The 209,165-nt window shown below is 43.7% G+C and overlaps 1 protein-coding gene across 1 annotated transcript; it reads left to right on the top strand.

Annotated features, from left to right (window-relative positions):
* Positions 1-32,779: 32,779 nt before the first annotated feature.
* SCFD1 (sec1 family domain containing 1) lies at positions 32,780-177,870 on the top strand. Its single transcript, XM_068253884.1, has 25 exons — positions 32,780-32,915; positions 39,136-39,206; positions 46,369-46,457; positions 46,933-47,023; positions 48,974-49,096; positions 49,582-49,669; positions 51,112-51,201; positions 54,911-54,966; positions 57,078-57,163; positions 58,149-58,248; positions 82,565-82,704; positions 82,861-82,951; positions 87,101-87,174; positions 92,972-93,053; positions 123,785-123,881; positions 148,335-148,405; positions 152,535-152,614; positions 153,729-153,791; positions 157,327-157,402; positions 159,160-159,213; positions 161,195-161,247; positions 163,168-163,201; positions 169,284-169,349; positions 173,397-173,465; positions 177,512-177,870. Exons 1-25 carry the CDS (start codon positions 32,885-32,887, stop codon positions 177,533-177,535), a joined length of 1,899 nt encoding a protein of 632 aa, XP_068109985.1. The 5' UTR covers positions 32,780-32,884; the 3' UTR covers positions 177,536-177,870.
* The last annotated feature ends 31,295 nt before the right edge of the window (positions 177,871-209,165 follow it).

Raw genomic sequence — 209,165 nt, 5'->3', positions numbered from 1 at the left:
ATGACTGCACTAAATTACTGACTCAAGGGAGAAAGTCACACATCACCAAAGTAGGAGAACCTCCAGATCAGTCCAGTAAGTAGACAAATGGTAGGCAGTGTCATCCAATGCCAGGATCAGTCCCCTTGTTGGCTGGAATATACAAGAGGACTGATCCTGACATTGAATGACACTGCCCACCATTTATCTATTTACTGGACTGATTGGAGGTTCTCCTACTTTGGTGATGCGTGACTGTCTCCCTTGATTCAGTAATTGAGTGCGGTCATTTTTCTAAGTGACTTTTCTTGACTGATTTTGTTGTGATCAGTGCACCACATTTATTGTAAATGTATCCATTAGTGCATACTTTGTATATTGAGGATGTAAATTCAGTTTATGAAAAACAGATAGTGCTGAACCCTATGGTGCCAATCCCATCCCCTAGTAAAATCAGTCACCACTGACAAATCTATAGAATTTTCTATGCTCAAGATGTTTTGTTACTATTTTATTTTAGCTATGGAGAACCTCACGCAATGTTTAGTGTTGTCTGTGTAGAGTTTTTGCAGCAGTAGCACATACCATTAAGCGGACAGCATTTATGTAAGCGGTTGTGTGACCAGTTAAGTGTATGTAGTTTTTTGTTTTTCAGTGTTTGGTGAAATGTCTATGTAATTAGATGTAAATAAATGAGCTGAATACTTGTTACCTCCATGTAACTGTATACATGATTCCTATAGCCAATGTTCTACTCAACCCGATTCATCTGTTGAAAATGTATTTATTCAACCCTGGTCATACAGAAGTTGAAATAATCTCTAACTAACCTCATGTGCTGGTTGCTTTATTACAGTAATCTGTACTGTTGAAGTAGGAAACTGTATCCTATATATTAGTAGGGTCACTTTTTCTTTCAGCGGTTTACAGTGCAATTATGTAAATAGTTTCAGTGGAAATTGTGCTATTTTTATTAATACAATTTGTATTTGTACTTTTTCGTTACTCCATAACCTAAATAAAGGTTGGGTTTGACTAAAATATTCTGGCATCTTATTATATTTGTATGTCTGTTTGTAGAATGGTAAAAATTAAATCTGTGAGGCTTAACCACTTGCCGACCAGGGGAATTTTCACTGATCGGTGCTGCGTGGGCTCTACAGCCCGCAGCACCAATCAGGAGTGCAGCAGGGCGATCAGACTACCCCCCTTTTTTCCCCACTAGGGGGATGTCCTGCTGGGGGGGTCTGATCGCCGCCGGCCATTAGTGGGAAGCGGGGGGGGGGGCTCCTCAAAGCCCCCCTCCGCAGCGTTTTGTGCGCTCCCTCCCCCTACCTCCCTCTCCCTTCCTGGGCTGCGCAGGACGGATATCCGTCCTGCGCATTGTGGGAAGGCTTCAGCCTATCATATGCCGGCGATCCCCGGCCAATCAGAGGCCGGGGATCGCCGATCTGCCTTACGGCGCTGCTGCGCAGCAGCGCCGTATCATGTAAACAGCGGGGATTTCTTCCCCGCCTGTTTACATTTTGCCGGCGAGCCGCTATCGGCGGCTCTCCGGCTGTTCACGGAGACACCCTCCGTGAACTGACATGGAAAGGCCGCTCGACCGAGCGGCCGTTTCCATGGTAACCCGCAGACAACCAGTTTACGCCAATCGGCGTTAGCTGGTCGTCAAGAGGTTAAAGTGAACCTGAAGTAAAAATAAACTGATGAGACAATTATATTTATCCTTCTACTCCAAAAAATGACTTTTTTTATTTTTTTACGTATCCCAGGGTTTTCTTTTATATTTAAACATTTACAAAGTAGGTTAAATGTTTTACTGTCTATTAAGTGTCCCAGAGTTAGAGAAAGGTCAATAGGCCGGTAAAATACCTTGTGGTATTTTACACTTTTTTTTTTTTCCAAATTCACTAAAGTTTTCCCACATGAGGCAGAAGTTCTGTAATTTACTTAGAGAATCTGTATTGTTAAAATCGCACAAAAGTAAACATACCAGTGCGTTAGGGGACATCTCCTATTACCCTCTGTCACAATTTCGCCGCTCCCCGCCGCATTAAGTGGTTAAAAACAGTTTTAAAAAGTTTGTTTATAAACAAACAAAATTGCCACCAAAACAGGAAGTAGGTTGATGTACAGTATGTCCACACATAGAAAATACATCCATACACAAGCAGGCTGTATACAGCCTTCCTTTTGAATCTCAAGAGATCATTTGTGTGTTTCTTTCCCCCTGCATCACTCATGCACTGAAGTTTCAGGCTGCTCTTTTCTTCCTGCAAACAGCTTGGCCCTTGTCTGTAATTCCTCACTATGTGAAAGCCCAGCCAGCTCAGAGAACGATTTATCCAGCTTGTTAAAAGATAAGAGAGAAGAGAGAAGCTGCTCTAATCTAAATAACACACAGGCAGTGTGCATAGAGGGGCCTGGAAGGGGGAGTTTATAGCAGAACCACAACACTGAAGAACTTGGCAGCCTTCCAGACACAGGCTGACAAGTCTGACAAGAGAGAGATAAGTTGATTTATTACAGAGACTGTGATAGTACAAAGTGCTGCAGTAAGCCAGAACACATTAGAATAGCTTTTGGAACTTGTAGGATGATAAAAAACAGGATGCAATTTTTGTTACGGAGTCTCTTTAACAAACATGCCTCGGTTCACGAAGTCCTGCTCGGTAAGTGTCACTTACCAGCGTGAAGCAGGGCAGCAGGCAGGGAGCTGTGTGAGGTTTTCTGTCCTGCGCATTCCAGTTATCCCTTTTAGATGTGCTGCAACCACCATGGGGAGCTCTTTTTTTGTATACTACAATACAAATGTGCACCTCTAAAGGGATACCGGGATGCCTTTTTGAAAATTCATCCTCTGCTTTGTTACACTACAAAGGTTAAAAAATAGGGAGGTTAGTGTTGAATTTACCTCCTCAATGTAGACACAAGACAATGTTGATTTTTTTTTTTTTTCAACAAAAAAACAGGCGCAAAGCTGATCTACTCACTGCACAAGTTGTTGTACTCCTATTTATAGCCTGATGAAGTGGGATGTGCCAGCAAAATGTGTTGCACTTTTTTGGAGTATGTGAATACATTTTTGTTGAAAAAAATCAACATTCTCTTGTGTCTACATTGGGGAGGTAAGTCCACCACTAACCTCCCTATTTTTAAAACCTTTTATTTGATATTTATACTACTGGCGCCTCTGTACCTCTGCATACGTTTTGAGTCCACCACTGGTGGAGGGGATTTGGCCCCTTTTCTTCTTAACTACAGAGAGCGACTTCTTAATCCTGTGTGGGGACAGGTCTAATTCTCCCCAACTGCCTATACAGTGCTTACCTGTATGGTAACCCAGACTTGTGAGTATAATCTTACACCCATTTTTCCCATCCTAAAATCCCAGTACATACTACACTATTTTGGGCTCTTGGTGTCCCCCCTCCTTATATATCAAGCCCAAGTACCCCCTGGAACTATCAGAAGTACCCCCTGGGGTATGCGTACCACACGTTGAGAACCTAGGCACTGAAAGTCCCACCTGATATCGCATTGAATCACAGTGAGAAGCAGGCTGTGTGGCCCTCCCTTTTGGCTGCCTGGCTCTCCCCAAAGGCTGGCTGTCAAATCCACCACACAGAGACAGCATGGAGAGAGCCAGTTATTGTCTGCTGTGAGCTAGAGAAAAATACCAAACTCTTTTGCACGGTAAACAAATTGCGGAAATCTTTGTGAATTTACATTTCTTGACATTTCCTGAGGTAATTACCGCACAAATCGGTAATTTACCTCACTAGTCGAGAACTCGGCTTTTCTCTGTGGTGATCGGTTTAGTGAATTGTAGCTTGGGAAAGGTGATCAGTAAAATCAGCTGTTTTGAGCCCACATCGTGGCTTGTAATTGCAAATATGACAGTATGATGCACTGTTATAATAAAAAAAAGCTATATATTTGAAAATAGAAATGAGAATATTTTCTTCACTACTAATGTTCTATTAATTATCAGTACTATACATACAATTCATTATATCATTTGTGTTGTTGTTTCAGTGTCACTTTAGAAGGGATTCTAAGTAGCTAACCAAAAAAAAGGGAAACATTAAGGCATAAAGTATAGACACGCTACACTAAACTCGACAGAGGCAGCCACTGATTGCCACTGAAACCACGGTGTATACAGTGGCCCAGAAACAGCCCCCAGTGCCTCGGCCAGTGAGTAGTGCATAAATGGTCGATTTGGTCGAACGCTTGCCAAGGGCATCTTTACCACATTGGCCCTGCATTGTCACCCAGGAGAAGCTTAACTATGTGCGTGATTGCAAAGGATGGAGCCCTTCTGATTTATTTGCTGTGACTCTACAGTAGCTTAATAGTTCACTGGTGAGACTGGGTTGGGTTGACTATGATGAACACCATCCCCTGGCCTTCTTGAGGGGATACTTAACTGAAAAAAAGGGCTAGTTCCTTACATGGGGCCTTTTCCAGCCCCTTGAGATCTACCTGGTCCTTCTCCATCCTTCCATGTTGCTGGGTTCTCTTGGTGTCCCCCTTTTGTAAGCTGCGCGACCCTGCGAGTTGGCAGTCCTCCACGACTGCGCTCCTGGGGCCGGGAACATTCTGTTTGTGCAGTAACAATTTTTGCTTCGTGCCTGAGCCCACTAATGCAGTTGTGTCCGCTTTTCAGTATCTGTAAAATTGATGTGCAACTGAAAAGACACAGCTGCGTTACTGGGCTCAGGCCCTTACCACACAAGCACAGACTGCTCCTTTCCACAGGAGCGCGTTGGAAGAGACATGGAGCTGCGCATACATTGTTCAGAGGCTGACACTGCAGGGACTTAGCAGCAGCATGAGATGAAGGTGAGGAATCTGCAAAACTTCATGAGGCTGGAAGAAGCCCCAGGTAAGTAACTGGCCAATTATGTTTTTGTTTTGTACTTTACTAGGGCAGTGGGTGTGTGCAGGTATCACAGTTAAACCAACCCCTCTATGGTTACCACGTAGGCATGGTCAAAGAGACAGATGCTAGTGCTACTAATTTGAGTTGATGCAAAATTATGCTTCGAAATGGACCATTCAAATGCCGGAGCATCTAACTGAACATCTCTATTATTATATGACCTGGGGGTGAGTCTGGTTCAAACATCTGAGGGGAAGTGGCTGCAGGAAGTCGGCACGGAGGAGCTGTCACCAATAATCCACTGTAGAAGCTTTTTTTTTTTATTACAAAAACTATACCTTCGTCCATTCCGTTCCACATTTCCCCTGGCTCCTGTATTATTATTATTACTACAACTCCATGAGGTTGTTAAAGATCTGGCACACTTTATCTTTAAAAAGGATCTAAACTGAGAGGGATATGGATGTTTCCTTTTAAACAATACCTGTTGCTTGGCATTTATGCTTATCTCTTTGGCTGCAGTAGTGGCTGAATCACACACCTGAAACAAGCATGCAGCTAATCCAGTCTGACTTCAGTCAGCGCACCTGATCTGCATGCTTGTTCAGGGGCTGTGGCTAAAAGCATTAGAGACACAGGATCAGCAGGAGAGTCAGGCAACTGGTATTATTTTAAAAGGAAAAATCCATATCCTTAGTTTAGGTTCCCTTTAAAGTGAACCTAAAACCGGGGGAAAAAAAATTAGATTAACTCACCTGGGGCTTCCCTCAGCCCCCTGCAGCTGATCGGTGCCCTCGCAGCCCCGCTCTGACGCTCCAGGACCCGCCGGCGAGCACTTCCGGTTTGGCCGTCACCGGCCGACAGGCATGGGAACGCGAGTGATTGTTCGCGTTCCCAGCCTGTATATCGCCACCTATGCTGCTATTGCGGCCTCCAGGCTGGGAACGAGAACAATCACTCGCGATCCCATGCCTGTCGGCCGGTGACGGCCAAACCGGAAGTGCTCGCCGGCGGGTCCTGGAGCATCAGAGCGGGGCTGCTGCGAGGGCACCGATCGGCTGCAGGGGGCTGAGGGAAGCCCCAGGTGAGTTTGGCTTCAATTCATCAAAGGGTGTTCGATAACAAAATCCCAGTCCTTAAAATACCGCATTCGGTATTTTACACTTCACATCAAAGGGTGTTCGATAACAAAATCCCAGTCCTTAAAATACCGCATTCGATATTTTACACTTCACATCAAAGGGTGTTCGATAACAAAATCCCAGTCCTTAACATACCGCATTCGGTATTTTACACTTCACTGTGCTAATTCATCAATATTTTCACATGTGTGGTAGAGGTTCGTTAAGTTACCGAAGTACTACGGCTTCAGTTCATCAAAGGCTGTTAGATAAAAGCAGAGTGGTGCAGAGCAGCTTGGAATGTCTCTGTGTTACAAGCTGATAACAATAGAAGGCATCCAGACATCCCTTTACATGTAAACATGTGTTATATTAAGGCTAGGGCCACACTAGCTCCGGGTGCGGGACGCATCCGCGGTCCGGGCTCCGATTTTAAAAAACCGGAACGCAAACGGATCCGTGCTGCCTTTTTTGCAGCACACGTTCTGGATCTGTTTGCGTGTTTTTTGTTTTTTTTGCTAGAGGGGGTAGCAGCCAGGACGGGGGGCTGCGGGGAAAGCGGCGGCCAGGGGGGTCACACCGCCCCCCCTTGCTCACCTTGGTGCCCCCCGTCCCCGCTCCCCCTCCAGCTCGCACATAATGTAATAAATTATACCTGAAGTTTGGCGAGCCGGGCACTTCCGCCCACAACACTCAAGTCACTTCCTGCAATGCCGCCCTATGTATTTTAGAGGGTGGCATTGCAGAAAGTGACTCGAGCGGTGTGGGCGGAAGTGCCCGGCTCGCCGAACTTCAGGTATAATTTATTACATTATGTGCGAGCTGGAGGGGGAGCGGGGACGGGGGGCACCCAGGTGAGCAAGGGGGGGCGGTGTGACCCCCCTGGCCGCCGCTTTCCCCGCAGCCCCCCGTCCTGGCTGCTACCCCCTCCAGCATGGCGGCCCCATCCTTCACCAAGGGACACTGGAAACTTATCCGTTTCCAGTGTCCCAAAATGTCAGTGAAGAGGGAGGCCCGTTTCTCCATTGATTTTCACTACCCGTACGTGTATACGGGTCCGTGAAAAATGCTGCAAGTCCGGACTCTGCGTTCCGGGTTTAAAAACGTATTCCGCGGATCGCACGCGGATACGTTTTTAACTTGAGTGTGTACTGTTCCTATTTTTAACATTGGTATCCGTGGCTCAGTTTTTTGTCCGGGACAAAAAACGTAGCTACGGATACGTTTTTAAAGCAAGTGTGAACTAGCCCTTACTGTTACTTATACTGCCTCTGCTGCTCTGAATCTGTCCATCAGTGTTTCTTAACATTTTACTTATTTGCCACAACGTAGATAAACTTCCTGGAGACATTACAAATGCCATGCTTGGTGATTTCACCACTTGCATCTTTGCATATTCAAACAGGGACTCAAAGGGTTAAACCACCGAAGGACATCTGGGGATATCTTTTGTCCCGTTTTCTCTGCTCACTGCCTGGGGGGTCTGGAAGCTTGTGTGGAGAAGCCTGTGTGACCTATCAGCGGCACTTGCAGGAGAACAGGGGCTGTTTCTATTGGCTGCCTGCTCCTTTTAATCATGAAAACATTCACACAGAAGGCTTTCGAAGCCTGTAACGACAGGGGAGAGCTGGAGATAAACACCGAATGTGCTAGCGAATGTGGTAACCTTGATGAATTAACCAGCTGAGCGGTCTGGACGAGCTCAGCTCGTCCAACACCGCCAGCGGCTGCCGCTCAGGCCCTGCTGGGCCGATTTTAATGAAATAAAAAGCAGCACACGCAGCCGGCACTTTGCCAGCCGCGTGTGCTGCCTGATCGCCGCCGCTCTGCGGCGATTCGCCGCGAGCAGCGGCGAAAGAGGGTCCCCCCAGCCGCCTGAGCCCAGCGTAGCCGGAACAAAAAGTTCCGGCCAGCGCTAAGGGCTGGATCGGAGGCGGCTGACGTCAGGACGTCGGCTGACGTCGATGACGTCACTCCGCTCGTCGCTATGGCGACGATATAAGCAAAACAAGGAAGGCCGCTCATTGCGGCCTTCCTTGTTTATTCTGGGCGCCGGAGGCGATCGGAAGATCGCCTCCGGAGCGCCCTCTAGTGGGCTTTCATGCAGCCAACTTTCAGTTGGCTGCATGAAATAGTTTTTTTTTTATTTAAAAAAAACCCTCCCGCAGCCACCCTGGCGATTTAATCAGAACGCCAGGGTGGTTAACATTTACTGACATTTGCTGACATGTGTTGAGCGCAAGTCGGTAATTTATCTCATTGCTCTGTGATTTCAGCTTCTCATTCGGTAACAGCTTTGATGAATTAACATTTTCTTAAGTGCTCCGTTAACTCAGCTGTTTTCAGCATTACCAAATGCGATAATGCTTGATGAATTGAAGCCTTAATCTCTTTTTTCCCCCGGCTTTAGGTTCACTTTAAACAACCGCAATAGCCGAGCACATTGTTCTTAATCCGTTCTCATAAACCACTATTGTGCCCTCCTCCCATCTACATAGACAATACACCTCATTTGATCTCCACGGTATCGAGCTTCTAATGGGCAACGCTAGGCTTGAGACACACATGAGCTCTTTTCTGACCGTTGGTGCAGTTTAAAAAAAAACAAAAAACTTACGATCACTTTTTTTTTTTTCTCTGAAAACACGCGATTGCTGTGATTTTGCCATGATCTTAATGCAAGTCAATGTGAGTGGTTTTTAAAAAATGCTCACAGTGCTGACATTCAAAAGCGCTCAGTGTGTCTCAGGCCTAATGTGTATACGCTCTTTGAGGGCCCATTCACACTGGGGATCGCAAAACAATTTAAGTGGTGGTGATTTTTTGGTGGTAAACATGTATTTTTTTTACTGTACATTTTTGCACAATCATGATTAGCGCTTTAACATTGCAATAGTTCAAAAATCACGAAAAAGCAATGCATGCACAGTGTTTGCATTTACTGGCAATCACAACAGTGAGATCACTGCCATATACTTTACATTACACTTGCGCTTTTAAAATCGGTGATTTGGCGATCCATGGTAAACGTCTGCAAATCATGAATGGGCCTTAACATGTTCATTGATGTCTCCAATGGTGTATTATGCCTTGTACAGAATGCAATTTCCTGTTAGATTGACAGGTCAAATTGATCTTTTCCAACATATTCGATTTGCTCCCGATCGAGAACTAGATAGATTTTTGTGCAGTACTGGTCTGAAAATTGATTCCATTCTCGATCAGCAACAGATCGGACGTGTCAGAAATTATCAATTTGACCTGTCATTGTGATGGGAAATTGGCTTTGTATGTACCAGACATTAGGGCACATAGGGAATTAGGTGATGATTACTGTGGCGATACAGTTGTCTGCTTTTTCCTGTGTAGCAGATATTGTAATATCAAAACCTGCTTGATGTGTTATGTGGTCCAGCTCCATTACCTGCAATGCAAAGCTGTCCAACTTGCACTGAACTGGCGGTCAGAGTGAGGTTGTATAATTAGGGAGACAACAATGGAGCACTCAGGTAAGTAAATTATTATTATTTATTACACAGATAATTGTTTAAATGTTTCCTCAAGACTAAAGCCACAGCTATAAAAATACTTCCTTTAAAACAAGGTGACCTTTTATTTTATGTTGAGATGTTTTCCTCCAACTCAATGTTGTCTTTTGGAAGCCATCAATGTATAAGGAGATCTATGTACAGAGCCTGCTGGAGTCTGACACAGTATCTTGCGGAAGGAAGGAAAATGTGGAGCCCAACCCAGGCAACAGAGTACCCCAGCAGCTCGAGGTGACCCAAGCCCACTAGGAAAGTATAGGGGACTAAAGATAGATGGAAAAGCCCTCCTACTAAAAAGCAATTCTTAAGGTGCATACACACATCAGACTACAGTCTTTGGAAAATGAAAGATCACAGACAATTCTTACCACCCTTCATGTAGTCTGAGAGCATTTCTACACAGTCTTTTCTATGGAGCTGAACTCCCCATAAGAAAAAAATCTTTGCAAGATGCTGCACACACAGATGCTGTACAGACACAAAAGATCAGTATCTGCAAAAGATCTGTTCCTGCCAAAAATCTGTTCCTGCAAATTGCATTCATAGTCTATGATATCTGCAGAACATCATACACATCTTGTTTAACAGACATTCGTCTGCAGATCAGATCCACCAGGATGGATTTTCAGATCTGCAGATGATTGTCTGATCTGCAGATGAATGTCAGTTAAACAAGGTGTGTATGATGATCTGCAGATGTTAATGCTGGGTTTTATACCACTTTAAAACAGAAGTTATTTGCAATAATTTAGCTTTAACCCCCTTGCCGGTTATCCCGAGCTCAGCTCGGGGTAACCTGCGCAGGAGGATTCCTCAGGCCCCGCTGGGCCGATTTCTATCAAATAAAAAGCAGCACACGCAGCCGGCACTTTGCCAGCCGCGTGTGCTGCCTGATCGCCGCCGCTCTGCGGCGATCCGCCGCGAGCAGCGGCGAAAGAGGGTCCCCCCAGCCGCCCGAGCCCAGCGCAGCCGGAACAAACAGTTCCGGCCAGCGCTAAGGGCTGGATCGGAGGCGGCAGACGTCAGGACGTCGGCTGACGTCCATGACGTCACTCCGCTCGTCGCCATGGCGACGAGGAAAGCGAAACAAGGAAGGCCGCTCATTGCGGCCTTCCTTGTTACTTTTGATCGCCGGAGGCGATCGAAAGTGCGGATCTGGAGCGCCCTCTAGTGGGCTTTCATGCAGCCAACTTTCAGTTGGCTGCATGAAATAGTTTTTTTTTAATTTAAAAAAAACCCTCCCGCAGCCTCCCTGGCGATTTTAATAGAACGCCAGGGAGGTTAAAGAGGCACTTAAGCCTAGAAAAAAAAAACAGTTTTACTCACCTGGGGCTTCTACCAATCCCCTGCAGCCGTCCCACGCCCTGACAGTCACGATCGGATCCTCCTCTCCTCCGCCGCCAGCTAGTTTCACTTTGCCAACAGGCCTGGCCTGTGCAGGGCGCTATTGTGGACGGGAATGCGTTTTAAGGAGACGCATGGCCAGCCTTGCGCAGACACAGCCTGTCGGACGAAAACGACAGTAGCTGGCGGCGGGGAACAGGAGGATCCGAGAGTGACTGCGATGGCATGGGACAACTGCAGGGGCTGGTAGAAGCCACAGGTGAGTAAAACTGATTTTCTTTTTCTTAGGCTTAGTATCCCTTTAACTATTTCTGCCGCCTGGACGTGGAGCTCACGTCCGGGCGGCTGCTCTGCTGCGGGTCCGCTCTCCCGCGCTCGATCGCGGGCATGTCCCCCGGTAGCCCTGGGATCAGTGAACGGGAACATGGTTCCCGATCACCGATCCGTGTCCCCCGCAGAAAAACCGAAGCGCTCTTACAAGAGGCTTCAGTCTTTCTGCACGTCAAAATTTCCGCATCCCCCTTTTGCTTCCGCTTAGAAAGAAGCACAAGGAGGGAAAAAAAACTGAAGGTGGCCATCTTGTGGCCAAATAGTAAAACATCTACATATTTTTTTACATTACAATTTACACATATAACAACAATATTACCCAAATAAAATTTTTAATGGAAAAAAAATTACAATTAAAAGTTACCTAAGGGTCTGAACTTTTTAAATATGCATTTGAGGGGTTATACTACGAACATTTTTTAAATTATAAGCTTGTAAATAGTGATGGACACAAAACGGAAACATTGCACCTTTATTTCCGAATAAAATATTGGTGCCATACATTGTGATAGGGACAAAATTTAAATGGAATAATAACCGAGACAAACGGGCAAGTAAAATACATAGGTTTTAATTATGGTAGCATGGATTATTTTAAAGCTATAATGGCCGAAAACTGAGAAATTATTTTTTCCATTTTCTCTTATTAATCCTGTTAAAATGTATTTATAAAATAATTCTTAGCAAAATGTACCACCCAAAGAAAGCTTAATTAGTGGCGGAAAAAACAAGATATAGATCAATAAATTGTGATAAATAGTTATTAGCGAATTAATGGGAGGTGAAAATTGCTCTGATGCATAAGGTGAAAAAACCCCACGGGCTGAAATGGTTAAAGAGACTCTGAAGCGAGATTAAAACTCGCTTTTTACCTTCTATTTAACAGGGGCATGTTTGCCCCTGCTAAAACACTGCTATCCCACGGCAGAACGAGGGGTCTTTACCCCAAAATCCCCCCCTGCAAAATCCACGACCAACTTGGTCGTAGATTTTGCTGCTCCTGGAGGCAGAGCTTTCGGCTGTAGCTCTGCCTCCATGCGCGTCTATCAGCGGCGGATCTCCGCCTCTCCCCCGCCGCTCTCAGTGAAGGAAGACTGAGAGGGGCGGGGGAGAGGCGGCGATTAGCGCTGATAGATGCGTTGAGAGGCAGGGCTGCGGCCATTAGCCCTGCCTCAACAGGAAGCGCTCCCCGGACACCTCGGAGGGGATTTGGGGGGTAAAGACCACTCGTTCTGCCGCGGGATAGCGGCGTTTTACCAGGGGCAAACATGCCCCTGTTGAATATAAGGTGAAAAGCGAGTTTTAATCTCGCTTCAGATTCTCTTTAAGTACCGCTACTGAATATAGAAATTATCTCTTTATGCCCCTGAAGCCGGGCTAACATCCAGAACTGCTGGTGTATAGCAAACCTATAGCTTAAAATTTATAGCTATGCAGGCAAGAATCACAAATCTGAATTAGGCCTGGTGCACACCGAGCGTTTTTTGTAGCGTTTTCCAAACCGCTTCCGCGTGTGAAAACGCTTGTGTCACAAGAGCCCCACTGGCCGTGAACACGCAAAACCGTCCGATCCGATTCTAGCACACAGATTGAGAGCTATGGACGCAATCTGCGTAGAATTGGCGGAGTTTGAGCGTCACGACGCAGTAGGGAGCCTGTGAGGTTACGAAAATACACTTTTACTCCAACCCAGGGGTAGATTTGCCACCATCTCTGTTTTCTATCAGCCCAGAGAAAACTGCTAACTGGCTATAGACCTGTGAAACAAACAACCGGTTAAAACTGTGCAATTCCTATCTATCTATCAAAACAGTAGCGTCCCTTCGGAAGTTTAGGTCTCGTCTGTGTATACTGAATAGAAGGTTTTACTGAGAGGTAAAGACCTTTTAAAAAGCCTTTATTTGTTACAATATAAATAATTAATATATACAGACAATCGTGAACAATTAAACGATGAGAGACAGTGATAACACAGCACATAAAAGAAAAAGGGATAAAAAGAACGAATACTTATGATTCTGTGGAAAGTCCGTTCGGGAAAAGACAAAGTTCCTTTGTTGCAGTTAGTTCGCAATATGGCCGAACCACATGGCCGTTGCTCCGCCTGCAAGATGGCCACTGCTATTTCCCCAAGCAGTGGCAGTCTTTTCGGTATGATGGAAAGTGGGGGAATTGGCTGGGGGTCCTCATGCAATCAGTTTTGAGCACTGACATTTCTGGGCGGAGTCTCAAGCTCAGCCCAGGGGCGTGTCAGGCAGTGAGTTCTCAGGGGAGGAACTTCCAGCCATCCACAAAATATGTCCAATTTCATACCCCGCCGGGGTTTTGTCGCACATGCAAACCGATTTCATATTCAGATTGGGCTGAGAATACACGTTCATAGGACATCAAACTTGCAATATTTGGGGCGCACGGGGACCCCATTATTCATATCTCAGCCCCTGCTCGGGTTACCTGGCTATGTCTAGTATCACCATATTCTACAGAATTAGGGAAACAAAATTATGTAACTTTCATATTCCTCCCATGGATGGTATTTGCAAAATGTGACAAAGTTATCAACACCATGCATTCCATACTCAGTTTAGTCGGTGCCGTCAAGACTGGGAGGAATGTAGGTGTCAATAGACCTCATGCTGTGCTAGCTTCCCCTGTTGAATAGACTCTGTTGGTATTTCAGCTCTGCCCAATTAGCACATTAGTGTCACCAGAGCTTTTCCGGGAGCCTTAACAGGATTTCTTGCTGAACCAGGTTGCTTTAGCCATATGCTAACGCAGGCCCATTCAGCCCTCATGGCAAAAGGGGGGGGAAGGCAGGAAGGAAAAACTTCTATTTTAAAAATAAAGAATGTCAGTTTTCCGATCACGGTTGCGATCGGACAATCGGCCGCGAATCCTCGGACGACTGGGCGTCGCCCGGCGTCACACCTCCCCCTTCCCGAGCTCTGCTCAGGGAGGTGTCAACAGGACGCCTTCCGTAGCAGCTATTGGCGCTGTTGGGTCGGGTTCCCCCTGACACCGCGACAGCCCATCAGCGTTTTGGTGTCGGCTGCCTGCTTTGTGTTGGATCGTAAAGTCGTACTGCTGCAATGACAGGCTCCACCGTAGGAGCTTGCCGTTGGTTCCAGCAGTACGGTTTAGCCAACTCAGGGGATTGTGATCAGTGACGATCGTGAAGGAGCGGCCGTACAGATACGACTGCAGTTTCTGTAGGGCCCACACGATCGCCAGGCACTCCTTTTCGGTTGTGGAGTAGGCTACCTCTCGGGGCAGGAGCTTCCGGCTCAGGTAGAGGATAGGGTGTTCATCCCCCTTTCCATCCACCTGGCTGAGGACTGCGCCGAGACCGTAGTCAGAGGCATCGGTTTGCACCACAAACCGACGACTGAAGTCTGGGGCCTGAAGCACAGGGGCGCTTGCGAGGGCCTGCTTCAAGGCCTGGAAGGCATTCTCGCAAGCGGGGGTCCAGCTAACAACCTTGGGGTGCTTCTTGCTAGTGGCATCGGTCAGGGGCTTCGCCAGTGTACTATAGGCGGGAACAAATTTCCTATAGTAGCCGGCGGTCCCCAGGAACGCCTGGACCTGCTTTTTCGTGATAGGTCGAGGCCATGCCAGGATGGCGTCCACCTTTCCCGTGTCAGGTTTCAGGGTGTTACCCCCCACCCGGTGACCTAAGTACTGCACCTCGGTCATGCCAATCTGACACTTACTCGGTTTAACCGTCAGATTGGCCATGGCCAGCCTCTCTAGTACCTGGGACAGGTGTTTGAGGTGTTCTTCCCAGGTGGGGCTGAACACCGCAATGTCATCCAGATACGCTACAGCGAACCCTTGCATTCCCTCTAGCAGGTCGTTCACGGCCCGCTGAAAAGTGGCGGGGGCGTTCTTCATCCCAAAGGGCATCATCGTGAACTCGAAGAGGCCGAAAGGGGTGATGAAGGCCGACTTTTGCCTCGCGTCAGGTGCAAGTGGTATCTGCCAATACCCCCGGCTCAGATCCATGATTGATAGGTACCTGGCTGATGCCAGTGTATCTAGCAGCTCATCAATGCGAGGCATGGGGTAGGCGTCTGTAGTGGTGATGGCGTTCAGTTTCCTGTAGTCTACGCAGAACCGAGTTGTCTGGTCCTTCTTGGGGACCAGGACAACAGGGGCTGCCCAGGCACTACTGGACTTTTGAACCACCCCTAACTCCAGCATCTCCCTCACCTCCTTCTGCATGTCCGCCTGTACCTCGGGAGAGACACGGTAAGCGGATTGCCTGATGGGGGGATGGGTACCTGTATCTACCCCATGCACCGCCATACTGGTCCGCCCCGGGATACCGGAGAAGGTGTGCTGGTACTGGCCCAGCACCTTCTGTAACTGCTCTTGCTGGGCTGAGGCGAGCTGTGGATTGACGTTTAGGTCGCCGTCCACATCTCGTACGTCAGCCAGCAGGTCTAACAGGGGGTCTGCCTCTCCCTGCTCTAACCGGCTGCACACTGGCAGCGCATACTGGGTCCTGTCATGGTGGGCCTTCAGCATGTTTACATGAAAGCTCTTCTGCTTCCTGCCCCCCATGTTCACTAGATACGTCAGAGGGTTTAACCGCTGCACTACAGTAAAAGGCCCCTCCCAGGCTGCTTGCAGCTTGTTCTGCCTCACGGGAAGAAGGGCATATACCTTGTCACCCACATCAAATGACCGCTCTCCAGCAGTGCGGTCGTACCATGCTTTTTGTTTGGCCTGAGCCTGGGCCAGGTTGTTGGTCACTACTGCGGACAGGGACTCCATTTCGTCCCTGAACTTGAGGACGTAATCGACCACGGAGACATCAGTGGGGTCGCCCTTGCCCTCCCATGTCTCCCGCATCAATTGTAAGGGTCCTCGGACATTCCTCCCATACAGGAGTTCAAACGGGGAAAACCCGGTTGACTCCTGCGGCACCTCCCTGTACGCAAACAACAGATGAGGCAGGTATCGTTCCCAGTCCCCACCTTGCGACTCAACAAACGTGGTCAGCATTTGCTTCAGCGTCCCGTTGAACCGTTCACACAGTCCATTGGTCTGCGGGTGGTAGGGACTGGAGACAATGTGCGTCATGTGTATCTTTTTGCACAGGGCCTCCATGAGTTCGGACATAAACTGGGATCCCTGATCGGAGAGCATCTCCGCAGGGAACCCGACTCGGGAGAAAATGTTAAGTAGCGCGTCTGCTACCTTGTCCGCCCTCAGGGAGGAAAGCGCCATGGCCTCAGGATAGCGGGTGGCGTAATCCACCACCGTCAGGATGTACCTTTTGCCACTGCTGCTGGGAGTGGGCAATGGTCCAATTATGTCGACTGCCACTCTGTGAAAGGGCTCACCTATGATTGGCAGTGGACACAAGGGAGCCTTGCGGGGGTTCCCAGCCCGTTTTACCTTTTGGCAAACAGTACATGAGCGGCAATAGTTGGTCACATCGATCCGCATCCTGGGCCAGTAGAAATGACCCTGGATACGGTCAAGTGTCTTGTGGATTCCCAAGTGCCCTGCCAGGGGAATGTCATGTGCGGACTTCAGCACATGCCCCCGGAAGGCACTGGGTACCACAAGCAACTTGGTACCCACACTTGTTTCACCTTCGGTGGGCTGTACAGGCTCGCTGTACAGCTTACCACCTTCCCAATATACCTTGAAGGTATCTTCATTCGTGAGGGGCTCCGAAGCCTGCCTTCTGAGTGCCTCGAGGCTAGGGTCAGTCTGGAGTGCTTGCACAAATGCAGCACTCTCGCTCTCAGCCAGCTGGCCCGTGGCATATGCAGTTAGTGGCTGAAGGCTACCATCCCTGTGGTCAGAGGAGGGGGAGGAGGCCGGAACCTCTTCCACCTGCTCTGAGCCCAGGTTCTGAGCAGCGCGGCTGCGTGTTACTGCCAGTACAGGTACACCTTCAGACTGGCACATACTGGCATTACTCACATCCTGGCTGCATGCATGAATTACAGTGACAGGTACAACAACATTTTCATCACAAACAATCGGTATATCAAACACAGGTACCTGTGACACAGGTACTATTGGACTCGGTACCCCTGGACTGGGCACATTCAACCCACCTCCCCCCTGTTCTTGCCCCTTGGTGCAAAGTACCTTAGTGTGGGCGGAGAGTCCGTCTCCCTCCTGGCAGTCTGAGGGGCTTGGGGCAGGTTCATAATAGGACACAAGCTTGCCCAGGTCGGTCCCCAACAAAACTGGGACCGGCAGTTGGTCCAGGACCCCAACAACCTTCTCTTGAACCCCCACCCCCCAATCGATGGACACCCGAGCCTGGGGAATGCGAGAAAGAGTGCCCCCCACTCCAGTGAGGGTAAGGTATTTGTCAGGGAGGATATTTTCCGTCGGGACCAGGTGCGCACGCACCAGGGTGACATCCGCTCCAGTGTCGCGGAAACCGGTAACAAGCTGGTCGTTCACTGTAACCAGCTGGTGGTTGCTCGTAGCGGAGTGGATCCCTCTCCCACCTGCGAACATGACGTTGTTGGGTGCTCCCGGCTGGGGTGCGCTGGCTGGCGGCAGTTGCCGTGGGCGAGGTGTAGGTGGTGCAGGAGCTGGCGCGGTCTGCCTCCGCTCCGGGCAGTTAAACTTCATGTGTCCGGGCTTGCGGCAAAAGTGACAGGTGATGCCCTCTGTTACTGCAGGCCTGGACGCAGCAGCTGCGCTGGAGGGCCTCTGGGGCGCACGGCTCACAGAGGTAGGAGAGTCTGCAAAATTGTGGGACTGACCTCCTCTCCAGCTAGATGGGGCAGTCCTGCGGGTCTCCGGCACCCTGGTCGTTGCAAAGGTCTCAGCGAGGTCTGCAGCGACCGTCGCTGACGCCGGTCGGCGCTCCAGCACAAACTGGCGTACATCAGCCGGGCAAATGTTCAGAAACTGCTCCAGGACGATTAAGTCCTCCAGGACACCGTAAGACCCTTTAGTGAGGCCTAGCGTCCACTGGCGGAGTGTGGTGAGCAGACTGCTGACCACATCTTGATAAGAATCAGTAGATTTTTTCTGCCAGGACCTGAACCTTTTCCGGTAGGCTTCTGGCGTCAGCTGGTACTTAGTGATTATAGCCTCCTTTATAGCGGTATAATCATTGTCCTTTTCCACAGGCAGCTCTGAGAAAGCATCAAGCGCTTTGTAGCGCAGCAAGGGTGTCAGATGTCTGGCCCACTGGTCTTGGGACAGACGATACTGACGGCAGGCCTTTTCGAAAGACCTCAAAAACAAGTCAATGTCAGTGTCTTTTTCGATAATAGCAAATTTAAATTTTGCACTTACTGGAGCGGCAGTCCCTTCAGCAGGGAGGCTGGGCGTTGAACTCCGGCTGGCTTGCTGCACTTTCGCCATGTTCAGCTCATGCTGTCGTCTCTCCCGCGCCTCTGCAGATTGGCGTTCCTCTCGCTTTTGCTCCGCCATGTACTGCAGGTACTTGTCCACATCAGTTTCCATCAGCTTTTGCAATGCCTGCTGCATTACTGGATCAACATAACTGGACAGTCCAGTACTGGCCGGTTCCAGGCGAGTACTTTCAGGGGTTCTGGGGTCGGGGATCACACTGACAGCCTCCTGCGTATCTGTTGCCGCATTGCCCGCGGGTTGCTCAACCTCGGTACGCACAGGATCTTCAGTCTCTGGTTCCCCTCGACTTGCGTTAGATGAGCCGGTGTCCTCCACAGTGGACACCTCCAGCGTCCGCAGATTCTGGCTATCCCATCGGTACAAGTCCGTTATCAGGTCCTGCTGTTTCTTGCCGCGGATGTCCATGCCTCTCGCCTCGCACAGACTCTGCAGGTCGGATAGGACCATGACCTTGTAATTCCCGGACATTTCCATGCCAAATAAAAGAAAACTTAGGGGAGGGGTACTGGTTACACAGTCTCTCTGTATATATGAAAAATATATTGCACTCAGTCACTACCAACGAATTAGTTCGTTTCTCGATAGGGCTAATTCGATAGCCCTACCTGAGATACTATCAGCACACACAGATCCCAAACGCTGCCGACCACTGTCACAAGAGCCCCACTGGCCGTGAACACGCAAAACCGTCCGATCCGATTCTAGCACACAGATTGAGAGCTATGGACGCAATCTGCGTAGAATTGGCGGAGTTTGAGCGTCACGACGCAGTAGGGAGCCTGTGAGGTTACGAAAATACACTTTTACTCCAACCCAGGGGTAGATTTGCCACCATCTCTGTTTTCTATCAGCCCAGAGAAAACTGCTAACTGGCTATAGACCTGTGAAACAAACAACCGGTTAAAACTGTGCAATTCCTATCTATCTATCAAAACAGTAGCGTCCCTTCGGAAGTTTAGGTCTCGTCTGTGTATACTGAATAGAAGGTTTTACTGAGAGGTAAAGACCTTTTAAAAAGCCTTTATTTGTTACAATATAAATAATTAATATATACAGACAATCGTGAACAATTAAACGATGAGAGACAGTGATAACACAGCACATAAAAGAAAAAGGGATAAAAAGAACGAATACTTATGATTCTGTGGAAAGTCCGTTCGGGAAAAGACAAAGTTCCTTTGTTGCAGTTAGTTCGCAATATGGCCGAACCACATGGCCGTTGCTCCGCCTGCAAGATGGCCACTGCTATTTCCCCAAGCAGTGGCAGTCTTTTCGGTATGATGGAAAGTGGGGGAATTGGCTGGGGGTCCTCATGCAATCAGTTTTGAGCACTGACATTTCTGGGCGGAGTCTCAAGCTCAGCCCAGGGGCGTGTCAGGCAGTGAGTTCTCAGGGGAGGAACTTCCAGCCATCCACAAAATATGTCCAATTTCATACCCCGCCGGGGTTTTGTCGCACATGCAAACCGATTTCATATTCAGATTGGGCTGAGAATACACGTTCATAGGACATCAAACTTGCAATATTTGGGGCGCACGGGGACCCCATTATTCATATCTCAGCCCCTGCTCGGGTTACCTGGCTATGTCTAGTATCACCATATTGTACAGAATTAGGGAAACAAAATTATGTAACTTTCATATTCCTCCCATGGATGGTATTTGCAAAATGTGACAAAGTTATCAACACCATGCATTCCATACTCAGTTTAGTCGGTGCCGTCAAGACTGGGAGGAATGTAGGTGTCAATAGACCTCATGCTGTGCTAGCTTCCCCTGTTGAATAGACTCTGTTGGTATTTCAGCTCTGCCCAATTAGCACATTAGTGTCACCAGAGCTTTTCCGGGAGCCTTAACAGGATTTCTTGCTGAACCAGGTTGCTTTAGCCATATGCTAACGCAGGCCCATTCAGCCCTCATGGCAAAAGGGGGGGGAAGGCAGGAAGGAAAAACTTCTATTTTAAAAATAAAGAATGTCAGTTTTCCGATCACGGTTGCGATCGGACAATCGGCCGCGAATCCTCGGACGACTGGGCGTCGCCCGGCGTCACAGCTTGGCTAATGTATTTCAATGGGATGATGCACACCAGAGGTTTGAGGTTTTTAGCAAACTGCAAACGTGGGTCCTGCAGCATTTTTGCAGTTTGCAGATGCGTTTCTGCCTCAGTGTAAAGTATAGGAAAAAGCTCAAACCGCTCAGAAAAACACTAGATCAGAGCGGTTTTCCAGGCGTTTTTGTAACAGTAGCTGTTTAGCAACAGCTTTTACTGTAACAATATTTGTAATCTGCTACACAAAAATGCTCCAAAAAAAGCTAGGCATGTTTAGAAAACGTCTCTAAACATGCCTAGAGCCGCTCTGAAATCTGCTTCCAAAACCTCTAGCGTTTTGCAGATCTGCTAGAGGTTTTTGGTGTGCACTGGGCCTCAAACTTACAAGTGTGCTCCTCTAGCCACATGACCACTGAGGTGTCTTCCCCTTTAGAACCAGAGCAATTTTCACCTGTCAGCGCTCCTCCCTTTCTTTCGCCAATAACTTAATCACAACTACATGATCTATATCCTTTTTTTTTCCCAACACCAATTAGGCTTTCTTTGGGAGGTACATTATGGTAAGAATTATTTTATTCTAAACTTATTTTATTGAAAAAAAATATTTCTCAGTTTTCGCCCATTATAGTGTTAAAATAAAACTACTGTGGATAAAACCCACACATTTTATTTGCCAATTTGTCCCGGTTATTGCAACGTTTAACATTTTTCCCTAGTACTATGAATGGCGCCAATATTTTATTTGGAAATAAAGGTGCATTTTAGCCGAGGGATGAGCAGCACAAACCAAATTTTATGCAATACTATGCAAAGCATGCACGCAGCACTGGAGGTCCCCAGACTCCATAAGAAATATATAAATACAGAGGGTGCTGCAGCACACAACAGGAAAACAGTGACAGGGGCTCTTGGTTACGCTTTCACGCGTTTAAGCTCACCAACTGCACCAAAGTGTCCCCGATCTGGTGAGTCCTACTCTAACCACGCAAAAATGCTAGTTTTTATCAGCGTTCTAGTGGGAACCATGCCAAAAGCCCAGGGGTATGCTAAATGGGAGATATGAAATTAAAAAACACCTTACCTTCTACTAGCTACTAACTAAACTATGAGCACCGCTCATTTATATGCTTAACTGTGCTAGAGATGGGTGTGGTTATGCACGCTCACAGGGGAAAATAATATAAGCCGAGGGATGAGCAGCACAAACCGAATTTTATGCAATACTATGCAAAGCATGCATGCAGCACTGGAGGTCCCCAGACTCCATAAGAAATATATAAATACAGAGGGTGCTGCAGCACACAACAGGAAAACAGTGACAGGGGCTCTTGGTTACGCTTTAACGCGTTTAAGCTCACCAACTGCGCCAAAGTGTCCCCGATCTGGTGAGTCCTACTCTAACCAGGCAAAAATGCTAGTTTTTATCAGCGTTCTAGTGGGAACCATGCCAAAAGCCCAGGGGTCAGCTAAATGGGAGAAATGAAATTAAAAACACCTCACCTTCTACTAGCTACTAACTGAACTATGAGCATATATATATATGTGTATGTATATATATATATATATATATATATATATGTTTGGGTACTATGGGGGAGTGTGGGAGGGAAATAGTTAATTTTAGATGTAAGTATAGGTATTTTTATTAAGTAAAATGTGTTGTGATGTAGTTTTACTGTTTGGCCAAAAGATGTCCTCAGTGGTAGTGTAACACCCGGAAGATACAACGACTCAGTCATCTAATAGATGCCAGTGTTCATTGACTCGGGGACTTACATTAACGAATGGGAGCTGCGTTCCTATTCATTCATGTCCCCGCTAACTGGCAGTAATGGTAGCGCCTCCCATTGACTAATTTTCGCAGCCCTGGGACTTCAAATGAAGTTTTCCAGGACGTGATTATACTGCTCCTGGTGCAGTAGTAGAATTGAATAAGCAAGACAGCCAGGCATATAGCGGCTTCTGATAAATTAAGCCAGGGACAATTGTTAGTGGTATGAAACTTGAAATTACATTTCTGCTATAAAATATTTAAAGGGACTCCAAGGAGTGCCCAAATTCAAAAGTATACACTTACCTGGGGCTTTTTCCAGCTCAGGGTAGGCGGCGAGGTCCTGTGGCGTCCTCCTGGCTCGTCTCCTTCAGCCTCCGCCGGCCCCCCATTTTCAGCGTCACCCGGCGACACCCGGGCCTGGTGTCGGCCGGCTCTTCCTGATTAATGACGCAATACGTCACCACGCCAGCCGCTTCGTATCATCACGGCGACTGGCGTGATGACGCATTGCGTCATTAATCAGGAAGAGCCGGGTGACGCTGAAAACGGGGGGCCGAAGGAGGCTGAAGGAGACGAGCCAGGAAGACGCCGCAAGACCTTGCCGCCTACCCTGAGCTGGAAAAAGCCCCAGGTAAGTGTATTCTTTTACATTTGGGCACTCCTCGGAGTCCCTTTAACAGCATAAATCTAAGAGGGGAAAAAAAAAAGAAAAGATTGGTATAAAGCCACTAGAGGGCTTATTGAAACTGATAACATTACCGGTTGCTGGACAAATTTTTAGATAGTCTTCTCAATGAAGTAGTTACAAAGCAAATCCTATTCTATGTTTAATATTTTAAACCAGAGATAAAATTTGAGTTTTGGAGCTGTATTCATAAATGCCAAAGCAATGGCAGATATGCATCAACACGATAACAGCCTACTCCATAAAAAAGAGAAGTACCCCTAAATACTGGGCATATGTGATGTAATACTCTACCCTTCCACCAAATCATCCTATATATTGTAGAAAAAATGCAACTCTCATAGTGTTAGCATGCTTGCCCATTTTATGTAGTACATTGCATAGCTCCCAACTGTCCCTCTTTCGGAGCCCTGTCCCTCTGTTCCTCTTTCTTACTCATTTGTCCCTCTTTCAGGACTTTGTCCATCTTTCTATGTAAATATATTAATTTTTCAACCAAAAAAATGTGTTTGATTGACTTTAAAATTTATTCCCATCCTTTAATTGATATATTACGAATTTCAAAATGTTAATATGAAGGAAAATGGACCAGGATAGAAAGGACCAGTGTGGCTTGAATTATAAAACAACTTTTTTCTAATGAAATCTTTATGGTATGTGTGGCTAGGGGTGTGATGGGGGCGTGATCAGGGGTGTGGCAGGGGTGTGGCTTAAGTGTCCCACTTTCTCGTCTCAAAAAGTTGGGAGGTATGCATTATATACGTCAGTTTCTCATACAAATCAGAGCCAGATTAAATTTGTTGCTATAACTATACCTACTCTCTTTTCCTGAAATTAAGACATCCCCTAAAAGTAAGCCCGAGCATGCTCCAAATATAAGCCCTACCCCGAAAGTAAGCCCTAGCAACGGTAAGGGGAAAAAGTATGACAACTTTGTTTTTCTACTGGAGCCGATGGTCTCATGGGCAGGACCAAGGCTCTGTCATTGGGCCAATCACTGCACTCGCTGCTACTCAGTGAGTCCAATGATCGGCCTAATAACAGAGCCATGGTCCCGACTACAAAACCATTGGCTCCAGTAGAAACACAAGTTGCCGTACTTTTGCCCCCATAGGCTGTAGATCAGGGACACAACAGCAGCATGGAGCTGGTGGGAAGACACTGTAGGACACGGTGGGGGGACATTGTAGGACACGGAGAACAGTGTGACATGGAGATAGGGGTAAGAGGAGGATGCATGGGGACATCGGAGAACACAGGGGACACCAGGAGGACATAGGGTTACATGGGGCACAGAAGTTTAGGTGATAGAGTAGGACACAGGTACGGAGGGGGATACTAAAGGCACAAAGGGGACACAGGGGCACACAAAAGAGGTGGCACAGAGGGGAAGGCAGGAGGACACTCAGCACAGGAACCTGTGTGTTCATAGAAATATAAGACATCCCTTGAAAATAAGCCTTAGTACAAAATTTGGAGCAAAAAAATTGTATGACACTGTCTAATTTCCAAGGAAACACAGTAGTGCTAATATTTCTCATAACATTACGTCTATGATGGTGTTCAAAGCAGATGCTACGTGGCTGTGAGTGTGTCAAAAACCAGGTGTCTTGACTGCTGGTTCCAGTCAGAGCAATGAACAGAGGCAACAGTGGAAAGACCAAGGGGAGGGTGACCATGGTAAGAAGCCTGGAGGTGACAAGAGAGCCTGTAAATAATGTTGGTAAGTATATCTTTTAAGGTCTGTACACACGCTCAACCAAACTTCCTGATTGCAGTGTGATTTTAGTCTGTGGGATGACAATCAGGAATGTGTATGCATGGCAAACGACTGGACGAGTGACCACACAACTATTGGACTAATAGCGTGTAGTTGGCCACGTGCGTACAAAGTCATTTGAACAATGTACTTGTTTTAAATGCGGCCATCGTGCAGTTGATCGTTTCACTACTGTGCACAGTATGTAAATGAGTTGGTCGTTCAGTTGGTTGTTGCATTGAAAATAAATGTTGTAGTGTTGGTCTTGCACTTTGTTGGATGTGTGTAGAGCCTTTATACTTTGTTTCCTCTCAAGTACACGTCAATAGTGATCACAGACAACTTATAATTAATCATAACCATATACCTCCCAACTTTTTGAGATGAGAAAGAGGGACACTTAAAGGGAACCTTAACTGAACGGGGGGTAAAGAGTTTTACTTACCTGGGGCTATTACCAGCCCCCTGCAGCAGTCCTGTGCCCTCTGCGCCTTTCTGGAATCCTCTGGTCCCCTGCTGTCACTTAGTTTCGTTTTTGACGACTCACCAGTCGCCGGCCGCCATGCGTATTATTGGACGCATTCACCAATGCAATTAGCGCTATTGCGGACCGCAACGCGTACATGCGCAGTACAGCCCGGCAGTACAGCCCGGCGGACGTCTGATGACGTCAGCGCGCCGGCGTGGGACGCATAAGTCCCAGGAAATGGAGTGCAGAAGTGCCCGACCTGGCAGCCGGCCTGGCCAGGTCGGGCACCGGAGACCACCGGGAGCCTGCGGAGCGGCGGCGAGGGCACTTCCTGCCTGCCACGGGCTGGAGGAAGCCCCAGGTAAGTGGAAATTTATTTTTATTTTTTTAATCCCCTCCCTGAACCTTCCCTTTAAAGAGAACCCGAGGTGGGTTTGAAGAATATTATCTGCATACAGAGGATGGATCTGCCTATACAGCCCAGCCGCTGTTGCTATCCCAAACCCCACTAAGGTCCCCCTGCACTCTGCAATCCTTCATAAATCACAGCCACGCTGCTGACAAACAGCTTGTCAGAGCTGGCTGTGTTTATCTCTATAGTATCAGTCTGCTACTCTCCCCGCCTCCTGCAGAACTCCGGTCTCCGCCTGCATCCCTTCCCTCCCTGCTGATTGGAGGGAAGGGACGGGGGCAGGGACCAGAGCTATGCAGGAGGCGGGGGATCAGCTGAGACTGATACTACAGATGTAAACACAGCCTCACAGCACGGCTGTGATTTATGAGGGATTGCAGAGTGCAGGGGAACCTTAGTGGGGTTTGGGATAGCAACAGAGGCTAGGCTGTATAGGCAGATCCAGCCTCACTATGCAGATCATATTCTTTAAACACACCTCGGGTTCTCTTTAAGCCACGCCCCTGCCATACCCCTGATCACGCCCCTAGTCTCACATACCATAACGATTTCATAAGAAAAATATGTTGTTTTATAATTCAAAACACACTGGTCCTTTCTATCCTGGTTTCTTTTCCTTCATATTAATATTTTAAAATTAGTAACATATCAATTTAAATGATGGGAATAAAGTTTAGAGTCAATCAAACACATTTTTAGCATACCTCCCAACTTTTTGAAATGAGAAAGAGGGACACTTAAGCCATGCCCCTGCCACACCCCTGATCACGCCCCTGTCACACCTCTAGTCACACATACCATAAAGATTTCATAAGAAAAATATGTTGTTTTATAATTCAAACCACACTGGTCCTTTTTACCCTGGCTCATTTTCCTTCATATTGACATTTTAATATATCAATTTAAAGGATGGGAATAATGTTTAGAGTCGATCAAACACATTTTTAGCAATGAAATACATATATTTACATAGAAAGAGGGACAAAGTCCTGAAAGAGGGACAAATGAGGAGGAAAGAGGGACAGAGGGACAGGGCTCCCAAAGAGGGACTGTCCCTCCAAAAGAGGGACAATTGGGAGCTATGTTTTTAGTAGATAAATATAGTCCTGAAAGAGGGACAAATGAGGAGGAAAGAGGGACAGGGCTCCCAAAGGCATACATTTGAAATCGGCGAGGGACTGTCCCTCCAAATGAGGGACACTTGGGAGCTATGTAACCACATTCATTTCATAAGAAACTACTGTATAGGCAGACACGCATTTTATATCAACGCAAAATTATGCCAGGCAGACGTTCTATTAAAAAGCTGTCATAGCAAGAAGTTTGAAAGTGGAAGTCGTGGCCGTGCAGCCGCGTTGGCTCTGCCTGTATAACGGAAAATTGTTACTTACCTATCGGTAATTTTCCTTTCCCGATGCTTACATGTCATCACACATGGGTAGATGCCCCGCCCACTCTACCCCACAGGATCTTAATTAGTATAAAAGTTCAACAGTGCTGGCCCCCCCCAGTCTCCGTAAGCCTCGACTTATCGAAACTCACAGGAAGGGAGGGACCAGTGTGATGACATGTAAGCATCGGGAAAGGAAAATTACCGATAGGTAAGTAACAATTTTCCGTTTTCCCTATGCTTCCATGTCATCACACATGGGATCTAACTAGGAAAAAGAAGGGAGGGACTCTAGATATGATGCTTAAACAAAATACAATCTTTAATTATTATATTGTGAATCATCCAGTACAGCTTTTCCAAACATTAAGGTAGACTGTGAAGACAGGTCAACTCTATAATGGCGCATAAAGGTGCTAATTGATGACCAATTTGCCGCCTGACACACTTTTTCTGCCGGCACCTTATTTAAAGCTGCCCATGAGGTCGACATACTTCGTGTGGAGTGAGCATTTAATTGTTGAGGGGGGTCTAACCCTCTCGACTTGTAGGCCATCTGAATTGTTTTAACGATCCAGGTGGCTATCGTTCTTGCCGAGGCCGGCTGACCCTTTCTATACCCCGCTGGAATTACCCATAGTCTCTCAGTTTTCCTTATATCTGAGGTTAGTTCTAAGTAACCTTTAAGCGCTTGGCCTACATCCAGTGGGTGAACTTCTTCTCCTTCTTCCTGCATGAATGTTGGCAGAGTCCAGTCCTGATTGAGGTGATATGTGGATGTAACTTTCGGAATAAACTCCTGAATTGGTCTCAGTAGTACTCTGTCAGGGAAGAATGTCAGGTATGGTTCCATGCATCCTAAGGCCTGTAGCTCTGACACCCTCCTGGCTGAGGCCAATGCCACTAGGAAAACAGTTCTTAACGTTATGTTCCATAGTGAGTTTTCTCGTATTGGGTAAAACGGTTGTTTAGTTAAGGCTTCGAGGACTAATGGTAAGTCCCATTTTGGAAAAGTAGCCTTCTTAGGGGGTCTTATCCTTAATACACCCTTCAGGAACTGTTTAATCAACGGATGGATGGCCCACTGCTTTCCGGTCAATGCTGATAGCGCCGAGATGTGGACCTTCAGTGTGTGGTACCCCAACTCCATATTGAGACCTCTCTGCATGAACTCTAGGATATGATGCGGTTCTGGTTCTGTAGGTGGAAATTGAAGCTCTCGTGACAGTTGAAGGAACCTGTTCCAAACTCTCTGGTAGGTGGAGTTCGTAGTGGGTTTCCTGGCGCTTAGGATAGTTTTAATCACTTCCTGTGAGCATCCTGCCAGCTCCAGCCTCCTCCCCTCAATCGCCAGGCCATGAGACTCAACCTCTTGGGATTCGGATGGAGGGCTGTTCCCTGTGAAAGAAGATCTCTGCTGCATGGGAGAGGAAGTGGTGACTGTAACCTCATGTCCCACAGGAGGGGGAACCACGGCCGATTCGGCCAGTATGGGATTACTGCTATTATTGTCACGTCCTCCTTGTAGAGTCTCAGTAGTAAGCGTTGTATCAGCGGAATCGGGGGGAAGACGTACGCTGTTGTAAAGCTCCAGTCTGCCGTCAGTGCATCTACTGCTAGGGCTTGTACACAATGCCTCCTGGAGTAAAAGTGTTTGCATTTGGAGTTTTCTGGGGTCGCCATGAGGTCCAGTTGGGGTCTGCCCAGATGCTTGCAAACCCATTGGTATACTTCCGTAGACAGGCTCCACTCGTTGTTGCTCAACGTGTGTCTGCTTAAGTAGTCCGCCAATATGTTCTCTTTCCCCGGTATATATATAGCTGTTATGTCCCAGAGATGCTGTTCTGCGTACTGAAAGATTATTGCCGTCTCTTGAAGAAGTGATAAGCTCTTTGTTCCCCCCTGCCTCCGTATATAGGAGACAGCCGTGTTGTTGTCTATTTGCAGGACTACAGTCTTGTTCTTCGTCAAATGAGAAAAACCTAGTAGGGCCTGGTATACTGCTCTTATTTCTAGGATGTTCGACTGGGTATGCTGATCTGCATTCTTCCATAGACCCTGTGCTGTCAGTGTGTTGCAGTGTGCTCCCCACCCTCGAAGGCTGGCATCTGTCGTAATGGTGATCGAGTTCATAACTTCGATCATGTGTCCCTTGGACAGGTTGTCGGTCTTCGTCCACCATAAGAGACTGTTCCTCATTAGAGCCGTCATATATATCACCTGATTCCAACTCTCCTTGTTCCATTGGGCCAGGAATCCCCATTGGAATGGCCTCACGTGCCAGTGTGCCCATCTCACTACCTGAACCGTCGATGTCATCGAACCCAACAGACTGACACATTGTCTTGCACGGAGTGTGTCCACCGAAATTACTTGATTTATCCTCTGTATCAGTAACGTCATTTTCGCTGGAGGAAGACTCACTAGGTTGTGATTCGTCTGAAATAGGGCCCCCAGGAAAATCATAGACTGAGTTGGTTCCAGTTGGCTCTTGTCCATATTTATTCTCCATCCGAAGTGACTGAGGGAATCTAGAAGAGTTCTTCTCTGAGTAATTAGGGTCTCTTTGTCTGACGCTAGAAGTAGCAGGTCGTCCAGATAATGGAATAGACGTAGGCCTTTTGTTCTTAATAGGGCCACTAAGGAAAGTAGGATTTTGGTGAAAGTCCGTGGTGCCGTGCAGATTCCAAAAGGCAAGCATGTGAACTGGTAGTGACTCGGACCTACTGCAAATCTTAGAAACCTCTGGAACCTCGAGTGGATGGGGACGTGCAAATAGGCGTCCTCGAGGTCCGCAGATAGCATCCAGTCTGATCGCCTTACTGCTTGGATAATCGAGTGTAGAGTCTCCATCTTGAATCTTTTGACTTTTATATGTTTGTTCAAGTAGCGTAGATCGAGGACGGGTCTCAGGTCTCCCGTTTTTTTCAGCACAAAAAAGAGTGGGGAGTACACCCCCTTCCCTCTCTGATCGTCTGGTACTGGTATTATCGCTCTCTTGTCCAGGAGAGTAATTATATAATCCATAAGTACTTTTGTCTTGTCCTTGTTTCTTGGAATCCTTGTGGTAACAAAGTGTGTTTTGGGAGGTTTCTTCGCAAAGGTCCAGCGATGACCCCGTGATATCGTCCTTGTAACCCACGGATTGTCTATTTCTTTCATCCAAACATGCCCGAACTCCTTTAATCTTCCCCCTACCGGGCATACTTGGATGGATTTGCTGTCAAAAAGACTTTTGTTGGTTTGGGGTCGATGTAGTTGTTTTCTGGCGTGTTATTCTTTGGAGATTAGCATGACTGCTCTGCCAGTTCTTCTTAAATTCTCTGCCCGGTCTATATGATCTGGCGGTACGGAGTCTAGATTGCTGGAATCTATTGGTTTGGAAATTAGGTCTTCTGCTTGGCTTTCTGTCCTGGGGTAATAGTCCGGACTTCCCCCCTGTTACCCTCTGTATAGCACTATCCAGCTCTTTACCAAACAGATTATCTCCGTCGTACGGTATCTTACACCACTCTTGACGCGACGATTGATCTGCTGACCAGGATTTTAGCCATAGGGCTCTTTTAGCTACCACTGACGATGCCATAGTTCTAGCTGTGCATCTGATAATATCTACGGCTGCCTCGCCCACGTAATCCGCTGTTAGGTTGAAGTCGTCTAACGCCTTTATAATAGCTTCCTTGTCAGCGTCGGCCCGAACTGCCTCCTCTATATTTATAGTCCAGGCTCTGATAGCTCTTGCCACTGAGGTTAATGCTACCGCTGGTTTCGTGGCGCTCCCTGCTAAGGTATATATTTTCTTCAGTTCAGAGTCCATCTTCTTTTCCATTACGTCCTTGAATGATGCCACGTTGTCCCTTGGTAGCGTAATGTGCTTTGCCAATCTAGTGACGGAAGCATCAACTGTTGGTGGATTATCCAGAGATTTTGTATTCTTAGGCTTCATGGGATATAATTTTGTCATACGGTTGTTCAGGGGTGGCTTCTTGTCTAGCTTCTCCCATTCCTCTTTAATAATGTCCGCAATTTCGTCCATCATAGGAAATGAGGTTGTTTTTTTCTTGAGATGAGAGTAATACTCCTTGTGTCTTCTAGAGCTAGTAGAAGGTTGTTCGTCGTCTGAACTCTCCCATTCAATTGCCTCGCGTACCGCCTGTAGGTAGGGCTGTACTAGAGCGAAGTCGAAACCCCCAGCAATTTCTTCTGATTCGCTAGCTGGTGTAGCCTGTTCCGTAAGTGGTACTGCTTGAGAAGGGAGTGAGGCTACATACTCCTTCATTGACTCCTGAACGGCGTCCTTTATCATCTGTGACACATCCATAGGAGTCTGTGACGATTGTCTTGCCATGTCCGCAAAGCAGGACCTGCATACATTCTTGTCTGGCATAGTCTCCTTGTCACATGCCCAGCAGCGTCTGTACGGGTGGCTTCTGAGCGGAGACCTACTCCTTTCTCTATCTTCAGTAGATGCTCCAGATCCTCTTGTCTTAGATTTGGATCTGGACTTTTTCTTGTGGTGTTTTCTAGGACTGAAGAGATAATTACTATCAGTGTTTATTCCACCTCTTTTTAGGGCTTAAGAACCTACCTTCTCACCCCCACCCCCCCCTACCTTAGAGCCCTTTGCTGGTCTGCTGGAAGAGCTGGAGGATCCATAGTGCCAGCTAAAACAGCTGCAAGGAAGAAACAGAAAAAACAGGTAAGGAGGCATCCTAAAGTTACCCCACGTTCCCAGGATAACCTGCCGTTCTACTCACTCCTATTAGTCCCAAGGTTTTCCCCAGAGGATGTCCCCGGCTGCATCGTGCGCTCCTGCCGATCTGGCTGCTGAGAATCTCCCTCCATGGCGGCGTCCTGCTAATACAGAGCATAGCAGTGAGCGGACGCCGCCACAGAGTTTAAATCCTTGATGCGCCGAGATCTCCGCCCCGCCCACTTCCGGCCCAGCGCGCGCCCAATCCGAGCAGAGACCCTGGAACGCGGAAGTGGTGGACGCGTGGAGCGCACGCTGGCCCGGGGATGCGCGGAAGTCCGGAGAGACCAGAGAGGCCAAGGGAGGGAGACTGGCGTAGGGACACGGGCAACCCCAGGATGCAATAGGGGAGAAAAAGGTGAGAGCGGATCCCCCAGCGGGTGCAATGCATTTAGCATTTTCTAAAAGCGTCCAGGGCTGACCACTGATCCGGCCCATGCCATCCGAGGGGGCGCAAATAACAGGTTATTTAAACCTTATGTATAGGATGCGACCCCCTAACCCCCTGAGTACCAGCAGAGTGGGGGGACTCCCCAACTAATTTATAGTTGTAACGGGAGAGGTAGAAAAACAACAATTAGGTAGGGGGGAGAAAAGGGGGGAAAAAAAAAAAACTATCAGGCAAATCTTGCCCTACTCACGTCGATCCTGTGAGGTGAGAAAAGTCGAGGACAAAAAAAAGACTGGGGGGGGCCAGCACTGTTGAACTTTTATACTAATTAAGATCCTGTGGGGTAGAGTGGGCGGGGCATCTACCCATGTGTGATGACATGGAAGCATAGGGAAACTGTCCCATACTCTCTGGAACGCAAACACTTCCTGTATCTGAGTACTAGTACGGTCGCGTTTTAGATATGTGCGCCGACAGGCAGCCAATGGGGAGGGCTGGAGTATGTTCCGGGCTCTCTCCGGTCGCCTTGGAGACACAGCTGGGCTCTTTGGGGAGGAATTGGCTTCGGCTGCCACGTCACCGCTGGTGTCGTCACCTGGAGAGGCGGAGGAAGAGGGGGAAAGATGGCGGCCTCTATCCGGGAGAAACAGACGGGTGAGAATTAAATGAAAAATAACTTAGGGATGAAACAATTAACCGTTCACGCGCTGGGATGATGGACCGGCAAGGGGCGTGGCTGGGGTTAGTTCTGTCATCACATCTCCAGCCAGGAGAGAGAAGCAATTCTCTGTCTGAAGTCAGGAGCTTCTTTGCTTCTCAGTCCCAGACTGTGTTATGTAGTAGTGACAGCAGGGTGTGTGGGTGACAGTCACATCAGAGTGGCACTTGTACTACATTATTGAAGGCTACATTGGTTGGTGACTGATCTTATTCTGAGAGATCTGGCTTTATAAAATTCAGAAATGGCACAGCTATATTATTTCTATTTCATGTAAAATGTATTTCTAAAGTTTTCTCAGGAGCCAATATTCACTTGTGATAGTTGGATGATCTCATGAAAAGGACTGGATTATCTGCAGACCATTCCGTAAAGTCTAAATAATTTAGACTTACTGGTATATGTTGGGAGCTCGCATTGGTTCTCCAATCACAGCACCATCTGCAACTCGAAGCATTGTAAATGGCTGAATAATGTGGGCGTAGTTATTACTACTAGCCATCTAAAACCTTAGGCCTCTTACGACTTGCAGCTGACAGGCAGTGAATTCACCACCTTTCAGCTGCTTTCCATGCGTGGCGCTACAACCGCTGCCATCTGGCTGCTTTTAAATTGCACGCATGCAGGTCAGCCGTTCGTCTGAAAGAGGCCTAAAGGTGGCCATACACTTTCAGATTTACAGCAGATTCGACCATCAGATAGATTTCTGTCAGATGCCTGTCAAGTCTAACCTGACAGGAATCTATCTGATGTGTGCCACACACTAGGAACAGATCTGAAATCTATTGGAAATCTCTTGAAAATCAATCTAAATGCATTATTGGACCATTAGATCCAATGCAACTGTATGGGCCATCCAAAACCTGTCAGATTTCTACTACTTATTGTAAGTGACAGCGACGTAAGCGAAAAGTAATTTATGGCTCATTTTTCTCTGGAAGAAATGTACTTCTTATATGTATATGTTTATATATATTTTACATTTTATGATTTTTCGTGATAGTGGTCCTTTAAGAGTTGTAGGAGCTGTAATTAGAGAACTGCTGAAACAGCAACCAGTCACATTAGCGAAATTTCCCTGTGAGGTTTCCCGCTGGGTCACCTAAGTGCTAGCTCCAAATATTGGTTAGTTCTGCACCTGTAGCACCAGGTGGAGGTTTAAATGACCGATCAATGTAACATTTTGAGAACTGTAATCTGAAGGAAGAAGGCTGGAACAAAAGAATGATCAAGAGTCCGCTGTAGCCTTGTGTATATTAATTTGGCATTCGTGACCGGTGAAATGCCTGAAGGGCTGGTAAGGAGGCGCTAGTCTAGTTTTGAGGACCCAGCAGTAAACCTCATATGGAAATTCTGCTACCATGATTGGGTGGTCAAAAACTGCTCGGTTTCAGATAGGTTGTGTTAAAGTACGCCCACACTTTTTGGGCAAAAACAATGCGTCTTTCCTTAGAAGGTGCTGTGTTTGGAGAACCTTTTTCTATGAGGTTTCCTGCTTGGCCCCCTAGTCTAGCGCCGGTAAGGAAACACCTTGGCCTCAATTCACTAAGCTTTATCAAACACTTTATCAAACGTTTGATAATTTACCTCATGGGTAAAATCTAATTTTGAATTCACTAAAATGTTATAGATTTATTGAACGTTTTATCGATAAAACATTTGATAAATATATAACACCTTAGTGAATTCAAAATTAGATTTTACCCATGAGGTAAATTATCAAACGTTTGATAAAGTGTTTGATAAAGCTTAGTGAATTGAGGCCCTTGTGTGTATTTTGCCTCACAAAAAAAACCTTTCCAAATCAATTCCATATATTAAAAGTAGTTGAACAAGTTGTATTATAAAGACATGTTATGTATCTGGAGCTCTGCAAGGGGCCAATTACTCCAACTGCTATGCATGCATCTTCCTGAGTTTGTCATTGTGGTAAAACTGGAGAATGTAGGTGTGCTTAGGCATTGCAAGAAGCATTGTGCTTTCCATAGACTATTAAATAAAAGGCACAAACGGACGAGATATCTGAGTAGTTATTACACCAGGCAGCTCACTGTTCCCATGGTTTTCATAAGGTTTACTAGGAAGTTATAGCAGCTGCAGACTGGGGTTAAAAGTTAATTTTACGTATACAGTTCCAAAGTAAATTAGGCAGAGATGATAAATAGTTCAGAGATTGAAGTTAGTATGGTTAGGTAACCCAGCGAGAAAGTCCATAGAGAAATTACGCTAACGTGATTGGATGGACAGCACCCCTTCGAACCTCTAGGTTTCAGATAGGTTTTAGTAATAATAATGCGAACACACTACTCTGTGAATTTGAATGCTTCAAGTTGTAGACGTTGCTGTGATTGGAGATCTGTTCCCTATGGACTATCTCGCTGGGTCACCTAACCATACTAGCTCCCAGAGATATTTGTTTGAATGTAAAGTCATTCTTTAAACCATAGCTGAAGCAAAGATTTTATTAAAAAATAGATACCTCAGTAGTGGGAAGCCTCTGGAAAATCCAGAGACTTTCCTGATCCTATTATACCCCACTGTTCCAGCATTGTGTCCCTCTAAACATATTCAACATGGGTTTGTCGAATATGCTCTTTGTGGCTGCGCTTCTGCCCGAGTAGCGTTCCATACTGGGCATGCGTTAGTAAGGTCTGCTAATGCCCAGTAGAACAAAAGCTGCTCATGCACAGCTTTATTTTCCTATTTGCATGAGCACTTCGCTCTATTGGGTATGCTTAGACCATGCCTGCACATGTCCAGTATGGAGAAGCTCTAATTTGGACAGGAGTGCAGCTACAATAAGAAGGGGGTCCTAGGCAGCAGCAGTGGGCTTATGTAAGTATATAACTTTTAATCTAAAACTTTAAGGAACAGAGGCACAGGAGGCTACACATGGAGACACAGAGGGGGTACAGAGGCACAATGCGGGGGGGGGGGGGGGGGGGGTAAAACAGAGGCAGAGAGCAGGGACAGAGGCACATAGGAGGTACAGAGGCACAAGAGGTACAAACAGAGGTACAGGAGGTACAAAAATAGGCATGGGGGGGTACAAACAGAGGTACAGAGGCACAGGGGGTACAAAAAGAGGCACAGAGTGCAAACAGGCACAGAGGGAGTACAGAAGCACAGGTGGTGCAAATGGAGGCACACGGGGTACAAAGAAAGGCACAGGGGTAGAAACAGAGGCACAGAGGGGGAACAGAGCCACAGGGGGTGATACAGCGATACAGAGAAGTTGACCCTCTGTGCCACAGCCTGCACTCAGGGATCAAGCAGTTCTGTTTTGAGTTGAGTAATTATTGAGCAGTAGGGCTAATGCTGGTTTTCTGCCTATGGCACAGAGGGAGTAAAGAGACACATGAGGTACAAACGGAGGCACAGAGGGGGTACAAGCATAGGCACAGGGTGTACAAACGGTGGCACAGAGGGGGTACAGAGCCATAGGGGGTACTAACGGAGGCACAGAGGGACAGTCGGTACAAACAGAGACACGGGGTACAAAAAAAAAGGTACAGAGGAGGTACAAACAGAGACGAGGACATAGAGAGGCACAGATGGGGGACACAGAGGGGCACAGAGAGAGAACAAAGGCACTGAAGGTGACAAACTGGCACAGACGAAGTAGTAGGGTTAGGAGCGGCACACCTTGCCGTATATATCAGGGTGCAGAACCTTAGATGCAAAGCAAACATCCAATGAAATTCTAAATAGTCTAAGGATAGGTTCACACACCAGCTTCTCAATGAGAAAATGTGTAGTTTATTTCTCCATAATGCGTCAAACACTATGCATGACAATTGTTTCGGGGCCACTCAGGGTCCACTTCCTCAGATAAGTGCAGACAAACACTGGTTTGTCCGCACTTATCTGAGGAAGGGGACCCTGAATGGCCCCGAAACAATTGTCATGCATAGTGTTTGACGCATTATGGAGAAATAAACTACACTTTTGCTCATTGAGAATCTGGTGTGCGAACCTATCCTTGGACTATTTGAAACAGGCACAGAGGGGGACACTGGAGGCAAAGGGGGGCACATAGGAGGCATAGGTGACAGAGATAGCGCAGCATTTCGACTTAAAGGGAACCTTAACTGAACGGGGGGGGGCTCATGGCCGCTGATCGTGGGCGATTAGCGGCAGTCACAAAGCGTGGTGCCTGCGGAATTTTTCTGCGATTCTAGAGCAATCCTGATACAGTGCTTAAAAAGTGCTAATCACGATTGCTCAAAAATTGTGTAAGTATATGGTGATTTTACTGCGTTAATCACAGTAAAAATACCCGTGCACAACGTTTTGCACTTTTAAGTGAGAACGAGCCCTTACAGAAAATCTTAACATCTCCCTGAAGCAGGTTTCATCTGCTAAAGGGATACTGAACAGGTACAAAAAACAGACTTGGTACTTGCCTGGAGCTTATTCCAGCCCACTGTAGACAGTGAGGTCCCCCGGTGTCCTCCTGGCTCCTCTCCCGGTCCCGCTGGTGGCTCTGTTAATTTGCGACTTCCGCCTGAAATCACCACTATGAGTCCCACGCGTGAGAGTCCTGTGCATGCATGGTTCTCTAACTCTGAACCGGTTATGCGCAGGACTCTCACGCCAGCCGGCGTGATGACGTGTAACGTGCGCGCAAGGACTTGTAGTGGCGATTTCAGGCGGAAGTCGACAATTAACGGAGCCGCCAGTAGGACCGGGAGAGGAGCCAGGAGGATACGGGGACCTTGCGGCCTACGGTGGGCTGGAGGAAGCTCCAGGTAAGTATCAATTCTGTTTTTTTGTACCTGCTCAGTATCCCTTTAACACAGGGGTCAAGAACCATTTTGGCTGAGAGAGCCATAAACACCACATTTTAAAATGTAATTCCGTGAGAGCCATACAATATGTTTCAAATTGGGACAGTAGGGCTTACGTCCTTGTTGCCATGGTGATGTGTATACAGTTGATCTGCTAGGCATCGGAAGTGTCAGACATGTCTTCAGCTTCTTTTGGGTTTCAGCAACATCAGAAATTTCCCCGAGAGCCAGACAGGAGAAATACAGACTAACAGCTTGTACAATTAGCTAGCTGACTTGGGGGTTGATTCACTTTGTAGGACGAGATGAGACCCACTCAAGTGACAAGCAGCCTATTGGGCCAATCAAAGTGCAGGGATCTCGTTGTACATAGTCACTGGACCTGACAGGGTCCAGAGTGTGACAATTGAAGCAGCTGTTGGTTTTGGGCAAGTAAGTTAGCAGTGCATGCTACAACAGTAGCGTGCAGTACTTTGAAAATTGTACTTGCACTGACTGCCACACTAAGCTGCGCTGCTTGAGCAGTGTAGCTTAGTGAATCAACCTCTACTGATTTGTCTGTGAGCCGGATGTAGCCCTCCAAAGAGCCACATCTGGCTCCCGAGCCATAGGTTCCCTACCCCTACTTTAACACATGGTAAAGCTGTATTTATGTAAACAAAACTGTACGAAATAAAGGCTTTAACCTTTTGCTGACCGCTCCACGCCAATTGGCATTGAGTGGTCCTGGGGGAGCCGGCATGTTCACGCCAATTGGCGGGGAGCAGTCGGCAAAAGGTTGCCTGGAAGTCCTGGGGGCGTGTTTTGCAGTAGATATTTCCGCTTGATATGACGGAGGTCTGCTCCCGTCATCAGTCTCCAAAGCCTATGGTCCTGAGCTGGTTAATTCTTGTGTGCTAAAGGTTTATTTTGATTGCTCTGTTTTATCACTTGCCGTGTTAATCTTTCCTTTGGCCACTTTCACAGTGGGACGATGCATGTTTTTCCCTGTATAACAGGAACTCAACAGAGTGAAAAAGTCCTGCCTCATGTTAGGGCCACATTGTGTCACATACAATGAAGCTTATAGTCGATGAAAAGTATGCTTCACCGTACCTGTTAACACACACATTTAATGGTAACACACTGAATGCAATGTGTAACCATACTGCAACTGTTATACCGCAACGCTACCGTCGCATTGTGAATGTCAAATAGGTGGTGCATTGCAGTATGGTATGCCGTGCTACAAACGCACCACCGTGAACGAGGCCTTGGCCTTTATTGCTTGTTTTTTTATATTAGTACTTTAATCTGTATGTTTAGTGGACAAAGTTTTTTTTTTTTTGTACAGTAATGATTAATATTTTGTAACGGTTTCTTGCAGTTGCTTTAAAGCGTATGCTGAATTTTAACGTCCCTATTGTGAAGAATAGTACAGGGGAACCAGTATGGAAGGTAAGAATTGTCAAGGACTTTTTATCAAGTTCAGAACTTTGTCATCTGTCTACACTGAACTTTGTGGTAGCTTAATAAGGAATGGATATATTTCTTCAGGCAAAAACTAAAATCCTGCTGCAGAAAGTATTTTGATGTAAAACAAGTTATAAGTGTACTAGTGTAACAATCCCTTGGCAAAGAGTAAGGACTGGTTCGGACAGGCGTCTGAACCATCAGCCAAGCCTCAGACATGCGTTTGAACCAGCCTGGTGTCTGTGTAAAATGTTTTTCTGCAGGCATGCAGAAAAGCGTTTGGTTAAAGAGGGGCGGTCAGCCTTACTATCTCAGAAAACAAACAAGCACATATATAAGTAAATAAGTGCTCTACTTACATAGCATATGTATTGCACTGTCCACGTTTTGATTTTAGTGATTTTTCTACAGTAAAAAAAGAGAAAATCCTTCTTAGCCTTTCCCATTTTAAGTGTGGCTATTTTGAAGCCAATTCTGATGTTATTTCCTCCCTTAGTCTCCTCTGCCCGCCCTTCACTATAGAAAGTGCATTGTCTCAGCATGAGAAATACTGACCAATCAGAGAGGAACAGAGGTGTGGGAGGGGAAACAGGAGGGAAAGAGAAGGGAAGTACAGAAGCAAAAAAAGGACAACCCAGCATGCCCTGCAACTTCCTTTTTGTGTACCAAATTTTGTGTGTACCAAATAAGAGTCAGGTAAACTGGGGAATGATCATTTATCAACTAGAAAAGTAATAGTGATTTTAACTTTTGAATTCCCTGGTTAGCATACTTTTTACTTGTTTACCAGATATAAATCAAGAATTGATTTTTGATGTTATGCCCGACAGTTACTCTTTAAGGGCTGGTTCAGACGGTCGTTTTGTGGCGTTTAACGCAGCATTTTAGACGCAGCGTTTTTTGGGATCTACTGCCATCCCATGCAAGTGAATGGGAGCGTTAGGAGCTGGCTTTTGCAGGCTTTCATGAAAGCCTGGCAGTAGATCCCAGCGTTGCGTCTAGTCTCAAAAGCAACATGCTGCTTTCAGAGGCAGTAAACGCGAGGAAACAATAGCAGAGACCAGAACTGCTAGCCTTGAACGCCTTTCAAAAGCTAGCTTTTAAACGCTGGCGTTTGAACGCAATGCCAAGCAAAAGCTCAGCAGACGCCCGTGTGAACCAGCCCTTAGTGTGCTCAGTGCTCCAGCCAGCTAATTCTGGTGAGCCCTGGCTGTCATAGCTCTCCTATAGGCAGCACAAGCAGAGGAGGCGGGGCCAGCCAGCAGATCAGTGAATACTAATGAAGAAGTTTAGGAAACTTACTCACAGCTCTCCCATCCTGTGAGTCAGCAGTAGAGTGTAAAAAAGATTGATTGCTTTTCCATTGTACAGCGCTGCTGCGTTTGCTGCCTCAATTACTTGATTCAGGTTTTTGTCATGGTAATTCAAGCAGCAAACTAAGGGGCAGCAGCACAGTACACTGGAAAAACAGACAATCTTTGTCACACTCTACCTCTCCTGCTGACTCACAGGATGGGAGAGCTGCAAATGTGCATCCCTTCCCTCTTTATTGTATGTTCTCCCCATGTCTGCGTGGGTTTCCTCCGGGCACTCTGATTTCCTCCCACATCCCAAATACAAACAGATAAGTTAATTGGCTTCCCTCTAAATTGGCCCTAGACTATGATACATGCACTACACAATACATAAATAGACATATTACTATGGTAGGGACAGTTGGTGACAAGTCAATATACTCTGTACAGCGCTGCGTAATATGTCGGCGCTATATAAATACTTCAATAAATGGATAAATTAGTATTCACTGCACATACTCCTGGCTGGCTCTGCCTGCGCTCCACATGCTGCTGCCATGCCCAGAGGTAAACTGCTGGTTCTTTTCCTGTCATACACCTGTGTCATGGATGGTGATCAGGGGCCAGTAGGGGTGGAAGTCCTGGGGTTTGGGGGGAATTCAGGCTTCAGCCATTCCAAAGCTTGAAGTGTCAATGGCCAGTGAGGTCCTGGCCGCATGCATCCTCGATCGTGCTCACGATGCCGGGAGCATCCTGCACAGGTGCAGTAGGAGAAAATCTACTGCGCCTGCGCAGGACGTGATCGAGGACGCACGCAGCCAAAGCTGTGCAAGAGCACTGACCATGGTCTGGCAGGGAACCAGAGGATCGGTGACTGACAGCACGGGCACAGGTCGGCTGCAAGAGGATGGTAGAAGCCCCAGGTAAGTGAAACTTTTTTTTTTTTCGTTCGGTTTAGGTTCACTTTAACCACTTGAGGACCAGGGTTATTTCTGTGTCATCCGTGCTGCGTGGGCTCTCCGGCCCGCAGCACAGATCGTGATTATGGCAGGGCGATCAGACTTCCCCCCCCCCCCCCCCCTTTTTTCCCCACTAGGGTGGTGTCCTGCTGGGGGGGTCTGATCGCCGCCGATTTGTGTGGACGAGCGGGAGGGGGGGGCGCAGCGATATACCTCCCTCCCTCTCGCTCTGGACCTGGGCGGCACAGGACGGTCCTGTACCACCGCCAATAGGCTTTAGCCTATCAGATGGCGGCGATCCCCAGCCAATCAGAGGCCGGGGATCGCCAATCTCCTTTACGGCGCTGCTGCGCAGCAGCGCCGTATTGATGTAAAAAGCTGGAATTTCTTCCCCGCGTGTTTACAATTAGCCTGCAAGCCGCGATCGGAGGCTCGCAGGCTGTTCACGGAGACACCCTCCGTGAACTGACATGGAGCGGCCCCATGGAAACACCACTTCGACCTGCCGATGCCTATCGACGTTAGGTGGTCGTTAAGTGGTTAAGGATGACCGTTATTGTTTGTGTGTATGAAATGCCCATCCCCTATGTCAGAAACAGACAGAATGTGAAGATTATTTCTGCCCTCATTTGCTTGGCAGTGTCCCACCCCCTTTTCCTGCATAAACTCATGAAAAACAAGTGCTCATCTATTTTCCATAGACGGTCTGGGACTTTCACTGCAGACATCAAAATAAGTCCTAGGCTGGAAACGAGGCGTTTTGTGACATGGCTGAAACTCCCTGGCTGATGAAATGCTAACATTGACATGTGAATTTTGCTTTATTTCAGATACTTGAACATTTTCAGTATCAGGATTTTAGATTTTGCACAAACTTTAGTTAATGGCATTGCTGTCTACTGGAATTAACATAATGTATAATCATTTAGTTGCAAACAGAAGAGTGTTGAGTATCAGCAGAAAAGTTTCAAACAGCACTTTTAAAGAGAATCTGTATTGTTAAAATCACACAATAGTAAACATACCAGTGCATTAGGGGACATCTCCTATTCCCCTCTGTCACAATTTCGCCGCTCCTCGCCGCATTAAAAGCGGTTAAAAACTGTTTTAAAAAGTTTGTTTATAAACAAACAAAATGGCCACCAAAACAGGAAGTAGGTTGATGTACAGTATGTCCACACATAGAAAATACATCCATACACAAGCAGGCTGTATACAGCCTTCCTTTTGAATCTCAAGAGATAATTTGTGTGTTTCTTTCCCCCTGCAGTTCTCATGCACTGAAGTTTCAGGCTGCTCGTTTCTTCCTGCAAACAGCTTTGCCTTTGTCTGTAATTCCTCAGTATGTGAAAGCCCAGCCAGCTCAAAGGATGATGTATCCAGCTTGTAAAAGATAAGAGAGAAGAGAGAAGCTGCCCTAATCTAAATAATACACAGGCAGTGTGCATAGAGGGGCCTGGAAGGGGGAGTTCATAGCAGAACCACAACACTGAAGAACTTGGCAGCCTTCCAGACACAGGCTGACAAGTCTGACAGGGGAAAGATACATTGATTTATTACAGAAACTGTGATAGTAGAAAGTGCTGCAGTAAGCCAGAACACATTAGAATAGCTTTTGGAACTTGTAGGATGATAAAAAACAGGATGCAATTTTTGTTACGGAGTCTCTTTAAAGACAGTACGCTGTACTTTTAAACAGTTCAGAGAGTCACACTTGACTACATTCACACCTTCCCCTGGATAATTATGGGATGGCAGCTCATACAGATATTAGAAAACAAGACAAACTGCAGGAAAAAAAAGCTGTTTGGATTCCTTTAATATTAGCAAGCTTTTCTAGGCAGAGCCCAGCTTTTCTGTTGTTAAAGTGACGCCATTATTTTTGGATCTTTAAATTTACTGCAGTAGCAGGAAGAGGTTAAGCTTAAAGAGAACCCGAGGTGTGTTTAAAGAATGTTATCTGCATACAGAGGCTGGATCTGCCTATACAGCCCAGCCTCTGTTGCTATCCCAAACCCCACTAAGGTACCCCTGCACTCTGCAATCCCTCATAAATCACAGCCGTGCTGTGAGGCTGTGTTTACATCTGTAGTGTCAGTCTCAGCTGCTCCCCCGCCTCCTGCATAGCTCCGGTCCCTGCCCCCGCCCCTTCCCTCCAATCAGCAGGGAGGGAAGGGATGCAGGCGGGGACTGGAGTTCTGCAGGAGAGCAGCAGACTGACACTATAGAGATAAACACAGCCAGCTCTGACAAGCTGTTTGTCAGCAGCGTGGCTGTGATTTATGAGGGATTGCAGAGTGCAGGGGGACCTTAAGGGGGTTTGGGATAGCAACAGAGGCTGGGCTGTATAGGCAGATCCAGCCTCTGTATGCAGATAATATTCTTCAAACCCACCTCGGGTTCTCTTTAAAATGTAAGCAGTACAGGAAGGTTGTGTACGTGAAGCTTGGGTATAATTCAGATTTTGCCCTTTTAAATGATAAATAGGTAAAATGAATACAGCTATGTTACAATACAAAACTGGAGTGAGAAGAATATGGAGGCTGCCATATTTATTTCCTTTTAAACAATCCCAGTTGCCTGGCAGCCCTGCTAATCTATTTGGTTGCAGTAGTGTCTGAATAACACCAGGAACAAGCATGCAGCTAATCTTATCAGATCTGACAATAATCTCAGAAACACCTGATCTGCTGCATGCTTGTTCGGGTTCTATGGCTAAAAGTATTAGAGGCAGAGGATCAGCAGGACTTCCAGGCAACTGGTATTGCTTAAAAATAAATATGGCAACCTCCACATCACTCTCGCTTCAGTTGTCCTTTAAAGTGATTTTAAAGATATTTCTCCCACCCAGCATGGGTATGTGTAAAAATACACCCCAAAACACATTATACTACTTCTCTTGAGTACGGCGGTACCACATGTGAGGCACTTTTTTACACCCTAAGTGCACTAAAGGGGCCAAAGTCCAATGAGTACCTTTAGGATTTCACAGGTCATTTTGCGACATTTGGTTTCAAGACTACTCCTCACGGTTTAGGGCCCCTAAAATGCCAGGGCAGTATAGGAACCCCACAAATGACCCCATTCTAGAAAGAAGACACCCAAAGGTATTCCGTTAGGAGTATGGATCTTTGTCACAAGTTAGCGGAAAATGACACTTTGTGAAAAAAAACAATTAAAATCAATTTCCGCTAACTTGTGACACAAAAATAAAATCTTCTATGAACTCACCATACTCCTAACGGAATACCTTGGGGTGTCTTCTTTCTAAAATGGGGTCATTAGTGGGGTTCCTATACTGCCCTGGCATTTTAGGGGCCCTAAACCGTGAGGAGTAGTCTTGAAACAAAAATGACCTGTGAAATCCTAAAGGTACTCATTGGACTTTGGGCCCCTTAGCGCAGTTAGGGTGCAAAAAAGTGCCACACATGTGGTATCGCCGTACTCAGGAGAAGTAGTATAATGTGTTTTGGGGTGTATTTTTACACATACCCATGCTGAGTGGGAGAAATATCTCTGTAAATGGACAATTGTGTGTAAAGAAAAAAATCAAACAATTGTCATTTACAGAGATATTTCTCCCACCCAGCATGGGTATGTGTAAAAATACACCCCAAAACACATTATACTAATTCTCCTGAGTATGGCAATACCACGTGTGGCACTTTTTTGCAGCCTAACTGCGCTGAGGGGCCCAAAGTCCAATGAGCACCTTTAGGCTTTACAGGGGTGCTTACAATTTAGCACCCCCCAAAATGTCAGGACAGTGAACACGCCCCACAAATGACCCCATTTTGGAAAGTAGACACTTCAAGGTATTCAGAGAGGGGCATGGTGAGTCCGTAGCAGATTTCATTTTTTTTTGTCGCAAGTTAGAAGAAATGGAAACCTTTTTTTTTGTGTCATAAAGTGTCATTTTCCGCTTACTTGTGACAAAAATAATATCTTCTATGAACTCACTATGCCTCTCAGTGAATACTTTGGGATGTCTTCTTTCCAAAATGGGGTCATTTGGGGGGTATTTATACTATCCTGGAATTCTAGCCCCTCATGAAACATGTCAGGTGCTCAGAAAAGTCAGAGATGCTGGAAAATGGGAAAATTCACTTTTTGCATCATAGTTTGTAAACGCTATAACTTTTACCCAAACCAATAAATATAGGCTGAATGGGGTTTTTTTTTAATCAAAAACATGTTTGTCCACATTTTTCGTGCTGCACGTATACAGAAATTTGACTTTATTTGAAAAATGTCAGCACAGAAAGTTTAAAAAATCATTTTTTTGACAAAATTCATGTCTTTTTTGATGAATATAATAAAAAGTAAAAATCGCAGCAGCAATCAAATAGCACCAAAAGAAAGCTTTATTAGTGACAAGAAAAGGAGCCAAAATTCATTTAGGTGGTAGGTTGTATGAGCGAGCAATAAACCGTGAAAGCTGCAGTGGTCTGAATGGAAAAAAAGTGCCTTGCCCTTAAGGGGGGTAAAGCCCACGGTCATCAAGTGGTTAAAACAGGGTGGGTAAAAAATTATATTACCTATCTATTCTAATTAACATAACTAATGTAACTTAATAACAGTATGTTTGTTTATGCTGAAGTTCCCCTTTAATCACCAGCTTTAATATTTTTATGCCCTGACCCACCTTATAGAATTCCTTTTATTTTCAGCATTGGCTTTGTAAACAAGGCCAGGTTGATGTACTTAGACAGCTTATTTACATAGTTCCTTCAATTCATCCTTGTTCCTTAATTGCCATCTCAGCAGTTTTTTAAGCATGGTTATTTTAGAGATTGTTCCAGTTATATGGTAGATATTTTTCAAAGTACAGTATTTGGCGTATACCTAAACACCTATTGTGTATTTTCTAACAAAACTTTTCTTCCTTTCCAGGTCCTTATTTACGACCGCTTTGGCCAAGACATAATTTCTCCTCTTCTCTCTGTGAAGGAGCTGCGAGATATGGGGGTTACTTTACATCTGTGAGTTTGTTCAAAGGGGATCTTCATTTGATATTGATTTCCATTAATAAAAATGTTAGAAGAATCTCTTTGTGAAAGTATTTTTAGACAAATAAAGCTTTTTGGAAATTGCAGATAAATTCCACTCAAAGCAAATTTTACTATTGCCATCGGCGCCCCTGGAACTGTCTATCTCTAAGCCTGAAATTACATTTGGCTGTTAAAAGCCCTAATAGATCGATTGTACCATTTTATTGCAGGTGTGTGAGGGCATTTTTGTTTACTGAGCTATGAGGGAAGCCACACTGGCTAAGCTTGTGCCCAAACGCTACAGGTAGCAAGAGACATCTGTCTCACAGGATTTTAATTCTTCATCTTGTAATTATCAAGAGGTTCATCAAATGATATCTACATACGAAGCAGGTTTTATTTTTATTGTGCTGATTCATTCACAGCAAGACAGTCCACTTACAACATCTTATGTCTTTTTGCGTAGACTTTTGCACTCAGATCGTGATGCTATTCCAGATGTTCCAGCTGTGTACTTTGTGATGCCTACAGAGGAGAACGTGGACAGAATCTGTCAGGTACTTGGGATGCCAGCAGTTTATGACTTCATCTTTACACAGCAGTGGCTCATAATTGTCTAAAGGAATTGTGGTAGCTATTCTGTGCTCTTTAGCTATACAAAGCTTCAATAAAATCTTAGTATGCATACAATTGATATTCATTTATACATTTTTTTAGCCACTGTTTTCACATTGTAAAATCTTTCCTCTCCCTGATTTTACATTCTGAAATTTATCACAGGTGGCGACATCTTTACTGCTGGCAGGTGAACTGCAGAATGTTTGTTCATTGAGAGTTTTAAAGCCAGTAGGAAATATATATGGACTCCCAGAATGCTCTGGGGGTGAGAACTCCGCATAGCTAAGGGGCAGGACTACATATCAATATACAGCATTATATAGATATAGGAATTGTTTCTGATGCTGAAACCAGAATAATTACTCTCATTAACACCTGAAACCACTAACTACCGTACATGACTGAAACAATCAATGGTACTACAGTATATAGAATTTGGCAGCTCTGGTGGGGATTTTCTAAAGACTGTAGAGGAATCTGATGAAGCTTTACCCTTCTTGGAGAGATTTGCCTATAGCCTGACGTGCTTTAGATTAAACGGTGGCACTGTAGTTTATTCTTGCTTCTCCATTTGGCAGTAAGTCTGCACAGAATACAACTTCCTTACCTCTGTAACATAGGCTGCTCTTGCTAATGAGGCTCCAGTTGAGAAGTCCTGCCACACCTTCTCCCGCTCTTGCTTGGCTACCACGTATCTATGCCACACCTCTGCATGTGATGTCACTGTTTGGCCTCTGCATCAGAAGTGAGACCAAGTAGATGTCAGGTGGGGAGCTTAATAGTAGTCAAATCAAATATTCTACTATAACTATGTGTGCTTACATAGGCTCAGTAGTAGTGTTTGAATGTAAACTAAATGAAACTGCGCGGTGGAAAGTGCAATCTTTTCAACTTTTAATAGTAGTGTTGGTGTTTGAATTTGGCATATCGAATTCGGTACACCCAAATACTGCTGAACACCACACTTTCAGCACAGTTTCAGTGCCAAACAAAGTGGACAGGGTCAGAGAGGTTACCTACTTGCGCTATACGCCACGTGTAACGTGACTCCCATGCTTCCTCCTACCGGCTTTCAAAGGAGGAAGCATTGAAGTCACATGAAATGTGCCTAAAGTGCAAGTAAGTGAACTCTCCCTGACAGTGTCCACTTGTTCAGAACTGAAATGGTGCTGAAGTGTGGTGTTCGGCAGTATTGAGTTCGAGCACCAACGCTACTCATTAGAAGCCAGTTTGAAACAGAAACCAGTGCTGATGAGGTAGCAAGACTACAAGAGTGCAGCCTTGCTACCAATCTGGGAACTAATTACCCACTACAGGATCATTTTAAAGCAAATTAAACACAGGTTTTCACCTGTACCATATTGTGATACCACAAAAAAAATATACCTGTTGCAGTAGTTCCAGGTCTCTGTACAATGTACATAAAGAATATTTTTCAGCATCATATAGCCAGTAGCCAGGCTGACCATTGATCACAGGTGACCATGCCTGTTGGATCAGCTCATCTGTAAGAAGACCAATGAAGTTACTGAAGGAAGCCTGGTTGACTGCAAATCAACTGCCATCCTGGACATGGATTAATTCATAGAGCATGTTGCAATGTGTAAAATGAAAGATGCTCTATTTGACGGGTAAAGTCTCCATAGCATATATTCTGTGTTTTACCGTATAGATTACATTTAATTGCAGTAATGTGGTCCTTCAGTATTCTTCCCAGTGTGGCTAGGGGAAGATATTTTATAGTGCCAACAGAGTTCTGCTTAGTATAGGGTTCTGTGGATGGTATGGAAGTTTGCTATATCTGACAGTGGTTAGCACTGCTCACTTCAGTTGTGTAGATAAGGTTTACCATAGAATTGGGTTAATTTTCACCATTTTCTTAATTACAGGACTTGAGGACCCAGTTGTATGAGTCCTATTATTTAAATTTCATCTCTGCAATCTCCCGCAGTAAGCTGGAGGATATCGCAAGTGCAGCACTTACTGCAAACACAGTGGCTCAAGTCTCAAAGGTGAGTTTGCATTTTACCTTTTATAATCTGGTTCTGGATAGTCAAAATAAAGATGTATTACAGTATATTGTTGTTTGCCAATAGAAAATTGCATTTTGATCATTACAAGTGCATAATGTTCTCAAATCTTATATAGCATTAAGCAAATCATACATGCATTAATTTTCCCAGGCAGATTCGATCACTCTGATCCTATCTGCCAAAAATCTTAAAATAATTGATCAAAATTATGATCGGATGGAAAATTTAAGTTGATTGGACATGGTCGAGGAGCTGCAGTAGATCAATGGCCCATAGCGTTTCACTGTATTGAAGATGGTGGAGTCTATTGAAAATCTGTGTGCAGTGTATGAAAGAATTTGATTCATCTGAATACGATCTGTTCATCTGAATAAGAGAGGGATTGATCTGTTTGCCATGTTGGGTGGTAATCTATGCGTGAATGGCCACCTTTAACTTCTATCCAATGTTATTTTTCCTTTCAGGTCTTTGACCAGTATCTGAATTTCATCACATTGGAGGATGATATGTTTGTGCTTTGCAACCAAAACAAGGAACTTGTGTCATATAGAGGTAAAATCAGTGATATCTGCTGCCAGCTATGCAATTGCAGCTGCTGCCAGCTGTAGTCATTTCATTTTATAATAGATTGGAACTTGCACATATTGCAGTCTTGGCAACAAAGCGTTAAAGTTAAATTTCACAACTGCAGAATAAAACTATCCCTTCAGTTCCTCTCTACTATTTTGGCCAAAAGTTTTGGCATTGATGCAAATGTGTTATGCAAACTTTACTGCTTCAAGATTTTTAGATAATTTTGTAAGTGTCTATGATATTCTGAAAAACAGTTATACGGTAAATATTGCATAGGTTTCAAAGTTGTTTTTTTTATTGGTAGATATATAAAAATGTATGCAAAGTTTCAGTATTTGCCTTTTTAGCTCTTCTACATAATTCATGTTATTTGCTTGACTCTTGACCAGTTCTCGTCTTGTTAGTGCTTGTAGTTGAACACAGTTTGTGGGCCTCTGCTTGCCCACTTGCTCTTTGAGAATTGACCAAAGGTTCTGAAAGGGATTAAGATCTGGTGAGTTTCCTGGCCATTGGTCTAAAATTTCAGTGCTATGATCTCTGAGCCACTTCGTTAGCACATCTGCCTTGTGATGTGATATGCTGGAAATTGCAACTGGATTCTTGTGAGAAGTTTCTTTTGGGGGACATTTTCATGGCTGTGGGCAACTCTTGGGCAGAACTTTGTGTGAACCCCACTATCTTGGAAGAGAAGCCCCTTCAAGAGTCCTTGAGGTGAAAATTGACAGAGCCTGTATTGAAGGCTTTCTGAATGAGATCAGATGGGGAGGTTGCGGGGTTAAATATGTACCTGTACTGACATCTTCAGGACACAGGTGACACTCTCTTACCATCCATACTCAGGAGAAAATGGTTCTGGTGCTCAAGACAAGCAAAAGTGGTGTAGTAAATTTTGGCGCACCGTGCACTGCCATAGGCCATAATGTGAATTACGGCTATAAGTGCTCAGACAGTAAATTGGGTGCCGTCAAAAGATGGGGTCCAAATTACTATAAATACAATAGCAATAGCTGGCAGCCCAATTACGTCTTACCACTGAATCCACGGCGGCCTGGAGGGGGAATAGCAATTAACACCCGGGATTTTGAAGGAGCAGGGTGAGACGTTTTTTGGCTTTGCCCTGTGCGCCTTAATTACATGTGTACCCTGGTACTTTGCTGGATACTTTGGACATCCATCACCGCAGTTGAACATGTCACCTTTAAAGGATACTGACATGTGACATAATGAGCTAAAGTTACAATATTAGCGGGCACTGGCATAGTGAAGGAGAAGCTTAATGAGGGAGGAATGCAGCCAGCACAGCCTGAATCTCATTCCATAAACTTTTGGTTATCGTATATATATTCTGCTGTAGCAATATTTGAATGTGCTTGTGTTATTTCTGCTGTGTATCATTGACCATCATTGCATCATTTTCACAGCACTGAATAGACCTGACATCACTGACACAGAGATGGAGACCATCATGGATACTATTGTTGACAGCCTTTTCTGCTTTTTTGTCACACTAGGTAAGTCTTCAGTAGTAAGGTGCTGACTGTGCTAGCTAACAGGGAGAACTCTTGCCCACTGGAAGTACATGTGTGTGGCGTTATGAATGCATGCATTTTTGCATTCCGTGAGCGCTGACATTTTCTTTTACAAACCCATAATAATTATTGTTTAGTATTTATATAGCGCCAACATCTTCCACAGTGCTGTAAAGAGTATATTGTCTTGTCACTTAACTGTTCCTCACAATCTAATCCAACCCAAAGAAACACTGATCCTCCTGTGACCAAGCATCAGCTGTTTGGTGCCACCTGTCCCCACCATCTTCCTGACTGGGCTTCTCTATACTACCCTTGTAATGGAAACAGGAAATTTGGACGACCGCTAGCAGTGAAAAATTGGGTGCCTGCTGCGCCCGATAAATATTGGGAATGGAAACCTATGGTGGCGCCCTAAATTTAATGTTTGGCAGGGGTTTGTTTGTGTTGGCGGGGGTGGGATAAGGTTAGCCATGGGGATTAGAAGGGTTAAGGTTAGCTGTGGGGGGTAGGATTAAGGTTAGCTGCGGGTGGGGGTTTGGCTTTTGGGTTGGGTGGTTAAGGTTAGCCATGTGGGTGGGGAGGTGGTGGTTAAGTTTAGGTATCAGTAGTGGGAGGGTTCAGTGTGAGAAGAGGCTTAGGTTAAGCTCTAGTAAAATATCAGTATTTAATACTGATATTTTACTATTGTTTTTTTTACACTTTAACCTCCCAGGCGGTATGATTATTTCTGGATTTTAGGATCTAAAAGTGATGCAAAATTTTTGCATGCTTTCAGACTCCTAAAACCAGAAAAAAAAATGCTGCTAGAGAGACAGTGGCGGACACAACCAGCAGTGGGCCCCTGTGCAAAATTGTAATTGTGGGCCCCCGACGACCTGCGGAGTGCGTAGCGCGCCGCGGCAAAATATGGGCGTGGCTACAACCTAAAAATAGGTGTGGATAGAGCCGCGGCAAAAAAATGGGCGTGGCAATGACCGGATGAGGGCGGAGCTAACTGTAACTTAAAGCGAACCCGGGGTGAGGGTTTATTTCCTTTTAAACAATACTAGTTGCCTGGCAGCCCTGCTGATCTATTTGGCTGCAGTAATAAACTGAATTACACCAGCAACAAGCATGCAGCTAATCTTCTCAGTTCTGACAATATTGTCAGAAACCCCTGACCTGCTGCATGCTTGTTGAGGGTCTATGGTTGAAAGAATAAGAGGCAGAGGACCAGCACGGCAGCCAGGCAACTGGTATTGCTTAAAAGGAGAGAAATATGGCAGCCTCAAGATTATTCTCACCTCAGGTTCCCTTGAAAAGTGCAACGCAAAGACAGTGGGCCCAAGTTTTGGTGACCTTTTCCCCAAAAAATTCACATAATTGTGCTGGTTTTCTCAAGAAAATACACATCATGTCGGCAGGTATGCCCAGAAAATACGTGCAATCATGTCGGCAGATATGCCCAGAAAATACGTGCAATCATGACGGCAGATATGCCCAGAAAATACGTGCAATCATGTCGGCAGATATGCCCAGAAAATACGTGCAATCAAGTCGGCAGATATGCCCAGAAAATACGTGCAATCAAGTCGGCAGATATGCCCAGAAAATACGTGCAATCAAGTCGGCAGATATGCCCAGAAAATTCGTGCAATCATGTCGGCAGATATGCCCAGAAAATACATGCAATCATGTCGGCAGATTTGCGCAGAAAATACATGCAATCATGTGGCAGACCTGCCCAGAACATACACCTGCTAATATAAATAAAAAAATGTACTCACCTGCAGCAGCAGACCTCCTGTCCCAGCCTCCATCCGGCGCGCAGCTCCCATGGGTGGTTGGGTCGATAGGTAGCCTGGTGGGTGGGTGGGTGGGTTTGTAGGTGGGTGGGTAGGTAGCCTGGTGGGTAGGTAGCCTGGTGGGTGGGTTGGTAACTAGCCCGGTAGGTAGGTAGGTAGCCTGGTGGGTGGGTAGGTAGGTAGGTAGCCTGGTGGATGGGTGGGTAGGTAGGCAGCCTGATGGGTGGGTAGTCGGGTGGGTGGGTAGGTAACCTGGTGGGTGGGTTGGTAACTAGCCCGGTAGGTAGCCGGGTGGGTGGTTAGGTAGGTAGCCGGGTAGGTAGGTAGGTAGTCGGGTGGGTAGGTAGCCGGGTGGGTGGTTAGGTAGGTAGCCGGGTGGGTAGGTGGTTAGGTAGCCGGGTGGGTAGGTAGGTAGGTAGGAAGCCAAATGGGTAGGTAGGTAGGTAGCCGGGTGGGTAGGTGGTTAGGTAGCCGGGTGGGTAGGTAGCCTGGTGGGTGGGTAGGTAGCCGGGTGGGTGGTTAGGTAGGAAGCCGGGTGGGTAGGTAGCCGGGTGGGTAGGTAGGAAGCCTGGTGGGTGGGTAGGTAGCCGGGTGGGTAGATGGTTAGGTAGCCGGGTGGGTAGGTAGGTAGGAAGCCGGGTGGGTAGGCAGGTAGCCCTTTGAGTAGCTATCCGGGTGGGGGGCCCGACTCCTATCCTCCCTCCCTCCCGCCCTTCCTTCCTCACCTCGGGGGGCCCCCCTCCCGATATGCGCGGCGGGAGAGCGAGCGGCAAATACAGGAAGTCTTCAGGGCTCCAGGCAGACGCTAGAGGCTCAGCCGCTTGGTCTTTAATATGTCTCCAACTCTGTTGACATATTGGAGACCAAGCGGCTGAGCCTCTAGCGCATGCCTGGAGACCCGGAGACATCCTCTATTTGCCGCTCTCCCGCCGCACATACCGGGAGGGGGGCCCCCCGGGGGAAAAAATAAATAAATAATATATATATATATATATATATATATATATATATATATATATATATATATATATATATATATATATATATATATATATATATATACTTAATGGGCCCCTGAAGAAACGGAACTTCAGGGACCCTCGTGCGGCGGCATGGCCTGCACGGCCGTATGTCCGCCACTGTAGAGAGATCTGCAGCAGCCTAACACTTTGACTCCCTGGCATCCAGCAATGCACTTCTCCCTCCGTCCTCCAGATGGCACTGTAACCCTGTAGTGAGATTGTCATCTGTGGTCATGACTATAAACCGCAATCTTACCAGAGGGAAGCAGAGCCTCCGAGGACAGAAAGGGCAATGGCTGCATAGACCACCTTGTGGCTACCATGCTATGAGTTGCGGTCCCACCCCAAGCCTGACTCTGGGTTACTGCCAGGGAGGTTAATAGATAAATATCTGTAAATTTATTGATATTCTACTATCGGCTCTTCTGGGCACCCACATTTCCGGGCACCCTTTTTTTGATGTACGCCTTGTAACCCATCATGGTGATTTTGTACATGGCATAAAGGGGTGCTGTCATCCCCTTCTTTTCTGAACCCATAATAACCTTCTCACAACTGCATTTCCATACAGTGCCTTTGTTAAATGCACTGCTGCATGCATTTTTGTGCCAAGTGGGTTACAAAGATCTCGGCTTGAAACAGAGAGTTGAGCTTTCCTGAAGCTGCCCAGTTACATGTATCCTCTATACATGTTTAATCTATGATTTTCTGCCATGTAATTCTTTACTATGTATATGATGTTCTGCAAGAGATGTACAAGACACTATATTTTTGTGTTTGATTTAAAGTACTTCTCTTCCCTCTTTCCCACCTACTCTGCCCAGGAAACATTACCACGATGGACTTAAAAATTCTTTCATTTGTTTTCTTTCTCTCATATAGGGGCCGTGCCCATTATAAGATGTGCAAGAGGGAACGCTGCAGAGATGGTGGCAGTGGTGAGAATATCTGCAATACTGTGTCTTATTCAGTTTAATTAGTATTTCCTAAATCTGACTTCTAGTACCACTGACAATGCAAATGCATGATTCATGGTTATCCACACACATAGTTAATTCACATTACTAATGCTCGGTACACACAATGCAATTTTCTTACAGTTTACTTTCAGATCAATTATTTCCAACTTGTCCTTTCTGATTTCCGATCAATTTTCCATGCACTTCTATGGAAAATCGATCGGAAATCAGATCGGACATGTTGGAAATAATCTATCTGACTGTAAATCTGCCATAAAATTGCATTGCGTGTACCTAGCATTAGACTCAAATTAGCCCACTTGTGTGTGTCCGAGGAGGTATTTGCTGTTGATTGGCAGGTGTTTCTGTGATGTCAGCTATTAGTTGATCAGTAATTAGTTAATCAGCTCCCCCTCCACAACGCCAGACTGTGCTCCAGAGCACTGAGGGTTGCCAATAACCCATTTACACTCTGGCCATTGCTTCTTTAGTCTGCTCCCTCAGGCCGTGGGTTTCAGGACATCACCACCAGAACTTTGAGGCATAGGAACTTCTTTTTCCCCTCTACTGTCAACCGCAAGTTCATAGGAACTTCTTTTTCCCCTCTACTATCAACCTCAAGTTCACTTCCTTCATGCCCTCCCATCTGCAGCGTCCACGTCGTGGACATGACCCAAATGGTGTGCGATCCACTTTCTAAATAGAAAAGACAGTCATTAGGTTACAGAGGTATATGTTCACACCTCTGGACCTAATCAGGGTGCATGTAAGGGATAGCGGAGATGCCGCCGCGGAGACAGGCGGCATGGCGGCCGTCTCCGCGTGTCAGCCGGCGGCCTCTGCCGTGCAGTTTCATGCTGGTGATCTGCCTGGTCCTTCTATTGCACATAGATTGAGGGCGACAGGACCTTTATGCGAATAGAAGGGGTCAGCTGATGTGCCAAGTCAGCTGACTCCAACAGTACTTCGGATTGGCTGAGTGGCTGGGGCGGCGCTGCGGAGCAACTTTGTATATATAGTACCAAACTGTCAGTTGCTCCGTGTCTGCTGTTGCAAAAGCTTACGTGTGAGCGCTCAGACCTTAGTCAGATCCCAAAGTGTGCTGGAACCAGCCGGAGCTGGGGATCCACACTTAGCCAGCTTCTGTTGATAGCTTAAAGTACTAATTACATTGTATTATCTGTTATGACCTTCTGCTTTCATTGACTATTCTCCTGCTTGCTGACTCTGTACCTCTGCCCATCTGATTCACGTTGCCGACTCTGCCTGAACTCAACACTGAATCAGCCTTCTGTCTTTGTACCTTAATCTGTCCGTACGTTGCCTACTCTGCTTGTCTGACCTCTCTATCCTCGCCAGTGGGCCTAGCCACTGGTGAGGGATCTGTAGCATTCACCTGCCCCTCAGGTGAAGCTTTATTGCAGTACTGTCTGTAACACCTGCTCCTCAGGTGTCCAATAGCTGTAGTATAGTCTTAATCACCTGCTCCTCAGGTGATCACCTTTTGCAGCACTGTTTGTAACACCTGCTTCTCAGGTGTCCACTGGCTACAGTACTGTCTTAATCACCTGCTTCTCAGGTGATCAACCTTGCAGCATTACCTGTAGCACCTGCTCCTCAGGTGTCCTTTAGCTGCAGTACAGCCGGAATCGCCTGCTCCTCAGGTGATCCTTGGCTGCAGCATTGTCTGTAGTCACCCGCTCCTTGGGAGACCTCCTCTTCCTCATTACTGTTGCACCAAACACTACTCACATTGGTAGTCCTGTGTCTGGCTATACTAGCAGTATTGGTGATTCTGCAGATCACCACATAATCAGGTATAGCATCTGTATTATTGGTGATACTGCAGATCACCAATAATCAGAAAATCTGTTTAGCTGACACCAATCGTTACAGTGCAATAGTAAAAGCTCCTGAGTATCACGTAAACATTCTCTTTATATGGATGTCTACTTATCCTCGTGGTTTGATTGGATTTGATTGTTGAATTCAGTGCACAATTCTGTCACTCCCCCTCACAACTATTTGCATTTTAAGACTGTCCTCCATGTTCTGTGGGTCAGTTTCTTAATGTTACTTCTCCTGTTTAGAAACTGGATAAGAAGCTACGTGAAAATCTTCGAGATGCCAGGAACAGCCTTTTCACTGGAGATAATCTTGGAGCTGGACAGTTTAGGTAACTCCATCAAATATTGTTGCATCTTACGTGATACAACTTCTATGACTGCATGTTCTATATTTGTAGCCTCATGGCTGGAATGGCAGGCTACAGAAATAGGCCTAGTGCACACCGGAGCGTTTCCGCTGCGGTTTGCGATCTGCTTGCGGGTGCGGATCCGCTAGGGTAATGTATTTCAATGGGCTGGTGCACACCAGAGCGGGAGGCGTTTTGCAGAAACGCATACTCCCGGGCTGCTGCAGATTTTGGATTGCGGATGCGTTTCTGCCTCAATGTTAAGTATAGGAAAAACGCAAACCGCTCTGAAAAACGGCACTTCAGAGCGGTTTGCCAGGCGTTTTTTGTTACAGTAGCTGTTCAGTAACAGCTTTACTGTAACAATACATGAAATCTACTACACCAAAAACGCTACACAAAACCGCAAAACGCTAGCTGAAACGCTGCAGAAAAATAAGAAAAAGCGTTTCAAAATCTGCTAGCATTTTGCGGATCTGCTAGCGGTTTTTGGTGTGCACCAGGCCATACTGTGGCCCTGCTCGCACTGGATCAGCTGGAGGATCACTTCCCAAGTAGATGTTCAATGTGCAGAACGGACCCATGATTTTCCAAAGGCTTGTTTATACATGTCCAACTTTAATGTGCCTAGGTTTGTCCTACTGTATTTGTTTCTACAATATTGAAACACAACCTTTATGATTGTATTGCATAGCAAATGTTTTGCCATTCTTTACATAGAATGGTACGTATCCTCCCAAATGAAGACACTGCCACTGATTTCTAGAGTGGCTATATGAATATTATGCCGAGGCGGCAAATTCGGATGCTAGAGACCCTCACAAAAGTTTGGGCATTGCAATCGGTGCCCATGTTAAAAGCTGCGTTCAGCGGCTATAGAAGAAAAGTAGCCACTATAAAGAAAATTAATATACATTGTGGGCTTGATATTATGACTGACTTTTCTCTCCTTCTTTTCTTTCTCCAGCTTCCAGAGGCCTTTATTAGTTCTTGTGGATAGGAACATAGACCTTGCCACGCCTCTTCACCACACGTGGACTTACCAGGCGCTGGTCCACGATGTACTGGTGAGCTTATAGGCATGAAAAACCGCACAAGCTTTCTATCTGCCGCTGGATTGAGGGGCTTGTTTATAAAAGAGGTGATAGTCTGAAGACAGATCATCACTCCTTTGTGCTCCACTTTTTGAAATCTGTTTACAATGTTTTTGAAAGGACACCTGGAGTGATATGGAGGCTGCCATATTTATTTCCTTTTAACAGTATCAGTTGCCTGGTGTCCTGCTGAACTTTCATGCATCAACAGTGTCTGAATCACACACCTGGAACAAGCATAAATCATTACGCTGCTCCGTTTGCAATAGCTGTTTTAGCTAATGCAAACGAAGCAGTGTAATGTCGCAGCACAAGATGCATTGCCGTGGCAACCTGGCGACTGCGCCTCTCTCTGTGCGACTGTCCTGCAACTGGCTGGCATCTACCTTCGCCACACTTCTCCAAGGTCCTCGCTGTGAGGATTCCTCTGGAGATCAGCGTGACAGTGTGTCACATTTTAGCTAGTAGCAGCGGCGAGCGCACAAGCGTGAGGCCAACTAACTGCCCGCAGGGTCATATGTTTGTCATTTTTTGTGTTGTGGGGGGATGAGGCAGGAGCATCGCTTCTTCATCGTAACACAGAAAATAAGGGTAAAACCGGCCTAAAGCTAAGAAAAATTTAATTTTACTAAGTATTTGGTGGAACACAATCAGGGCGCTATTTTGTAATAATCTCACTGGCCTCAGAGAATCCGTTTTCCAGCCATACCAAAAAGCATAGTTCCTAATTAATTCTCTTAAAGGGAAATGCCATTTAGTTTCATTTCAATGGGCACTGAATAGTTTTTTTCCCCTCTCTTTTTTTTTTTTTTTCTTATGTCCTTTAACCATTTCTGCTGCCCGGACGTAAAACTCACGTCCGGGCGGCTGCTCTGCTGCGCTTAGGCGCTCTCCCGCGCACGATCGTGGGTGCACCCCCGTGCTGTTCCCCGGTAGCCCTGGGATCAGTGAACGGGAACATGGTTCCCGATCACCGATCCGTGTCCGCAGCAGAAAAACCGAAGCGCTCTTACTAGAGGCTTCAGTCTTTCTGCAAATAAAATTTTCCACGTCCCCCTTCTGCTTCCGCTTATCGAGAAGCACAAGGAGAGGAAAAAAAACTCAAGGTGGCCATCTTGTGGCCAAATAGTTAAACTACATCTACATATTTCTTATATTACAATTTACACATATAATAACATTAAAAATTAACTGTTTATGTCCCACACCAAAATATTACCCAAATAAAATTTTTAATGGAAAAAATTAATTACAATAAAAAAAACATAAATAGTTACCCAAGAGCCCATTTACATTTAATAAGTTGCTCTTAGTTAAAACAGAAAGAAAACTGATTTTCAAAGTAATGTCCATGTTTTCCTATGGCACCTTTCACACTTAACGCGTTTTAACTGAAATCTTCTTCCCAATGCACTGCTGTGGAAAAAACACATACTAACGCACACCAACTGATTAAGTGTAAGGCCTCTTTTACACTTAATCAGTTGGTGTGCGTTAGTACGCGTTGGTACGCGTTTTTTCCATAGCAGTGCATTAGGAAGAAGATTTCAGTTAAAACGCGTTAAGTGTAAAAGACGCCATAGGAAAACAGGGGCATTACTTTGAAAATCAGTTTTCTTTCAGTTATAACTGAGAGCAACTGATTAAGTGTAAAAGGGCCCTTAAAGAGACTCTGTAACATCAAAAACGTCCCCTGGGGGGTACTCACCTCGGGTGGGGGTAGCCTCAGGATCCTAATGAGGCTTCCCACGTCGTCCTCTGTCCCACGGAGGTCTCGCTGCAGCCCTCCGAATAGCCGGCGACAGGCCCGACTATTCAATATTTACCTTTGCAGGCTCCAGCGGGGGCGCTGTGGCTGCTTTCGCTCCGAAGGAGGCGGAAATACCCGATCTCAGTCGGGTCCGCTCTACTGCGCAGGCGCCGGAGACTTGCGCCTGCGCAGTAGAGCGGACCCGACGGCGATCGGGTATTTCCGCCTCCTTCGGAGCCGACAGCCGCCAGAGCGCCTGCGCAGGAGCCAGGAAGGTAAATATTACGTCACCGCTGTACGGAGGGCTACAGCGAGACCCCCGAGGGACGGCAGACGGCGTGGGAAGCCTCATTAGGATCCTGAGGCTTCCCCCATCCGAGGTGAGTACCCCCCAGGGGACGTTTTGTCGTTACAGATTCTCTTTAAGGGTCTGAACTTTTTAAAAATGCATTTGAAGGAGGTATACTACGAACATTTTTTTTTTTAATTACAAGCTTGTAAATAGTGATGGACACAAAACAAAAAAAAATGCACCTTTATTTCCAAATAAAATATTGGCGCCATACATTGTGATAGGGACAACATTTAAATGGTGTCATAACCAAGACAAACGGGCAAATAAAATACATAGGTTTTAATTATGGTAGCGTAGATTATTTTAAAGCTATAATGGCCGAAAACTGAGAAATAATATTTTTTTTTCCATTTTCTTCTTATTAAGCCTGTTAAAATGCATTTATAAAAAAATAATTCTTAGCAAAATGTACCACCCAAAGAAAGCCTAATTAGTGGCGGAAAAAACAAGATATAGATCAATAAATTGGGATAAGTAGTGATAAAGTTATTAGCGAATAAATAGGAGGTGAAAATTGCTCTGATGCATAAGGTGAAAAATCCCAGCGGGCTGAAATGGTTAAAAATTGTCAACTGTTCTCTTTAACCAGAAGCCTGAAGTCATGTTACTGTAACCAGCCACAATCGGGGTTCAATTCCTGAGGTAGCAGTTAGGAACCAAGTTCTTTACAGATGCACAAAAAAACAAAAGGAAGCCTGAATGAAATAACTTATCAGACTTAAGGGACCACTATCACGAAAAATGATAAAATGTAAAATACATATGTACAGTTCTAATTGAACTCCATGAATGTGTCTTTTTTCAATCCAATTAACAATGTAAAATACCTATAAAAAGTATAATTCTCACAGAGTAAAATTTACTGTACATTTATTTACTTCCATGTTGCTTACAGTAGCCAGTAAAAACAGGTTTGGACTAGTCCATCTCCTAATGGGGGATTCTCAGTATTATCTCTATTCTTTGCAAAAATACTCCTGGAAAGGATCTATACAAGGATTCCAGCTAGCCTCCCTACTTGCTTGTAAACCGTCAGGGGATGGACATTTCCAAAACCTGTCAGATTTTTACAACATACTCTAAATAAACTAAAAATAGATACTTAAAAGTCTGCCGGATTCCAAATCCCCTGGCACCGACGGGTTACCAGCAGCCTTTTATAAACAATACAAAAAAATGCTCACCCCACGCCTTCTTCGATTGTTTAAACACATTCTCAAAACTGGCAATCTCCCCCACTCAATGCAGGAAGCGCTAATTACCGTCCTTCCCAAAAAAGGCAAAGACCTAACATTATGTCCATCGTATCGCCCGATATCCCTGCTTAACCAAGATTACAAACTGTTAGCTAAGATACTTTCCATTCGGCTAAACTCAGTTATCACTAAAATAATACACCCTGACCAATCTGGGTTTATCCCAGGAAAGGGGACTGATATTAACCTGAGACGATTAATGACTAACCTCGAAATAATTCATGAATCCGTTGGATCACGAGTAGTGGTTTCCCTTGATGCTGAAAAGGCCTTCGACGTGGTGGATTGGGATTTTTTGTGGGGGACTATGCTTAAGTTTGGCATTAGTGCAAAATTCGTACAATGGATCAGAGTGCTTTACACCACGCCGAAGGCCTTGGTACGTACTGGGTTAAATATATCTTCTCCTTTTATACTTTCGAGAGGAACGAGGCAAGGCTGTCCGCTATCACCGACATTGTTTGCCATTGCAATAGAGCCGCTAGCTATTATGATTAGGGCCAATACACAGATTCGGGGGCTGCAATATAAATCCTGCACGGAGAAAATCTCCCTTTATGCGGACGACATACTATTATACTTAGCAGACCCCGGTCCATCTTTAGCAGCCGCACTCTCCTCCATAAAAACATTTGGCTCCCACTCCGGCTTCAAAGTTAACTGGGACAAATCGGTGATACTGCCCTTAGATACGCAAGTCATACCTGCCCTCCCCGTAAATCCTCTCAGATGGGTATCGGAATTCACCTACTTAGGGATCAAAATTACAAGAACCCCGCAAGATTACACCCGCTTAAACCTCCACCCCGCCCTGACAAAACTTAAACAGAAATGGCAAGCCTGGAAATCTTTACCTTTAACACTACTAGGACGGGCGAACGCCATTAAAATGAATATATTGCCTAAATTCCTCTATTACTTTAGGAACTGTCCAATAATGCTTCCCAAAAAATTCTTTACAGAAATAAATAAAAATATCTCTGCCCTGCTGTGGTACCCGAAAAACCCCCGCATCGCACTCCCAGCCTTGCAGCTCAATCAAACACAGGGAGGCATTGGCCTACCAGATTTTGAGTACTATTACTGGGCCTCCAACCTAGTTAGTATACGCTGGTGGTTCGCCCAATCTACATCAAACCCTGCTACTGTCCTGGAAGCCGAAATCATGGGCTCTTTTAACGCCCTCACCAGCCTTCCATTCAGAGGTAGTAAACACATCCCACGTGCAACCGCTAATATGCTTAACACAGTCCGAATATGGGAAAAAGTAAACGGCCTAATGTCTCAACCGGGGCAAATTTCTCCGTTTACCCCACTCTGGGCAAACCATACCCTAACACACTTCTTAACAGTTCCAGACCCTAAAATATGGGCAGACCACGGCATCACCAAGCTAGCGGACATCACAGACAACAGCTCCCTTAAATCATTTATAACATTAAAACAGGAGTTCAGCCTACCCTCCCATATGCACTTTCGATACATGCAAATACGGCACGCTTTTAACGCACAATTTCACCCCAAAGACTACCCTCTGTTGATACAATCACACCCTATTGAAGCGGAGATTATTAAAGAGCACCTCGAACACGTAGTATCTACCTTTTACAAATTATTCCCCCCAAGGGGTAGGGGGATCGCTGAAGATCTTCTCAAAAAATGGCAATCCGATATTCCGGACCTAAATACAGAGAGATGGGAGGCTATACTCAATTTTTTTTTCACAGCCATTATAGCATCCAGAGATAGGCTAATTGCCCTCAAATTCATCCACAGATGTTATTTATCCCCAGCAAGACTACTTAAAATATACCCCGCTTCAATGGGAACATGTAATAGGTGCGCGCAGGCCAAGGCGGATTTTTTTCATGTCTTCTGGCAATGCACACATATAACTCCATACTGGAAGCACATTCACGCAGAACTTCAGAGAATATTTAGCATTCTCATACCTTTTACTCCCGAGGCCCTTTTGATAGGCAACATTGAAGATAGCCTTTTATCCACCCACAAACTAACAGCATTCAGGACACTTGTAGCTTACGCACGAAAGCTGATAGTATTAAGATGGAACCAGGAAACTCCCCCACGCTTGAAACACTGGAAAGCATATGTCCACAAGGACCTAATATACATTAAACGAGTATACGTTAAGAGGAAATGTCCCAAAAAGTTCACTAAAACATGGAACAAGTGGATTTCGTATTACGATCTAGAGTTAATTGATTAAATCTACCTCATTTACCTAAATGATGATACTACGGTCATCTGGAGAGGCATGCGGCTAGACCAGACCCCCCCCCCCCTTTTACTGGGGTTATAGACCCCACTACACCGAGCAATATTATCTGTTTCTATGGACTGCACAGTTTTAATGTTACTATGTTGAATTTGTTTTGCCGTAGTGGCACTGTCGCCACTTAAAACACAATAAAAATATTCTTTCAAAAAAAAAAAATAGATACTTAAAAGAAACTTAAAGTAATTGAAAAAATACAGTTTAACTTACTGTACCTGGGACCAGTGGCCACTGCGCCTGTGCGGCCCTGGTGATGTGTGCCCTTGATTGCGCTCCCATCGCCAGGAGCGCAACGGGAGCATGCGCAGTACAAGAATCTCTTGTACTGCGCAGGACGCTCCTGGGAATGGAACTGAAAGTGGGTTGCTGCAGTGAACCGGAGGATCGATCTGTCACAGCACGGGCACGGTGGCTGCAGGGGGCCAGTAGAAGCCCCAGGTAAGTTTAACTGGCTTTTTTTCAATTACTTTAGGTTTCCTTTCACTACTTACTGCACCAGGTGCAGTATAATCACGGCCCGGGAAAACTTCACTTGAAGTCCCAGGGCTGTGATTCTTCACCTTCTGCGGCTGGTGGCCCCCACGCTCTATATCGTCACCACCCGTTAGCGGGGAGATGAATGAATGGGAACGCAGTTACCATTCATTAATCTAAGTCCCTGAGTCACTGAACGCCGGCATCTATTATGCCTGCATTGTATCTTCCGATTCATACACTTACATAATAGTGACATCTTGTGGCCAAATAGTAAAATTACATCAATATGCATTTTAGTTAATAAAAATACCAACACTGACTTCTAAAATTAACAATTTCCCTCTCACACTCTCCCATAGTACCCAAACTTTTTTTGTACAGAAAAAAAAAAATTACATAAAAGAATTACATAAATAGTTACCTTAGGGACTGAACTTTTTTAATATGCATGTCAAGAGGGAATACTACTGTTATTTTTTAATGTATGAGCTTTTAAATAGTGATGGATGCAAAACTGAAAAAATGCACCTTTATTTCCAAATAAAATATTGTTGCTATACATTGTACCAGGGAAATATTTTAAACGTTTCAATAACCGGGACAAATGGACTAATGTGTGGGTTTAAGGGCTCATTTACACTGGCAAGTGATACGAGTGCGGCTACCTAGCCGCATCGCATCAGTTCCACTGGTATCAGTGTCGCTTCCGCATATGCCGATGTGGAAGTGTATGGAGGGCACAGCGGCCGGATGCGGCTGTGCGAGAATCTGCAGCATGCTGCAGATTCTTGAATCAGTCCGCGTGCAATGCACGCAATGGAAACTGTTCCATTGCCGTGCATTGGGATCAGAACACATCGCACCGCTTCTAATGGAAACGGGCCCTTATTCACATTAGAACGTTTTATTTTAAAACTATAATGGCTGAAAACTGAGAAATAATGATTTTTTTTTCTTATTATTCCAATTAAAATGCATTTAGAATAAAATAATTCTGAGCATAATGTACCTCCCAAAGAAAGCCTAATTGGTGGCGAAAAGAAACAAGATATAGATAATTTCATTGTGTTTAGTAGTGATTAAGTTATTGGCGAAAGAGTGGGAGGAACGCTGACAGGGGAAAATTGCTCTGGGCCTAAAGGGGTAAAAACCCCTCAGTGGTCATGTGGTTAAAGGGACATTGAAGCAAAAAAAAGTATGATAAAATAAATTGTATGTGTTGTACAGATAATTAATAGAACATTAGTGGCAAAGAAAAGAATCTCATATTTTTATTTTCAGTTATATAGCTGTTTTTCTAGAACATTGCACCATGCTCTAATATTTACAGTTTACAAATTACACTCTGTATTTTAAAGGGACACAGGGCAGTAGGTAAAATAAAACATTTCACTTACCTGGGCTCCCTCTAGCCCACCGTAGGCCGCGAGAGGTTCCCCGGCGTCGTTCTGTCTCCTCTCCGGGTCCCGCTGGCAGCTCCGTTTACCGCCCGACACTTCCTGGATCTGGGCACTTTGCGTCATCACGGCGGCTGGCAAGACGGTCCTGCACGTGTGCAGTTCAGAGTTAGAAAACCGTGCATGCACAGGACTGTCATGCCGACCACCGTGATGACGCGTAGCGGCCGGCGTGAAAACGTTGAGCGTCCATTTCCAGGAAGTGTCGGCCCAACACCTGGCCCGGGTGTTGCCAGTAACAGAGGACCCGGAGAGGAGCCAGGACGACGCCGGGGGATCTCGCAGCCTACGGTGGGCTGGAGGAAGACCCAAGTAAGTAAAATTTTTTATTTTACCTACTGTTCAGGGTCTCTTTAAATGATGAAACAGAGCAGAGCTAATGGGTCAAAGGGTCTTTGAACTTCTTGGCAGAAAAACCTTAAACAAGAAACGGTGAGAGACGGGTTGAGATAAGTGCTTCAGAAAACAGCACTGCTCTCTGACTAAATTGGTCGAAGAGCCTAGAGAAGCTCTCTTGCATAGATAACAAGTGAAGTTTCTTAACTCTTCCTGTACTTGAAACACTATGAGACTCCTATCTATGCTACTAATGTTCTATTTCTTAGCTGTACTGCACTTACAAATCATTATCTCGTACATTTATTTTCACTTCAGATTCTCTTTAAGAAAAGGGAAATGTCTGGACTCTCCAGTGGCTTCCCTTGTCCTCCTCAACTCAGCCGCTGCTGGCTGGGACCCTCTCAGTTTGCTGCCATGCACCCCTGCTTGCACGAGTGCCGTCATACTGTGCCTGCGCTAATACAACAAGGATTTAGCGGTAGCATGAAGCCACTTGTTAGAGAGTGACTTTCGGCTTACTGTGCAAGCGCAGCCATACACGGTGCAATTAAAGCCTTCCTGTAATTTTCTTTTAAGAATTGCTGTTTGGTAACAGTTCATATTCTGTATGCAGTAAAAACCTTTATAATAACAATGTGGTGAGGACAGGGTTAAAGCGTGTAATATTTAAAGCAAAAAGCAGATATTTAGATGATCCTTTTTTTTTTGGAAATAGTATCTTAATTTGAATCATCATTCTGGTCAGGAGGCTTTTATAAATTCAACATAAAATGGCCACCCAAGCAGCTGCAATATTATTAATTGCTGACATGATTAATTGCTGGGTGAATTGAGACAGTATTACACTAACAATCACATCTTAATATAAGATCCTATGTCTGAGCTGGGAATTATGTGTGGTGTCAGGTTTTAAATTCAACACAGAAGCCTGAGGTGTACGGTCATATGCCTGCTGGAAAGAGATTTGTCATTATGTTATGAGTTTAGACGGAAAGTTGAGTTTTGATGAGCTGCTGTTGGTTGCTGCATTTATTCGGATTGCCCTGTAATTTAAGTGTAACTCCAACTTTAGGCTGGATATGTTAAAGCATCGCCAAACTGGAGATAATCTAAAATCCAAAAAACAACAACAGTTGTTTAATGTCTAACTATACAAGATGTCCTTGTAAGTTTTCGAAACCTTTCTTCTTCAGGCATGATACAGGACTTTTATTTCTCAGTTAAAAAAGTTGGATGCTCACCTATTAAGAGGGAAGGCTCTAGATCCCATAGAGCAGGAATAGTGAATCTATGGCTCTGTCTGGTCTTTACCCTGTCTGGTCCAGTGACTTTGTAGAAAGAGACCCCCACAGTTTGATTGGCCCAATAGGCTGCCTGTCACTAGAGATGGGCCGAACCTCCGATTTTAGGTTCGCGAACCTCCGCGGAAAGTTTGGTTCCAGAAAAAGTTTGCGAACCGCAATATACTTCAATGGGGAGGCAAACTTCAAAATTTAGAAACATTTCTACTGGCTGGAAAAATGATAGAAATCATGTTTCAAGGGTTCTAATACCTGGAGCTCCACCCTCCTCCCTTCTACCCTTCTACCTATTCGGAGGAGGGTCTCATCTGCCAGGGAATTATAGTACTTCAAAAGCCAGCTTACATACCGTGGCTGGGAATTGAACCCAGGTCTCAGTGTATGGTAGGTAACTAACATATCCATTATACCACCAACACTACTAGCTGAAACTAGCCTAGCATGTACCATTTATGCTCAATCCAAGAGAAAACTTAGACAAGACAAATAACATTTATATCACACTTTTCTCCTGGCGGACTCAAAGCGCCAGAGCTGCAGCCACTAGGGCACGCTCTATAGGCAATAGCAGTGTTAGGAAGACTTGCCTAAGGTCTCCTACTGAATAGGTGCTGGGCTACTGAGCAGACAGAGCCGAGATTCGAACCCTGGTCTCCTGCGATGGCCATTCAAGTGAATAAACAGCCGCGGCACAATTGGTTACCATTGTTTTCACAAACTCCACGTTTGATTCTGTCATTTTCCATCATTTTGTTTGTCCCGGATGCTACCTGCTGCTTCCAGGATCGTCTAACTTCAGCACTTTGGCGTGCCCATGTGGGGGCCAAAACGCGACTCATTAGCTAAAGGTTGCAAAAAGTTTTTCTGCTCGCTAGCAGAAAAGCATTTGACTGAGACGCCGGGCTGCTGCTTTAGACGTCCGCCTGAACCATTATTATTATTATTATTATTATTTAGTATTTATATAGCGCCGACATATTACGCAGCGCTGTACAGTGTATATATATATCTTGTCACTAACTGTCCCTCAAAGGAGCTCACAATCTAATCCCTACCATTGCCATATGTCTATATTATGTAGTGTAAGTACTGTAGTCTAGGGCCAATTTTTTTAGGGGGAGCCAATTAACTTATCCGTATGTTTTTGGAATGTGGGAGGAAACCGGAGTGCCCGGAGGAAACCCACGCAGACACGGAGAGAACATACAAACTCTTTGCAGATAGTGCCCTGGCTGGGATTCGAACCAGGGACCCAGCGCTGCAAGGCGAGAGAGCTAACCACTACGCCACCGTGCTGCCCAACCATCTCTGTTAGGGAGTAATCAATCAACACGTATGTACTTAACGTCCTATTAGGTGTTCTATATACCTTTTGTGCTACTTAAATTTTTGTTTTGTATTACTTAAATTTTTTATTTAAATTATTTGAATAATATAAACTTCATGTATATAGTTTGTATCACTTACCTTGTACAGGGCTACAAATGTTAATGGCAGTACATAAAAAATAATAGTCTGCTAATAGTTGTGGTTAGCGGCATCTCCATTGTTTTCCTGAAAAGCAATTAAAGGATATTGCTTTATGCACAAATACTGATGGGTTTCTCAGGAACTGAAAGGGAGGCATGTCTCTTGGCCTAATTACCATCCCAATGCTTTAAGATTTACTGTATGTGCCTTTATTATGCAGTCATGATTATGCATTCATTCAAAGGCCCATTTTCCAGTGTTTGCAATGTTTTTGTTTTGTACAGTTTAGTTTTCAGTTTTATACGACTAGCTCATTGTCTGCACAATTCCAACTATTTATCTTTTGGCATATTAATGTGAATGTTGTGGTGTTTTATTATGACCTTCAGGGCTTACAGTTGTTGTCAGACATCTTCCATAAGGGGGCGCTAGCCGCCTTTTCTTGACATTAACAATGCGCAGAACTATTAATTTTTCCTTACTGAAAATGTGAGCGCTTGCTAGCAATTTGAGCAGGATGGTGCAGGGAAAGATATTATATAGAGGAGCTGTATGGACACATGAATGATATTTTACCAAGTACAGTAATATAAAGGCAAACCCTAGGAAAGCTAAGTCAGCTGCTGTGATCACAATAACTAAAGAATAGGTTTCTTTATAACAAATATGCTAAAATCATCTCCAGTTGTTGCCAGTTGTTTGCAACAACTTCCCCAGTAACTGCTGTGGAGTTGGTATAAAAATACTCCGACTCCTCAGTTTATGAAACGACCAATTTCAGGTACCCAATAATTGCTCCGACTCCTCGACTCTGACTCCACAGCCCTGGCCATCAGTACGTTGCATAGAACAGTGTCAGCTTCCCTGACACTCTATACCAAATCATTGTGCAAGACATTCTTCTCCGCTCCTGAAATCCAGCATGTACAGTTCTGTGATTAAAAAAAAAGAGGATGACTAGTGGGAGGTGTCCTTCTCCAGAGACCACAATCGTGTCTGACAAAGATTTTCCACCTTGGCTAGTTTCTGAGAAAGGGGCTACTGATATTGGGAGACACTGTGCATACTCTAGATCCGTACACAAAATAATTACCATATTTTTCGGCATATAAGACGCAAAAACTGTGAAAAAGTCACTGTGTCTTATATGCCAAATACAGGGAGTCCCCGACGTACGATCACCTGCTGATATAAACCGTTGCGATGTCGGGGACTCCCTGTACAGTCGACGTCTCTCCCCCAGCCCCTTCTGTGTTCTCCCCCTGAATAATTTAAAGCAACAACAGCATGGCCTACTTCATCCAGAGGCGATGAGAGACCGCTCCTTTCCCTCACAGCTCTCCTCGTGCCGGCTGCTGCTGATCCTGCCAAGGAGGGAGCGGAGGAGAGATGGGGGACACGCATGAAGAAATACAAACCTTAGGTTGTAGCTGTTAGATCAATTTTAACCACTTCCCGACCGCCGTATAGACAATTGGCGGCTGGGAAGTGGACCCCGCAAGGACCGCCGTATAGACAAATGGCGGCGGTCCTTGTAGGGGCATGGGCGAAGCGATCGTGTCATCCGTGACGCGATTCTCTGCCTGTCGCCGCTCACCCGCCGCAACATCCCGCTGGCCATACGGAAGCGCCGGCGGGATGTTAACCATGCGATCATACAAAGTGTATAATACACTTTGTAATGTTTACAAAGTGTATTATACAGGCTGCCTCCTGCCCTGGTGGTCCCAGTGTCCGAGGGACCACCAGGGCAGGCTGCAGCCACCCTAGTCTGCACCCAAGCACACTGATTCCCCCCCCCCCCCGCCCCAGATCGCCCACAGCACCCCCCAGGACCCCCCTGCCCACCCCCCAGACCCCTGTTTGCACCCAATCACCCCCCTAATCACCCATCAATCACTCCCTGTCACTATCAGTCAACGCTATTTTTTTTTTATCCCCCCCCCTCCCCCCTGCCCCCTCCTGATCACCCCCCCCCCACCCCTCAGATTCTCCCCAGACCCCCCCCCCCCCCCCGTGTACTGTATGCATCTATCCCCCTGATCACCTGTCAATCACCCGTCAATCACCCATCAATCACCCATCAATCACCCATCAATCACCCCCTGTCACTGCCACCCATCAATCAGCCCCTTACCTGCCCCTTGCGGGCAATCTGATCACCCACCCACACCAATAGATCGCCCGCAGATCCGACGTCAGATCACCTCCCAAGTGCAGTGTTTACATCTATTCTCTTCCCTAAACACCCACTAATTACCCATCAATCACCCCCTATCACCACCTGTCACTGTTACCCATCAGATTAGACCCTAATCTGCCCCTTGCGGGCACCTAATCACCCGCCCACACGCTCAGATTGCCCTTAGACCCCCCCTTATCAATTCGCCAGCGCATTACTTACATCTGTTCTTCCCTGTAATAACCCACTGATCACCTGTCAATCACCCATCAATCACCCCCTGTCACTGCCACCCATCAATCAGCCCCTAACCTGCCCCTTGCGGGCAATCTGATCACCCACCTACACCAATAGATCGCCCGCAGATCCGACGTCCGATCACCTCCCAAGTGCAGTGTTTACATCTGTTCTCCCCTGTAATAACCCACTAATTACCTGTCAATCACCTGTCAATCACCCCCTGTCACTGCCACCCATCAATCAGCCCCTAACCTGCCCCTTGCGGGCAATCTGTTCACCCACCCACACCAATAGATCACCCGCAGATCCGACGTCCGATCACCTCCCAAGTGCAGTGTTTACATCTGTTCTCCACCCTAAACACCCACTAATTACCCATCAATCACCCCCTATCACCACCTGTTACTGTTACCCATCAGATCAGACCCTAATCTGCCTCTTGCGGGCACCCAATCACCCGCCTACACGCTCAGATTGCCCTTAGACCCCCCCCCCCCTTATCAATTCGCCAGTGCAATATTTATATCTGTTCTCCCCTGTAATAACCCACTAATTACCTGTCAATCACCTGTCAATCACCCCCTGTCACTGCCACCCATCAATCACCCCTGTCACTGCCACCCATCAATCAGCCCCTAACCTGCCCCTTGCGGGCAATCTGTTCACCCACCCACACCAATAGATCACCCGCAGATCCGACGTCCGATCACCTCCCAAGTGCAGTGTTTACATCTGTTCTCCACCCTAAACACCCACTAATTACCTATCAATCACCCCCTGTCACTGCCACCTATCAGATTAGACCCCTATCTGCCCCTAGGGCACTCAATCACCCGCCCACACCCTCAGAACGCCCTTAGACCCCAGTCCTGATCACCTCGCCAGTTGCTTGCATCTATTCCCCCCTCTAATCACACCTTGAGACACCCATCAATCACCTCCTGTCACACCTACCCATCAGATCAGGCCCTAATTTGCCCCGTGTGGGCTCCTGATCACTCGGCCAAACCCTCAGATCCCCCTCAGACCCCCTTCCGATCACCTCCCCAGTGCATTGATTGCATCTATTTTCCCCTCTAACCACCTTTAGACACCCATCAATCACCTCCTGTCACCCCCCCCTAGCACTCCTATCCATCAGATCAGGCCCAATACAACCTGTCATCTAAAAGGCCACCCTGCTTATGACCGGTTCCACAAAATTCGCCCCCTCATAGACCACCTGTCATCAAAATTTGCAGATGCTTATACCCCTGAACAGTCATTTTGAGACATTTGGTTTCCAGACTACTCACGGTTTTGGGCCCGTAAAATGCCAGGGCGGTATAGGAACCCCACAAGTGACCCCATTTTAGAAAAAAAGACACCCCAAGGTATTCTGTTAGGTGTATGACGAGTTCATAGAAGATTTTATTTTTTGTCAAAAGTTAGCGGAAATTGATTTTTATTGTTTTTTTTTTCACAAAGTGTCATTTTTCACTAACTTGTGACAAAAAATAAAATCTTCTATGAACTCGCCATACACCTAACGGAATACCTTGGGGTGTCTTCTTTCTAAAAATGGGGTCACTTGTGGGGTTCCTATACTGCCCTGGCATTTTAGGGGCCCTAAACCGCGAGGAGTAGTCTGGAAAACAAATGCCTCAAAATGACCTGTGAATAGGACGTTGGGCCCCTTAGCGCACCTAGGCTGTAAAAAAGTGTCACACATGTGGTACCGCCGTACTCAGGAAAAGTAGTATAATGTGTTTTGGGGTGTATTTTTACACATACCCATGCTGGGTGGGAGAAATTTCTCTGTAAATGGACAATTGTGTGTAAAAAAAATCAAACAATTGTCATTTACAGAGATATTTCTCCCACCCAGCATGGGTATGTGTAAAAATACACCCCAAAACACATTATACTACTTCTCCTGAGTACGGCGGTACCACATGTGTGGCACTTTTTTACACCCTAAGTATGCTAAGGGGCCCAAAGTACATTGAGTACCTTTAGGATTTTACAGGTCATTTTGCGACATTTGGTTTCAAGACTACTCCTCACGGTTTAGGGCCCCTAAAATGCCAGGGCAGTATAGGAACCCCACAAATGACCCCATTATAGAAAGAAGACACCCAAAGGTATTCCGTTAGGAGTATGGCGAGTTCATAGAAGATTTTATTTTTTGTCACAAGTTAGCGGAAAATGACACTTTGTGAAAAAAAACTATTAAAATCAATTTCTGCTAACTTGTGACAAAAAAATAAAAACTTCTATGAACTCACCATACTCCTAACGGAATACCTTGGGGTGTCTTCTTTCTAAAATGGGGTCATTTGTGGGGTTCCTATACTGCCCTGGCATTTTAGGGGCCCTAAACCGTGAGGAGTAGTCTTGAAACAAAAATGGCCTGTGAAATCCTAAAGGTACTCATTGTACTTTGGGCCCCTTAGCGCAGTTAGGGTGCAAAAAAGTGCCACACATGTGGTATCGCCGTACTCGGGAGAAGTAGTATAATGTGTTTTGGGGTGTATTTTTACACATACCCATGCTGGGTGGGAGAAATACCTCTGTAAATGACAATCTTTTGATTTTTTTTACACACAATTGTCCATTTACAGAGTTATTTCTCCCACCCAGCATGGGTATGTGTAAAAATACACCCCAAAACACATTGTACTACTTCTCCCGAGTACGACGATACCACATGTGTGGCACTTTTTTGCACCCTAACTGCGCTAAGGGGCCCAAAGTCCAATGAGTACCTTTAGGATTTCACAGGTCATTTTGAGAAATTTTGTTTCAAGACTACTCCTCACGGTTTAGGGCCCCTAAAATGCCAGGACAGTATAGGAACCCCACAAATGACTCCATTTTAGAAAGAAGACACCCCAAGGTATTCTGTTAGTAGTACGGTGAGTTCATAGAAGATTTTATTTTTTGTCACAAGTTAGCGGAAATTGATTTTTATTGTTTTTTTTCACAGTGTCATTTTCCGCTAACTTGTGACAAAAAATAAAATCTTCTATGAACTCACCGTACTACTAACGGAATACCTTGGGGTGTCTTCTTTCTAAAATGGGGTCATTTGTGGGGTTCCTATACTGTCCTGGCATTTTAGGGGCCCTAAACCGTGAGGAGTAGTCTTGAAAACAAATGTCTGAAAATGACCTGTGAAATCCTAAAGGTACTCATTGGACTTTGGGCCCTTTAGCGCAGTTAGGGTGCAAAAAAGTGCCACACATGTGGTATCGCCGTACTCGGGAGAAGTAGTACAATGTGTTTTGGGGTGTATTTTTACACATACCCATGCTGAGTGGGAGAAAGATCTCTGTAAATGGACAATTGTGTGTAAAAAAAAATTAAAAAATTGTCATTTACAGAGATATTTCTCCCACCAGCATCGGTATGTGTAAAAATACACCCCAAAACACATTATACTACTTCTACTGAGTACGGCAATACGACGTGTGGCACTTTTTTGCAGCCTAACTGCGCTAAGGGGCCCAAAGTCCAATGAGCACCTTTAGGCTTTACAGGGGTGCTTACAAATTAGCACCCCCCAAAATGTGAGGACAGTAAACACACCCCACAAATGACCCCATTTTGGAAAGTAGACACTTCAAGGTATTCAGAGAGGGGCATGGTGAGTCCGTGGCAGATTTCATTTTTTTTTTTGGTGCAAGTTAGAAGAAATAAACTTTTTTTTTTTTTTGTCACAAAGTGTCATTTTCCGCTTACTTGTGACAAAAAATAATATCTTCTATGAACTCACTATGCCTCTCAGTGAATACTTTGGGATGTCTTCTTTCCAAAATGGGGTCATTTGGGGGGTATTTATACGATCCTGGAATTCTAGCCCCTCATGAAACATGACAGGGGGTCAGAAAAGTCATAGATGCTTGAAAATGGGAAAATTCACTTTTTGCACCATAGTTTGCAAACGCTATAACTTTTACCCAAACCAATAAATATAGGCTGAATGGGTTTTTTTTTTATCAAAAAACATGTTTGTCCACATTTTTCACGCTGCATGTATACAGAAATTTTACTTTATTTGAGAAATGTCAGCACAGAAAGTAAAAAAAAATCATTTTTTTGCCAAAATTCATGTCTTTTTTGATGAATATAATAAAAAGTAAAAATCGCAGGAGCAATCAAATAGCACCAAAAGAAAGCTTTATTAGTGACAAGAAAAGGAGCCAAAATTCATTTAGGTGGTAGGTTGTATGAGCGAGCAATAAACCGTGAAAGCTGCAGTGGTCTGAATGGAAAAAAAGTGGCCGGTCCTTAAGGGGGGTAAAGCCCACGGTCCTCAAGTGGTTAAGGAGCATACACACAAAGTTGTTGCTTTCCAAAGTGATCACAACTTGGGCGACAGATCAGGGCCTTAGAGTGCTGTACAAACCCCTTGCTAATATACCAGGTCAACGCATCTTTGTTATAAATGGAGGAGGGGTGAAGCATGGTGCTCCAGGAAGCAACTTCCAGAGAGAAGGGTGAGGAAGACGACAATGCACTCGGAAATATCTGTTTAAAGATTCAGCATTCCGGATCTTCACACGGTAGATGGAACTTTGCCAAGGCAGCTTTATGTGGCCGTCTGTATTCGCAAGAGTTTTATTAAAATCTAAACTGCAACTGTTGGTGTGAGCTGGTAGACCAGGAAAACGATTAATATTAGGTAGATATGGATTTAATGACCTAATCTACCTGAAATTGTACAATGTTTGTCCGGCTTAAAACAGGAGCACAGTTTTTATTCTGCCCCATTACTTTTGCTCCCTTAACAAGTGGGAGGCAGATATGCAATCGTAATCCAACACCGTTCACCTGAATTGGATGTAAATACCCTTAAAGGGATACTGTAGGGGGGGGGGGGGGTCGGGGGAAAATGAGTTGAACTTACCCGGGGCTTCTAATGGTCCCCCGCAGACATCCTGTGCCCGCGCAGCCACTCCCCAATGCTCCGGCCCCGCCTCCGGTTCACTTCTGAAATCTCAGACTTTAAAGTCTGAAAACCACTGCGCCTGCGTTGCCGTGTCCTCGCTTCCCCTGATGTCACCAGGAGCGCACGGCGCAGGCACAGACCATACTGGGCCTGCGCAGTGCGCTCCTGGTGCCATCAGCGGGAGTGAGGGTGTGGCCACGCAGGCACAGTGGTTTTCAGACTTTAACGTCTGAAATTCCAGAAGTGAACCAGAGGCAGGGCCGGAGCATTGGGGAGTGGCTGCGCGGGCACAGGATGCCTGTGGGGGACCATTAGAAGCCTCGGGTAACTTCAACTCATTTTCCCCTGACCCCCCTACATGTCCCTTTAAATTAAAGCCGTCAGTCTGCAGTTAAAGCACATAGTGTTCGTTTCATTTCAAATACTTTGTGGTTGTGTATAGAGCCAAAAATGTTAGAATTGTGTCCAAGTTCCAATATTTATTGGCCTGACTGTATGTTGAGCAGAAGGTATATACTGTATGTAATGCATAGTTAAGTAGAGAGCTTGTGTACACATAATTACCTCTCCTTATTCCAAGCAGCCATCTTCTCATCTCCGGTGCAGTTCTTTACTTGCTAGAGATCCAGGCTTCAGTGTCTTCTTGTATCTGGGCAGCCATCTTCCTGTCTCTCTTGCTGTTCTGTACTCACTGCTTACCTCGAATGGTGAGTATAGAACTGCAAGTGAAACAGGAAGTTGCTACCCCGATACAAGTAGACACTGACAGAGCTGTCTGTTCAGAGGCGTATCTTGAGGAGTGCTGCCATGCCTACCCCATTGTTATATACAGTATACACTCCAAAGGGTCAAAGCAATGCATTTCACAGGTCGGGCCCACTTCATCAGGCAACTGAGCATGGAGCATACAGCAGCAAGTGTCTATGATTCAGCCTAGCGCCTCTGTCTCACAGATAGTCTCATCAAATAAATTTGCTTGTTGATATATCAACCTGTTTTTGTGTCTTCTTGGAGGAGATAAGTCCACCACTGCCTCCCCTGTTTTTTTTACGTTTTAGATACTTTTATCCTTTTGGCACCTCTGTTCATTTCCACATTGTAAGGATCTGAGTGACTTTCACAAAGGTCAGATTGGGACGACAAGATTACTAGTCTGAGCATCTGTGAACCTGCACATCTGGTAGGGTGTTCCTGTATTATAACACACACAGCCTTCTGCATATAGGGTTTTATAGCTGCAGACCAGTCAGGATGCCCTTGCTACTAACATCTTGGTGCCAGATAACAGAGGGTGCTTTCAAAGATCTTGTGGAGACCCTTGCCTTGATGGGGGGGGGGTGGTCTTTATTGAAAATGTGCTTGGACAATACTGAATTTGGATGGAGGGACTTTGATGTTGCAGGGATAATTAATTGTGGCTTATTATGCTGTTCCTTCTGTTGTAATGTTTGATGTAGATTGTGGTGGTCCCTGAGAACGAGGTGTTGTTTTTTGTCATAGATCTATAGCTCAGCCGCATCACGATGGGTGGGCACAGTCAAGGACAGCAAACACAAGCACTTCTTAAATTGGCCTATTAATGTAACTGTATTCTTGGGGATTAGCGGGATGCCCCTTAAAATGAATAACGTGTGCATTAGCGCCTTACCTCAGATCCTCACTAGTGGTGCTATGTGTTTAAAACGGCTGACAAACCTCGTTTGTGCTTGCGGCATTCAGTGCCTGTGTGGGTGTGGTATTATCTGCTGGAGTTCTGTGCTGTTCTGGGTGAGCAGGGCACTGCAACTATTTCTCACCTTTTGGAATGACATTGAAGCTGACAGAGAACATAGCCTCCTTAGGTGTTTATTCGCTGTGTGTATAATAGTATTAAGATGACTGTTAGAGAAAATCCCTGGGATTGAGACAAGTACGATCCAGAAGGACCACGGGGAGAAATGGAGTGTATGGAATTCTGAGAGGAAAATTGGTACAGATTTCTTCCTGATGGGCTGTACATTTTTTTGTGAATATTACTATAAATGATGCAGCTTTCCTTTACTGAGGCTTTGTGAAGGGCTTGAAACAGAAAGTAATTTCACAGTGGAGATAAGTTACTAATAATGGCACATACACTGTTTTTAGAAAGTCTTCACTTCACTGCCATCATCATTATTCCAGTTAGGTACTATATCTACCATTATTTGAGCCAGATTGAAGAAAGCAGTGAAAATAAAGCTTCCAGTTCCACAGCTCACCCTTTGGCAGTCTTTCTCCCCTGTGTAATAAGTCTGCCGCCAGTTTTGAAAGTTTTCTTCATCGAGATGTATGTTTCTCTCACCTCCCTTGATTTGAGCTATCACTTGATTTGCTTCAATTTGTCCATGACAAGCCTTTCCATGGTGACCGAGACCTCTCTGGTATTTGCATTATGGTGAGTCATCCTAGTTGAGATTCTGTTGCCTTGTTTTCAATTTAACCAATTATTTAACAGCAATAGGAGTTGGTGTTAAAAAAGGAGGGGTGGGAACACACATTGGACTCTATTCTCAAAACTTCTCATGAATGACTTATTTATCACCTAATTGATAAAAATAACTTTTCAGCACATTTACAAGCAATGGCGACGTCGTGACGTCATTGGGAGACCCGATCCACCCCTCAGCGCTGCCTGGCATTGATTGGCCAGGCAGCGCACGGGGTCTGGGGCGGGGGGGGCGGCGCAGCGAGCGGTGGCTAATCGGCGCGGAGCGGCGGCGATCGGAGTGCACACGCAGCTAGCAAAGCGCTAGCTGCGTGTTGCAAAAAAAAAAAATTATGCAAAACGACCCAGCAGGGCCTGAGAAATCCTCCTGCGCGGCTTCACCAGGAAGGTTAATTGATTTTGACTGTCCTTTGGAAGCAGACTTTAAATTATTTGTATACTTTACTTAAAGGGAACCTAAACTGAGAGGGATATGGATGTTTCCTTTTAAACAATACCAGTTGCCTGGCAGTCCTGCTGATATCTTTGGCTGTAGTGGCTGAATCGCACACCTGAAACAAGCATGCAGCTAATCCAGTCTGACTTCAGTCAGTGCGCCTGATCTGCATGCTTGTTGAGGGGCTGTGGCTAAAAGTATTAGAGATACAGGATCAGCAGGAGAGCCAGGCAACTGGTATTATTTTAAAAGGAAAAATCCATATCCTTCTCAGTTTAGGTTCCCTTCAAGTTTGTTTAAAGGAACTAACCAATAATGTCATGTACAGTACTTGTATTACTAATGTTGCTTTTGCTCTAAAGATAAAGCCTGGTACACACCATGCAATTTCCCGTCAGATAGATGGGTTGAATAGATAATTTCCAACGGGTCAGATCTGATTTCCAATCGTTTTTCTGATCGATTTGCATAAAGGTGATCAGAAAAACTATTGGAAATACGATCGGATCTGTCGGAAATTATCTATCGACCCATCTATCTGATGGGAAATTGCATGGTGTGTACCAGGCATCAAACACAGATTTATCACCTCCACTATTTACATTAAGGAGTCATTAGCAGTCCATACACCCATACTCTGTTTAAATCATGAAAACATCTGCAAACACAGAGGGTTTATTCACAGTCTATGTACAGTGGTAGAAGCAGTGAGGAAAGGTTCATAACACATTATTTAAGGAAAGATCAGCACACACTATAGCTTGTTTACTACCTGTACATGCACAGTCATTGTTTCAGACAGGAAGATGCAGGTTCCCTCCTATCACTCTCACATTCCGTCCTCTTACCCACCTCCTTTACTCCCCTTAAGAGTAGGGAATAGGAGGATAGTAGGAGGGAACATCACAGTATGCCTGCCTCTTCCTGCCTGAGAATTTGCCTTAAAGGGGCACTACAGCGAAAAATTATGACATTTAAAATATGTGCAAACATATACAAATAAGAAGTACACTTTTTCTAGAGTAAAATGAGCCATAAATTACTTTTCTTCTATGTAGCTGTCACTTACAGTAGGCAGTAGAAATTTGACAGAAGTGACAGGTTTTGGTCTAGTCCATCTCTTCATAGGGGATTCTCAACAAGGCTTTTTATTCTTTATAAAGATATTCCCTAAAAAGGATTTAAACAATGATGCTGGCCAGCCTCCCTGCTCCCTACACAGTTTTTTTTTTTTTTTGGCAGTTGGACAGAGCAACTGCTATTCACTAAGTGCTTTTGAAAATAAATATATCTCTGAGAATCCCCTATAAAGAGATGGAGTAGTCCAAAACCTGTCACTTCTGTCAGATTTCTACAACCTACTGTAAGTGACAGCAACATAGGAGAAAAGTAATTTATGGCTCATTTTACTATGGAAAAAGTGTACTTCTTGTAAATGTTTGCACATATTTTACATTTTATAATTTTTCGCTGTAGTGCCCCTTTAAGCCAAAAGTCAGATTTTTCAATAAGTGATTACAGTAACCAGGAGGGACAAGGAATGGAACGGACAATGCACATGTATGTAGATCCAGCATGAACATACTTCTGTGCTTACCTTAGGTATCCTTATCTTGCCTCATGTATACTTTAAACTGCAAACTTGCTTTGTAATTTTGTTTTAGAACTCTATATTGATTACGGCTTTCCGATCTTGGCTCCATATGTCTTTATTTACCCTGGTATAAATGTTGCTATACACATCCTTTGCCCACGTTTCTCTCCTGTTACACTTATGGCTACAAAACTCTGCTTTTTATCCTCATTTTTGATGTAAGAAACATTCTTTTGTCCAGCATTGGCAACAAAATTAGAATCAACGGGTTCAGTAAAAAAATTTCCACTTCTGTGTACTGGTCATAAATCAGTTCATTTCAGAAAAATAAGATTAACTGTGTTCATTTTATGCTGCTCTTTTTTCTGTTTACTGTTTCGCTTGTGTAAAGGTTTGTTTATGTGGCATTTTATGGCAAGATGATAACTCCAACCAGCTTTAAAGAGAATCTGTATTGTTAAGATCGCTCAAACGTAAACATACCAGTGCGTTAGCGGACACCTCCTATTACCCTCTGTCACAATTTTGCCGCTCCTCGCCGCATTAAAAGTGGTTAAAAACAGTTTTAGAAAGTATGTTTGTAAACAAACAAAATGGCCACCAAAACAGGAAGTAGGTTGATGTACAGTATGTCCACACATAGAAAATACATCCATACACAAGCAGGCTGTATACAGCATTCCTTTTGAATCTCAAGAGATCATTTGTGTGTTTCTTTCCCCCTGCATTTCTCATGCACTGAAGTTTCAGGCTGCTCTTTTCTTCCTGCAAACAGCTTTGCCCTTGTCTGTAATTCCTCAGTATGTGAAAGCCCAGCCAGCTCAGAGGACGATTTATCCAGCTTGTAAAAGATAAGAGAGAAGAGAGAAGCTGCTCTAATCTAAATAACACACAGGCAGTGTGCAGAGAGGGGCCTGGAAGGGTGAGTTCATAGCAGAACCACAACACTGAAGAACTTGGCAGCCTTCCAGACACAGGCCGACAAGTCTGACAGGGGAAAGATACATTGATTTATTACAGAGACAGTGATAGTATAAAGTGCTGCAGTTAGCCAGAACACATTAGAATAGCTTTTGGAACTTGTAGGATGATAAAAAACAGGATGCAATTTTTGTTACGGAGTCTCTTTAAGTCATAATTTTTCAGAGAATTTCAAAAACCCCAGCTATCTATTTCATTAACCCCCCACCCCCTTCGGGCCACAGTTCACACATGCGTCCTCTAAAACCCTTCCCATTAGTCCCCTTTAAAAATTACAGCCACTACTGCATTTGATTGGTTCCATTCCAAACTGCATTGATTTACAGATTGACCATCCTAAAGCCTCATACACACGCTCAACAAAAGTATTTTAAATGCACAATTATCAAACAACTTTTGTTGTTGAAACAACCCAAAAAAGTTGTTTGCTATTGTTCAAACAACTGATAAGAAGCAGCTCAAGTCAATCCAACTGTTGGATTTCCTCTGTTTACTCTGTGTGGGTTTCCTCCGGGCACTCAGTTTTCCTCCCACATCCCAAAAACCTACAGATAAGTTCATTAGCTTCCTCTAAATTGGTCCTAGACTACGGTACACACACTACACGATATAGAACTATGACTATGGTAGGGATTAGATTGTGAGCCCCTCTAAGGGACAGTTAAGTGACAACACAACATACAATGTGCAGCGCTGCAGAAGATTTCAGCTCTAATACCAAATAATAAATAACCTTAATCGTAATCTCATTTTAGGACTTTCACCTGAACAGGGTCAATTTAGAAGAGACTCCACCTGCAGAAAGTAGCCCCTCTGGAGCCCGGCCAAAGAAGAAGAACATTAAGTCCTATGACCTGACAGTGGCAGACAGGTTCTGGCAGAAACATAAAGGCAGGTAAGTGGAGCTATACCTTTACTTGGTTTCCATTTTCCTTTGTTTATGTTTTTGTGTTGTCTGACAATTTTCTATGAGCCTCAGAAGCAGAAATCCATAAAATCCCAGTTTCCTTAGCTATGCAGAACCTAGATCCGTTTCTGTTCTTCTCCTCAGCCCCTTCCCTGAAGTTGCGGAGTCAGTGCAGCAAGAGCTAGAATCTTACCGCAACCAAGAAGATGAAGTTAAAAGACTCAAAACCATAATGGTAAGGAGATATTTAGCCACTGTAATCCATGTATTTTACAATTAATTTTTATTGTTATAAATTAAAAAAATTTTTAACCAAACCTATGCCGTCTAAAGCAGCCCTTCCTAAAGAGAAATCTGTGCCGTCTAGGGATGATCATTCAGTACAACTGCAGATTGTATGCAGCTTGAAATTAGACCAATCAAAATCCTCAGGAAGGGCATTTGATTGATCTAGTACCTTTGAATGAAATTTGCATGCAAGCCAGAATTATTTGCACCTCATTGACGATCTCTGGCCATACTAATTGCCTAGATGTCATTCTGAATGTGTAATTCAACTTCATTATTTTGGGGGTAGAGCATGTCTATGAAGGATGTAATATTGTATCAAATGTTGCAGTCTAACTTGCATTAAATCATGAATATTGCTTTACACCTACCTTCAGTCACTGCTGCTGAAGTAGGAAAGCCTAACATGCCTAAATGCTATGCCTTCTCATACATTGATAATGGTAGAAGTCACCACAGCTACTCAAGGATAGTTCTTAAAGAGTACCCGAGCCAAAGCTTGGGTACAAAATTAGATACTTACCTAAAGAGAGGGAAGGCTCAGGATCCTATTGTGGCTTTCCTCCCTTCTCTGATTTCCCCCGTCACTGAGCGCCGCCACCCTGGAAGATTAGCAACAAGGCATTGTCGCTAATCATATACGGTGACCGGCAGCTCTTCTTCCTCCAGCGTGACCGCACAATAGCTGACCAAGCCCACACGCGCAGTAAGTTGTGGGCTCTCGCTGCTACTGCACGGCTACGCTTCAGGAAGAGGAGCTGTGCAGACCCGATGTGGAGGGAAGCCACGCTCAGCAACAGGGGACAACGGAGTAGCTAGGGAAGCCTCAATAGGATCTTGAGGCTTCACTCTTGTAAGGTAAGTATCTGATTTACTTTAAAGTACACCTGAACTGAGAGGGATATGGAGGCTACCATATTTATTTCCTTTTAAATAATACCAGTTGAGGTGGAAGCAGCCTTGCCTTTCCTTTGATCAGATTCTGGCTAACGTTAACCAAAATATGATATGCGAGAAAATAAATGCCGACCTTATGGACACAGAACATCGCTTTATTAAGACATGGCAGCCATATCTAGAGGTTGCTGACAGTGCAGACAGGTCTTCAGTCGTTGAAACTGTAATCCATTGGGGACTGAAAGCGTTCTCGTCGATGTGGCTAATAAATTTGGGCACTATAGTGAAATCCATACGTTGATAATGAGGATGATTTAACCTACCTTGGAAAATTGATGTTTATTCTATTCACTTTCGCACGGGAACCCAAGAAAATACTGTAATGTTGATTGCTCTTTTTGATTGGTTTCACCACTATAATCTCTGAAACTGACTGACAAAATTTACTGCGCTTTTCTTTAACTACTGTTATAACTTTGACAAATTGCTGTTCTTTCTTGAATTTTGTTTCTCAATTGGGACGTTTACACTGTTCTCTAGTCATCTTGATAATGCAGATGCCTTGAAATATTTTTCAATAAAGCTCTTTTGAAACCAAACAATACCAGTGACTGACTATCCTGCTGATCCTCTGCCTCTAATACTTTTAGCCATCGACCCTGAATAAGCATGTAGAGCAGATGTTTCTGACAAAAAAATGTGACTGGATTACAATTATTAGGGAGGCTGGCTGGTATCTTACTATTATAGCCGTAAAACTGCCGTTCAGGAAATGCTGTTGAAAACAAAGAAAACCCTGAGAATCCCCATGAGGAGATGGACTGGCCCAAAACCTGTTGATTCTGTCACATTTTAACTGCCTACGTTTTTTGCGATAGCGGTCCTTTAAAAATTCTGTTGTTTTAGTTGTGTTATCAGTCAATCGTCAATAATACTTTGTAAGTCACTAGAAAAATACACTTGTTACACTTCATGTCAGCATGTTTTAAATGCTTTTGGCTTCAGTGGCACAGAGTGGAAATACAAAATACAGGGTTGTTGTTTTGTCTGCCACTTCAAAACGTCACTTAGGCCACGTTCACATTAGTAAACGCGGACGGCCGTGCGTTCGGAACGCAACGCATACGAACGCACACCATCCGTGTTTGTATGCGTTGCGTGGCTGATCCCATTCACTAAAATAAATGGGTAAGCCTCGTGTTTCTGCAAAAAATGCGTGCAGCATGCGTTCCCGGACCGCACTGGTCTGGAACGCATGCAGTGTGAACATCAGACAGTGCAGTCCATGTCGTGCGTGTCGGCCTCCTGCACGCGTTCCCGAAACGTAGATGGGAACACGTGCAGTGGGAACAGGGCCTTAAAGAGGAACTCCAGTGAAAATAATGTAGTAAAAAAAGTGCTTCATTTTTACCATAATTGTGTATAAATGATTTAGTCAGTGTTTGCTCATTGTAAAATCTTTAAAATCCCTGATTTACATTTTGACATTTATTACATGGTGACATTTTTACTGTGGGCAGGTTATGTAGCTGCTCCTAGCTGTTCTGGCTGTTACAGACAGCTGTAAACAGCCATTTCCTGTCTGTGAACATTGTTACATTGTGGCAGTTTGCCCAGAGTACCGCGGTACTCAGAGCTTCTTGTGGGAGGGGTTTCAGCACAAAATCAGTCATACAGCGCCCCCTGATGGTCTGTTTGTGAAATGCATTATATTTCTCATGTAAAAGGGGGTATCAGCTACTGATTGGGATAAACTTCAATTCTAGGTTGGAGTTTCTCTTTAAGTGTCACTCTGCAGCAAAAATTGAAGTCTGTGCAGTGCTCTGATTTTGCTGATCAGAGTAATGGTGGCCATACATGGTACAATTTTTTTCATACAATCTTACCATTTCTATGTAATGTAAGGGAACTGCCTAAATTATCCTTTCAGTATATTCACTTAATTCACCCTTATACTACATAGAAATAGTAAGATTGTATGAAAAAATTGTACCATGTATGGCCACCATAATGGTAGCCACTGATGATCCAATCCTTTTCATCCAATCTTACCAAATCTATGTAGTATAAGGGTACATTGAGTGAATATACTGAATGGATACTTCAGGCAGTTACTTTACATTACATAGAAATGGTAAGATTGGATGAAAAAGATTGGAACCTTAGTGGCCACCTTAATGGTGGCCATACATGGTACAATTTTTTCATACAATCTTACCATTTCTATGTAATATAAGGTAACTGCCTAAATTATCCTTTCAGTATATTCACTTAATTTACCCTTACACTACATAGAAATGGTAAGATTGTATGAAAAAATTGTACCATGTATGGCCACCATAAGGGTGATCAATAGTTCTGATATGAGGCTTCACTGAAGTGGACTGAGTTTTGAGCTGCTACTCTGCAATGGTTATAGTAATAAGAATAAAGTTCTGAGCTGTGCCTTAATCAAGCAAATCGACTATTTATAATGTGACCATCCCTAAGGAGTGTACACACCTTTGACGGGTGCCGCCTGGCAGGGATCGACCTGATCCCCTTGGCTGCACACACGCATTGTCGCACTGTGTTGCTATGCAGGAGGGCAGTATTGTCAGGGGTGAGTAGATCTGCTGGGTGGATCTCTCGCGGGCTTTGAGTCGGGGGCTGCTGTACGCACGCTTGATTATCGGCTAAGGCGGTCAGGCGTGTGTACGGGCTTTTTTAAGGGTAATCTGCAGGAGAACAAAGAACTTACAATCTCCAATCAGATCATCACTTCTCTGTAAAGAAGCCCCAATGTCCTTTTCACATACAAGAAGCAAAGATATGGGCTCAGTCAGTCAATATAACGTTCCTTTTATTCAAGCATATTCCAGTCATCCAAAATGTTCAATGGCTTGACAACCAACAGCTAAAGCCAAGCGATAACATTTTGTTGTGCTTTGTCATATTGGATGAGTAGCAAATGCTTGAATAAAAGGAATATTATCCTGATTGGTTGAACCCATCCCTTTGCTTCTTGTTTATATATGGATTGCTTCTATTTCGATTCCTGTGGATGGTGATGGTGAACTTCGCATGATGTGGTGAGCTCCCATTATCTTACATATCTGTGACCCACAGACCTTTCTTCTAATACTCAAGGTCCTTTTTGCCATTCTAGTTTATAATTTCTTTCTCAGTGAGTAAACCATGATGTTTCTTTTCTACTCAGGGGCTTGAAGGGGAAGATGAAGGCGCAATCAGCATGCTGTCAGACAATACGGCTAAATTAACCTCAGCCGTAAGGTGAGCACGTCTTGTCTGGTTCCTTGGTGTTTGAACACATTTCTGTAGTGAAAATAACATAACGTTTTTGTTTTTTGTTTGTTTTTTTTATACAATACCGGTTTATAAATTATTTAGTTAGTGTTTTCCCATTGTAAAACCTTTTCCTCGCCATGATTTACATTTGGTAATTAATCACACGTGGTGGCATCTTTAGTCCTATCAGGTTCAACTCTGCAAAATGTTTGTTTACCGAGGATTCCGAAGCTGGTGAAAATAATGCAGAGTCTCCCAGAATGCTCTGGGATGTGAATTCTAGTCTAAGCAACACTGGGAAGGCGGGGCTACACACCAATATACAGCAATATGTAGATATAGGACTGTGCTCTCCCCAGACTATTTTCTCACCCGCCTGCAGGAAAATGTTACCGGATGGAGCAGGACAGCAAAGCAAGTTACCTGGGTACACGCACAGAGGTGCATAGCCCCAGTTGATGGCGCAGCTATAGCTGCAATGCTATGGTCTGCACCCCACATAAGGGTAATTTGGGGTTCCAGTGATTGCCGGACCCAAAATTACTTCTCCCTCCGAGTTGCTACGAGTTACTCGAAGGGGTCATAGTATTTAATGATGCCCAGTGACTCAGCAACATCAGGGTGAGCCATCACTAGTCTCGCCCTGCGCCCCAACTGACCGGGCAGCATACGAAAATGTAAACATGGGACAAGGTAATGTAAGGCTGGTGCTTCCATAAGGGCAACCTGGGCAATTGCAAAGGGCCCCAGTGCCATCTGACAGGGGACACACAGAAATCACACTGTACATACAGAAACACACACACTCTACACACAGAAACACACTATACACAGAAACGTACACTACACGCACACACAAACACCCTATATACAGAGACACACTTTACTCAGAAACACACTATACACAGAAATATACACTACACACACTGGAACACCCTATACACAGAAACACACTATACACAAAACACTATACACAGAAATATACACTACACACACAGAAACACACGCTAACTACACACACAGAAACATACACTAAACACAGAAACGCACTACACACGTTGCACAGTAGGACACTGTACCACGTGGGGCCAGCTAACATCCCAGGGTGTCACCAATAAAACATAAGAGACGGCACACCACTGGCTGCAATGAAATTGCTGTATTCAGAACAAGTGTACACTACATGTTACAGATATTACATCCTTCCTCAGGTGTGTTATACACCTGAGGAAGGATGTAATATCCGTAACATGTAGTGTACGCTTGTTCCGAATACAGCAATTTCATTGCAGCCAGTGGTGTGCCGTCTCTTATGTTTTATTGGTGATTTCCTGAAGCCGTAGGAGCAATCCGGCTGAGACAAGGCACCGGCCAGTAACAGGTCCAGGGGACCTAGCACACGAGTTCTCCAGGTATTTACGGTGTGGGGAACATCCCAGGGTGCTCTGAAAGTAACATCCCAAGGAGCCCAGAAAGTAAATTGACATCTCAGTGTGCTCTGACAATAAACTGACATCCCAGGGTGCTCTGGCAGTAAACTGACATCCCAGGGTGCTCTGGCAGTAAACTGACATCCCAGGGTGCTCTGGCAGTAAACTGACATCCCAGGGTGCTCTGGCAGTAAACTGACATCCCAGGGTGCTCTGGCAGTAAACTGACATCCCAGGGTGCTCTGGCAGTAAACTGACATCCCAGGGTGCTCTGGCAGTAAACTGACATCCCAGGGTGCTTTGGCAGTAAACTGACATCCCAGGGTGCTCTGGCAGTAAACTGACATCCCAGGGTGCTCTGGCAGTAAACTGACATCCCAGGGTGCTCTGGCAGTAAACTGACATCCCAGGGTGCTCTGGCAGTAAACTGACATCCCAGGGTGCTCTGGCAGTAAACTGACATCCCAGGGTGCTCTGGCAGTAAACTGACATCCCAGGGTGCTCTGGCAGTAAACTGACATCCCAGGGTGCTCTGGCAGTAAACTCACATCCCATGGTGCTCTGGCAGTAAACTGACATCCCAGGGTGCTCTGGCAGTAAACTGACATCCCAGGGTGCTCTGGCAGTAAACTCACATCCCAGGGTGCTCTGGCAGTAAACTCACATCCCAGGGTGCTCTGGCAGTAAACTGACATCCCAGGGTGCTCTGGCAGTAAACTCACATCCCAGGGTGCTCTGGCAGTAAACTGACAACCCATGATGCTCTCACAATAAACTGACATCCCAGGGTGCTCTGGCAGTAAACTGGCATCCCAGGGTGCTCTGGCAGTAAACTGACATCCCAGGGTGCTCTGGCAGTAAACTGACATCCCAGGGTGCTCTGGCAGTAAACTGACATCCCAGGGTGCTCTGGCAGTAAACTCACATCCCAGGGTGCTCTGGCAGTAAACTCACATCCCATGGTGCTCTGGCAGTAAACTGACATCCCAGGGTGCTCTGGCAGTAAACTGACATCCCAGGGTGCTCTGGCAGTAAACTGACATCCCAGGGTGCTCTGGCAGTAAACTGACATCCCAGGGTGCTCTGGCAGTAAACTGACATCCCAGGGTGCTCTGGCAGTAAACTGACATCCCAGGGTGCTCTGGCAGTAAACTGACATCCCAGGGTGCTCTGGCAGTAAACTGACATCCCAGGGTGCTCTGGCAGTAAACTCACATCCCAGGGTGCTCTGGCAGTAAACTGACAACCCATGATGCTCTCACAATAAACTGACATCCAATGATGCTCTCACAATAAACTGACATCCCATGATGCTCTCACAATAAACTGACATCCCATGATGCTCTCACAATAAACTGATATCCCAGGGTGCTCTAGCAGTAAACTGACATCCCAGGATGGCTTGACAATAAACTGACATCCCAGGGTGCTCTGGCAGTAAATTGACATCCCAGGGTGCTCTGACAATAAACTGACATCTCAGGGTGCTCTGACAATAAACTGACATCTCAGGGTGCTCTGACAAAAAAATGACATCCCAGGGTGCTCTGACAATTAAATGACATCCCAGGGTGCCTTGAAAGTAAACTGACATCCCAGTATGATCTGACAATAAACTGACATCCCAGGGTGCTCTGACAGTAAACTGACATCCCAGGGTGCTCTGGCAGTAAACTCACATCCCAGGGTGCTCTGGCAGTAAACTGACATCCCAGGGTGCTCTGGCAGTAAACTCACATCCCAGGGTGCTCTGGCAGTAAACTGACAACCCATGATGCTCTCACAATAAACTGACATCCCAGGGTGCTCTGGCAGTAAACTGGCATCCCAGGGTGCTCTGGCAGTAAACTGACATCCCAGGGTGCTCTGGCAGTAAACTGACATCCCAGGGTGCTCTGGCAGTAAACTGACATCCCAGGGTGCTCTGGCAGTAAACTCACATCCCAGGGTGCTCTGGCAGTAAACTCACATCCCATGGTGCTCTGGCAGTAAACTGACATCCCAGGGTGCTCTGGCAGTAAACTGACATCCCAGGGTGCTCTGGCAGTAAACTGACATCCCAGGGTGCTCTGGCAGTAAACTGACATCCCAGGGTGCTCTGGCAGTAAACTGACATCCCAGGGTGCTCTGGCAGTAAACTGACATCCCAGGGTGCTCTGGCAGTAAACTGACATCCCAGGGTGCTCTGGCAGTAAACTGACATCCCAGGGTGCTCTGGCAGTAAACTGACAACCCATGATGCTCTCACAATAAACTGACATCCAATGATGCTCTCACAATAAACTGACATCCCATGATGCTCTCACAATAAACTGACATCCCATGATGCTCTCACAATAAACTGATATCCCAGGGTGCTCTAGCAGTAAACTGACATCCCAGGATGGCTTGACAATAAACTGACATCCCAGGGTGCTCTGGCAGTAAATTGACATCCCAGGGTGCTCTGACAATAAACTGACATCTCAGGGTGCTCTGACAATAAACTGACATCTCAGGGTGCTCTGACAAAAAACTGACATCCCAGGGTGCTCTGACAATTAAATGACATCCCAGGGTGCCTTGAAAGTAAACTGACATCCCAGTATGATCTGACAATAAACTGACATCCCAGGGTGCTCTGACAGTAAACTGACATCCCAGGGTGCTCTGGCAGTAAACTGACATCCGATGGTGCTCTGACAATAAACCGATATCACAGGATGCTTTGACAATAAACCGATATCACAGGATGCTCTGACAATAAACAGATATCACAGGATGCTCTGACAATAAACTGACATCCCAGGGTGCTCTGACAATAATGACATCCCAGGGTGCCCTGGCAGTAGACTGACATCCCAGGGTGCTCTGACAATAAATTGACATCCCAGGGTGCTCTGACAATAAATTGACATCCCAGGGTGCTCTGGCATTAAACCGACATCGCAGGGTGCTCTGGCAGTAAACTGACATCCCAGGGTGATCTGTCAATAAACTGACATCAGTGTTCTCCCCAGAATTTTTATTAGCCAGGTGGCAGGAAAATGTAGCGGGACAACAAAGCAGGTCATCTGGGCAGGGCTGTGGAGACGGAGCAATTTTGGGTACCCGGAGTCAGAGTTGGAGTCGGAGGTTTCATAAACTGAGGAGTAGGGAGTCGGAGTCAGATGATTTTTGTACCGACACCACAGCCCTGCATCTGGGCACATGCACGGAGGTAAGTAGCGCCAGTTGATGGTGCAGCTGTAGCTGCACTGCTATAGTCTGTGCCCCACGTAGGGGTAATTTTGGAACTACTTCTCTCTCCGAGTTTCTTTGACTTAGAGGGGAATGCCGCCCGGTGTTTCAGCAGCAGCAGGGTGAGCATAATACGTCTCACCCTGTGCCCCAACTGACCAGGCAGCATACTAAAACATACACATGGGACAAGAAAAGGGCTAGCGCTTTCATAAGGGCAACCTGGGCAATTATCAAGGGCTTCAGAGCCATCTGTAAAAGTGGGTATCCTAAATTATTATCTGCATTCTGTTGTATGTTGATATGGTCGGTGGAAGCGTGCAGCGGGCTAATTGAAACCTAGATTTTAATTACCGTGGTCCTAAAGCCATTAATATCAGGTGTTAAAGAGACACTGTAACATCAAAAACATCCCCTGGGGGGTACTCACCTCGGGAGGGGGAAGCCTCAGGATCCTAATGAGGCTTTCCACGCCGTCCTCTGTCCCACGGGGGTCTCGCTGCAGCCCTCCGAACAGCCGGCGACAGACCCGACTGTCAATTCAATATTTACCTTTGCGGGGACGCTGTGGCTGCTTTTGGCTCCGAAGTAGACGGAAATACCCGATCTCAGTCGGGTCCACTCTACTGCGCATGCGCCGGATACTTGCGCCTGCGCAGTAGAGTAGACCCGACAGCGATCGGGTATTTCCGCCTACTTCAGAGCCAACAGGCGTCAGAGCGCCTGCGCAGGAGCCGGGAAGGTAAATATTGACGTCACCGCTGTACGGATGGATGCAGCGAGACCCTTGAGAGACAGAGGACGGCGTGGGAAGCCTCATTAGGATCCTGAGGCTTCCCCCACCCGAGGAGTACCCCCAAGGGGACGTTTTGACGTTACAGATTCTCTTTAAGGTCAGAATGTGGTCAATAAAGAGTGCATACCATTGAGAATGGCCCTGCACTTGGGCTTGTACGTGCATAAGTGCAGCTGATAGTGTTTTTTGTAAATATAAATAAGGAATACTGAGTGTGAAAGAAATATGGACATTTACATTCTGACCCTTCTATATAGAATGTATAACAAACAAGCTGGCTGCAGATAGCATGCAAAGTATTTGAAGCATTAACCTAATTATTCTTCTGTCTTCTTAGCTCCCTCCCTGAGCTCCTGGAGAAGAAGAGACTTATAGATCTGCACACAAATGTAGCCACTGCCGTACTGGAACATATCAAGGTCAGTTGTCAGTTGAAAATGCACACACATACATTATACACTCATTGGCAAATTATTTTTTGTCAGGGTTATAATTTACTGTACCTAGTTTGTGAGGAGGTGTTCTCTGGAGAATAAATGGAACATTCTGTTTCTCTTTTAGCTGGCCACACACAGACTTATTTTTGCCACTCAGACAGTTGTAAATTGGACACTGTTTATAGAGTTTTGGCTTTTCCACTTTTATCAACTTAGTTTGCTTAAGACCTGTACACACTCTTGATTAAAGCCTGCTGAGACAGAAAATAGCGACCTCTGCTGATAATCCGGTGTGTGTGCAGTAGCCCCTGACCAGCGACTACAGCTCGGCCAACGTGTCGTCAGGTGGATCAGCCGATACCCCGCCCATCGTGTGATGTCATAATGGCGCTGCTCCGTCAGGCTTCTACTCCCTGCATAGCAACAGAACGCGTCATCAGCTGTACAGCTGACTCTGTGTCTGTACAAATTCGGCCCAGCGATGTCGCCTGAGGGATCAGCTCCCAAACCCAATTGGATGACATCAAGCAAGCGTGTGTAGGAGCGTTTATATGATAACCAGAGGCAGACCATAAGAAATATCCTTTTTTCGCCTTATATTCACCTACCAAATGGAGAGAATCCACATGTGTGATGCTGCAACTCTGTAGAGGACTTAAAGGGCAATTAAAGTGAGAGAACAACAATAATAAATATGGAGGCTGCCATATTTATTTTCATTATTGCATGGCTCTTCTGCTGATTCTCTGCCTCTAATACCTTTAGCCATAGACCCTAAACAAGCATGAGGATCAGATGGTTGACTTAAAGGGAACCTTAACGCTAAAAAAAAAAAAAAAAGTTTTTCACTTACCTTGGGCGTCTACCAGCCCCATGCAGCCATCCTGTGCCCTTGCAGTAACTCACGGCTCTTCCGGTCCCCCGCCGCCAGCTAGTTTCGTTTTTGAGGAAGGGGAACTGATGCTCCCCCGACCTAATTGCAGTGACTAGAGTGAATGTACATGACCCTCAGGGGCCATGTCCATTCATAATAATGAAAGTGAAGTGATGACAGTACAAAAAAAACAAGACATTTTCCTGGTAAGCCAGGATAGTGTTATCACCGCCATCTAGTGGCAAAAAGTAAAAAATACCCTCAAGCTACATTTTCATAAAAATTAACAAATTTAATCCCCTCTTTCCTCCCTCCCCCCCCCCCCCCCCCCCCCCCAGTTACCAAGCAAAAATAATAAAATTATTACACACAGTAAGCTGATTGGAGGGAAGGGACGTAGGCGGGGAGCGTCGCTATAGAGGAGGCGGGGGATCGGCGGTAAATGACAGATGTAAACAGCCGGCTAGCGACAAGCTGCAGGTCACTAGCATGGCGTTTCTTTTTCTGGGGGACAGCAGAGCGGAGGGGGGCCTGGGAGGGCACAGTATAGTAACAGAGGCTGGTCATTGTATGCAGAACCAGCCTCTGTGTCCTAATAGCATTCTTAAAACCCACCTCGGGTTCTCTTTAAAGAGGAACTTCAGCTTAAACAAACATACTGTCATTAAGTTACATTAGTTATGTTAATTAAAATAGATAGATAATATAATCTCTTACCCACCCTGTTTTAAAAGAACATGCAAATGTTTGTGATTTCATGGGGGCAGCCATCTTTTTGGTTGAAAGGAGGTGATGGAGCATGAGACACAGTTCCAACTGTCCTGTGTCCTGATCACCCCTCCCAGCTGCGCGCGCTAGGCAACAAGAACAACAACTTTCGAAATCCCATCATGTTTTGCACAGCATCAGGGGAATAATGCCCCGACAGATTTCTTTGAGGAAGTGGAGCTTAGCTTCTGTTCAGTTAAAAATGAAGCTTGGGTAAGAAAAACAAAGTTTTGATGCTGTGAAACTGTTAAAGATACACCAAGCCTTTTCAGTGCTGCTAAGGGCTCTTTCACATCAGAACTTGCGTTGGAGAAAGCTCAAAGCATACGTTTTGTTGTATGCGTTTTGATATGCGTTGCACTGCAGTGAGTGTGCGTTTTTAATCCGTTTTCAATGCGTTACAGCACATAGAAAAACGCAGGTATTTTTTTTTTCTTTTAAGCTTTCAACTTTCTACATTGTTCCTCTGTTGCATTCTGGGACTGATTGCCTGCGTTAACGGATTAAAAACGCGCATAGTGTGCGTTTTACATTGACTAACATTGTAACGCATAAAGCTAGCGTCGGCCGAAAAACTGCGCCTGGGTGCAGTGTAACGCAACGCACAAAAAGGCTGCGTTATATGTGAAAGCTAAAATGAAAGTCTATGGACTTTCATTTCACCTTGGGTAACGCAAACTTTACCCTTTGCGTTGAAACGCAGAAAATCTGCCCTAATGTGAAAGAGCCCTAAGTAGATTTTTAGTCTGGAGGTTCACTTCAAAGTGTACCAGAGCTGACGAGAGCAAAAAGATTTATACATACCTGGGGCTTCCTCCAGCCCCATCCGCTCCGATCGCTCCCACGCCTCCATCCTCCGCTGGCCGCAGCTTCGGGAACTGGGTCCCATCACTTACGTCAGTCGGAGCCAGTTTCGCAGGAGAAGTGTGCCCTCTACGTATCTCTCCAGCAGCACAACTTCTCCAGTATCAATAAAAAGGTAAGGTAGTATTCCCACATCCTATATAATTAACAACAAAATTGCTGAATAGGATTTTTTGACGATATCAATGGTAACAAGTAATAGAGGGGAATAGAGTGTGTGTCAGGTCGTTCGTAAATATTAAAAATATAGTTTATTAACAAATATCACACATATTGACCCCATATAATGGGGCAGCACGGTGGCGTAGCGGTTAGCTCTCTCGCCTTGCAGCGCTCGGTCCCTGGTTCGAATCCCAGCCAGGGCACTATCTGCAAAGAGTTTGTATGTTCTCTCAGTGTCTGCGTGGGTTTCCTCCGGGCACTCCGGTTTCCTCCCACATTCCAAAAACATACAAATAAGTTAATTGGCTCCCCCTAAAATTGGCCCTAGACTACAGTACTTACACTACATAATATAGACATATGGTAGGGATTAGATTGTGAGCTCCTTTGAGGGACAGTTAGTAACAAGATATATATATATACACTGTACAGCGCTGCGTAATATGTTGGCGCTATATAAATACTAAATAATAATAATAATAATAAAATAGACGTGATAAAAAGCAGCAAAAAATCGCACATTGCCATCCGTATTTCTTTTTACTACAGTTATAAATTAGGTATTACTTCCTTTGCACCTCACATTCCGTGTTGCAGGGAAAAGGGCATATTCTCCTAGAAGGGATGCATATGCAGAAATCCAGGTGTCCCCCCTATGTAAGAGCAGTGAGCCCTATTTGTCAAGTACATAACAAATACATCATTTTCAGCCATGGTATTAAGAAACAAACTCACCGTGTTTCGTGAATTTAGACAATAGGGGTGTTTATTTCTTCAGGAGTATAATCCCAGCTTTGGACGTTCTTGAACCAATTCTTGTTTCATCAATCAAATACATGATTTATATATGGTGCACTCAGATTTGCACCAGTTTCATAGATTATAAGAAGGCTTGAAAAGTATACAGGTTGGGCCTGTGCCCTTCAGGTTAGCTAGAGAACTCCCAGGATGGTGTCCGATGTAATAGAATTATTATTATTATTTAGCATTTATATAGTGCCAAAATCTTCCACAGCGCTTATACAGAATATATTGTCTTGTCACTTAACTGTCCCTCAGAGGGGCTCACAATCTAATCCCTACCATAGTAATATGTATATTTTGTGTAGTGTATGTATCGTAGTCTACGGCCAATTTAGGGGAAGACAATTCATTTATCTGTATGTTTTTGGGTTGTGTGTAGAGACCGGAGTGCCCAGAAGAAACCCACGTAGACATGGGGAGAACATACAAACTCCATGCAGATAGTGCCCTGGGATTCGAACCAGGCACCCAGTGCTGCAAGGAGAGAGTTCTAACCACTATGCCACTGTGCTGCCTAATAACATATGCTAAAAAAAAAGAAGTGCGTTTAAAAGTATAGTCTCACACAGGAGGCTGTCAGAGTTTATAGACCTTTGGTTAACATTTATTGGTTATAATGGTATTAAGACATCGTGAAAGAAAACAAACGTTGCAAAGCATCACATCGGAAGGAAACATGGCACATTATTTGGATCTTCAGTAGCTTTAAGTCTTATTCTTAAGTAGAAGGTTTGGATTAGATCACTCAGGGCAAAGCAGTGGTAATAAATGAGAAAATATGAAAATGAGAAACAGATGATATGAGACTGTGCTGCCAGATGATGCAGCAGAGCATTCTTCAGCACTGGCAGCCGGGTATGGCTGCTCACCCAAGAGGTCACAGCGCAGCTCCCAGTGCCTCGTGTGTCTGCTTAATTGTTTCCCCCAGCTATTCTTATGTTTTTAGGCACAGTTTTTGGTTGGGATAATTTGTTTGTCATATAAACTCCGGATGATGTTTCTGTGGAAAATTTTGTTCCAAAAAAGGAATGTTTTGAATTTTCCAGTTAAAAATAACACGCGGCTAAGCAACAAGAAAAACAAGTAAAAGGTCTTATACGAATTGCAGTACTTCTAATAACCATCTCAGGTGTACATTCTGCCCACACATTATTGAATTAGCATGGCTGTTGCTGACAAAGAGACACTATCTGCATGGGGTTTGTATATTATCTCTGTGTCTGTGTGGGTTTTCTCCCACATCACTTAATATACAGGGTAATTAATTGGCTGTCCTCAAAACACTGCCTAGACTTCTGTAGCTACACGCACACTATGGGCTTGATTCATAAAAGCGTGATAACTGCTATCACAGCAGTTATCACGTGATCTGCCGCACACGAAGGTTTGCGTGTGTAAAGGATTACTCTGCGTGATAAACGGATGTTTGCGTGCGATCACGCGCGTAAACGGTCGTTTATCACACGGGGTAATCCTTTAAGCGTGCAAACCTTTGCGTGCTGTGATAGCATTTATCACGCTTTTGTGAATGGAGCCCTATGATTGCACACGGCTACATGCACACATTTTCTAAAGTGTGCAAAAAGAGACAGTATCTGGCACTGCTGTGCAATTGTACATTTATTCAGGGATGTGGAGTCGGTACAAAAAATCATTCAACTCAGTCTCCAGATACCCAAACTTTTTCGACTTTGACTCCTCGATTCCGACTCCTTAGTCTAATTTTTACATAGGCTATAGATTTGGTTCAAAAATAATCTGACTCCGCCTCCTCAGTTTATTGAAACCACCAACTCCAGGTACCCAAAATTGTTCTGACTCCTCAACTCCGACTCCATAGCCCTGCATTTATTTAGCGTGCAACAAAACACACTCCAATTGCATGACATTCCCACAACACAGACTGGCAGGTTGCAGCCTTCTCAAAGAGATTCAGTCTGTGTCTGCTTCCTAGCAGCCTGAATAGTACGATGATGCAATACAAATAGCATAAACAGTCCCGCCCACAGCGCCTTAAACAAACTCTTTAAACTCAAATGTTTCTGGTCATGTGATCAAAATTTCTAGACAAAAATTTTCAATCCAGAATCCTTTTTCCACACAGAAGGGTAACATCTGAGCACGCTGAATTCTGATGATTCTGACCTTAAAGGGATACTGTAGGGGGATCGGGGGAAAATGAGTTGAAGTTTCCCGGGGCTTCTAATGGTCCCCCGCAGGCATCCTGTGCCCGTGCAGCCACTCACCGATGCACCGGCCCCGCCTCCGGTTCACTTCTGGAATTTCAGACTTTAAAGTCTGAAAACCACTGCACCTGCGTTGCCGTGTCCTCTCTTCCCCTGATGTCACCAGGAGCGCACGGTGCAGGCACAGACCACACTGGGCCTGCGCAGTACGCTCCTGGTGCCATCAGCGGGAATGAGGACACGGCAACGCAGGTGCAATGGTTTTCAGACTTTATAGTGTGAAATTCCAGAAGTGAACCAGAGGCGGGGCCGGAGCATTGGGGAGTGGCTGCGCGGGCACAGGATGTCTGTGGGGGACTATTAGAAGCCCCGGGTAACTTCAACTCATTTTCCCCTGCCCCCCTACAGTGTCCCTTTAAAGCAGTGGTCCTCAAACTAAGGCCCGCGGGCCGAATGTGGCCCCCTGAGGCTTTTTTACCGGCCCTCCACACACAAAATGTATTACAGATGCGGTCATCTACATCTTTAAATATTGGTGGTCTGCATATAGAATGCAGCCAGAAAGCAGTAATTCGCTGGTTTCCAATCAAATTCCACATCAGGTGACACTACTACTGTTGTCCAATTGGACTGCAGGCTGTCACCTGGGTATGTTTCACTGTCTGGTGCACAAAGACTTCTACAATATTTTATGAATACTCCGGCCCCCCAGCAGTCTGATGTATGTTGACCCGGCCCTCGACCCAAAAAGTTTGGGGACCCCTGCTTTAAAGGTTCACATGAGTTTCTGTTGGTGTTATTTATTTGTATACATGCTGTTTGATAATAACGTACTGTATGTATTGGATGCCTTGATGAGAGGAAAAATCTAAAATTCATTTATATTATGTGCTGAGTTGTCTTTGAGTCCAGACACTGATTCAGGGCTTTGCTTCTGATTGAAATTATAACTTATTGAAATTGTTCCAGATTTCTTTCAGCGCTACATTCATAGAATACAGTCTTTTTTCTGCTTATAATGTGAAAATGCTGGTTTCTTTTTTAACAGCTAATCTGGAAATGTCCTAGATAAATATGATCCGCTGGAGCTTGGCAGTGTTTCACATGAACATCATTCATATTGTTTTTTTAGCACAGTGTATATCTTGCATAAAAAAGACATGCAATATATAAAGCAATACAGTATAAAAGATGAACAAGGTTCTGCACAAAAGAACATTTCAAGTTTATAATTCATTCCTTTTTCAAGTTTTGTTTCCATACCTTAAGCAAACCTGAACACAATGTTTTATTACTTGAACCCAAAGCCACTGTTCTGCGTATCTAAAAACCCAGGACACGCCTCAGATCCAGGGTTCACAATTCCCGGCCCGTGGTCCATTTTTTAGCTGGTCTGCGGGCCTGGCCTCTCTCTCTCCATTCATTCAGAGCAGCATTCAACAGAGCGTCACCAGGTGTGTGGTCATTTCCTTACAGTTGTCGGCTGTGCTGCTTCTTCCTCCGTAGAGCACCCGATGCTGACATGCATCAGAAGTCATACGAAGTATGCTGCAGCACAGCTGACGGTTGAAGGAAAGGAGGGCACTGCTGCGTGCTGCTTTGCATGAATGAAAATAGAGAGGCCAGGCCCGTGGACCGGTGTGATGTGGTATGGTTGCTCTGCTGCGCGCTGCCCTGCATGACTACAGAGGGGGCTGTCTGTGAGGAGGGCAACTTGTCATTAAAGACATAAATCACAGCCACGCTGACAAACAGCTTGTCAGAGCTGGCTGTGTTTATCTCTATAGTGTCAGTCTGCTGCTCTCCCCGCCTCCTGCAGAACTCCAGTCCCCGCCTGCATCCCTTCCCTCCCTGCTGATTGGAGGGAAGGGGCAGGGACCGGAGCTATGCAGGAGGCGGGGGAGCAGCTGAGACTGACACTACAGATGTAAACACAGCCTCACAACACGGCTGTGATTTATGAGGGATTGCAGAGTGCAGGGGGACCTTAGTGGGGTTTGGGATAGCAACAGAGGCTGGGCTGTATAGGCAGATCCAGCCTCTGTATGCAGATAACATTCTTTAAACACACCTCGGGTTCTCTTTAAGGGGGAGAGGAAGTCGTGATATGTTCTGCCTTTGGGGCCGGGGGATGGTTAACTACCACACTTTGCTGAGAGCAGGGATGGGGGGGCTGGTTGAGGGGAGTCAGACCACAGTTTGCTGTGGGGCGCTGGTGTAAATGAAATTAAGGCCTTACCGTTTTGGAGGATGGGGAGCAGATTTGGGGAGAACCTGCCTCACTTAAAATGTGCCTGTTTGATGTTTGGGAGGCCCAATAGTTTTCCACACACCCACAACACTCCCTGTGGGTCCTACCATATTCCCAACCCCTTCGCTTAGTCCCCAAAATAATTTTTTATTTGGAAAGCAGTCCTTGGGTCAAAAAAGATTGGGGACCCTTGCGCTAGATCAGGCCTGGGCAAACTAAAGTGGCCCGCCGATAGTGGACTGGGTTCCGCTCCTCTCCCCTTCTCCCTCCCGCTGTCCTTTAACAAATATGTGCAGTGCACATACAAAAATCAATTCACCCAATCGCACTCTCCAGCACCAGTCTCCATGGCAATGGCCGTGTCATGTGACCTCAGTGTGTCATATGATGCCGCCGTCAAAATGGAGATCGCCACTGGAAAGTGCGATTGGGTGAATTACCCAATCTCTATCCACACATTTTCCGGAGAGAGGGAGTGAGACGAAAACTCAAGCTGCGGGCCGCATTCTAGAGGACTGCGGCCAACCTAAACAAAAGTTTGCCCACCCCTGCTCTAGATGGTTCTCAACCAAAGCGGCCACCTCTGCTTAAAATCCAGCATGTTTACAGCAACCCTGATTCCCCCTGGTGGATCATCGTGGCTGAGGGCACTGTTCTCTTACTCACCCCACCTGCTCTGTGCTGCTCCATCATGCGTTGTACCATCCACCCTCCTGCCCTCTCCATATCAACAGAACGCCTTGCTTGCCTGGAGGCTAGCGCTGCATCTGTACAATATTGGGCTCCAAACTGTCGCCCGAGGGATTGAGTCCCAAGGCTAATTTAACGTGTATGAACATTAAAGGGTGTTTTCGTAGTGCACAGTGTTATTTCACCTTCCTAGCCAGAGCTGCAACATTTGCTGTTTGTCTCATGGATCCTGCCATCTTGCGTTGTCTCTACAGATGGTAATTACTAAGGAACAGAAGAGTTGCCTCTGCAAATCTATGGACAGAAACATATTTCTAGTAGAAGCCACAGGAGGGTCAAGATGTCCGACTGCCCACAACCCAGAGTATCCAGGCTGGAGTGGCAGCGTATAGCATGGGTATGTTGTGCAATCCAGCAGTCAGTGGCAGTGTCTCCCACCCCTGCTGCACTTGAGTGGATTTAGACCATTCAATGGCAACCCACCTGCTGTCAGAAGAAATCATGCAGGTTGGATGTCTGGAATGCAACACACAAACCCAGGCACGGTAGAGATGGACATGTGTGAACAGGTCCATGCTTTTCCATAGGAAGGTATGGAGCCGTTCTGCATGTCCGTTGTTCTGCTGACTCCCCAGTGTGGGAAACAGTGGAGTTAAAGTGCCCATATACACATCGGTTTTCCCATTCTATTCCCTGCAGATTCGATTGCTCTGATCAACTATCATTCACCCACCACTCCCCCACCTCCTGTATAGCGTGGCTCCTCGACTGTGTCCTTTCCCTCCCCGCCTCCGTAAGCTGATTGGAGGAAGCTTACAGAGGCGGGGAGGGAAGGACACAGACGGGGAGCTGCGCTATACAGGAGGCGGGAGAGCGGTGGGTGAATGACAGGCAGAGGTAAATAACAGGCTAGCGACAATCTGCGTGTTGCTAGCCTGGTGCTTTTTTTAATGGGGGACAGTAGAGCCGGGGGGGGGGGGGGGAGAAATGCTGGAAGGACACAGAGGCTGGTCATTGTATACAGAACGTGCCTCTGTGTCCTAATATGATTTATCAAACCCACCTCGGGTTTGCTTTAACATATAATTTAGAGAGCTCATTAATAGTAGGGGTAACAATATGTTATCTAACCCTGCATGCACAGCTCTTTTCAGATCAGCACAGAGCACCTTAATTGGATTTATATGCAGGCTTTTCACATTAAACATTACAGAAACTTTTTTTTTTCTAGCAATGCTGTGGTGGGTGCACTGGAATGATTAAGGTCGTACAACCCCCTTTTTTTATTGAGCTTAGTCTTTTCACAGATGAGGCATTTTTGAATAAACTGTCTTCCTGAGTTCTCTCCTTGGAGATTTTCTTGTCTGCAAAGTACATTTTCTTTATATCCCTCCAACGGCATAGCTGACAAGATCGCTTCATGCACCTATAGTCAAGTAAAAAATGAGTGTCTGCCACATGAGACAGACACAATGGCCACAATTTGTCAAACTTATCTCCTTTCTTAAACAGGGCTCTGAGCTATTTTTCCTGTTATCCCCTTGGTAATAAATCATTTAGTATTCACTAAGCAACTAAGGGCCACATGAGACAGTCCACTGGTGGTGACCATGTACGTGGACGGGATCCACCACATCCTGCATTAAGATGAATAGGAGGGACCATTCAACTCAATGTGTTTACCGGTGGTTGCACAAGCTCCGCGCTTGGTCAAATTTTCTGCTGCATGCAGCTACATGTAGCTTCTAGCGTCGGATATGTTTGCGGTTCCGACAAAGATCCTGCACTTTAGCAGAAAAATGTTGACATTGCTTAAAGTGGACCCAAATTAAAAATACAAGATTTCAGAAATAAAACCTATTTTCTAAATTATAATAATAAATAGCAGCCTTTTTTCAGCTGCATGATGACAAATATAAAATATTTTAATTTTATTGGAGGAACCCATCCCTTCTTTTCAAATTGCCGGGATTTTTCCGGCAAACTGGTGGAGTAGATGGTGTCCAGCAATGGAGGAATTGCTAATGGCTGCCTACAGTATAACCATAGATATAAAAAGAGAAGGGTGAAAAGCATGCACTGAAATGATCATAGGTTTGAAGGAGTGTTTATTTATCTTTGTATGTGTCAGAGTGGTGCAACTAAATATTTTTAATAAAAAAAATGTTTGGTTTGGGTCCGCTTTAAACAGGCAGCTGGCCATGTTAACCGGCCCTAAGAGATAAGGATCGATTCCTACAGTTAAGGATTCAATCCTGATTGAGTCCTTAATTTAGGGATAGAGTTGTCAATTCACAGAGAGGATTTCAAGTGATAACAACTCTTGTGTGAGAAATAATCCCCTGGCCTTGAATTTGCCAGTTATCAATGATGCAACAAGATGCATTTATTGTTATTTCATTACATCGCGTCACCGCCACTTTGGCTGTCACTATGGCAATCCATGGCTTCTATCGTTCCTGCAGAGGAGGACACTGAACACAGCGCACACAAAGGCGGCATACGGGGAGATAGGGACAGGTAGATGTGCAGCACAGGTTTCTCTGATGTGCCGGGAGAGTAACAGGCCAATCTTTTAATAAACATGTGGGAGAAAAACGAAAGGGTATCGGCACTGACATACATGGTTTCCCATACTGAGGTTGTGTCTCACTGTGTGCTCTGGGCCAAGCTGAAATAACGTTGATACAACATAGAAGACTGGTGTCTATAAGAAAAGGGTGCACAAACCTCGTGGCAGGTGGCCACCAGGCTCGTGCACCCTTTTTTTTCTGTTGCAAGCAGTTCAAGGTGTATGCACAAGTATGCAAATAAAACCAATGCTGTACAGCCATCTCCTATGTTGTATCAATCTTTTCGTATAGCAGGGGCAAAACAGGATGGGTGTGATGAAATGTTGGAACACCGGTCCATAAATAGTTTTCCAAATGATCGATCCATCCCCCCAGCAGTTTGAGAGTCTGTGAACTGGCCTCGGTTTAAAAAGGTTGAGGACCCCTGCTGTACACAGAGAAATATACATAGGCATATGGAGAGGGTGAGACATCAGGTGTACACACAAACGAACACACACACACTCGGCTTTTAACACCATTAACCCCCATATACTACAGGAGAATTTGGCTGAGCTTGGGGTCCACCCCACACTCCAACTGTGGATCAATGACTTCCTTACAAACAGATCCCAGGTGGTAAAGCTGGGCTCCACCTCCTCGCAACCAAAGACCACCAACACGGGGGCCCCACAAGGCTGCTTCTTGTCATCATTCCTGTTCTCCCTGTACAGGAACAATTGCAGATCCTCGGCAAGCTCTGTAAAGGTAATCAAATTTGCAGACGACACCACCATAGTCGGCCTGATCTCCAATAACGACGAGCAGGCATGCCGCCAGCAAGTGGACAGGACTTGCCACTGGTGCAAGGAGAACAAGCTGGTCCTCAACAATGCAAAAACCGTGGAGATTATCATTGACTTTAGGAAACATGCCTCCTCCCCACCCCTTCTGCACATTGGAGGAATGGCGGTGGAGAAAGTGCCCTGTGTCCGCCTCCTGGGCACCACCATCTCCAACACACTGAAATGGAAGGCAAACACTGTCTCCACCCAGAGGAAAGCACAGCAGAGGCTCTACTTCCTCTGCCAACTGAAGAAGTTCGGCATGTCACAAAAACTCCTGACGAACTTCTATACCGCAACCATCGAATCCGTCCTCTGCTCTTCCATCCTTGTCTGGTATGCTGGATCCACCGAAGGCGACAGACGCAAACTACAGAGGGTCATCAGGTCAGCGGAAAGGATCATCGGGAACACACACTCCCTGCCCTTGACTTCCTCTACAACACCAGACTACGCTCCAGAGCACTGAAGATTGCCAAGGATCCCTCCCACCCTGGCCACCAGTTTTTCAATCAGCTCCCCTTGGGGCGGAGGTATCTGAGGTACCGGTCCATCTCAACAAAGACCACGAGACACAAAACAGCTTCTTCCCCTCGGCTGTAACTTCACTGAACTCCATAAACTCTGCCCATGCTCTCCCCCCACTGAACTCCATAAGCTCTGCCCATGCTCTCCCCCATAGGCTGCCCCCCCCCCCCCTTGACTTTCTGCATAAAAACCACTTGAAAGAAGTGTTTGGAAAAGTAAAAGTATTATGTATATGTTTGGATCCAGTTGTGTTTAGAAACTTTTATGTATATGTTTTGTTAGATGAAGTGATGCCACTATGCTCTATGCTATGCTGTTTCTTATGTTTCTGTGTACATGCCCTGTACTCATGTGCCAAGCCCAATTCCGGGCACGATCCAGTCGTGCTTGGAGAAATAAATGCGATTCTGATTCTGACACACACACACCAGGTGTATGTGCATACACATATATAAACCCACATACTCTCTCACACACACACACACACACACACACTCCTGGCTAACATTAGCTCACTGAGGCGCTGCTACTGCTGAAATTCTGTTTGTCCCCACGTTTATTGCCTGATGAAGCGGGCCTGGCCTGCGAAACGCGTTGCACTTTTGGGGTACTACATAATAAATGTGATTACTATTATACAGACAGTCTTTTGTGTCTGCTTTATGGAGGTAAGTCCACTGCTTCCTCCAAGCAAATTTTAAAGGTTTTATCCACTTTTACCCTGCTGGCGCCTCTGTTCCTCGTTTGCTGTACAGTTAAAATGGGAAATGCTAAGAAGGGTTTTCTCTTTTTTACTGTAGAAAAATCACTAAAATCAAAATGTGGACAGTGCAATACATATGTTATGTAAGTAGAGCAAGTATTTATCTACTTATATATGATTTTTTTCTGAGATAGTTTGGCTGACAGCTCCTGTGAGAGATCAGCTAGGTAAAGAAGTTTACTATTTCCAAAAACACTAAGTTTTAGTTTCTTTTGCAGTAGAGGATAATACCTACTGAGACAAGTGTCTAAAACCAAATACCGTTCTACCAAGTGTCTAAAGAGGATGAGCTCTCATTTCAGGATAGAGGGACACTCAAAGATGCTCTAGATGACAAGATAGACACACTTTTTCAAAGAATATGGGAGTTCGGAGGTATAATGTTTAGGCTCATGGCAGCCTTCACTTGTGTGTAGCTAGGACTTTAATGGTTTGGATAGACAAGTAAGAAAACATTTAGAGTAGGACTGAGCAACTGCCAGTCACTAAGTGCTTTTGAAAATAAAGAAAACCCTGAGAATCCCCCATGTGGAGATTAGCTGTCCAAAACCTGTCAGATCTGTCAGATTTCTACTACCTCCCGTAAGAGATAGGAACATAGGAGAAAAGTAATTTATAGCACATTTTACTCTGAAATATATGTGCTTTTTATTCCCATGTTTTCATGTACAGTATTTTAAATTTAATTTTTTTTTTCACTAAAGCGGTCCTTTAAATATGCAGGGTCAGAAACAGTAGTTATATAGGGTCTGTACAACAGTAGTTATATAGGGAATTATGGCTGTTCCTGTATAAACCTTACCAGAGAAAATGCATTCAGTCCACGTTTCTCCATTTCTTCCTTCACAAGTCTAACAGGGAGCTGCAAAAGGAAATGCAGCGGTTTGCTTACTGGAGTTTATAACGAGTGTTAAAGTGGATCTGAGCTTAACCTTACTAAAGCTTTATCAGCAATTTATCAAAATATTGTACTGATTACGGAAGCCCATCTTACAATCTATAAACAGACTTGGCTTAGCCAATTACCAAATGTGGATGATGAGGAATGGGAGGATGCTTGGATCAAACCCTTCAACTATCTAATAGCAACTCGTGACAGGTTAATACAATTTAAAATACTCCATAGGGCATATCTAACACCTGCAAAATTGTCTAAATGTAATGGATCTAGCCCAGTATTGTGTTGGAGATGTGCTGCACTAGATGCTGACATAGATCACATATTATGGCAGTGTCCCAAATTGGCCACTGTTTGGAAATCCATTTGAGAATATATATCAAAGATCACTAAGATCCACACACCTAATGACCCTCTATATTGTATTCTGGGTGACACCACTAAATTAGCCAATACTCACACCCAAAGAACACTGTTGGGACTATTATTATATTACTATCGCAAAGCAATTTTTCTAAATTGGAAAAAGATCCACTTCAATACAATATTGGAAAAATGTAATGAATACATCTTTGCACCTATATAAGGCTGCTTACATAGCAAGAGGGTGTCCCCAGAAATTTGAAAAAAATCTGGAAGCCATGGACACAAACTAAGGTTACAAAGTAAATTCTTTGATATATTTATACAGCCTGCTATGTCTATAACTAATATGCAAAATTACGTTGACCAAGCATCAGACTACTATATCTGTGATGTTATATTGGTATGGATATGTGTGATGGGGGGGGGGGTTACTAAATGTACTGTATAAGTAGTATCCTCTGCTTAGTTACGGTCATGTGCATGTTTTGTTTTTTCTTTGTTTTGCACTCACCTTCGAGTGAGTCTGTTTTTTGTTTATAATGATGTTCTTAAAAATCTAAGAAAATGTCTTTTTTTACAGCTGACATGAATCCTGCAATATATCTGCAGTGTGTCTACTACCTACTTTCATAGAAGTAGGTATAGGGTTAACATCGTGTGTTTACAAATTAGCTGCTCACAACTGAGACATCAAATTCCACTTGTGATTAGTCACAGGCGAGGGGGAATTAGACAGGCAAAACTTTTTAAATACTTACAATGTGCATTTGTCTCTGTTTTCCTTCTGTCTTGTGCAAAAGTTTCGGTCCACTTTAACAATATGGTCTTGAAAAAGCCCTAATCGAGGGGCAAACCGATCGTCGACCTGCCTCCGCACCTCTGCTAGCTACATATTGTGCCTTCAGGAAACGATAAGTACATGTTTTTTATATTATGCCTGGATTTCTATTAAAGATGTGGAAGTTTTAATTACAAAAGCGTGTTGCTTCTGGAAATCTTTTCTTTGAGTATTACTGATATGGATTTTTTCTTCTCTAGATGTTGCACTGCTTAAAGGGATTCTGTGGAGGGGTTAAATAAACTGACACTTACCTGGGGCTTCTATCAGCCCCCTGCAGCTGTCATATCCCGCGCTGTCCTCCTCCGATCCTCCATTCCCCGCCGACCCTTTAATGGAGTCCATTGGTAGTATCAGGCATTAATGTTGGTGTGCACTCTTTCTTTGTCTATCTTATGGAAAACTTTAACAATATGGTTGCACAATTTTGTCTCCATGTGAGAATTCAAAATCTTTCAAAAGTAGGATGACATTTTTACATGCATAGGTTAAATAAAATGAGTTGGAACAAAATTCTCCAAATCCCAAAGCAAGAATCCATGTTTCCATGTTCTGGATGTTCATTGTAAAGGAGTTAGATTCACTGCCGTGCCAGATGTTTAGCGAATTTTCCTTTAATGGAAATATAGAGTCTCTAATCTTCTGGTTTACAAGATTCTCCATGTGTTATATTACCTTTCAAGATCTCCTGCTCTTTAAAGCAACCGAATAAAATATGGTTGATAACATTACTCAAACCCATCCGTTTTAGGCAAACTGCAACTATAAGTAGGAAAGGAGAACATACTGCAAGATGAATAGGTTTATCTTTCCTATCCACAGACTTCCATGCAACAAAGATAGATATCTCATCAGGAGATACCTGGACACGCTAGATTCTGGGGCGAGATGGTACTGAACTACCTCAGCCAAAGATTGTCTAGTGTGTGCACAAGGTTTAACGCAACGTCACTCTTCAACTTAGTGGCAGATTTGAATTATCTCGTTGTTCCAGAAGTGCTATTGTGCCCTTTTTCTCAAATGCATATAAAAGCGGATCCGAGATGAACTTTTACTCACTGCATAATTGTGTTCCTTTCCTATTGTTTAAAGAACATTCCTCAAGCCAAATACTTTTTTGTTTTTGTTTTAATACTCTAATTCCCTATAAACTAAACAAGCCTCGCCCACAGCATTTTAGAGAGCCTTGGCATTTTCAGACAGTAGCAAGGGCTCATGGGAGCTCAGTCTGGGCAGGAGGAAGGGGAGGTATTACTAGCCAGAGACTTCAGAGGCAGAGGGGAGGAGGGAGGATTAGCTTTTTTTCACAGGCTGAGTGCTGTGTAATGTTTACAAACAACATGGCTGCCGTCATTGTATCACAGGAAAAAATAATCATATTCTATTGAAGCTGTTTGCAGCTAGATTTGCTGTGTAAACTATCTAACCTTTAGATAAGATGAATAGACAAGTTACTCGTTAGAGATAGTTTTTCATCTGGGATCCTCTTTAAAGCATACCTGTAGGGGGAAAAAGTGCCCTAAATACTTACCACAGTAGAGGTAAGCCTCCGGTTAAAGCAGGAGGATCATCCATACATGTATTGTACTGTCCACGTTTTGATTTCAGTGAATGTTATATAGTAAATGAAGAGAATTCTGTTCCTGGTGGGAACCATGTCTTTTGCCCACAGTTTAGGCTAAATCCTAATGTCATTTCTGCGATTATACTTTTTTTCTTTTCTCCTCCAATCGCTGAGTCACCTCAGCCTTGCTTGTAAACACAAGTGAGCAGGGGATCGTGTTTCAGATAGGCAGCTAGGCAGGGAAATAAATGGAAGAGGTGGAATATATTATAGATAAAAAGAACCCCCAACATGCAACTGTTAGACGCTGACTACTAAAGGGCAAGTGCTCCTTAAGTATGTGATAACTCCAAACCATAAAAGCAGAAAAAGTTTTGAATGCAGGATTAGCATCACTTAATACACTCAGACCAGTTGCTGTTGAAATTTGATTTTTATGGTGACAATCCCGCTTTAATACAGAGGCTTCCCTTATCCCCCTCCACCAGTGTCCCCTCCCCCCCTAGAATCGCTTCAGCGAGGGCGTGAGCGAGCTGGCTTTCTCCATAGAACACAAGTGGCTCTGTGCTGCTGCGCCATCCTGTGCAGTGCAGCCATGTGCATTCACATAAGGAAGTACAGCTGCAAACTTTCAGAGGGTCCTGGCAAGAAACTGTAGTCTGGAGGAGGATGCCTGAAGCCTCTGGAGGAACCAGAGGCCTCCCTCTAGGAAGGTAAGTATCTGGTGTTTCTCTAACAGGTTTGCTCGACACATGTCAGGCGGTTTGCTAGTCACTACCTGTGAGGCAACAGTTGGGAGTATCATGTTATTGCTAATCATCTTTGGGTGCCTGAAGTCGGGAATAATGCACCGCCTCCTAATAAATTCAAAGGACAACTGTAACGAGAGAGATGTGTGGAGGCTGCCATATTTATTTACTTTTAAAAAATAACAGTTGCTTGACAGCCATGCTGATCTATTTGGCTGCAGTAGTGTCTGAATCACACCAGAAACCAGCATGCAGCTAATCTTGTCAGATCTGAGAATAATGTCAGAAACGCCTGCTGCATGCTTGTTCAGGGTCTGTGGCTAAACGTATTAGAGGGAGAGGATCCGCAGGACAGCCAGGCAACTGGTATTGCTTAAAGTGTCCCAGAGCTGAGGAAAAAATAAAGTTTTATTCATATCTGAGGCTCTCTCTCTCTCCGGCGGCTGCTGGAGAGATACTTAAATAGCTCACTTCACTTGCGTCAGATTGGCCGCGACTGGCAGAAGTAACGGGATCCGATACAGAAAATGGAGAAGACGGAGGACGGCGGCGTGGGAGCGACTTGAGCTAATGGAGCTGGAGGAAGCGCCAGGTATAAAACTTTTTTCCCTCAGCTCTGGTCTCCTTTTAAATATGGCAGGCTCCATATCCCTTTCACTGCAGTTGTCCTTTAAACTGTAATTAAAAGAGCAAATATTATAAAATGTAATATTTCTATTCTCAGTACTGTATTCCATAAAGACAGAGGTGGAGGGGTGACATTGTCTACATACCGATCCTGTTACAGTGTCAGAAAGTCTGCTGCCTAGATAAAGGCTTGGTAAACCAACAGTTAAAAAGGTCCATGCTTGTTTTTGGAGGGTTTTTTTTTTTTTGTTACATTAAATAATTACAATTAAATAATTGCATTGAAACTTATATAGTAAATAAAGAAAAACCTGTTCCAGGCATTTTCCATCTTTACTGCCTCTGACTGAAGCCAATCCTGATGTTATTTCCTCACTTAGGGCCCTTTTCCACCAGCGCGTTTGCGCTGGCTGAATGGCAAAACCGCAAACCGCTAGCGATTTTACAATCGCTACGGTTTGCTTTTTAACATAGGAATCGCGGTAGGTCATTTCCACTACCGCGATTCGCTTTTGTCGGGAACGCGAACGCGCGGCGGAGCGATAATTGCCGCGATTTTGCTATGCAGTGCATAGCATAGCAAAATCGCGGCCGCAAACGTCGGGGGAATCGCCGGTTTTGCGATTCAGCAATCGCTAGCGTTCAGCGTGAACGCTAGCGATTGCAGGTGGAAAAGGGCCCTTACTCTTTTTTTTTTTTTTCCTCTTAGAAACTGCACCGTGAGCACAGCATAGATCGTATTTCAGCACCTCAGGGGTGAGGTGTATTTTCCTTCTCCGCCTCAGCCTGTCACACTGAACTGCCCTCTACCAATCAGTGAGGAGCAGGAATGTGGGAAGGAAGATAACAAGCTTCCCTCTCCTCGTCAATGTACCAAATAGTGTCAGGCTGACTGAGATAAGATTCATTAAAGCAGAAACATTTATGATTATATTGGAATGCTTGCAATGCAGGGTGAAGTTTTAGACTGCATAATATGCACAGCGCTGTGGGTAAATGGAAATTGATTTTATGGCCGACAGTCCCACTTTAATCTACCTGTAAATGTGTACCGGCATTGCTGGATGTTTTTTGAAATAGTGCTGGTGGGTGTTAGATTGTACAGTGCATGAACTACTTATGTGTCCATGGTTCTCACTAATGCTTTGTACCCTGTACAGCACCATGGAAGAGGTTCGTGCTATGTAAATAAAAAATAATAATACATCCTTCTTCACAGAGTCCCTCTGTTGGCCATCCTCATCTTCTGACAAGTTACTTCTAAATGCATAGAACTAAGGTTCACTTAAAAGGAACCTTAGGAATAATTATTGGATTTGCCAGTTGAAGCCATTCCCATTAACTTCCCAGAATTCCTGTAACCAAAAGGGACCTTGAACAACCGCTATATTGGAAAAGTCTATTTGGATTTAGGCGACTGTCACCATGGTGACCAGGAGCAGTGCAGGAAAGGCTGCACATAAACATTTCTCCTCATTGTCTTTGTTTACTTTTTATCCCAGAGGTTCACTTTAACAACACACTAGGGCAAATTGGCAATGTGAACTGTGAAATCTCTTGTAAATATCATTAAATAAATCTGAGCGCATTCTGGACATGCAGAATGCTATGCAGAAGGCTTTGGGAACTGGAATCTGTGAAAATAAAGTAAGTGTTGGAAGACAAAGTATTCTGTGGATTGGCGCAGCAGAGGAAATTATTGAGCTGTAGCTGGGCGATACGCACCAGCCCTGTAAATGCTGCTGTGGGATAGTTGAGCTTTCCTTTGGTGATTTACTGTTTTCTCATTAGCAGACAGTTTTATCAGCTGCCTAAATGAATAGGATTATGCGGTTAGCGCTGAGAGTTATGGTTGGTGTGTGCTCCGTGGAGTGTCGGGGCTGCAGACACATGCATACAGAGCTGTGTTTTTGTACATTTTGCTTTGGCCAGAGGACAGAAGTGTTCATAAGCTGCCAGCGATACATAATCTTTGTACTTGTTCATTTCCATTAGTTCCTAGCGTCGTCTTAAGGAAACTAACCATCAATCAGCTCCTCTGCTGTGTCTTGGCAGTTCTCTGGCCCATTTGTGGATTAAGTCAGTGCTGGTGTCTATGCGTCTCCTAACCTCGCCACAAGTAGGAAGACTTCAACAAACAGCCCCTGTTTTCCCCTTGGCTTAGTCCATTAGTATTCCCCAAAACCATCTCTAAAAACTGTCCCCAAATCATCTCGTCTAAAAACTGTTAGACCTTTTTTTGGCATACATTTGACAAAGCCACAAGTTTTAAAAGGGCGCAGGATAGCGGTAGTAGAAAATCGGTAGTGTTACCGATATTCTACAATATTCATATAGTAAAATATCAATAATATATACTGATATTTTACTATGATCTAACCTCTCCCTACTTTCACGCAGACTATTCTGCTGGTGGTGCCTAACCCTTAACCCCCCCTCCCCCCCCCACCCCCTGGTGGGGCCTAACCCTTAACTCCTTTCTGGTGGTGCCCAGCACTTAACCCCCTCCTGGTGGTGCCTAACCCTTAACCTTCCCCCTCCCCCACTGGGAGTGCCTAACCCTCAACCCCTCCCTGGTGGTGCCTAACCCTTAACCCCTCCCTGGTGGTGCCTAAAGCTTAACCCCCCAACCCTTAACATGGTGGGCAACTAACCTTAAAGAGACTCCGTAACAAAAATTGCATCCTGTTTTTTATCATCCTACAAGTTCCAAAAGCTATTCTAATGTGTTCTGGCTGACTGCAGCACTTTATACTATCACCATCTCTGTAATAAATCAATGTATCTTTCCCCTGTCAGACTTGTCGGCCTGTGTCTGGAAGGCTGCCAAGTTCTTTAGTGTTGTGGTTCTGCTATGAACTCCCCCTTCCAGGCCCCTCTATGCACACTGCCTGTGTATTATTTCGATTAGGGCAGCTTCTCTCTGCTCTATTATCTTTTACAAGCTGGATAAATCGTCCTCTGAGCTGGCTGGGCTTTCACATACTGAGGAATTACAGACAAGGGCAAAGCTATTTGCAGGAAGAAACGAGCAGCCTGAAACTTCAGTGCATGAGAACTGCAGGGGGAAAGAAACACACAAATGATCTCTTGAGATTCAAAAGGAATGCTGTATACAGCCTGCTTGTGTATGGATGTATTTTCTATGTGTGGACATACTGTACATCAACCTACTTCCTGTTTTGGTGGCCATTTTGTTTGTTTATAAACAAACTTTTTAAAACTGTTTTTAACCAGTTTTAATGCGGCAGGGAGCGGCGAAATTGTGACAGAGGGGAATAGGAGATGTCCCCTAACGCACTGGTATGTTTACTTTTGTGCGATTTTAACAATACAGATTCTCTTTAAACCCCCCACTCCAACTAACCTTAACCTCGACGCCTTGTTTAAAAGGGCACCCGAATTGCAGCTACAAATAGTGGTGACAAATAGTGGCGTCAAATAGCGGATACACATAGAAAATAACAGCTTCAACAAGCAGCTACACATAGAAAATAGCAGCTACAAATAGCGGCTTATCTCGCTCCAGTTTAACCACTTTCCCCACCACTACAGTATATCTACGTCAGCTGTGGCACCCTCCAGGCCACAGCCACGTAGATTTACTGACCTGCTTGCAGCCCTGCTGTGCACTTCAGAGCGCACCCCCCGGGACTGTCAGCTGCCTTACTAATTGGCAAAAGGGAACATGTAGCCAATTAGTGACCCCCCCCCCCAGCGTGGTCATTCATCTCTCCTCCTCCGTAGTCAGATCGTAAAAAAAATGCCCCTGCAAGTTCAATATTTCAACTGAACTGGTTCCTGCGATCATCCTGCAGCTCCAGCCTCCATGCACCGCTCTTCACTCAGCCCTGTGACACTGAATATCCGGGTCCCGGCTTGATGACTTCATCAAGCTGGGACCCGGTGTTCGGTATCACAGGGTTGCGTGCACCGCGGTGAATGGAAGCTGGGGCTGCAGGATGATCGCAGGAACCAGGTAAGGTGAGATATTCTGCTTGCAGAGGCATTTTTTTTTAACGATCTGGCCACTGGGGGGGCTAAGTGTTAAGGGTGGGCACATCTGGCTGCCCATAACAGAGGGTGGGGGTTCTAAATCTGAAGGGGGGGGTTTGAAATGATTATTGGGGCCCATCAGGGTAACAGGGTGGGGGATTTCATAATGAAAGGCACATCTGATGGTCCTGAGGGACATAACTTAATGCTGGGGGCACATATGGCTATAATGGGGCGAGGGCGCTAATCCTGGGGGCACATCTGGCTATAATGGGGAACACTGATCCTGGGGACACATCTGGTTATAATGAGGGGTGCTTTATTGGGGTACGCAGATATATATGTATGTATGTATGTGTATATATATATATATATATATATATATATATATATATTATAGCAAATGCGGGGACATATCTGGCTATAATGGAGGCTGATATTGGGGGGCACATCTGGCTATACTGGGGAGGGGGGGGGAGTCTGATACTGGGCACACATCTGGCTATCTATCCTTGGGGGACTTAATACTGATGGCATGTCTTTTACCTACTGTAGCACTTTTTATTTTTTACTAGAGTTGAAGAAAACCTGAGAAATAATGCAATTTTAACGGTTTTCCCTCTTTTTTTCCCCCGCTAAAATGCTCAGGAAAAAAAAATTCTCGGGACAAAATATCTCCCAATGAAAGTCTAGTTTATCCTGAAAAAAACGATATCTAGATCATTTAGGTGTCGTGAGTAGGGGTAAAGTTATTGCTGATTGAATAGGGACATAGCTAAAACGTCAAAACTGCTCTGGTCAATAAGGGGAAAACAAGGTCTGGATGCGAAATGGTTAAAGGAATACTATCAATACCCAAGTGTTCTAAAATGACAATGTACAAATAATGTCTAAGTAGCTGTGTAAACATTTTCCTACTTTTCATGTTAAATAGAGGCAAAAGCTGTAATTTATTGAGGGTAGGATTTAGCTATAGTGGGACAAATCAATTGCAGAAGGGGTGTCTGCTTCAATGCACAGCCAGAGTTGCATATCAGACTACAGAAAGCAAATATCAAACATATCAAACTCTGAAAGCAAAAACAGTATGAAAAGCTGTGACAATTAGTTACATTTCCTCTGCTCTCTTCAGACACTTCAGTCAGAAACACAGGACACAGAAGCTGCAGCTGTTGGGAGCTTACTCTCTGTCACGCACAATTACACATAGCTGATCAAGTGTGAGGGGAATTTCCCCTCTCCTCATGGCTCAGTCTGCCGTCAGTTTTGGCATCAGTAAAGTTTGAAAGTATTTTGATAACAGTAAACAAGGAGGTTGCTACTAAAATGTATACACCAGTACTTAGCAGCACTTCCCAAACAATTCCTGTGTCAATGGAAAAAAATATGTGAATCGATAGTATTCCTTTAATACAGTTAGCACCAAGATTTCTGTACAGCAGTTATTATCAATAGGGTGTGCAGTGCAGTGTGAGGCATAGGGCATTGAGTATAATAGGACAGATGGTTTACATAGAAGCAGAAATCTGAACTGAATTATCTTCCTTCTGCAGATAACATCATTATCGCCTAGATTTACAAAGAGATTCCTACATTTTAAGCAGAGGTTACAGAACAAGCACCAATTCTGTGCAATGAGCCAGGTGCTAGATCTCACAGGCTACCACCAAATATGGGTATCAGGTTAATCACTACTGGAAAGCTAGCCCAGCTGTGGTTTTTGCATTAGCATTTTGCTGTCAGCCTTTTTTTTTTTTTTTAATCTGCTGCCATGGAACATAAACAGTCTACAGATTATACTGTATAACTAGAGACCTTTTTATTTTCCTTTTATAAGAAGATTACAGGAATTTCAATGAAAAACCCGCAGGAGCATAAGGTATTAGTTTACCTAATTAACCATGCTATTATTATTTCTCATACAATCAGGGCTTTCTCACTAATTTATTTTATTTTACACATTTATGGCTAGTTGCATATTGGGGCATTGTGATGCATACCCTGGAAAAAAAGGATTCTAACAGAAGGGGAAAGTCACATTGTGGTACACATGTGATGCAACCAGGGCCGCCTTCAGAATTTTTTGCCCCCCATGCTGAAGTATGTTTCTTAATAAAGTCAATTGCTTTGTCGATGGAATCAGAATCGCTAGATGTTTGGCTACCTTTAGGGACTGTCTACAAAACTCTGTATGATTCCTGATCATCCAGCGGTGGCTGGATGGTGTAATGGTTAAGGGCTCTGCCTCTGACACAGGAGACCTGAGTTCGAATCTCGGCTCTGCCTCCCTAAGCCAGCACCTATTCAGTAGGAGACCTTGGGCAAGTCTCCCTAACACTGCTTCTGCCTATAGAGCGCATCCTAGTGGCTGCAGCTCTAGCGCTTTGAGTCCAACAGGAGAAAAGCGTGATATAAATGTTCTGTGTTTGTTTTTTTTTTATCAGTGAAAGAGACTCTGTAACAAAATTTTCATCCTTATTTCTTCTATCCTGTAAGTTCATATACCTGTTCTAATGTGCTCTAATGCTGCAAATACACGTGTCGATCCGGCGGCCGATTAGCCGATCCGACTCCCGCCACGTCCCCGCGTGCGCGCGGATCGATTACCGCTCGTCCCCGCTGGGGCTCCTTATCAGCTGCTCGATTTCCCGCCATTGTCCTCCGGCGGGGGTCAAGCAGCGGGATCGGACCAGCTGAATATTATCAGCTGGCCGGATCAGCTGGTCGATACATGGTACAGAAACGTACCGTGTATCCCCAGCATAACTGCAGCCTTTCCTATTTGCACAGTGGCTGTATTATCTCTGTTATATGATCTTATCTTCTCTCCTCTGTCGGGCTGAGGCTGGAATGTGTGGAATGTGCTGTGCTGCTTGTGATTGGCTAGAAGCTATACACACCCTCTCCAGGCCCCCTGCACACTCTGTATGACTCACACACTCAGCTCTTCTTATCTTATCACTTGCTATGTCTTTTGTTTGTAAACACTGGATAAAAATGGCAATTAACAGCCAGGATTGCAGCAGGGAGAGGCAGAAACAGCACAGAGGGGCCCAGGAGAACATAATGAATAGAATGGTATGCTTTTTATTGTAAGAATTTTAGAGTACAGATTCTCTTTAAGAACACACAGTCACTAGAACAACTGTGTGTGAGAGCAGAAAGCTTTTTCTCTCGCTGCACCCTTGTTGTCAGGCTCTCTGGGCAGGAAAAATAACCTTTTTTTTTTTATGGGTACATATTATTTTGGCGCTGCTCAGTTCGACGCGGGGCGAGCCGAGTGACGGCTCTCACCGAAGCCGCTAAACTCAGAGGTGGTGTTAAAGACAGCCAGGAAATTCCCCCTCCGAGTTGTCGCTACTCAGAGGGGGATGTAATTTGGGGTCTGGCAGCCGCCAGAGCCCCGAATTACCGCTACACGGGGCGCGCATCATAGCATTGCTGCTATGACGGCGCCCAGTTTCGGCGCTCAGCTCTCAGAGCTGCGCGCTGAAATGAACTGATCCACCTATAGATAGTCAGGAAGGTCTGTGTGACAGATAAAAGCTGGTACTGCTATTGAATGACATTAAGAATCTACATTATATTAGCAAGCATCCCCCTCAGAACTTGCAGTTCTAGTCAAGTGTCTGATAAGTGCCTTCATGTACTTCATGGTAGGACCCCCCCTGGGGGCCCTAGAATCCCTTGAGCCCCATACACCAGTCCCCCCACTGATGATCTATCTGCAGCCCTGGATGTAACATGATGCGTACAGTGAAGCATACAGTCTGTTAAGTATGCTTCAGTGCAACTGTAAATGTGCACATTGCCGGTAGTGCACAGCATGCATTGTGTTATTTCAACGGATTCCGCTGCACTGCATTGTTACGCAGCAATGTGACCATTCCATAACAATATAATCCCATCGCGTTTAACCTACCAGTATAGTTTTGTGTTTTTAGAGCTTCTTGAAGCATCTACAGAAAAACAACACAACATGGAGACACGCTTCTGCTCCATGCCGATAGTATCTACATAGTTAAAGGACACCTGCAATGAGAGGGATATGGAGGCTGCCATATTTATTTCCTTTGAAACAATACCAGTTGCCTGGCAGCCCTGCTGATCCTCAGCTTATAATCATTTTCGCTATATAGACCATGAACAAGCATGCAGCAGATCAGACTGACATTGTCAGTTCTGACAAGATTAGCAACATGCTTGTTTCTGATCAGCAGGACTGCCAGGCAACTAGTATTGTTTAAAAGAAAAAAAATATGACAGCCTCCATATCCCTTACAGTTGCCCTTTCAGGATTACTTGGCTAGAACAGTGGAGCATAAGCAAGTGTCACATATATCTGGGAAAAGACCACAGCATGGTGAGGATGACACCATTGATTGGCCTACATGTACAGCTTGAAGAAAATATGGTAGCCCCTATATTCCCATTTTTGTTTGGGTTTTATTTTTTAACTTGTTTCCAAATGTTAACCACTTGCATACCAGGAGTCTCTGGCCCCTTAAGGACCATAAACTTTCTGGTACAAAAAAAAGGGGCTCACCGACGTCACGCCGCATTCCTCTCGCTGTTTGCACCGCTTTCCCATCACTGCAGCCCACTCGCTCTGCTGTCGCTATGCGAGCAAAGCTCCATGAGCCGGTCAGGAGCTGAATTCATTGAGATTGGCTCACAGTGATCACAGGGTTAGGAGCCAATGAAATCGACTCCTGACTGGCTCACCAAGTCAACAGAGCGAATGGGCTGCAGCGATACGGGAGCGTGTGGCTCGGTAATTGAAATCTGCTCCCTGGCAGGGATAACTGGTCCCAAGCAGGGTGTAGATTTCAATTGACAATGTCCAGAAGTGGTTAAAATAATGCTGCTGCTCTTTTATATGCATTTTTATGTCTAGAAAAGTAGTTTTCCTCCTACAGAATTTTGTTCCAAGACAACTACAATAAATGCAGTTGTGTAACCGAATATCTTTTCAGAGATTACATAAATCATATAGTTTGCCACACAGAGTGATTCTGACTACCATGGTGCCTAGCATAAAACGCCAAATTTTTGGATTAAAGCACCGAACAAACTGTATTCATTATGACATCATTTATTTAAATGTCTACTGGAATTGTACTGCAGTATCTTTTGTACTTTAAGAACATTTATTTTTTTCCCAACCTTCTGTTTTTTCGATGCCTGAAATAAAAGTATTTATTGGATTTGAAAGAACAGAAGTCATGTGTTAGTTATTAGGCTGCCTGCTTTCCTGTGTTCAATACATCTTTGTTTTGTTTTTCATTTGTTACCAAGATTATTATATGGAGTTCTGTTAAGTGTTCCCAGTCAAGTTGCTGTCTGCATGCGAAGTACAGAGAGCAACTCATTAATTGCTCTACATAAAATCTATACCAGAAAAACACGAGGAATGCTGGGATTCTCAGTGCAACTTTCCGTAACAATTTTTTTCAGATCACACTTCGATGTGAACTTACAAATCCATTCCTTCTGTGCTGTTATCCATAAGTATATTCTAGTAATTGCTCCATGTTTGTTTTTCATTTAGTTTTTAGTAGCAGTTGTAAGTATGCAAAGGTGCTTTTGAATTATTTCAAGGCGTATACAGTAGAGACTAGATTCTGCAGGACTGGAGAACATAAGAAATTGTACACACAGTTGTTAAATCCTGGTCTGAATTTAACAACTGTCTGCCCTTAGGTGGTAGGAGTTTGCCACCCTCACCTGGGCCATGTTGGACTGTAGCTCAGTTTTCCAAATGGTTAGTTAATCAATATTTTATTGATTCAAAGCATAAAGCATGACTGGGGGCTGGGTAGGAGCAGGGGAAATTAGTATTCACGTAATCTTGACCCACTTCAAGCAATACAAAGACAGCAGAGGCATTCAAACAGCAAAACTCTGATCATGATGTATCATTTTTCCCTAATAAGTACTGCCTACTTGATAGCTAAATGAGTAAGTAGTCAATCGCTTGATTGATTGCATTGCTATTGACCCATTTATGACTAGCTTAACCATTCATTGGTTCTCTCTAAACGTTTCCTCTAGATTCTTATGCTTCCCTGTTCCTGGGACACCTTGGGAGTGTCTTAATCAGCTGCCTGAGCTTCATACATTTATAGTGTCTGGCTGAGACATCCTAAAACAAAAATGGAGAAACACAAGGAGAGCCACTATGATGCATCATAAAATTGTTGCGAGGAAGTAGGAGGAATAAGGTGGTACTCACAATTAATTAAAAGACAATTGACCTGACCGGGTTATAAAGTTTGCCATATTTTTTTCCTTTTAAACAATACAAGTTTCCTGGGCGTCCTGCTGATCTTTCATGCATCAGTAGTGTCTGAATCACACACCTGAAACAAGAAAGCCTTAAATGCAAACATCTGATCTACATGCTTGTTTAGGGTTTATGGTTAAAAGTATTAGAGGGAGAGGATAAGAAAGACAGCCAGGAAATGTGCATTAACATAAAAACAAGGAACACCAAGAGCCTCAATAGTGTAATATGTACTGGTAAATGGTTAATACTCACCATTAGGCAACCACTGTAAAGGCAAGCAAGGAGCTTTTCCTGACCCCACTCAGGAATAAGAAGTCGCCCTCTGTAGATGAGAAAAAGAGGGTTCAACCCTCCACCCAGGGTGGACTCAATATTATGCAGGAGAACAGAGGTGCCAAAAGGATAAAAGGAAGCTTAAAAACCAAATTCTTGGTAAATAGAAGAGGGGAGTGGTGGACCTACCCCCTCCAAGTAGACACATAACGACTGTAGTAAAGACAGTTAATATATTTTATTTATGAACTCCAAATATGGAACACGTTTCACAGGTCCGATCCCGCTTCATCAGGCAATAACAACGGAGCAATTGAATATGTGGTCAGTAGAAGAGCCAGGCACCTCTGTGGAAATGTGCATTGTTTAAGAGGAAATAAATATGGCAGCTTCCTTATCCCTCTCAGGTCAGTTGTCCTTTTAAAGTGCAACAACAAAAATTACAGGCAAGAATGCTATGCGATTTTCCTGAAATTGCATAAAATCAGTGAAATACAGTACACTAATGGAAACATTCCTATGCAGTTTCCAATAGTTTGACGTGTACCCAGTGTTTTCCGATTGCAATCGGATCATGAATGCACTCAGTGGAAAATAACTCAAAAATATGAGTTTACTCAACACAAATAAAAGCAGCATGTTTTTTGTAAGTGGAACCCAGTTTTTCAGGTATTGTGTGCTTGTACTGTAAATCAAGCAACACCAAAAGAATTCCATGACTGACAAAATGCACAAACAAATACTGCTAGTATGCAAAAAATAATCAATGTTTATTGAAAGACGTATCCACAATATTAAAAACGGATCCTGTCACTGGTAGCAAACGGAGGCATATATTATAGATCGCCAAGTACTGGTAAGTAATAAATCTTATATATGCAATGGCCTATCTTAGAGCGAGCTGCACAACTAATATGTGTCACTCCTCAGTAACCAATATATCTCCAATGTTACATAGTAATCAATGGGAGCACCAAAGAAAAATAAATGTATCGAGGTTGCTTACCACTAAGGAAAACCAAAAGACCCCCCCCATGCTGTAGTGCCAGGCCCAACCTCACATGTATCACACCTCTTGCTTCCTCGGATTTATGCCTCCATTTGCCAGCAGTGGCGGGCTCTGTTTTTAATATTGTTAATACGTCTTTCAATAAACATTGATTATTTTTTGCATACTAGCAGTATGTGTTTGTGCATTTTGTCAGTCATGGAATTCTTTTGGTGGTGTTTGATTTTAGTACATTTCCATGACCATGGATTATTCAAAATTGCTCTACCTTTTTGAATATTGCATGTGCTGTAAATTGTAGGCATTGGTACAAAATTTTCACATGGTGCCTAACAAAAATATGTTTATTGTTCTGGGTAAACTTCTAAGGTGGCCATTAACGATACAATCCCACAGGCGATTATTCGTTTCTGATCGTCATGTTAATTGATCAGAAATGAATGATCTCGCTCATTTGATCAACTGTTTAGCTGGTTTTCGGCCGTTAGATCACCCCCGAAATTGTACTGTTAATGGCCACCTTTAGTGTTTTAGTAATCTACTGTAAGAAGAAAATCCATAGGAGGTTAGCACCGTATACTTTTGCCTTCCTTTACGTTAAAAATAAGTTTTAAAAGTTTACCTTACTACTTGTCTCTGTGTCTGTTCGTTGCATTCATATAACTGTAAAATTTGAAAGATGTCTATCGATTATACATGCATTTCTTATTCAGGACTACAGCATTCAAAACACCATGAAGCAAAATGTTACTACTTTTACTACAGTTGTGTACTCTGGTCCGTTATTTAAGAAATCTTTATTATCTGTTTCCCGTAGGCTCGAAAATTGGATATTTATTTTGAATATGAAGAGAAGCTGATGAGCAAGTCTTCTTTAGACAAATCCCTGCTGGACATCATCTCTGACCCAGATGGTGAGTGTATCTATGTCCGCACCACTGAGGTAAAGCTTACACTGCCAAGCAATGCCAGTGGGTGTTGTAGGAGACAGGGGTTCATTATTGCTCATTACTCTGCCCTTAAGGCTTTGGCACTGAAGAAAGCTGGCCTGACACCTCATTGATTTTCAACGTCTCTAGCCTCACAGCATGTTATGAGGAAGCTACTGGCAGGTAGAGTCCCACACATCTCTGTACATGGCACAGGCCCACAAATCTGACTGCACATGTGTGTGTTTTCACGCCAACACCTTGTGGTGTATTCAGTGTAATTTCTGAAGACTTTTTACTAACTGGGAGACCTTCATAAGATGTTTCCAGTATATACATGCATGTTTATCACCAGAATGAAATATCGTCTGCTCACTGTTATAACATGCTGCCAGGTCTGTATAAATCTCAGGATTAGCAATGGATTGTTGGATGTCTGCAACATAAGCTACAATCCATGATTTAAACAAATATACTGTGTATTAAAATTAATAGCCATACTATCAGCACTAAAAGAGCTACAGTTTAAAGTTTTCTTATTAAATAATATTACATACCAGTTTAATGTAAGAACGTTCATAAAATTACTGTTAAGCATTCAAGTTGTGTTATCTAAATGCAAATACAGACTGTGTAGCCGAACCTGCATTCTCACTACAAAGATCAAGACATAAATATTTAGTCAGCATTACAACTAATAGATAAAATAATACACGTGTGACTCAATCACTCATACTGTGGTCACTGAGTTTTTTTTCTTATTTACCATGGTTTCACAATGTGCTCAGTGTGCTGCCATATTCGTTTCTACACTGTATTGTCACCAGGGTCTGCTGCCATGAATCAGTTAAATTGTGCGCCGCGATCAGGGCCAGTTCCAGACTTTTTGCTGCCTAAGGCAAACTTGTGAGGATTCACCCCTCCCCCCTGTCGATTTAGAGTGGTTGCACAGCACCCAACAATTTACTCTGCTTCATTTAATGTTCTCACATGACATGCTGCAGCTCAACACAATAGCACACTGGCTGGCTGTGTGTCTGTGACAAACAAACTGCTCACCTTCAGCCACTCCATCTCCCTCCTCAGTCAGGAAAGCAGTGCCAACTCCTCCCTTCTGCTGTGCAAATCAAATGAAACACTGCTGCTCTCCTGCCTCCCCCCTCCACACTCACTTGTCAGACTCCTCACACAGCACAACAAGCTGCTTTTCCCCAATGATGACCTCTTCACCTCGCTCTCCTCTCACTTCTCCTACTCTGTCTGCATGCTGTTAGTGTAAACACAGTAGAAAAATGCTGCCCCTGTAATCTCTGCGCCTGATGCAAATGTTTTACCTTGCTTCATGGGAGAATCGGTCCTGGCCACGATCAGCAACCATGTAATAAACTGCAGTGTAAATATTTTTATGCAGTGATTGCAAAACAGAATCGAGTCATGTACACTAACCTATAGGAAGGCACTGTGTTTTCCTCAGAAATTGTTCCCAGCCGGGTGGCATGAAAAAGTAGCCGGGTGGGGTGTAAGAGGGGAATGCAGAGTCGGTACAACTCTACTTACAGCAGAGGAGGAGGTGAGCTGATGACAGCCGGGTGCTCACCAAAATTAGCCAGGTGGAGCACCCAGCTAAAAGAGCCTGGAGAGGACACTGGAGCAGTGGACATACTGTGTAACGTTGTGCGTTTCCTGAGACACACACTGGCACTTGCACTGATGCGAAAACACTTCAGAATTTATCTGACCATGCATGGTGCAGCCAGAGGCATTCGGAGGAGCAGTGCATATTTTTGCTGCAGGCCTTCTGATTCCCCCTGAGCCCCAGCAACCCATCACTGTCTCTTCCATTATGTCAGCTCTACCGTTCCGCTGCAGTGTACTCTCGTAAATGCCGCCATTTTCTTGGGAGGATAACCGCCACTTCCTCCTTGCCTATATTCTACATTCTCGTCAGTCGAAGATTTTGGCTGACTAGTGCGGGGATCACAGTGGGCAATAGACAGAGAGGATGGTGCTGTGACATATGTTCATAAAATGTTATGAACAGCAAATTAACCCCTTCTCAATTCAGGGGTACTTTAAATAATTTTACTCTCAGTATCAGGAATCAGGACCTGTAATTTAGGGAACACAGGAATCAGCAGATGAGAAGCAAAACTTGTAATGTTGAAGTTTTTGATAGAAATGATCAATTAAATGCTGATAATTCTGGCTTGTGTGTAGATTTAATGCAAACTATATGCAAGTTGGAACTGGCCCAATCCAATACAATTATCTTTTACGTTGATGGACCCAAGGCAAGTCAGAATTATTTCCATCTCATTGACAATGTCTAGTCTTGAGGTGCGTACACACATGCGACTATAGTCGTTTGTAACGATCGTTCCCCGATCTTTACCAACGACGATCGTTACAAAAAAACGAACCACCGACTATTAAGGCAAACGACGAACGAGCCAAATCGCTACAAAAGAAAATTCTGTCTCGACGGATTTTAACCAACGACGATCGTTTGCAAAAGTAGTACATCGTTGGAAACGGTCGTTCGTACTAGACTTGACATGCGCATTTCACAATTTCTCCGTGAAACTTCTCATTTTTATGCGCAGGCGCAATAGTTGCTTTACGTGATGTAACGTTCGTTCTAACGATCAGATCGTTACACACCTTTTAAAACTAACTTTACTTAGGTCGTTCTTTCATCAATTAAAAGTTCGTTCGTCGTCCTCAACGAACGATCGTTGTCGCATGTGTGTACGTAGCATTGGGAAGGATGTAGTACTTAAAAAAATCCTTTTTCAAATGCTGCTGCTCCCTTTGAAATACTGTAGTGCTACCGTTCTTTCTACCATTTTCCAGTAGGCATAAATGTGATTGCTTAGGTCACCATGCAAATTCTTTTTTTATACTATGGTCAGGTAAAAAAATGTCTCTTTTGATGCCCAGACTGCCGATAAAATCCTAAGGCCCCGTTCATACTTTGGAATTGCAAGTGTTTTGAAAATGTGTTTGCCACACATCTAATGAAAGTCAATGGAGAATAAAGCTTCTGCTAAAATTGGTGTAATTGCGCTTGCGCATACGTGAAAAAAAAAACCCTTACAGCATAAATTCCCACAACGCATTCAAATTGCCACTGACTTTCATTAGATGTGCATGCAAATTTGCATACACATGCAAATTTTAACAGGAACAAACATGCGAAAAAAATGATTCACATTTTCACAATAAGTGTGAACCATGCCTAACTCTGTATTCAGAATTGACTCTATACTGGAAGAGCTGGGAGGTATTATTAATCACAGATGTACTGAAATATATTTAAATAAACTGACAAGAGCCCAAAATATTATCATGGAGTCTTCACTGGTCCCCACCCCTCCCCCCACACTTTCAGTACACGCTGAGTGAAGCGCTTTGATGTGTTAGTGTTACATGGTGCCTAGTCGCCCACATGAACAGAAATCTTTGCAGGAAAGGTGAAGTTAACATTTTGACACACGTGTCTGAACCATGTATAATCATAATGAATCCCCTACAGCAAGTTTCATGGATAGATATTAATCTTATTCACTGGAGCAGAGCCAGCGCTTTTCACTTTGTCTGATGGGAGATCAGAGCTCACCTTCTTATGGAAATTTTCTTCAAGCCATTTCAATTATTCTTACGTTTTATTTTCACAGACATTGAACCTGTGGAATTCTTAATAATTTTCCTCAGTATGGAAAATAATACTGAAGTGCCATCTTTAACTTTTTTCAAATCACCTCTCTCTCCACACTGGCCTGCCATTCCCCATACACCTCTCTCCTACTTATCAGCGGGCTTACTAGAAGAGCAATTGCTGGAAACCCATGTTAGATAGCAGGCAGGAATTTCACTCAGTTTATATCAGTGTATTAACCTAACCTTTTCTGGACCTTGGTAATTGAAATGTATGCACTGTTTACTGCCATTTTTACCTGCCAAGGCATAATTTTCAATTACTCGCCACCATACAATCTGGCGCCACTGCAGTTTGTTTGCTCATCAGTCTTAAAGTACTAGAGACTTTTTTTGCTTGATTTCTAGCTGTGATCGCCATGATTGGCTCACAGAGCTCTGCTGTTATTAAAACAGACTTGCACAGGAGACAAGGAAAACAAAGACATTCACCCTGTGTATGTTTACAGAGAACAACCTCTAATTCTCCCTTATCTGCAAGTAATAAGCAAGTGTTAATCAGGGCTGTTAGCTGTGTGAACTGTGCCGCATTGTGTCGTTGTTCTGTGCTAATATGTTACCACAGGAGTTTAACCCTTTCTGTGCCCCCAGGAAACCAGGAAGTAAACACTGTGGGATGTCTTTTGGAGTTCTATAAACTATAACAAATAACTATTTTTCTTTAAAAGTTGTTATTCTGTTACTTATCTTTTAGATCAGAGAGGAAGTTCTGAGTTTAAGTCCGCTTTATAGTGGCATTATAATCCCAAAAATAAAATAGTTGTTAATTGTTTAATGGACCCATTACCTAATGTGTGTTACAATGTGTAATGTAAAAAAAAATTGAAGACAAAAAAAAATATGAGTAACTACTCTTAGTTACATGAAATAACACTTGCAAACATTCCCAAGTATTCCCTGTGTGTAAAATTGTTTATTTTCACTGCAGAGAGCAGTAGAAGCGTGCTTATCTCTGGTCATTGGCAAAGGCAATACTATCCCTGTGCCTGTGACTTCACTCTGCCCCCCTACATTTTTGCTGAAGTTTCTCAGCTGTTGCGATGGATATGTGACTATTCAGAAGAGGGGGGGAAGCAGAGTGAAGACACATGCAGAGAGCTTCAGTCAGCAATGATTGCATTTGCAGATGACTAGAGATAAGCAAGCTTTTACTCCTCTCTGCACTGAAAATAAACAATTTTACACACAGAGCATGCTTTGGAATACTTTCCAATGTTCTTTTTTGTAAGTAAGAGTAATTACTGAAGTTTTAGTTTTGGGACTATAATTCTACTTTGAGGGGCCAGAGATGGCTGGTACTGAAAGAGTCAAAGGGACAATTAAACTAAGTTGGGTAAATACAAAATTGTAGCTAGCAATATTTTTGGCACTGCTTATGTCCAGCAGATGGCATATTCCAAATAAATTGTGGGAAAACACAAAGGGTCGGTTTTACTGGCTGCTGTTGTGAGGTCTTCATAGTTTGGAATTGTGAACTGAAAGATTAGAATCAGCAGTGTTTTTTTTATTATTACTCCATATCACACTGAGTAGGCTTCCCCGCATTTCCTGTTGCAGTGTATCTGAAGCCTCTAGATCTTAAAGAGGCTTCCCCAAAAGTCTTGTTTTTTTGCTGCTCCTGAGCAGGTGCTCTAGCGGCTCTCAATCGTTCTCCGGCGGTAAATAGCCATGTCCGATCGGATCCGCTCTATTGTGCTGGCCACTACTGTTACTGTTTTGAATTGTTCGGGGCTGGTAACGCTGGAATGAGGAGGCACAGAAGGACAGGGAAATCCTCATTAGGATCCATATGATTCCTCCTCCTAGGTACAGTGGTTTTCAAAAGTATTCGGCCCCCTTGAAGTTTTCCACATGTTGTCATATTACTGCCACAAACATGAATCAATTTTATTGGAATTCCATATGAAAGACCAATACAAAGTGGTGTACGCGTGAGAAGTGGAACGAAAATCATACATGATTCCAAACAATTAAAAAAAAAATAACTGCAAAGTGGGGTGTGCGTAATTATTCAGCCCTCTGAGTCAATACTTGGTAGAACCACCTTTTGCTGCAATTACAGCTGCCAGTCTTTTAGGATATGTCCCTACCAGCTTTGCACATCTAGAGACTGAAATCCTTGCCCATTCTTCTTTGCAAAACAGCTCCAGCTCAGTCAGATAAGATGGACAGCGTTTGTGCACAGCAGTTTTCAGATCTTGCCACAGATTCTCGATTGGATTTAGATCTGGACTTTGACTGGGCCATTCTAACACATGGATATGTTTTGTTTTAAACCATTCCATTGTTGCCCTGGCTTTATGTTTAGGGTCGTTGTCCTGCCGGAAGGTGAACCTCCGCCCCAGTCTTAAGTCTTTTGCAGACTCCAAGAGGTTTTCTTCCAAGATTGCCCTGTATTTGGCTCCATATATCTTCCCATCAACTCTGACCAGCTTCCCTGTCCCTGCTAAAGAGAAGCACCCCCAGAGCATGATGCTGCCACCATCATATTTGACAGTGGGGATGGTGTGTTCAGAGTGATGTGCAGTGTTAGTTTTCCACCACACATAGCGTTTTGCATTTTGGCCCAAAAGTTCCATTTTGGTCTCATCTGACCAGAGCACCTTCTTCCACATGTTTGCTGTGTCCCCCACATGGCTTGTGGCAAACTGAAAACGGGACTTCTTATGTTTTTCTGTTAACAATGGCTTTCTTCTTGCCACTCTTCCATAAAGGCCAATTTTGTGCAGTGCACGACTAATATTTGTCCTAAGGACAGATTCCTCTACCTGAGCTGTAGATCTCTGCAGCTCGTTTAGAGTCACCATGGGCCTCTTGACTGCATTTCTGATCAGCGCTCTCCTTGTTTGGCCTGTGAGTTTAGATGGACGGCCTTGCCTTGGTAGGTTTACAGTTGTGCCATACTCCTTCCATTTCTGAATGATCGCTTGAACAGTGCTCCGTGGGATGTTCAAGGCTTTGGAAATCTTTTTGTAGCCTAAGCCTGCTTTAAATTTCTCAATAACTTTATCCCTGACCTGTCTGGTGTGTTCTTTGGACTTCATGATGTTGTTGCTCCCAAGATTCTCTTAGACAACCTCTGAGGCCATCACAGAGCAGCTGTATTTGTACTGGTGCACAGGTGCACTCTATTTAGTCATAAGCACTCATCAGGCAATGTCTATGGGCAACTGACTGAACTCAGACCAAAGGGGGCTGAATAATTACGCACACCCCACTGCAGTTATTTATATGTAAAAAATGTTTGGAATCATGTATGATTTTCGTTCCACTTCTCACATGTACACTACTTTATTGGTCTTTCACGTGGAATTCCAATAAAATTGATTCATGTTTGTGGCAGTAATATGACAAAATGTGGAAAACTTCAAGGAGGCCGAATACTTTTGCAAACCACTGTAAGTATCTTTTTATACATTAAGATTCACAGGTTTTCTTAAAAAAGAAATAAGTAGTTCCTTCAGTGCAGCTCTGCAAATTGATAGCAGTAGGGGAACAGACGCGCCAGTGTTCTCCTACTGCTATACCGTGTCCACCCCTGGTGGAGGGGTGATCTACCCCCTTTCGCATCTACAGAGAGCGACTTCTTATCCCTGAGTGAGGACAGGTCTAATCTCCTCACCTGCCCATACAGTGGTTGCCTTTGTGGTAACCCACGTTTGTGAGTATAATTTTCTCACGATAACCTTTACTTCATTTATGCTTAACATACTACACTATATTGGGCTCTCGGTTTCTCTACATATAATCTCTCTACAAATTGATAGGATTAACATGACACAATCAGCCAGCCTCCACATCATAATCTTAGCAGTCTTTCAAGAGAATCTTGGGAGTCTCCATCTTGTTACAGCGGGAGTGTCACCATAAAAATCAAATTTCTACAGCAACTGATCTGAGTGTATTAAGTGATAAAGATGCTAATCCTGCATTCAAAACTTTTTCTGCTGTTATGATTTGTAGTTATCACATACTTAACGAGCACTGGCCCTTTAGTAGTCAGTGCCAAACAGTTGCATGCTGGGGGTTCTTTTTATCTATAATATATTCCTCCTCTTCCCTTTATTTCCCTGCCAGCTGCTTATCTGAAACCTGACCCCCTGCTCACTTGTGTTTACAAGCAAGGCTGAGGTGACTCAGCGATTGTAGGAGAAAAGAAAAAAGTAAAAGGCAGAAATGACATCACGAGTTAGCCTAAACTGTGGGCAAAAGACATGGTTCCCACCAGGAACAGAATTCACTTAATTTACTATATAACATTGAGGCAGGGAACACACTTGACTTTCAGTTTTCCACGCGCGTTTTTCTGCATACTTTTTCTGCACACCAAGTGTTTTTCCATGCAGGAAACCGCGCGCGTTTTTTCATAGCAGCTGATGTAATTGATAGAGAAAACTGCAAAAATGTGCAGAATCATCATGCAGAATGTCAGTTTTTTTTCTGCGTGCGAACAACACAGTAAGTGTGCACTAGCCCATTGATTAACATGAGTTCTCAGTTTTTCTGTGCAAAAAACGCGTACGAAAACTGTCAAATGTGTTCCCTGCCTAACTGAAATCAAAACGTGGACAGTTCGATACATGTGTTATGTAAGTAGATCAAGTATTTATCTGCTTATATATGTGTTTTTCCCCTGGCATAGAATGGCTAATCCTTCTGCTTTAACGGTCACCCATTTCAGGCTGGTGTTGAAAATAAAGCTACATGTACGCTTTAGGTTTTCAGTGTAGAATATACATAGCTTAACTAACCAGCCACCCTGCATTCTACAGCTGATTACTCATGCAGGAAAAGGAAATAATTGGGCTGTTTGTATTGACACACAGAGTACAGATTCCAGTTCAAAAATAAGTGCACTTTGTGCTTGCAGTTGGTTTTGTAATTGATAGCTGGCTGCAAACTGAAATGGGAAGGTGATTTTTAATAAAATCCTATTGCAAAAACATTTGTGCAGCACTGACAGATGTTTATAAAATGATTTTAGAGATAGCGTGGAATTTCATCTTATTAACGTGGAAAATACATAATTTTCCTTAGCACCTTTTAATTAGACAGTGTCCTGTCCTACAGTATAAAATGTCTGTGCTTATTCCAGTAAAGGTCTGGCACATTCCTCTCATACGTCAGAGCTTCCCAAAACCCAAACACTTCTCTGCAAACATCAACACCTTGGAGGCCATCACTTCAAGGTTGGTTCTTCATGCTCATATCCTTTACGGACATTTTTCTTCACCATCCATTTTTTTTTGTTTTTTTAATTTTTTTTAGAAAGGTCTTTTTCTATATAACATGTTGTGTCTCTGGCAAACCTTGTAGTATACATATCAGAGGGCCTCTGTAAGAGTGGCCCATTTATTGTGATGTTATGACTTCCTCATTTAGAATGAGAAATTTACACCCTCATCATTGGCGCTTCTTACATATTCATATCGCCCATTTCCATTAAATTTGGATATTTTGGATTCACCGTTTTCTACAGTGTATATACAGACAGTCCCCTACTTAGAAATGTCTCGAGTTACACTATTTCAGAGATGCAAACAAAGCTGTCTTCATGTACGCAATATAGTTGTTGGTTTTTTTTTTTGTTTTATTACGTTTGTTGTTTACTTATAAAAGTTTATACAAAACTGTAAATTTAGTTTAGAACACTTTAAAAGCACATTAAAAACAACCAGAAAATATTCTGTATTTTTCTGGCGCTCCAGACGTTAAAGAGAATCTGTACTCTGAAATTCTTACAATAAAAAGCATACCATTCTATTCATTATGTGCTCCTGGTCCCCTCTGTGCTGTTTCTGCCATTCTCTGCTGCAAACCTGGCTTGTAATTGCCAGTTTTAGGCAGTGTTTACAAACAAACTAACCAGCTTCTAATAGGCTCAGCTAAGCAGAGTGTGTTAGTCACACAGAGCCTGCAGGGGGTGTGTACAGCTTCTAGCTAATCACAAGCAGCCCTGCACATTCCAGTCTGACTGCCTCAGCCTGACTGTGCCGACTATAGAGAGAAGATTAGATCATATAACAGAGATAACACAGCTACTGTGCAATTAGGAAAAGCTGCAGTAAGCCAGACCACATTAGAAAAGGCATAGGAACTTATAGCATAGAAGAAATAAAGATAAACAATTTGTTACAGAGTCTCTTTAAGACCCACTTGGGTTTAGAGGTCAAAAACCAGGGGAAAAAACAATATACTGATCCTGGTGCGTTCGTGGTGCAGGGACGTATTATGTCCCCATTGTACCTCTTGGGTCCCCCTTGTGCCTTTTGTGTCCCCCTGTGTTTTGCTGTGTCCTCTTGTGTCCTCCTTTGTCTTTCCTGTGTCCTCCTCTGTCCTTCCTGTGTCTGAATCACTCACCCTCTGTCCCGGGAGCTGCAACGTATATGGGAAATAGCGTAAGAGCCAGCCTTCAGATGTCTTGCGGCTAATCAAGCGGGGGGGGGTTGTGAATCACGGGCGCTGCGAATCACGGGCACTGCTCTGTTCTGTTACTGGAACCAATGATCTAGCAGGCGGGACCACTGCTCCATCATTGGGGCCAATCACTGCATTCGCTGTGTGTCAGCGACTGCAGAGATTGGCCCCAATGACTGAGCTGTATTCCTGCCTGTGAGAACATCGGCTCCAGTAACAGAGCAGGGCAGCGACCATGTTTGGCAGCTCCCCCTGCCTGATTGGCCGCAGGGCGTATGAAGGCTGGCTCTAATGCTGGCCCGATTTTGCCGCTGAATTCCACACCTGATTGTTTTCTGCGCTCGATTCTGCAGGCGATTATCTTATCTTCTGCTTGTTTTTCGTATCTTTTCCCATTGTCCTCCATGCAGAATCGAGCATGGAAACGATCGGGCTGGAGATCGCACATGTCTAAATGGCTCAGAATTGAGCCGTGTATTCCCAGCTACTTCCACGCACAAGATTAGCCGCCGCTCCCAAGATGGAGGGTGAGTGATCAACTGGCCAATTTTAAGATGGTGCGGGGCCTGCATGAACTATGTCCCTCAACGAAACTTATTTGTAAGTAGGGGACCGTCTTTAGTACCAAAACAATCAGTTATCTTCTTGCTTCAGTCATTAGTTGGTGTTGTATTGTAATATTTCTGTCAAGAATACAGAAGATTAAGTTTTTCTTTGCCTATCAGAGCTGTGGACATAAAAGGCCCCAGTATAACATTGACATAATACTCTAATACAGACGTCACAAAATGGCTCTGCAAAAGAAGTTTCTGACAGGAATGCTGTATTAAATACCAGAGCCCTTTTATACATATACCTCTTCTACTGAGTTTTCTCCAAGGAGATCTTTTCATACCATATCAATAAAATTCAACACAATCAATGAAGCACTTGCAGTCCATACCCACCGCCTCAGCCGATAGCATAAACCTGCGAGCGATCCGCCCTGCATATTAACTCACCCCTGGGTCCGCATTGTCTGCACCGCTCCCCTCCGCATGTACCCCACGTGACGTCACGCATGTGTCGATCCCCGACAAGCGACATGTACACACCTTTAGCCAAAAGTAATTACATAACAACAAGATATAACAGGTGTTGCAAAGTAATGCAGGTGCTGCACCTCTGTTTTAAATATATAAACAATGTTCAAATAAATATAAATCATTTATACTGTAAATAGTCTGTGCATTTGGCCCTAAGATACGTCTTGCAAAAACTTGTCTTTTGCTGAATATGCTTGTCTGCTTCTAGCACAGGTGATAGCCCGCCATCACACCCAACAGTGGGGGACTCGCTTGAAATTGAAGGACGCTTGTGACTGGTCTTAGGTGCACAGATTGGAAGTTTAGGGTCTCCCTCACCACAATCACTTTGTTTCCAAGCTCAGTACATGTGGCGTGTATGTTGAGAAAGGGTAACATCTACTTACTGTTTAAAGCAAAAATAAAGTGTGCAGAGGTTCATTTGAAGTTTATTGCTGGCTTGGTCTGGATTAGGCAGCACCTGTGGGGAATGCTGACGAGGAACAGCGTGTCAGAGTGTGGAGGTGGGCTGAGAGCTTTGAACTGCTTATCAGAACTAGTCCAGCCAGGATGTATTTTATATGCTGTGATTTGCCAAACCAAACACTGAGGAGCTGTGCTATTCTGCTTTGAGAGCCAATTAAAGCTGGTGGACACCTGGAAGCTACAGCATTGCATGGATGGACATTGCTTATGTGCACTTTCACCCCTGCCTAGCCTCCTGTTAGTTTGAAGCCAGTTCCTAAAGTACTGATGGACTTATGTCAGAAAAGACATTTCAAGTTCCATTCTTCTAAGTCTGGTTCATAATAGGATTGGGGGATTGCATTACTAAAGTGATGCCTGGAATGCCTTCTTTCTGCGCCTTGTCGCCAACAGTTCCCCTGCATGCATTTATTTTGGTACAGGCTTCCCAGCACACCACGGCAGGCATGTGTTCTGTGCTCATAGTTCAGTTACTAGAACCAACTCAAAATTCAGATTTTTATTAGCAAGTCATTCTTAAAGATCATGGTATATACAGTTTATTTTAACAGGAAGTCTTGATTATTTGCATGTGGGTTGGGCACTGTCTGCTAGATAAGCAGTTAATTGCCATCCTGTTTATGCTGAAAATTTGGCTTTACGGAAAGGCATTGATTGAATAAACACTTCATGAGCCTAGACTGACTGTTACACCAGCCTGAAATAGTACGGTTGTTGTAGGACATGGGCTCATCACCGGCCAGGGGAGAAAAAAACCCTGGTCTCTAATTAAAGCCACTTGGATAGCGATGCAAATTCTGGCTAGAGGGTGAGTTTATGTAAACACATGAAAGGGAGGCTAATCTGTTATTTTCCTCTTATAAAGCATAGATAGAATGACAGGAAGCTGTCAGAGGATGTTGTATAAAGTTTATTAGGCATGTGCATCTGTTTAGTTAATTATTTCTATTTCTCCATGGCACTAACAATGGTAAATGGCAGCTGTAAACTAGCATACATCACATACTATTTGCACTTATGTTATGTACAACACCCCTACAATAGTCTAAAGCCATTTTTGGAAGGGAACCAGTTTGATTTTTGTATGTAGGAGGACACTTGGGTGCCTGGAGAAAACCCTTGCAATCACAGGGAGGAGAACATACAAACTCCATGCAGCTAGTTTACTAGGTGAGATTGAACATAGACTGTAGCGCTGCAAGGCCAGAGTGCTATCCACTACACTTTTTATTTGTACAGCACCACAGAATATGTATGTGATTTTATAAATCAATCAAAATAAAAATTGATTTCATATGCAGGTCTTAAAAGAAAAATAACAGGCAGTTATGTTCATTAGCTCCTACCTTGTGAAAATACAATCTTACCCTTCTATTGTATAGCCTTCAACAGGCATTCATATCATTTTCTTTGCTTCAGTGCTCATCTCTCAGTCTCCATCTTTGTAAAGGGCAAGTGTAATCCTGCTATGACCTCACTTCCGCCCCCCTCCTTGTGTTGCCTGCCTCTCTTTTCATTCATCTCTACTGTGGGTCTGTATACAACTGCAAATACCACAATGCACCTAACTGTTCAGGGGAAATGGCAATGCTCTGCAAACCTTGCCTCCTTTTTTGGTATTACCTCCTCCATTGTTAGGGTCTGTAAGGAGCAGTGGAGTATTGCACCATCTGCTTTCTCTTGGCTGGATTGCACACAAGATTAGTTTAACAAGTTATGCTAGGTACACACCATACAATTTTCTGTATTTAGATTTACTTGCCAGATAGAGAATTTCCAACATGTTGGAAATTATCTATCTAACCATCTATCTGCCGAGCAATTAGGCATTGTTCTACTCAGCAGGAGATAACCAGAAGACAAAGCACCAGAGATAATGTCCAGTCTCTACCAGTACTTTACAGAAAATAATCTAATTACAGAAAATCGAACAGAAAATCGAACAGAAAACTGTATGGTGTGTACTAGGCATTAGATTTTCTGTTAGATTATTTTCTGTAGAGACTGGTCATTATCTCTGGTGCATTGTCTTCTGGTTATCTCCTGCTGAGTAGAACAATGCCTAATTGCTCGGCAGATAGATGGTTAGACAATAATTGTTGCCTCTGAAGAAGCAGGTGCTTCTGCGAAACGGCTTTCAGGCCTTCACTTTATTACTGTCTGGAATTCCTTGGGATGTATTAAAGGTGTGATTTAAAGGGAAGGTTCAGGGAGGGGATTAAAAAAATAAAAATAAATTTCCACTTACCTGGGGCTTCCTCCAGCCCGTGGCAGGCAGGAGGTGCCCTCGCCGCCACTCCGCAGGCTCCCGGTGGTCTCCGGTGCCCGACCCGACCTGGCCAGGCCAGCTGCCAGGTCGGGCTCTTCTGCGCTCCATTTCCTGGCACTTCTGCGTCCCACGCCGGCGCGCTGACGTCATCGGACGTCCGCCGGGCTGTACTGCGCATGCGCAGAACTACTGCGCCTGTGCAGTACAGCCCGGCGGACGTCCGATGACGTCAGCTCGCCGGCGTGGGACGCAGAAGTGCCAGGAAATGGAGCGCAGAAGAGCCCGACCTGGCAGCCGGCCTGGTCGGGTCGGGCACCGGAGACCACCGGGAGCCTGCGGAGCGGCGGCGAGGGCACCTCCTGCCTGCCACGGGCTGGAGGAAGCCCCAGGTAAGTGGAAATTTATTTTTATTTTTTTAATCCCCTCCCTGAACCTTCCCTTTAAGCATTATATTGCAGGCTGGTGCCCGGATTTCATTTACCTCTTTGTTGATGGATCAGTGGGTCTCTTCTACTTGGTTAAGTACCCATTTGGGGTGCTTTTTTCACTACAGGTACACTTTAACAGCATCTAAGTGCTGATTGGAAAACCATTTTAGACTTCCACTACATATCTACATAGCATCTCGCTGTGACATTGCAGCACTTCAACATACAAGCCTTGCATCATGTGTTTCTGCAGAAACAAATGGCCATTAGTAGGATCAACCTTCTATTCATTTTTAAAATCAAGTTTAAAAAAAAAAAAACATTCTGTGCTTGAGAATTATTTTTGCAGATTATTTTTTGTTGTGAAATGAACTGCATAAGGCAACCAAACAAAATTAAAACATAAAAAAAAAAACACAAAATAGTTAGAGCCAATAACATAATGCCATCTCCAGTGAGAGGTCTGAGTTTCACCTTTCTGGCAAAGAGAAGTTGCTCTTATGCTGGGTACACACTATGAGATTTTACGGTCGATTTACTTTCAGATCGATTATTTCCAACATGTCCAATTTGCTTTTCGAGCATTTTCTGATCGATTTCCGTTAACTTTAATAGGAAATCTGTTGGAAAATGCTCGGATATCGATCGGAAAGCAAATCGGACATGTTGGAAATAATCAATCTGACAGTAAATCGACCATAAAATCTCATAGTGTGTATTCGGTATCATATCACATTTAGCAGTTGAAGAGACCAGAGACTGCTTGTCCTGCGGTATTCTCCTGGATGAGATTAGAATCTTAATTAAAACACGCCTATAATAATAAATGTAATTCATCCTGAAGATTTAAAAGTGGCAGTGTCAGCTGTATGGAAAATGTCTTCAGCCGTCTCAAACACTGATGAATGAAATATGGACATTTGTCATAGTAAAATAAAAAATGAGTATGTCATAACAGAGAAGTGAAGCCTTAATGGATTGCCAACCCCATGGCATCAGTTTACAAGGTCCTTAAAAAACTCCATATCCTCAGAAGGATTTTAATAACTGACACCAGTCGTTGACTGCTATGGAATCTAAAAGCCAAATAATTTCTTCCAATGTTTTTGCAAAGACTGATGTCTGTGCCAGATAGTTTATGAGATCCTCACTGTTGCAAGCCTTGAATTATACTTAATTTGTCAACTTTTATCCTCAATGTGAGGTGTAGCGTTATGACAGATGCACGAGTTCTAGTTTCTTCGTTTCTTTCAGCCAGCATGTTTTTAAAAATTAAATGTACATATAAGATACAGCTAAAATATTGATATGGTAAACATAACAATAATGTCAGAAGTAGGTTTTCCGGCAATTTTAACTTAACTCTTGAAATTAACTTCCATTTGGACCTTTGTGGGGGTACTCACAAGATTGGGTTGCATAGAGGGCAGCCAACCAAACTTGCTTTTGGTGAATAACTCTCCACTGCGGTTCAGGGTCCATCACTGTACTTAGGACTCCCTCTTAAAAACGGCTGGACCCTATAAGCTGCACGGCTGCCTGCCTGGGGGGGGGGGGGGGGGGCTGACGACACATTGAGGATGCGAGAAGAGGCCCCCAGAGGAAGTAAAACATTAAAATATGAATGGAAGGCAGCACTATGGAATTATTGCCCTGGTCTCCATATTTAAACATAGAGACTGCTTACATCTGTCAACTTGATGAATTGTTGGAGCCTTGAATCCCATTGAAGGCCTAGAACTAGGGGTCTCCACGAGAACAGAAGCCTCATATCAAGTAGGACTACCAGATCTGGTTAAAGACCACCTGCTGCATAGATCATGTCTTTCATAAGACTGTGTTCTTTGAGTATTTTCCCACACTTTTGTGAGAGTAGTTACTGCAGTTGTTTCAATAACCTTGGATTCATACACACCACTGTTCAGTTATGGATGTATTTTACCATTTCATTGGCTACCACTAAAAGTGGATTTAGACCTCATAGGTCTGATCAAATACAAACAATCCAACCACCTTAAAGAGAACCCGATGCGGGTATGTTGAATACTAAGAGAACACAGAGGCATGTCCTGTGCATAATCACATGCCTCTGTGTCTCGCTATTGCTGCCTCTAGTTCCCCCCCCCCCCATCTGCTATGCCCCCATCTAAAAAGCGCCAGGCTAGCGACAATCTGCTTGTCGCTAGCCCTATATTTACCTGCAGCCTCTCAATTAGTCAGCGCTCCCTCGCCTCAGTCCCCGCCGCTGTCCGTGAGCTTCCTCCAATCGGAACCTAAGCCGTGACCAGGGAGGTACTTCCTGGACAAGGAGATTGTCGCTAGCCTGGTGCTTTTAACAGGGGAGCACAGCAGACCCCAAGGGGACTAGAGGCAGCAATAGCGAGACACAGAGGCATGTGATTATGCACAGGATATGCCTCTGTGTTCTCTTAAAGCGGTATTGTCACCATAAAACTCAAATTTCAACAGCAACTGGTTTTAGTGTATTAAGTGATAAAGATGCTAATCCTGCATTCAAAACTTTTTCTGCTGTTATGGTTTGTAGTTATCACATACTTTAGGAGCACTGGCCCTAGTGCCAAACAGTGCCAAAGAGTTGAATGCTGGGAGTTCTTTTTATCTATAATATATTCCTCCACTTCCATTTATTTCCCTGCTTAGGTCCTTATCAGAAAAACCCTCTGGTTACTTGTGTTTACAAGCAAGGCTGAGGTGACTCAGTGATTGGATGTGTAAATAAAAAAGACAGTGCAGTTGTTAGTTTACACCTCAGTGGGAGTGTCTGAAGACTCTGGGAGGAGGGCAGCTAATGAATACACAATGAGCAAGAGAAGGGAGGGGGGAAAACAAGAGTCAGGGAGGATATGATGTCAGCATTAGCTTGGCAAGATGGCCACTGCCTAGAATGGGATTTTCTGCTTTTCCTTTATAAAATTCACAGGAATCATTACGTGGATAGCACAATACATCTGTTATGTAAGTAGAAGTAGTATTTATCTACTTATATATGTGTTTTTTATTTTTAGGTTAGCATAGGTGTCACTTGTTCTTTAAGAAATAAGAAAGAGGTATAAGAAATACCTACTGGTAAATAGATTTTGTGGATCTCAGAAAATCTTTTATCTTGGGTGGCCCTTTCTTGTGCTGCACACACAGCTTTACATCTTCCACCTTTGTGGATTTTAATTTAATTATGTAAACAAACTGGATTTATCATACTAAAAGCATAAAGAAAATTATTTAGACAGGTGATAACCATTCAGAGATAAATCTAGAATAGCTAGCCTGTGATTTGTCCCACTGAGTGAATATGCAGGCAGCAGAGGAGAGGACACTTGCACTACTTTTTTTGGATCACAACTTCAGGTTGTAACAAAAAGAATTTCTTAGGAAAATAGTTGATTGGATTCCAGCCTGAACCACATGAAAAACAATACTTTCATAAGGGGAATGTATGGTGTTTTTATACATCATCTTTTTGATGTTCTGAATTAAAATATTATTTGTTTGAAAATCCTACAAGTATGAAATATTACACATGAATATTTCATGCGTATAAGTTGCCAGCAGCTGGTGAACTCCAACCAAGGTGAAAAGACCACAGCTGCTGCAACAGGCCACTGTGCCTGCGCCTGCTGATGTGTAGGTTATCGTGAGCACAAAGTGGATTGGGTGTGTGAGCACCCTGAAGCAAAAGATACAAGAGAGAAAACGGGAGCCCAATGATGCAGTATGTCAAAGTAACACAATGTGTGGAAAGAATTAAGCAAAAGGTCTACTCACAAAGGTGGGTTGCTAGGGGCAATGACCACTGGCAGCAGGTAGCACTCATTTAGCTGAGCCAGTAGAGCATCTGCTATGCCCAGTAATGAGATATAATATCTCTCATATCTGTATCTGTTGTGCACAGGAAGTGCTGCCCTTTCCTATAAGACAATACACTGAGCATCAGACCTGCTTTGTGTAACATTTGATCGGTATGAAAGGGAATATATGTATGTTTTAAAAATATAAATACATAGGTAGTTTCTAGAGAATTTTATTTAAATAAACTTGTAAGGTTTGGAATAATGCTATTTTTTAATGAAAATAGTGGTAATCAGCTCCACTAGTATATAGGTTGTATATATAGAAACCATGTTTGTTAAGGTAGCCATACCTGGTTGATCGAAAGTTGATTGACTGGTGAGCCACACACTACAAATGATATCCTATGCCATTCACCTGCACATTCGATCTGACCAATGTTTTGTCTATATGCTCGGAATGCAAAAATTGTTTGAGTCGATCGAATGATATGTGAACAGTAGCTAATTCATGTGCGATTGACCAATATCTTGCATCCTACTCGATCGACTAAGCTGGTCGATTCAACATGAAATCAGCCACTTTTCATCGATTGGAAATTCCGTTACACACTTGATTTTCTCTTGATTCTATAAAATGATCGAATAGTCGATCATACAGCCAAATTGCTAGGTGTATGGCCACCTTTACAGGGCTTAATTATCAATCACCCAGTTAACAGACGTTTTGTCTGTAATATTAGCTTTGTACGATAAAGCTGTTAACCAACCCCTTTTCTTACCAGAGGAGATGGTTAATGAGATGCAGATCATTTTGAATTGCTGCAGGATTATTCAAATTTAATATGCCAATGTATGTAGCTTGAAAATGCACCAAATGAAGCCAGGGTGTGATTTGATTGGTCAGTTTTCAGGCTGCATTTATTTGCATACAAAATAATCCTGCATCAATCTGGAATTATTTGCATTGCATTGACCAACCCTCCTTGCAAGTAAAACCAGCAGATGGAGCTCCAAAAAGCGTAATGATAATAATAATAATTTAAATACATTGGGCTTGATTCACTAAGACAAATCGCATGCCCTATCAAAGTTAACATGCCTTATCAGAGTAGCATAGCGAACTTATACCTGCTAATAGGCAACGACGAGAGCTCCACTGGTCCTGCCCTGAGCCCCTGCGGGTTTGTAGCGCTTGCTATGCTACACTGATAAGGTGTGTTAACTTTGATAAGGCGTGCTAACTTTGATAAGGCATTCTATTTGTCTTAGTGAATCAAGCCCATTGTGTGCTCTCAGTAGAATAAATATAAAAGGATAGAGATAATAAGATACCATTTTTGTGTCTTCATGCAAATTTGTTTTTTAGTGCAGCTTTCAATTGGGCCAATCCAAATCAGCACAAATAACTGCTTTTAATTGGTCCAGTTTTAGTCTGTAAACAAATTGCTACAAATTTGTATCCCGTAAAAAAAAAAAAGTGCTTCATCTCTAATAAACAATCTGTAGCGTAATTATTTGAAGCTCTATAATTTCCCCTAAAAGTAACGCTGATGAAAGATTCACCATTCGATTTTTCCTTTGACAGGAAGCCATTTTTTCTAGCTAAGTATTTTCTAAGAACCAGACAGTGTTTCTTCCTTTTCACGCCACCTCATCTGTTTAACATTTAAATTCATTAAAGAAAGCTCTTTTACATCCCACAAACTGAGCTGAACAAATAAATATTTCATTCTCCATCATGCTGGTCTTGTGGAGCGCTTGTTCCGCAGCCATCATTTCATCATTTCTACACGGTGCACCTTGGCAGTGTTTCAAAGGAACGAGTTAAGCTTTATTAGGTGAGAAAAATTATCACTTGGGTTATGCTGAGGAGCCCCAGGGGTCATGGTGCATACGTTTAAGGGATTGCAGATTGTTCTGCTGGTTTGCTAACTAATTGCAAGTACAGATCCTCTTTTTGGCAGTATATTGTTTTCTCTATTATCCATCGCTGTAAAGTGGGATTAATGCACATTTTCTTGTAGTTACCCGGTACTGCGCAATCAATCATAAGCCAAAAATGCACCAAACACTTAATTTACTGATGCACAAGTTAATACAGTTACATATGTACAATAAAATTATGAAAGAAAATATCTGAAGCGCATAAATACAAAAAAAAGTGTTCTTCACAACAGGCAGGCCTGTGTACAAATGTGCTTGACTGGATGATATGCTGATGTCATCATGTATAATATGCAAGGCATCTGGGATGTTAGGATCATTATTATAATACAATCAGTTAATGTTGGTGGTCTTATGCAGTTTGGTAGCATACTGCCTCCTTTGTAAGTACTCTGTATAACACTGTTTGGGTTCTACTAAACCGTATTAATGAACTATGAGAATGCATTTTAGATCTATTCTTCACACATTATCTGCCGTGACCAAGTACTTTCTATTGAAGGTTTTGGGATCGTGGGGCAAACTGACCTTAAATTTATGAGGTCAATTTTTTCAATAAGTTATGAGCAAATTGAAGCGGTATAAAACCCTGACGTATTCAATAAAAACATGTTTTCCTACTTTTTATATGCCATACGGTTATCATATTTGCATTTGTCCATAAGCATTATTATTCATTTAGAAATTACAAGGTCCCAAAAGTACAGTTTTTTGCTTTGAGAGCTGCCTTTGCATTTTATTCATAACTGGTTTTATTCATTATGTATTGAAAGCAGAAATGCTTTGAGTGTCTATGTCCAGGAGCTTCTGCATAGTCAGAGAATGTGTCACATTCCTCACTTGGTGCAATTAAAGTGGACCCAAATTAAAAATACAAGATTTCAGAAATAAAATCTATTTTCTAAATTATAATGATAAATAGCAGCCTTTTTTCAGCTGCATGATGACAAATATAAAATATTTTACATTTATTGTAGAACCCCTCCCTTCCTTTCATATTGCCGGGATTTTTCCGGCAAACTGGTGGAGGAGATAAAAAAACAGAAACGAAACACAGGCTACTACTGATGATGTCACAGGGGAGGTGATCTCAGCTTGTGTGAGATTTTACATAGACGATGCCCCTGTGAGGGAGGGTAGCTGATGACAAACACACCCATGATCTATAACCTCCTACCAAGCTCAGAAGTAATGGCTGCCACCTGTATAACACTAGTTATGAAAAGAGAAGCATACACTGAAATGTTCATAGGCTTAAAGGAGTGTTTATTTATCTTTGTATGTGGCAGAGTGGTGCAACTAAATATTTTGAATTAAAAAAATGTTTGGTTTGGGTCCGCTTTAAGTAAACAAAAGATAACATTATCTACACTTTGGATGCGTCCAGATTTCTCTGCACTGAACTTTTAAGTCCTGTGTGTAACACTTTGAATGCTGTTCTAGTAAAAAAAATATGCTGATTGTATATACAGTAATATGCTGTGAATAATTTTTTAGAGCAAAGAAGAAATGCTGGGTTTCATTCCGCTTTAATAACTAGGTTGAGCTTCTTTTTGTTTCTTTTTCTGCCTGAAAGAGTCACCCTTCAGGCATGCACGGGCATGAAGTTTCAACGAAGCAGGTGGTTTCGGCACCGTACGCCGGCCACATAGTACCTAGGCACTGCTATAGCAGCAGTTGGCTCACCCTGCACCCAACTTACCGGTTGTGTACATATATGTACAACTCTTTGGACCTGTGTCTGGTTAAAGCGTAACTCTCATTTATGTTTAAACATTTACAAAGTAGATTTACAGGGACCCTGAGCATTGGCCTAAATTGATCTGGATTTACCTGGGGCTTCCTCTAGCCCCCCGTAGCCCGCGAGGTCCCTTGGCATCCTCTTGCTCCCTTCTGCGATCCCGCTGGCAGCTCTGGTAATCCGGAAACTATTCCGGTGACTTAAAGAGGAACTCCAGTTAAAATAATGTAATGAAAAAAGTGCTTCATTTTTACAATAATTATGTATAAATGATTTAGTCAGTGTTTGCCCATTATAAAACCTTTTAAATCCCTGATTTACACTCTGACATTTATTACATGGTGACATTTTTACTGCTGGCAAGTGATGTAGCTGCTGCATGCTTTTTTGGCAGTTGGAAACAGCTGTAAACAGCTATTTCCCACAGTGCAACAAGGCACACAGACAGGGAACTGCCAGGAGTACCATTGTTCTCAGAGCTTCTTGTGGGAGGGGTTTCACCACAATATCAGTCATACAGCGCCCCCTGATGGTCTGTTTGTGAAAAGAAATATATTTCTCATGTAAAAGGGGGTATCAGCTACTAATTGGGATAAAGTTCAATTCTTGGTCCGAGTTTCTCTTTAAACATAAAAGAAAATCATGGAATGGCTAAAAAAAAGTCATTTTAGGAGTAGGAGGAAAGAAACGGTGCTTTTGTTTTATCTCATCAGTTAATTTTCAGCTGAGGTTCACTTTAAAAAAGGTTAGATTTATTTTCTAAAACATTACAGCATTTACAAAAAAACTAAAGCTCACAGAATAATACATCACAATATTGATATAAAATTGAAAATTACCAGGCAGTTTAAAGTTGGAAATTTGCAGTTATCAAAATGTTTGACTGTAAGAGATCTGCTGTCACCATCGGCTGCCTCCAGAAAGTAAAATTGGAACAAAAGAAAGGGCACTTGATGTAATACTGCTATACTATGCTTTATGCATTTTTTTTCTTTTCCTGTTTCCTAGTTGAAAGGGATAGCATTGAGATGTTGAGAAGCAGCCTGTATTTTATGCTATTAAGGGATAATGGCTTTTGGTCAGTGTTATTTATTAAGTTTACAAACACATACCAAACTCATTTTAAAGAACTTTTATGAAAACTACATTTAAAAAAAAATTCCAGTCCACAATATTAGATGCACATTTATACTAATTGCAGCCTGCCTTCTTTGAAAATCAAGTTTCTTATAATGCATCCACAGGTGTTGATGACTGTCCCACTAATTGTCTATGTTGGCTCTTCCAGAGTCTAAATGACTATTTGTCCTCAACATACCATCCCTCAAAAGTCGATGGGCCACTGCCCCTAGTGGGCAATGGACTACATTGCCAAAAGTAGTCACCAGGTCATGGCTCCTGAAATTGCCTCATTAGAACAGGCAATACTGCAATGAAGAGAAGACAGAACAAGGTCTGAGACTGGCCAAGATTTTGGCAGGCTGCAATCTGAGGTAGGCTGGTCACAAGCTGGAGTCAAGGCATGCAGTAGACATACCAGGGTCATAAGCTGAGGTCAGGGCAGGCAGCAGGCAAGACATAGTCAATTTGACAAGCTGAGCTCAATAATGAGGAAAACATATCAAGGAATAGTCAGAAAAGCAGAAGTCTAAATAGTGAACAGAAGTGCAGCTAGCTAACCATACAAGCACAGCACACAAATCAGTCGGCACTGAGTGCTGGGGCATGTAGACCTTTTATGGGCAGAGGGCAGTTATTTTGGTGTGCAGTTTGCAGCACCTGTATGTGCAAACTGCAAATATCTGTACACACACACATGATCATGTACCTCCGACCATGTAATAATGACAGGAATGTGTGCAAGCAGAGGACCATGCAAATGCAAAATAAGTAAGGATGATGCCCAATTCAGTAAAAAGCAGTAACCATGTGGTGTGGTTAATTTATTATAATCATAATATCTTTATAGTGTTTTCTCCCTGGTGGCTAAAAGATGGTATTTTTGGTATACGTATACTATCTGTTGCTTCATTTAGGTATAAGATATATGTGAATATTACCTTAAATTATTTAACTAAAAAACTTGAATAATGCATTTACATGATCTATAAATATGACATCGCAAAATCATTCTAACCCCACATAAAAACAAAATCTTTCAAAATCTGTGACCAGTTGTGTCCTTCATTTAGATTATTACTGCACATTTATTGCCCATGCATGGGGTGGGCAGATTTTCCACTGTTTCTATTGAAAGTAATGAGTCCCTGTAAGTGTGTTTTCATATTTTGGGCCAGGTAGTTCCCTCACCTTGACGTTCTCAGAGGGTTATTTTTTCCCTGGCTATAGTTGTTAAAGAGCAGTCTAAAAATATGTGCATTTGACAGTAGTCCAGCTGCTAGCATTGAGCCGAATCAATTACAGTGTTTATATGTACACCTTTTGAAACTGTATCCCCGGCGTTGGGATAATTTACTATTCCATTCGCTTGTGGTCAAGCGGCAAATGGTTTCTTTTATTGCGTGCTTCACATGTTTGTATATTTCCTGCTGTTTGTTTGTAGCTGGAACTCCAGAAGACAAGATGCGGTTGTTCCTAATCTATTACATCACGTCTGCACAGCCACCATCTGAGGTACTGCCAGTACTATACTTTGCTAAAAATGTTTCCAATAGATGCATGAATTATCCTTGACTTGTTTTGCCATGCCTGTCCACACTTTACTAAAACAGAAAACTTTGCTATAAAGTGAAATGTATAAAGGAGTGGAATTTAAATCAAAGTTTCACCTCTGCTTCAATAGATTTGCTACAGTAATATCACTGCAAAAAGACTCTTGTATTTTTGCCTGAAAGGGTTAAAGTACACCTGAACTGAGAGAGATATGAAGGCTGCCATATTTGTTTTATTCAAGCAATACCAGTTCCCTGACAGTCCTACTGATCTCTTTGGCAACAGTAGTGTCTGAATCACACAAGTGAAACAAGCATGTTGCTAACCCAGTCAGAAAACACCTGATCTTCATGCTTTTTCAGGGTCTATGGCTAAAGGTATTGGAGGCACAGGATCAGCAGAATAGCCCAGCAATGTGCATTGGAAATAAATGTCAGTCTCCATATCCATCCCAGTTTAGGTGTGTTTTAAGGTATACTTTCACTTGCCACTGGAGCCTGAGATCCAGATAACCGCTTCTGGTTGTGGAAAGGATGGTGATGGCAGCAGATAAGACAATTTTCAAATCAGATAGTTAAAGGCCCACTATCATGAATGTATTGGTATTAAGTCCCAATCAAAATTGACAGCATTTTTTTCCCGTTAGGAATACTGATTTTTTTGAAATTCTACAAATTCTGATGTACACACTACTATAGTAAACCATACATCCTAGGCATTCAGGAACAGTCCATAAGAAGAAAAAAATGTAAACAGCAGTTGCAGGAGGAATACAATTGTTGTATTCTCTAAACAAGACAAGACAAATAACATTTATATTGCACTTTGCAGGGAGCGGTTAAAGCGGAATATAACCCTGCATTTCAACTTTGCTCTAAAATATTATTTACAGCATATTATATGCAAAAAGCATTTTTTTTTTACTAGACCAGCATTGGAAGGGTTAAACACAGACGTTTCAAGTTCCGTGGAGAGATATGCAGAAGTTCAGATTGTTACATTCTATGTATCTATTGATAAACAGTTACACACTCTTTGGCAGTCCTCCAAGCTCCTTCTCAGTCAGAGAGATAAGTCATTCAACACTTAGATACATTTCTGTAAACAAAATGTATCTCTTTTCAGCTTCGGATGCGTCTGCAGAAATCTAAAGGAACTTAACCCTTCCAATGCTGGTCTAGTAAAAAAAAAATGCTGGTTGCATATAATATACTGTAAATAATGTTTTTGAGCAAAGTTGAAATGCAGGGTTATATTCCGCTTTAAGTGGATATAAGTATAGAAAATGTATTTTGTATTATTTTTGTTGTAAATTTTTTTGGGCTACTAGATGTCCCCTCACAGTCTCCTGTCTGGTTACAGTGCAGTTCCAGTCAGCAGGGAGTGAAAGACTTTTTTTTTGTTTGCTTTTTTTTTACAATGGAATAATCACTGCTGCTTGTTACAACGGTGATTATTATAAATTAGACATTTACTATAGATTGGCTTTGGAAACATATGCTCCTATTCAACAATCTGTGCACTACCACTGGGCTCCACTCATATACACCAAGGGATGAGTATTGACGTCCCTCGGAGCTCAAGTGCAGCCTTCAGGGAAGGAGGTACTCTTCCCACAGGTCAAGTGGTTAATATCTACCTTGAACACAAGGATTGGAGAGTGGAACGTGTTAGCATATTGAATTGATCATTTTGATGTAGTATCTCCTTTTTTTAATATCCTTTGACCAATAAATAGTGCATTTATCAGTGGCTGAGTTGTGGTGCCAAAAGATGGTTATCTGGTTAGGCTTCAGTTAAGTGAAGTAAATAATACATGAGGTAAATTATTACATTCAATTATTATAAATTAATCTTCTCAGAAACTGCTGTAAGCTCCTCTGAGGCCAGTTTGTAAAGTGATGGCAGGGATAACATTATTAGCTCCTTTGAGAACAGTAAGTGACATGATGGCAGGGATTATATTGTAGGTTCTTTGACGAGTGGCACATTTGGTGAGTAACGAGAAAAAGCGAGAACACCAAGAGCCCAATATAGTGTAGTATGCACTGGTAATGTATAATTGGAAGAGTAAAAATATTAATTTAATACTCACAAACCAGGGTTACCAAGTAGGCAACCACTGTCAAAGCAGGTGGGGAGATTGTCCTGACCCCACTCAGGATTAAAAATTCGCTCTCTGTGGTAGAAGAAGGAAGGGTCAACCCTCCACCAAGGGTGGACTTGATGTAGATAATAGGATAACAGAGGCGCCAACAGGATAAAAAACACTAAAAGAACTTAAAAACCCATCTTGGTAATAGAGGAGGTAGTGGTGGACTTACCTCCTCCAAGCAGAACATACGACTGTGGATTTTCATTCAAAACTATTTTATTGGATACTCCAAATAAAGTGCAACGCATTTCGCAGGATACAGACCAGCTTCATCAGGCAATAACAGATAGGAGTAAACAGCATCTGCCAGTATCATCAACATTCAGCGCCTCTGTTCACAGAGGCGCTCATTGTTGATGATAATGGCAGATGCTGTTTACTCCTATCTGTTATTGCCTGATGAAGCCGGTTTGTATCCCGCGAAACTCGTTGCACTTTATTTGGAGTATCCAATAAAATAGTTTTGACTGAAAATTCTGCTTGGAGGAGGTAAGTTCACCACTACCTCCTCTATTACCAAGATGGGTTATTAAGTTCTTTTAGTGTTTTTTATCCTGTTGGCACCTCTGTTATCCTATTTGGTGAGTAACAGGCAGCTCAGAGATCACTGTAAGCACTCGTTCGCTGCCCCTTCAGCCCCCGAGTGCAAGAATCAGCTGTTGGTAGCCGCCCACCGCTATGTGGAAACTCTGTGTAGCAGGACGAATGTTCGGCAGGCTAACTGCTACGACCACCCTGCTGCCCACAGCCCGCCCCTTGCTTTCCTGGTGTCCTAGGCCATGGCCTTTGTGGCCTTGCTTGAAATCTGGCCATGTCCCCACCACCAGTAGCAAGTGTTTTATATTATAGGACAACATATGGACTTTTTCAAACCCTTCTCATCTGTAGACATGAGTCTAGAAATTCTTCCTTACAGTGAAGTGAAGCCAGCAGCTGCATGCAGTAGTGTACACTAAAGCTCACTATACAATGTGCAACCTGATCGTACAACCAAATCTCCAATCTGACTTAATTGTTATTAGGGCCTAACTGGAGAGTAAATGTAAAGTCCCCATTTACATGATACAATTCTACGTGCGATCAATTGGATCGATTAAATCCGACATGTCCGATCGGGACCCGATCGATAGTGTGATCGATTTTTGGTTAGTTATCAATGCAAAATCGACCACACTATCAATCAAGTCCCAATCGGACATGTCGGATTTATTTGATCCAATTGAATTTGATCAATTGCACGTGGAATTGTATGGTGTAGATGGGGGATTTACAGCCAACCTATTTGACTATATTCACACTGGTGTTTTGCGTTGGACAATATAATTGCTTTGGTAACACAATGCGATTCTACTGTAATGGTACGTTCACATCAGCACATATGTAGTGTGGTGTTGGTATGTGAGGTGGATGTGTTGGTATAATGTGAGGCATACTGGGCAGTACCGCACAGCGTGTGTGTGTACAGTTGCAGTGAAGCATACTTTTTGTTGACTGTATGCTTTTACAGTGTTTATACAGGGTACGCAGAACCCCAGTTTGATCTAGTTTGAGACCTCTTATAAACTACGCTGAAAAACTGATGCTTTTTAAAAAATGAGTTTATTCATCAAAACTGTCTTCAGAATCCAGGACTTTTGTCAGGTGCTTCAGTAACAGTTATTTCCCTTAGCTGGAGGAGTTTTTGATGCACCTTTCAGTATTATTTCAAACCTCATTAAGACAAGGTGACTGCAGGATCCCAGTGCTGGCATGTTCATATACTGTACTCCGATAGTTGTGCAGGACTGCCGTTCCATAGTGTTCCCTGTGTCTGTGGTAGAACAGGATGATTTGGAGTAAAAACTATAAGTAACCTATCGAAAGGTCTTTTTTCTCAAATTGGATTTCTTTTATGTGTGAGAGTGAAAGGATGACTTTAATGTTTACCTATTTCAGAGTGACCTGGATCAGTACAGGAAAGCACTGGAGGATGCAGGTTGCAACTTGTCACCATTAAATTACATTAAACAATGGAAGTAAGTAGTAACTTCTTTATGTCTTTATGTCTTACAAGCTTTTGTGTATTGCTATATTTTTATCTCTAGACATGACCAGAACAGCAGAACAGAGCAACACAACTAAAAGCTTTTCAGAAACCCCTCCCGTTCCCCAAGGGTCGAAACCTCCCCATCCCATTTTGCACAGTGATCTATCTTATGCAGTGGGTTCCCTGGACCCCCCCCCCCCCCCAAGTTACAGTGCTTGTCTCTCAATATTGTGTGCCACCCCCGGCAGCACTTGTGTCTCCAAGTGCTTCTGTAGATGGGCAGCTTCATACTGTGCATGCACGAGTGCACGGTTACGCATTGACACTATGGAGCCACCTGTGTTCGGGAGCTCTTGGGGACAACGAGTGCTTATATAGCCTTCTGAGGATCCCAAAGGCATACTCAATCTGTTGGTCAAATGCCTGCAATTAGGGTCACAGAGCTGGAAGGAGGTCACCGAGAGAGGACTGGGAAGGCTCAATGAGATCCTGAGCTTTACCTCTCCATCGGTAAGTATGTACCCTTTTTTTCGCTTCAGTATCACTTTAAAGCAGACCTGAATTCTAGGAAGGAATGAATTAATTCTCCCACCTGCTTTAGCAGCACTGTGCAAAGTCTTCATCTGGAAGTGTTACCTTGCAGTTCACAGTAGCTTTCACAAAAAAATATCTAAGTATAGTATACCAGATAGATGCACTGCAAGTGAAATTTCAGTCAATATAGGAGAAATAGCAATACATACAAGCCTCCAATAAATTTCATGTTGGAGGAACTAACGGTGTGCTTTTAATATTGACATGCCTGAGGCAAGGTTACAGGTTGCATATCAAATATGTGTTTCGTGAAAACAGCCTCCCACACAAAAGACTGAAATGCCTAGGAGATTTTTTTTTTCAGAGTGGCTTACCAAATAAGAAGTTTATTTTCATATAATTATAATGCTATGTCTTTCAGTGTCATACCAGATTGTATACTCTCCATTCTCAGAGTTTGGCCCCATCTTATTATAAATACCAATGAAAGCTTTCAAATAAGGAGTGTATATATTAAAGTATGAAACCTACAGTGTGGTGTGATTTTTATTATATTTTTCAATTTTTAGGGCATTTGCAAAAATGGCATCTACACCAGCTAATTATGGCCTTGGGGCAACTAAGTCGAAAGGGTGAGTGTATTATAAGCTTATATTTACTGCCCTGTGTACCACCTAGCTCATTATGATTCAAGAGGCACTATAGTGACTTATAGTAGAATGTGCTGATGCTTAACCTAGGCAGAATTCTCCTCCCAGAGCATTCTGGGAGAACAAGCATTATTTTCACTAGGCTTGGAATTTTCTGGAAACCTGTTCCACAGAGCTGCATGTGACAGGACTAAAGACGTTGCCACCTGTGAAAACTTTCAGAATATAAATTAGGGTGAGGAAATATTTTACAATGGGAAACTGCTGATTAAATAATTTTTAAATTAATACTGTAAAAAAATAAAAATATGGAATTGTATTCATTACGCTATTTTTACTACAGTTACTCAGTATACAAATCTGCATTATACATTACAATAATTACATAAAATATAGCTGCAGTAGGTATTGCTTGTCTCAAATTGGAGCGATAATTCTTCTGCTGGGTGAAGATATAGCAGTAAGAGGAATTGTACACCTCCAATATCAGGATACTCTGTGGGGAGACAATCATGCCATAGCTGATAACCCCCGCCTGTCTTCCTCATCCTATGGCTTACATCAAATTTTTCTAGTTTTGGACAGAGGGGGAAATATCTGTACTGCCAGCAGTGTAATATTTTCATGATTGCAAATGTGTAAAGTCATAGTATATTGAGATAAAAATTATTTTTAACATTAAATTCCAAAATGCCTTGTATATATGACAGATGTTATATTTGTATGCAAATGAAGTTTCCTTCAGATGCTTCCCTCCAAATTCACACTGAAAGGAAGCAGTAGTGTATGTTGCTAAGCAATACATTATGCCAAATGTTGCTATGCAGATCTGGGCTCTGCCACCGAAGTTGGAGCTATGACTCAGAGCTATGGTCAGATGGAGATCCACAGAAAAAGACCATTGTAGGACCAGTGCAATGGCTTATGTATTTTAAGGTACTTTTAACTAAGGCCTCTTTCAAAGTGCGACGTTAAAGTTGCACGTTAGAAAATGTTTTAACGTGGACTAACGCACAGCAATTTTAAGTCTGTGCAACATTCACAGTGCACACGTTGCGTTGTGTGTAACGTGTAGCAATCTTTAGAAAGTGCTGCATGCTGTGCGTTTAGCAATAAATCTGCTGCGTTGTGTGTGTTGCACATGCTCAGTAATGTTTGTTTTTTTAATGTAACGTATGCGCCGTTTTCGTTCCATCACTGTGCGACAAAAACAGCGCACCAAACACAGGGCTAAAGAAAATACTATAACGTCCAAGTTATAGTCTTTCAATGCGCTGCATTAGGGGCACCATATGCGACCTTAACGTCGCATCAAACACAACGTCCCACTGTGAAAGAGGCCTCTGAAAAGATATCAGCTGATATCTTGGTTTCCTCTGGACAATGTGAAGCAAGTACTTTAAGAAGTTGGGGAAGGAGGGTGTCTGTAGGACAGGATAGAAAGCGTTGCTGTCTTTCGGGCTAACCCAGAAAGTCTGCGGTATTCTGCTGAATCAGGTATTCCCATTTAATTCCACAAGCATATAGAATATCCTGCATGAAGATGGTCAATGAGATGCAAATAATTCTGTCCTTCATGTAAACTCCATTCAAATTGTATGCAGTGTGGAATTACACCAAGAAAATAAACTTCCTGTTGATTTTGATTGGCCCAATTTCAAGCTGCATGCAATTTGCAAGAAACTTGCATGAAAGCCAGAATTATGTGCCTCTCCATAACCATTTCAAATCCTTCTGGTGATAGATCATGCCTAATACCTGTAGATGAAGTTTCATTTAAAGTGAACCCAAGGTGACATGTGACGTAATGAGATGGACATGTCTATGTGTAGTACCAAACATATTAATAACTAGGCTGTTGTCTTTTTTGTCTGCCCGAAAGAATTAAACACCTAGATATGCAAGTGACCGTTTCTCTACAGTCGAGATCTAGTCGGACTATAGAGTAAACCTTTCACACTGGGACATTGTCATTGCATTGCTTTTTTTAAAAACCGCAGTGTAACGCTAAAGAAATGCAAGTCTATGGGTCATCTCATATCTGATGTGATGCAATGAAAGTATCGCATCTGACACAAACGCATCAGCACGTTACGGGTCAACATCCGCGGTGACGTGCATTGACTGGTAGTCATGTAAGTCAATGCCCCCTGCAGATATTTTAAGTTGTTTCAAATTGCGGTGCGCATGCGTGGAAGCCTATTTTTTCAACACACTTCCTTGCAATTCGTATTTTGGCCACAGGAAGTGAGTGCTAGAGAGCCTCGTTTATAGTTTGATCTTCTGCTAAAAATTACATTATCAAGCATCAATGCGGGTGTATACGAGGCTTAAAGCATTGCGGTGCGATGCGATCATCTGATCGCACCGTAATGCATACGCAGGCTGCTAATGTTAAACTGGCCTCACTAATGAGGAATTACAGCCATAAAACTCTTGGCTGCAAGAGAACAGCTTCTGAGTGCAGGGGATAGATAAAAAAAGTTCATTCGTTTATATATTTTATCTCTGGGATGCTTGAAAGTCTGTCATTGAGTAGAAGCAATAAATCATTAAATCTACTCTGGTCAAAAAGGAAATATTTACCCAAGAAGAGGGAAGCCTCTGGATCCTGTCGTGTTTCCCACTGTGTTCCTCAGTCGCATGTTGCCGCTCGGCTTGTCAAAAAATCTGATTGGGGCCGCACTCCACTTCAAGAACGAGCGCGGCTTACTGCTTACTGCATAATAAGCTGGAGACACTTGTGCACTGCGCAGGTGCGGCCGTGCTCATGCGGGTGCAGCATGGCTGTGCTCATCCCAGAAGAGGAGTGCGGCCCTGATGTTAAAGAGGGTCCCAGCGATGAGTTAGGTCATTTCAGCTCCGCACTGCGCTAAATTTTGGCACCGCTATAGGCTGTAATGTTAATTACGCCTATAGCAGTGCAGCCGGAATGATTGTAAAATCACTATAATTTGGGTGCCGGCAAAAGCCGGACCCTGAATTACATATGTACTCCCAGACAAGTGGCGCAAAGAACAAGGAGGACGCATGAAGCCTCTATAGGATCCAGTGGCTTCCCTCTTCTTAGGTGTTTCCTTTTTGACCCGAGCATCTATGCAGAAGTCTTTTTGCAAGTTGACCTACATTTTTCTCCTCACCTTCTCTGCCAGTCACCTGTATGTGACCTGTTGCTTTCACATATTATGTTGCAGGCCTCCCAGTAATATTGTGACATTAATATTCCATCACCAATCAGGACAAAGTGTTTCTGTGCCATTCCTTGGGAAGCTGGAAATGCCGCCAAGGCTGGCATTGCGCAATTCCCTTCCACCACAGAGGACCCCTTGTCCCCTGTGCTCCCCCTCTCCTCATACTGTCAGACACATTACAAAGATACATCCACAGCTGAAGCCTTCAAAGCTATGCACTGTTTATTCAGGTACAATGATGGTCTTCTCTGCAGCATGTGCAGGGTGGAGGAGCTGGCACAGAGGATGCATATCTTTATACCCTGTCTTCTCTTTTCCACTTCCAGGCTGCTCTCCAGAGTCATGAATACGGGGTCCCAGTTTGTCATGGAGGGAGTGAAAAACTTTGTTCTAAAGCAGCAGGTAAACAGTCTGAGGAGCAGGCATTATTTTGACAAGTGTAAGCTAGAATACCACCCGCCACTGATGAGAATGTAATTGAGCTGCGTATGCTGAGTGACTGTAAATGGAGTTGAGTGCAAATTTAAACCTGTCTTCAGAATGTCACTATACTGTGGTGCACCACATGTACACAGCTGTGTGGCCTTCTGGTCATGCACAGAGCGCACAGCTTGCATTGAGTTTTGATGGTAATGGCATGGCTAGTAAGGTTGTCATTCCAGTGTTCAGTGCTGTAGAGCAGAGACTCTTTGTGTTCCCAGCCATCACATCAGCATATGGGTTAACGCAGCTACCGTCCATCCTGCCCAGTTCCCCCATCCTGTTTGTTTTGGCTGCTCAAAACAAGAAGCTTTGTGAATGTGTTTGGACATTTGATATACACACTGGGTACGGGACTTTCTGTCACATCTCCTGCTGAGCCCATAGTAAATGTGTCTGCTTTCTGAGGACGTCAGCTGCAAGATGTGAATATCCATTGCTGGTAATCTAAGTGTCTATAGAAACTGAAGGGAAGTCATTTCTATATTGATCTGTGATACTCAATATGTAATAATGCAAATGGCAGCTATAATATTTGGTATAGCAACTGTGATGAGCCATGGGAGGAGTCTGGAGTCTTTTCTGACATAGGTCAGTTGTCTGAAACCATCTGTAGAAGATACAGGCAACGTTTGGCTTTCCAGCCGCCTGAGATAATCAGACATAATATTATATAACAAGACTATGGCTATTTTGTTATTGCTTGGCTTTTTTAACAGCAGTTAATTTGTTTCTAGTTTATTTGGTGTCTATACATTCCCTTGTGTGTAGTCCTGTTGTTCATCTGCAGCCACACTACAATATAAGCCAATGCATGGTACCAAAATATGATTTAAATCTATAATTCTAGTAGCAAAACAAACTTTAATATGTTGTCTCTTCGTAATTAAAGAAAACTGTACCACAAAAAAAAGGAGGCTTCCATTCTAAAAATGCTACAAGCCATCATTTTGATCCTTTCCTTTAATATTCACTACCCAGAAGAACATGTAGATTGCATGTTCTTATTGAAGAGCATATAAGGTGTTCTGACCCAGAAGGGGTACAAAGATCTGATGCAGAAGGGGTATGAAGATCTCTTTTTCTGATCCAGAAGGGGTTTGCAGATCAGTTGTTCTGATCGATACGGGGTATGCTTATCTGGTATTCTGACTCAGAATGAGTAAACAGATCAGGTGACCTGGCTAAGAAAGGGTATCCAGATCGTGTTTTTACCCAGAAGACATATGCAGATAGGCATTCTGACCCAGAGGGGTTATGCAAATCCAATGTAATGACCACATGATTTCAAATGATTGGTTACTAGAGGTGGTGAGATAAAATAACTCCAGCTTGCATGAGCATTGCATGCAAATTGTACGCAGTTTGGAATCAAGCCAATCAAAAGCACTACCTGTCCACTTTGATGACTCGTTCACATCTAGGGCGTTTTCTGCCTTTTTTGAAGTGCAGACGATTTTCAAAATCGCCCACAAAACGCTTGTGCAATGAACCTCTATGAATCTCATATCCGCACGTTTCATGCGCTTTGCGTTTGCGATTTTAAGAATAAATACATTATATTTATTATTTTCTGGGTCAAAGCGTTCACTTCCTGACTTGCGTCAGGGAGTGAATTAAAAAATCGCTCTACGAAAGTTTGCTGCCCCAGATTTAACTGTCAGTCTTTCTTGTTGCAGAATCTACCCGTCACCCGAGTGCTTGATAGCCTAATGGAGGTGAAATCCAATCCTGTAAGTAAATGTCTCAGTTTGATCATTCCGGTCTTTTCTGTATATAATCTCAGTCACATATATGGCTGTGGTTCAGCATTCACAAGTAGAGCAAGATCAAAGCCCTATTTCTTTACAGAGAAATCTATAGTTTGCTTTGTGACGGCTGGCATGTCCGATAATTTAAATAACCTCAAAGTGGCCGTATAACATTTTCAGCTGTTTTCAGCAGCCCTAGGCTTTGTATTAAGTCTGACTTCCAAGCATCATAAATGCATTAAAGTGTTTCAGGATTGCTGTGTTCCTACCAGTTGTTTTTATTTTCTTCTATGTGTGTTTGTATTTCTGTTATTGGCGGATTTATTTTATCTGCTCACAGCTGCAAGCAAAGAAGTGAATAATTAAATGAAATAAAATAAAGACGTGTTTTGGAAAGAACTCTGGCCCCAACCGGACACCCTCCTTTAAGCTGGCCTGATTGCCAAGACCTCGTAAAATGATTGCTCTGGGGGCCATGTGTTTGTATACAAAGTCGGATCTCCATGTGCTTATCCAGCCCACATCCAGAGTCAGACTGACCACTTGCTGAATCCACAGTTTTATGGAATGCTTTATGGGAATTTGTCAATCCTTTCATTATTTTAATAATACTTAGTTAATACAATGTAATAATATAAAAGCTACTTTTGGATTAACATTTTATATTATTTTTTAAGCTAAAATTAGGAGCTGGTGACTGTGAGCAGTAAAATACACACATTGTGATCTTCTGTTGGGGCAGATGAGGCTTTGTTTATTTTTTTCCCTTCTGTACTATTTTTCTTTATTCTACTTTGTAGTGTTATGTAGACAGAATATTTTGTCCAGATGGATGGGTGGTGGACCGGCAAGAGATCACCCACTGTATACATGTCAAACTCTGGCCCGCAGAGCCCTCAGATTTGGCCCGCAAGTGGTTTCCCCACTTTGCATTGTGTTTGGCCACCTCTAGACCACCAGGGAACCTATATTGACGCAGAACGCTCTAGGCCACGTGAGCACAAGCGGAGGAGACCCCAGGACCCTGGAGCTGCGGCGAGGGACAGATCAGCTGCCAGGGGCTGAAGGAAGCCCCAGGTAAGTAGATCTGATTTTTTTTTTTTTTTTTTTTTTTTTTTTTTATCCTTGGACCTTTCCTTTAACTGAGCGGCTGTGGTTTCTCATAATGATTCATTTCTGAGTATGCAAACCATCTCTTTATGCCCCTGAAAGCCAGGCTTACATCTAGAACCACTGGTTTATAGTGAACCTATATCTTATACGTTTTACAGAGCCACATCAATCCAACATGCATGGGCAGCACCATGGCTTAGTGGATAGCGGCTGGGGGTCCCCGATTTGAATCCCAGCCATGGCACGATCTTCAAGGAGTTTATATGTTCTCTTCATGTCTGCGTGGGTTTACTCCGGACTCTCTGGTTTCCTTCCACTTTTCTCCAAAAAAACATACGGTTAAGCTAATTAGCTTCCCCCTAAAATTGATGCTAGACTATGATGGACTATGTAAGAATTAGAATGTGAGCCCCTCTATGTAAACTGTGTAAAGCACTGTGGAAGATACCAGCTTTATATAAATACTAAATAATAATAATAATAATGCATACAGCATGTTTCGGACTTACTGGTCCTCTTCAGTGCACGGCATGGATTGGACCAGTACTACAGAATACCCATATAGCTCATGTTGACCCACAACCACTAGGAAAGTATAAGGGGCTAAAAGAGGCCGAAAGCACACTTTTATCCTTGGAGCTTTAATTATGCTATATATTTATCTGATTGTCTTATAACATGAGCTGGCTAACTAATTGAAGTGGGAGTTTAAACACTTCAGAGCTGATAACATTTGTAGTGGGCTCCAGGCCTCACTCCATTTTACTGTTAGTCAAGTAAAAATTAAGTTGCTGGTTAGTTGTTACCCAACCTCAATTAAATATATATAAGTAACTTGTTTTTCCTGCAGGACACAGATGACTACAGATATTTTGATCCCAAGATGTTGCGTGGAAATGACAGGTAATACTTCCCAATTTTTTTGTAAGAATCATTTCTTTGACCCACTAATAAAAGCCCAGAAATGGGACCCCCCATGTACCTTCGAAGTACTTCCACATTAATTTGCATCCCTAAAAAGTTGATTCTCCTTGAGGGTATGTTAAAACAGGACAAGGGTTATTAGTGGGGAATGTCCGATCCTCAGCCACAAATGACTTAATCAGCACATGATGACAATAGAATGTCGCTGCACTAGACATGTCCCTAGCACATTTAAAGTGAACCCGAAATGAAAATAGACTGATGATAAAAATACTATAATAATAATAGTATCTATCTTAATGTTTTGGCTCAATGGCCAAAAAAGTATAAAAGTATAAAGTGTTCCAGAGTGAAAATACATGAACTATTGACCTTTTTTCTATCTATCCTCTGCTTTTATAAATAGTTTTCTGCAGGAAAAAGTTTTATGGCTATAATTCCTGATCAGTGAGGGTTATGCTGAAATCCAACAAGTATGCCTGAAGTTTTATTCTTTCAGGCAGCAAAAAGGAACACAGCCTAATTGTTTGGCACTGCACATATAATAGTACAGCACCATGAAAGAAGTTGCTATATACAGTCAGGTCAATAAATATTGGGACATCGACACAATTCCAACGCTTTTTGCTCTATACACAACCACAATGGATTTCTAATGAAACGAACATGATGTGCTTTAACTACAGACTGCCAGCTTTAATTTGAGGCTATTTACATACAAATCTGTTGAACGGTGTAGGAATTACAACAGTTTGCATATGTGCCTCCCACTTGTTAAGGGACCAAAAGTAATGGGACAGAATAAAAATCATAAATAAAACTTTTACTTTTTAATACTTGATTTCTGGGTTTCATCCTTGGTGATGCTCTGCCAGGTCTCTACTGCAACTGTCTTCAGTTCCTGCTTGTTCATGGGGCATTTTCCCTTCAGTTTTTGTCTTCAGCAAGTGAAATGCATGCTCAGCTGGAATCAGGACAGGTGATTGACTTGGCGATTGTAGAACATTCCATTTCTTTCCCTTCAAAAACTCTTAAGATGTTTTTCCAGTATGCTTTGGGTCATTGTCCATCTGCACTGTGAAGCGCCTTCCAACCAATATTACCCGAAACACTTCTGAATTTATCCTGCTTTTGTCAGCAGTCACATCATCAATAAATACAAGATAACCGGTTCCAGCTGAAGACAAAGCTGAAGGGAAAATGCCCCAAGAATAAGCAGGAACTGTAGACAGTTGCAGTAGAGGGCTGGCAGAGCATCACCAGGGATAAAAACCAAGCGTCTAGTGAGGTCTATGCGTTCCAGACTTCAGGCTTTAATTGACTGCAAAGGATTTGCAACCAAGTATTAAAAAGTGAAAGTTTGATTTATGATTATTATTCTGTCCCATTGCTTTTGCTCCCTTAACAAGTGGGAGGCACATATGCAAACGGTTGTAATTCCTACACCGTTTACCTGATTTGGATGTAAATACCCTCAAATTAAAGCTGTCCACAAAAAGACTGGCACCACAAAATAGTAGTAAAAGTAAGCTCTTTTATTAGAATTTTATTAAAACGACATAATAGTCAAGATAAAAAAACGGCTATGGCGGCGACAGCCCACAGTTTCGAGCCGCATAGCCTCAAATTACCTCAAATTAAAGCTGACGGTCTGCAGTTAAAGCACACCGTGTTCATTTCATTTCAAATCCATTATGGTTGTGTATAGAGCCAAAAAAAATGTGTCCCTGTCCCAATATTTATGTATCTGACTGTAAGTCTGTGATTGTGCACCTTATAACACAAGCCTAACTTTGAGTATAGATTCATTTGAATTGTTTCTTAATTTGGATTTGAAATTACACGTCATTTGTTCGAATTAGCACACACGTCATTATTTATTTATTTTTTTATCAACAGTTCTGTCCCAAGAAACAAGAATCCCTTTCAGGAGGTAAGCAGATTGATACCTGCATTATAATAATATATGTTGATTAACGTATACCTGTGTATATCAATATAGAAGTCAAGTAACTTTTTCCTTTTTTGCATGACAGAGTCAGGGTGACCCGGTCTGCCTAGGTGTGCTTTCAAGCTGGTTTTACTTTATTATATTTCCCTATGGCCCCCAATCTTCCTCTCTACTTCAGCAGGTGCAGAGAAGCTAGTTTCCAGGGCGCAACCATCGACTTTCCTTTCTCCCGCGGCTGCCTTCCCATGTGTCCTCCCATCCCCTTCAGGGTCCCAGTGCTGTAGTTTCTGAGTTACGTGAACAGCTTCCACCATTGTTCAGCCTCTCTTTGAGTTGAGCTCCCCATTGCAGATAGTCATCATAACTTGCAATTCCTCTCCAGCACCCTTTATACAGCAGACTCTGCAATAAGAAATACATTAAAAACATTGTCAAATTTAAAATACATGTAAACACATACGTACACGTGAAAAGTACATTTTTTTCAAAGTAAAATGAGCTAGACATTACTTTTCTCATATGTTGCCATCACTTACAGTAGACAGTAAAACTCTGACAAATCTGACAGTTTTTGCTCTAGTCTGTCTCCTCATGGAGTTTCATCAGGGTTTTCTTTATTTTTAAAAGTACTGCTACTGAACGGCAGTTGCTCAGTCCAACTGCCAAAATAGAGTGCAAAGAAGTTGGGAGACCAGCCTGCATCTTTGTATAGATCCTTACCAGGGAGTACTTTTGAAAATAATGAGGGGAATTCTTAAAAGTCCAGTGCAATGTATGGCGGCTATTTTATTTGCAAATTCAGGTGTATTTTTGTTACTAATTGCAAATTCATTGTATTTTTGTTACTAATTACAAGCCCTTATTTGAAAACATAACAGTAATATACCCTTTTGACATGCATATTAACCACTTGAGGACTATGGGCTAACACCCCCCTAATGACCAGGTTAGTTTTCAGTAATTAGGCCACTGCAGCTTTATCTAAATCTGCAGCTTTTTATAAATATTTACTGTAATTTTTTCCAATAAATAAACCTATTTTCTTATTATTTTACTAACCCTCTCTCCCTCCGGCAGCCAGCCTATTACAGCAATGTAATACACAAATCTGATTTATTAAATTAAACACACTTAGCAGACCTTGTATGAGACCTCCCTAAAATATAACTTTTATTTGTTACAGTAAAATCTTTCCATCTTTAAGAATTTGGTTTGTATTTTAGATATAGATATTTTTTATTTAATTCACATTAACCTAGTAGGGTAGTAGAAAACATATTGATATATCTTAGAAAGGACCTTCTGTATTTTATAGTCAATTCTTATCAAACCCCCTACCAGGCACTAAATTAGTATATATGCTGAGTTACTTCAAATAGTACAGAACCCTCCACCTAAAACCGACATGTTTCGGCTCCTTAAAAATAGAGCCGTCGTCAGGGCTACAATGAAAAAGTGCTTAGGGTGCAAAGTGCATAATAGAAGAAAAACGCAGCTATCTACAAATACATAATCAAAAACACAATCAATGAGAGCTTAGCTCTCTAGTAAGGTCAGCAAACAAATGAGGCTGTCTAGCAGCCTTCCTTATATACCCTGGAGAGTGGGTGGGATCTGGTATGCCATACCTCCCCTCCTAAATATCCCCTCCTATTGGTTGGTTGATGGAGCAGAGCTATCCCCTCCTATTGGTTAGTTCTCCTATTCAATCTTTTTCCATATATTCTCAAAAACGCTTTTTGAGAATATATGGAAAAAGATTGAATAGGAGAACTAAACAATGTTAGTAGAGAGTTTATGATTGACAATGAACCCAACCAATAGGAGGCGATATTTAGGAGGGGAGGTATGGCATACCAGATCCCACCCACTCTCCAGGGTATATAAGGAAGGCTGCTAGACAGCCTCATTTGTTTGCTGACCTTACTAGAGAGCACAGCTCTCATTGATTGTGTTTTTTGATTATGTATTTGTAGATAGCTGCGTTTTTCTTCTATTATGCACTTTGCACCCTAAGCTCTTTTTCATTGTAGCCCTGACGACAGCTCTATTTTTAAGGAGCCGAAACATGTTGGTTTTAGGTGGAGGGTTCTGTACTATTTGAAGTAACTCAGCATATATACTAATTTAGTGCCTGGTAGGGGGTTTGATAAGAATTGACTATAAAATACAGAAGGTCCTTTCTAAGATATATCAATATGTTTTCTACTACCCTACTAGGTTAATGTGAATTAAATCAAAAATATCAATATCTAAAATACAAACCAAATTCTTAAAGATGGAAAGATTTTACTGTAACAAATAAAAGTTATATTTTAGGGAGGTCTCATACAAGGTCTGCTAAGTGTGTTTTATTACAGCAATGGGCTGTCATAAGCATCAGCCTATGAGAGCCAATTGCTTTTGTCTCCCCCAAGGGGACAGCCGTGTCACATGGGTGTCCCCAGTGCAGCACTGCCTTAGATTGCAGCGCTGCACACTGTAAATAGACGGCGGTTTTGCCGTCTAACAGTCTCCTAGCGGAAAACACTGCTGGGAGACTTATGATGGAGCAGAGCTCCGTCATTCATGCGGAGATGTGCAATCTCCTGCAAATCCCCGCCACAGGACTTGACGCCAATTGGCGTTAGGCGGTCCTGGGGCTGCCGCCACGTTCATGCCCATCAGCGTGATGCAGTCGTTTGGGAGTTAAAAAAGTTGAGTCCCTAAGGTAACTATGTATATATTTTTTTAGACAAGATTTTTTGTTTTTGGAGGGGGGGGTTAATATGTATGTAGGTGTAATTTTACTATTTGGCCACTAGTTAACCCCCCCCCCCCTCCACCCCCCAATTCCTGTGAACTGTGAATTTACGCAGAAAATTTAGCATGTATGCTTTCACTTTTATTTTATTGATGACCACCAACATCTCATTTATGCCAGTGATCATTGATCACAAGCACTTTGATCGGTGAATGGGAGATGACTAGTTAAATTTGACAATTTTTCACAATAGTGGTCCTTTTATACAAATGTTTCATTTTTTGATATATTTAGTATCAATCAAAAGTTTAAAGCGGAATATAACCCTGCATTTCAACTTTGCTCTAAAACATTATTTACAGCATATTATATGCAAAAAGCATTTTTTTTTTACTAGACCAGCATTGGAAGGGTTAAACACAGAGGTTTTAAGTTCCGTGCAGACATTCAGATGGTTACATTCTATTTAGTTAGTGTGTAACTGTTTATCAATAGATACATCTCTTTGGCTGTCCTCCAAGCTCCTTCTCAGTGAGAGAGATGAGTCATAATAAACACATATTTGTAAACAAAAAGTATCTAACTCAAGTTCGGATTCGGTTGCAGAAATCTCTAGGGACTTTAAAGCCCTGTGTAACCCTTCCAATGCTGGTCTAGTAAAAAAAAAATGCTGGTTGCATATAATATACTGTAAATAATGTTTTAGAGCAAAGTTGAAATGCAGGGTTATATTCCGCTTTAAGTACCATTGCTCCGTCTACACAACTCAGCAGATGGCCTCAAACACATTAAGAAGGCAAGAAGTTCCATTAATTAAAGCGGAATATAACCCTGCATTTCAACTTTGCTCTAAAACATTATTTACAGCATATTATATGCAAAAAGCATTTTTTTTTACTAGACCAGCATTGGAAGGGTTAAACACAGAGGTTTAAGGTTCCGGGAGAGATATGCAGAAGTTCAGATTGTTACATTCTATTTAGTTATATGTATCTATTGAGAAATGTTACACACTCTTTGGCTGTCCTCCAGCACCTGAGAAAGCGAGTCACATTCAACACTTAGATACATTTATGTAAACAAAATGTATCTTTGTCAGCTTCAGATGCGTCTGCAGAAATCTCCAGGAACTTTAAAGCTGTGTGTAACCCTTCCAATGCTGGTCTAGTAAAAAAAAAATGCTGGTTGCATATAATATACTGTAAATAATGTTTTAGAGCAAAGTTGAAATGCAGGGTTATATTCCGCTTAAAGGCCTGTTTAGGGAATGCAGGTCCAGGCGACTACCTCATGAATGTGATTGACTAAAAGCCGAGAGTGTGTGCAAAGCTGTCATCGAAGTAATAGGTGGCTACTTTGCAGAATCTATAATATAAAACTATATACACTACAATGTAATATTAAAAATAAAGAACTACTATTGAATGAGAAGGTCTGTCTAAATGTTTGACTGGTACCATACCTGAGAAAGTGCTTTTTCCCAAACCAGAGCTCTCTGTTATGGGGGCTGTTGACATACATTTGAGATCAACTTTATCACCAAAATATATGGAAACTCCAGAAGAGCTTTGGAGCTAGCGCACATGCCATGATTATTTCCTGGCAGCTTTTATTTTTGTAATAGGAAGTACTGCACACTATTTACATGCTATTTCTGCTCTTAGTTATGTCATTTCTTAGCTCATCTTACAGAAACATTCCTTTACAATCTGTCCTGTGTCAATATCCTGCTAGCTTGTAACTGTAGCTAATGTGTAACAATTCTGAAGGATGTACAAACACACCCCAGGGTTTAGCAGTTTGTGGAAAATATGATTTGACTTTCATAGTTGAAGTGTACCTGAATTGATGTGTGACATGATGAGATAAATATGGGTATAAAAGTACTAGTCCTACTAAGAAATTGTCTGAAGTACATTCCTATTTTCCTGTACTGCAAGTGTTGGAAAACTAGAAACGGCCCAATCTGGTGCAGTATCGTTGCATGAGGGTATGTTAGTAGTATGTAAAGTGCGAAGATACTCACAAAATTGGGTTGCTAATCAGGCAACCACTTAGCAAAGCATGTGGGAATGTACCATCCCTACTTGGTCTTAACCCAAACCTACAAAGCTCTCCACTATCTCTCTTTCCTGTACATTTCCTCACTAGTTTCCAGATACCAACCCAATCACAATCACAGATCTGTACATTACCTTACTTTGTCCTCCTCTAGATTTACCATCTCGGTTTCACGTATACAAGATTTTGCACATGCCCTTCCACATCACATCCATCACACCTCATCCTTTGATATCTTTAAACGCTCTCTCAAAACTCACCTTTTCTGACAAGCATACGCTCTACCTTAGGCCATTCCCCCATTGAGCTTTGGGCAAGTTCTACTCCCACTAGATAGCTTAAAAGCACACTGCCTCTAGGTATACTACTACTACCTACTGTATACTAACCCACCTCTTGTCCAACCTCCCGCCCAATTCCTTTAGATTGTAAGCTTGCAAGGGCAGGGCTCTCTCTCACCTTTTTGTGTCTTGGAGTTTGTTATACATTTATTCATCATGTTACTTTTGTCACTGTAATTACCAATTCTGTACTTCTTACCGACTCTGTAGTTTGTGCCAATTCTGTATTTTGTATATTGGTGTACAAAACATTGTCTTTATTATTATGCACCCTATGTTTTTTTTCTACTTTGCATAGCACCACAGCATGTTGGTGCTTTATAAATCAATAATAATAAAAATCTTACCTCTTCACTATATAGATTTGGTAAGATTGTTTAATCAAGATAGTATCATTGATGGCCACCTTAAAGTGTACCAGAGACATTGCTACCAAAAGATTTGATATTTACCAGGGATTTCCTCCAGCCCCATAAGCATGTGTGAGTCCCTCCTGTCCTCCCGCTGTCTGCCAATCAGCCGCAATCAGCCCGGTAACTGGCTCAGCCGGGTCCAGTCCCGGGTCTTCTGTGCATGGTGATCGCGGCTGAACGGCAGACTGCATGCTTATAAGGCTGGAGGAAGCCCCGGGAAAGTATCAAATCTTTAGGTAGCGATGTCTCTGGTTTCAAGATGGCCTTCAAGGTGGTATTAGTCTCATATTTGAATGCAGATCCACCCATGCCTTCACCATTTTACGGCAACGGGTAAAGTTTTCCTTTAGTTTTAGTTATCGTATATAACCACAGCTTTACTATATTATAATTTTATATGTCTGTTTTCAAGTATGGTATCCAGTACATTTTTCATTGTTACTTATTTGACATCTTTTATATTCAGATGTATAACAGGTTACTGATTTTGCTTTCTTTCCCCACAGGCCATTGTGTTTGTCGTTGGAGGTGGGAACTATATTGAATACCAGAATTTAGTAGATTATATAAAGGTTGGTAATGTTAAGATCACTGTTTCTCAAACTTTGTATATCAAAATCATATTATATGACAATTAAAATACATTGGTTTTAGCCCTTACATTCTAGCTGTGACCCTAGATTCTGCAAGTTGACGCTTTGGGGCAAATGGTCAATGGAGAACCTTAGAGGATTTCTGAGGTGACAAAATAAATGTATTATTTCTTACCTGGGACTTCTTCCCAGGGCTGTGGAGTTGGAGCAATTTAGGGTACCTGGAGTCTGTGGTTTTAATAAACTGAGGAGTCGGATGATTTTTGAACCAAATTCATAGCCTTTGTAAAGACTAGACTGTGGAATCAGAGTCAAGGTGTCAGATTCGGAGTAATTTTGGGTACCTGGAGTCGGAGATTTCATAAACTGATGAGTCAGTCAAATGATTTTTGTACCGACTCCACAGCCCTGCTTCTTCCAGCCCCTAGAAGTAATTTGTGTCCCTCTTCGCAGAACTGGACCCATTGGTAGTAGACGAGCTTTAGAGGCTGTCAGCCCCGAAGAAGACCAAAGCTGTGGCGAGGTACACAAATGATTTCTAGGGGCTGGAAGAAGCCCCAGGTAAGTAAAGCTACATTTATTTTGTCACCTCGGAAATCCTTTAAAGAGGCACTGCAATGGCATACAGTAAAATGTAATTTATTGTTCAGGATACCTAATTTTACTTTAACCTCTTGCCGACCGCCTAATGCCATACGGCGGCAGTAGAGTGGCTCTGTTGTTCCTCCGCACCGCCATATGGCATCATCTCGTGAGGAGCAAGATTTGACGGGGGCTCTCGCTTGCACAAGCGAGCTCTCGCGTCACTGCACACAGGAGGACACCAGCGAACAGTCTGCCAGCCAGTGATTGGAGCTGGCAGGCTGTTTATTTCTGTAAACACTTGGTTAAATATTTATATAGTGCTGACATCTTACCCAGCGCTGCACAGAGTATAGAGGGGGGATGTTAAGTGTTAGGCGTCAGGTCCAGGGTTTGTGTGCGTGTGTGTGTGGGGGGTTAAGTGTTAGGCGTCAGGTCCGGGGTTTGTGTGAGGGGGGAGGATTAAGTGTTAGGCCTCCTTAGCAGTAATCCTGAGTCAGGCTTAGGACGGAAATCCAAAACTCAGAGCGGTAATCCTGTGCCTGAGTGAGTTATATGCAGGAGCTGCTGCAGATCTCTCTGTGCTATGTTTTTTTTCTTGTTTTTAGGATCTAAAAGCTTGTGAAAAAAATTCATGGCTTTTAGACCCTAAATCTGGAAATAAGCATACCAGGGAGGTTAACTGCCCACCGCCTGCACAAACCCCAGTCACGACAACTAATCCTTAACCCTCTACCTTCCTGTAAACCCCAACTATGACACCTAACACCCCCCCACACACTCATACAAACCCTGGACCTGAAGCCTAACACTTAACCCCCCACCCCCCTCCCCACACACACACATACACCCCTGTCCTGACACTTAAGCCAAAGGTTAGGTGCCCTTAATTCAAATACGCAAGAGAGGAAACATTTTACAATGGACAAACACTGACTAGATAATTTATAAATAAATATTGTACAAAAATAACCAATTTTATTCATTGTTATATTCAGTAACGTTCCCCTTTAAAGAACACTTGTTCTAAAAGAACTGTAGAGGCTGCCATTTTGTCGACTCAAGGGTCCTTTTACATTATATCAGTTGCAATTGTGCATTAATGACAGGTAGGTACAACTAGACCCCCTACTAGAAACATTCATGAGGACTCTTTAATACGGTCCTGCTTTTTATTAGTTTTAAGCTCTGTATTTTACCTTTACTGAGGTAAGAGCAACACTCTGAGGGATCGACTTGGAAGTAATATACAGATTAGGTGTTGTCACTCCACTTCACGTAAACAAGCTCTGTGATTTAGAAACTGCTAGTTCAGCTTTTGCAGTTTTTACAATGCCTCAGTATAGGTGAGCTTTAAAGAGAACCCGAGGTGGCTTTGTATAACTTTAGTGGGGCACAGAGGCTGGTTGGGCACACTAACACCAGCCTCTGTTGCCCCATCGTGTGTGTCAAAGACCCCCCTGCTCGCCGCTATACCCCCGCAATGCTGGCGACACGCAGCGTGTCGCCAGCACAATGTTTACCCTAGCGCTGTCTGTCAGCGCCGCTCCGCCGCCTCCTCCGCATCGCCGCTACCCGCCCTCGTCCCTTCCCTCACGCTGATTGGAGGGAAGGGACGAGGGCGGGTAGCGGCGATGCGGAGGAGGCGGGGGAGCGGCGCTGACAGACAGCGCTAGGGTAAACATTGTGCTGGCGACGCGCTGCGTGTCGCCAGCACTGCGGGGAGGATAGCGGCGAGCAGGGGGGTCTTTGACACACACAATGGGGCAACAGAGGCTGGTGTTAGTGTGCCCAACCAGCCTCTGTGCCCCACTAACGTTATACAAAGCCACCTCGGGTTCTCTTTAAAGGACCATTATGACCAAAGAGGAATCTATTTAAAGTTCACTTGCACGCATGGATAAAATATATTTGTGTCATAGAAAATGCACTGTAGATGACTTTTTCCTATGTAGTTATCACGGTTGTTGTTGCCAGGGAATGCTTCTGAAATATCACAAAACCACTCAGAAAGAGGTTCGGAGCCATCAAATGAATAAGATAAGACAAATAACATTAATATTGTGCTTTTCTCCTGGCGGACTCAAAGTGCTTCACCAAAGGTTTTTAGTTGGACTCTGGGGGTGGTCAAGTTATTAGAGCCTGCTGATCTGAGGCTGTGGGAGTTGTGACACAGTTTAGGTATCCGAGCTCCAGGTCATGTTGAATGTGGGCATGCCAATTTTGAAAAGGATTCTCCATATTAAGGGACACCAGTGGAGTGAGCAAAGAATGTGTGTTATGTGGCAAAGGCGGGTGGGCTTGTTACCAGCCTTGCGGCAACATTCTGTACAAGCTTGAGGAGGTGTAGGTCTTTATTTGGAAGCCCTGTACAGAAAGCATTGCAATAGTCCAGCCGTGATGTGATGAAGGCGTAAACTAGGGTTGGAAGTTCCTCTGGAGGAATTAAGTGCTTAATTCAGCTGGCCTAGCCACTGTTCTTGCAGTTGGACTGTTCCACTGCTGTCAGGGAATGCATGGAAAGAATAAAGGAAGCCTTTAGAATACCCCATAAGGAGAGGGACAAGTCTAAAAACTGCAAGAACAAGGTTCAGAGCTGTCAGATTAATACTACCTTTCTGTCAGTGACAGCTACACAGGAAAAAATCATTTACAGTGCATTTTACTCTGGGAGAAATATACCAAAATCTGCTTGTTACAGATTTTGTCACGGTGGTCCTTAAAGAGCTGCGTTAGATAGTATTACCTGTTTCGGGTCACAGGAGACAGATTGGAGACAGTTGGGGGTATGACAACTAGACCCCCTACTAGAAACATTCATGAGGACTCTTTAATACGGTCCTGCTTTTTATTAGTTTTAAGCTTTGTATTTTTCCATCGCCACTGTTGCCTTTTATCCATGTCTTACACCAATTTCCCTGCCCCCTTACCACGAGTCCTTTCTATTCCGTCCTTTTCCTTTCTTTTTACTCTGTAATTTATTCCTAGAATATTCTTCTGTCCCTTCCCTGAAGTTCCTCCCCTGCTGTCTCTCATCTGCCTCCGTCTCTTGAAACAGATGACTTTGGCTTATTGACATGCAAACAATCTTCCCTATAAAAATAAAGTTTCATGGCAGGCATCTAGCTCTGGTTTTGCTTTGCTTTGAAAAGCCATCACTAGTTGCTAAGCTCTGTCCTTCTCTTAGCTGACTCTACCATAGATTTTATTTATGTGGGCCTTCCCAGCTCCACTGAGCCTTTTTTTCCAAAACCCTTTCTTCCATCACTGGCTGACTGTTGGTACAATAACTATTTAACGCTTTTCACTAACCCTAATGGCAATAGGATGTCAAGTATTGGTATTAATGTTAAGTATTGGTGGTATATGATTCAGTTTCAGTCCTTTTAAATGTATTTACAATGTATTTGTCTTAAACCAACGTGCTGTGTTTTTCTTTCCTAGACCAAACAAGGAAAGCACATACTGTATGGATGCACAGAGCTTTTCAATGCTGCACAGTTTGTTAAGCAGGTAATAGTTGCCTTTTTGGTATGCAGTCATACAATGAAATTAAAACCTACAACATGTTAAGTCTCATATATATACAAGCAACAGATTATTTCCTAGCCTGTTCTGTAGCAGCATATGCAATTGTGGAGGGTGATCGAAAGCACCCTATAACAAAAAACAAATTAATATAAATGGTACTCACAAAGTAACGTTGCAGAAGGGCAACCCCCCCCCCCCCCTTTGTGTGTTCTGTAACAGGACCAGCACTCAGAGCTGGGACAAGGTCCTCCAGCACCCAAGGCTGAGACACCAAAGTGCGCCCCTCCATCCCTCCCACCCCAGCTGTCACACACTGATTGCTATTAGACTAAGAGGGCCACAGGGCCCACAACCTCCCCAACACCTTAATATCTAGTTATCTGGCTTGTAGTCACTGCTATGTATCCCCTTTTCTTATTTCTTTCTGCTTCAAACACAATTAGGAATGACAGCTGAATGAATTGTGCGCCCCCTCCTACTCTGCGCCCTGAGGCTGGAGCCTCTCCAGCCTATGCCTTGTCCCGGCCCTGCCAGCACTTATGCATGTAGCTACAAAATAAAGTGACCAGCCATTTTATTTTTGAATGTTAATTTGGGCTAACAGGCTGCAGAATTATTGACTTGTGTCCAACTGTTCTGCTATCAGGGAAAATCTGATGGGTTGATGTGGATAACGTAGTCCTTCTATAGGATCCACTACCATGAGAGGCCTGTGCATGCTAACTAAAATAAAATAATATTCCCCATTAGGGTTGCAGCGGTATACCACAGTTTTATTGTGCATGGTGATCATACCATGCTCCTGGAGTCAGAAGCATGGTATGATTACCGCGGTATACCGCTGCAACCGTATTCCCCATCAGTTCATCCCTCTACACTAGTAGCACAGTTAATTTTCCTGCACTAGCTGGAATGCGTAAAAATGTACGCAATGCGTCCCACCGACCTCCGAGGTCGGCAAGCTGCCAGCGGGGGACTGGAGCAGCAGTGAGTGACTACGAGGGCACAGGATGGCTGCTTGGGGCTGGTAGAAGCCCCAGGTAAGTGAAACTCATTTTTTTTATTTTGCTTGGACTTTCCCTTTAAGTCAAAAATATGTCAGGGGTATGAATAATTATGGACATCACTGTATATGTAGCTATGTTTTTCTCACCATGCCACATGTCAGTTCAAGCATGCTTTAATGACTGAGCAACACCATTATTTCTGGATTCCACAGGGGAGAGAGGAATTTGTCCTGAAATTAGGCATTACCGGTAATGTCTGTTTTTAATGTCCTGCAATCGACGTATGAATAGTTTGTTTTACTAAGGCAATGCTGTACTTTGCTTTGGAACATAAATGTTTACAATTAAATAGCTACTTTTCAAACTTACTTTTTTCAGCCATGACTACTGCCGGTTGACTTTGGCATAGATTAAACTGTCTGTTTTTTATATTTAAACACAGGAACAACAATTGGTAAAGTAATTATGAACCACTTTCTGAACCACTTTCTGTATTTGTTTAAATGGTCACAAGTGGAGTTTGCATTTCATTTATTTTTTTGTTCTAGTGGGTTTATAGAAATAACATAATCCCATGTTAAGTATCAGAATTTAAAGTGTTTCTCTGATTCCTGTAAGAATAAGACAGTCCTTAGCGAAACCATCTTTATGCACTCCATATTTTTGCAAGCCATATTATGACTGCATACCGGTGACTGCACTAGAGCAGTATATGTATGTTCCATTGTAATAATGTTCTAGTTTCTGCTTTTGGGATTTACATTTTAAAATTGCATTCACTCCCATTGAGCAATACGTGTCCCCAACATTCCTACAGGCTTGCATAATTGTATCCAAGGTAATGAAATTCCAGGTAAGGTCTAACAGTCCAGGACATGCTCCTTCTTATAAGCACTGCTCTATTTGCCCTGGGTACAAAGTCCAACCCCCACACCAGAAAATGGAGTAAGATGGCCGCTAACAATACAATTTGCTGAATAATTGTTTTTACGAACCACTAATGGATAGATTCTCCTAACCAATCCAATCAGATTAATGAAATCAATCAGATTTGAGATCGATTCGTCAATCTGATTGGATTGGTTTTTGTCTATTAGTGGTCCCAAACAATCATTTCCGATCGTTCATAAACCATCGTTCAGTAAATTGAATCGTTCATGGACACCTTAAAGTGAACCTAAACTGAGACGGACATGTATTTTTCCTTTTAAATAATACCAGTTGCCTGACTCTCTTGCTGATCCTGTGTCTCTAATACTTTCAGCCACAGCCCCTGATTAAGCATGCAGATCAGGTGCTCTGACTGAAGTCAGACTGGATTAGCTGCATGCTTGTTTCAGGTGTGTGATTCAGACACTATTGCAGCAAAGAGATCAGCAGGACTACTAGGCAACTGGTATTGTTTAAAAGGAAACATCTATATCCCTCTCAGAGGCTTAATAGTTCTTTAAAAAATTAATTGAACCAATTATTCTTTTTTCCAATACCAACCAATTCAGCCTTTAGGTCTACTCTACTCAATAAGATGAGTTGTCATATATAAAAATCAAATGACCATTTCTTTGTACCAATAGATTGCAATTTATTTGTTTATCAAAATTTGCATCTACTCTTCTGTAATTAAAGGATACCGGAGCTGAATGAAAAAGTAAAAACGGGGGGGGGGGGGGGGAGCAGGCATGTATACAAAGTACTCCTCATGCCCACCGATCCCGTTCTCCGTCTCCCTCCTTTATTGCACAAATGCTTGTTGGTCGGCTGGGCCGGACATACGTGCGTGCATCCTTGATTGTGGAACTGCAGACGGGAGCGTTCTGCGCATGATGTCATGACTACATGCGCAGAGCGCTCCTGCTGCAGGCGACTGGGAAAATGACTGTGGGGGGCATTTGCACAGTAAAGGAGGGAGAGGGATGAGAATGAGGGTAGCGGTGGGCATGAAGACTACTTCGTATACATGCCTGCTCACCCTGCTTTTACTTTTTCATTCAGCTCTGTTATCCTTCAAAGTAAACTTGAAGTGAAAAAATACGAGGTGGTCATATCTGAAGACCGTTCACTGTGCCATAAATCCATGACCCCTCAGCACAACCTCCCCTTTGTCTTGAGCTATGCCTCTTCCATGCTGAAGTGTGCATGCTCCATCCAGTCCCATGGCCATTTTGTGCACACTCCTGCATGCATAGGCTTTCGGAAGCATTTATAGAGGGCAAACTGAGAGGACGGAGTGTGCGTATTTGCTCCAAACTGAAATCACTCAAAACTTTGATGGGGGGGCGACACATAGCTTGAAGACTGAGGTGAGGTTGGTGAAGCGTTTATAGTGGCATTGAAGACGTCCCAGGTATGGCCACCACATAGATTATATTTTTTTTACTTAATTCTGGCACCCTTTTAACCTCCTGAGCGTTATGACGCTCAGGAGGTTTTGTATCCACATAGTCCCCTGCTATAAAACTGTTAGATTAAATGTGATCAGTAAGTATTAGCTATCACCGGACTAGCTAGAATAGATGGCCGCACCCCCCTCCCGATTGTCCAGAATCCCCCGATCAGTCCGCTTATACATTACCCAGCCAGGCTCCAGCGACAGCTCTGCTCTTCTCTATGGGGAGGATCGTACATGACGTCATTAACGTCATGCGCAGACCCGATCCTCCCCGTAGAGAAGCGCGGAGCTGTCCGGGGAGGCTGTGTCGATCGCTGGAGCCTGGCTGGGTAATGTACAAGCGGACTGATCAGGGAGATTCTGGGCAATCGGGGGGGGGGGAAGGGTGGAGGGGAGGAGGTTGGGGGGCCACCTATTCTATCTAGCCCAATGCTAGCTAATATTTACTGATCGCATCTAATCTAATAGTTTTATAGCAGGGGATTATGTGGATACAAAACCCCCAGTGTCGGGCATACCGCTCAGGAGGTTAAACTGCTTTGTTATTCATAAATATCTATTCTGCAAAATCTGTGTATGTGCATATCAATTATAGATATGTTTTATGCAGTTTGTTTTTTCTTTTATTCTAGTTGTCCCAGCTTGGACAGAAATAGCAGAAAACATTGCCCCGGATCTTTTTCCATTTATCTCCTGAGTGTGATTTGACCACACAAGGACTATATGGCCTGGCCGATACTTTTACCGTTCCATGAACCCTTCTTCTGGCAAAGCCACACACTGATGCCAGTGAGTCTGAAGGACGGACAGTATCACATCTCTGAAACGTCATGCATAACAGGTGTATAGGTTTCTTCAGCACTGTACAAGGACTCTCATAGTTGACCCTTGCTGGAGGTTCCTCAACCACAATAACCTTGGCATTAACACATTCTCTGTAAAAAAAAAACAGTCTGTTTCCAATAAAACAAAACATTGTTTAATTTTATAATGCACATTGTGCGTATTCAGGATTCTGCTTTCTGAAATGGTTCACTATTAACAAATGTTTGGTCAACACAGAAGGTGCTGCATACAGTGTTGGATGTGAGAGAACAACAGAGAGATCTTGGGGGTTACAATGGTCCCTAGGCACATGAGCTGCTTTCAAATACATCAGATGTCAAATGGCGTAAATAAACGTAATGAGTGGGGCAGACTGCATTGACCAACAGCACCCAGTTATCAGGGATGGCTAATGAGATGCAAATAAATCCGTGTTGACGCAGGATTATGCAAATTTTGTATGTAGCTGGAAAATTGTCCAATGGAATTCTGCTGAGGTGGAATTCACTTGGTCCATTTTCAAGCTGCATTATCCTGCATGAGCTCTGAATTATTTGCATCTTACTGACCATCCCTACCAGTTAGCATTTACCATTTATATTTATTTCACTAAGCAGAAACATGGTTGCCTTGACTTATTGCTCTTTGCACATCTTTGTGGTATTTGCACTGCTTTATTGAAGATATATTTAAGCAATGTCGGACTGGGAAGTGGAAAAACTAAGGAAATCCACCTGCTGGCCAAGCAGCAGAAACCCTGTGTTATCACTCCCAATAGAAACCTGCAGCAAGTCTTCACTGTGAGCAGCAACACCTGATTACTTCTGCCAGCAAGTGGATTTCCTCAGCTTTTCCAGCTCCCAGACACTGTATTTAAGTATTAAAACATAGACTGCTATTAATTGCTTCATAACCTGTTGTTATAGCTATACTAAGCACTCTAAGGCTTTGTTCACATTATAAATCGCCAGTGCTATCGCAAGCGCTGAGTGATTTATTGAGCGCTTTTCCCTGCGCTTTGCATGAATAAATACAATGTATTTATTGTTAAAAGCGCTCGGGAAATTGCAATTCAAAATGCTTTTTTAAGTGCTTTGCGATTTTCCTATACCTTCCATTTAGCCAAAACGCTAAGAAAATGGTTTTAAAGCAATTTCTAAAAACGCAAGCGTTTAAAAAACGCTCATAATGCTCATAACGCTCATAGGTGTGAACAAGCCCTAAAATTGGACTCAATTGGTTAATAGTGCGATAATGCATTATTGGTTTGCTCATTCCTCCCTTCTGTGAACTATCCTTGTTGCTTGATGTTTACAATGAGGCTCCACTTTACCTAAAACCTGTGCAGGTACTATCACTGCCTCTCATTGCTTCTTTCCAAACTATCACTTCCACCATTGTCCATGGCTGTGTGAGAAAGCATTGCTCATGTTGTTAAACGGCTTATCAGGTCTGATTAAATCTGTGAACACAAACAGGAAGGTAATGGACAGCAGAGAGCAACAGTCAGAATTGATACACAGGCCATGGCACATGTGAGATAAGGACTGGTATGGAGAAGCTATTGCAGTCACTGGAGATCTTGTGTACTTGTACAGGCTTCAGGTACAGCAGAAGTGAGGGCAAAACCAATAATGATTATAATTCCATTTTTGATCTTTGAGCATTTATCATAGTTATGTAATAAATTCCTTTATCTTGTGATAAAATCACAAACATTTTTACCAGAAAATGCTTTTTTACACGACTACCGTGCCATTCTGTCGCCAAATTGTCTGGAGCAAGCACCTTGCAGTTCTGTAACTAAACTGAATGGGAGCACCTGGCAGATAAACAGGGGAGGATGACAGGCCATAAACTGTACCGCTGCCAGCTGTCTGTATGTAAGAGCCTTAAGGGTGCCCATACATTACTAGATTTCTGGCATTGCTATCTGGCAGATTTAATCATAATAATCAAATGTGGCAGATATTGATGCTGCAACTAACTGATCAGTTATTTTGATGCATTTCTAGCAGAAATTGGTCAAAAAAGATCAATCTGGCACGTTGGATAATTTTGCTGAAATCTATTAGAAATTTAGCTGCAGTTTGTGGACAAGCAATAGATTCATCTGATAGTCGATCTGGTGGCAGATTGACAGATGTGTGGCCACCTTAAGACTGGAGCATCAGTGTTTGGAATACAGGAGTACCTCAAAACTAGAACTTGGTGATCCTTCTGCACAGTAACATTTGTGAGCTGCAAACTACATGCAGCTCATAAGCCACTGATCAGGGACCACTACTATCCATGACCAGATCATTCTTGCGTTTTTCAGAATATTTTATGTTGTGTTCTTAAGAAATGTTTAGTGTTTTAGTATCCGAGAATCTAGAATGTAATGTTCTGCTCATAAATCCTTCTTGCAGCAGAAGGTATCTTTGCATTATGTCAGGGAAGAGCTCCTATGGTATTTATCTGAGGTAATATGTTACACAGATGTGTGGGCAGTAATTCAAAGATGTAAACTGCTTGTTTGAGATGGGGGGTGGTATGACAGCTCACTGGGATATTACAGCAAAATATTCTCATAATCATTCTACCACCGTGCATGCAGCACTGCCAGAGCTGTACAGAGAGATAGTGCTGCACACCGCCCATACCACAGCCTGCAGATAGCATTTACAAATGCACGTTTCACACAACAGAGAGAGACAAAAGCGGCTCTTTCTTGGCTTTTGGCATTGCTTTTTTACTCATCTACTTTTGTGTACAATCATTTTGGCACTGCCTAAAAGTGAGTTTTACCTTCAACACTTAATCTTCTAAAGTATAAATTAGTATTAGCCTTGCCCCTTTCTTAAAGAAAAGTTGTGTCAAACTGTGTCTGCAGAAGCCTGTGCATTGGCACAACAGCTGGACTATAGTCAGATGGGAAGGCAGAGGATACATCAATGTTTTGTGTATCCCCTTACTCGGATATATGCTTGTACCAAAGTGGATGAGTGGGGGCTGGGCTTATTAGTACAAAAACTGCTCACCTGGCCATAAGCAAATCTTTGCTGCAGTGTAAATGATGATGTTTGGGCAGATGGTAAGTCAGAGTACAAAAGTTTGCAAATCCACCCATACATCTTGTACCATGAATAGACTATATTAGGATAACTTTTTGCACACTCATTTCTCAGAATGAGCAGAGTAAAAAGGATGGAAAGGGGCTTAGAATGCAGCTTTACCCTTGAGCTGTATACAAATACTAGATTTTTGTTACATGAATGATTGTTGGTGATCACCTTGAGCAAGACCTTTAGCCTACATCCAGCACTGATAATTCCTTAAGCAGGGAGCACACTTATTTCAATCATGCACATTTTGCCATGTATCGAAAAACATGCACTGCAATATCGGCCATTGTAGTCAATGGCCCGCTTGGGAATCACTTTGTGTGCATTCATGTTTTTTCCCTGTGATATTAAGACAGCTTTCTGCTTTTTCCCACCCAACACACATGTTCCTGCTACTAATATATTTTGCCTTATCTGAAAAATCACAAAGGAATGCAGAAAATCTCATGCAGGAATACACAATCACAAAGTGAACGCAAAACACGTAAACCTAGGAATCGCATGGCAACATGCCTTGTCATACATTCTCCCTCCCTAACACCAAATGTAGTCTCACACTTGTGTGTTTTAGCCATGATACAGGTGTCAAAACTAATTTTTTATAGCTGGCAGAATAAAATGTATGGCCCACAGGAACCATAACAGTCACATGGGCAGCATTAACAGTGGTAATATAACTAGTCCCTTTGCCAGTTTCCACATCATTAAAGCATACACATACATTAGAATTTGAAGTGAATTTCTACTTTTGTTGAGAATAAAGATCCATGCACACATGCAATATTGATTGATTTGTTACTTCCATGTAGTATGGGAGCCAATAGATTCTGAATATTTTGGACAGATTGTGTAGGTCAGACTTCATACTACATGGAACTGGTAAAGTTGGCCAATCAAAATTAGATGTGTGTACAAAAAAAGGCACTCTCTCAATTCAGGGGGATTCAGATCATGACTGTGTAAATTCACATATAACATGCATTCACATACATTAGGAAAGAGAGGCCAAAAAAAAGGAGGGGGGGGGGGGTCTGTATGTTTGTTAATTCCTTGTTTACAGCTATGAAGGAAGACATGGCTGAAGACTATGTGGAATCTGTATGGGTAAGTGTTCATGCCGGAAGCGAGGATTGTCCAATGCTTGTTGGTGTATGTTATAAACCTCCACACATAAACGACATGGAAGAAATACAATCACTGAAGCAGACTGAACAAGCTGCAAACAAGGGGTCATAGTTATGGGTGATTTCAATTATCCAGACATCAACTGGGATATTGAAACAAGTGACAGATTTATCAACATTACAAGACCTTTACCTGACACAGACAGTAACTAAATCAAGCAGAGCATCCCCCTGGTTGGTTCAGTCATTCCAAATAGAGCAGATACTATATCCTATGTGCAAGTTCCACAACACTTGATAAAAAGCGACCATAATATGGTAACATTTGACCTGCGACTTGTTAGCAGGGCGACAACTAAAACTATGAATTTTAGAAAAGCTGGCTTTAAGAAGCTCAGAGACGCACTAAGTCTGGTAGACTTATAGAGTAGATTACAGGACAAAGACACAGGGCTAGTTCACAGTGCTCAGTTGTGTTGCAGAATAAGTTTTCATGTCAACTCATGGCCAATTCAATGCTATGGAGCTGTTCACTATACTGCGTTGTGACTGATCGCGTTATTCTAACTCGCTGCTTGCAGGCTTTGTTTTAAAGTCTGTCAGTCTCCATTGCTATTCACACTCATAATGTGTGCTTTATGCAATGACCACTGTGAACCTAGTCTGAAAGGATGAATGGCTACCTTTCAAACAGATTCTTAATGACTATTGCAGAGCCTATTGCAGAATATACACACACACACACCCCTTGTGGGAATAAAAATGCTAGATCTAGAAAAAGGCCAGTATGGATAAATAATACAGTTTTCAACATAAGTGTTAAGAGTGTCTTTAGGCGCAAGATTACAGTTCTTGCCCACCTCTGATAGTCACCTGGCTTTTTTTTTTTTTTAGTAGGATTTGGTGGGGTCTAGCATTCATTAGGTTCCTCAACCTTCTCCAGACCCTAGGCCGCTGGTTCCCAACCCGTGTGTCGCAACACAATCATGTGTCGCGGCAGTGTCTGGTATGTGTCGCCGTTCTGCCACCCTCCGCTCTCATTATTGCCTTGTAGTTATTATTACTGAAAAAAATGTCCGCAAACTTCAGCGGCCATGTTTTTGTAGTCCTAAAGTAACTACGGATGCAGGAGATTGATCGAAGGAGCACCTGTATGTTAGAGGGACATATAATGCTGTCAGCTCTGGCCAGCGGACCTTTGTCCCTCCCCATCCTTCATTTTTTCCCTTCCCTTCCTGCACCTGATTTGGTGTAGCGAGCTGAACTCCCATTGGCCAGCCTCTTCACCACTCCTGTTCCTTATTGCCTCTGGTGAACCAGAGCATCTCTACCCACATTGCCTTGCAGCAATAGTCTCCATACAAGTGCACCAGCATCTCTGGGTGGCCTGAAGTGATCCCAGTTTACACGGAGGTATGATCACTATTGTTCCCCATTTCAATTTTGATATGTAGTCACAGTATTTATTAGCTTGGAGAAGCAGGGCACAGAGTGCTTCACATTCTGGCTTCCATTGTGCATAATAACTTTGCTGGCATTGCTAGATTTATTAATTTTATGTTAATGTTATGATTCCTGTGAATTTTATAAAGGATTCTAGACAGTTTCCATCTTGGTTACCTTTGAATGAAGCTAATCCTGACATTTCCTCCCTCACTCTTTTTTCTTTGCTAATTGTGTATTCGTTACCCACCCTCCTCCTCCCAGAGTTTTCAGACACTCCCACTAAGGTCTATAAGTGCACTGTCTTATGTCATTAGAAGGAGGGGGAAATAAAGGGAAAGGGGGGGGGGGGAAATATACTATAGATAAAAATACTTCCCCAGCATGCAACTGTCTTGCCAGCCGATGGCGATGGCAATTAAAGGGCCAGTGCTCCTAAAGTATGTGATAACTCCAAACTATAACAGCAGAAAAAATGTTGAGAGTTTTGATCTTTATCACTTAATACACTCAAACCAGCTGCTGATTTTTTTATGGTAACAATCCTGTCACCGTCAACAGAAACGGGTGACGGTGCTGGAATGAATCCAACGACAGAGAAACGAGAAGGCCCTATGAGATCCAGAACCTTTTCTAATATGGGTGAGTACCTGCCTGTAAAAAGGTTGGTTCGGTATAACTTTCAAATACTGAATAAAACACCACATGATTCCCTAAATAATCTAATGGAATACCGCATGAGGTAACGATCTTAATGAATTGTCATGCAGATTTTTTGGGTACATTACCAAATAAATGATTACTGCATGGGTGAAAATCTCAGTGAATTTGGAAAAATAGTCTAAAACGCTGCAGTATTTTTCTGGCCCTTGAGTTTTTACTGAATGTGTCTTTGTGAATCAAGCCCTATGTGCTCTTGCATACTATACACTATATATGTTGCTGATATGTGCACCAGGATAGAGTGCACTGTCTGACGTTCCCACTTATCACAATGCACTGCTGCATGCGTTTTTGCCTGAATGCAGCGCTGTCCCATTCAATGTCAGTGACGGAATATAGGATCAGTGCCACAACCTAGAACAACGCAGGTGCATCTGAACTATTTCTGCGTCCTGAGCAGTCAGAAGACACAGAGTTTTAGCTGCAGACATAACTGCTCCAAAACAGAGCTTGTGTCACACACATTGTCACATAAAAAGTATACATCAATGTAGATATATGTTATGCAGAAGTATTTAGCCATAAATCGTGCCTCTTCACCATTTACTGCTTGATAACATAAATACCCAGCAATTCAGGAGAATGTGAAGCTATTGCATGTTGCACAGCTGAAGTTTATTAGGGACGGGAAAGAACAGTATATAGCTGCCAGTTCCAGTTATTGTAAACTTTTTTTTCCCCCCAGCATCTGTTTCCCTTACCCATTACAGCAATTACTGCAGTTTATACTGGTATGCCCAGTCTCCGCATGCAGCATTGTGTGCCACTGTGTTAGCCATGGCTGCAGTTGTGGATTTCTCATTAACAGTGTGATGACCAAATATACCCATATTAAAGTCCAACTAAACTCAAGATGTTTGGTCAGTGCTAGAGAGACAAATGATTAAACCATTGTCAGTGTGTTATTGCAGTTTGTGTCCCAGCTGTAAAATATGATCTCAGTTCCTGTCTTCTGAGACACCTGTGAGGGGCAAAAGAAGTGAGAGAAATCTCCCCAACAGGCTCATAAGTTTAAAAAAAAAAAATTCCATCCTCCTCCTAAACGAGTTACTTTAGGCTGGTTTCACAATGGGACGTTAAAGTCCCACGTTACAGCAGCCAGTAACGCAGCCTAATTCACAGCACCGTAAAATCAATGTACTGTTCACAGTGCACACATTGCGTTAGGCTGCTTTCACAGTGGGACGTTACAGGCGCACGTTAGAGCAGTAATGAAAAATCAATGGGCTGTTCACAGTGCCCACATTGCGTTCCATTGTAACGCTGCACCTCAAGATAACTTACTGCATGCAGTACTTTATACATGGCTAAGCCGTGTTAGACTGCTTGCACATGCTCAGTAATGTTGGGGAGGAGGGGAGAGCAGCCAGGCACATGGCTAATTAATATTCACTGCACGGTGTGACGTGCAGTGTTTACTTCCTGGAGCGGCCGCTCCGTGATGCCGTGATGCGTACTCTTGGACGCATCACGGACACCAGCGTGAGCTGCACAACGCGTCTCAGTCTGACATCCACATCCAGCACCACCAGGCGTTGCGTTAGGGGCACGTTATGCGACCGTAACGTCCCCTAAAACGCAACGTCCTGGTGGGAAAGTAGCCTTAGAGATTATCTCACGTTTAACACTTTGACATCCATGAGAGCAACAGGATGTAATTGCTAGTCTCCCGGTTAATAATTCAAACAGCAATAAACACCTAGCACTGCAGTGGCTCTAACTTTTCTAAGTTCTCCATGCAAAAAACTTTTGAGTTTAGTTAAAGGACGATTGGAGGGAAAAGAATATGAAGGCTGCCATATTTATTTCATTTTAAACAATACCAGTTGCCTGGCATACTTGCTAATCTATTTGGCTGCAGTAGTGTCTGAATAACACCAGAAACAAGCATGCAGATAATCTACTCGGAAACAGGTGTTTTGGGACACTTTTGGGCACTCCAGCTTGAAAAATGGGTGGGGCCACGCATCAGAATGTGGGTGTGGTTGTGGGTGGAGCCAAATTTACATGAACTTAACTGGGGGTCTGAGTAGGCCCGCCCAGAAAATTTTGGATGAAGCCCCCCTCTCCATTAACCCTCCTGGCGGTAACCCCCCCCCCCAGACCCCGTGCGCTGCCTGGCCAATCAGTGCCAGGCAGCGCTGAGGGGTTGATCGGGACACCCTTTGATGTCACAATGGCGCCGATTCGCCATGCCGCCCCCCCCCCCCCCCCCCCACAGCGGCTATCATGTAGCGAGCCCTAGGCTCGCTACATGGTTTAAAAAAAATAAAAATTAAAAAAACTGCTGCGCTGCCCCCTGGCGGTTTTTAATAGACAGTGCAGCATATTACATAGACAGTGCCACGTAAACATAACTAGGCAGAGTTAATTGGCTTCTGTGCTGGCTGGTCTGATGCCAGGTTGTCTGGCAGCTCCCCATAGCATTCCCTAATCTTCTAGTGGACCCCCTCCAATGCTCCCACAGGCCTCCCATTGAGGCACTACAGAGTGCCCAGCATGCCCCATAGAATAACCACAGCTTCCAGCATGCCTGCCATTGAGGCACCACAGCTCCCAGCATGCCCCCATAGAGGCTCCACAGCTCTGACTCTGTCTGGTGGACATCCGGGGCACCCAAGCATAGATCCATGGCACGTGCCACTGATTTTTGTGGCTAGCCCCTGGTCGGAAAAACACCTGTTTCTGACCATGACAAGACAAATAATGCAAAGCAATTTGCAGGAACAGATCTTTTGCAGATACTGATCTTTTGTGTCTGTACAGCATCTGTGTGTGCAGCATCTTGCAAAGATTTTTTTCTGATGTGGAGTTCAGCTCCATAGAAAAGACTGTGTAGGTATGGCTCTCATACTACATGGAATGGGGTAATATTTGTCTGTGATCTTTCATTTTCAAAAGACTGTGGTCTGATGTGTGTATGTGGCCTTAGTCTCAAAGCTGCAGTGGCACATTTTACTAAAAATGGCCTGGTCACTAGGGGGGTTTAGCACTGCAGTCCTCAAGAGGTTAAAGGAGACTACCAGATGCCACCATGAACCCCCCCAGGACGTCGTCAGCCCCCAACTCTGGTGCCCCAGGAGGAGATGGGGGCCATGAATTGGATCAGCGCTCTACCCCAGAGCCCACCCATACCATGGACCGTGCAGGCTGGTATAGCTCAGGGTGCAAAGCCTCACGTGCCTGGGGATCTGCATTCTGGATATCTCAGCATGCATGGGGGAAAAGGGGATAAAGAGGATCAGAACTTGAGAAGGGGTACCTTGTCTCATTTTTTTTTCATTTCCCACACTCTGCACATATTAAAAAAATACAATTCTATACCTGCTGATACATTATCTGTAATTTTACTGCATTTAAATATAGACTTATTTCCTCTAACTTTAACATCAATTTTCTCAAAAACTGCAATGGCCTCAATTCACTAAGATCATGCTGGAGATAATAAGGCAAGAGAAAACTTACCTCCACACAGTGAGAGAGTTATCTTATCTCTTCATTCCTTAAGTTACCTCCTCTGTAGTTAATTTACCTCCTCTGTAGTTAATTTACCTCCTCTGTAGTTATTTTCACATGCAGTTAATTAACAGCCTGTCTTTAACTCTGGAGTTATTTTAAGGATTGGAGAGCTAACTTAAAGACAGAAGAGTTAACTTTAGGCTTGCCTGAGGTAAAATGTTTCCTGAATACTACATGCCTTATTACCATGGTAACAACTCTAGAAGAGTTATTAACCACTTGAGGACCCACCCTTTACCCCCCCTTAAGGACCAGCGCTGGTTTGATTGATCTGTGCTGGGTGGGCTCTGCAGCCCCCAGCACAGATCAGGGTGCAGGCAGGGAGATCAGATTGCCCCCCTTTTTTCCCCCCTATGGGGATGATGTGCTGGGGGGGTCTGATCTCTCCTGCCTGCTGTGGGTGGCGGGGGGGGCACCTCAAAGCCCCCCTCCACGGCGAAATTCCCCCCTCCCTCTCCTACCTGCTGCCTCCCCCGGTGATCGGGGCTGCACAGGACGGCTATCCGTCCTGTGCAGCCAGTGACAGGACGTCCCCTGTCACATGGCGGCGATCCCCGGCCGCTGATTGGCCGGGGATCGCCGATCTGCCTTACGGCGCTGCTGCGCAGCAGCGCCGTACAAATGTAAACAAAGCGGATTATTTCCGCTTGTGTTTACATCTAGCCTGCGAGCCGCCATCGGCGGCCCGCAGGCTATTCACGGAGCCCCCCGCCGTGATTTGACAGGAAGCAGCCGCTCGTACGAGCGGCTGCTTCCTGATTAATTAGGCTGCAGCTGGCGACGCAGTACTGCGTCGCTGGTCCTGCAGCTGCCACTTTGCCGACGCACGTTATGAGTGTGCGGTCGGCAAGTGGACAGGAGATAAGCTTAGTGAATTGAGGCCAATATCTTTTTTTCATTTAAAAATCCATCTTGTTCCCACTGTCATCCTTAAAGTGAACCTAAAGTCACCCCCAAAAAATGAGATGAACTCACCTGGGGCTTCCCTCAGCCCCCTGCAGACGATCGGTGCCCTCGCAGCTCCGCTCCGACGGCCGGTGTCGGCCAAACCGGAAGTGCTCGCCGGCGGGTCCTGGGACATTGGAGCGAAGCTGCAAGGGCACCAATCGTCTGCAGGGGGCTGAGGGAAGCCCCAGGTGAGTTCATCTCATTTTTTGGGGGTGACTTTAGGTTCACTTTAACATACCCTGCAAATTTGGTGTTTCTAGCACATATCGGGGCTTTGATATTAACCGCTAATTATATATAATGGCAGTCATAATCATGACTTGTAATTCAGACTGAGTCAAATTCGAATGCAATTGCGGGTTCATTCATAATCGCCATTCATGATCGCAGCCAAATGACAATTTCAACTTTATGCCGTAATTACAAGGTCGTAATGAGCATCCCTGATTGTGATGTATATTATGTTGCAATTTGTATACAGCTTGAAATTTAGAGATGATCGGAATTGCCAAATTCCAAAATCATCAGAAATCTGAGTTCAGGAATTCTGACTTAATATATTTCCCCAGTGCATAACTACACCTCCCAGAGCTTTGAGGGAGGAGTGAGCCTTTTGTCCTTGACAAGGGCAAGGAGCTTTTCTGGAGAAGGGAAATAGTTCTGTCCCCCTCTTGCAGAATCTCCCCAATGACATGGACCATGCAGGCTGGTATTATTCAGGAAGACAAAAGGAGAATCCGCAGACCAGATTTGGCTGATGTGAAAAAATGTCCGTTCTTTATTGAAAAAATCCACAAAGCAACGTGCAATAAAATCACAGGATTAACTGACGTGTATCGGGCTTACCATCTGCCCTTAGTCATAGTTAAAAGTATGTAGTTGTTCAGGAAGAGGAGCCCCCACACTGGCTGGCTAAGCTATTCTGGCAATACCAGCCTTAACCACTTGAGGACCGTGGGCTTTACCCCCCTTAAGGACCAGGCACTTTTTTTTCCATTCAGACCACTGCAGCTTTCACGGTTTATTGCTCGCTCATACAACCTACCACCTAAATGAATTTTGGCTCCTTTTCTTGTCACTAATAAAGCTTTCCTCTGGTGCTATTTGATTGCTGCTGCGATTTTTACTTTTTATTATATTCATCAAAAAAGACATGAATTTTGTCAAAAAAAATATTTTTTTAACTTTCTGTGCTGACATTTTTCAAATAAAGTAAAATTTCTGTATACATGCAGCGCGAAAAATGTGGACAAACATGTTTTTGATTTAAAAAAACCCATTCAGCCTATATTTATTGGTTTGGGTAAAAGTTATAGCGTTTACAAACTATGGTGCAAAAAGTGAATTTTCCCATTTTCCAGCATCTCTGCTTTTCTGACCACCTGACATGTTTCATGAGGGGCTAGAATTCCAGGATAGTATAAATACCCCCCAAATGACCCCATTTTGGTAAGAAGACATCCCAAAGCATTCACTGAGAGGCACAGTGAGTTCATAGAAGATATTATTTTTTGTCACAAGTAAGCGGAAAATGACACTTTGTAACCAAAAAAAAAAAGTTTCCATTTCTTCTAACTTGCGACAAAAAAAAAAAAATGAAATCTGCCACGGACTCACTATGCTCCTCTCTAAATACCTTGAAGTGTCTACTTTCCAAAATGGGGTCATTTGTGGGGTGTGTTTACTGTCCTGACATTTTGGGGGGTGCTAAATTGTAAGCACCCCTGTAAAGCCTAAAGGTGCTCATTGGACTTTGGGCCCCTTAGCGCAGTTAGGCTGCAAAAAAGTGCCACACGTGGTATTGCCGTACTTAGGAGAAGTAGTATAATGTGTTTTGGGGTGTATTTTTACACATACCCATGCTGGGTGGGAGAGATTTCTCCCACTCAGCATGGGTATGTGTAAAAATACACCCCAAAACACATTATACTACTTCTCCTGAGTACGGCGATACCACATGTGTGGCACTTTTTTGCACCCTAACTGCGCTAAGGGGCCCAAAGTCCAATGAGTACCTTTAGGATTTCACAGGTCATTTTTGTTTCAAGACTACTCCTCACGGTTTAGTGCCCCTAAAATGCCAGGGCAGTATAGGAACCCCACTAATGACCCCATTTTAGAAAGAAGACACCCCAAGGTATTCCGTTAGGAGTATGGCGAGTTCATAGAAGAATTTATTTTTTGTCGCAAGTTAGCGGAAATTGATTTTAATTGTTTTTTTTCACAAAGTGTCATTTTCCGCTAATTTGTGACAAAAAATAAAATCTTCTATGAACTCACCATACTCCTAACGGAATACCTTTGGGTGTCTTCTTTCTAGAATGGGGTCATTTGTGGGGTTCCTATACTGCCCTGGCATTTTAGGGGCCCTAAACCGTGAGGAGTAGTCTTGAAACCAAATGTCGCAAAATGACCTGTGAAATCCTAAAGGTACTCATTGGACTTTGGGCCCCTTAGCGTACTTAGGGTGTAAAAAAAGTGCCACACATGTGGTACTGCCGTACTCAGGAGAAGTAGTATAATGTGTTTTGGGGTGTATTTTTACACATTCCCATGCTGGGTGGGAGAAATATCTCTGTAAATGACAATTGTTTGATTTTTTTTACACACAATTGTCCATTTACAGAGAGATTTCTCCCACCCAGCATGGGTATGTGTAAAAATACACCCCAAAACACATTATACTACTTTTCCTGAGTACGGCGGTACCACATGTGTGACACTTTTTTGCAGTCTAGGTGCGCTAAGGGCCCCAACGTCCTATTCACAGGTCATTTTGAGGCATTTGTTTTCTAGACTACTCCTCACGGTTTAGGGCCCCTAAAATGCCAGGGCAGTATAGGAACCCCACAAGTGACCCCATTTTAGAAAGAAGACACCCCAAGGTATTCCGTTAGGTGTATGGCGAGTTCATAGAAGATTTTATTTTTTGTCACAAGTTAGTGAAAAATGACACTTTGTGAAAAAAAAAAACAATAAAAATCAATTTCCGCTAACTTTTGACAACAAAATAAAATCTTCTATGAACTCGTCATACACCTAACAGAATACATTGGGGTGTCTTTTTTCTAAAATGGGGTCACTTTGTGGGGTTCCTATACCGCCCTGGCATTTTACGGGCCCAAAACCGTGAGTAGTCTGGAAACCAAATGTCTTAAAATGACTGTTCAGGGGTATAAGCATCTGCAAATTTTGATGACAGGTGGTCTATGAGGGGGCAAATTTTGTGGAACCGGTCATATGCAGGGTGGCCTTTTAGATGACAGGTTGTATTGGGCCTGATCTGATGGATAGGAGTGCTAGGGGGGTGACAGGAGGTGATTGATGGGTGTCTCAGGGGGTGGTTAGAGGGGAAAATAGATGCAATCAATGCACTGGGGAGGTGATCGGAAGGGGGTCTGAGGGGGATCTGAGGGTTTGGCCGAGTGATCAGGAGCCCACACGGGGCAAATTAGGGCCTGATCTGATGGGTAGGTGTGACAGGAGGTGATTGATGGGTGTCTCAAGGTGTGATTAGAGGGGGGAATAGATGCAAGCAATGCACTGGCGAGGTGATCAGGACTGGGGTCTGAGGGCGTTCTGAGGGTGTGGGCGGGTGAATGAGTGCCCTAGGGGCAGATAGGGGTCTAATCTGATAGGTAGCAGTGACAGGGGGTGATTGATGGGTAATTAGTGGGTGTTTAGGGTAGAGAACAGATGTAAACACTGCACTTGGGAGGTGATCTGACGTCGGATCTGCGGGCGATCTATTGGTGTGGGTGGGTGATCAGATTGCCCGCAAGGGGCAGGTTAGGGGCTGATTGATGGGTGGCAGTGACAGGGGGTGATTGATGGGTGATTGACAGGTGATCAGGGGGATAGATGCATACAGTACACCGGGGGGGGGGGGTCTGGGGAGAATCTGAGGGGTGGGGCGCAGGGGGGGGATAAAAAAAAAATAGCGTTGACAGATAGTGACAGGGAGTGATTGATGGGTGATTAGGGGGTGATTGGGTGCAAACAGGGGTCTGGGTGGTGGGCATGGGGGGGGGGTCTGAGGGGTGCTGTGGGCGATCTGGGGCAGGGGTGGGGGGAAATCAGTGTGCTTGGGTGCGACATAGGGTGGCTGCAGCCTGCCCTGGTGGTCCCTCGGACATTGGGACCACCAGGGCAGGAGGCAGCCTGTATAATACACTTTGTAAACATTACAAAGTGTATTATACACTTTGTATGCGGCGATCCGGGTGCTAGTAACCCGCCGGCGCTTCCGAACGGCCGGCGGGTTACAGCGCGAGGTGGGCGGAGCCAGTCCCCGGCGGCCGATCGCGTCACGAATGACGCGATCGCGCCGCCCATGCCCCTACAAGGACCGCCGCCATTTGTCAATACGGCGGTCCTTGCGGGGTCCACTTCCCGGCCGCCAATTGTCTATACGGCGGTCGGGAAGTGGTTGAAGTGAACCTAAACTGAGAAGGATATGGATTTTTCCTTTTAAAATAATACTAGTTGCCTGACTCTCCTGCTGCTCCTGTGTCTCTAATGCTTTTTGCAACAGCCCCTCAACAAGCATGCAGATCAGGTGCTCTGACTGAAGTCAGACTGGATTAGCTGCATGCTTGTTTCAGGTGTGTGATTCTGCCACTACTTTAGCCAAAGAGATCAGCAGGACTGCCAGGCAGCTGGTATTACCACCTGGGCTTTACGGACAGAGAATTGCTCAGGCCCTGGTGGGCCGATTTGCACAATTTTTTTTTTTTTAAAAACACACAGCTAGCACTTTGCGAACTGCGTGTTTTCCCGATCGCTGCCGCTCAACGCCGCGTAAGAGGCCCCCCCGCAGACCCCTTGCGCAGCCTGACCAATCACCGCCAGGCTGCGCTATGGGGTAGATCGGGATCCCCCCTGACGTCACAACGTCGATGACGTCATTCCGTTCGTCGCCATGGCGACAGGGGAAGCCCTACAGGAAATTCCGTTCAGAACGGGACTTCCTTATGGGTTTAATCGCCAGCGGCAATCGGAAGGGTGGGAGGGAGAGAGCAGGGAGGGGGAATCATGTAGCTAGCGCTAGGCTAGTTACATGAAAAAAAATTAGGTAAATAAAACCTCCCGCGGCCATGCGCCACGCGTAATCAAAACGCCAGTAGGTTAAAAGGAAAGATCCATATCCCTCTCAGTTTAGGTTCCCTTTAATGGAGGAATAGTAATTAAGACTCTTACAACTTAATCTGCTGATTACTTTATGCAATGCAGGTGAATAAAATACTTGTGATACACTCTGTTTCTATGCTAGGAAGGTAATCATCCTGAACTGGATACAGAAAAGCTCACTGATGGTAAAGGAATGGACTGCCCTAATAAAGGATGCCCTTGGGTTTTACAAGCTTACCTATCTCAGTAGGAACTGTCCTTTAAAGTTTGATAGACTCTGGGGACCATGGCTCATGTATATTGAAAACAACTCTGCTGTTTTGTGATGAATATGTGGAATTAACGTGACTGGTTGGGATTGCTGGGGGGTGAGAGCAGACCATGGGGGTTGGAGGAGGAGGGGGGGGGGGTTCTTCCTTGTACTCTTGTATCTGTTTGTGTTGTTAAAATATTTAATAAACAGAATCTGTTAAAACAAAACAAAACAAAACAAAAAAAAGAATAAAACACTTACATGGTGTGAGTAACTTTTATCAGTTGGAGAGACAGGTGTGAAAACTTCTCCTATGAGAAAATTAAGAACAGTTAAATGAATCAGAGCACTGATATGAAAACACGTTCTGTGTCTATAACAGTGGAAATGGACACATAGGGCTCGTGCACACCGAGAGGGTTTTTTGGCGTTTTTGCAGCCGCTTGCAGCTGCGGATACGCTAGGGTAATGTATCTCAATGGGGGTGTGCACACCACAGCGGGAGGAGTTTTGCAGAAACGCATACTCCCGGGGTGAGGCATTTTTTTGGATTGCGGAGGCGTTTCTGCCTCAATGTTAAGTATAGGAAAAACGCAAACCGCTCTGAAAAACGGCAGATCAGAGTGGTTTGCCAGGCGGTTTTGTTACAGAAGCTGTTCAGTAACAGCTTTACTGTAACAATATATGAAATGTACTACACTGAAATCCGCAGCAGCAATCCGCAAAACGCCTCGGAAAAAGTAAGAAAAAGTGTTTCAACATCTGCTTGCATTTTGCGGATCTGCTAACGGGTTTTGGTGTGCACCAGGCCCCACATATCTCTGACAAGTATGCGGTCGTGTATACGCCCGCATATATCAGCATTGCGCAGTTCACATGACACATAGCGTGACCTGAAATCTACCATAACAGTATCAATGGTAAACAGAATTTAATAGTGTCTTCTCTATAATTTCATTAATAAAATTTCTGACAGAGGTTAATGAAAAAGTATGCGGGTTCAGGAAGCGCATTGCACTTTTTTTTTGTTACAGTCATGTTGGATTCTTCTGTAAACCAAGAAGACAAATCCTAGGTTTTCATTGAGCCAATTGTAAGAAAAATACAGAGAGCCAAGATGTTAATTAAAAGAGCAAGTCTACTCTGCAAGCCAAAATTCACCAGATACATAATGGCATCTCGGGTATTTGAGGAATGGGCATGCTGAAGCCTTAGGTCGGATAATAAGAGGGAGATAAGTTGGTGAGTTATGTCAGAATTAATTATTTAAAGGTATCTGGAGATAATACTTTTTTAAATTATATATAATTTCAATTTATCAAGGAAAAAGTTCATATGACACCATACATTGTACATTCGGTCAAGAGGCTTATAAAAATAAAGTTGTATATCTCCCTCTTCTGCTAATTTTCTCATTGTGGAGACATGAAGGTTGTCTTACAAGTGAAGTTCATCCACAGTTTGAAATGTTCCCATATATGATGAAGATTAAATAAAATGTCTGCAGCGTAACTTTGATCTAGCGTAACACAAAATGTTACAAATGATTTACAAACAGGCAAGCATGACATTACATCTATCATATACCAGCTAGTACACTATACAGTTTCGCATGAACTTTCAGTATAACTGGAGTTTAAAAAAAATAAATCTGTGTCATATACTTTGCATACCTTGGAGCAGATTGATATTCTATCTACAAATGCATATTTGTGATTGGGTTTCTTAAAAAAATGCATAACTGTAATACATGGTAGTTTAAAGTGTACCTGAATGGAACCTTTGATCAAAAATTACATACTTTCCAAAGAAGAGGGAAGCCTCTGGATGGTATACAGGCTTCCAAAGCATCCTATGGTCCCTCATTGCAGCTCGCGGACCTTTCAAAGAATAGCAACCAGGGCTTGTCGGTAAACTGATTGGGGCCGGGCTCCTCTCCAAGCACCTGCGCAGTAAGCCAGAGCTACTCGTGCACGGCTGCCATACGGCCATGCTCGTGCCAGAAGAAGAGGGTGGCCTCGATCAGCTGAAGGGTCCCAGGCATCGGAGGAGGACCACAGGACAGCATGGGAAGCATCTGGAAAATCCAGGGGCTTCCATCTCCTAAGGCATAGTTCCCCAACCCTGTCCTCAAGGCCCACCAACAGTACATGTTTGCAGGAAACCACAAACATTCACAGGTGGGGTAATTAGTGTCTCACCAGAGCTGATTAACTACCTTTGTGGATTTCCACAAAACATGCACTGTTGGTGGGCCTTGAGGACAGGGTTGAGGAACCCTGTTTTAGGAAAGCAAACTTTTGTTTTTCTTAACATCTTAGTAAGGGGGCTTTTAGGACCATTGTAGTCCCTTACACACCCCAATGAGTTCTGGGTCACCATGAGCTTGCTGGTTAGTCTGTGCCTCTCGGATTTACAAGCCCTACTCCATAGAGCCAAATTAATCCATGCCATGCACTGATGAGGATCAAACAATCCGAAACAGTCTGTATGCATGTTGGATTATTATGGCTCTGTACATATTAACAAGCTGACACATCATTGCATTCCAGCGGTTCTGGAGGTGTGTTTAGCTTCTAAGGGTACAATGGTTAATTTGCATATATTCAGCAGTGGTGCCTGGGAGACATCTCGAGCTCACTCCAACCTGAATTATCGCAAATTCTTTCTGTTTTAGGAAAGCAAACTTTTGTTTTTCTAAGGTACCATAAGTATATGATTTTTCACCCAAGCTTCAACTCAGCTTTGCTTTAAAGGAAATGCTACTTTTGTTTAAAAAAAAAATAAAAAATGCCATGACTTGTATTGGTACTTCAAAGCTCAGTTTGCTGTTTATCTGGGGGAGAGAAGGTAGCATGATGCACTGTAGGAAGAAGGTGAGTCGATGAAGGCAGTATAATGCCATGGACAATGTTCTATTTGGAAGCATTGATTTGTGGCCCTCATGTAAATGTTACTTTAACAAACTACCTACCCAGAGGGGTAGCTAGGGTTTTCAGCACCCGGGGACAAAGTCAGTTTTTGCACCCCCTCGTGACAAGGTGTGAACCCTAAGGGGATCCATCATGCTTTCCCAGAGGTGTTTACATTTTAGAATAATTTTCTGCATGTCCGATCTGCACCTGATTAAGAACAGGATCCATTTTTAGATCAGCACTGCACAAAATCAATCCTGTTCTCCATCAGTAACAGATCGGACATACCAGAAATGATTAATTTTACCTATCCATCTGGCAGGAAATTGCATTATGTCTATGTACCAGGCATTAGAGAGTTGAGAGATATGCAGAAATACACATGATCTACTTTGCTGATGCAAACATGGCAAGCACTGATTACAGCAGGGAGATAAAATAAAACAAAACTATGGGGCAGAGAGCACGAGGAAGCAGGGAGAAGATTGGATCCTTCTACCATCTTTCATAGACCCTTTGGGGAATGGGGACGCAGGGTAAGTAAAACCTGCTGTAACTGCGCCCCCCAGATTCTGCACCCGGGGACAGATGTACCCTTGCTCCTCCCCCCTTCCATAGCTACTCCTCTCTCTGTACCTACCTAAGAATTTTTGCAGACCATGTACCATCTCTCATAAAAATGGTATGGTGGTAAGGGCAATAGACCCTTTCAGCAGGTTAATGCACCGCCAGCCAGACTTCAAAAATTACCCTCAAATGGTTTTAGAAACTTCCTAGAGTTAGAAGTGTTGATTTGTCATTGTTCTCCGCCAGGCAGAGATTATTGCAGGCGGGAGGCAGAGAGTAGTCAAAATCCAGGCACAGGTCGGAGCAGGCGGCAGGGTGAGTGTTCAAAATCCAGGCTTAGGTTGGTGCAGGCGGCAGGCAGAGAGTCGTCTCAAAATCCAGGCAGAGGTTGGTACAGGCGGCAGGCAGAGAGTAGTCAAAATCCAGACAAAAATTGGTACCGGTAAGGCAGATCAGCAGAAGCACTTAGCTCAGAAACAGTTGGGAACCAAATGAGCTTATCTGCCACCTTTGCCATGGCAGTCATGTGACACAGGGGAGATATCAAATTAGAACTTGTGATTAAAGACAAATGAGGGGGAATTAGACAAGCTAAACTCTCTACATACATACATACATACATACAGAGTGCATTTCTCTATATTTTTCTTCTGTCCTGTGCAAGAGGTCAGGTCCCCTTTTAAAGTACAGTATTGATTAGAGACAAATGATGGTAAATTAGACAGGCTAAACTCTCTACATACATACAGGGTGCATTCTCTATGTTTTCCTTCTGTCCTGAGAAAAAGTTCAGATTACCTTTCAAATTACACTTGTGATTAGGCACAGATGAAGGGGGATTAGACAGGCTAAACTCTATACATACCGAGTGCATTTCTCTGTTTTCCTTCTGTCCGGTGCAAGAGTTCAGGGCCACTTTAAACTCCCGCACCACCCCCCGATGTAATGATGTCCCACCGCACCGCCACTGATTGGTCGCCAGGATCCAGGAAGCAGAGCAGACGTGTATCCCGGTGGCCGGCTGGAGAGTCCTGAAGTCCAGCACAGCAGTGCTGATCGCCGTGCGGGCCCCAAGTAAGCTGTTAGGGCTTTGTTTTAGCTACCCCGATCTAAGCTCAGGGTTACTGCTCCCAGTATCTTTTTCTTACTCCGAGCTACGCTCGGGATTACCTCAAAGGAGGCTAAAAGTAATTTTATTGACAAGTTGTTACAATATCACCTCGGAGAAAACTCAAGAGAATTTTATATGTTCATTCAATTCAATTTTTCTCCTACAGGTAATGTTTCATCTTCTGTATATAATAAATATTTAGCACTCTACAATAAAAAAAGTACTAAAAGTGGGTAAGGGTAGTACAGTCAAAAGCAGAAAATATTTTCTTGCTTGCTGGTGGCTTATTCAATCAACTTTTTCACCTTTGTTTTTTCCTAGGTGACATTTTCACACCTTATAAATAAAATGCATTATGAACGAATACTACTCAGTACCAAAAAGAGAATGGCACCACAAGCAACCATAAATAAGGACACATATGATGGAATCATTACTAGAATAAGTTTACAGGAAATGTGCATTTTATATGTTATAATAAGGGTACAAAAGAAAAATCTTACAGGCTAAAGGGCAAAACACCTACAATATTGGAAGTGCATTGAGAGTTACTTGTGTATAATTAACCACTCCAGGTTCCGTGGTTTTTACCCCTCAAAGGGAACCTTAACTGAGAAGGATATGGATTTTTTCTTTTAAAATAACACCAGTTGCCTGACTCTCCTGCTGACCCTGTGTCTCTAATACTTAGCCGCAGCCCCTCAACAAACTAGGCTTTCTTTCAGTAATGTATTTTTTAATTTCACTGGCACCTAATCAAAGAAAATTAGGTGTAAATGCAAAAATTACACATTTTTTTCAGGTTTTCCCCTTCCTAATTTTTACATGAGACGTGGCACAATTGTAAAATGCCTCAAAATAAATTACTTGGCTCGTCTCAGTTAAAACAATATCATACATGCTTTATTTCACTAAGGCCACTCCCCAGCCACTCCATCCCTCTTCAATCAGGACAGCAGTGCCACCTCCTCCCTTCTGCTGTGCAAGTCAAATGAAACACTGCTGCTCTCCTGCCTCCCCCCTCCTCACTGACTGTCAGTCTCCTCACACAACACAACAAGCTGCTTTTCCCCAATGATGACCTCTTCACTTTGCTCTCCTCTCACTTCTCCTTCTATTCTGACTGCATGCTGTTAGTGTAAACACAGTACAAGCATGCTGCCACTGTAATCTCTACGCCTGATGCAAATGTTTCACCTTGCTTCATGGGAGAACCTGCCCTGGGCATAGGTCTGGATGTATGAGGTACGTCCAAAAATGTTAAGAGGTTAAAGGAAAACTGAAGTGAGAGGTATATGGATGCTGAGATATTTTTTCAACACAGAGAAGGAAAAACAATATAGAAAGGGGGAAGCAAAGCACTACAGCCCAGAGAGCACAAGATCCAAAACGCCCTGGGCACGGCGCACAAGCAGGCAATTATCAAAATTGTTGCCATGTGAATCACACCAGACATGTTCAACTACTGTGAATTCAAAGCTACAAGTATCATATTCAAGTGCCAATCTAAAATGATGGGCCACAGGAGCACTATTACAGCATGTTCTTCCTAAAGTTCCATGCATGCTCATAAATCTGGAGTTCCAGTGGGCGTAAAGTTTTGCTCACGTAAAAATATCCACACCCACATGGAAGCAGGTATGTTGCTCCACTGGTAGACCATTATCACAATGGAATTTCTGACCACTGAGTAAATGCTTAATCTACTCCCAACTGGGTGGATCTGTGAATGTTACTTGGCTCCTGGTCATGACTTTGATCAGAGATTCAAGTTAGTAGCTGGCGAATCTAAAGACCATGCAAGGTTTTGGATGAACAACATTTCTAATGCACTCATCATCTAAGAATAGATTAAAAACATAATAAATGACTGATTTCAAGATATTTAGCCATATACTGAGTAATGAAAAGCATATACCTGTTTAGATAAATTAACTCATAACCAACAAGCATGCATGTAATTAGGGTTCCGGGAAATTTGGGCGCAGGACAAAGCTGAAAAAGTCTCACCCTGCTCCTGCAAAAGTCCCAGGAGCGGTAATTACTATATCCCCTTCAGGCCGCTGTGGACTCAGAGGTAAGTTATAATTCGGTTGCCAGCTATTGCTCGCGGCAGAACTGTGCTGTTTTGAAAAAATGATTTGAGCTCCGTCTTTTGACGGTGCCGATATTGCTTTCTGAGCGCTGGTATAGCTGTAATTCACATTATGGCCAATGGCGGCACATGTTGCGCCCACATTTCCTGCATGTAATTTTTTTCCTTCTTCCAAACACTCTCTGCTGCCATTCGCTGGCTCCCGATCACGTGGCCCCAGGGACCAAGAGGGCCCCATGCATCATTGTTGCAGGGGGGTCCTATCAAGTCTAGTTGCGCCCCTGATTTTTTATCTTTTGTTTAAATAACTTTTCAGCACTCTGCAATTGAAAAAGTACCAAAAAATAAGGTGAAAAAGTACTGCCAAAATTATTCTGAGTATTTTCTGGCTTGCTGGTGGCATTTTATCAAAAGGATGTGAAAATATCATGAAGGAGGAAAAGTGAATTGGATCAGGCCCAATGTGTGGTACAAAGAAGTAGAGATTACTCCATCAGATTTTAAAATGATCAAATCTAAAAATATAATCTTGTGCTGGAGATAGTAGTTATTATGGTAAAGCATTGCAACAAACGCACATAAACTACAGTGCATTCCTTTCTGAAATAAATGGGCATCATTGATGTTCTTTCCACAGATATGTCAACAAATCCTCTCATGAAAATACACTACAAAACCCACCCAACACCCCAGGTACAGATTGATGTAGGATGGGGCACAAGATCTGCCCATTACTACACTCTGATGGTGAAATGCCACCTTTGTTTAAATAGTACTATGATATACTGTATATATCAATTGTGTTTAAGTCATTTTGTAACTCAAAAATATACAGTATTTGTATATTATAATAATTTATTTGAATTTGGAGTGATCTTTTAACATTTCTTCTTTACAAAATGCAGAAGCATTGAAAATATACTAATGCAGTCAAGGATATCTACATAGATAACTACCCTAGGCCTGAGGCAGGGGCATAACTAAAGCGGAGCAGCCCCTGCAATTGGAGGGTGGGTCCAGAGCTTTGGGGGGCCCTAACTACTAACCTTCCCTTTCTCCAACACATGGGACTATACTCAGGGCTGTATTTACCATAAGGCACTGTAGGCACGTGCCTACAGTCGCCTGATGATAGAAAGGCGGTTCACGCCCCTCCCCAAGTGCCTCCCTCTTGCCTTACCTATGGAGAATCCTGAGTGGAATAAATGAGAGGTTGCTCACCCAAGTCTCTGCATTACACTGACCAGATATCTCTTCAGTCTGCGGTAAACTCTAGCTACTTAATACTGAGGATAGCTCTGGCTACCTAATACTAAGGGGCACCTTTAGCTACCTATGACAGGCAAAATAACTAAGGGAGAAGTGACAGCTGGGCCAGCCAGCACACTTGCAGCGAGGTTCAGCGGCTGTTTGTAGGTTCATGGAGGGCAAAGTCTAGGGTGCCAGGACATCTGTGCCTATAGGCTCCTGTGATGTAAATGCGGGTCTAACTATACTTCAGACTCGTGTCTTTGTGGCTATGGGTGTGAAGATCATGATGGCCATAACTGTTTTATGCCCTTGTGAGATGGGCCCCAAGGCCATGGAGGGCACCAAGGGAAAGCAAGGGAGGGAGTGTGAGCATGGGGGGGGCAGCAGAAAAGTTTTGCTGGGGGCCCCATGAATTGTAGTTATGCCTATGGAATAGGGTGTGGATACAGGCAGATCAGTCTGGCCATCTAAATAAGTATATAGACCATTACCAACCCAGAAACAAATCTACAAATGTGAACATATGTCCTTTTTGTGACAGACTATCATTGCCATCTTCACAGAGATTTCATTGTGTTTGTACAGCATAAAAATACCATCGATGAGCTACAAAAAAATAAGATTTACACAACATTTCTATAATATAAAAACATAAACCACAAACAATCCACACAATGAATTAATTAACCACCTTGGCGGTAGAATTATTTCCTGTTTTTAGAATCTAAAAGTGATGCAAGCTTTTAGACCCTAAGAGCAAGAAAAAAAATTATACCGCAGGTTGATCTGCAGCAGCCCTGCACTTTATTCACCTCCCCGGGATCCAGCGCTGCAATTCTCCCTTCTGTCCTGCTGGCGGCAGTCTACCCCCTACGATGAGATCACATCTCTCATGTGACAAACAGCAATCTCACCCGAGGGATTGAGAGACTCCGAGGACCGGAAGAAGCCGAGCTACAAGCATCCAAATCCCAGGGAGGTGAGTTACAAACTCCCACGGCATTGCAAGCTCTGCATATACCTCCTATGCAGCAACCCTGAACTAGGCTCAGGATTACCACTCCCAGGATGCTTTCTCACCCAAGCCTGGCTTTGGGGTTACTGTCAAGGAGGTTAATACCTAACCTTAGTGTAGCTTCACAAGACCTTCTACAGTAGAGCTCCCCAACTCTGTCCTCAAGGCCCACCAACAGTACAGTGGCTTGCAAAAGTATTCGGCCCCCTTGAAGTTTTCCACATTTTGTCACATTACTTCCACAAACATGAATCAATCTTATTGGAATTCCACGTGAAAGACCAATACAAAGTGGTGTACGTGTGAGAAGTGGAACGAAAATCATACTGTCAGGTTAGTTGAACTCACGTACCTGAATCTTCGGATACCGAAACGTGGAGGACAGCTTCCCTTGCAGGTCACTGCCAATTGCCCCTGAGGTTGGAACAGGAAGCGCAAGGCAGTGAATGGCAGGAGAGCCGGAGATGCCGGTAATGATCCATGTACTTCAGTGGCTGATGAAGTATATCTCTGATGAAGGAACGGTGGACAGGCTGAACCAGCACCAGGGAGTCTTAAGGAATGAACTGATGGTCTCCGGAACAGCTCTTGGTCAGTTAGAGTAGCTGAGGTCAGCAACAGATCAGGAACTCGGACACAGCATAGGTCGACAGCAGATTGGATCCTCAGACGAGCCAAAGTCGGTGCCGGAGCGGGAAGTTGGACAGAGCAGAGGTCGGCAACAGATCGGATTCTCAGATGAGCCGGGGTCGATACCAGAGCGGGAAGTCGGACAAAGCAGAGGTCGGCAACAGATCGGATAGTCATACAAGCCAGGGTCATCAACAGGATTCAGGAATCAGGGCAGAGAACGATCAGGTTACGTAACAACACAAGCTGCAATACCACAGCAAGTTGTGAGTGCTGCTTCCTGGTTTATATAGGCCTCTAGGCGCCAAAATGGTGTACGTATGTGCTTACGCGTCACGCCAGCGCACAAAGAATCTGCATCCAACGCGGCCCCCCATACGCATGTGCCAGCAGACACGACGTGCTAACGCATCACGCCAGCGCATGCGCACAAAGAATCCGCGTCCAACGCGGACCCCCATACGCATGCGCCAGCAGACGTGACGTCAACACACCCCCCGGAAGGAGAGCATATCAACACACACACGCGTGCACGCGCTGGACCCCCGTGTGTACCTGCCGCCAGACCAAGGTTACTGACCGTGACAGTACCCCCCCCCCCCCTTATGGGCAGCCTCCGGATGCCCTTGGGGCTAGTTTACCTGGGTACCGCAGATGAAAGTTCTTAACTAGTCTCTTGACGTGTACCTCAGAGGCTGGTTCCCAAGTATTGTCCTCTGGACCATATCCTTTTCACTTGATAAGATAGTGAATCTTGTTTCCTCTTCTTCTAGAGTTCAGTATTGCCTCTACCTCATACTCCTCTTGTTCATTAACCATAATTGGTGGTGGTGGATCCTCCTGACGATCTGAGAACTGGTTATTCAGTGCTGGTTTCAATAAGGATACATGGAATACAGGATGAATCCTATATTTCTTAGGTAGCGACAGTTCAAAGGTTACAGGATTAATACTTCTCTTCACAGGAAAAGGACCAATACATTTTGGTCCTAACTTCTTGGATGGGCAAGATAGTTTCAGGTTTTTGGTTGCCAGCCAAACTAGATCCCCCACCTTCAATTCTAGATCTCCTCTTCTGTGGATGTCTGCATAATGCTTAAACCTCTCCTGGGCCTGGGCCATAGTATCTTGCAACAGTTTATTGTTTTCTTCCCAAAACCTCCTGTTATCTTCAACTGCGGGTACTGTGGATTCAATAATCATATCTGGTAGAAAAGTTGGATGAAACCCATAATTGGAGAAGAACGGTGCTTGGTTGGTGGAAGAGTGAACTGAATTATTGTAAGCAAATTCTGCAAGAGGGAGGAGAGAAGCCTAATTGTCCTGTACAAATGATGAAAAGCAACGGAGATATTGTTCCAGGGATTGATTAGTGTGTTCTGTTTGTCCATTGGTTTGTGGATGATAAGTAGGGATGCTCGGAAAATTCCGCGGAATTATAAATTCCGTGATTCCGGCCGAAATTAGGTCAATTCCGATTATCAAATTGGAATTCCTATTCCTCTCAAACGGAATTCTGCGGAAATTTTTTAATTCCCACGGAATTTTCCGGAATGACATAAAAATCTCTCTCTCTCTCTCTCTCTCTCTCTCTCTCTCTCTCTCTCTCTCTCTCTCTCTCTCTCTCTCTCTCTCTCTCTCTCTCTCTCTCTCTCTCTCTCTCTCTCTCTCTCTCTCTCTCTCTCTCTCTCTCTCTCTCTCTCTCTCTCTCTCTCTCTCTCTCTCTCTCTCTCTCTCTCTCTCTCTCTCTCTCTCTCTCTCTCTCTCTCTCTCTCATGCAGTAGGAATTGCAGATTTTTCAAAACAGCTTCTATACCATAGCTGGGATTTGAACCCAGAACCTAGTGTGTAGTAGGTATCTGTCTTACCCTCTAGACCATGACCCACACTACATGCTAAAGCTGCCGGTAGCATAAACCATACTTCCATTATGATCAATTCGATAGAAAAAGTAGCATGATTAAGGATTTGTACTTTTTGAAAAGCATGCTTATTTATATACCATAGCTGGGATTTGAACCCAGAACCTAGTGTGTAGTAGGTATCTGTCTTACCCTCTAGACCATGACCCACACTACATGCTAAAGCTGCCGGTAGCATAAACCATACTTCCATTATGATCAATTCGATAGAAAAAGTAGCATGATTAAGGATTTGTACTTTTTGAAAAGCATGCTTATTTATATACCATAGCTGGGATTTGAACCCAGAACCTAGTGTGTAGTAGGTATCTGTCTTACCCTCTAGACCATGACCCACACTACATGCTAAAGCTGCCGGTAGCATAAACCATACTTCCATTATGATCAATTCGATAGAAAAAGTAGCATGATTAAGGATTTGTACTTTTTGAAAAGCATGCTTATTTATATACCATAGCTGGGATTTGAACCCAGAACCTAGTGTGTAGTAGGTATCTGTCTTACCCTCTAGACCATGACCCACACTACATGCTAAAGCTGCCGGTAGCATAAACCATACTTCCATTATGATCAATTCGATAGAAAAAGTAGCATGATTAAGGATTTGTACTTTTTGAAAAGCATGCTTATTTATATACCATAGCTGGGATTTGAACCCAGAACCTAGTGTGTAGTAGGTATCTGTCTTACCCTCTAGACCATGACCCACACTACATGCTAAAGCTGCCGGTAGCATAAACCGAACTTCCATTATGATCAATTCGATAGAAAAAGTAGCATGATTAAGGATTTGTACTTTTTGAAAAGCATGCTTATTTATATACCATAGCTGGGATTTGAACCCAGAACCTAGTGTGTAGTAGGTATCTGTCTTACCCTCTAGACCATGACCCACACTACATGCTAAAGCTGCCGGTAGCATAAACCATACTTCCATTATGATCAATTCGATAGAAAAAGTAGCATGATTAAGGATTTGTACTTTTTGAAAAGCATGCTTATTTATATACCATAGCTGGGATTTGAACCCAGGACCTAGTGTGTAGTAGGTATCTGTCTTACCCTCTAGACCATGAACCACACTGCATGGAAGTAGGTATCTGTCTTACCCACTAGTAAGGCTGAGGCTGGAGAGGCTGCAGCCTCAGGGCGCAGTGTAGGAGGGGGTGCACAATTCATTCAGCTGTCATTCCCAATTGTGTTTGAAGCAGAAAGAAATAAGAAAAGGTGATACATGGCAGCGACAGCAAGCCAGATAAGTAGAGATTAAGGTGTTGGGTGTGGGGGGGGGGGCCTGGGGCACCTCTTAGTGTAATAGCAATCAGTGTGTGACAGCTGGGGTGGGAGGGATGGGGGGGCGCACTTTGCTGTCTCAGCCTTGGGTGCTGAAGGACCTTGTCCCACCTCTGACCACACTACATGCTAAAGCCTGGCCCTGAGTGTGGTTGATGGTCTAGAGCAGTGGTCCTCAAACTAAGGCCCGCGGGCCGAATGTGGCCCCCTAAGGCTTTCTTACCGGCCCCCCACACAGAAAATGTATTGCTTATAAATGCAGTCAGCTACATCTTTAAATATTGGTGGTCCACATATGGAATAGCAGTGCAGCACCCCCCATCCACATGGAAGCCAGAAAGCAGAAATTTTGCTGGTTTCCAATCAAATTCCACATCAGGTGACACTGCTGTCCAATTGGCTTGCAGATTGTCACCTGGGTATGCTTCACTGTCTGGTCCGCAAAGACTTCTACATCATTTTATGTTTACTCCGGCCCACCAGCGGTCTGAAGTATGTTGACCCGGCCCTCAACCCAAAATGTTTGGGGACCCCTGGTCTAGTGGGTAAGACAGATACCTACTTCCATGCAGTGTGGTTCATGGTCTAGAGGGTAAGACAGATACCTACTACACACTAGGTTCTGGGTTCAAATCCCAGCTATGGTATATAAATAAGCATGCTTTTCAAAAAGTACAAATCCTTAATCATGCTACTTTTTCTATCGAATTGATCATAATGGAAGTATGGTTTATGCTACCGGCAGCTTTAGCATGTAGTGTGGGTCATGGTCTAGAGGGTAAGACAGATACCTACTACACACTAGGTTCTGGGTTCAAATCCCAGCTATGGTATATAAATAAGCATGCTTTTCAAAAAGTACAAATCCTTAATCATGCTACTTTTTCTATCGAATTGATCATAATGGAAGTATGGTTTATGCTACCGGCAGCTTTAGCATGTAGTGTGGGTCATGGTCTAGAGGGTAAGACAGATACCTACTACACACTAGGTTCTGGGTTCAAATCCCAGCTATGGTATATAAATAAGCATGCTTTTCAAAAAGTACAAATCCTTAATCATGCTACTTTTTCTATCGAATTGATCATAATGGAAGTTCGGTTTATGCTACCGGCAGCTTTAGCATGTAGTGTGGGTCATGGTCTAGAGGGTAAGACAGATACCTACTACACACTAGGTTCTGGGTTCAAATCCCAGCTATGGTATATAAATAAGCATGCTTTTCAAAAAGTACAAATCCTTAATCATGCTACTTTTTCTATCGAATTGATCATAATGGAAGTATGGTTTATGCTACCGGCAGCTTTAGCATGTAGTGTGGGTCATGGTCTAGAGGGTAAGACAGATACCTACTACACACTAGGTTCTGGGTTCAAATCCCAGCTATGGTATATAAATAAGCATGCTTTTCAAAAAGTACAAATCCTTAATCATGCTACTTTTTCTATCGAATTGATCATAATGGAAGTATGGTTTATGCTACCGGCAGCTTTAGCATGTAGTGTGGGTCATGGTCTAGAGGGTAAGACAGATACCTACTACACACTAGGTTCTGGGTTCAAATCCCAGCTATGGTATATAAATAAGCATGCTTTTCAAAAAGTACAAATCCTTAATCATGCTACTTTTTCTATCGAATTGATCATAATGGAAGTATGGTTTATGCTACCGGCAGCTTTAGCATGTAGTGTGGGTCATGGTCTAGAGGGTAAGACAGATACCTACTACACACTAGGTTCTGGGTTCAAATCCCAGCTATGGTATATAAGCTGTTTTGAAAATCTGCAATTCCCTACTGGATGGATGGATGGATGGAGAGATGGAGAGAGAGAGAGAGAGAGAGATTTTTCCGACGGAATTCCGTGTAAATCGGAATTCCGCGGAACTGACCCGGTATACCGTCGGAATGGAACGGTAACGGAATTTCTATATGTCGGAATGCGGAATTGTGCCGGAAACGGAAATCGGCTATTCCGACCATGCCTGATGATAAGCTGATGAATACTGAAGTTTAATTTTTAAGGCTTTGCATAATTCCTTCCAGAATCTTGAAGTGAATTGTACTCCCCTGTCTGAGATAATATCAACAGGAACTCCATGTAACTTCACAATGTCTTTGATAAACGTATTAGCTGTTGGACAAAGCAGATGGAGTACCCTTCATAGGAATGAAATGTGCCATCTTGGATAATCGATCAACCACTACGAAGATAGTTGTAAATCCTTCAGATGGTGGTAATTCAACAATAAAGTCCATAGATCTAGAACTCCAGGGTCTCTCCGGTATAGGTAATGAATTCAATAAACCCCAAGGCTTATTTTGTGAGGTTTTACTTCGGTTACACGTAGCACAGGTATCCACATAATTCTTACAGTCAGGAATCATTCCAGGCCACCAAAATGATCTCTTGATTA

The sequence above is a fragment of the Hyperolius riggenbachi genome, chromosome 9 (genome assembly GCF_040937935.1).
Source record: "Hyperolius riggenbachi isolate aHypRig1 chromosome 9, aHypRig1.pri, whole genome shotgun sequence".
Classification (NCBI taxonomy): domain Eukaryota; kingdom Metazoa; phylum Chordata; class Amphibia; order Anura; family Hyperoliidae; genus Hyperolius; species Hyperolius riggenbachi.
The sequence above is the reverse complement of the archived record's forward strand: the minus strand, read 5'-3'. Positions and strand labels throughout refer to the sequence as shown.

Excerpts from the sequence above, each read along its gene's own strand:
- SCFD1 (XM_068253884.1), top strand. The coding sequence starts at position 32,885 with ATGGCGGCCTCTATCCGGGAGAAACAGACGG. Across the intron at positions 46,458-46,932 it reads ATGGGGGTTACTTTACATCT|ACTTTTGCACTCAGATCGTG; the intron begins GTGAGTTTGTTC and ends CTTTTTGCGTAG. Across the intron at positions 161,248-163,167 it reads ATGTTGCGTGGAAATGACAG|TTCTGTCCCAAGAAACAAGA; the intron begins GTAATACTTCCC and ends TTTTATCAACAG.